Source organism: Lucilia sericata, unplaced genomic scaffold (genome assembly GCF_015586225.1).
Source record: "Lucilia sericata isolate MDLA Ls3-8-SP2 unplaced genomic scaffold, ASM1558622v1 Contig000412F_arrow, whole genome shotgun sequence".
Taxonomy (NCBI): domain Eukaryota; kingdom Metazoa; phylum Arthropoda; class Insecta; order Diptera; family Calliphoridae; genus Lucilia; species Lucilia sericata.
In genome coordinates this window covers 17523-305880 of record NW_023994430.1, presented here as the reverse complement: position 1 = coordinate 305880, position 288358 = coordinate 17523, and the positions used below count along the sequence as shown (strand labels likewise).

General features: G+C 30.6%; 15 protein-coding genes and 1 pseudogene across 39 annotated transcripts; 9 read left to right on the top strand and 7 right to left on the bottom strand.

Moving 5' to 3' along the window:
• Nucleotides 1–24896: 24896 nt before the first annotated feature.
• Nucleotides 24897–29338, top strand: LOC119604639 (enolase-phosphatase E1). Its single transcript, XM_037957399.1, has 2 exons — nucleotides 24897–25201; nucleotides 25275–29338. The coding sequence occupies exons 1-2, from the start codon at nucleotides 24899–24901 to the stop codon at nucleotides 28881–28883; spliced, it is 3912 nt and encodes a 1303-aa protein (XP_037813327.1). The 5' UTR covers nucleotides 24897–24898; the 3' UTR covers nucleotides 28884–29338.
• A 10795-nt stretch (nucleotides 29339–40133) lies between these two features.
• Nucleotides 40134–53637, bottom strand: LOC119604644. The gene is given in 4 exon segments (XM_037957403.1): nucleotides 40134–40539; nucleotides 40541–40966; nucleotides 41307–41535; nucleotides 53600–53637. Coding segments are annotated over 3 exon segments (567 nt in total). The 5' UTR covers nucleotides 41373–41535; nucleotides 53600–53637; the 3' UTR covers nucleotides 40134–40464.
• A 1914-nt stretch (nucleotides 53638–55551) lies between these two features.
• Nucleotides 55552–59533, bottom strand: LOC119604635 (venom serine protease Bi-VSP). 2 transcript variants are annotated; one of them, XM_037957396.1, is made up of 7 exons: nucleotides 59416–59533; nucleotides 57136–57305; nucleotides 56564–57071; nucleotides 56155–56448; nucleotides 55872–56083; nucleotides 55746–55817; nucleotides 55552–55686 (listed from the first exon to the last, which is right to left on the bottom strand). In XM_037957396.1, the coding sequence occupies exons 1-7, from the start codon at nucleotides 59486–59488 to the stop codon at nucleotides 55552–55554; spliced, it is 1464 nt and encodes a 487-aa protein (XP_037813324.1). In that variant the 5' UTR covers nucleotides 59489–59533. The 2 variants fall into 2 exon arrangements, with proteins under 2 accessions (XP_037813324.1, XP_037813323.1); XM_037957395.1 differs by lacking the exon at nucleotides 59416–59533 and adding an exon at nucleotides 57368–57648.
• A 586-nt stretch (nucleotides 59534–60119) lies between these two features.
• On the bottom strand, nucleotides 60120–60566 carry LOC119604636 (adipokinetic hormone). The gene is made up of 2 exons (XM_037957397.1): nucleotides 60353–60566; nucleotides 60120–60290 (listed from the first exon to the last, which is right to left on the bottom strand). The coding sequence occupies exons 1-2, from the start codon at nucleotides 60557–60559 to the stop codon at nucleotides 60249–60251; spliced, it is 249 nt and encodes an 82-aa protein (XP_037813325.1). The 5' UTR covers nucleotides 60560–60566; the 3' UTR covers nucleotides 60120–60248.
• Nucleotides 60567–73496: 12930 nt separating this feature from the next.
• On the bottom strand, nucleotides 73497–79461 carry LOC119604640 (ras-like protein 2). Its single transcript, XM_037957400.1, has 3 exons — nucleotides 79153–79461; nucleotides 75247–75334; nucleotides 73497–75176 (listed from the first exon to the last, which is right to left on the bottom strand). Exons 1-3 carry the CDS (start codon nucleotides 79267–79269, stop codon nucleotides 74767–74769), a joined length of 615 nt encoding a protein of 204 aa, XP_037813328.1. The 5' UTR covers nucleotides 79270–79461; the 3' UTR covers nucleotides 73497–74766.
• A 2067-nt stretch (nucleotides 79462–81528) lies between these two features.
• Nucleotides 81529–124071, top strand: LOC119604630 (ensconsin). Of its 21 annotated transcripts, none has more exons than XM_037957375.1 (15): nucleotides 81529–81761; nucleotides 85763–85813; nucleotides 100183–100439; nucleotides 100562–100698; nucleotides 102589–102710; nucleotides 103575–103838; nucleotides 107794–107934; nucleotides 113457–113711; nucleotides 118155–118328; nucleotides 118406–118584; nucleotides 118647–119360; nucleotides 119428–119670; nucleotides 119727–120439; nucleotides 122594–122748; nucleotides 122976–123387. In XM_037957375.1, the coding sequence occupies exons 1-15, from the start codon at nucleotides 81713–81715 to the stop codon at nucleotides 122990–122992; spliced, it is 3471 nt and encodes a 1156-aa protein (XP_037813303.1). In that variant the 5' UTR covers nucleotides 81529–81712; the 3' UTR covers nucleotides 122993–123387. The 21 variants fall into 21 exon arrangements, with proteins under 21 accessions (XP_037813303.1, XP_037813297.1, XP_037813305.1 ...); XM_037957369.1 differs by having other exon boundaries at nucleotides 113457–114008; XM_037957368.1 differs by having other exon boundaries at nucleotides 81586–81761; nucleotides 100180–100439; nucleotides 113457–114008; nucleotides 122976–124071.
• Nucleotides 124072–132133: 8062 nt separating this feature from the next.
• LOC119604633 (myophilin) lies at nucleotides 132134–162677 on the top strand. 2 transcript variants are annotated; one of them, XM_037957390.1, is made up of 4 exons: nucleotides 132134–132539; nucleotides 161647–161866; nucleotides 161930–162051; nucleotides 162126–162677. In XM_037957390.1, exons 1-4 carry the CDS (start codon nucleotides 132486–132488, stop codon nucleotides 162294–162296), a joined length of 567 nt encoding a protein of 188 aa, XP_037813318.1. In that variant the 5' UTR covers nucleotides 132134–132485; the 3' UTR covers nucleotides 162297–162677. The 2 variants fall into 2 exon arrangements, with proteins under 2 accessions (XP_037813318.1, XP_037813319.1); XM_037957391.1 differs by lacking the exon at nucleotides 132134–132539 and adding an exon at nucleotides 161384–161561.
• A 6124-nt stretch (nucleotides 162678–168801) lies between these two features.
• LOC119604629 (probable 28S ribosomal protein S6, mitochondrial) lies at nucleotides 168802–169440 on the top strand. Its single transcript, XM_037957367.1, has 2 exons — nucleotides 168802–168941; nucleotides 169005–169440. The coding sequence occupies exons 1-2, from the start codon at nucleotides 168897–168899 to the stop codon at nucleotides 169401–169403; spliced, it is 444 nt and encodes a 147-aa protein (XP_037813295.1). The 5' UTR covers nucleotides 168802–168896; the 3' UTR covers nucleotides 169404–169440.
• On the bottom strand, nucleotides 169428–172538 carry LOC119604628 (integrator complex subunit 7). The gene is made up of 2 exons (XM_037957366.1): nucleotides 171087–172538; nucleotides 169428–171024 (listed from the first exon to the last, which is right to left on the bottom strand). Exons 1-2 carry the CDS (start codon nucleotides 172530–172532, stop codon nucleotides 169489–169491), a joined length of 2982 nt encoding a protein of 993 aa, XP_037813294.1. The 5' UTR covers nucleotides 172533–172538; the 3' UTR covers nucleotides 169428–169488.
• A 285-nt stretch (nucleotides 172539–172823) lies between these two features.
• Nucleotides 172824–175954, top strand: LOC119604637 (phosphatidylserine lipase ABHD16A). Its single transcript, XM_037957398.1, has 10 exons — nucleotides 172824–173047; nucleotides 173147–173200; nucleotides 173269–173582; nucleotides 173648–173805; nucleotides 173870–174025; nucleotides 174101–174363; nucleotides 174425–174606; nucleotides 174681–174823; nucleotides 175417–175541; nucleotides 175606–175954. The coding sequence occupies exons 1-10, from the start codon at nucleotides 172982–172984 to the stop codon at nucleotides 175714–175716; spliced, it is 1572 nt and encodes a 523-aa protein (XP_037813326.1). The 5' UTR covers nucleotides 172824–172981; the 3' UTR covers nucleotides 175717–175954.
• A 265-nt stretch (nucleotides 175955–176219) lies between these two features.
• Nucleotides 176220–177299, top strand: LOC119604642. Its single transcript, XM_037957401.1, has 4 exons — nucleotides 176220–176341; nucleotides 176400–176685; nucleotides 176802–176907; nucleotides 176965–177299. Exons 1-4 carry the CDS (start codon nucleotides 176285–176287, stop codon nucleotides 177119–177121), a joined length of 606 nt encoding a protein of 201 aa, XP_037813329.1. The 5' UTR covers nucleotides 176220–176284; the 3' UTR covers nucleotides 177122–177299.
• A 171-nt stretch (nucleotides 177300–177470) lies between these two features.
• LOC119604643 (zinc finger matrin-type protein 2) lies at nucleotides 177471–178346 on the bottom strand. The gene is made up of 2 exons (XM_037957402.1): nucleotides 178086–178346; nucleotides 177471–178020 (listed from the first exon to the last, which is right to left on the bottom strand). Exons 1-2 carry the CDS (start codon nucleotides 178195–178197, stop codon nucleotides 177533–177535), a joined length of 600 nt encoding a protein of 199 aa, XP_037813330.1. The 5' UTR covers nucleotides 178198–178346; the 3' UTR covers nucleotides 177471–177532.
• A 414-nt stretch (nucleotides 178347–178760) lies between these two features.
• On the top strand, nucleotides 178761–184050 carry LOC119604645 (cohesin subunit SA-1). 2 transcript variants are annotated; one of them, XM_037957405.1, is made up of 11 exons: nucleotides 178761–179059; nucleotides 179123–179618; nucleotides 179674–179878; nucleotides 179943–180037; nucleotides 180098–180228; nucleotides 180299–180601; nucleotides 180658–181852; nucleotides 181916–182075; nucleotides 182136–182266; nucleotides 182326–182866; nucleotides 183881–184050. In XM_037957405.1, the coding sequence occupies exons 1-11, from the start codon at nucleotides 178992–178994 to the stop codon at nucleotides 183940–183942; spliced, it is 3387 nt and encodes a 1128-aa protein (XP_037813333.1). In that variant the 5' UTR covers nucleotides 178761–178991; the 3' UTR covers nucleotides 183943–184050. The 2 variants fall into 2 exon arrangements, with proteins under 2 accessions (XP_037813333.1, XP_037813334.1); XM_037957406.1 differs by having other exon boundaries at nucleotides 178767–179059; nucleotides 182145–182266.
• Nucleotides 184051–184080: 30 nt separating this feature from the next.
• LOC119604646 (alanine--tRNA ligase, mitochondrial) lies at nucleotides 184081–188479 on the bottom strand. The gene is made up of 11 exons (XM_037957407.1): nucleotides 188172–188479; nucleotides 187942–188115; nucleotides 187737–187882; nucleotides 187480–187683; nucleotides 187262–187406; nucleotides 187063–187202; nucleotides 186026–186999; nucleotides 185811–185967; nucleotides 185006–185291; nucleotides 184726–184946; nucleotides 184081–184663 (listed from the first exon to the last, which is right to left on the bottom strand). The coding sequence occupies exons 1-11, from the start codon at nucleotides 188337–188339 to the stop codon at nucleotides 184252–184254; spliced, it is 3027 nt and encodes a 1008-aa protein (XP_037813335.1). The 5' UTR covers nucleotides 188340–188479; the 3' UTR covers nucleotides 184081–184251.
• A 93-nt stretch (nucleotides 188480–188572) lies between these two features.
• LOC119604647 (methyltransferase-like protein) lies at nucleotides 188573–189863 on the top strand. 2 transcript variants are annotated; one of them, XM_037957409.1, is made up of 2 exons: nucleotides 188573–188726; nucleotides 188952–189863. In XM_037957409.1, the coding sequence occupies exons 1-2, from the start codon at nucleotides 188602–188604 to the stop codon at nucleotides 189766–189768; spliced, it is 942 nt and encodes a 313-aa protein (XP_037813337.1). In that variant the 5' UTR covers nucleotides 188573–188601; the 3' UTR covers nucleotides 189769–189863. The 2 variants fall into 2 exon arrangements, with proteins under 2 accessions (XP_037813337.1, XP_037813336.1); XM_037957408.1 differs by having other exon boundaries at nucleotides 188577–188898.
• Nucleotides 189864–263517: 73654 nt separating this feature from the next.
• LOC119604638 lies at nucleotides 263518–264415 on the top strand (annotated as a pseudogene).
• Nucleotides 264416–288358: the final 23943 nt, after the last annotated feature.

Below are 288358 nucleotides of genomic sequence, written 5' to 3'. Positions count from 1 at the left end.
TTTTCGCACAAAATATAAAATGTAGTCAACACGTTTCAGCATTTAAATGCAAACATGCATTTAAATGTTTGAAGAAATATTGAATTTTTAATTTTATTTTTATGAAATGCAATGCAATTTTTTTTGTGTGTACTGCACTTATCATGCATGACACTCACTGCTCGTTTGTAGTTTTGGTGATATGGAAGAATACCTGTGTCGTCTGCCGTCTACAATGTTGCTTTTTTCCAATACAATTGTAGAATTTTTAAAACTTAAACTGTTGCTAAGTGCAATTGCTTTCTTTATTGTGTTGAATTTTCTTTACTGTTAAACTGAATTCTTTTTATGGTTTTCATTGCTCTAATTCTAGGCAGGTATAGATTTGTTTTGATTATAGTATGTCTAGTGGAAAAAAATTTCACATTTGATGTGGTTTTGAAAGCAGGGAAACTTCATTGGTGGTTTGAAAATATACTTGAATAAAGTATTTTGAAGATTGAATTAGAATATCGTAAGTTGTTCATTAATTTAGTATTTTTCAGGGACTATGGATTAGAATATGATCGAAGGAGTTTTTAATTTTGTATATAGAACATTCTACAGTTTAAAGAGTCTTGACTATACATCAGCCTTTAGTCCAGTTTATAGATAATTTTACTGAGTTGACTAAATATCATTCCATCAGTCTGAAGTTAGATCAGTCCCCAGTCCTAACAAATTGAGGTCTTGACTAGTACTCTTAACTATAGTCTAAACTAAAGTCTAAAAGTACTCTTAACTATATATAATCTATAATCTATAGATCAGTCCAAAATCTAGACAATATATCAGTCCGTAACCTTCACAATAGATCAATCTTAAGTATAAAAGTAGTCTTAACTATAGTTCTAGTTCAGTTCTAGTTCAGTTCTAGTTCAGTTCTAGTTCAGTTCCAGTTCAGTTCTAGTTCAGTTCTAGTTCAGTTCTAGTTCAGTTCTAGTTCAGTTCTAGTTCAGTTCTAGTTCAGTTCTAGTTCAGTTCTAGTTCAGTTCTAACTCAGTTCTAGTTCATAATCTAGACAATATATCAGTCCATAACCTTCACAATAGATCAATCTTAAGTATAAAAATAGTCTTAACTATAGTTGAAACTATATTATTCCATAGTATTGGTTATAGATCATTCTTAAGACTAAAAGTAGTCTTAACTATATATAATCTTGACAACAGATCAGATCTTAGACTGATTTATAGTTGAAACTATATCATTCCATAATATTGGATGTAGATCAGTCTAAAGTTAGATCAGTCCGCAGTCCTAACAAAGTGAGGTCTTGACTAGTACTTTTAACTATAGATCAGTTCATAATCTAGACAATAGATCAATCTTATGTCTAAAAGTAGTCTTAACTATATATAATCTCGACAATAGATAAAATCTTAGACTAATCTATGGTTGAAACTATAAACTATAGATTTGTCTAAAGTTAGATCAGTAACAAAGTGAGGTCTTGGCTAGTACTCTTAACTATAGTCTAAACTAAAGTCAAAAAGCAGTCTTAACTATATATAATCTCGACAATAGATCAGATCTTAGACTAATCTATGGTTGAAACTATAAACTTTAGATCAGATCTTAGACTGATCTATAGTTGAAACTACATTATTCCATAGTATTGGCTATAGATCAGTCTAAAGTTAGATCAGTATGCAGTCCTAACAAAGTGAGGTCTTGACTAGTACTATTGACAATAGATCAGTCCATAATCTTGACAATAGATCAATCTAAAGTCTAAAAGTAGTCTTAACTATATATAATCTCGATCAAATCTTAGACTGCTCTATGGTTGAAACTATAAACTATAGATCAGATCTTAGACTGATAGATCAGATCTTAGACTGATCTATAGTTGAAACTATATCATTCCATAGTATTGGCTATAAATCAGTCTAAAGTTAGATCAGACCGCAGTCCTAACAAAGTGAGGTCTTTGCTAGTACTCTTAACTATAGATCAGTCCATAATCTAGACAATAGATCAGTCCATAATCTTGACAATAGATCAATCTTAAGTCTAAAAGTAGTCTTAACTATATATAATCTCGGCAATAGATCAGATCTTAGACTGATAGTTGAAACTATAGATCAGATTTTAGACTGATCTATAGTTAAAACTATAAACTATAGATCAGCCTAAAGTTGCAACTAAACATCAATCGAAAGACCTAACTATAGGTTGATTTATAGTATTGATTATTCTATAGTCTTGACTATTGACAAGTCCTTACTATTGATTAATCTGTAGTATTGACTATAAAAAAGTCAAAAGTCTTGATTATAGATCAGTCTATAATCTTGACAATATATCAGTAGGTAGTTTTAAATATTAGTCTTTATATAGTTCTGTCTATAGTCCTGACTCTTGACTGTAGATAAGTCTATAGTCTTGACTATGTATCAGTCTTTATTCCTGACTATTACTATTGACTATCTTGACTATAGTTGGGTCTATAGCCTTAACAACAAATCAGTCTTGATCAGAAGTCTTGATTATAGATCAGTCTATAGTCTTGACTATAGAATAGCTTATAGTCTTAGCTATAGATCACTCTATAGTCTTGGCTATAAATTACTCTATAGTCATGACTATAGATCATACACTATAGTGTTGACTAAATATCAGTTTATACTCTTGTTAGTAGATTAATCATTAGCCTTGGATGTAGATCAGTAAATATTTAATCTTGAGTACAGATCAATTTATAATCTTGACTATAGATCACTCTAGTTTCGACTATAGATCAATTGTCTTTCCTATAGATCAGTCTATAGTCTGGACTATAATTCACCCTATAGCCTTAGCTATAGATCGGTTTATAGACTTGTCTATCTGCAGTCTTGACAATATATTAGTTTATATGCTAGCCCTGATTATTACCAGTCTTAGCTATAGATAAGTCTATAATCTTGACTGTATATCAGCCTTTACTATTGATTAGTCCTTTATCTTGACTTTAGACCAATCTATACACTTGACTATGGAATGTTTTAAAGAAATTATTTCAAGCAATTTTTGTTAAAGGATAAAGAATACTACTTATGGAAATCATAAGCAGTAGTTTTAGTTGAAAAAACACAAGAAAATCGTCCTTGCAGTTTTTTCAAATCAAATTTTTTTGAACAAATAGTTTTGCCAAACAAAAGACTTAAGACACAAACCTGCTAACAAAATGTTGTTAATCGAATGCTTTTTTTTTATTCTACACAATTATTTCTTTGATTCATTCATTTATATTTAATTAATATTCCATAAATTCTTTCATATCAAACATAAATATGAAATTCTACCTTGTTCTTCATGTTCAGGTTCGTTTGTTAAACAGAAATAAGATTTGTTATAAGATACTTATGTCACCAGTAACATGTATCTGCATGTAATCGCACTTTACTTGCTCACTCGGTTGCTCGATTGTCGGTATTTGGTGTATTCCAATAAATTATGACTTAAAAGGAATCTTATGAATATTAAAAATACGTGTGCTGTTTGATTTGGAATTGGTGCTGGTGCTGGTGGCGGTGGTATGCAAAATTAGATAACATTTTTTTTGTTTTATTTATTTAATATTGTAGCGCACTCGTTATTCAACTGTTAATATTAATAACAAAAAAATTTTTGTTAATGAATCATTAAGAAAACAACAAATAATCAAATAAATATTAAAAGAAAAAATGTTAAAATTAATTTGTTTAGCGTTATATAGCGCCATATACTGCAACATAAACCGTTTAATTGAAAATAAATTATGGTTAAATTTTAATATAATAATATTTTTTTTTTATTTATTTAGTTGTTGTTTTATTACGAATATTTGTTTGTTTCTTTTTCTTTCTTTTGATAACAATTAATTAAAACATTTAATAGTAGAGTTATGTTTTTATTGTTGTAATTTTTGTGTAGCATTTCCGAAGGCAATGACACCTAAAGCTTTCGCTTTTTGTTGTTATTTTTTTTTGTGAGTGTGTATAGCTAGCTGTCCGTCCTTCTATTTGTTTTCTACTTAAGTGGTTGGTTGGACGGACAGACGGACGGACGGACTTATGATTGTAAATTATTACGAGAATATGTTTAAATGTTCAAATTAACGAGCTGTATGGGTTTTAAAAATAATAAAATATAAGAAAACAACAAAATTGTTATTACGAGCTTTGAAAACTACAATTCATCTTTATAGAATAGTCATGGCTAACAGATTCTTTACGAAACAGAAGTATGAAAACAGTTCAATTAATTTAAAGCAACCTATAGTTTTAGGCATTTTAATTTCATCTATTTAGATTGAGATTTAATACAAAATCGTATTGTTTAAATAAAAGAAAGGGCCTACTAAAGATTAAATCTTCCCAGATTGATACTCAAATTGGTCCAGTCAGATCGAGATGGCTTTTATAGAAAGTGTTTTTTTAAGATGTTTATATAAAACTGAAAAATCATACTGTTATTCATATTGCCTAGAACATAACTATAAAATAATCTGCATTTAGGACTATATAATGTTCAATAGTCAAGACTATAGACTGGTCCAAGATTATAGGCAATAGACTATAGACTGACAGATTGATATACTGATCTATATTCAAAGCTATAGACTGCCCTACTGACTGATCTATAGTCAAGTAAGTACTTCTTGCAAATGAGTCAGGACTCTAGATTGATCTATAGAAAGTATTATAGACTGATCTATAGTCAAGATTATAGACCCATCTATAGTGAAGGCTTATCTATATTAAAATCAATAGATTGATATATAGCCAAGACTGTTCACTAATCTATAATAAAGACTATAGACTAATATATAGTCAAGACTTTAGACTCATCTATAATGAAGGCTAAAGAATGGTCTATAGTGAAGATTATAGACTGGTCTTGACTATAGTGTCTAGTCAAGACTTTTGACTGATATATAGTCAAGGCTATACTGTTCTAACGTCAAATCTATGACAGACAGAGTTAAGTAGTCAAGTGTAATCCTTGACCGGAAATTAAAATAGAAACACCACTTAGAGGATAGGATCAACAAAGCACATCGGTGCTGGGCGCTATGTAGGAGAACCATAGGCATGAAATGAGGACTTAGTCCTACTATGACACATTGGCTTTATAAAACTGTATTTAGACCAATTCTAACGTATGCTTCTATAATCTGGTGCAAATCTTTGGATAAAAAGTGTAATATCAAACTACTACGGGTAGTAAAGCATACATGCTGTTTGAGTATAAGCGGTGCCATAAGTACTACATTAAGCAAAGCCCTGGAAACGTTGGTAGATATTCTACCTATTGAAACACACATAAAATATTATGCACCACTTACAACCGAGCGGCTCATAACTTTAGGCGAACTGGCCATAATCGGTTATAGGACAAGTTATCAATGTATATTGGACACATTGGAAGGCTATACACAATTATCGGATATGCTCAATCGCATACCAGATACAGAATTTTGTCGGAAACTTTGAAACACTGATCCCAGATAGAATGTCTTGGTGAAGCGGAACATTGGAGCAAACACCCGTAGGAATCCGTTGCAACATGGATGGCACTAAAATGGGGGACAAAGTGGATCTGGGGTTCTATATTGAAGACGCAGAAACTGAAATATACCACCGTTTACCTAATCATAACACAAGCTTCCAGGCAAAAGTCCAAGCAATAACGGAATGTGATAAATGGCGCCCACAGAGCTTAACAGCCGACAGCCAGAAGGTAATTAGGGCGATATGAGGTGATAGAATTAAATCTAAGACAGTACTGGATTGTAAAAAAGCCTTAACCGATTATTCTCCAAGAGGTAAGGTTTACATCATATGGGTACCAGGCCACTCGGGAGTAGTCGGCAACGAATGTAATAGAACGAATGTAATAGCTATAAAGGGAAGGGAGCTCGAGGTGGTTAACCCAACGAACGCAAAACCTTTCGACGCAACAAGAACTGAATTAAAAATATGGTTCAGAGAATCTCATAAGGCCTTTTGGAATAATTAAACGATGGGTAGAACCATAAAGATCCTTTGGGGTGACCGTGATGAGAACAAAATGAGCAAGTCTGAGGTTAGTATGATGATATGTATTCTGAGTGGACACACAGGATTACGAGCACATCTACACGAATGTAGAGCATGTGGAGATATTGTATACATCCTCCTATTAACCTAACCTAACCAGTCAAGACTATATATAGTCAAACTATAGACTGATCTATAGCCATGACTATAGACTGATATATAGTCAAGACCATAAACTGATCCATAGTCCATAGTGATCTCTATTCAAGGCTATAGACTTATCTATAGTTAAGACTATAGGCTAATCTATAAAGATTTCTATAGACTGATCTCTAGTCAAGTCTATAGACTTATCTATAGTCAAGAATATAGAAGGATCTATAGTCAAGACTATAGACTTTTCTATAGTAGAGACTGTAGACTGATCTATAGTCGAGACTGTATACTGATCTATAGTCGAGACTGTAGACTGATCTATAGTCGAGCTTATACACTGATCTATAGTCGGGACTATAGACTGCTCTAGTCTCGACACTATAAACTGATCTATAGTCAAACTATACACTGATCTATGATCAAGTCTATAGACTGATCTGTAGTCACGACTGTAGACTGATTTACACTAAAGATAAAAATGATAAATTAAGAAATTTATCAAAAAACGAGTTCAACTAAAAATAGTTTGAAAAATAATTCTATAAACTAGTTGTTTACATTTCGAAATCCATCTTAATAGTAGAACTAGCAGGAAAACAAACCTGTCAATTATGTTCAATCGCACCTTCTTACATATGTATTATTTGTAGAAAATAAATTAAAAATTTTGTTTAAACCCTTTCAACGTGAAAGTATTTAATTATTCCATAACAGTAATTTTTGCATATGCCAATAAAACTGACTTGAAGCACAAACAAAAAAAAAAATAAAATAAAAAACACAACTACAAACAAATGATCTAGATTTTAATCAATGAAATATTTTCATTGTCTTTGCCATTAATGAATTTATTTATTAAGTGCTTTATTTTATTAATCGTCTATAAACATTCATTAATTACGCACAAACCATGCTATTAAGGAAAAAAACCCAATAGTTTAAGCCAAAAACTTAACAAAAATATAAAAAATCAAGACGTTTAAAGTCCATGTCACATTGATGACATTCTGTTGATTGTAATTACAATTTGTTTCAATCTGTTTCATTTAAAGTGTCGAATGGAATTGTGGGTGTTGAAAGGCGAACACCAGCAGCAAACGTGATTTGTCTTTAAGTAGAGCAAATTCTATAGACAAATAGAAATTTCAAATGTTTTTAAGCAAAATAAGCTATAAAATATTAAAATAAAATATAGATCATTTCTTTATGTCTTTTAGTTGCAAATTTTTAAGTGTACCTCAGAATAAAAGAAAAGAAGAAAACTCCATAAAAATATGTGATCAACATTATAATTATGGCAAGAGGAACACGAACAGAGTGTGTTTTTTTTAAAAAGAATTTCAGATTTACCAAAAAAATATGTTTTATGTATTTTAATATCACTTGGTAACAGGCTAATGGAGCGTGCTATACATATTAGTTTGTCAATTTATTTGCATTAAAAAGCATTGTGTGCGTTGAAAACTATCTCTTCCATGTTCTTATTTGTGTCCATGTGCCAAATATTTTTGATTTCTTTAAAACTGGGATATAATTTTGATCCATCCAAAATAAATTCAAAATTAATCTGGTAGTTTGAACTATTTAATGTAACCTATAAGGATCTAATAGTTTCCCTGATATAGGTACGAATTTATGTATATAATTCATATGAGAGGTTCTAAGTCCCCCTAATGAAAGACCGCCCATTTCCCCTTAAAATATTCATATAGTTATTAAAGTTCTTTGTTCAAGCTGCAATTGTTGCCTAGATAAACGAATTTTTTTATTTAATTCATATGGGATGTACCACGCCCCTAAAATTAAGTCCGCCAATTTATCCCCAAATGTTCGCAGAGATGTCAAAGTTGTTTGTGCAAAATTTTAGAATTTTAGCCCTAATAGTTTCCTAGATAAACGAATTTTTGTATTTAATTCATATGGGAAGTACCACGCCCCTAAAATCAAGTCCGACAATTTATTTCCAAATGTTCACAGAGTTGTCAAAGTTGTTTGTGCAAAATTTTTGAATTTTAGCTCTAATAGTTTCTCAGATAAACGAAGTTTTGTATTTAATTCATATGGGAGATGCCACGCCCCCTGTTTATATTCCGCCCATTTTTCCCTAAATATTCATGTCGATGCTAAAGTGGCTCAAAGAAAATTTTAGGACTAGATATAATAATTTAAGATTTTCTTTATATGGGAGGTGCCACGCCCACTCTATCTAGACTTTACATTTTATCAACATATGTTCATATGAATGAATGCCGTTGTCTATCTCACAGTGGTCTTTTTCATCCTCTGGGTAGCCTTGGGAACGGTTTACCATCGCCCCTTCAATCTTCAATGAAGAAATCAGGTGGCAATTTTTGTTCACGGCTAAGCCGGTCCATGTACAAGCACTTTGCTGAAGTACTCGTGCTATCTTATCTCTTACCATAGTAGCCCCGTTGGGGAAGGACAATCTAACCCCGACAAAGGAAAAGGCAATCACTGGTTAGAGTCAATAGAATGGGCGTACCCAACATCAGGTGAAAACACCCTATTGATGTAATGAGAAATGCTCTGACCCTACAAACATTCTCATCATCTAAAGATTCACCCCAGTGCATATCTGGACCATTTAGAGTCGCCCAAGCACACTACTGAGATGGCTTTTGTTGATTTGGCAACAGCACCTAGAGACGTATTTGGTAGCCCGAAATATACAAGATAATAAATCGGCATCTCTCTTCATGAACCGATCTGTAACAAAGGATGTAGGAGTTTCCAAAGTCAAATGAACCCAATAATTGTCTCGACAAATAGTCTCGTAGCATGAATCAATATATCCTGTTGAGATGGCAACAGCACCAAGAAACTTCACCGAATCGTAAGGCATACTAAATCAGTACTAATCTCCAATATATGGAGACATTCCCAATCTTTCACCAATTTTTGCATCAGTTCCTTTCCCATGATCATAAAGATCTTTCTACGGAATGACAGGCAACTACTGAAAGCTACCCTGACAATTCTCCAGCATATACCGGCTTCCTACATGACCGGTAAGAAATACCGATCGGGTTCAGGAATCCAGCATATGCTGCTTTGTACACAGACCTGTGTCATTTGAAAAGAGATTTAGCCAACGCATTATATATAGGGTATATCAGCCCTTAAACCAACATTCTCTTCAACCAACTGACCAGCCAGGACAAGTCCTGTGAGCAACTGGCCACCCATAGTACCAGATTATGTGGTCCTCTGGTTAGACCTCATGTCAAATCATACCAAGGACTAGCCGAGGAGTGAAGTGACATCATAGTCCCGGCAGACTAGAGGACTAGAGGTAACACCTCTTTACACCAAGATGGGATCTATCATCAAGGAAACATGGCCCGGGGGGTGTGTTATCAACGAGACAAGATGTCGAAGTGCTTTACGTGAGTACCTGGCTATGTAGCCCTACCCCACGGTGGAACTTTTTCAACCACTGGGTGAGTATCAAGTAAACAACTCACCACTGCCCCTTTGTGTTTGTTACACGCAGGTCGCAATTTTTGTACATGGATATGCCGGTCCATGTACAAGCACTTTGCTCAAGTACTCGAGCTATCTAATCTCTTGCCAAAGTAGTCACGTTGAGGAAATACAGGTATCATGAGCAAGCTCAATCTACCCCGACATAATGTCGCCCAACCACACTACTAAGGCTCTGTTGATTCGGCAACAGCACCTAGGGGACGTAATTGGTAGTCCGAAAAACACAGATTATATTAATTGACAAGACTTTATTTCAGTGGTCACAGACACCCACTGTGATAAGTTGAGCATACACTCAACCATGTTGAAAAATCGCTTCAAAATTAAAGAAAGGGCAGTGACGACTTCGCACTCCATTGGCTAGATAGACCGTAGTCTAACTCTCATTCATCATTCATCGTTCATCTTACATCTGTACCCATTTATCACACATCCGTCAAATCCATCAATCATTCCATTCTCTTTATAGAATTCAAAGTAGACATCAGAAACATCGTTCATCTTCGTTTACCAATTCTTCGCATTATCAGCTCAATTCCAACATTTTATTAATCCACAGTCATGCTCTGCAATTTGTACCGCTCCTTGCATCTAGGAACGATAACAGAAATGTATCTTGAAAATTTATATTTCACCGTGTATCAGTCTTTTAACCAAGCACCCCCTTCCTGCGATTTAGGTTTAAACCACAGCCACTACGTGGATCCCGAAGGAACCTCAACCAACTGACCAGCCAGGACAAGTCCTGTGGGCAACTGGCCACCCGTAGTACCAGATTATGTGGTGCTCTGGTTAGACCTCTTTTCAATTTATGCAAGGACTAGGCCAGGCAGTAAATCGTCAACACCAATTTATAGTCCCGGAAGACTACAGGTATTGGTAGCACCTATCTACCCCCGGATTGCAATACACCAAGATGCGGTCTGAACATCAAGGAAACATGCCCGGGGGGGCTTATCAACGAGACAATGTAAGTCTAGTTGAACCTGCCAGAAGTCATATACCTAGAAGCAACGCGATCACTTTTTATCAAAAATGTATTTGCAGTCAGTCGCTGCAATTGTATTCCCACTGTCCATACTTGTCATTAATGCCAAACTGTTTTATTTGCTAAGCATGATTTTCTTCATTCATTCCATCCGTCCGTCCACCAGTTCGTCTTAGTGTGCTTTTAGAATTTATTATCCATTTAACAAAACATTGCCCCGAATCAACGCAATTTTAATTTTTATTTCGCTAATAATATAAGCATGTATGCATTTCCCAGCTCTTTAGCGATCAGACCCAAATGATAAACTAATACATACACTGCTGTAAGCGTGCCCAAAAAACGTAATGATTTGCCAACACAGTTAGAGTTAGTTGTTTTGTGGTGCTTGTTGTTGTTGTTGCTATTGAATTTGTTGTTATACTTAGCAAATGAAACTTTTTTTTTAACAATTTAATTTTCTTTTTTCTTCAGCTTTTTCAAATGGATTTTGTACTCGTTGCTGGGAATGATCAGTGGCTGGTATTTTGGGTTAATTTAGTTGTTTGTGACATTTATTGAACTATAAAACATAGATTTTCTAAAGCCTTAAGCAGAGAAACTGCTTAATCGTTCAGTGATCGTCAATCTGACATACATAGCTAGATCATCAAGATCAAATCAGTCTTAATATTCTATTTCTTTTCCGCATTTTGCAGATCTTTGAAATACAAGATTAGTTCAATTATAATTTGAAAATGAAATCAAAAATTTCCCTTACTATACCGATCTAGACCGATCATCTTGACCCACCCTTAATTTTTTATGTATTTTAATAAGCAAATTTAATTTCCATGCTCAATTTTACAAGTCTCATTTAAACAAGGTCAATATCAGTACACAAACGACGTGTTAGAATGCGTGGGAGATTGATGATCACCTGTCAACTACTGTTAATGCTTTGCTATTGTTGTTGCTGTCGAATTGATTTTTTTGCTATTTTAAACTGCCACCACCTGGGCGTTCATTGGTTTTGATCAAACAACAAAATTATTCATGATTTTGTTGTAAATAAAATTATATTTTTTCTTAGCCAAAGAAAGTCTTTTTTTTTCTAGTCTTTCGCTGTTTAGACTCTATGTGACACGATTGAATAATTATGTATTTCAAATTTAATTATTGCTTCAGATTACATACTTAAATTTGAATTAATGAGCAGTTTGGTGTTGTAAAAGGTGTGTGTGTGTGTGAGATCGGTCGTTAGAGTGTCTTGAACTTGCATTTCAATTGCACTCAATATTGACACGAGATACACGAGATCGATGTACAATTTATTTAGATTTTGTTGTTTAAAACAATTACTTCTGCTGCTGCGTATTTGGATCGTTTTTTGGGGTGATTTATTTTTATTTCTATTTGTTTTCGAAATCAGTTTGAAATTATTTACATTATTTTAATTTAAGACCTTTAATCTGCATAAATGAAAGTTTGTTTTTGAAATTTATCTATAATTAAATATAAATAATGTTTAATGCTAATTGTTGAAAAGTTATGTTTTAAATTCCAAATTAGTGCAATTTATTTAATGGTTTACAGTGGCAATAAAAACTTTTGGAAAGCTTGAAGCTTATATGACAGTATAGAAATTTTGTCCTAAAGGACGTTCCTACCCTCTAGAATTGTTCCTTGAGTTGAAAAACTAAGTCATTTAAAGATTTTTGGATAAAAATAATCTGAACATTAGTCAAGACTATAATCTGGACTATGTTAAGACAATAGTCTGGACTATAGCCAACACAAAAGTCTGGAATATGTCTAGACTATAGCTAAGTCAATAGTCCGAACACTATAGTCTGAACTCTAGCCAACACAATAGTCTGGAATGCAGCCAAGACAATATTCATTCTGAACTTTAGCCAAGGTAATGGTCAGGACTATAGCCAAGACTATAGTCTGAACTATATCCAAGACTACATAGCCAATACTATTGTCTGGACTATAGCTAAGTCAATAGTCCGAACTCTAGAGAACACAATAGTCTGAACTCTAGCCAACACAATAGTCTGGAATGCAGCCAAGACAATATTCATTCTGAACTATAGCCAAGGTAATGGTCAGGACTATAGCCAAGACTATAGTCTGGACTATATCCAAGATTATAGTCTGGACTATATCTAAGACTACAGTCTGGATTATAGCAAGGGCAATAGTCTGGATCATATCCAATACTATTATCTGAACTCTAGCCAACACAATAGTCTATACTACAGCCAATGGACTGTGGTCAGTGGACTGGACTATAACCTGGACTATAGCCAAAACTATAGTCTAAACTCTAGCCAACCTGATCTAAGATAAGATTGATTTTTTAAACAGACGTTTCTGAATTTGAATTTCAGTTTTCTTCAAACATTGTTAAAGAACTGCTAATATTTTTGGCAAATCTTAGGAGACAACAGATTAGGGAATAGAACAGTATTAACTTTAAGTCAATATCTCTTATAGTTTAGCTGTACCTTCGATTTGAATAATTAATGCTTTAATACTTATTTCATAAAGTTTTATTCAAATCGGAAAATCGACCACTCATATTTTCCAAAGTATTCGAGGTCTGTTGACCTTTACGAAAACAGAGATCTGCCCAATAGAAACTCTTGTTAACACGGTAGATACGGAATCTTAGGAAGACTCTTCGCAAACTTTTCAACCTAAGTAGCATAGTTCAGAACATTACAAATCGATCGTATAATGGGTGCCCTAGAGGAACCGACAAGGGGAAGAGAGGAGGTTAAAAGAGATAAAATTATTAATATAACGGTAATAAAGAGTTTTACACCATATAGAACTACAAGATTCGCAAAATACCATTAGGATTTTCTGAAACTCTTGCAAATAGAGGGGGAATTAGTTTCAAGTCTTTTGTCAGTAATGCTAACTAGTTACATGCTTGAAACACACAAATACATATACTCCACTCAGATAACAGGGCGTAGGGGTAAACCATATTTACTACCCATTTCAGGAAAGCCTAGTGACGTGACATCTTCATTCCTACTTAAAACCTAAGGACGAATCGATAAGAAAAGCAGACGACCAAACGAAGACCTCAAATATAGACATCGTAAAGGTTAGATCAGTGGAAACATCATTAAATTAATTCCTCCACTATATATGTAAGTGGATCCTTCGATATGCATTGAATGCAAAGACGCCTTCAATAACATTGATTGAATATATTTATACTACGATACGAACTATCCCTTTACTCTTCTAAAGGAAACAAAGGAACAAGATCCAATTTACACACCTTAAACTAATCTCAACCGAGAGGACAGAATGTTAACTCGGTGAAGACTGAAATTTGTCCTTTTGCTATAAAGTCCAATGTTCCAAAGTGTTTCCATTGTGTTTCCTGGACAAAAAGATGCCGGTAACTGATAGAGAACTGGTAACTGATATAGAAGACACCGTATAGAGGACAGGATCAACAAGGCATACGATACTAGGCACTATGTTACAGAAATGCGTGATTAGATCAATTCTAATTTATGCTTTAAGGAAGCTTGGTATACAAGTTGCTTGGGTATAATAGAGGCCTTGAGTAACATCAACAATGATTTTATATATCCCAAAGGTTGTTATATATTCCCTCAATTGTTGGGATATGAGGCGGTACTTACAGCCGAATGGCTCTAATCTTTAGGTTAATGGACCAAAGTCGGTTATAGGACATGCTATCAATATATACTGGACATATGGAAAGTCTATAGAAAAACAACGGTCAACTTCGTAAGCTTTGAGATGAGACACTGTTCGATCAATTGCCCATAGGTAATTGAGCGCCATCTTGTTGTTACACGGATGGCGCTAAACAAGGAATCATAAAGGGCTTGGTAAACATGTTGCTTGGGTATAATAGGGGCCTTGAGTAACAACAACCAAGGCTTTGGAAACGTTGCTATATATTCCCTTAATTATCGGGATATAAAGCGGTACTTACAGCCGAATGGCTCTAATCTTTAGGTGAATGGACCAAAGTCGGTTATAAGACATGCTATCAATATATACTGGACATATTAAAAAGCTATACAAAAACATCGGTCAACTTATATTGACTAACAGAGACAGAATTTGTCGTAAGCTTTGGTACACTGATCGATCAATTGCTCATAGGCAATTGAGCGCCATCCTGTTGTTACACGGATGTCGCTTTACTAGGAACCATAACGGGCATAGGGATCTTTCCAAAACCCGTAGTATCCTGGCAGAATTCCGTGCAGTAACAAAATGTGTAAACTGCATTTGAATAGTTATGTAGCAATTAGGACGATTTCAAGTGATAGGATTAAACCTAAGATCATATTGAACTTAAAAAGAATACTCTTCCAGAGATAGATTCTTATCTTTGATTCCTATCTGCATAATTGGCAATGATAGAGCGAATGTACTTGCTATAAAGTGAAGGTAATACGAGGTAGTTAACCTGACGAATGCAGAAAAGTTCGACACAACAAGGACTGAGTTAAAAACATAGGCAAGAGATTTCAATACAGACTTAGAATAATGAAACGGTGGGTAAATCCTAAAGATACTTTAACGCTAAAGGGAGGAACGGATTCAAACTTCATAAAACATTCCTTGGCATTGTCAGGCTTTCGACGAAACTAGATCCGATGTTGTTAAATTCAAAGGAAATCGATATTTTAAACATCAACCGATAACAATAACATTTTCCATGTACAAGAGCACACAACAATTCTGATAGCGGCCAAGGATTATTTCTTTGAATCTGATGTATAAAACCTCCTTTCAAACCAACATAATAGTTCATATATCCCCGAAAATAAGTCGATTTTAATACGAATAATCGAAACATCAATGTAGATCCTTATATAGCGCTCTTAGATAAGATCGAAAGGAGTAAATTTGATATCTAGCAAAATATTTTTGCTAGAAATTATTTGAAATACCAAAACAATTCTCTGCATTAAACGATGTCTAGTACACACTCTCTAGAGAGTGTGTACATTCAAACGAAAGCAGCGAGTTAATCCACAAAATTAACAATTGTCATCCACTCTTTGACAACAACAACAGCAAGCACAACTAACTAACAAATACTACGTATGCAAGCGCGCCAATGGTTAAAATTCAAATACTTTACTCCAACAAAAGAAATATGACGCCAAACAATTAAAAATCCCAATAGTTTAGTACTCGCATTTTCTCTTCCAAAAACAAATTGTCATTTGATTGTTGTAAGTTCTTTTTATTGTTGTTTCTATTCGTTACTTTAGCCTGTTGTTGTAGGTAAAGTATGTCTCTTAGCAAAAGACGGTGAGTTGTCAATGAACGTTACTACACACGCAGTCAAAATGTCAAGTTACGGTGCGTTTGTGTATTTTGTGGTCTCTTCTTCTTTTGAATTCTTAATAAATCAAAGTAAAGAATATAAATTGGGACTTACACGCCTTCAACAATCGCAGTTAGTATTTCTCAGCCAACGGAGCCTCACATACAGGTGTAGAGCGAGTGCAAGCTTTGGTCTGATCCCATAGAAATAAATTTCAAAAACCATTTACAAAAAAAAAAACTCAAAAACTCCCCAAAACCAAATAAGGATTATATGGATATTTAACACATAAAAGTGATTTTAAACAGATAAAAAACTATAACAATATTACAATTCAATATAAAATAAAGTGCAATAACCCAAAACCCAAAAATTTGTGGATTCTATTGAAATATTTAAAAGAAAATAGAACAAAATATTGCAAATTTTGAAAAAAAGCAATAAACTAGAACATAAAGATTTAAAAAGTGCTAAAGTGCCATAACTCTTTTTTATAAATTATTTATAATAATATAATAAAAAATACAAAACTAAACTACAACAATTTTTAAGACAAAATGTGGAAATTTGCTGTGTTATTACTATGCCTAAGTGGATATTGTTTAGGCGGTCCTGTGGGTCTGAAGGTAAGTCATTATCCTTGAAAAGGAACAAATTTTGAAAGTGCTGGAAAAATTTAAAGTTATTATAAAAGCGACATTTTGAATTAAAGCAAAGTGCTTAAATTAAATATTAGTTTTTTAACTTTCGATGATTTGAAATCAAACTTAATATCCACAAAATTTTCAAGTTTTTTATCTTTTCTTTACTTAATACTTATTTTCAATTCAGACATGACAATTTCTTATGTCCAAATAGCGGGAAAATATCCATTTATGGTTAGCCTTGAAAGAATATCATAGAATGAAAGAAAAATAAAGTTAGAGTAATATCAATGAATCACGTCTGCCACGTTTGAAATTTAGAGGGACTCATTTTTAACCCTATAAAGTAACTTAAATATTTTGCAAATATTCTCAAAAAAATTGCAAATTGCGTCATGAAACTTGTTAAGGACATATGTCAAGGAATACGTATAAGTAAAGGTCATGCTGAAACGTCCTCTAGCTTTCTTAATCTCATCCCTCTTCCCGAAGAAGCCAATTAGAAATGTTATACGATATACGCAGAGTTCTGGTTTAATTCTAGTTCAGTTCTGGTTCGGTTCTTGTTCAGCTCTGGACCAGTTCTAGTTCAGCTTTGGTTCAGCTCTAGTTCAATTCTAGTTCAGTTCTAGTTAAGTTCTAGTTCAGTTCTAGTTCAGTTCTAGTTCAGTTCTAGTTCAGTTCTAGTTCAGTTCTAGTTCAGTTCTAGTTCAGTTCTAGTTCAGTTCTAGTTCAGTTCTAGTTCAGTTCTAGTTCAGTTCTAGTTCAGTTCTAGTTCAGTTCTAGTTCAGTTCTAGTTCAGTTCTAGTTCAGTTCTAGTTCAGTTCTAGTTCAGTTCTAGTTCAGTTCTAGTTCAGTTCTAGTTCAGTTCTAGTTCAGTTCTAGTTCAGTTCTAGTTCAGTTCTAGTTCAGTTCTAGTTCAGTTCTAGTTCAGTTCTAGTTCAGTTCTAGTTCAGTTCTAGTTCAGTTCTAGTTCAGTTCTAGTTCAGTTCTAGTTCAGTTCTAGTTCAGTTCTAGTTCAGTTCTAGTTCAGTTCTAGTTCAGTTCTAGTTCAGTTCTAGTTCAGTTCTAGTTCAGTTCTAGTTCAGTTCTAGTTCCGTTCTAGTTCAGTTCTAGTTCAGTTCTAGTTCAGTTCTAGTTCAGTTCTAGTTCAGTTCTAGTTCAGTTCTAGTTCAGTTCTAGTTCAGTTCTAGTTCAGTTCTAGTTCAGTTCTAGTTCAGTTCTAGTTCAGTTCTAGTTCAGTTCTAGTTCAGTTCTAGTTCAGTTCTAGTTCAGTTCTAGTTCAGTTCTAGTTCAGTTCTAGTTCAGTTCTAGTTCAGTTCTAGTTCAGTTCTAGTTCAGTTCTAGTTCAGTTCTAGTTCAGTTCTAGTTCAGTTCTAGTTCAGTTCTAGTTCAGTTCTAGTTCAGTTCTAGTTCAGTTCTAGTTCAGTTCTAGTTCAGTTCTAGTTCAGTTCTAGTTCAGTTCTAGTTCAGTTCTAGTTCAGTTCTAGTTCAGTTCTAGTTCAGTTCTAGTTCAGTTCTAGTTCAGTTCTAGTTCAGTTCTAGTTCAGTTCTAGTTCAGTTCTAGTTCAGTTCTAGTTCAGTTCTAGTTCAGTTCTAGTTCAGTTCTAGTTCAGTTCTAGTTCAGTTCTAGTTCAGTTCTAGTTCAGTTCTAGTTCAGTTCTAGTTCAGTTCTAGTTCAGTTCTAGTTCAGTTCTAGTTCAGTTCTAGTTCAGTTCTAGTTCAGTTCTAGTTCAGTTCTAGTTCAGTTCTAGTTCAGTTCTAGTTCAGTTCTAGTTCAGTTCTAGTTCAGTTCTAGTTCAGTTCTAGTTCAGTTCTAGTTCAGTTCTAGTTCAGTTCTAGTTCAGTTCTAGTTCAGTTCTAGTTCAGTTCTAGTTCAGTTCTAGTTCAGTTCTAGTTCAGTTCTAGTTCAGTTCTAGTTCAGTTCTAGTTCAGTTCTAGTTCAGTTCTAGTTCAGTTCTAGTTCAGTTCTAGTTCAGTTCTAGTTCAGTTCTAGTTCAGTTCTAGTTCAGTTCTAGTTCAGTTCTAGTTCAGTTCTAGTTCAGTTCTAGTTCAGTTCTAGTTCAGTTCTAGTTCAGTTCTAGTTCAGTTCTAGTTCAGTTCTAGTTCAGTTCTAGTTCAGTTCTAGTTCAGTTCTAGTTCAGTTCTAGTTCAGTTCTAGTTCAGTTCTAGTTCAGTTCTAGTTCAGTTCTAGTTCAGTTCTAGTTCAGTTCTAGTTCAGTTCTAGTTCAGTTCTAGTTCAGTTCTAGTTCAGTTCTAGTTCAGTTCTAGTTCAGTTCTAGTTCAGTTCTAATTCAGTTCTAGTTCAGTTCTAGTTCATTTCTACTTACTTGTTCTCTTTTAAACTTAAAATTTCCTGGAACTGAATCTATCAAAAAACCTAACTTTACCGCAAACAGATTTTAAATTTCTCCCACATAATTTTTTGTTTATTTTTGGACTTATAATACCAAAATAAATCACAATTTTTATGACCTTTCCTTATTTTGTTTTGACCCTATATCCATATACCGAAAGGAAATACACATGCATATCCGTTTTACCTACAACTCACAGAACTCAATGAAAATCAAAAACCAAATACATTTGCACATTACGGAAGTAATTTTAATAAAATTTGTTTAAGTCCAGAACGAAAGTAACGAACAACAAAAACTCATCGGGTGTTCTTACATTTCATACGATTTCCATTGCTAACTGACTGTTGTCACTGACGTTCATTGGTCGTTCTTTGTGTCAAAGAATTCTTCCAGTCCACAAAAATTTCTCTCTCATTCAACATTTTGGTGTTCTCATATATCATTTCATGGTTTACATTTACATGCAAACCGATTCATTAAAAATTCTAGACATGATTTCTTAGACCCGCTATTAAAAAAGGCCATACATTTGGGTTCTTTCTTTTTTTATTTTATTTATTTATTTTATTCATTCTTTCTAGTTAAATGTGCAAGAAGACAAAAAGTCATATAATGTTCTTAAAAGAAAAAATTGATTTTTTTCTTTTTGGTTTCTTTTACATAAAAAATGTCTACTGGAAATCAAGTGCGAGACGTTGGTTTTGAAAAAAAAGAACTTCGATTTAAAATTTGCAAAAAGTTCTTGCAGGCCCAATAAATATATACTACGTGTTACGATAATTTTGCTAATCACTCAGACAGAGTGTTCTGAGTGTCTCTGCAAATAGTTATTAAAACGTACGCAGTAAATATGAATGACTGGACAAATAAATATTTAAATACATACAATGTATTTTATAGATCTATAAAATGTTGCTTTATCAGAAGGGCGGTGTATTTAAACAACAGTCGTACAGATGTACATCAGTGGAACTAACAAGTGTAGTTGTAGTAATGGAATAAAGGCGGAAGTTGCTATTATTAAAGGGAGATTTTTTTTAACACATTATGCTTAAGTATTTTTATATTTTCATAGAAATTTTTATATAAAAAAGTTATAAAATTCTTACACAATAATTTATCTGCAAATAATCTAAAGACATGATTAAAATTAAAAATTTTTAAGTTAGTAACAGTAGCCACGAATACTTAGTTGAGTAGCAGAGGGTTTGGTTATTATACATATAAATGAGAATGACAAATCACAATCCTTTAGAGAAAATGACAAATTTCGTTTGTTTTCAAAGTTCTAGTTCATTGTCATGTTAAAGTGATAGATATCTCCTTATACAAAGTGTTAGAACTACTAGGTCTATTTCAATGTCCTTACACTCTAGAGCATTATGAGCTCATATTTTTTTAAGAAGATAATTACTCTTTCTGCCGGAAGATCCGGCGTCATTTCTAGAGGATCCTAATTGATTGTTTCCTCTGGAATAGAGGTTGGTTATTGATTTATCCAGGACGGTCGAAGAAAATTCTTTAAATGTGCCAATTTCCACAACTATTCCTTAGAAACTGATTTATAAACTATATTCGTGATTAATCTAATGGGATTGAGGCCAGTTTTTATTTCAGTGCTTAAAAAGTCCCGATTTGTATGAAGCAAAAAGCAATTCTGTACGAATATTCGAAGGCCATTTATCCCATTTTACAGAATAATGGCCGAAGAGTGACCATTGCATCAATTCTGGAACATAATGAAGAATGTGCTCTGATGATGTTGAGGAACAAGAAGTTTAGATCACTTTGTATTCGTTTCGATCAGAGCAAGTTGGGATAGTTTAGGAGGATGTATCCTACATCAAGTTCGAAAAAAATGCATCTAGGAGACTATCGGGCCTGTTGTGTGCTCCTTTTCAATGTTTGTATGCAAAAACGCAAAGAAACCCTTAAATAGTGTTCTATGAAGGTATTAGTATCCGAAGTTCAATAAATTTCCCGCAATTCCTAAGAATTTTCCAATAATATCGCACCCAAGATATTTGCATCTAATTTTAACGAAAGCTTGGCAATGAAAAGGAAAGTGATCTATAGTTTCACTGTAGTCTCCCCATCTTACAAACTATCTAGGTCTTTTCTATGAATTGCAAACTATCTAGGGATCTTCTGAGAAATTTCATTGGCAAAAATGTCCAAATAGTTGAGAAAGTCAAGAACTCTCGGCTGCCGACGATGATCAACCAATTGATCTGAAACCACATGCCAAATTTTGTATAGTTGTATCCATCGTCGGTGGTTGTACCCACCGTTGCATTATTTCAAGTAAAAAGGCCACATCGTGGAATTATCTTAAGATAATTTTCAATTCACAACCTCAGATAAGTTAAGAACGCTCGATTGTCGAAGAATTACAAACTATCTAGGGATCTTCTGAGAAATTTCATTGGCTAAAGAAGTTCAAGGAAGTCAAACTTCTTGTTTTCTTATGAGATCAAAATAGTGTTGAAAATAACCCTCAATCAATTGAACATGTTGCTTTCAAAGAAGATCAACAAAGTATTAAAGAATCACAAATCAACTAAGAATGCTCCGAGAAATTTTACACAAGTTTAAAAAGTAGGGAATGCACAAAAAGATAATGAACCAAACTTAAGAATAAATTGAATTATATCAGCATAATGAGCTAATTTTCGCTTCAATAACGCAATAAAGTCAAGAACTCTCGGCTGGCGACAATTCTCAACCAAGTAAACTTGTTGCTTCTTAGAAGATCAACAAAATATGCGAGAAACTCCAGTTTCTGTAAAGTCCAAACGGTTAAAGAAGCACAAAGTGTTAGAGAATATCAAGATAATGAGACAATTGTCGAAGCATTTTAAAAAGCACTCGAAATGCTATAGAAGAAGTTGAAGAATGTCAGCGTAATCAGTTAAGTGTGTCACTTTACATAAAGGTCAACAAAGTGTTCAAGAATCACAAACTATCTACAGAAACTATTTACAGAAGTCCAAACAGTTGAGGATGCATTTAGTGTTAAAGAATCTCATATCTGTTTAAACTGGACTCAAAACACTAAAGAAGTTGAAGAATTGCCACATAATGTGTTAATTGTTGCTTCACAAAGGCTACTAAGTCCAGAACTCTCGGCTGCCGACGATCAGCAACCTATTAAACTTGTTACATTCTTAGAAGATCAATAAAGTGTTGAAAAATCGTCTAAAGATCTTACGAGAAACTTCAGTGGCTGAAAAAGTCCAAAGAGTTAAAGAAGCACAAAGTGTTGAAGAATCTTACGATAATGATACAATTCAGAATGCTAAAGAAGTTGCAGAAGAATCTCAACATAATGAAGAACCCCCGGCTTTTCGAACGATCCTCAACCAATTGAACTTGTTACTTTCATAAAAGATCAACAAACTATTGAAGTATCCCAAACCTTCCAAGGATCTTCCAAAAATAAATTTTAATATCAAATATGTCCACACAGTTGAGTAAAGAAGCACAAAGTGTTGAAGAATCTCAAGATAATGAGGCAGTTCAGAATTCTAAAGAAGTTGTCGAAGAATCTCAACATAATGAAGAACCCTCGGCTTTTATCGATCCTCAAACAATTGAATATGTTACTTTCATAGAAGATAAACAAGGTACAGAAGTATCCCAAACCTTCCAAGGTTCTTCCAAAGAGAAATTTCGATATCGAATATCTCCACATAGTTGAGAAAGTGCTTCGTGTTGAGTAATCTTATATTAATATGCCAATTGTCATAGTAATTTCAACAAGAATCAAAACTCTAAAGAATAAGTTGAAGAAACTCAACATAATGAGCTAATTGCTGACGATATTCAAGCAATTGAACTTGTTGCCATCTTAGAAGATCGAAAAAGTATTAAGCAATCCTTAGTCTTCTAAAGATCGTCCGAAAAACTACAGTTGCTGAAAAAGTTCAAACTGTTAAAGAAGTTGTGTTGAAGAATTTGAAGATAAGGGATCTATTGTTACAACAGTTTAAACAATCCTTAATCTTCTAAAGATCTTCGGGGAAACTCCAGTTGCTGAAAAAGTTCAAACCGTTAAAGAAGTAGTGTTGAAGAATCTGAAGATAATGGATCTATTATCACAACAGTTTAAACAATCCTTAATCTTCTAAAGATCTTTCGAGAAACTTCAGTTGCTGAAAAAGTTCAAACTGTTAAACAAGTAGTGTTGAAGAATCTCAAGATAAGGGATCTATTGTCAAAACAGTTTGAAAAAGACTCAAAAAGCTAAAGAAGAATTTGAAGTGTGTCAATAAAATGAGCTAATTGTTACTTCACCAACTCAAAAAAGGGAAAAACTTTCGACTCGAAAGTTTCGAGTTGTTGATAATCCCACAAGTGTTAAAGAATTCTAAATCTTCATTCATAAATGTTAGGTTTTTGATATGTTGGTTTTCAAAACTGTCGCCTTTAGGTCTTTCAAATTTAAAGTTTCTACTCTTACAGTATTCATAACAAGTCCATGGAAAAATGTAAATTTTAATAGCTATATCCCCAAAGTACACATACGTGGGTTTAGCACTTTTCAAAATCTAAAGAAATATAAAAGATATAACCAAAATACCAAACAATTCATCTATTTTTTTATGATTAATGTCTTCAAAACTAATAAAAAACGGGGTTTTTATATGAAATTTCTTTGAAGTTTAAAACTTTTCACTTTAATACCAAAAAACTAAAATCAAATATATTATGCAAGAAAATTTAAAATTACTATAAAAACTAAATGATTTTTTTTTTGTTTTATTAAAGAAAATATATGCTCAACTCGTTTTACTTATAAAAATAAAACAAAAAAAACTATTAATCATATAAACACCCAAAAAAAAATTAAAATACTTTCAAATTATTTAACAATTTCTTTAATTATTAAAACCAAAAAAAAAATCGTCCAAAAGAAAGAAAGGTCTCATTAAAATGCAACAAATAAACAGAAAATTATTATTTTTTTTTATTTATTTATTTATTATTTACAAAATAATATGTGATAATATGTTTTCTTAAACGTAAAAATTTTAAAATTTTTATTACCCCACTGAATAACCAAAAATGTATATGGTTAGTTAGTTTTTAAAGGAAAAAATGTACACGGCGCAGGTGCAACAAAGTGGCGCATAATTCGTGCACAAACAGTCAATCACAAACTGCTGTATGTTTAGCATGATGGCACATGTCTTGGGTTATTGGTATTAACAAAAAATTATTAAATAAATTATTTAAAACAAACAAAAACAATCAATAATCGTCTTATACAACCAAAAATTATTGAAAAAAATAACAGAAATTGTTTTTGTTAATTTGCTTAAGTTTTTAACAAATTGTACGAGTACAACAACAAAATGCCGCGTAATAATTAAAATTTTATTAAACAAACAAAACGATTTGAGGAAAAAAATTTCACTTTACACCTCTTCAAGGAAAACTAGAACAGAAGTGAAATTTTTAACAAAATATTCGTAAAGTTGTGTTTTGTGGTGGTGTTAGTGGTAGTAGTGGGCGCTGTGTTTGTACAGCTGTAGTTGTGTTCGTATAGAGTATTGGTCTCGCCTCTGTTGTGGGTTTTAGGCGAATGTCTGTATTAGTTTGCTAATCGTAAGACACCAAAGTCACGTGCACTTGCATTTACAAAAACTGTTAGTTAAAAGTACGAATAGTTCAAAACGTCGATTATTAGATGGATAGAAATTCTTTGGGGTTTAATTTGAAATTCAATTCATGTTATGTTTCAAATGAGACAAGCAATTACAATTCAATTTTAATATGATTGCAATGGCAATCAAATTCATCATCTTGACTAGAACTAGATTCCTTTTTCGAATTTCCCTACTAAATTTCCACCTTCTAACTTTATCAAATTTCAGCGCAATATGCCCATTGTGCAGCAAAGAGATGATGCTGCTGTGTCTGTGGCTGAAGCCGAACCAGCCGCCAATGTAGATCCCACTGAAATGATGATCATGTCTACATTAACTTTGCCAAGTAATGCCACATCCATTAGAGCTGATATAACTGATGGATTTTCATGTGAAAATAAGACTTATGGTTATTATGCTGATGTGGATAATGATTGTCAAATCTTCCATGTATGCTTGCCAGTTACTTATGCCGATGGTAAGGAGAATACCTTCCGTTGGAGTTTCATTTGTCCCGAAGAAACTATTTTCAGTCAGGTAAAATATTCCCTAATTAACTGTACCAAAAACAATTTATACTTTCTATTTTCACTACTTTCCACAACCATAGGATTCATTTACTTGCATGCGTCCCGATGATATGGCTATTACTTGTGAAGAATCCTATCAATATTACGAATTGAATCGTAACTTTGGTATGGTAGAATCTGAGAAGGAAACCACTAATGAAGCTGTCAATGAGAACGCTGAGAGCAATGAAACTATTGTGGAAGCTGAGGTAGAACCTGAAGCCTCTAAACCTATGGTACAAGAAGAACCCATTGGTCAATTTAAGCCCGTGAAAGTACAAAAACCTTTGCGTAGAAAACCCTCTGTATCGTATGCTACACAAAAGAAACCCGTCACTAGCTATCCTTTGCGTAAAATGCCTCAAGCTCAACCACAAATGCCTGAAACTCCTGCTGTCGAAGCCCCTGAGGAAGTCAATGAAGCTGTCCAACCTGTAGCCGAAGAAGAAATCAAGCCTTTAGTGCAAAAATTCTCTAGCAGACGTCCTGTTCCTGTAATGTCCAATACTTTCAAAGATAAAATCCAAAGCACTAAAACTGAAAGCGTAATTGGTACCAGAACTGAATTGTTTAATCAAAAGAGAAAACGTCCCACTATGTTCAACAAGAAACCCGTGGAAGAGGAACAACAACAACAAGAAGAAGAGGTAAAAATTGAAACTGAAGCCGAACAACAGAACTTTTCTAACATGGAATCTGAAGTGTCAAACGCCAATACTGAAACTCAAGTGGCCGATAGTGAAATCGAAGCCTCAGAAACCAATAATGTCTTTGTAAAACCAATAGAAGTCAATGAAATGGAAGCTGTTGCAGAACCAGAGAAGATCGCAGAACCTGTACAAGTTTTAGAGGCTTTCGAAGAAATTCCTGCTGTTATCTCTGAAGTTGTAGAGACACCCACTGCTGAAGAAGAAGAAGAGAGCAAGAATGAAGTTGTTATGCCAGCTGTAAGTGTGGAAGAAGCTGAATATCCCGAAAAATCAGAAGTTGTGGAAGAAGCACAAAATGCTGAAGAAACTCAAACCGCTGAAGAAGAAGTCCAAACTGCCGAAGAAATGCAAACACCTGAAGAAGAATCCCAAACTGCCGTAGAAACACAAGCTGCCGAGGAAACTCAAACTGTTGAGGAAACTCAAACCGCTGATGAAACTGCTCAAGAAACTCAAGTTGCCGAGGAAATACCTGAAGTTCAACAAACTCTAAGAACATCTGCTGAAGTAACTCAAAATAGCGAAGAATCTCAAGTTGCTGAAGAAACCCCAGTTGTAGAAGAAACCCAAGTTGCTGAAGAAGCTGCCGCTGTCGAAGAAACTCAAGCTTCCGAAGAAACACAAGCTGCTGAAGAACCTCAAGCTGTTGAAGAAACTCAAGCCGTTGAAGAAACTCAAGCTGCTGAAGAAGCCCAAGTTGCTGAAGAACCTCAAGCTGTTGAAGAACCCCAAGTCGTTGAAGAAGTTCAAGCTGTCGAAGAATCCCAACCTGCTGAAGAAACCCAGAACGTTGATGAAGTACAAACTGTCGCCGAAGCTCAACCAGCTGAGGAAACCCAATCTGCTGAAGAAACTCAAGCTAATGAGGAAACTCAAGTTGCTGAGGAAGCCCATAGTGCTGAAGAACCTCAAGCCGCTGAAGAAACCCAAACTGCTGAAGAAACTCAAGCCGCTGAAGAAACCCAAACTGCTGATGAAACTCAACCCGCTGAGGAAACTCAAGCTTCTGAAGAAGTCCAACCAGCTGAAGAAACTCAAGCTGCAGAAGAAGTCCAAACCGCCGAAGAAACTCAAGCTGCTGAAGAAACCCAAACCGCTGAAGAAACTCAAGCTGCTGAGGAAACCCAAACTGCCGAAGAGGAAACCCCAGAAGTAAACCAAAGTCTGAGAACCTCAGCTGAAGAAAACCAAAACTCTGAAGAAACTCAAGTTGCCGAAGAAGTTCCAGTAGTTGAAGAAGTTCAAGTTGCTGATGAAGTACCAGCACCTGAAGAAGTTCAAGCTGTTGAAGAATCTCAAGTAGCCGAAGAAGCTCAATCTGCTGAAGAAACCCAAAAAGTCGAAGAAATTCCAATAGCTGAAGAAGAAGTCCAAACTGTTGAAGAAACTCATAATGCTGAAGAAACCCAAAGCGTAGAACAATCTCAAGATAATGAACCAATTGTCGCTGAACAAACTCAAGAAGCTGAAGAACCCGCTGCTGTCGAAGAAACTTTAGCTGTTGAAGAACCTCAACCAGCCGAGGTTGTTGCCCCCATGGAAGATCAACAAAGTGTTGAAGAAACTGAAGCCGTAGAAGAAGCTAAGCCTGTTGAAGAAGAAATAAATGTAGTCCCTGAACTCCTTGCCTCAGAGGAAACTGTTGTGGTAAAATCTGAAAATGTAGCTGAACCCGCTATTTACGAAGAAAACTCTGAAGAAGGCGCCAATGTAGCACCCGTTCAAACAATTGAAGAAATGGAGTCAGAAAAACCCGCTGAAGCTCCCGAGTCTATGCCAGCTACTGAAGAAATGAATCATCCCGATGCTATGGTCCAACAAATGTACGAAGATATGGATGCCAACAAACAATCCATTGGTGGTTTCAAACCTGTCGATCCCGTTATGGCTCATGAAGCTGAACAATTGATTGTCGATTTCATCAACACTTTGAGAAAGAATGACTTCACCAATGAAACACCCGGCATGCATATGGAACATCAAGTTGATGAAGTAGCCGAACAAGAGCAATCTCAAGAAAACGCTGCTGAAGTACAAGAAGTTGAAAAGGTAGAAAGCAATGAAGTAAACCAAGAAGAAGCCGAAAAGGTTGTAGAGGAAGAGAAGACCCTTGAAGCCGAAGAGGAAACTCAACCTGAAATTATGGAACCTCTTGCTGATTCTGTAGAAAATAATGCCGAAGAAATGCAAGATACTAATGAAGTTGAGGAACTTAAACAGGAAAACGAAGTAGTGGCCGAAGAAAATAGTGAAACCAATGAATTCAATGGTTTAAAATCTTTGGAAACCCAAAGTGCTGAAAATATGGAAGAGTCACAAAAATCCGAAGAAGCTGCTGTTGAAACCATGAATATGCAACATATTCCCGTTGAAGTTATCAACACTCCTTTAGAAGAAGTTCCTATGCACAAACCTTTAACTTATGAAAGTGATGTTGAACCCATGGAATTGACTTCAAGTACTGAAGAGAAAGTAGCAGAAGAAGCTCCCGCTATGGTTATGGGTGGTTACAAACCTTTAAGCATTGACGATATTGTAGAATTGGTTAAGGAACGTTTAGATCATATGCCCAAAAATGAAATGGAAACTCCCATGCAATTGGAACAAGTCATCGGTGGTAACCAAGAAGATAAAGCCGCTGAAGAGAAAGTAGAAGAGGAACAAAAGCCTGCTCAAGAGGAAGAAGAACCACAACAACAAACTAGCCAATCTGAAGAGGAAATTGTTATGCCTATTTACCAACGTTTCATTCAACCCGCTAAAGTAGATGCTGGAGTCCAAACTGAAGATCTTGAACAGACTGTTAACAGTGAACAAACCGATGTAGCCGATGCTGATGTTCAAGAAAAATCAAGTCGTTACTATAGATCTCGCAGTATGTTAACTCCAAAATTAGACCCCCGTAAACGTCGTTTCCTTTTCAAAGCTGACTCCAGCTAAATCTTCTGTTACTTCAACAATCTCTCTAGTACATTGAGAGATTGTGTTTTCGTATCTGAGCCATTTAACCCGCCCAAAATCTTATTATTTTAGATTTTTTTTACATATTCTTCTTACTCTGCGTTTCGTGACTCTCTATCCTCTTTATCAAGTCTACTCTGTCTTACTCTCTCGCTCTATCTCTATTTAACATTTTCCGCTTTATTTAATTGCATGTGTTTTTATTTACCTTTATCTATAACTTTATAAATTATAATTATTTTCTTAAAAATTTAAAACAAAAAAAAATAAAAAGATAAACATCCTGCGTACAAGGATGTGGTTTCTTGTAATGTAGAATTTAATTTAGATTTTTATACGGCTGTTTTATACGAACTTTATAGAATGGCTTAATTATTTCGAATTTTTGTTTTGTTATTTGTTTTGCGAAATAAAAAATAAAAATGAAATTGTAATTTGTATGTCGATTTTATTTAAATAAAAATTTTAAATTAAAACAAAAAAAATCAAAGTGTATTTTGTGTTATATATAAATAAATTTATAAACATTAATCGTGCTTAAGTATGAATGTGTGTAATCGAATAATTAACATTCATATTAAGGACGATTAATGTAAATAAATTAAATCTTCAATGGGAGTAAGTTTAAAGTCAAATTTATTTGTTATTGCGTTTGAAACTTTAAGGATTTCAGAGCAAAGTTTCATACAAAAACTCCTTTCAACCATCTTTAATTAAATTGTTCGAAATTTAATTAAAGATTTTAATTTAAACCTTTCGATTTTTATGAAATTTTTATAAAATTCCTTAAATATGTTAATTTATTAATACTTTTATGCAAAAATATTTTACGGAACCGGAACTATTATAAGGGACTGAGTTGCTATTGATAATAGAAATAATTTGTAAGAAATCATACGTCATACAAAACGGTGTTGCCAGTTGTAAGTTAATTGGCTGTGTCATGTTAGCACAGACACTTTAGAGCAGACATAATAAAAATGAGTACTGCCAGATAATAACTATGAATGTTAACGGAAGTCTTTTTAAAAATGTAGAAGTAATTTTTAATAAATTTTTATGTTTAAGAGTCTTCTTACATCTCCCATTTATACTACACCGAAATCTAGTAGATTTGATTTGAAATCTGGATCGTTTACACTTAATATTAGGAAGATTTAATTTTTTCTAATATTGATATAAGAAAATGGAAGACCTGACAATAGTACAGTCCAGATTATAGTAGTGACTAAAGTTCAGACTATAGTAGTAACTAAAGTCCAGACTATAGTAGTGTCTCGTGACCAGACTATAGCAGTGACTATTGTGCAAACTATAGTCCAGCATATAGTGGAGACAATAGTCCAGCATGTAGTAGAGACTATACTACAGCATATAGTAGAGACTATAGTACTTATTGTAGTCCAGACTATGGTAGAGACTACAGTCCAGAATATAGTAGTGACTATAGTCCAGTCTATAGTAGTGACTATTGTTCAGACTATAGTATATACTATAGTACTGACTATCGTCCAGAAAGTAGTAGTGACTATAGTCCAAACTATAGTAGAGACTATCGTCCAGATTATAGTAGCGACTAAAATCCAGGTTATAGTAAAATTTATAGTCCAGACTATAGTAGAAACTATAGTTCAGACTATAGTAGAAACTATAGTCCAGACTATAGTGACTATAGTCCGGACTAGGGACTATTGTCCGGACTAGAGACTATTGTCCAGACTATAGTAGTGACTACCGCTCAGTCTATAGTAGTGACTATAGTCCGGACTAGTGACTATTGTCCAGACTATAGTAGAAACTATAGTCCAGACTATAGTAGTAACTATTGACTAGAATATAGTAGTGAATGTCCAGTCTGTAATAGCGACTATTGTTTAGACTATAGTAGTGACTATTGTCCAAACTATAGTAGTGACTACCGCTCAGTCTCTAGTAGTTACTATAGTCCGGACTAGTGACTATTGTCCAGACTATAGTAGAAACTATAGTCCAGAATATAGTAGTAACTATTGACTATAGTAGACTATAGACTATAGTAGAAAATATTGTTCAGACTATAGAGACTATAGTCCGGACTAGTGATTATTGTTCAGACTATAGTACTGACTATATTCCGGACTAGTGACTATTGTCCAGAATATGGTAGAGACTATCGTAGAAACTATAGTCCAGACTATAGTAAAGACTATAAAAATTCATCTATTTGAATATAAAAATATGACGCATCAACTATAGTAGGCGTGGCATATTTAGGGAACTATAACAGCTATAGAATCCAAAATATCGTGGAGATAAACCAAAAAGTTTACTCTTATGATTCTAGGTTCAATAATTCAGAAAATTTAAAAATTACCATTTGAATGATGAGAAAGTACTAGAAACTATCTCTCTCAATATATATTATAAAAAATTCGAAAAATACCAGTTGAACAACAAAAAGTACCAGTAAATACACTCTTATAGCTTTTCATTCCATCAGAATGTACATACATACATATGTAAGCCTGATCATATGTTACTAGGTTCAATATAGTAGAGAAACCAAAAAGTACCAGTTGAAGAACGAAAAATATGTTTCCAGTTTCAATATTATAGAAAATTCAAGAAGTACCCTTTGAAAAACTAAAATGTACCAAAAAGTCCCCTTTTATAGGTTCTCATTCACTCCAGGTTCTACATATGACTTAATTTTATGTTTCTATATTCAATATTATAGAAAATTCACAAAGTACCTTTTGAAGAACGAAAAAGTACCAAAAAGTCTCATTTTATATGTTCTCCTTTACTCCGGGATATATGTACTTCTGTAAACCTGATTATATGTTTCTAGGTTCAATATTGCAGAAAAATCAAAAAGTACCAATTGAACGTACCAGTTGAAGAACGAACAAGTAAGAGTGCTATATTCGGCTGAGCCCTTCACCATAGTGTATTTAAAAATTCATTATTATAGCAATAGCAAAACATAATGAACAACAAAAAATACACAAGGCAGTAAAACCAACAGACATCCAAACATACGAAAAGAAATACAGAAAAAAACAAAAAAAAAAAAAAATACACAACACAATGAAACCAACAGACATCCAAACATACGAAATTCAATACACCTAGAAAACAAAAACAATATACACAAGGCAATGAAACACACAGCCATCCAAACATACGAAATTGAATGTACCAAGCAAGAAACAAAAACAATATACACAAGGCAATGAAACACACAGCCATCCAAATATACGAAACGAAATACTCAAGAAAACAAAAACAAAATACAAAGGCAGTGTTGTTATTGTTTATTTTTTATGAAATTTTCAGAGGTTGTCTCGGATTTTTGCTTATATCTCTGTTGTTTATGAACGGATTTTGCTGATTTTAAATAGGAAACTTCTCGAAAGCATGTCTGATAGAAGTATTGAAGATTTGGATCCCGAAGATATCTGGGGTCTTCAGAAAACTGATTTCAACAGACAGACAGACGGACATGGCTTAATCGACTCCGCTATCTATAAGGATTCAGAATATATATACTTTATGGGGTCGGAAAATTATATTTTGGAAATTACAAACGGAATGACAAACTTATATATACCTTTCTCACGAAGGTGAAGGATATAAAAAGTACCATAAATACTTTCCTAAAGATTTTCATTCACTCTGGACTCTAAATGTTTAATTTTATGTTTCTAGTTTCAATGTTATAGAAAATTCAAAAAGTACCTTTTATGTAGTACCTCCGGGCTCTACATTCGTAATTTTATGTTTCTAGGTTTAATATTATTGAAAATATTTTTTTAATTTTTAATTTTTTCCTTATTTTTTCACAATTTTCCATCTCTGATATTAGCATTAACAATAACAACACACGAATTTATAAGTAACTTGTTGATATTGCTTCGTTTTGTTTTTATAAACAAGCAAACTAAGTACAAGAACAATGATTACTATATGAATGTGTATGTTCTTAGGCATGTCTAAGCATGCACAAACAATTTTGACTCCATTAACCTAAGCTTGGTTCTAGGGTATAATATGGAGTCAGTTATGCGACTATACACTCTTATTTGTTTTATATTTTTCCATGAAGGTATAGATTTGGCCCTTAAATTTTCTAAAATATTTAAGTAATACAATTTTTTACTCACCAAACCACAGTTGATTATTTACTGGACAATCACAATTATAGCTTTTCTTCCATTTGCCTTTTTTCAATTTCACTTAAAACAACTAAATTTTTTTTAATAAACAATTTAATATTAACTAATTTAAAAAACAGGCCATATTAGCAGATTTTAATTTTATTTTTTTCTTATTTTTATAATTTTAATAAACAAACCAATTAAAAGATTTTTATTTAATTTTTTCTTAAGCAAACTTAATTTTTATTATTTACATATCTGCTTCTCACAATATTTACCAACAAACACTAACAAAAAGCACTTATTTCTTTTTCAACACCATCAAAAACAATAACAAAAAACCCGAGCTCCATTTTTGCAACAACAACAATTACAATGAATGCAAATAAAAGCAACATGTGAAAATTATTTGGCAAGCCACCGGCTGCTGACCGAATGTTTTCGCGTATATTTTTACTATTTCTTTAACAATTTTCTTCAAACAAATTGCAAAAAATTATTAAAAACTTATTAAATAACACTTTTATCAACTTTTTATTGCACTTTAAACGCTATTTTTTAGAATTTTTATTAATTTATTACCACACCACTACTAAACGATCTGATTGCAAAAGCCGGCATTTAACAACTAAAAAGGAAATGTCAAACAAGTGCAAGCATCCAAGAGAATTAGTGATGCCATATTGTCATTTTACTTCTTAAAGTATATGCAGAAGGTTTTAGCTTAAGCTATAAACTACTACTAAATTATTGAATACAACCACCTATTGGCAATATTACACCATAAAAAAATGTGGTAGCACTTCTTCTATATTTACATTTCATTAAAATTACAATTGTTTGGCATTTATTTCAAGTGTTTAAAATAGAATTTAATAATCTGTTTATAATAATATTTTTTAATTAATTTCAAGAAAATTTATAAATAATTATTGGTCAACATTTTTGCAAATATTTAACTGACCAAGTAATATACCTATGTTGCTAACGGTTGTTGTATTTGCTTAATTATTATTAATAACCCCTTATATTCGCTTTACTAAATAATATTCAAATCTGGCATCACTAATCTCTTCACTTGCACTTGTTTGACATTTCCTGTTTAGTTATTAAAAGTCGGCTTTTGCAATCAGTTCGTTTAGTGTAGTGTCGTGTTAATTTACTAACAAATTATAAAAATTAGTGTTCAAAGTGTTATAAAAAGTTGATAAAAGTGTAATTTAATAAGTTTTTAATAATATTTTGCAATTTGTTTGAAGAAAATTGTTAAAGAAATAGTGAAAATATACGAGAAAACATTTGGTCAGCAGCCGAGTGACTGGCCAAACAATTTTCACATGTTGCTTCTATTTGCATTCGTTATTGTTGTTGTTGTTGTTGTTAAAAATAAAGCCTGGGCTTTTTGTTATTGTTAGGTGTGAGACAGGAATGGAAAATGGAAATTTTGGCGATAGTACTAACTTTTAACAAAAAGAGCACTTTTTGACGGGTTAAAATATTAAAACAAATTATTATTAACTAGACTAAAGATTATACTATAGACTAGACTATAGACTAGGCTATAGACTAGACTATAGACTAGACTATAGACTAGACTATAGACTAGACTATAGACTAGACTATAGACTAGACTATAGACTAGACTATAGACTAGACTATAGACTAGACTATAGACTAGACTATAGACTAGACTATAGACTAGACTATAGACTAGACTATAGACTAGACTATAGACTAGACTATAGACTAGACTAGACTAGACTAGACTAGACTATAGACTAGACTATAGACTAGACTATAGACTAGACTATAGACTAGACTATAGACTAGACTATAGACTAGACTATAGACTAGACTATAGACTAGACTATAGACTAGACTATAGACTAGACTATAGACTAGACTATAGACTAGACTAGACTAGACTATAGACTAGACTATAGACTAGACTATAGACTAGACTATAGACTAGACTATAGACTAGACTATAGACTAGACTATAGACTAGACTATAGACTAGACTATAGACTAGAACCCTAGACTAGAGACTATAGACTAGACTATAGACTAGAACTATAGACTAGACTATAGACTAGACATAGACTAGACTATAGACTAGACTATAGACTAGACTATAGACTAGACTATAGACTAGACTAGACTACTATAGACTAGACTATAGACTAGACTATAGAACTAGACTATAGGACTAGACTATAGACTAGACTATAGACTAGACTATAGACTAGACTATAGACTAGACTATAGACTAGACTATAGACTAGACTATATGACTAGACTATAGCGAGACTATAGACTAGACTATAGACTAGACTATAGACTAGACTATAGACTAGACTATAGACTAGACTATAGACTAGACTATAGACTAGACTATAGACTAGACTATAGACTAGACTATAGACTAGACTATAGACTAGACATAGACTAGACTAGACTATGACTAGACTATAGACTAGACTATAGACTAGACTATAGACTAGACTATAGACTAGACTATAGACTAGACTATAGACTAGACTATAGACTAGACTATAGACTAGACTATAGCCTAGACTATAGACTAGACTATAGACTAGACTATAGACTAGACTATAGCCTAGACTATAGACTAGACTATAGACTAGACTATAGACTAGACTATAGACTAGACTATAGACTAGACTATAGACTAGACTATAGACTATACTATAGACTAGACTATAGACTAGACTATAGACTAGACTATAGACTAGACTATAGACTAGACTATAGACTAGACTATAGACTAGACTATAGACTAGACTATAGACTAGACTATAGACTAGACTATAGACTAGACTATAGACTAGACTATAGACTAGACTATAGACTAGACTATAGACTAGACTATAGACTAGACTATAGACTAGACTATAGACTAGACTATAGACTAGACTATAGACTAGACTATAGACTAGACTATAGACTAGACTATAGACTAGACTATAGACTAGACTATAGACTAGACTATAGACTAGACTATAGACTAGACTATAGACTAGACTATAGACTAGACTATAGACTAGACTATAGACTAGACTATAGACTAGACTATAGACTAGACTATAGACTAGACTATAGACTAGACTATAGACTAGACTATAGACTAGACTATAGACTAGACTATAGACTAGACTATAGACTAGACTATAGACTAGACGATAGACTAGACTATAGACTAGACGATAGACTAGACTATAGACTAGACTATAGACTAGACTATAGACTAGACTATAGACTAGACTATAGACTAGACTATAGACTAGACTATAGACTAGACTATAGACTAGACTATAGACTAGACTATAGACTAGACTATAGACTAGACTATAGACTAGACTATAGACTAGACTATAGACTAGACTATAGACTAGACTATAGACTAGACTATAGACTAGACTATAGACTAGACTATAGACTAGACTATAGACTAGACTATAGACTAGACTATAAACTAGACTATAGACTAGACTATAGACTAGACTATAGACTAGACTATAGACTAGACTATAGACTAGACTATAGACTAGACTATAGACTAGACTATAGACTAGACTATAGACTAGACTATAGACTAGACTATAGACTAGACTATAGACTAGACTATAGACTAGACTATAGACTAGACTATAGACTAGACTATAGACTAGACTATAGACTAGACTATAGACTAGACTATAGACTAGACTATAGACTAGACTATAGACTAGACTATAGACTAGACTATAGACTAGACTATAGACTAGACTATGGACTGGACTATAGACTGGACTATAGACTAGACTATAGTCTAGAATAATAAAAAAAAAATTTAAAAAAAAAATTAAAAATAAAAGAAAATAAAAATAACTAAAAAATATATAATTGTGTTTGTCAATTATATAATTTACAGAAAAATTTGATATAAAATCAAACTCAAAGAGCAGATTAATATAAAAAAATTCGGTTCAACAAAAAATTGTATAAAAAATCTGCAAATATGGCCTGTTTTTAAAAATTTATAAATATTACAGTGTTATTTAAAAATTTAATTGTGTTCCCCAAGAAAAAATTTAAAAAATAAATGGCAGCAGCAGTTTTGGTAAGTCAATATTTATTTTACTACAAATATTTTAGAGTTTTGATTAAAGCCCTTATTCATGCTACATATTTTGGAAGTTTAAAAAATTTTAAAAATGTATGAATAATACTAGAAAATTTATCAACATTTTCCCTTTATAAATTGAGGCTTTAAGTTTTAAATGTTTTCTTACCCCACAAAAATTAAAAAAAAAAAAAACTTTTAAAAACCATTTGGCAGTGTCTCTGCTAAAATAAGATCACTTAAAATTGTTCACCTGGCAATACCCATTTTATCCAATTGTTTGTGTCTTTTATTTTTCTGAATGCTAGCTTACTTCTAGTTCAGTTCTAGTTCAGTTCTAGTTCAGTTCTAGTTCAGTTCTAGTTCAGTTCTAGTTCAGTTCTAGTTCAGTTCTAGTTCAGTTCTAGTTCAGTTCTAGTTCAGTTCTAGTTCAGTTCTAGTTCAGTTCTAGTTCAGTTCTAGTTCAGTTCTAGTTCAGTTCTAGTTCAGTTCTAGTTCAGTTCTAGTTCAGTTCTAGTTCAGTTCTAGTTCAGTTCTAGTTCAGTTCTAGTTCAGTTCTAGTTCAGTTCTAGTTCAGTTCTAGTTCAGTTCTTTCAGTTCAGTTCAGTTCTAGTTCAGTTCTAGTTCAGTTCTAGTTCAGTTCTAGTTCAGTTCTAGTTCAGTTCTAGTTCAGTTCTAGTTCAGTTCTAGTTCAGTTCTAGTTCAGTTCTAGTTCAGTTCTAGTTCAGTTCTAGTTCAGTTCTAGTTCAGTTCTAGTTCAGTTCTAGTTCAGTTCTAGTTCAGTTCTAGTTCAGTTCTAGTTCAGTTCTAGTTCAGTTCTAGTTCAGTTCTAGTTCAGTTCTAGTTCAGTTCTAGTTCAGTTCTAGTTCAGTTGTAGTTCAGTTCTAGTTCAGTTCTAGTTCAGTTCTAGTTCAGTTCTAGTTCAGTTCTAGTTCAGTTCTAGTTCAGTTAGTCAGTTCAGTTCTAGTTCAGTTCTAGTTCAGTTGTAGTTCAGTTCTAGTTCAGTTCTAGTTCAGTTCTAGTTCAGTTCTATTCAGTTCTAGTTCAGTTCTAGTTCAGTTCTAGTTCAGTTCAGTTCTAGTTCAGTTCTAGTTCAGTTGTAGTTCAGTTCTAGTTCAGTTCTAGTTCAGTTCTAGTTCAGTTCTAGTTCAGTTCTAGTTCAGTTCTAGTTCAGTTCTAGTTCAGTTCTAGTTCAGTTCTAGTTAGTTCTAGTTCAGTCTAGTTCAGTTCTAGTTCAGTTCTAGTTCAGTTCTAGTTCAGTTCTAGTTCAGTTCTAGTTCAGTTCTAGTTCAGTTCTAGTTCAGTTCTAGTTCAGTTCTAGTTCAGTTCAGTTCTAGTTCAGTTTCTAGTTCAGTTCTAGTTCAGTTCTAGTTCAGTTCTAGTTTCAGTTCTGTTCAGTTCTAGTTCATTCTAGTTCAGGTTGTCTAGTTCAGTTCTAGTTCAGTTCTAGTTCAGTTCTAGTTTCAGTTCTAGTTCAGTTTCTAGTTCAGTTCTAGTTCAGTTCTAGTTTCAGTTCTAGTTCAGTTCTAGTTCAGTTCTAGTTCAGTTCTAGTTCAGTTCTAGTTCAGTTCTAGTTCAGTTTCTAGTTCAGTTCTAGTTCAGTTCTAGTTCAGTTCTAGTTCAGTTCTAGTTCAGTTCTAGTTTCATTTCTAGTTCAGTTCTAGTTCAGTTCTAGTTCAGTTCTAGTTCGTTCTAGTTCAGTTCTAGTTCAGTTCTATTCAGTTTCTAGTTCAGTTCTAGTTCAGTTCAGTTCAGTTCTAGTTCATTCTAGTTCAGTTCTAGTTCAGTTCTAGTTCAGTTCTAGTTCAGTTCTAGTTCAGTTCTAGTTCAGTTCTAGTTCGTTCTAGGTTCAGTTCTAGTTCAGTTCTAGTTCAGTTCTAGTTCAGTTCTAGTTCAGTCTTCATTCTAGTTCAGTTCTAGTTCAGTTCTAGTTCAGTTCTAGTTCAGTTCTAGTTCAGTTCTAGTTCAGTTCTAGTTCAGTTCTAGTTCTTCAGTTCTAGTTCAGTTCTAGTTCAGTTCTAGTTCAGTTCTAGTTCAGTTCTAGTTCAGTTCTAGTTCAGTTCTAGGTTCAGTTCAGTTCAGTTCTAGTTCAGTTCTAGTTCAGTTCTAGTTCAGTTCTAGTTCAGTTTTAGTTCAGTTTTAGTTCAGTTCTAGTTCAGTTCTAGTTCAGTTCTAGTTCAGTTCTAGTTCAGTTCTAGTTCAGTTCTAGTTCAGTTCTAGTTCAGTTCTAGTTCAGTTCTAGTTCAGTTCTAGTTCAGTTCTAGTTCAGTTCTAGTTCAGTTCTAGTTCAGTTCTAGTTCAGTTCTAGTTCAGTTCTAGTTCAGTTCTAGTTCAGTTCTAGTTCAGTTCTAGTTCAGTTTCTAGTTCAGTTCTAGTTCAGTTCTAGTTCAGTTCTAGTTCAGTTCTAGTTCAGTTCTAGTTCAGTTCTAGTTCAGTTCTAGTTCAGTTCTAGTTCAGTTCTAGTTCAGTTCTAGTTCAGTTCTAGTTCAGTTCTAGTTCAGTTCTAGTTCAGTTCTAGTTCAGTTCTAGTTCAGTTCTAGTTCAGTTCTAGTTCAGTTCTAGTTCAGTTCTAGTTCGGTTCTAGTTCGGTTCAGTTCAGTTCTAGTTCAGTTCTAGTTCAGTTCTAGTTCAGTTCTAGTTCAGTTCTAGTTCAGTTCTAGTTCAGTTCTAGTTCAGTTCTAGTTCAGTTCTAGTTCAGTTCTAGTTCAGTTCTAGTTCAGTTTTAGTTCAGTTCTAGTTCAGTTCTAGTTCAGTTCTAGTTCAGTTCTAGTTCAGTTCTAGTTCAGTTCTAGTTCATTCTAGTTTAGTTCTAGTTCAGTTCTAGTTCAGTTCTAGTTCAGTTCTAGTTCAGTTCTAGTTCAGTTCTAGTTCAGTTCTAGTTCAGTTCTAGTTCAGTTTTAGTTCAATTCTAGTTCAGCTAGCTTTTGACGTTTAAGATTCCCTTTCATTACCAAAGCAAATTTCTTATTTACCATCAAAATATTTGTATTTATTCAAACTTTGGATTATTAGCTGTATGAGGATCACAAATTTACAGTTTTTAATGTATAATTAAAAAAATTCTACTGCAACAAATATAATACAAAACGATTTTAAGTAGCACTTGCAATAAACTTAATAGTAATTGTGTAAAACATCCTCTTCTTTAAGACAAAATATTAAATAATAATAAAAAAATAAAGTTTCAAAAACATAAATACAAATTTACAAAATAGTTAAATCATCACAAAACTTAAATACTTTTACAAATTTAATACAAAAACAAATAGTTATAAATAAACTAAATTAGATAAAATTAAGCTTCCGTTTCATCATCCTCAGCCAATTCTTCAGGTGATCTTAAGTCTATAGCAAACTTTTGACGGGTGGGGTGTTATCTTGTCACTACTCTCATCACTGCCATTCTCTTTCACCTTACGTGAATAGTCTTGGAAGGCAGCTGCCAAAGCATATGTGAGTTTTCTAGCCATGGCTCGACTATCACATACAAAGGCATGAACCTCAAAGGGATGTACACTCGTTTCATCTTTTACCACGATCATGGCAAAGACACGTGTATAGACTAGATCTTGTACACCATAGGATATCGTATCGATGGGATAACTCCAATTATTAATGCTGGCTTTGGGTTGTAAAATTTCTATACTCACACCCTCGGTGGAAACTTTCAGCTCACAGTGGGGTAGAGTTTTATTGGGTGGTAGATTTTTGGCAGCGCCCACCATTATATCGACAGGACGTCGGGTATATTTAATGCCCCATAGACCGCGAGCCACCTCGGAGCCTATGTATTTGACCTAAAAGTAATTAAGTGAAGTTATTAGAAAAATCATCATGTGTGAAATTTTAATAATGAAGTTTTGATAACAATTTTATCTCTAAACTATCAAAGTGGTTAAATATTAACATTTTTAACCATATTTTTTAACATACATCCGCTTTAGTTTTTTTTTTTTACCGGATATATTAAAAAAAACATCGTGTGTTTCAATTTTCTCTAACAAAACCAAATAAATAAGTTCAGTTAGCGTGACCACTGAACTTAATTATTTCTTTTAAATTAAAGCGAACACATATGACAATAATTTTTTTGTTGATATTTTAATAATTATTGTTAGAAATTTTTAGATTTTATACCTTAAATGTTATGGGTAAATCATCTATGTTGACTTGTGTATCTGAATCTGTGGTATTTGAAGCCATAATTCTCTTTTTTCAGTTGAATTTCCTCTAAGTGTATTAGTAGTTGATAGAAGTTGTAGGTCGTGTAATGAAGGTAATGTTATAAAATTAGTTTTATTAATTTTCAGCTTTGTTGTTGTTTGTACATTGGGATGATGTTTTGGTGATGATTACGTGTGGAAAACTGTAAAAGAAAGTTTTAAATAAAGAATATTATTATAAAATTATTTAAATATTAATCACTATGATTAAGGTTTCAAAACTTTCTATCGAATTAGTATCTTAGTTATATAACATATCTCTTTGCTATCGCAAGTAAGAAAATGTAATCTTCCCAAATCCAAAGCACTAGTTCATTTCTAGCTCAGTTTTAGTTCAGTTCTAGTTCAGTTCTAGTTCAGTTCTAGTTCAGTTCTAGTTCAGTTCTAGTTCAGTTCTAGTTCAGTTCTAGTTCAGTTCTAGTTCAGTTCTATTTCAGTTCTAGTTCAGTCTAGTTCAGTTCTAGTTCAGTTCTAGTTCAGTTCTAGTTCTAGTTCAGTTCAGTTCTAGTTCAGTTCTAGTTCAGTTCTAGTTCAGTTCTAGTTCAGTTCTAGTTCAGTTCTAGTTCAGTTCTAGTTCAGTTCTAGTTCAGTTCTAGTTCAGTTCTAGTTCAGTTCTAGTTCAGTTCTAGTTCAGTTCTAGTTCAGTTCTAGTTCAGATCTAGTTCAGTTCTAGTTCAGTTCTAGTTCAGTTCTAGTTCAGTTCTAGTTCAGTTCTAGTCCAGTTCTAGTTCAGTTCTAGTTCAGCTCTAGTTCAGTTCTAGTTCAGTTCTAGTTCAGTTCTAGTTCAGTTCTAGTTCAGTTCTAGTTCAGTTCTAGTTCAGTTCTAGTTCAGTTCTAGTTCAGTTCTAGTTCAGTTCTAGTTCAGTTCTAGTTCAGTTCTAGTTCAGTTCTAGTCAGTTCTAGTTCAGTTCTAGTTCAGTTCTAGTTCAGTTCTAGTTCAGTTCTAGTTCAGTTCTAGTTCAGTTCTAGTTCAGTTCTAGTTCAGTTCTAGTTCAGTTCTAGTTCAGTTCTAGTTCAGTTCTAGTTCAGTTCTAGTTTCAGTTCTAGTTCAGTTCTAGTTCAGTTCTAGTTCAGTTCTAGTTCAGTTCTAGTTCAGTTATAGTTCAGTTCTAGTTTAGTTCTAGTTCAGTTCTAGTTCAGTTCTAGTTCAGTTCTAGTTCAGTTCTAGTTCAGTTCTAGTTCAGTTCTAGTTCAGTTCTAGTTCAGTTCTAGTTCAGTTCTAGTTCAGTTCTAGTTCAGTTCTAGTTCAGTTCTAGTTCAGTTCTAGTTCAGTTCTAGTTCAGTTCTAGTTCAGTTCTAGTTCAGTTCTAGTTCAGTTCTAGTTCAGTTCTAGTTCAGTTCTAGTTCAGTTCTAGTTCAGTTCTAGTTCAGTTCTAGTTCAGTTCTAGTTCAGTTCTAGTTCAGTTCTAGTTCAGTTCTAGTTCAGTTCTAGTTCAGTTCTAGTTCAGTTCTAGTTCAGTTCTAGTTCAGTTCTAGTTCAGTTCTAGTTCAGTTCTAGTTCAGTTCTAGTTCAGTTCTAGTTCAGTTCTAGTTCAGTTCTAGTTCAGTTCTAGTTCAGTTCTAGTTCAGTTCTAGTTCAGTTCTAGTTCAGTTCTAGTTCAGTTCTAGTTCAGTTCTAGTTCAGTTCTAGTTCAGTTCTAGTTCAGTTCTAGTTCAGTTCTAGTTCAGTTCTAGTTCAGTTCTAGTTCAGTTCTAGTTCAGTTCTAGTTCATTCTAGTTCAGTTGTAATTCAGTTGTAGTTCAGTTGTAGTTCAGTTCTAGTTCTAATCCAGTTCTAGTTCAGTTAGTTCTAATCTCAGTTTTAGTTTAGGCCTATTTAGTTCTGTCAGTTTACTTGATTTATTTTGGTTCTACGTGGTTGCACGATAGAAGTACTTTTGAGCATTTTATTAACCTACTGGTTCTACAGGTATCTTGATCTTGAATGTCTCAAGAATGTGTTACAAGGGATCATAAGATCCAAAAATCATGAGTGGAGAAAATTTGCTATATTTAGGGGACCACAAATTCTACATATAGAATAGAACCTAGCGCTGTTTTGTAGATAATGGTTAAGATCTTTTTGCATCAGGATAAAAATATAAGAAAAGTTCTAGCATTTTCGAATCTAATGTAATTTATTAGAAGTACGATTTTTCTGTAGAGGATAACGAAATACAAAAGGGAAAAAAATAAAATCCGGTTTAAAATATTTTACTATTTTTCGCACATTTCTTTTTTAATACATATAGTTTAAAATTTTATATTAGTTTTATACACTCACAAAAATTCACTTTAAAATTGCATTTTCATATAATTTGTATTTGTTGTTGTGTTTTCTTAATAAAAATTCCCAAAATTGTTTCAAAAAAACTTATCATCAAACAACACAAAAGTACAAAAGAAATTCACACAAGGTAAAAAAAAAAAACAATAAACATTAAAACAACTCAATGTTATTGTTTTTAATGAACTTTACAATAATAAAGACAGACAGACTCGCTGACGATCACGACGAACAAGAAACCAACAAACAGCGAAATGAAGACTTGATGATTGCGCAGAGTAACTCACTTTACTCCAACATAAACAAACTATAGTAAACTAATACCATGTGTTTGTCAGTATGTTGGTTTGAATGATGGTTTGGTAAATTATTGTTACAACGTTGATTATTTTACAACACAAGACGTTTGTACAAAATACTACTTTAACAGTTACCGGCAAATTAAAGCAAACGTTGGAAACCAAAACGAAATTTTTTTATTTAATTTTTACAATTTTTCGTTTGTCTTACTTTTTGTTGTTATTATAGTGAATGTTTTATTTTATTTGTTATTTTTTATATATATTTTTTAAACATACGATTGCTTTGGATACTGCACTTTTAATACTAAACTACGCTCAACACAAAAAATCATTCATTCTATGGTGAATGATCAGGATGTTTGTTTTTATTTTTATTTTTTTGTATCTGTTGATTGTGATGTTAATGATTTAGTTCCAGTCGGAATAAATAAATTTGAAAAAAATACAAGAAAAAAAGTAAAGCATGGTGAAAAAGCAATGATAAAAAAAACATATGTACCTAAACAGGGTGTAAAAATGTTCTAAGTTTTTTTTTAACAAATTACTAATCGTAATTACTCAAAGTTGTCGAAATCGGATAAAATGTCGCCTCTTAATTCGAGCTAAGTTTTTAATAATGTAATTCCTCGGAAAAAACGGAATTTCTCCTATTTCAAAATGATTTTTGAATCCAATCCACAGAACTAGAACTGAATAGAACCGAAGAACTGAACTAGAACTGAACTAGAACTGAACTAGAACTGAACTAGAACTGAACCAGAACTGAACTAGAACTGAACTAGAACTGAACTAGAAACTGAACTGAACTAGAACTGAAACTGAACTGAACTAGAATTGAACTAGAACTGAACTAGAACTGAACTAGAACTGAACTAGAACTGAACTAGAACTAAACTAGAACTGAACTAGAACTGAACTAGAACTGAACTAGAACTGAACTAGAACTGAACTAAACTGAACTAGAACTGAACTAGAACTGAACTAGAACTGAACTAGAACTGAACTAGAACTGAACTAAACTGAACTAGAACTGAACTAGAACTGAACTAGAACTGAACTAGAAGAACTAAACTGAACTAGAACTGAACTAGAACTGAACTAGAACTGAACTAGAACTGAACTAGAACTGAACTAGAACGAAACTAGAACTGAACTAGAACTGAACTAGAACTGAACTAGAACTGAACTAGAACTGAACTAGAACTGAACTAGAACTGGACTAGAACTGAACTAGGACTGAACTAGAACTGAACTAGAACTGAACTAGAACTGAACTAGAACTGAACTAGAACTGAACTAGAACTGAATTAGAACTGAATTAGAACTGAACTAGAACTGAACTGGAACTGAACTAGAACTGAACTAGAACTGAACTAGAACTGAACTAGAACTGAACTAGAACTGAACTAGAACTGAACTAGAACTGAACTAGAACTGAACTAGAACTGAACTAGAACTGAACTAGAACTGAACTAGAACTGAACTAGAACTGAACTAGAACTGAACTAGAACTGAACTAGAACTGAACTAGAACTACTAGAACAGAACTGAACTAGAACTAGAACTAGAACTAGAACTGAACTGAACTAGAACTAGAACTGAACTAGAACTAGAACTGAATTAACTAGAAGTGAACTAGAACTGAACTAGAACTGAACTAGAACTGAACTAGAACTGAACTAAACTGAACTAGAACTGAACTAGAACTGAACTAGAACTGAACTAGAACTGAACTAGAACTGAACTAGAACTGAACTAGAACTGAACTAGAACTGAACTAGAACTGAACTAGAACTGAACTAGAACTGAACTAGAACTGAACTAGAACTGAACTAGAACTGAACTAGAACTGAACTAGAACTGAAACTAGAACTGAACTAGAACTGAACTAGAACTGAACTAGAACTGAACTAGAACTGAACTAGAACTGAACTAGAACTGAACTAGAACTGAACTAGAACTGAACTAGAACTGAACTAGAACTGAACTAGAACTGAACTAGAACTGAACTAGAACTGAACTAGAACTGAACTAGAACTGAACTAGAACTGAACTAGAACTGAACTAGAACTGAACTAGAACTGAACTAGAACTGAACTAGAACTGAACTAGAACTGAACTAGAACTGAACTAGAACTGAACTAGAACTGAACTAGAACTGAACTAGAACTGAACTAGAACTGAACTAGAATGAACTAGAACTGAACTAGAACTGAACTAGAACTGAACTAGAACTGAACTAGAACTGAACTAGAACTGAACTAGAACTGAACTAGAACTGAACTAGAACTGAACTAGAACTGAACTAGAACTGAACTAGAACTGAAAGAACTAGAACTGAACTAGAAACTGAACTAGAACTGAACTAGAAACGAACTGAACTAGAACTGAACTAGAACTGAACTAGAACTGAACTAGAACTGAACTAGAACTGAACTAGAACTGAACTAGAACTGAACTAGAACTGAACTAGAACTGAACTAGAAGAACTAGAACTGAACTAGAACTGAACTAGAACTGAACTAGAACTGAACTAGAACTGAACTAGAACTGAACTAGAACTGAACTAGAACTGAACTAGAACTGAACTAGAACTGAACTAGAACTGAACTAGAACTGAACTAGAACTGAACTAGAACTGAACTAGAACTGAACTAGAACTGAACTAGAACTGAACTAGAACTGAACTAGAACTGAACTAGAACTGAACTAGAACTGAACTAGAACTGAACTAGAACTGAACTAGAACTGAACTAGAACTGAACTAGAACTGAACTAGAACTGAACTAGAACTGAACTAGAACTGAACTAGAACTGAACTAGAACTGAACTAGAACTGAACTAGACTGAACTAGAACTGAACTAGAACTGAACTAGAACTGAACTAGAACTGAACTAGAACTGAACTAGAACTGAACTAGAACTGAACTAGAACTGAACTAGAACTGAACTAGAACTGAACTAGAACTGAACTAGAACTGAACTAGAACTGAACTAGAACTGAACTAGAACTGAACTAGAACTGAACTAGAACTGAACTAGAACTGAACTAGAACTGAACTAGAACTGAACTAGAACTGAACTAGAACTGAACTAGAACTGAACTAGAACTGAACTAGAACTGAACTAGAACTGAACTAGAAACTGAAAGAACTAGAACTAGAACTGAACTAGAACTGAACTAGAACTGAACTAGAACTGAACTAGAACTGAACTAGAACTGAACTAGAACTGAACTAGAACTGAACTAGAACTGAACTAGAACTGAACTATAACTGAACTAGAAACTGAACTAGAACTGAACTAGAACTGAACTAGAACTGAACTAGAAATGAACTAGAACTGAACTAGAAATGAACTAGAACTAAACTGAACTAGAACTAGAACTGAACGAACTGAACTAGAACTGAACTAGAACTGAACTAGAACTGAACTAGAACTGAACTAGAACTGAACTAGAAATAAACTAGAAATAAACTAGAACTGAACTAGAACTGAACTAGAACTGAATTATAACTGAACTAGAACTAAACTAGATCTGAACTAAAACTGATCTAGAACTAAACTAGATCTGAACTAAAACTGATCTAGAACTAAACTAGATCTGAACTAAAACTGATCTAGAACTAAACTAGATCTGAACTAAAACTGATCTAGAACTAAACTAGATCTGAACTAAACTGAAATCGATCTCTTATATAAAACATCTCCTTTTGTAATACCCTCTTTATTATAAAAATATATACGCTAATAATAACAACAACAAAAATAAATATACAAATAATAAAAAACACAAAACAATTTGTTAAACCAACAATAGGAGTGAATGAGTCAGTGAGTCAGTCATTTACCATACACAAAATATATCACGGCGAAATACGAATGAAGGTATCTATCTCCTCATGAAGTTGTGAATATATGGTTAAAATAATCAACCAAACAAGATTTTTAAGATACATATTAAATTTTTTTACTAATAATTTATAATAAAAATCTTAAAAAATTTGTTAAAAAAAAAGAATTAAATTTATAATTAAAATCAAACACACACAGTATTGTTTCTAATGAAATTGCTAAATTTTCAAAAGCAAATAAACATTCCTAATAAGACACACCCATAATGGATGGTTTAGGCAGATTTTTGGTGGATTTATTAGAACAAGAACTAAGAGAAACAGAAGTAAAGTAATCTGATTAGTATTAAGAAGAATTTTATTATAATTATGTAATTATGTATATAGTTATATAATCCCTACAAATACAAACGAATTCTACTTCTATTATTTTTAGAATTTCGTAATCAAACTATTCTGGGAATACCCCCTAATTTTATTACAAGCAAATCCAAAACAACGACAAAGTTAATGACCACAAACATAATATAGAAACATAAAATTCACGTTAATTTATTATTATATTTTTTGTAAATTTTCTTTTCTTTCGTTATTGTCGATGAACCGTGGTTGTTAAACAAAAAAAAAAAAAAAAAAAAAAAAATATCAAAATAATACGTCATAAAAGTAGGGTAAATAAAGTATCGTTGTTTTATTATTTCGAAATTAAAATTTTATATTTAAAGAAAAAAGAAAAAGCGAAAAGATAGTAATTATTGCACAATTTACTATATTAAGGCATATCACAGAGTTCTATAAAATTCTGGAAACAAAGCAATTCAAAAATAGATATTAAATTTAGATTTTACTATAACAACAACAATAAGTTTAACTGACATTATATTTCAAAATGTCAATAGTGAAAATATAGTATTATCTCAATATTGAATCCTTCTCCTAATAACAACTAAATTATTTTATTATATTTTTATTTGGTTAGTAATTAATTAAAGTATTTCTTAATAAGTACAAGTTGCAATAATTATTAACAAATTGTTTTGTAAAATTTTTAAAGGTGAATCTAACGTTATGGCCGAACACACACGCATAAATACACTGAAAAATATTTTGTTTAAATAGCAGTGTTAAATGTCTCAGGGACAAAAATTGCTACTGAAACTGATGTGTAATAGAATAATAATGAAATTGGAACTGAAGTGGAATTTAACTAGAGCAGTTCTAGAACTAAAAAAAACTGAAGAACTGAACTAGAAACTGAACTAGAACTGAACTAGAACTGAACTAGAACTGAACTAGAACTGAACTAGAACTGAACTAGAACTGAACTAGAACTGAACTAGAACTGAACTAGAACTGAACTAGAACTGAACTAGAACTGAACTAGAACTGAACTAGAACTGAACTAGAACTGAACTAGAACTGAACTAGAACTGAACTAGAACTGAACTAGAACTGAACTAGAACTGAACTAGAACTGAACTAGAACTGAACTAGAACTGAACTAGAACTGAACTAGAACTGAACTAGAACTGAAACTAGAACTGGAACTAGAACTGAACTAGAACTGAACTAGAAACTGAACTAGAACTGACTAGAACTGAACTAGAACTGAACTAGAACTGAACTAGAACTGAACTAGAACTGAACTAGAACTGAACTAGAACTAGAACTGAACTAGAACTGAACTAGAACTGAACTAGAACTGAACTAGAACTGAACTAGAACTGAACTAGAACTGAACTAGAACTGAACTAGAACTGAACTAGAACTGAACTAGAACTGAACTAGACTGACTAGAACTGAACTAGAACTGAACTAACTGAACTAGAACTGAACTAGAACTGAACTAGAACTGAACTAGAAATGAATTAGAACTGAACTACATACAACGCCCTTTCACATATCAATAATCGATATATTTTAACAGGTGTTTTGTATTTTCTGTTTATCTCGTTTTACTTTTAAAAAACAATTGAAAACTGAGTGAGTTTATCTATAAAGCCCCAATTGCACATATGCATGTAAGCCAATGTAAGTAAGTACATGTGAATTAACTTATCATTGTTTCGCATTAAATTTAGTAAATATTACAATTTACTTATAAATTTCAATAATGTGGTTCTTGACTTGTGGAAAAAAAAAATCATATAAAATCACCTTGTAAAGTTAAATTACAAAGAAAAACCACAAACATTGTATATTAACACATAAACAATTACTGAAGGGTTTTAAACAGCCGTTCATGATCTACATAGTTTTATCAACTTACTAACATAAAATATTTAAATTTATTTAAAAATGTTTCAAATCATGTTCCAAACATTCACCGTAACATGTGTCATTTAACCGTTTTCAATTTACTTAAATACTTGCCAACATATGTACATACATACATCCATACGAAGTATACAATACGTATTGTATGTACTTGTATGTAAATATTTTTATACTTTTACATACGTTATGTATTTGTTGTAAAAATTTTTTGATCGTGCTTTTTGAACTTTATTTTCATTATTAGTTGGCGTATTTTTGTTTTACGTACAACAAATAATTTTCAAATTTATTTATTTATTTTAATTGTAATTTAAGCCGCTCCAGTTAAATCACTTATTCATTCATTCGCTCACCCAATGAAACCAAAATAGCAAAAATCAAATCTATACATACCAACCGAAAAGGCAAAACAATAAAATTGAAAAAAAAAACTACCATGCAAATGGGTCGTCAATAGTACATTGTACGATTTGTTGGTGGCGTTTAATTTGGCTAATTTCAAATTAGTTTCACACAGTACCTTAAAGGTATTGAATGTTTTGGGTGATTCGAGTTTATTTCCAGTGCAGTTCTAGTTCTGTTCTAGTTCAGTTGTAGTTCTGTTCTAGTTCTGTTCTAGTTCTGTTCTAGTTCTGTTCTAGTTCTGTTCTAGTTCTGTTCTAGTTCGGTTCTAGTTCTGTTCTAGTTCTGTTCTAGTTCTGTTCTAGTTCTGTCTAGTTCTGTTCTAGTTCTGTTCTAGTTCTGTTCTAGTTCTGTTCTAGTTCAGTTCTAGTTCAGTTCTAGTTCTGTTCTAGTTCTGTTCTAGTTCTGTTCTAGTTCTGTTCTAGTTCTGTTCTAGTTCAGTTCTAGTTCTGTTCTAGTTCTGTTCTAGTTCTGTTCTAATTGTGTTCTAATTCTGTTCTAATTCTGTTGTCTAGTTCTTTTCTAGTTCTGTTCTAGTTCTGTTCTAGTTCTGTTCTAGTTCTGTTCTAGTTCTGTTCTAGTTCTGTTCTAGTTCTGTTCTAGTTCTGTTCTAGTTCTGTTCTAGTTCTGTTCTAGTTCTGTTCTAGTTCTGTTCTAGTTCTGTTCTAGTTCTGTTCTAGTTCTGTTCTAGTTCTGTTCTAGTTCTGTTCTAGTTCTGATCTAGTTCTGTTCTAGTTCTGTTCTAGTTCTGTTCTAGTTCTGTTCTAGTTCTGTTCTAGTTCTGTTCTAGTTCTGTTCTAGTTCTGTTCTAGTTCTGTTCTAGTTCTGTTCTAGTTCTGTTCTAGTTCTGTTCTAGTTCTGTTCTAGTTCTGTTCTAGTTCTGTTCTAGTTCTGTTCTAGTTCTGTTCTAGTTCTGTTCTAGTTCTGTTCTAGTTCTGTTCTAGTTCTGTTCTAGTTCTGTTCTAGTTCTGTTCTAGTTCTGTTCTAGTTCTGTTCTAGTTCTGTTCTAGTTCTGTTCTAGTTCTGTTCTAGTTCTGTTCTAGTTCTGTTCTAGTTCTGTTCTAGTTCTGTTCTAGTTCTGTTCTAGTTCTGTTCTAGTTCTGTTCTAGTTCTGTTCTAGTTCTGTTCTAGTTCTGTTCTAGTTCTGTTCTAGTTCTGTTCTAGTTCTGTTCTAGTTCTGTTCTAGTTCTGTTCTAGTTCTGTTCTAGTTCTGTTCTAGTTCTGTTCTAGTTCTGTTCTAGTTCTGTTCTAGTTCAGTTCTAGTTCAGTTCTAGTTCAGTTCTAGTTCAGTTCTAGTTCAGTTCTAGTTCAGTTCTAGTTCAGTTCTAGTTCAGTTCTAGTTCTGTTCTAGTTCTGTTCTAGTCCTGTTCTAGTTCTAGTTCTGTTCTAGTTCTGTTCTAGTTCTGTTCTAGTTCTGTTCTAGTTCTGTTCTAGTTCTGTTCTAGTTCTGTTCTAGTTCTGTTCTAGTTCTGTTCTAGTTCTGTTCTAGTTCTGTTCTAGTTCTGTTCTAGTTCTGTTCTAGTTCTGTTCTAGTTCTGTTCTAGTTCTGTTCTAGTTCTGTTCTAGTTCTGTTCTAGTTCTGTTCTAGTTCTGTTCTAGTTCTGTTCTAGTTCTGTTCTAGTTCTGTTCTAGTTCTGTTCTAGTTCTGTTCTAGTTCTGTTCTAGTTCTGTTCTAGTTCTGTTCTAGTTCTGTTCTAGTTCTGTTCTAGTTCTGTTCTAGTTCTGTTCTAGTTCTGTTCTAGTTCTGTTCTAGTTCTGTTCTAGTTCTGTTCTAGTTCTGTTCTAGTTCTGTTCTAGTTCTGTTCTAGTTCTGTTCTAGTTCTGTTCTAGTTCTGTTCTAGTTCTGTTCTAGTTCTGTTCTAGTTCTGTTCTAGTTCTGTTCTAGTTCTGTTCTAGTTCTGTTCTAGTTCTGTTCTAGTTCTGTTCTAGTTCTGTTCTAGTTTCTAGTTCTGTTCTAGTTCTAGTTCTAGTTCTGTTCTAGTTCTGTTCTAGTTCTGTTCTAGTTCTGTTCTAGTTCTGTTCTAGTTCTGTTCTAGTTCTGTTCTAGTTCTGTTCTAGTTCTGTTCTAGTTCTGTTCTAGTTCTGTTCTAGTTCTGTTCTAGTTCTAGTTCTGTTCTAGTTCTGTTCTAGTTCTGTTCTAGTTCTGTTCTAGTTTGTTCTAGTTCTGTTCTAGTTCTGTTCTAGTTCTGTTCTAGTTCTGTTCTAGTTCTGTTCTAGTTCTGTTCTAGTTCTGTTCTAGTTCTGTTCTAGTTCTGTTCTAGTTCTGTTCTAGTTCTGTTCTAGTTCTGTTCTAGTTCTGTTCTAGTTCTGTTCTAGTTCTGTTCTAGTTCTGTTCTAGTTCTGTTCTAGTTCTGTTCTAGTTCTAGTTCTGTTCTAGTTCTGTTCTAGTTCTGTTCTAGTTCTGTTCTAGTTTTGTTCTAGTTCTGTTCAAGTTCTGTTTTAGATCTGTCCAAATTCTGTTCTATATCTTTTATAGTTCTGTTCTAAATAGTTCATATCTATTTAGGTTTTCAGCGTTGTTACTCTTTTAAACACCTGTTTTCAAACTCTCCAAAATACGATAAAACTAAGTATTTGTTATACTTTTGGTTTTAATTTTTGCTCTTTTTTTCAAATATTATTTAAAACATAGTTGCGTATTGTTTGCACTTGACTAAATAAAAAATAAATAAAACTAATATTTAATTGTACAAGTACGTCAATTAAACTACTTTTTGTTTAATTTCATTTTTCAGTTCTGTTCTATACTTTTATTCTGTTTTTAACTATTGTTTTATTATTTTTATTATCATCTGATACATTTGTTTATGTATGTATGTGTGTAATTAATTTTATCTTATCAAAAATAATTTTGTTGTTGTCTTAGATTCTTTTATTATCATTTTTAGTCACAAAATATTTAAGTTTTAACGTGTGTAAGTATGTTCTATATAATTTTTATACAAGTGAACACTGTAATTATTTTTATGTTTTCTGTAACATTTTTTATAGATCAGTTATGATTCCATAATTGTTTCACTTTTTTCATTTAATTGTTTTTTAATGGTTTTTTAAACTTTATATTTTAATAATATCTATTTTTTTTAACTTTTTAAACTCCACACACCTGCTGTTCGCTACTCTATTAATTCAACTGCTTTAATTATTATTTTCAAAATTATTTTACCATAATTCATCCATTTTTTACTACCAAAGAAAGAGTGTGAGTAATGAATTTGAATTTTTCTGGTTTGATAAGAAATTTTCTCTTGTTTTAAAAAAGTCAAATAATTTAAAATGTTTTTAGTGCATACTTTTAGACATTAGTATTTGAAATTTAATTGCCAATTTTTAAAAATTTCTCAACATTTTAAATATCCCAATTTCAGAGTTTTCTTAAAATATCTGTTCTGCTCTTCTACGATATTCATAATTATTAGATATACCAATTTTGCATCAGTTCTAGTTGAGTTCTATTTGAGTTCAGTTCCAGTTCAGTTATAGATAAGTTTTAGTTCAGTTCTAGTTTCTGTTCTAGTTCAGTTCTAGTTCAGTTCTAGTTCAGTTCTAGTTCAGTTCTAGTTCAGTTCTAGTTCAGTTCTAGTTCAGTTCTAGTTCAGTTCTAGTTCAGTTCTAGTTCAGTTCTAGTTCAGTTCTAGTTCAGTTCTAGTTCAATTCTAGTTTCAAGTTCTAGTTCAGTTCTAGTTCAGTTCTAGTTCAGTTCTAGTTCAGTTCTAGTTCAGTTCTAGTTCAGTTTCTAGTTCAATTCTAGTTCAATTCTAGTTCAGTTCTAGTTCAGTTCTAGTTCAGTTCTAGTTCAGTTTTTCTAGTTCAGTTCTAGTTCAGTTCTAGTTTCAGTTCTAGTTCAGTTCTAGTTCAGTTCTAGTTCAGTTCTAGTTCAGTTCTAGTTCAGTTCTAGTTCAGTTCTAGTTCAGTTCTAGTTCAGTTCTAGTTCAGTTCTAGTTCAGTTCTAGTAAGTTCTAGTTCAGTTCTAGTTCAGTTCTAGTTCAGTTCTAGTTCAGTTCTAGTTCAGTTCTAGTTCAGTTCTAGTTCAGTTCTAGTTCAGTTCTAGTTCAGTTCTAGTTCAGTTCTAGTTCAGTTCTAGTTCAGTTCTAGTTCAGTTCTAGTTCAGTTCTAGTTCAGTTCTAGTTCAGTTCTAGTTCAGTTCTAGTTCAGTTTCTAGTTCAGTTCTAGTTCAGTTCTAGTTCAGTTCTAGTTCAGTTCTAGTTCAGTTCTAGTTCAGTCTAGTTCAGTTCTAGTTCAGTTCTAGTTCAGTTCTAGTTCAGTTCTAGTTCAGTTCTAGTTCAGTTCTAGTTCAGTTCTAGTTCAGTTCTAGTTCAGTTCTAGTTCAGTTCTAGTTCAGTTCTAGTTCAGTTCTAGTTCAGTTCTAGTTCAGTTCTAGTTCAGTTCTAGTTCAGTTCTAGTTCAGTTCTAGTTCAGTTCTAGTTCAGTTCTAGTTCAGTTCTAGTTCAGTTCTAGTTCAGTTCTAGTTCAGTTCTAGTTCAGTTCTAGTTCAGTTCTAGTTCAGTTCTAGTTCAGTTCTAGTTCAGTTCTAGTTCAGTTCTAGTTCAGTTCTAGTTCAGTAGTTCTAGTTCAGTTCTAGTTCAGTTCGTAGTTCAGTTCTAGTTCAGTTCTAGTTCAGTTCTAGTTCAGTTCTAGTTCAGTTCTAGTTCAGTTCTAGTTCAGTTCTAGTTCAGTTCTAGTTCAGTTCTAGTTCAGTTCTAGTTCAGTTCTAGTTCAGTTCTAGTTCAGTTCTAGTTCAGTTCTAGTTCAGTTCTAGTTCAGTTCTAGTTCAGTTCTAGTTCAGTTCTAGTTCAGTTCTAGTTCAGTTCTAGTTCAGTTCTAGTTCAGTTCTAGTTCAGTTCTAGTTCAGTTCTAGTTCAGTTCTAGTTCAGTTCTAGTTCAGTTCTAGTTCAGTTCTAGTTCAGTTCTAGTTCAATTCTAGTGCGTTCTAGTTCAGTTCTAGTTCAATTCTAGTTCAGTTTCTTCTAAACAAATCTTAGAGAATCAAAAAGTTTTACCATTTTAAATGTTTTTTTAAATAAAAATATATTTTTCCAAAAACAAAAACTTAAATTATCAAATCATATTACTCTTAATCCAAGGTATATAAGCAGCAACTCGTGTATAAACTCCGGGAAAACCGGTACGGGCACATTCGTAACCAAATGAAACAACACCAAGTAAATAATAATGATATGAAGAACCCGACATCTTAAATTAAATACTAATTTTATAAAAGAAAACAAATTAATAAAAATTAATGTACTAACCTGAGGCAAAATCAGAGGACCACCTGAGTCTCCTTGACAAGCGTCCACATTGGAATTACCGGCGCAAATTAGCTATAATATAAACATTAGTAATTATATTTCGTTAGGATTGTCAGTATAGTTTACCTGTTCACTAAATTTCACAAAACTAAAAACCGTGCGATAACTTTGTTCACACACTTGTCGGTCAATAATGGGAACTTGAACATCTCTTAAAACATTAGAGGTGGGAGATTGATGTTTCATAGCACCCCAACCGGCTACAAAAGGATTCATGCCTACAAATTCTTGGTTTAGAAATTGTGGACCTTCTGGCAGACAAATCGTGCCAATGTAGTCTAAAAAAAAAAGAAAAAGACATTTTGATTCAAATTTTGTTAGTATTGAAGAAACGATAACTGATACTAACCGGTCATTATAACTGTCTCACTCAATTCAATTAAGGCCAAATCATTAGTTATACTTTTCAAATCAAACTTTTCATGTATTACAGTACGTTTAAACCGATAATTTCTAGCTTCTAATTCTTCCGGATTTGAAAGATCATGGGCACCCAAACGTACTAACATTAAATTATTGTTAATGCAGTGAGCCGAAGTTATGACATATTTCGAGGAAATTAAACTGCCGCCACATAAAAATTTCAACGAACTAGGATCATATTCATCGCGATAGCCCAAAGCCGCCATCCAGGGATAATTTCCTAAAAAAAAATGTGAAATATAAATACCGGATTGTATAAAATATTGGATTAAATTTCGAAATGTTTAAAGACTATATGGCACAAGCAGTACACTGTACATCACATCAAAATCTACCTTTCTTGGCCTCATAACCGCCCACAACGCGGTTAATAGTGCCCCTATTCACTCCACAAGTAGGAGCTGGTGGGGGCATTACAGGTGGATACTGATTTGGCTCTGATATTAGAGTATTCTGTGTTGAATCTTGATTCGGCATAGGTTGTATAACTGGACCACCAGATGGTGATTGTGGAGTGGGTTGAAATACTACCACACCCATATCGATTGTGGTAGCTTTGCTGGTAGTACTCGCTGCAGTGGGATAAATAACGGGAGGCATTTTGTTTGGTGGCGGAGTATTATTGGAGTCAGAGGGTGGATAAATAACTGGAGGCATGTTGGAATTAGTGGCTGTGATTGGTGGAGCTGTTGTTCCCAAGGGGGCAAATAAAAACGGAGTTGTTTGATATAGTTGTTGAGAGGGTCTTCTTGTGGTTCCAAATATCGTAGGAGGACTTTGTATTTGAGCTGGTGGCGGTTTAGTCATATTTATGGGATAAAAAGGGCGTGTTCCACAGCAGATCTGTTGAAGAAAAGAAAATAAGGGTTTAGTGTTAAATTTACATTCAAATATTTTGAATACTCACCAAAAAATTCACACCATCAAAACCACATATTGAGTTACTAACAAAGGTTTGAAAATCTATGCCATACGAAGTCACACGAGCCTCATCGTAAAATTCCTCTATCATATCGGGACATTTAGCTAAAGTTATACACTTCCCAGCTCGCAAACGAGAATCCACACAATCTTGGGCTGTAAAAACAATTACTAATAAATAACAAGACCAACATAACTCCACATAATTCTGAACACACCCGTAACGCTTTTAACCTTGGGTAGAATTTCCCCATTCTTTGAAGTTAAATCCTGTTTAGGATCGGACATTAAAAGGGTCATTAGCGATATAAGTTGTAAATACATGCTGAAAACTTTTCTAAACTCAATTCAAACGATTCAATTTAGTTTTCTATGTTTACTTTTAAATAATTTCGAAAATATCATAACATCCACCGAGGACCCCTGATTACTAGAAGCCCAGTTATATAAATTTAACTGAGCTCCTGCTGTATTTTGACTAAATTGTTGCCGGGGATCTATACACGGACAATAGGCTATAGGCCTTTGACCGCCCGCTAAACACACTAATGGAATTGAGGGGCAAGGTGGCAAAGTGGGTATTACAATAGTCGGTAAAGGTACAATATTTGTAGTATTTATTATCAATGATGGTGGTACCGGTATTAGAGGAAAATATAAATAGGGATAATAGGGACAGAGACCCTTTAAACTTGCCAATTGTTGGAGCAAAGGCAAAAACAATACTTTTAAACACAAATCATTATATAACATAATTAAAATTCAAACTTTACGCGTTCTACATATTCAAACGTTTTGTTCAGAGATCAAAATTATACTAAATTCAATTTAGTGCATTTGGTCATTGTTTGTTGCTCTTTGTTGATCAATGGACTAAATTTGATATTGGTGTTTAGTTTATTTAGCTTTTTGTTACATATTCATATTTTACACTTTTATTTCATTTGTTTAAATACCGAAACCAATTAATTGAGCTTATTTAAACATGGGGAATTTTTGATGTTAAACGTCAACTAACAACAAATTGAAAACACGTTTGATTGTGCAGATTAGAGGAAGGCCTGAAATATAACACATTAAAGTTCAGTTCTAGTTCTGTTCTAGTTCAGTTCTATTTCAGTTCTAGTTCAGTTCTAGTTCAGTTCTAGTTCAGTTCTAGTTCAGTTCTAGTTCAGTTCTAGTTCAGTTCTAGTTCAGTTCTAGTTCAGTTCTAGTTCAGTTCTAGTTCAGTTCTAGTTCAGTTCTAGTTCAGTTCTAGTTCAGTTCTAGTTCAGTTCTAGTTCAGTTCTAGTTCAGTTCTAGTTCAGTTCTAGTTCAGTTCTAGTTCAGTTCTAGTTCAGTTCTAGTTATCTAGTTCAGTTCTGGTTCAGTTCTAGTTCAGTTCTAGTTCAGTAGTTCTAGTTCAGTTCTCAGTTCAGTTCAGTTCTAGTTCAGTTCTAGTTCAGTTCTAGTTCAGTTCTAGTTCAGTTCTAGTTCAGTTCTAGTTCAGTTCTAGTTCAGTTCTAGTTCAGTTCTAGTTCAGTTCTAGTTCAGTTCTAGTTCAGTTCTAGTTCAGTTCTAGTTCAGTTCTAGTTCAGTTCTAGTTCAGTTCTAGTTCAGTTCTAGTTCAGTTCTAGTTCAGTTCTAGTTCAGTTCTAGTTCAGTTCTAGTTCAGTTCTAGTTCAGTTCTAGTCAGTTCTAGTTCAGTCTAGTTCAGTTCTAGTTCAGTTCTAGTTCAGTTCTAGTTCAGTTCTAGTTCAGTTCTAGTTCAGTTCTAGTTCAGTTCTAGTTCAGTTCTAGTTCAGTTCTAGTTCAGTTCTAGTTCGGTTCTAGTTCTAGTTCAGTTCTAGTTCTAGTTCAGTTCTAGTTCTAGTTCAGTTCTAGTTCAGTTCTAGTTCAGTTTAGTTCTGTTCTAGTTCTGTTTTAGTTCTGTTCTAGTTCTGTTCTAGTTCTGTTCTAGTTCTGTTCTAGTTCTGTTCTAGTTCTGTTCTAGTTCTGTTCTAGTTCTGTTCTAGTTCTGTTCTAGTTTTGTTTTAGTTATTTTCTAGTTCTGTTTTAGTTCTTTTCAAGTTCTAATTCATTGACCAATTTGTACACCAATCTTGAATCCTTTTGGTAAAATATTCTTGCAGCGATCGTAAAGGGTTTTCCTTAAATTATTATTTCACAATTCCTAATACTTGAACTATTTTTACTCCATCCGTCGGATATTCAGTTAAGAAATGTTCGATCCCAATTGTTTGCAGGAACTTGTCCCTTTTTAACTCAATTTTAATTTCAAACTTACTTTTTATTAAATGAAATTGTACTGTTAATAATATTATTACTGTATAAATTTGTAAAAATAAAACTTTCAACATTTCTCGATTTAAACGGACAATTTTCAACTAACTCTGACGCTTAATTGAAAACCAAATCAATACTAAACTGCTAAACAAACATTCGCCACTAAATTAAAACATTGAAAAACTAAAATTGTTGTGAAAAACCTAACACAGCATTTAAATCGTTTAATTGTTACAATTTATATATATTTTAAAATTGAATTATGAAATGAGTAAGTGTTAATAAATAAAAAATATATATAATTAATTGTAAATTTGGAATAGAAAAAAAATCACATGGTAGTTTGAGATAAAACAAAATAATTTAGGCAGACTAAAAGGAAATGGAAATTTAGGTGAAAATTGGAATGTTTTTAAAATAATATTTTAGTTTAAACTCAAACTGTTGAGTTGTTAACTTCAAATTTTGTCACATTGACATTGAACCCTTGTCAAAAGTTTTGAAAAAAGTCAAAGCAATAAAACTACAATTATATTGGATTTTTTTTTTTTCAAACTGCAATTAACATTAATTTTATTTAAATATTTTATTATTCATACAATGTATTGTACATATACATATATAATACAATAAATTAATTACAATAATTTTCTAAAGAACCTCTAAAACATATGCCGACTACCCCTTTCGTTATATTTTTTCCGATTTTTTTTTTTCTCAAATAAATTTTCTAATATTTCACTAAACAATACAAATGTTATATAGTTTATATTATAATGAATGAAAACTTATATAATATTGAAGAGTATTTAGTTGCGATGAAATTCAAAAGAATTATTCCCGATGTTTACAATCCAAAAATAATTGGGCCTCATTCTGGAATAAATTAAAATTAATAATAAAGAAATTTTCCAAAATTATATTGAAAAACAACTCACCTGCACAAAACGAAAGATTTCCAATAGCATTTCATTGGAGGTTTTGCAGTTACCCGGTTGGCTATCAAAAAAGGCACCAGTATTCGACCCAGAGCCACCACCCACCGATCTCTTACCCCAATCGGGAGAAAATGTCAATTGACATTCGACACAGGCCAAGACCAAGAGCACGAAAATGGTTGGTACAATGATGCTGATTGAGTTCATGTTGATTTCTGATGCCAATTGATGATTTCCTGCCAGCTTTTATACTCATATCAAAAAGGATACAATAATAGATGTATATAATTAGTTATAGGGCTTCTTGAGATTTAATTATTTACATATTGTTTATACATAGTTGTTTTTGAGTATTTGAAGGGTTTCCTTTAATGGTTTGGAAATAAGACAAATTAAATATTTGAGGAAAATTATTTCAAATTCACTATTAGGATTCAGTTAAATTAAAATAAACGATCATAGTTTTACGACCAAATAACGATTTTTGAGGAAAAATATGAGTGATCACAAAATAAGCTTATTTTTCAATTTAAACGGGTTTTAACGAAGTTATAAGCGATTTAAGTTTATTCAGGATTTTTGTCCAAATTATCGATTTTGGAAGGCAAATATGAGTGATCAATTCAATTTCAATTTAAAAGTGTTTTAACGAAGTTATAAGGGTTTTAAGTTTCTCCAAGGTTTTCGGTCAAAATATCGATTTCTGAATGAAAGTATGAGTGATCACAAAATAAACTTAATTTTCAATTTAAACATGTTTTAACGAAGTTATAAGGGTCTTAAGTTTCCTCAAGGTTTGGGTCAAAATATCCAATTTTGAAGGGGAATATGAGTGATCACAAATTAAGCTTATTTTTCAATTTAAACGTGTTTTAACGAAGTTATAAGGGTTTTAAGTTTCTTCAAGGTTTTCGGTCAAAGTATCGATTTTTGAGGGAAAATATGAGTGATCACAAAATAAGCTTATTTTTCAATTTAAACGTGTTTTAACGAAGTTATAAGGGTTTTGAGTTTCTTCAAGGTTTTCGGTCAAAGTATCGACTTTTGAGGGAAAATATGAGTGATCACAAAATAAGCTTATTTTTCAATTTAAACGTGTTTTAACGAAGTTATAAGGGTTTTAAGTTTCTTCAAGGGTTTTGGTCAAAATATCGACTTTTGAAGGCGAATATGGTAATCACAAAATAAGCTTATTTTTCAATTTAAACGTGTTTTAACGAAGTTATAAGGGTTTTAAGTTTCTCCAAGGTTTTAGTCAAAATATCGACTTTTGAATTTAAACGTGTTTTAACGAAGTTATAAGGGTTTTAAGTTTCCTTAAGGTTTTCCATCAAAATATCGACTTTTGAAGGGGAATATGAGTGATCACAAAATAAGCTTATTTTTCAATTTAAACGTGTTTTAACGAAGTTATAAGGGTTTTAAGTTTCTTCAAGGTTTCGGTCAAAATATCGACTTTTGAAGGGGAATATGAGTGATCACAAAATAAGCTTATTTTTCAATTTAAACGTGTTTTAACGAAGTTATAAGGGTTTTAAGTTTCTTCAAGGGTTTTGGTCAAAATATCGACTTTTGAAGGGGAATATGAGTGATCACAAAATAAGCTTATTTTTCAATTTAAACGTGTTTTAACGAAGTTATAAGCGATTTTAACTTTCTTCAAGGGTTTTGGCCAAAATATCGAATTTTGAAGGGGAATATGAGTGATCACAAAATAAGCTTGTTTTTCAATTTAAACGTGTTTTAACGAAGTTATAAGCGATTTTAGTTTCTTCAAGGTTTTCGGTCAAAATATGGATTTTTGAAAAGAGAATATGAGCGATCACAAAATAAGCTTATTTTTCAATTTAAACGTGTTTTAACGAAGTTACAAAGGTTTTAAGTTTCTTCAAGGTTTTCCGTCAAAATATCGATTTTTGAGGGAAAATATGAGTGATCACGAAATAAGCTTATTTTTCAATTTAAACGTGTTTTAACGAAGTTATAAGGGTTTTAAGTTTCTTCAATGTTTTTGGCCAAAATATCGATTTTTGAGGGGGAATATGAGTGATCACAAAATAAGCTTATTTTTCAATTTAAAAGTGTTTTAACGAAGTTATAAGCGATTTAAGTTTCTTCAAGGTTTTCGGTCAAAATATCGAATTTTGAAGGGAAATATGAGTGATCACAAAATAAGCTTATTTTTCAATTTAAACGTGTTTTAACGAAGTTATGAGCGATTTAAGTTTCTTCAAGGTTATCGGTCAAAATATCGATTTTTTAGGGAAAATATGAGTGATCACAAAATAAGCTTATTTTTCAATTTAAACGTGTTTTAACGAATTTATAAGCGATTTTAGTTTCTTCAAGGTTTTTGGTCAAAATATCGATTTTTGAAGGGGAATATGAGTGATCACCAGATAAGCTTATTTTTCAATTTAAACGTGTTTTAACGAAGTTATAAGCGATTTTAGTTTCTTCAAGGTTTTTTGTCAAAATATCGATTTTTGAAGGGGAATATGAGTGATCACAAATTTAGCTTATTTTTCAATTTAAACGTGTTTTAACGAAGTTATAAGGGTTTTAAGTTTCTTCAATGTTTTCGGCCAAAATATCGATTTTTGAGGGGAACATGAGTGATCACAAATTTAGCTTATTTTTCAATTTAAACGTGTTTTAACGAAGTTATAAGGGTTTTAAGTTTCTTCAAGGGTTTTGGCCAAAATATCAAATTTTGAGAGGGAATATGAGTGATCACAAATTAAGCTTATGTTTCAATTTAAACGTGTTTTAACGAAGTTATAAGGGTTTTAAGTTTCTTCAAGGGTTTTGGACAAAATATCGACTTTTGAAGGGGAATATGAGTGATCACAAATTAAGCTTATTTTTCAATTTAAACGTGTTTTAACGAAGTTATAAGCGATTTTAGTTTCTTCAAGGGTTTTGGTCAAAATATTGATTTTTGAAGGGGAATATGAGTGATCACAAAATAACCTTATTTTTCCATTTAAACGTGTTTTAACGAAGTTATAAGAGTTTTAAGTTTCTTCAAGGTTTTCGGTCAAAATATCGATTTTTGAAGGGGAATATGAGTGATCACAAATTAAGCTTATTTTTCAATTTAAACGCGTTTTAACGAAGTTATAAGGGTTTTAAGTTTCTTCATGGTTTTCGATCAAAATATAGATTTTTGAAGGGGAATATGAGTGATCACAAAATAAGCTTATTTTTCAATTTAAACATGTTTTAACGAAGTTATAAGGATTTTAAGTTTCTTCAAGGGTTTCGGTCAAAATATCGATTTTTGAAGGGGAAATAAGCTTATTTTTCAATTCAATCGTATTTTAACGAAGTTATAAGGGTTTTAAGTTTCCTCAAGGTTTTCGGTCAAAATATCGATTTTTGAAGGCGAATATGAGTGATCACAAAATAAGCTTATTTTTCAATTTAAACGTGTTTTAACGAAGTTAAAAGGGTTTTAAGTTTCCTCAAGGTTTTCGGTTAAAATATCTATTTTTGAAGGGGAATACGAGTGATTACAAAATAAGCTTATTTTTCAATTTAAAGGTGTTTTAACGAAGTTATAAGCGATTTTAGTTTCTTCAAGGTTTTTGGTCAAAATATCGATTTCTGAAGGGGAATATGAGTGATCACAAAATAAGCTTATTTTAAAATATAAACGTGTTTTAACGAAGTTAAAAGGGTTTTAAGTTTCCTCAAGGTTTTCGGTCAAAATACCGATTTTTGAGGGGGAATATGTGTGATCACAAAATAAGCTTATTTTTCAATTTAAACGTGTTTTAACGAATTTATAAGCGATTTTAGTTTCTTCAAGGTTTTCAGTCAAAATATCAACTTTTGAAGGAGAATATGAGTGATCACAAAATAAACTTATTTTTCAATTTAAACGTGTTTTAACGAAGTTATAAGGATTTTAAGTTTCTTCAATGTTTTCGGCCAAAATATCGATATGAGTGATCACAAAATAAGCTTATTTTTCAATTTAAACGTGTTTTAACGAAGTTAAAAGGGTTTTAAGTTTCCTCAAGGTTTTCGGTGAAAATACCGATTTTTGAGGGGGAATATGAGTGATGACAAAATATTTCGGTCAAAATATCGATTTTTGAAGGCGAATATGAGTGATCACAAAATAAGCTTATTTTTCAATTTAAACGTGTTTTAACGAAGTTAAAAGGGTTTTAAGTTTCCTCAAGGTTTTCGGTTAAAATATCGATTTTTGAAGGGGAATATGAGTGATCACAAAATAAGCTTATTTTTCAATTTAAACGTGTTTTAACGAAGTTAAAAGGGTTTTAAGTTTCCTCAAGGTTTTCGGTGAAAATACCGATTTTTGAGGGGGAATATGAGTGATGACAAAATATTTCGGTCAAAATATCGATTTTTGAAGGCGAATATGAGTGATCACAAAATAAGCTTATTTTTCAATTTAAACGTGTTTTAACGAAGTTAAAAGGGTTTTAAGTTTCCTCAAGGTTTTCGGTTAAAATATCGATTTTTGAAGGGGAATATGAGTGATCACAAAATAAGCTTATTTTTCAATTTAAACGTGTTTTAACGAAGTTATAAGGATTTTAAGTTTCTTCAATGTTTTCGGCCATAATATTGATTTTTGTGGGGGAATATGAGTGATCACAAAATAAGCTTATTTTTCAATTTAAACGTGTTTTAACGAAGTTATAAGCGATTTTAGTTTCTTCAAGGTTTTCGGTCAAAATACCGATTTTTGAGGGGAATATGAGTGATCACAAAATAAGCTTATTTTTCAATTTAAAAGTGTTTTAACGAAGTTATAAGGGTTTTAGGTTTCCTCAGGGGTTTCGGTCAAAATATCGATTTTTGAAGGGGAATATGAGTGATCACAAAATAAGCTTATTTTTTAATTTAAACGTGTTTTAACGAAGTTATAAGGGTTTTAAGTTTCTTCAAGGTTTTTGGTCAAAATATCGATTTCTGAAGGGGAATATGAGTGATCACAAAATAAGCTTATTTTTCAATTTAAACGTGTTTTAACGAAGTTAAAAGGGTTTTAAGTTTCCTCAAGGTTTTCGGTGAAAATACCGATTTTTGAGGGGGAATATGAGTGATGACAAAATATTTCGGTCAAAATATCGATTTTTGAAGGCGAATATGAGTGATCACAAAATAAGCTTATTTTTCAATTTAAACGTGTTTTAACGAAGTTAAAAGGGTTTTAAGTTTCCTCAAGGTTTTCGGTTAAAATATCGATTTTTGAAGGGGAATATGAGTGATCACAAAATAAGCTTATTTTTCAATTTAAACGTGTTTTAACGAAGTTATAAGCGATTTTAGTTTCTTCAAGGTTTTCGGTCAAAATACCGATTTTTGAGGGGAATATGAGTGATCACAAAATAAGCTTATTTTTCAATTTAAAAGTGTTTTAACGAAGTTATAAGGGTTTTAGGTTTCCTCAGGGGTTTCGGTCAAAATATCGATTTTTGAAGGGGAATATGAGTGATCACAAAATAAGCTTATTTTTTAATTTAAACGTGTTTTAACGAAGTTATAAGGGTTTTAAGTTTCTTCAAGGTTTTTGGTCAAAATATCGATTTCTGAAGGGGAATATGAGTGATCACAAAATAAGCTTATTTTAAAATATAAACGTGTTTTAACGAAGTTAAAAGGGTTTTAAGTTTCCTCAAGGTTTTCGGTCAAAATACCGATTTTTGAGGGGGAATATGTGTGATCACAAAATAAGCTTATTTTTCAATTTAAACGTGTTTTAACGAATTTATAAGCGATTTTAGTTTCTTCAAGGTTTTCAGTCAAAATATCAACTTTTGAAGGAGAATATGAGTGATCACAAAATAAACTTATTTTTCAATTTAAACGTGTTTTAACGAAGTTATAAGGATTTTAAGTTTCTTCAATGTTTTCGGCCAAAATATCGATATGAGTGATCACAAAATAAGCTTATTTTTCAATTTAAACGTGTTTTAACGAAGTTATAAGGGTTTTAAGTTTCTTCAAGGTTTTCGGTCAAAATATCGATTTTTGAAGGGGAATATGAGTGATCACAAAATAAGCTTATTTTTCAATTTAAACGTGTTTTAACGAAGTTATAAGCGATTTTAGTTTCTTCAAGGGTTTTGGTTAAAATATCGATTTTTGAAGGGGAATATGAGTGATCACAAATTAAGCTTATTTTTCCATTTAAACGTGTTTTAGCGAAGTTATAAGGGTTTTAAGTTTCTTCAAGGTTTTCGGTCAAAATATCGATTTTTGAAGGGGAATATGAGTGATCACAAAATAAGCTTATTTTTCAATTTAAACGTGTCTTAACGAAGTTATAAGCGATTTTAGTTTCTTCAAGGGTTTTGGTCAAAATATCGATTTTTGAAGGGGAATATGAGTGATCACAAAATAAGCTTATTTTTCCATTTAAACGTGTTTTAACGAAGTTATAAGGGTTTTAAGTTTCTTCAAGGTTTTCGGTCAAAATATCGATTTTTGAAGGGGAATATGAGTGATCACAAAATAAGCTTATTTTTCAATTTAAACGTGCTTTAACGAAGTTATAAGGGTTTAAAGTTTCTTCATGGTTTTCGATCAAAATATAGATTTTTGAAGGGGAATATGAGTGATCACAAAATAAGCTTATTTTTCCATTTAAACGTGTTTTAACGAAGTTATAAGGGTTTTAAGTTTCTTCACGGGTTTGGGTCAAAATATCGATTTTTGAAGGGGAATATGAGTGATCACAAAATAAGCTTATTTTTCAATTTAAACGTGTTTTAACGAAGTTATAAGGGTTTTAAGTTTCTTCACGGGTTTTGGTCAAAATATAGATTTTTGAAGGGGAATATGAGTGATCACAAAATAAGCTTATTTTTCAACTTAAACATGTTTTAACGAAGTTATAAGGATTTTAAGTTTCTTCAAGGGTTTTGGTCAAAATATCGACTTTTTAAGGCGAATATGGTGATCACAAATTAAGCTTATTTTTCAATTTAAACGTGTTTCAACAATGTTATAAGGGTTTTAAGTTTCCTCAAGGTTTTCGGTCAAAATATCGATTTTTGAAGGCGAATATGAGTGATCACAAAATAAGCTTATTTTTCAATTTAAACGTGTTTTAACGAAGTTATAAGCGATTTTAGTTTCATCAAAGTTTTCAGTCAAAATATCGATTTTTGAAGGGGAATATGAGTGATCACAAAATAAGCTTATTTTTCAATTTAAACGTGTTTTAACGAAGTTATAAGGGTTTTAAGTTTCCTCAGGGGTTTCGGTCAAAATATCGATTTTTGAAGGCGAATATGGTGATCACAAAATAAGCTTATTTTTCAATTTAAACGTGTTTTAACGAAGTTATATGGGTTTTAAGTTTCCTCAAGGTTTTCGGTCAAAATATCGATTTTTGAAGGCGAATATGGTGATCACAAAATAAGCTTATTTTTCAATTTAAACGTGTTTTAACGAAGTTATAAGCGATTTTAGTTTTTTCAAGGGTTTTGGTTAAAATATCGAATTTTGAAGGGGAATATGAGTGATCACAAAATAAGCTTATTTTTCAATTTAAACGTGTTTTAACGAAGTTATAAGGGTTTTAAGTTTCTTCACGGGTTTTGGTCAAAATATCGATTTTTGAAGGCGAATATGACGATCACAAAATAAGCTATTTTTCAATTCAAACGTATTTTAACGAAGTTATAAGGGTTTTAAGTTTCTTCAAGGGTTTTGGTCAAAATATCGATTTTTGAAGGGGAATATGAGTGATCACAAAATAAGCTTATTTTTCAATTTAAACGTGTTTTAACGAAGTTATAAGGGTTTTAAGTTTCTTCACGGGTTTTGGTCAAAATATCGATTTTTGAAGGGGAATATGAGTGATCACAAAATAAGCTTATTTTTCAATTTAAACGTGTTTTAACGAAGTTATAAGGATTTTAAGTTTCTTCAATGTTTTCGGCCAAAATATTGATTTTTGAGGGGGAATATGAGTGATCACAAAATAAGCGTATTTTTCAATTTAAACGTGTTTTTACGAAGTTATAAGCGATTTTAGTTTCTTCAAGGTTTTCAGTCAAAATATCAACTTTTGAAGGGGGATATGAGTGATCACAAAATAAGCTTATTTTTAATTTTAAACGTGTTTTAACGAAGTTATAAGGGTTTTAAGTTTCTTCACGGGTTTTGGTCAAAATATCGATTTTTGAAGGCGAATATGGTGATCACAAAATAAGCTTATTTTTCAAATTAAACGTGTTTTAACGAAGTTACAAAGGTTTTAAGTTTCTTCAAGGTTTTTGGTCAAAATATCGATTTTTGAAGTGGAATATGAGTGATCACAAATTAAGCTTATTTTTCAATTTAAACGTGTTTTAACGAAGTTATAAGCGATTTTAGATTCTTCAAGGTTTTCAGTCAAAATATCAACTTTTGAATGGGAATATGAGTGATCACAAAATAAGCTTATTTTTCAATTTGAACGGTCAAAATATCGATTTTTCAAGGGGAATATGAGTGATCACAAAATAAGCTTATTTTTCAATTTAAACGTGTTTTAACGAAGTTATAAGGATTTTAAGTTTCTTCAATGTTTTCGGCCAAAATATTGATTTTTGAGGGGGAATATGAGTGATCACAAAATAAGCTTATTTTTCAATTTAAACGTGTTTTAACGAAGTTATAAGCGATTTTAGTTTCTTCAAGGTTTTCAATCAAAATATCGACTTTTGAAGGTGAATATGGTGATCACAAAATAAGCTTATTTTTCAAATTAAACGTGTTTTAACGAAGTTATAAGGGTTTTAAGTTTCTTCAAGGTTTTTGGTCAAAATATCGATTTTGACCGAAGTTATAAGCGATTTTAGATTCTTCAAGGTTTTCAGTCAAAATATCAACTTTTGAATGGGAATATGAGTGATCACAAAATAAGCTTATTTTTCAATTTGAACGGTCAAAATATCGATTTTTGAAGGGGAATATGAGTGATCACAAAATAAGCTTATTTTTCAATTTAAACGTGTTTTAACGAAGTTATAAGGGTTTTAAGTTTCCTCAAGGTTTTCGGTCAAAATATCGACTTTTGAAGGGGAATATGAGTGAACACAAAATAAGCTTATTTTTCAATTTAAACGGTCAAAATATCGATTTTTGAAGGGGAATATGAGTGATCACAAATTAAGCTTATTTTTCAATTTAAACGTGTTTTAACGAAGTTATATGGGTTTTAAGTTTCTTCAAGGTTTTCGGTCAAAATATCGATTTTTGAAGGGGAATATGAGTGATCACAAATTAAGCTTATTTTTCAATTTAAACGTGTTTTAACGATGTTATAAGGGTTTTAAGTTTCCTCAAGGTTTTCGGTCAAAATATCGATTTTTGAAGGAGAATATGAGTGATCACAAAATAAGCTTATTTTTCAATTTAAACGTGTTTTAACGAAGTTATAAGCGATTTTAGTTTCTTCAAGGTTTTCAATCAAAATATCGACTTTTGAAGGTGAATATGAGTGATCACAAAATAAGCTTATTTTTCAATTTAGTTTCTTCAAGGGTTTTGGTCAAAATATTGATTTTTGAAGGGGAATATGAGTGATCACAAAATAACCTTATTTTTCCATTTAAACGTGTTTTAACGAAGTTAAAACAGTTAAAAAAGTTTCTTCAAGGTTTTCGGTCAAAATATCGATTTTTGAAGGGGAATATGAGTGATCACAAATTAAGCTTATTTTTCAATTTAAACGTGTTTTAACGAAGTTATAAGGGTTTTAAGTTTCTTCAAGGTTTTCGGTCAAAATATCGATTTTTGAAGGGGAATATGAGTGATCACAAATTAAGCTTATTTTTCAATTTAAACGTGTTTTAACGATGTTATAAGGGTTTTAAGTTTCCTCAAGGTTTTCGGTCAAAATATCGATTTTTGAAGGGGAATATGAGTGATCACAAATTAAGCTTATTTTTCCATTTAAACATGTTTTAACGAAGTTATAAGGGTTTTAAGTTTCTTCAAGGTTTTCGCTCAAAATATCGATTTTTTAAGGGGAATATGAGTGATCACAAAATAAGCTTATTTTTCAATTTAAACGTGTTTTAACGAAGTTAGTTATAAGGGTTTTAAATTTCTTCATGGTTTTCGATCAAAATATAGATTTTTGAAGGGGAATATGAGTGATCACAAATTAAGCTTATTTTTCAATTTAAACGTGTTTTAGCGAAGTGATCACAAAATAAGCTTATTTTTCAATTTAAACGTGTTTTTACGAAGTGATCACAAAATAAGCTTATTTTTCAATTTAAACGTGTTTTAACGAAGTTATAAGCGATTTTAGTTTCTTCAAGGTTTTTGGTCAAAATATCGATTTCTGAAGGGGAATATGAGTGATCACAAAATAAGCTTATTTTTCAATTTAAACGTGTTTTAACGAAGTTAAAAGGGTTTTAAGTTTCCTGAAGGTTTTCGGTCAAAATACCGATTTTTGAGGGGGAATATGAGTGATCACAAAATAAGCTTATTTTTCAATTTAAACGTGTTTTAGCGAAGTTATAAGCGATTTAAGTTTCTTCAAGGTTATCAGTCAAAATATCGATTTTTGAGGGAAAATATGAGTGATCACAAAATAAGCTTATTTTTCAATTTAAACGTGTTTTAACGAAGTTATAAGGGTTTTAAGTTTCTTCAATGTTTTCGGTCAAAATATCGACTTTTGAAGGGGAATATGAGTGATCACAAAATAAGCTTATTTCTCAATTTAAACGTGTTTTAACGAAGTTATAAGCGATTTTAGTTTCTTCAAGGTTTTTGGTCAAAATATCGATTTTTGAGGGAAAATATGAGTGATCACAAAATAAGCTTATTTTTCAATTTAAAAGTGTTTTAACGAAGTTATAAGTGTTTTAAGTTTCTTCAATGTTTTCGGTCAAAATATCGAATTTTGAAGGGAAATATGAGTGATCACAAAATAAGCTTATTTTTCAATTTAAACGTGTTTTAACGAAGTTATAAGCGATTTTAGTTTCTTCAAGGTTTTTGGTCAAAATATCGATTTTTGAGGGAAAATATGAGTGATCACAAAATAAGCTTATTTTTCAATTTAAACGTGTTTTAACGAAGTTATAAGGGTTTTAAGTTTCCTTAAGGTTTTCCATCAAAATATCGATTTTTGAAGGGGAATATGAGTGATCACAAAATAAGCTTATTTTTCAATTTAAACGTGTTTTAACGAAGTTATAAGCGATTTTAGTTTCTTCAAGGGTTTTTGGTCAAAATATCGATTTTTGAAGGAGAATATGAGTGATCACAAAATAAACTTATTTTTCAATTTAAACGTGTTTTAACGAAGTTATAAGGGTTTTAAGTTTCTTCAAGGTTTTCGGTCAAAATATCGATTTTAGAAGGGGAATATGAGTGATCACAAATTAAGCTTATTTTTCAATTTAAACGTGTTTTAACGAAGTTATAAGGGTTTACGTTTCTTCAAGGATTTCGGTCAAAATATCGATTTTTGAAGGGGAATATGAGTGATCACAAATTAAGCTTATTTTTCAATTTAAACGTGTTTTAACGAAGTTATAAGGGTTTACGTTTCTTCAAGGATTTCGGTCAAAATATCGATTTTTGAAGGGGAATATGAGTGATCACAAAATAAGCTTATTTTTCAATTTAAACGTGTTTTAACGAAGTTATATGGGTTTTAAGTTTCCTTAAGGTTTTCCGTCAAAATATCGATTTTTGAAAGGGAAATGAGTGATCACAAAATAAGCTTATTTTTCAATTTAAACGTGTTTTAACGAAGTTATAAGGGTTTTAAGTTTCTTCAAGGTTTTCGGTCAAAGTATCGATTTTTGAGGGAAAATATGAGTGATCACAAAATAAGCTTATTTTTCAATTTAAACGTGTTTTAACGAAGTTATAATGGTTTTAAGTTTCTTCACGGGTTTTGGTCAAAATATCGATTTTTGAAGGGGAATATGAGAGATCCCAAAAAAAAGCTTATTTTTCAATTTAAACGTGTTTTAACGAAGTTATAAGGGTTTTAAGTTTCTTCAAGGTTTTTGGTCATAATATCGATATTTGAAGGGGAATATGAGTGATCACAAAATAAGCTTATTTTTCAATTTAAACGTGTTTTAACGAAGTTATAAGGGTTTTAAGTTTCTTCAAGGTTTTTGGTCATAATATCGATTTTTGAAGGGGAATATGAGTGATCACAAATTAAGCTTATTTTTCAACTTTAACGTGTGTTAACGAAGTTATAAGGGTTTTAAATTTCTTCAAGGTTTTTGGTCAAAATATCGATTTTTGAAAGGAAATATGAGTGATCACAAAATAAGCTTATTTTTCAATTTAAACGTGTTTTAACGAAGTTATAAGCGATTTTAGTTTCTTCAAGGGTTTTGGTCAAAATATCGACATATGAAGAGGAATATGAGTGATCACAAAATAAGCTTATTTTTCAATTTAAACGTGTTTTAACGAAGTTATAAGGGTTTTAAGTTCGATTTTTGAAGGGGAATATGAGTGATCACAAATTAAGCTTATTTTTCAATTTAAACGTGTTTTAACGAAGTTATAAGGGTTTTAAGTTTCTTCAAGGTTTTCGGTCAAAATATCGATTTTTGAGGGGGAATATGAGTGATCACAAATTAAGCTTATTTTTCAATTTAAACGTGTTTTAACGAAGTTATAAGGGTTTTAAGTTTCTTCAAGGGTTTTGGTCAAAATATCGACTTTTGAAGGGGAATATGGGTGATCACAAATTAAGCTTATTTTTCAATTAAAACGTGTTTTAACGAATTTATAAGCGATTTTAGTTTCTTCATGGATTTTCGTCCAAAATATCAATTTTTGAAGGGGAATATGAGTGATCACAAAATAAGCTTATTTTTCAATTTAAACGTGTTTTAGCGAAGTGATCACAAAATAAGCTTATTTTTCAATTTAAACGTGTTTTAACGAAGTGATCACAAAATAAGCTTATTTTTCAATTTAAACGTGTTTTAACGAAGTTATAAGGGTTTTAAGTTTCTTCAAGGTTTTGGTCAAAATATCCATTTTTGAAGGAGAATATGAGTGATCACAAAATAAGCTTATTTTTCAATTTAAATGTGTTTTAACGATGTTATAGGAGGTGTTAGTTGCTTCAGGGTGTTCGACCAATTAAAACTCTGTTTCCTTTCGCTTTGTTAATAATATGTTACACTTTATTTAATGCCATTTACAATACAACGTTCGTATTATTATAATTTTTTTTTTTTTTTTTTTTTAATTTTATATATAAATTCTTTTAAAACGTTTACATTTAAATACAAAATACAAATAAAAAACTATTAATTAGCAATATATAAAAAATATGGACAAACACACAAAAATGGTTGTTGTTTTATTTAAAAAAAAATATTGATTTTTTAATGATTTGGTTTTTTTTGTATATTATTAAGTTTACAATAACAATTAATACAAGTATTACACTTAAAAAAAACGAGTAAATTTGTAAATATATGAAAAAAGTATTTAACTAAAAAACACAAAGATTTTTTTAAGAAAAATTGTAGCAAATTTATAATAAAAATATATTATATTATTTATTTTTAATTAAATAACAAACATATTAATTAAAAATATATTTAAAATTTTACAAAAATTGATGCAGTTTTTTTAATAATTTAAAATGAGTTTTTTTTTAAATATTTTGTAAATATTTATTTGATACTTGTTTTGTTGTTTTTGTTACGTTTGTGCATAATTTAATTTCGTGCAATACAAATTTTATTTTGAGGCACTTTTTTTTATGTTAATACAAATTTTGAGTTTTGTTTTAAATTTATTTTAAGTTTTTTCTTGTGTTTAATAAACACGAAAATTACAAAAAAGTTATTTGGCATTTTGTGATTTGTTACAAAAAAAGGAAAATTTTTTTAAAAGAGATTTTTTTTAAGAAGCTTTAAGTAAATTAATTAAAATAATATTTTGGCATTTAACTGCACATTTATTATACATTTATATAATAAGAAAAATATAAATAATTTAACTTTTGTAAATTGTAAAATTATGAAATTCTTTTAAAGTTAAAAGTTAATTCGTTATTTGTTTATTTTCAAAAATTGTTTAATTTATTTGTGGTTTTAACTTCATCATGCTTCAAAAGGTGGTAAAAGTTTAGTTTAGTTTTGTTTTATTTTTGTCCTAAAGTTGAGAATTTGTTGTTGTTTTTTTTATTAAATAGATTTTAGAATATCTTTGTAGTAGTTTTGTAATGTTGTTTTAAAAGAAACTGTTTAGAAAATTTATTAATTATTTAATAAATCTGGCAGCTGTTGTTTTAATTTATATATTATTTATATAATAATAATAATAATAATTTTGGTGTTTTGTGGTAGTAGGTTTATATAAATCTTTTGTAAAGATATGTTTTCTTAATTTCAGTTTCTTTTACTTTCACTTCCTTCAATTTACAAAACACAACATCTTCGTTTCTTTCTATCCTTATGACGTTCCTCAATCAATGGCCTTTCGGCTATTTGAAATTTTCTCACCAACCTTACTAGCTCATGAAATGCCTGATCAATATTTATTCTCAATTTAGCACTACACTCTATATAGGGTATCATCATTTGACGACTGGCATTTTGTGCCTCTTCCAATGACACTTGACGCTGTTGTTCTATATCACATTTGTTGCCCACCAATAGCATGGGAAACTCATCGCGATCCTTGACGCGTAAAATTTGTTTTTGAAATTTGGCAATTTCATCGAAACTGGAATGATCGTTTAATGAAAAGACTAGTAAGAAGCCTTCACCCGAACGCATATACTGTTCACGCATAGCGCTGAATTCTTCTTGGCCGGCTGTGTCAAGAACTATAGGGGAAGAGAGGAGGGGAAGAAGAGGTTAAAAATTGTGTTTTTTTAAGTTCTATAATAAACTTACTATCTAATTTGGCTGGCACATCATCAATGACACATTGTTTGGTATAGGAGTCTTCGATTGTGGGATCATAGTCCATAACAAAATAACTCTGAAAAAGAAGAAATTAAATTTTAAAATATCGTATAATTTTAATCTAAAAATAAAAGAAAACAATAAATAAAATTTGTTCCAATAGTCTATAGTCTGGACTTTAGTCTTGTCTTTAGTCTGGACTATAGTCTTGTCTATAGTCAGACTATAGCCTTGTCTATAGTCAGACTATAGCCTTGTCTATAGTCAGACTATAGTCTTGCCTATAGTCTGGACTTCTCTATAAAATAAAGTCTAGTACATAGTCTTGTCTATAGTCTGGACTATAGTCTTGCCTATAGCCTGAACTATAGTCATGTCTTTAGCCTGGACTATAGTCTTGTCTATAGTCTGGACTATAGTCTTGTCTATAGTCTGGACTATAGTCTTGTCTATAGTCTGGACTATAGTCTTGTCTATAGTCTGGACTATAGTCTTGTCTATAGTCGGGACTATAGTCTTGTCTATAGTCTGGACTATAGACTTGTCTATAGTCGGGTCTATAGTCTGGACTATAGTCTTGTCTATAGTCTGGACTATAGTCTTGTCTATAGTCTGGACTATAGTCTTGTCTATAGTCTGGACTATAGTCTTGTCTATAGTCTGGACTATAGTCTTGTCTATAGTCTAGACTATAGTCTTGCCTATAGTCTGGGCTATAGTCTTGTCCATAGTCTGGACTATAATCTTATCTATAGTCTGGACTATAGTCTGCACTATAGTCTGGACTGTAGTCTGCACTATAGTATGGACTATAGTATTGTTTATAGTCTTGTGTATATTCTGGTCTATAGTCTTGTATATAGTCTGGGCTGTAGTCTTGTCTATAGTCTAGACTATAGTTTTGTCTATAGTCTAGACTATAGTCTCGTCTATAGTCTAGACTATAGTCTTGTCTATAGTCTATACTATAGTCTTGTCTATAGTCTAGACTATAGTCTTGTCTATAGTCCTGACTATAGTCTTGACTATAGTGTGGACTATAGTCTTGTACATAGTCTGGACTATAGTCTTGTCTATAGTCTGGACTATAGTCTTGTCTATAGTCAGACTATAGTCTTATCTATAGTCTTATATATAGTCTGGACTTCTCTATAAAAGAAAGTCTAGTCCATAGTTTTGTCTCTAGTTTAGACTATAGTCTGGACTATTATAATCTTGCCTATAGCCTGAACTATAGTCTTGCCTATAGCCTGAACTATAGTCTTGTCTATAGTCTGGACTATAGTCTGCGCTATAGTCTGAACTGTAGTCTGCACTATAGTATGGACTATAGTATGGACTATAGTATGGACTATAGTATTGTCTATAGTCTTGTGCATATTCTAGACTATAGTCTTGTCTATAGTCTGGACTATAGTCTTGTCTATAATCTTATCTATAGTCTAGATTATAGTGTTTTCAATAGTCTTGAGTCTAAAGTGACTCCTTTAAGTAAAAGCTTTTATTCTTATGACTAAGCATTATTCAAGCCTCTAAGGTAAATTTGTTAACATAAACCCAACAAGAATTTGCACCTTTATTTTGCAACACCTAGAAGGGCGTTTCGTAAATTCTATTCCATGAAAAATAAATATATTTCATATTTTACCACATATTACACATAAAAATTTATAAAGATAAACGATGTTGTTAAAACTATAATGACAAAACTAATTGCAATAAAACTTTAACATTCTGAGGTTTTGTTTTGCTGCATAAAAACCAACCACTAGAATAGAGAATACATATTTAAAAAAAATCTAATTTTAAAATATGAAATGAAAGAAATGATATCATTGTAAAAAATTCTAAAGAATGAAGAAAAATAAAAAGTACGACTTATAAATAAGTGAACAAAAGTAAATGAGTAATATTACATTTTAAAAAATATGCAGGTCTTATCGTCTTAAAAACAAAATTATAAAGTTCTAAAGAATTTACAACAAATGAAGTTAATGATGAAGAAAATCGAAACAAAAAACTGCAGCCAATAAACAAAATGGATAAATAAACATAAACACAACATAAGTATGATAAACTGTTGTATATTGTTATTGTTGATATTTTTATGTTATTTTTTTAACAAAGATGACGTAAATAACTAAAAATAAATAGAGCACAACAATTTTGTTTTATTTTGTTTTTAACAGAGACATAGAGATAAATTATAGAGAGTGTTAAGACTGAGAATAATAACGTACAAAAAAATGAACATTATGATAATTATGATGATGCGGGTAAACATGATGATCATGTTGTTTTAGTATAAACATCAAGGAAAATTCAAAAAATGTTTTGCAATTCTCTATGGCAAAAAGAAAACAAAATTATACATATAGACTTATGACTGATGTCTAATGATGATCGTCATCGCTATGGATATACATTTTTAGAAATTATTTAAATTTAAATTTATAACATTGTACAAACGTACAAAATGATCTTGACCATTTTTTTTTGGAAAAGAAAAATAATATTTTGAAAATATAGAAAAAAGTAAATAATCATTTGTTATTTATTGGCAAATGTTTATACAGGAAAACTTGCTTTTAATTAAAAATTGATCAGATTATGGTCAAATCAATCTATAGTCTGGAATATAGTTTTAACATAGTTGGTCTAGTCTAGACTGGTCTATAATCAAGACTCTAGTGAGGTTTATAGTCAAGATTATAGTCTAGTCTATAGTGAAGACTATACTCTGGTTTATAGTCAATACAAGTCTATATTCTGCTCTATAGTCAAGACTATATTCAGGTCTATAGACAAGATTATAGTCTGGCCTATACACAAGATTATTTTCTGATCTATAATCCAAACTATATTCTGGTCAATAGTCAAGACAATAGACAGCTTAAGATTCTAGTCTGTTACATAGTCAAGACTATAGTCTAGTCTATCGTCAAGACTATAGTATGGTCTATTGTGTAGACTATAGTCTAATCAATACAATAAGTCTACTGTATGTACTACAGTCTGGCCTATAGTCTGGTCTATAGTCAAGAATATAGATTATAGTCAGCCCAACAGTCTGGTCAAATATGTTAACTATAGTATGATCTATAATCTATAGTAGTCTACACTCAAATTCATTCAATCCCCAAACTTTTACACAAATTTCTGATGATTTAATCGAATGTATAACAAAATAAACTTTCATTCATAAACGTAACTTCCGGTTTAAACTACCAGCAATCAAATTTAAACCGTAAGACAAAAACTACAAATTAAAAAAAAAACACAATTTTGCAATGAATATATTAAATGCCTATTAAATCAAGCTTAAAAAGGTAAATTAATAATATATACCAAAATTTACACTAAACAACCAAAAAGCCCTAAATATTTAAAAGACAAAAAAGGAAACAAAAATGTTAAAAAACTTTAAAGTCTCAATACAAACAACAAAAAAATATTTGCATTAAAATTAGAAAAAAACAAGAAAAAAACAACACAAATAACGTTAATAAACAAAGATGTAGGTGTGGTTGTTTAAAAAAAAAAATAATACAACAAAAGATGATTTCTTGTTCCAACTACTAATACTCTAACAAATATTCTACAAGTTTTTTTATAAAATTTAAAAAAAAATAATTAAATTAATAAAAAATTTAAATAAATTTTCTTATTATTTAATTTTTAATAAACAGCAAATGGAAATCTGTTGCTCATAAATGCGCAACAGATGACAAATTTCATTTTACACAAGCAGACACTACCGACCGACATTAACCTCGTCAAAATGCCAGACAGCCAAACAAATCTAGTCATAAATTTTAATAATAACTTTATTTGTAGACTTTTCAGGGCCATCATCTAAAATATATTTGTTCAACTCTTTTTTCCACAATTTACCTGTATGAATTGTATGGTGATCGCAGATTTTCCAACGCCACCGCCTCCCACTACAACCAATTTATAGGTTTGGATTTGTGACGAGCCTCCGGGGCCTTGACCATTATGTTTCGACATTTTTTTTAAATAATTTTTATATTACTTGTTAATTAATTTATAATTTTCTTTATTTTAAATACGTTTAAATTATTATTTGCTTATAATAATGCACACAAATATATTAAAAAAAAATTTACTTATACACCAGCTAATATTAACTAAATTTAGTTCTCGTCTAATAAGAAGCAGAGATCTGCGCCGAACAAAAATTAACGTCGTCGGTGACTGACATTAAAAATTTCGACGGCGGTTACAAATTTTATGAAAGCCGGCTAAGTTTTGAATGGTATTTAAAATGCTATGTTCACACGGCAAGTTTATTCACGTAATTCTCTATCGGAATAACTATTGTGAATTAATTGGAATACTGTATTGAATTTTGAAACAAATACTTTTAAAATATTTCTCTCTCTTATAACGACCTCGAATCTTTTAATAAAAAGAACTAATTTTTTAGTCCTTCAAATACATTTTCCTTTTCTATAACAAAGCTCCAAAATGCTATATTTGAACAACAAAATCAACGAAATATGAAATAAATTTATATATAATTCATATTCATTAAATTGCCCAAAATTCCACTTTATTTTTTTGAAATTTGACGGGTCTCATGAAATTTATTATATTGACTGTATTCAAGAAATAAATAAGTTTAAAAATGAATTAAATGTGGATGCCGTTAAAAACATAAAACAATATGTTGAAAACTTAGCAGGCTCACTTAAGGACAATTTGAAGCTATCGCCTTAATTGTAAGTGCATATCAGCAACCGCCGGCCTAGTTACGGCTGACAACGTAATCGTAATTTAGAGACCGACGACACTGATATTTTCTTACATACGTTGCCATACTGTTCTTTTTAATATTTATAGTTAGTTAGTTAGTTAGTTAGTTAGTTAGTTAGTTAGTTAGTTAGTTAGTTAGTTAGTTAGTTAGTTAGTTAGTTAGTTAGTTAGTTAGTTAGTTAGTTAGTTAGTTAGTTAGTTAGTTAGTTAGTTAGTTAGTTAGTTAGTTAGTTAGTTAGTTAGTTAGTTAGTTAGTTAGTTAGTTAGTTAGTTAGTTAGTTAGTTAGTTAGTTAGTTAGTTAGTTAGTTAGTTAGTTAGTTAGTTAGTTAGTTAGTTAGTTAGTTAGTTAGTTAGTTAGTTAGTTAGTTAGTTAGTTAGTAGTTAGTTAGTTAGTTAGTTAGTTAGTTAGTTAGTTAGTTAGTTAGTTAGTTAGTAGTTAGTTAGTTAGTTAGTTAGTTAGTTAGTAGTTAGTTAGTTAGTTAGTTAGTTAGTTAGTTAGTTAGTTAGTTAGTTAGTTAGTTAGTTAGTTAGTTAGTTAGTTAGTTAGTTAGTTAGTTAGTTAGTTAGTTAGTTAGTTAGTTAGTTAGTTAGTAGTTAGTTAGTTAGTTAGTTAGTTAGTTAGTTAGTAGTTAGTTAGTTAGTTAGTTAGTTAGTTAGTTAGTTAGTTAGTTAGTTAGTTAGTTAGTTAGTAGTTAGTTAGTTAGTTAGTTAGTTAGTTAGTTAGTTAGTTAGTTAGTTAGTTAGTTAGTTAGTTAGTTAGTTAGTTAGTTAGTTAGTTAGTTAGTTAGTTAGTTAGTTAGTTAGTTAGTTAGTTAGTTAGTTAGTTAGTTAGTTAGTTAGTTAGTTAGTTAGTTAGTTAGTTAGTTAGTAGTTAGTTAGTTAGTTAGTTAGTTAGTTAGTTAGTTAGTTAGTTAGTTAGTTAGTTAGTTAGTTAGTTAGTTAGTTAGTTAGTTAGTTAGTTAGTTAGTTAGTTAGTTAGTTAGTTAGTTAGTTACTTAGTTAGTTAGTTAGTAAAAAACTTATGAGACTAATTAAACAACATTTTCATATTTTTGGAACCAGCATATTTTTCCATATTTTTGGATCTAGGATACCTTATTTTTTACTGCATCTGGCCACATTTTATTCTAAGTTGATTTTAACCTTTGACCATTTTAATAAGTGCAGCTAAAAAATCTCATGAGAGACTTATAACTATATATTAAGTTAATAGAAAACGGACAATTTTGTAATAATTAATAATAATTTTTTACACTTAATTATTAACAGAAGTGCATTTCTAATAAAACTGCACCTACTTTCAAAAAATTACTCAACTGTCAAAGTAAAATTCCTAGCAATCTGGTAACCTATAACTCCATCACTACCAATTTTAGCAACTACTTGATTATTTTCATTTTAGTACTAATATTGCAGCTTGCCATCTCCCTCACACTCACATATTACAGCACCCTGATGTGTTAACGGCAATTGGCGAAACGAAAAAAAAGAAAACAGTAAAAAAGTACCAACTACACAAGGCGACGACGACGATTACTCGTTATTTACAACACTAACTTTTTGTACGTCTTTTTGTCTTCGTCATTTTAGTTCTAAAAAAATTGTGAAAGAAAAATTTCAAGTGAATATTTTTCACGTTGAAATAAAAAAAATTATTACATATAGTGGATAAATATGGCGAGTCTTGGGGGCGAACAACAAATTTCAACAAATAATTCAGCAGGTAGGTGAAAATCAAGAAATAAAATCAATAAATCTAATAGGAATTAATGAAAATGATTCGAAAGAAATTTGTATGCGGTGATTAATCTAGCAGCGAAAAAAAAAAATATATGAAAAAAGAAAAAAAACTTGACAATGTATAGTGAAGAAAAGATGAAAAAAACTTGTGTGTGTCGGAAAAACAAATCGATTGAAAATCAGCCTTGACTAAAACGAACTAAATAAAAAAAAAACTAAAATAATAAAATAAAAACGCTATTAGCTTTGTGTGTGCAGTAGCGCTTCTCTGGAGCAGCAGCTGTTTCTTTACAATAAAAAAGTGTTGGTTAAACAAAAAATATAAAATTAAAAAAAAAAATAATAATTGTGTGGTACCAACATGTTACATTATTAGCAAAAAATTAAGAAAAAATGTATAACCAAGGCAAGTGTAATAAAGAAATTATAAGAAAAAGTTTAAAAATCCATGGAAAATTTGTTGTAAAGTAATGGAATAACAAAAGTTTAAAGTGTACATTTTTTTAAAGTTATTTTTTACAATTAGATCATTACGTTGCTGGTGATAATGATGATGTTGATGATTTATGTATTTCCTACATGTTTTTCTAATGTTATTTCAACTTTTAATTCGTATTCTCCATTAGCTTCGGGTTTGTGCTGTTTTTTTCATTTTTTAATTTGTGTTTTTTCTGTTTTTTTTCCTCTTAAGAAAACGCGAGACAATAATAATTTGGGAGTAACCTCGACGGAGTAAAAAAGTTAAAAATAATTCAAAGTAAATTCCAGAAAGCTAAAAGAAATGTAGAGTGCCAATGAAAAAAAGAAGAAATTTTATTTAGTGCGTTGCATTTTCAGTATATTGCACGGAAAGCGTAAAGAAAGAAAAACAGACGAAACACAGCCACAGCTGCCGCTTTTCTTGTGAGGATCGTAACATAAAAAAAAACTTGGTCTTGTTTTTTATTTTCTTTCATTTTTCTGCATTTTTATTACAATAATATGTCTGTTTCTTTTCTTTTTTGTTAATTTTCTCTTTATTCATTTCTAATTTTATACTTTCTATTTTAAATAATGTCTAACTTTTTTCTATGCAGATAAAAAAAAAAACTAAAGTTTTTAAAAAGGTCATTTCAATTTAATTATTTTTACGCCTTTTTTCTCCAGTGTGTTACAGTTTGCGATTTTTTACTCTCTTAATTCCTATTGGTATTTCTCTTTTGTTTGTAGTGTTTTTTTTTTTTTGCTTAATTTTCTTATAAGTGATTTTATTGTTGTAATCTTATAAGGTTTTTATAAGGATTTTCTTTATTACATATTCCTCTTTGTTTGACATTTTTAATGTGTTTTTTTGTCTTTTTATTTATGTGTGTGTTTGCTTTTATTGATTTCCTTTTCTTTTTCGTCAATTATTGCACTTGCTATCTGTCTGTCCGTCCGTCTGTCGGTCTCTGCCGCAGCCACCTTTTACATTTAACCCCTGCTGTGACGTGCGTGTGTGTGTTTGATTATTTGAGTGTCATTTTTAAGGTGAATAACCAATCAAATGCATTGTGTATGTGGTGTTTGTGTGTTTAGTTTTTCTTTTTATTTTAAGAAGTTTGTTAAAAAGAGGGGAGACATTGTTAGGAGGGTAGTTGAAAAAGTTTATTGAATGTAAAAGAAGATAAAATTGTAAATATATTTTAAAGGAGAACCTTTTTTTAGAATAATATCAAAATATTTTTTATAAAATTTCTTTAAAAAACATTTCTTAGAATAGTTCTACGACAGTTTTCTTTGGAACAAGAGTTTTCTTTAGAAAAACTTTTCGTTGAGAAGTTTTCCTTTCAAAACTTCTCGAACAACAGGTTTCTTTAGGAAACTTTTTGGACAACAGTTTCGAGAAACAGCTTTCTCTAAAAAACTTTTCGAGGAACAGTTTCCTCTTGATTACTCTTCGAGGAACAGTTATCTTTAGAAACATTTTCGCAGAACAGTTTTCTTTAGAGAACTTTTCGTAGAACAGTTTTCTTTAGAGAACATTTCGTAGATTAGTTTGCTTTAGAGAACTTTTCGTAGAATAGCTTTCTTTAGAAAACTTTTCGTAGAAGAGCTTTCTTTAGAAAACTTTTCGTAAACAGTTTTCTTTAGTGTACTTTTCGTAAAACAGTTTTTTTAGAAAACTTTTCGTAGAAGAGCTTTCTTTAGAAAACTTTTCGTAAAACAGTTTTCTTTAGCGTTCTTTTCGTAAAACAGTTTTCTTTAGAGAACTTTTCATAGAACGGTTTTCTTTAGAGAACTTCTAGTACAACACTTTTCTTTGAGGATTTTTCGTATATTAGTTTTCTTTGAAGAGAACTTCTTGAACAACAGTTTTATTTAGAGTACATTTCATAAAACACTTTTCTTTGGAGAACTTTTTATAGAACACTTTTCGTAGTGATTTCTTTAGAGAACTTTTTGTAGATCAATTTTCTTAAGAGAACTTCTTAAACAATAGTTTTCTTAAGAGAACTTATAAAGGTTAATTGTCCTAAGAAAACTTTTCGAACAACAGTATTCTATAGAAAACTTTTTGTTAAATAGGTTTTTGGGGAGTTAATCCTAGAACAAGAAACTGTTAGAACATAGAACACTTTTCTTTGGAGAACTTTTCATAGAACACTTTTCGTAAAGTTTTCTTTAGAGAACTTTTTGTAGATCAATTTTCTTAAGAGAACTTCTTAAACAATAGTTTTCTTAATAGAACTTTTAAAGATCAGTTGTCCTAAGAAAACTTTTCGAACAACAGTATTCTATAGAAAGCTTTTTGTAAAATAGGTTTTTGGGGAGTTTATCCTAGAACAAGAAACTGTTAGAGAACTTTTAAAAGGATAGGTTTCTTTAGAGAATATTTCAAATATTAGTTTTGTTCAGAAAACTTTTTGAAAATCAGTTTCCTTTAGAACTTTTCTAAACTGATCGTTTTCTTTAGAAAATCTTTCGAATAATAGATTTCTTTAGAGAACTTTTCAAAGCTCAGTTTCCTTTAGAAATCTTTTTGTAGATCAGTTTTCTTTAGAGACCTTTTTTTTTTGTTTTGTTAAGAAAAATATTTTGTCAAAAAATCTATGCTTTTCTATTTTTATAAGCATTAAATTTGTAAACAACATTGACAGATAACATATTAAATTTGACAATTTGTTGTCTTTTCCCACAACAATTATATTGACATTTGGCCAATGAATGTCATTATCATTATCATTTCAAAGACAGCTGTATACTACAAATGTTTTCACTCCAACAAAGAACTTTTCCCTTCCACTCACCCTCTTACAAGCAATAAAATTTCTTCATTAAAAAACTACTTGGCGCCTTCTCTAAATGACTTTTTAGTATCAACTCGTATATACATGTAAAATAAAATGTTATTCAATATGAATTTGTATGGCCTTACAAAATTATAAATACTTCACTTGCTTTTTACATTCAATTAACTCTCCCTGTCTGTTTATGTTCTTAGCTTTTTTTTTCGTATCTCTAATTTATCTACATGCAATATACTTTCTGAGTGTTTTCTTTCTTAATTGAATTCTAAAAAAGAATATCAAGTGAAATAATGCATATGTAGGAGTTTATGTTCCTTTTTTTTGATTTTTCAAGTATTGTAGACTACTTCAAATTTAGCCAGATTTTATCTATTAAAACTTCAATTGACATGTGGTTTTCTTTTGGGAAGTTTTAAATAAACAGGAAAACTAAATAGAAATTAAAAGATTTTAATGAAAAAATTAACTTTTTATTACTTATTTATACTATTTAACACTTTCAAAGAAGCCTTTTTATAGAAAAAACCATGATATAAGGAAATTTAATACGTTCTGAAGTTTCATTGTTGTATTTTTTCAAAAAGACGGTTGCAGAGATATTACAACTAAATTGTTAAAAGTTAAACGCAATCGTTTAATATATTGAATTCTAATCATATAAACGAAGTCATATAAAAATTGTTGATTAATTTTTTCTTATTTTCTCTATTTACAGCTGAAACAACTAATAGGGCAGAAAGCCGGGAAGGCAGCGTAGAAAGAAAAGGTAATTTCATATAAATAACAATAATATTTACACAATTCTAAATGAGATAAAACATTTTGAAACAAAAGTATATATAAAAGAAAAGCACAAACAAATTGTATGCAGTAATTATAAAATGGTGTAAATTTTGGAGGTGTTAATTAAAGCTGACTTTAAAACAATAGTAAAAGCAAATAAATTTGCAAATAAATTTGCAACTATTAACATAAATGTACTGAAAAATAATAACTTAACCTACGCTGATTATTCTATGGCATTCTTTTATTTTTTTGCATACTTCTCTTGTGTGTTCTTTACTTTTTCTAAACTATGATTAATTCTACACTGTTTTTGTCTGCTTAGTTTAAATAGATTTTTTTTCTATAGAACCACATACACAAATATCAGTTTAACATGTAAATTTTATCATTAACTAGTACCTACTTTATGTAGGTTTTTTTTTAATCTATATACGATATAAATATTTATAGTACTTCTTCTTCGTCGTCGTTGTCTACTCCTCTGAATATGTCAATATAAAATGATTCAGAGTAAGAGTAAAGAAGAGCACGAATGAGAAACAATGACAGTAGAAAATATGTATAAAATACAATATTGAAATAAAAAATAAAAAGAAAACATCAACCACCACACACACCCACACTTGAATGTTGGTTGCTGTTGTAAAAGTCGAATCTTAATTAAGAATCTGCTATATATGTTATAAAAGGAAATATTTATATGTATTTTTGTTGGCATATTCGAACAGTGAACCAACATTTTTGATCAAACCAATATAGACTCTTGATAATGATTGATCTGTAAAGTGCTATTAAAGAACTTTTTGAGCAACAGTTTTCTTTAGAAAACTTTTTGATCAAGGTTTTTTTTAGAAAACTTTACGAACAAGAGTTTTTTTTAGTGTTCGTAGAACAGTTTTCTTTAGAAAGCTTATCAAAGATCTGTTTTGATTAAAAAACGCATCGAAGATAAGTTTCTAAAGAAAATTGAAAACTGATTTTCCAAAGAAAACTGATGTTCGACAGGTTTCCTAAAGAAAACCGATCTTTGGTAAGTTTTCTAAAGAAACCTAAAGAAACAGAAGTTTTCTAAAAAACTGATCTTCGATAAGTCTTCTAAAGAAAACTGGTTTTTGAAAAGCTTTCTAAGTAAAACTGATCTTCGAAAAGCTTTCTATTTCGTCATGAAATTCTAAAGAAAACTGATTTTCGGAAAGCTTTCTGAAGAAAACTGACCTTCGAAAGGTTTTCTAAAGAAAACTGATCTTCGGAAAGTTTTCTAAAGAAAAATGACATTCGAAAGGCTTCCTAAAGAAAATTGATCTTCGAATAGCTTTCTAGAAAAACCTGATCTTCGGAAAGCTTTCTAAAAAAACCTGATCTTCGGAAAGCTTTCTAAAAAAACCTGATCTTCGGAAAGCTTTCTAAAGAAAACTGAACTTCGAAAAGTTTTCTAAAGAAAACTGAACTTTGAAAAGTTTTTTAATGAAGACTGAGCTTCGAAAAGTTTTTTGAAGAAAACGGATCTTCGAAAAGTTTTGTAAAGAAAACTGATCTTCGAAAATTTTTTTAAAGAAAACTGATCTTCGAGAAATTGTTTAAAGGAAACTGATCTTCGAAAAACTTTCTGTTTGGTCATGAAAAACTGACTTCCGAAAGGCTTTCTAAAGAAAACTGACTTACGAAAGGCTTTCTAAAGAAAGCTGATTTTCGAAAAGCTTTTTAAAGAAAACTGGTCTTCCGAAAGCTTTCCAAAGAGCTTTCTAAATATAATTGATCCTCGAAAAGTTTTTTTTGAAGAAAACTAATCTCTGAAAAGTTTTCTTATGAAAACTGAGCTTCGAGAAGTTTTGAAAAGAAAATTGATCTTCGCAAAGTTTACTAAAGAAAACTGACCTTCGAAAAGTTTTCTAAAGAAAAGTGGTCTTCAAAAAGTTTTCTAAAAAAAATAATTTGGAAAGATCAGATGCTTCATTTCGTGTTTCTTTACATTAATTTTCGTAAACTTTCAGAAGATCTATTTACTTATTGAGTTTAGCTTTATTTATGCTCCTAACTTGTTATAATAAATACTCGTCACCCTGTATAAATTATAAACAAAATAAATAAATAATTGTTCATTTACATGCGAGTGTGCGAATTCACTTACCACTACACATCAAGACTATGTATAAAAGTTGAAAGTATTTGTAATAAATTTTACTTTAATGTATGACATACCGCAAGTCAAGAGATGTAACTAAATAAAAAACTATGTTTTTTTTTTCATATACAATTTTTTTTAATGTGGTTTCGCAATTCTAAATATAACTCTCTAGTGGCCTTTGGAAAAGGCAGAAAAGACAATCGCTGTTGTAGCTTAAATGATGACATTCATAATTGCAATATATCTATAAAAATAAACTTAATTGAATTTGTTTAAATTAATTGAGTGGAAGATGTTGTTATAGGAATTAATTTGAACTGGTAGGAAGTGAAGAGAAAGAGCAAAAGAGAATTTTACAGATATTTTTTATAAATTGGTTTAAATGTTACTTTTCTTTAGTAACAAAGTCTTTTTATATTTTAAAACTTTGTCCTTTGCCAAAAGGTCAAAAGTCACGTATAAGTTCTTTGACATACTTACCATTCCATTTATTATGCGTCCTACGTGTTCAAGAGTTATTACAGACTGTGAGCTTAACGTAAATAAAATTCGTGTAAAAACGCATTTGTTATTTTACCATCTTTTATAATCCAGTTTAAAACATTTAACATATTTTGGTTGTAACTTTAAATATTTTATAAAAAAAGTTAAACAATTTAAAAGTATAACTTATTTATACTTTGTCTATACATTTCTTTTTATAACAAAAAAATAAGTAAACGTGTTAGCAACAAGTAAAATCGATAAACTACACAAAAATTCACACAATTTTGTATCAAGTTTTTTTTAATTTTATTTTTTTGCTTTTTATAAATTCCATTATTATGATTGTTATTTGCAAAAAGTCATTACAAATTCAAATGTGTTTAAAATATTCTAGATTTTTTTTTTTGCAAATATGCAGATATTTTAAACATATGACAACCATATACAAATATATACAATCTTTTTCCTCAATGTTTTCATTACTAAATGGTAGAGTAACAGCAGTATGTAGTAGAGTGAGTGTGTGAAGAGTGTTGTATGGCTTAAAGATGGACAAATACTTTATAATTACTATTTGACCTAAATCAATTTAGTTGGCAAAAAAACAAAGCACAACAACTACAACAAAATGTTCAATAAAACAAAACGTCGTTGAGTAAAACTCATTCAAATACAATGTCTACTACTACATTGGCTGATGATGACGCAATCGTCTTAGAATAGTAAATGGGAATTGGAAAGAAAATGAAAAACTAGAAAAAATAATAACAAAATATTCCAGCAAATGTTATTATCATCATAGTAGTAAACATTCTTCAACAAAAAATAAAAAAAAAAATAAAAACAATATCAATTCATATTATCAGACAAATAAAATATAGAATAGAATTTATAATAAAAAAAAACAATCTACAAATAACGATAAATTAAAATTAACAATCTAAGCAATACTCCAAAGGGGAAGACAATATCTATATAAAGCTTTGCTAAAGCATACATAAAATTATTCTATAACAATATAAGAGCATTAGCTCCAATACATACTTTATGGTTTCGAACCAGGTATGGAAATTGGAATTAAAAGTGTAGAGTTTTATAGTCAATACACAAAGTAGTCTATTTAACAGTCCAGGACTAGTTATTGGGACTAGTCTATAGACTATTCTATGGTCCAAGATTAGTCAATATACTATTCCATTATAGAACATTCTTTGGGCTAGTCTATTGACTAGTCTATGGACTATTATGTTGACTAGTGTGACAAGTTCATAAACTAGTCAATAGACTATGCAATAGACTAGTCAATAGAACAGTCTACAGACTCGTCAATAGACGAGTCCATAGTCTATGGACTAATCTTTTGACTATTCTAATCTATAGACCATTATTTGAAGTAGTCTATAATAGTCTATATATAGTCATTGACTAGTCTATTGACTAGATCTATGCCGAGTCTATTGACTAGTCTATGAACTTGCCTATAATGTAGTCTACTAAGTATTCTGGTGATTAGTCTATTAGTCTGTGGACTAGTCTAGTAGTCTGTGGACTAGTCTATGGTCAAGTCTATTGACTAGTCTATGGACAAGTCTATTGAGTAGTCAACGGACTAGACTAGTGACTAGTCTGTGGACTATTCTATTGACTAGTCTATTGACTATTCTATTGAATAGTCTATGGACTATTCTATTGAATAGTTTATGGTCCATAGATAAGTCAATAGACTAGTCCACTATAGAACATTCTTTGGACTAGTCTATAGACTAATCTATGGACCAGTCTATTGAATAGTTTATGGTCCATAGTCCATAGACTGCCATAGACAAGTTCATGAACTAGTCAATAGAATAGTCCATAGACTAGTCAATAGAATAGTCAAAAGACTAGTCCACAGACTAATCCATAGTAAATAAGTCTTTAAAGTAGTCATTGACAAGTCTATTGAGTTGTCCACTGACTAGTCTATTGAGTACTCTACTTATTAGTCTGTTGACTAGTCTGTAGACTAGTCTATGGACTAGTCTGTTGACTAGTCTATGGACTAGTCTTTTGACTAGTCTATGGACTAGTCTTTTGACTAGTCTATTGACAAGTCTTTTGACTAGTCTATGGACAAGTCTATTGACTATGGTCTAGTTCTATGTCGAGTCTATTGTCAAGTCTATAAACTTGCCTATAAACTAGCCTCTAGTCTTTCCTATAGTCTAGTCTACTAACTAGTCTGGTGATTAGTCTATTAGCTAGTTTGTGGGCTAGTCTATATAACATCATCACTATGGATTAGTCTATGGACTAGTCTTTTGACTATTCTATTGACTAATTCATAGACTAATCTATAGACCATTATTTGAACTAGTCATTGACAAATCTATTGACTATTTCTATGTCGAGTCTATTGACTAGTCTATGAACTTGCCTATAATCTAGTCTACTAGGTATTCTGGTGATTAGTCTAGTAGTCTGTGGACTATTGTCTAGTCTATTGACTATTCTACGGACTAGTTTATGGACTATACTATTGACCTATAGTACATAGACTAGTCCATAGATTAGTCAATAGACTAGTCCAAGAACAAGTACATAAACTAGTCAATAGAATAGTCCATAGTCTAGTCAATATAAAAGTCAAAAGACTAATCAATAGAATAGTCAAAAGACTAGTCAATATAATAGTCAAAAGACTCGTCCATAGACTGATCCATAGTCTATGGACAAGTCTTTAAAGTAGTCATTGACAAGTCTATGGGCTAGTCTATTCAGTTGTCCACTGTCTAGTCTATTGAGTAGTCTACCGACTAGTCTTTTGACTATTCTATTGACTAGTATATTGACAAGTCTTTTGACTTTTCTCTTGACTAGTTTATGGACAAGTCTATTGACTATGGACTAGTTCTATGTCTATTCTATTGACTAGTCTATGAACTTGCCTATAACCAAATCTCTAGTCTGTTCTATAGTCTAGTCTGGTGAGTAGTCCATTAGCAAGTTTGTGGGCTAGTCCATATAACATCAAGATACTGCGATATTTTTAAATGTCAAAAAAGTTCAATAGTATGTACTTTACCATGCCTGTACAAAACCAACCAACTTACTCACTTTCCTACTTTGGAAAAATCCATATAAGGAATTATTTAAAAATAAAGTTTTACGCCAAGATTTCTCATTAAGCTGTGAAAAAAATATCTGTTGTATTTTTATTTCATTTCATTAATTAAATTTTGTACGTGCGTTTTTTTTTTTTTTTTGTTGTTTTTTATTTTATTTAATTTTATTTTCAACTGAGAGTCAAAGTTTAATTTCATTTCAATTTTTATCAATTAATCAAACTGTATTAAAATAGATTATTTGCTTATGTATTGAAAATTGAAATTGGTTTGCTATAACAGCTTATGCATTGAAATTTTTTTTAAAACAACTTGAATTCATTACTAATTTTAATACACTTTTACATTTAAATTTAATTTACTTTTAAAATTAATTAATTTCCATTTTATTTTAAAAATTTTACTTTTCAAATTTTCTATGTTTATTACAAGTTGTTTTGATGATTCATTTTTGTTCATTTACTTGAAATTGCACTTTTATTTATGTTTTTTTTATAAAAGGAAACGTTTAAATATTTGTTTAAACAAATCATTAGTTATTGTTATGAAAGTTTATAAACAGTTTTTTCTTATGTTGATAATTTATAAACAAACAGCATCAGGTTTTTTTTCGTTATCCATCAATAATGTTAAACCTCTTTGTAAAGCGATATTTTCGGCGAGATAATGAATGATTATTAATTTACTCATTTAAAAATTGAAATAGAGCTTCATTAAACTAATTTAAAAAAAAATACTCATAATTTCTTTTTGCCTATTTTTGAAAGAGTCTTTTTTTAAGATTAATATTTATAAATTAATCATCTATTCGTATTAAGCTCAAATATAGATCAGTGAAGAGAAAGAGAGGCAAAGACTCTTATAGTAAAAGTTGTAGATTACTTAGCCTTTTGCAATGTTTCAAAAAGTTTGAAGTTTTCAAGAACGGTTTTCGTTAGAAAACTTTTCGAATATCAGTTTTCTTTAGAAAACTTTTCAAAGATCCGTTTTCTTTAGAAAACTTTTGAAAGATCCGTTTTCTTTAGAAAACATTTCAAAGATCAGTTTTCTTTAGAAAACTTTTCAAAGATCAGTTTTCTTTAGAAAACTTTTGAAAAATCAGTTTTCCTTAGAAAACTTTTCGAAGGTCAGTTTTTTTTAAATAACATTTCGAAGATCAGTTTTCTTTGGAAAACTTTTCAAAGATCAGTTTTCTTTAGAAAACTTTTCAAAGATCAGCTTTCTTTAGAAAACTTTTGGAAGATCAGTTTTATTTAGAAAACTTTTCGAAGTTCAGTTTTCTTTAGAAAACTTTTCAAACATCAGTTTTCTTTAGAAAACTTTTGAAAAATCAGTTTTCCTTAGAAAACTTTTCGAAGGTCAGTTTTTTTTAAATAACATTTCGAAGATCAGTTTTCTTTGGAAAACTTTTCAAAGATCAGTTTTCTTTAGAAAACTTTTCAAAGATCAGCTTTCTTTAGAAAACTTTTGGAAGATCAGTTTTATTTAGAAAACTTTTCGAAGTTCAGTTTTCTTTAGAAAACTTTTCAAAGATCAGTTTTCTTTAGAAAATTTTTCGAAAATCAGTTTTATTTAGAAAGCTTTTCGAAGATCAGTTTTCTTTTGAAAACTTTTCAAACATCAGTTTTCTTTAGAACATTTTTTTGAAGATTTGTTTTCTTCAGAAACATTTCGAAGATCAATTTTCTTTACAAAACTTTTAGAAGATCAAACCATTTTTCGAAGATCAGTTTTTCTTTAGAAATTTTTCGAAGTTCAGATTTATTTGGAAGACTTTTCGAAGATCAGTTTTTTTAGAAAATTTTTTGAAGATCAGTTTTCTTTAGAAAACTTTTCGAAGATCAGTTGCCTTCAGAACACTTTTCGAAGATAAGTTTTCTTTAGAACAATCTTCGAAGATCAGTTTTCTTTAGAACACTTTTCGAAGATATGTTTTCTTTAGAACACTTTTCGAAGATCAGTTTTCTTTAGTAAACTCTTCGAAGATCAGATCTCTTTGAAAGACTTTTCGAAGATCAGATTTCTTTAAAAAAGTTTTCGAAGATCAATTTTCTTTAGATAACTCTTCGAAGATCTGTTTCCTTTAGATAACTTTTGGAAGATCAGTTTCCTTTAGAATACTTATCGAAAACAGTTTTCTCTAGAAAACTTTTCGAAGATCATTTCAAATAGCCGATTTTGAAGAACTTAAAAGAGTACTAAAGATTTATAATTCAATAAAATCTAGCCATCTAAACGAATTTAAGCGAACAAATTCAAATCGAATTGCGAAGTTTTGCTTACTAAGGCAACACTGACAAGAATTTTGAATGCATAAATTAATGAGAAATTATTGATTGACATGTATAACGATACCAAACATATCTATCATATCAAATATTTTATAATCAAAGTTCAAAATGATATCAAAATCTAAATATTTACCTAGTTCAATATTACTATTTACTTAAAGTGAAAGGCTTTCAATATATTTTATCATTTAGTTTAGTATAAATACATTATAATTTTCCATTAAACCCCAACAGCAACAAAACACTTGCACTCATTTATTTGAACTATTTATACTCTTTTAGTTTTATTAATGTTTTTATTGCACTATCGGGGGAAGTAAATGTAGGAAAAGATAATAATAAGTTTGTAAAAGGTTTGTGTTTTTGTTCGAAAATTGACAAACTAAAAAAAAAAACCTAAAGAATAAAGATATCGAATGAAATAATGAAAATAAATTTTATTATCATTAAGCGGCTATTTTACTTTTATTTCATTTTTACTTTTATTTTGTTCCTCCAACCTTTATGTGAATGTGAAAGCAAACAATACTCAACTTAACTCCTCTTTTATTTGTTGAAATGTTGTCGTCGTCGTCTCTTGAGTATGTTTGTTTTTGGTTTTTAATGATGAGCAAATATATGAAGTATGTTACCCGGTAATATATACATTTATTTACAAATACTATACATTATATACTTTACAACAAAAAAAAAAATACTTCTTTAAATTTTTAATTCTCTCATTGTTGGTATTTTTTCATTTATTGTTTAGTGTGATTGACCTTGACTTTAGTTATATATTGTGTGTGTGTGTGTGTCGGTGGTGCGTTTGTGTGTTTGCTCTCCATTAGATTGTTGATATTCCTCTTTGTAGTGTGCGGTTTTGCAAAGCAAAGTTTTCCTAACAAGAGTGGTTGGTTGCTTTGTTTGTTGCCTGTAAATTAACAATAATATGATTTATTTAATCTTTATTTAATAATTAACTTAATTAACAAATATTATTAATTAAAAGAAATGAGAATTTAACTTGAAATTTATTATTATTGTTGGGATTTTGGGAAATGTAAAATTTATTTAAAAGAATTGTGATTAAAATAGGAATCTCCGTTATTAGTGATACTTTTGGTTTAGAATTGTAGATGATTTCACATAATGGAGCTCAACTCTATCAAACACTAATGAAGTTTACAGAAGTGTCAATCAAATTTTTAGTTCATTTTCAAAACTACCAATATTATAAAATATGATCAGTACTTTTTGGAAAACTTCTAGAAAAACAGTTTTATTTAGAAAATTTATCTTTATAAAACATTTCAAAAATCAGTTTTCTTAAGAAAACTTTTCGAAGAATCGTTTTCTTTAGAAAACTGAACGAATGACAGTTTTCTTTTGAAAAATTTTCGAAGATGAGCTTTCTTAGGAAAATGTATTTTTCCGGAGTGAAGAACGTATTGAAATGAGAACGATGTAAATTAAATTAGTTAATATCAATTATTACAGAACAATTGTAGAATGACAAACTTTTAAACATAATCTAAATTTCAACGACAAAGGCAATAACAAGATATCATACCTTTTCTGTTCATATCGATCGAAATTTGCATCGTTGATCGGTATCGAATACCGCGGAAATGTGTCTAAGTGTTAGTTGTTGCAATAGGTTAGCTTATACATATACCTTCAGATTGAGTGTTTGATACAGTTATGTAAATCTTGACATGTCTTGAATAGTTGTCAAGAATGAATCTTTGACTTATTTGGGGTTTTATTATTCTACCTCGGTCGAAATATACAATTTTAATCCGGGAGTTCTATGTTGAGTTCCAAGTGTAGCATTTGAACTAATTATATTGGATTAGTTCATAAATTCATTGGGCAAAGTGAAGTAAGGAGGGATGGGCAGTTAAATATGTGGTGGGTATTATCAGGACCCACACCACATGCTTAGAGCAATGTATTAGGAAGGTCATATTCTATATGGGTAGTAGTTGTTGAACCCGTTGCTCCATACCGATCTCAATTGTGACAGAACAAGTTTTGTTTTTCACGTCAGATTTGTTATCTAGTTCACCTATAGGCGCTGAATGCACGTCATTCATGCGGTAATCTGAAACTGCTGTATCGATGGATGTTATTCAAAGCTGCAGTATTCGAATTACAGTCCAAAGATTTTAGCATATCATTTCGTATGCTCTTTACGTATACAGGAATGTCCTCGGAGGAGGAATCGTCAATTGTGTGATGTTAAGATGACTATTCTCCTGACATCCCAGGAAGAACTGCTTAGTTAGCATGAAATTATGTTCCCTGATTGTTAGGACCTTTGTTTTTTCGTGTAGGTGGTGCTCTGAAGTTTAGCGAATAAGGCTACTCTGCATCATCATAATTGACCTCTGACTGGTACACGTGAGGTCCTTGTCGCTCCTTTATGATACTTGAAAATGGACGCAGAAAGTAAACAGTAAAGATTGAGTTATAGTATAAATTGAGATTTTGATCCCTGCTGTTCCTTAGAGAAAATATTCTGTTAAGCGTTTTAATTGAAGAACATTTTCTCTGGGTATCACGATGACAACTAGTCGATTCCCTAAAGAAAGAAATGTGAGAGAACCTGAGTCTGCCTATAAAATTCAGTCGAAGAAATAGCTGATAAAACCTAGTTCACTGCTAGGGTTAATACCCGCTGTCAACCAGAAATTCTGTTTTCTAGGATCGTCTCTAGTTGCTCTGAATCTTCGCAAAAACTACAATAGTCCGGTATATTACTTTCCCACTTACTGACTAAGACCCTAATTGATTATCTCAATCAGAATCTTTAGACAAAGTTTATTCAGTCCTATAAGTATTTTGGCAGCCCTTACATCAAGTGTTGGCCATAAGGACTTTTAAATTTTGGAATCCATTCTATTCTAGGACTGATTGATGATGTCAAGTATTCTTTCGAATATCGACCTATAACAGCGATAGATGGGTGGTTTCACGATCCTTTGCCTGACATCTATAAAAAGGTTCGAAGCTTATCTAGCTAGTTCTTCCCAACCTCATTCAATAGCAAACTTCTCGACAGCATGTCATAGAATTTTTGCAGATTTGGGATCTTTAGATAATAGTTTTCAACGAACAACGACAAACTGTTTTATAATGTCCCTAGTGGCATAATCTTAAATAAGAAATAAAGCTCCAAGAGCATTCATAAATTTTCATAACAGACCCTAGGTTAGGTTTGACAGGTAGCTGCGCATCGAACATGAAGAGAGAGAAAGGAAGGAGTGAAGAAAGCCCTAAAGTATAGAGACGTAATGTGAAAGCCTACGTCTAGTTTAGAATTTGTACAGCCGTTTCCAAAGCTGGACAATGACAGAGAAGATGGACCACCGTCTCCTCTTCGTCCTTACTTTGACAACTCCTACAGAAGTCATTATGCGGTAAACCAATGGACCTAGCGTGGTAGCCAAATTTGCAGTGGCCACTTATAATCGATACCATATTACCAAACTGAGGTCTTTGAAGACCACGGTTCTACGTGAATCCATTTTGAGCCACATCGTTCTAGACATCGAACAAGTATATTCAAGTATTTGAGCATTAGATTGACAGATTTCAATAACGTGCCTTTTTATGACAGGAAATGAAACCCCACAGAACTGGCCCACTTGCAGCTCACTCAACATGGTCTTAGCTCTTGCCAAGATATCAGCAATATTATTGCCATATATAGTCTCATGTCTCTTGACCCATATAAGGTTAATGTTTGAATGTTACGCCATCTCGTTCCGAAACAATCCGGTATTCATTGCGCAAGTTGTGTTGTATAGAAAAAACACCAATGATGGACCTTAATAGCAGCTTGACTATCAGTATAAATTCTGATATCCCTGTTGGATATACCTATAGCACCTCAATTTGACGACCTCTTGACCGCTGCTATTTTAGCTTGGAGGATACTAGAATTATCATTGAGTCTAAATGAGATTTTATTGCCAAATTCTTCAATGAAGATGTCTTGGATCCGTTTGAATACACACGGAAGCAATTCGTAGACAGAAGGAGAGATTCTTGAGTATCCGAAGATATGTAACTTGACTACCTCTTGATCACTGATATTTCAGCTTCCAGGATACTATAATCGTTATAGAGTCTAAATAAGATTTTAGTTCCAAATTCTTCAAGATGTCTCCACCAATTTAGTTGTCTTGGATTCATGTGTATACGTACGGAAGCAATTGGTAGACAGAAGGAGAGATTCTTGAGAATCCAAAGAGATGTAACTGCCTCGAAAAAGACGATTCCCACCCACCCTAAATCAGTCTGTCGTTTTTCAGATCGTCAGGATATTTGTTTGGAAGATACTATATACGTTCATTAGACTTAAAAGAAATACTTTAAGAGTGGCATTAGACAACCGATAGAATACTATGGCAATTAATGATGAATTAATCAATTAATCTCTTCTTAAATGAGAGCTAACTTTTAAGTTAAAGATGTTCGTCTTTCTGTCCGTATCTTCCTAATTTGCAATAATTTTATAAAACATACTTTCCAAAAGTTTGCTATTGAAAATCATCAAAATCTTTTAGTTGATAATGTAGATATGAATAAAATTCCGAACAAATCCATGTATTTGAATAAATCCATATTTAAACTACATTTAATTAAATTACTAATTACCCACATGTTTACAATAAACATTGATTTTTGCAATATTTATTTCCCGTACAATGACAAATCCAATTAAAAGCTTTTTAATAAAAGAAAGCCTTTTTTTATAGCAAATACTAAATGTAACTACATTTATGCACATGTAGAAAAATGTTAATAAAAATGACAGACCATTTATGAAATACACATGTTTTTTATACCCTACACCACTTTAGTGGGGAGGGTATATTGGATTTGTGCTGATGTTTGTAACATACAAAAATATTCGTCCTAGACCCACCTTAAAGTATACCAATCGGCTTAGAATCGTTTTCTGAGTCGATTAAGCTATGTCCGTCCGTCCGTCTGGCTGGCTGGCTGTCCATGTAAACCTTGTGCGCAAGCTACAGGTCGCAATTTTCAAGATAATTGGATGAAATTTGGCACGCACGTTTTATTTGACCCAAGGACGAAGCCTATTGAAAATGGTTAAAATCGGTCCATTATTTCACCTAGCCCCCACAGAACAGAACCCCCCGAAAAGGGCTTCTGAGCTCATAATTATGTTAAATATACAGATATATCGATAAAATACGGCACAACTAAGTTTTATAGAAGTCTTGATGACCCTGACAAATTTCATAAAGATCGGGCCCCATTTGACCCTAGCTCCCATACAAAGTCCCCTTCAGAAAATTACTTGAATGTCCCAAATTAGCTTATAAACACAAATATCGCGATGAAATTCAGCACAATAAAATATTATGTCAATATAAATATATTCACAAAATGTTATCGGGCTTGGTCCATATTTGCCCCTAGCCCCCATATAAAGCCTCTTTCAGAAAATTAGTTTTTCATCCATAAATTACTTAAATGTATCGGAACAAGGGAATATTGAAGATAAATGCTTTATTATGAAAAATAAATCACATTTAATATTCATAACTGGTGTAGGGTATCATATGGTCGGCCACGCCCGACTATACTTTCTTACTTGTTTTTTATATGCCAGAGGTTATAACCTGCATTCAAGTTTGTTTGTGCTTAAGTAAAATGTAATAATGACTCAAATACAATAAAGAATAATACTATAGTTTTAATAATAACAAAAAAAAATATATAATATAAAATAAATTTTAATATTTCTCTATATAATTTAACTTTTTCAATTTATTTTCATATTGTATCTATCACCTCTCTCTGCCATCATGTACACACATGCTGTGTTTTTGGATATTGATTGTCGTTTGGGGCAAAAATGTTAATTTTCATACTTTAACGTGAAATTTGTTACGTTTTGCTTTGTTGTTTGGTGTTTTTGTGTTATTTTCGGTAACTCTTACTACTCTTTTTTATTTTCCTTTTTGCCCACCTAATATGCATGATGATAATGATGGCTAACAAACAAATATATACGTTTTGGTTGGCTGTGTTTTTGCTGGCTTAACATGCGGTGGTTTTCGATTTCTTCGTGTATTTGATTGTTGGTACCACTAAAACTGAAAAAAAAACAAACTATAACTACACACTATCGTTATTATTATTTTTATTGTATTTGCTGTATTTTAACAAATACCATTTTTTGTTGTTGTTTTATTGATGACCAACAATCGCCATCAACACCACCAACAAACGAACCACCACCAACAACCAAAAACCCACAATAATTTCAATGTTTTAATAAAATAAAAAAATAATAATAATCAAACATAAAAAAAAGCAGCAGCCAAAGAGCGTGACGATAAATTGAAAGTTGCTAGGGACCGTCAAAATGAAGAAAGACAAAGAAAAATCGAGGAGCTAAAGGCTCAAGCTGAAGCTGCACAAAGATATCGCGAACAAAAAGAAGAGGAACGTCGACGTCGAATCGATGAGATCAGACAAAGAGATACGGATAAACGTACACAGGTTGAAGAACGTAAAAAGGCCATAATGGAAGCTGAAAAAGAAAGACGTGAATATATATTGAGGAAGAATCAAGTAAGTGTTGTTGTTAGTTTATATATATTAAAAAAACTAATTAAATATTTCACTAATTTGTTATTAATGATGTTTTCTTAATTAATGTTTTTTTATTTTTTGCAAATTTTGTTTTTTATTAGGAAAGAGAATCAAGGATAGAAGTTAAGAAACGTGAAAGAAATTCCATTGGTTATGCTTTCGGTTCCTCAACACCACGCTTATTGGAGCCCTCCGATTTTGGCATGGTATCACCAAGTACATTTTGGGGTCAAAGACGGTAAGTGTTTTATTATAATTAAATTTTGAAATTTTGTTTTCTATATAAAAATAATGGCATGGAATCGATGTACATTTTTATATAGAGAAAGACTTTGAATTGAAGTTTGTTTTTATATAGAAAAGGACTTCGAAACGATGTTAGTATATAGAAAATGACTTCGAATCGATGTTAGTTTTCATAAAGAAACCGACTTCGATTCGAAGTTAATTTTCATATAGAAGACAATTTTGAATGGAAGTTTTCATATAGAAAACAACAAGGAATAGAAAACAACTTCGAATCGAAGTTAGTTTACATTAGGAAACGTCTTCGAATCGAAGTTAGTTTTCATATAGAAAACAACTTCGAATCGAAGTCATTTCCTATAAGTTTCAAAGTTTGATTTTAGATAGAAAACGACTTCGAATCGAAGATAGTTTTAATATACAAAATGAATTCGAATCGAAGATGCTTTTCGTATAGAAAACGACTTCGAATCAAAGATGCCTTTCGTATAGAAAATGACTTCGAATCGAATATGCTTTTCGTCTAGAAAACGACTGCGAATCGAAAATGATTTTTGGTATAGAAAACGACTTCGAATCGAAATTAGTTTTTATAAAGAAAACGACTTCAAATCCATATTACTTTTCATATAGAAAATGATTTCGAATCGAAGTTGATTTTCGTATATAAAACGACTCCGAATCGAAGTTTGTTTTCAGATAGAAAACGACTTCGAATCGAATTTACTTTTCGTATATAAAACGACTTCGAATCGAATTTACTTTTCGTATATAAAACGACTTCGAATCGAAGATGATTTTCGTATAGAAAACAACTTCGAATCAAAGATGCTTTTCGTATAAAAAACGACTTTGAATCGAAGTTAGTTTTTATAATGAAAACGACTTCAAATCCATATTACTTTTCATATAGAAATTGATTTCGAATCGAAGTTGATTTTCGTATATAAAACGATCCCGAATCGAAGTTAGTTTTCATATAGAAAACAACTTCGAATCGAAGTTTACTTTCATATAGTATCGAATTAACTTTTCGTATAAAACGATATAAAACGACTTCGAATCGAGGTTAGTTTTCTTTTAGGAAATTACTTCGATTCGAAGTTAGTTTTCATATAGAAAACAATTTTGAATCGAACTGAGTTTTCATATGGAAAACAACTTCGAATCAAGGTTTGTTTTCAGATAGAAAACAACTTCGAATCATTTTCTATATGAAAACAAACTTCTATCCCTTCGTATAGAAAACGACATCGAATCGAATATGCTTTTCGTCTAGAAAACGACTTCGAATCGAAGATGATTTTCGTATGAAAACAACTTCGAATCAAAGATGCTTTTCGTATAAAAAACGACTTCGAATCGAAGTTAGTTTTTATTAAGAAAACGACTTCAAATCCATATTACTTTTCATATAGAAATTGATTTCGAATCGAAGTTGATTTTCGTATATAAAACGACTCCGAATCGAAGTTAGTTTTCATATAGAAAACAACTTCGAATCGAAGTTTGTTTTCAGATAGAATCGAATTTACTTTTCGTATAAAACGATATAAAACGAATTCGAATCGAGGTTAGTTTTCTTTTAGGAAATTACTTCGAATCGAAGTTAGTGTTCATATAGAAAACAATTTCGAATCGAAAACAACTTCGAATCAAAGTTTGTTTTCAGATAGAAAACGACTTCGAATCATTTTCTATATGAAAACAAACTTCTATTCGATGTCGTTTTTATATAAATTTGGAAACTTCCTCTTACATTTATTTATAAAAAAAAACGTCACAACAATAAAACTTTAATTACATTTATCTTTATAACTTCAAAGCAACACGTTTTTCAATTACAACATTTTCATTTTCTTTTTATTTGTTATTCTTTTAGTTCCACTTCAATATCAAATGTTGCCGGTGCTTCACTTTCACGTCGAAGTTCAGAACGTGAACTTAACGACAGTGGTTCTAAAAAGCGTGCAACATCAGCCAGTGGCACAGAGAGACATGATGGTAAGTTCATAAAGAAAAAAGCATGTTTTTCTTATTGTGTTTATATGTTTTAACTTCTATAAACCAAAAAAAGAAAAAAGTTACAGTTTTAAAACTTGTTTTATTTCTTTTATGATTAAGTGTTAATAATAATATTATATTATTTTTTTTATATTAGTTTACAAACAAAAAAATATGTTGGCAAATGTTATGCCCCCTTTTTCTTTATTAAAATATTTATTTGCTGTGTCAGTCATTAAAAAAAAAAAAACATTTTTTTTAGTAATGAAGTACACAAAATATTAAATTACTTATGTGTGTTAATTACTCTAGTTAATTAATGTCTTAATTTACAATAAATTTTTTTTACCATCCCAAAACAAAACAATGCAATAAAAAAAATTATAGTTAACATAGTGTTTGTTTGTTGTAGCAGTTTTAAAATTTGAAAGTTTATTTTATTTTTAATTCCCCAAAATAAAATAAGAGAAGACAAAACATATTCCTCCCAAAAAAAAAAAAAAGAGCAGCAAAGCACGTTTCCCATTTATAGTTTTAAGTTAGAAATCTTTTTTTTTTTTTTTAATTTAAGTTGCAAGTTATTTTTAGTTCTATTTTCTATTGATTTCCTTTAATACTAGTTTCTATTTAATCTTTCTTGTTTGCGCCCCTTTTATTTTTTTAACTTTAAAATCTTTTTCTTCACTTTTAACTTGAATTTGAATTTATGTATTTTAAACAAAAATGTCACCTTTTTACTTTGTGTTTATCCACTTTTCCACCACCACCACCAAAAAAAATACCACTGTCTCTACTTTTACTACTACTACTACTACTGCTACTTTTATACTCTTCAAATCAATCAATCAACTACAACTTCAACAGATCATCGTCGCAAATCATCTTCAATGTATGAAGTTTTCAATTGGGGCTACTCAAATGATGAGCCCCCCAAAAGATTTTCATTGTCTATTGTTGGTAGTGAAATAAATATAGATGGACCACCACCACCTCCTACAGCAACAGCTTCTACAAAAATCAACAACACCAAGAACACATTCAACAACACAGAGAATAATAATTATAATAATAATCATCATAATTATCATCATAAACAATATTCAAATCATAATTTCTATAATACTAAGGGTGAGGATGCAGTAATAACACTTTTTATTTATGTTTTTATTGCATCTCAAGTTTTATTTTCAGTTTGTTATTTTAATTTTCTTAAATGTTGATTTGTTTTTTTTTTTCCTTTTTTTATAATTTTGACTAACTTTGAATGCTGTTTCTTTAATAATTTTTGTTTACACAATTTTTCTCTTTTAATTTGCATTTGACCTTGTTTTTTTTTTTTCTTTCGATATAATTTTAACATGTTTTTTTTAACAAATTTGCATGTCAAATCATAGGATTTTTTTTTTTTGTTTAACTCCAATTTGAAAGCATTTATTTGCTATATAATTTATTTAACAATCGTAACAATAACATATTTTTTCTACTCATAACGATTTAAATGTTTTTTTCTCATTTTCTTGTTTTTAGTAAAAGTTATCAAAAGCTAAAATAGAGATTTTATTTACAATAGTTTTAGTGAAATGTTCGAGAAGTTCGAAAAATGGAAGACACACAAATCTAAGACAAGTTTCCTATAGAAAATGAGTTCGAATCGAAGTCTAATTTCTTTTAGAAATACATTTGAAACAAAATTTATATTCATAAAGAACTTCGAATCGAAGTAACTTCTCATATGAAAAAGAACTTCGAATCAAAGCTACTTTTTCTATAGAAAGAAACTTCGAATCAAAATAACTTTTCCTATAGAAAAGACCTTCGTTTCTATAGGAAATGCAACTTTGATCGAAGTTACTTTCTATATAGAAAAGAACTTCGAATCGAAGTTTATAGACTAGACCGATCTACTAGACTAGGCTATACCATAGACTAGACTATAGATCAGACTATAGATTAGAATATAGATTAGAATATAGATTAGACTATAGACTAGACTATAGACTAGACTATAGACTAGACTATAGACTAGACTATAGACTAGACTATAGACTAGACTATAGACTAGACTATAGACTAGACTATTGACTAGACTATAGACTAGACTATAGACTAGACTATAGACTAGACTAGAATATAGACTAGACTATAGACTAGAATATAGACTAGACTATACATTAGACTATAGACTAGACTATAGACTAGACTATAGACTAGACTATAGACTAGACTATAGACTAGACTATAGACTAGACTATAGACTAGACTATAGACAAGACTATAGACTAGACTATAGACTAGACTATAGTCTAGACTATAGACTAGACTATAGTCTCGACTATAGACTATACTATAGACTATACTATAGACTATACTATAGACTATACTATAGACTATACTATAGACTAGACTATAGACTAGACTATAGACTAGACTATAGACTAGACTATAGACTAGACTATAGACTAGACTAGACTAGACTATAGACTAGACTATAGACTAGACTATAGACTAGAATATAGACTAGTCTATAGACTAGACTATAGACTAGACTATAGACTAGACTATAGACTAGAATATAGACTAGACTATAGACTAGAATGTATACTAGACTATAGACTAGACTATAAACTAGACTATACTATAGACTAGGCTACAGACTAGACTATAGACTTGACTACTAGAGACTAGACTATAGACTAGACTATAGACTAGACTATAGACTAGACTATAGACTAGACTATAGACTAGACTATAGACTAGAATATAGACTAGACTATAGACTAGACTATAGACTAGACTATAGACTAGACTATAGACTAGAATATAGACTAGACTATAGACTAGACTATAGACTAGACTATAGACTAGAATATAGACTAGACTATAGACTAGACTATAGACTAGACTATAGACTAGACTATAGACTAGACTATAGACTAGACTATAGACTAGACTATAGACTAGAATATAGACTAGACTATAGACTAGAATGTATACTAGACTATAGACTAGATTAAAAACTAGACTATACTATAGACTAGGCTACAGACTAGACTATAGACTTGACTACTAGAGACTAGACTATAGACTAGACTATAGACTAGACTATAGACTAGACTATAGACTAGACTATAGACTTGACTACTAGAGACTAGACTATAGACTAGACTATAGACTAGACTATAGACTAGACTATAGACTAGACTATAGACTAGACTATAGACTAGACTATAGACTAGACTATAGACTAGACTATAGACTAGACTATAGACTAGACTAAAGACTAGACCATAGAATAGAGTATAGACTAGACTATAGACTAGACTATAGACTAGACTATAGACTAGACTATAGACTAGACTATAGACTAGACTATAGACTAGACTATAGACTAGACTATAGACTAGACTATAGACTAGACTATAGACTAGACTATAGACTAGACTATAGACTAGACTATAGACTAGACTATAGACTAGACTATAGACTAGACTATAGACTAGACTATAGACTAGACTATAGACTAGACTATAGACTAGACTATAGAAAAAAAACTTCGAATCGATGTTACTTTTTATATAGAAAAGAACTTCCAATCGGAGTTACTTTTTATGTAGAAAATAACTTCGATTCAAAGTTATATAGAAAATAATCGAGGTTCCGTTTCGTTTAGAAAAGAACTTCGAATCAAGGTTGCTTTTCGCATATGATTTCGATTCGAGGTTGCTCTTCGTATAGAAAAACTTTTCGTTTAGAAAAGACTTCAATTCAAAGTAATTTTCAAAATAGAAGACTACTACGATTCGGAGTAGCTTTTTATAGAGAAAATTGCTTTCTAATTAGATACATTTTCGACTGCAGTTATATTGAGTTTATATTAAATGCTCTCATACCGTTCAGATTCTAAACAGACACTAAATCACGTTCACGTTTCAACTCTTTTAAACAAATATATAACAATTTAAAAAAAACTTCCAAAAAATATAAAAAATCCCAAATTTGCAAATGTCAATGGATTCATAATCATAAAGCAACTAATTGTATGTTGTTTTTGTTTTTATTAAAAAATTTTTATATACATATTTGCTACCGGTATATTTTAGAATATAATTATAAAAATAACTATGAATAGAGAGAAAGAAAACAAAGAGAAATTAAATCAGGTTATTGTGTTAAAAAAAAAAAAACATTTTTTGTTAAACTTCCATATTAAAGCTTTAGTATGAGACAAACTTTTCAGCAAAGCGGTGCTTTTTAAATTAAAAACGTATTAGTTTTTTGTTTAAATCTGTGTTAAAATTTTAAATAAATTAAATATACAAAAGTGCTTTAAATAATTAGTTAACAAAATCAATTAATTAAATAATTTATAATGCATTAATAAACGAAAATAAAATGCTGCCGGGAATTAATAGAACGCCAAGTAAAGTGTTTCATTAATAAGAAAATTTTAGCTTTTTTGATTTGATACTTTTACTAAAAAAGAAAATGTTAAGATTACAACAAAAATATCGTTAAGACCAGCTCTCTTAATAATGCAATTTACTTACAATTACTACAATTTACTAAAAAAAAATAAAGTCAGTTTTTCGACCTATTTGCCACGGCTTAGTTTTAAACGCTCGTTTATTTTTGGTTTTTTTTTCTTTAACTAAGAATCCTTGTGTTATAAGGATTTAATACAGTTGTTAACAGCTACTTTTTTTTATAAAATAATCAACAGTTTTCTTTAATTTGTTTTCATATATATATATTTTTTGAGAAATGCCTGCGTAGTAAAATTGTTAACCTTTTTTCAAAAAAGCTTTTGCCCATAAAATCATATTTGTTGTACTTTTTTCCTTAAATTTCAAAATGATATTTACAAAAAAAGCTTTAGCGGCATGTCTGATTTTTTTTATACATAAATATAATGTCATTTATATGATGTTGTGTTAGTTATCATAAGATAGATTACTTAACAAAAAAAATGAAATTTTCTTTAAAGAACAAAAACCTTTACCAAAATTTTTCTTTTATACCCTTCCCTTCTCCACACAACAACAACAACATCAACAACAAAATGTTGTGTGTGTTAATCTTACAGAAGATAATGTTGATACATCACATATCGTGTTTCGAAGTGTGGCCAGAAGAAAAACTGATCTTATGCCAACAATACCAAGTCCCAGAGATGGTCACTACGGTTCCCGATCATCACTTAGTAATACACCTTCTCGTACACCAGGTAAGACACTATATAAAACAACTACCACCCCCCCACCAACAACTACAAAAACTACATACTTCATCAAACCTATCATTTGAAAACTCTTTTTCTCTACTTTTTTATGATTTATTTATATAAGTTTTTAAATATCTCTACTCCTGCTCTCATCATTATACTTCTCTATCAGGCATGGAAAATTGAAATTTTTGAAATAGTAATAATAACAAAAAAAGTACTTTTTAGGTTGTAAAATACTTAAGTACCGCTAGACTGTAGACTAGAATATAGGCTATATTATAGACAAGACTGTAGACTATAGCCTACACTATAGATTAGACTATAGACTAGACTATAGACTAGACTATAGACTAGACTATAGACTAGACTATAGACTAGACTATAGACTAGACTATAAACTATACTATAGACTAGACTATAGACTAGACTATAGACTAGACTATAGACTAGACTATAGACTAGACTATAGACTAGACTATAGACTAGACTATAGACTAGACTATAGACTAGACTATAGACTAGACTATAGACTAGACTATAGACTAGACTATAGACTAGACTATAGACTAGACTATAGACTAGACTATAGACTAGACTATAGACTAGACTATAGACTAGACTATAGACTAGACTATAGACTAGACTAGACTATAGACTAGACTAGACTATAGACTAGACTATAGACTAGACTAGACTATAGACTAGACTATAGACTAGACTAGACTATAGACTAGACTATAGACTAGACTATAGACTAGACTATAGGCTAGACTATAGACTAGACTACAGACTAGACTATAGACAAACTATAGACTAGACTATGGACTAGATTATAGACTAGACTTTAGACTAGACTATATACTAGACTATAGACTAGACTATAGACTAGACTATAGACTAGACTATAGACTAGACTATAGACTAGACTATAGACTAGACTAGACTATAGACTAGACTATAGACTAGACTAGACTATAGACTAGACTATAGACTAGACTAGAACTATAGACTAGACTATAGACTAGACTAGACTATAGACTAGACTATAGACTAGACTAGACTATAGACTAGACTATAGACTAGACTATAGGCTAGACTATAGACTAGACTACAGACTAGACTATAGACAAACTATAGACTAGACTATGGACTAGATTATAGACTAGACTTTAGACTAGACTATAGACTAGACTATAGACTAGACTATAGACTAGACTATAGACTAGACTATAGACTAGACTATAGACTAGACTATAGACTACTATAGACTAGACTATAGACTAGACTATAGACTAGACTCTAGACTAGACTATAGACTAGACTATAGACTAGACTATAGACTAGACTAGACTATAGACTAGACTATAGACTAGACTAGACTATAGACTAGACTAGACTATAGACTAGACTATAGACTAGACTAGACTAGACTATACTATAGACTAGACTATAGGCTAGACTATAGACTAGACTACAGACTAGACTATAGACAAACTATAGACTAGACTATGGACTAGATTATAGACTAGACTTTAGACTAGACTATAGACTAGACTATAGACTAGACTATAGACTAGACTATAGACTAGACTATAGACTAGACTATAGACTAGACTATAGACTAGACTCTATACTAGACTCTAGACTAGACTAGACTATACTAGACTATAGACTAGACTATAGACTAGACTATAGACTAGACTATAGACTAGACTATAGACTAGACTATAGACTAGACTATAGACTAGACTATAGACTAGACTAGACTATAGACTAGACTATAGACTAGACTATAGACTAGACTATAGACTAGACTATAGACTAGACTATAGACTAGACTATAGACTAGACTATAGACTAGACTATAGACTAGACTATAGACTAGACTATAGACTAGACTATAGACTAGACTATAGACTAGACTATAGACTAGACTATAGACTAGACTATAGACTAGACTATAGACTAGACTATAGGCTAGACTATAGACTAGACTTACTAGACTATACTAGAGACTAGACTATTAGACTAGACTATAGACTAGACTATAGACTAGACTATAGACTAGACTATAGACTAGACTATAGACTAGACTATAGACTAGACTATAGACTGATATAGACTAGACTATAGACTGACGATAGACTAGACTATAGACTAGACATAGACTAGACTATAGACTAGACTATAGACTAGACTATTAGACTAGACTATAGACTAGACTATAGACTAGACTATAGACTAGACTATAGACTAGACTATAGACTAGACTATAGACTAGACTATAGATAACTATAGACTAGATATAGACTAGACTATAGACTAGACTATAGACTAGACAGACTAGACTAGACTATAGACTAGACTATAGACTAGAGACTAACTATAGCCTAGACTATAGAACTAGACTATAGAACCTAGACTATAGACTAGACGATAGACTAGACTATAGACTAGACTATAGACTAGACTCATAGACTAGACTAATAGACTAGACTATAGACCTAGACTATAGACTAGCTATGACTAGACTAGAACTAGACTATAGACTAGAACTATAGACGAGACTATGGACTAGACTATAGACTAGACGATAGACTAGACTATAGACCTAGACCTATTAGACTAGACTATAGACTAGACTATAGACTAGACTAATAGACTAGACTATAGATAGACTAGAGCTTAGACTAGACTAGCTATAGACTAAGACTATAGACTAGACTATAGACTAGACTATAGACTAGATATAGACTAGACTATAGACTAGACTATAGACTAGACTATAGACTAGACTATAGACAAGACTATAGACTAGACTATAGGACTAGACTATAGACTAGACTATAGACTAGACTATAGACTAGACTATAGGACTAGATATAGACTAGACTATAGACTAGACTATAGACTAGACTATAGCTAGACTATAGACTAGACTATAGCTAGACTATAGACTAGACTATAGACTAGACTATAGACTAGACTATAGACTAGACTATAGACTAGACTATAGACTAGACTATAGACTAGACTATAGACTAGACTATAGACTAGACTATAGACTAGACTATAGACTAGACTATAGACTAGACTATAGACTAGACTATAGACTAGACTATAGACTAGACTATAGACTAGACTATAGACTAGACTAGACTATAGACTAGACAATAGACTATACGATAGACTATACTATAGGCTAGACTATAGACTAGACTACTAGACTAGACTATAGACAGACTATAGACTAGACTATAGGACTAGACTATAGACTAGACTATTAGACTAGACTTAGACTAGACTATAGACTAGACTATAGACTAGACTAGAGACTAGACTATAGACTGGACTATAGGCTATACTATAGACTAGACTATAGACTAGACTATAGACTAGACTATAGACTAGACTATAGACTAGACTATAGACTAGACTATAGACTAGACTATAGACTAGACTAGACTATAGACTAGACTATAGACTAGACTAGACTATAGACTAGACTATAGACTAGACTATAGACTAGACTGACTAGACTATAGACTAGACTATAGACTAGACTATAGACTAGACTATAGGCTAGACTATAGACTAGACTACAGACTAGACTATAGACAAACTATAGACTAGACTATGGACTAGATTATAGACTAGACTTTAGACTAGACTATAGACTAGACTATAGACTAGACTATAGACTAGACTATAGACTGGACTATAGACTAGACTATAGACTAGACTATAGACTAGACTATAGACTAGACTATAGACTAGACTATAGACTAGACTATAGACTATAGACTAGACTATAGACTGGACTATAGACTAGACTATAGACTAGACTATAGACTAGACTATAGACTAGACTATAGACTAGACTATAGACTAGACTATAGACTAGACTATAGACTAGACTATAGACTATAGACTAGACTATAGACTAGACTATAGACTAGACTATAGACTAGACTATAGACTAGACTAGACTATAGACTAGACTATAGACTAGACTATAGACTAGACTATAGACTAGACTATAGACTAGACTATAGACTAGACTATAGACTAGACTATAGACTAGACTATAGACTAGACTATAGACTAGACTATAGACTAGACTATAGACTAGACTATAGACTAGACTATAGACTAGACTATAGACTAGACTATAGACTAGACTATAGACTAGACTATAGACTAGACTATAGACTAGACTATAGACTAGACTCTAGACTAGACTATAGACTAGACTATAGACTAGACTATAGACTAGACTATAGACTAGACTATAGATTAGACTATAGACTAGACTATAGACTAGACTATAGACTAGACTATAGACTAGACTATAGACTAGACTATAGACTAGACTATAGACTAGACTATAGACTAGACTATAGACTAGACTATACACTAGACTATAGACTAGACTATAGACTAGACTATAGACTAGACTATAGACTAGACTATAGACTAGACTATACACTAGACTATACACTAGACTATAGACTAGACTATAGACTAGACTATAGACTAGACTTTAGACTAGACTATAGACTAGGCTAGACTATAGACTAGACTATTGACTAGACTATAGACTAGACTATAGACTAGACTATAGACTAGAGTAGACTAAACTATAGACTAAACTATAGATTTGGCTATTGAGTAGACTGTATACTAGTGGATGTACTTCGGTATTTTTCGATATGAAAAAGTACTAAAGTTCTAAATTTTCCATGCCTGTTCTCTATATACTCCCCTATTATTATTATTACAAAAACAAAAAACAATAAGTTTATGGAAATTTCTGCAACTGAAACTATAAAAAATGTGTTTGTTACTTTTTTATTTAATAAACTTGCAAAAAATCAATCTACTCCTCTTCATAATACTTTTAAATATTTAGTGTTTGAGTTGTCTTTTTCAAAACTTGATATTCTGTTAAGAAAACCAACAACAACTACAATATTTTTTTTGTTTTAAATGCTTTTTATGCTATTTAGTTTTAAAATTAGTTTATAAATTCTACATAATACATAAATACCTATTAATATATTTAACTTTTTAAACGTGTTTGTTTGGAAGTGTTAAAAAAACTTTTTTAAAATCGCAAAAAAGTTCTTGTGTTTAAGTTTAAATGGTTGTGTGTAAATTTATATTGAAACTCCCTGCTCCAATTCCCCCAGTTTCTTTATATAGAGTTTAAGGGTTAAAGAATTTGAAACAAAATCTTATTTTAGTTAAATAGTTTATATAAAATTTAGCAACAAATCAAATTTTACATACATTTTTTTCTATATATAATTTTTTTTATTAGTAAACAAATCATTGGTTATAAATCATTAATTTTATTTAATTTTTTAAATCACCCTTTTTACTTAAAATGCCGCTTTTAAACAAACTAAATAAAAATTGCTGCTGTTTGCTGATGTTTACAAAAAATCTTAAAAAAAAACAAAAAACCTAAAAAATATAATTAATAACACCTCCACCATCACCTACACCAACAACACCAGGACGTGCTTATTCCATGAATCGTTTGGATCAATTGGCTCAACCGATTCGCCGTAATGGCGAACATATAAGAGCCATAATGGAACGTCAGAGACGTGAACAAATGGAAATGATGGATGAAACGGAGTCACTAGGCGGTGGACGCCGTTCGGCCAAGAAATCAGCGGGTAGTGCGGGCGGCTCGAACAACAGCAAGATGTCACGCAGTATGATACATTTAGCCGGTGATGGGGCTCCTCGTCCCAAATATAATATAGGTGGGGGCATTTCCACCAGCTTTTTACCATTGGGTAGCGGCAGTCGAAATGCCTGTAAGAGTATGACACACTTGGGCAATTATAATACTTATAATTATAATAATGCCTGGTCAAATACGACACCACGCTCGAATCTAGGCTTACAAACTGCCGCCACCAAAAAATATCTACAATCATCACTAGCTTCATCTGCATCCAACACGTTTAAACGAGGCCAGATCTCTAATACTAACCTCTACCGTTTCGATACAGACTCATTGTTACTCATGAACTCTCCTAGTTTACTTTTAAACCCAGGTGTGTGTGCGTGTTTGCAAACTACTCTACTTACTACTACCACCAAACCAAAACAAACAACAATAAAACCTTTTATATTCCTCCTTATAACTTGCTACCACAAAAATTCCTATTTTTTTTTTAATTCAGAACTCAATTCAAAAACAATTTAAATTAATCCAATTTTGTTTTTTTTATTAATTTCTCTTTTCCTAAAGTTCCATTTTTTAACTCATTTTTAATTGCAGTCTAAAACAAAATACTCCTCCTGGCATTGTCTACTTCTACCACATTCAATGGCAAACAAAAATCATTAATTATAATCAATTACTGCTAACCATTAAAATTCGTTTTAAATTTGTTATAAGGAAATATGAATTTTTATTTTTACAATTATTTTTGATTCTCTAGTGAAAAATATGATCAAGTATTCTTTGCCCAAAAACAAATCTTCATTTCACTATTCGTACAGCTTGAAATCATTCAAGTTTTTCTCATGCAAATTTATATAATTACTGTTGTTTGTATGTTGTTGTTATTTTACTTTAAACATTTCAATACAATTTTCAGGCATTTTACCTTTTAGAGGATATAATCAAAAATCTTTTCCTCATGGTAAGCGTTTTGTAACAAACATTATTTTCTCATTATTGCATAATGTCCTTTTTTGTCTGTATTTTTATGACATCCACTCAACAAAAGAAAGCTTTCATTTATGGCGCCTTTTTTATTTTAAAAAGTGTTTTGTCTTTTTCACCTATTTTTTTTAAGTTTTTCTTTTAAACTATGGGTATATATATGCCTTTATTATAATCTTGCGCAATGGCTTTAACATTTTCATCAGCGCTTTTTCAATTTCAGTTAATTTTCATTAAACTTGTGTGACATTCATAAGTTTTGTATTACAAACGTGGATATCTTATTGAACAAGGCGTCGAATATAACTTTGAAATTCTTCTCAAATCAAAAATTAAATTTGTTAATGTTCAGGGGCAAAATTAGTTTCGGAAATTAATAATCTTTGAATCTTGAACTTGAACAGAACTAAATTTGAATTAAAGTAGATCTGAACTATAACACAAATAGAACAAAACAAGAACTAAACTAGAATTAAAGTATAACTGAAGTAGATCTAAATAAGTACTAAACTAGAACCGAACTAGAAGTGAACTAGATCTAAACAAGGACTGAAGTAGAACTGAACTAGAACTGAACTAGAACTGAACTAGAACTGAACTAGAACTGAACTAGAACTGAACTAGAACTGAACTAGAACTGAACTAGAACTGAATTAGAACTGAACTAGAACTGAACTAGAACTGAACTAGAACTGAACTAGAACTGAACTAGAACTCAACTAGAACTGAACTAGAACTGAACTAGAACTGAACTAGAACTGAACTAGAACTGAACTAGAACTGAACTAGAACTGAACTAGAACTGAACTAGAACTGAACTAGAACTGAACTAGAACTGAACTAGAACTGAACTAGAACTGAACTAGAACTGAACTAGAACTGAACTAGAACTGAACTAGAACTGAACTAGAACTGCACTAGAACTGAACTAGAACTGAACTAGAACTGAACTAGAACTGAACTAGAACTGAACTAGAACTGAACTAGAACAGAACTAGAACTGAACTAGAACTGAACTAGAACTGAACTAGAATTGAACTAGAATTGAACTAGAATTGAACTAGAACTGAATTAGAACTGAACTAGAACTGAACTAGAACTGAACTAGAACTCAAATAGAACTGAACTAGAACTGAACTTGAACTAAATTATAACTGAACTAGAACTGAATTAGAACTGAACTAGAACTGGAATAGAACTGAACTAGAACTGAACTAGAACTGAATTAGAATTGAACTAGAACTGAACTAGAGCTGAACTAGAACTGAACTAGAACTGAACTAGAACTAAATTAGAACTGAACTAGAACTGAATTAGAACTGAACTAGAACTGAACTAGTACTGAACTAGAACTGAACTAGAACTGAACTGGAACTAGTACTGAACTAGTACTGAACTAGAACTGAACTAGAACTGAACTAGAACTGAACTAGAACTGAACTAGAACTGAACTAGAACTGAACTAGAACTGAACTAGAACTGAACTAAAACTGAACTAGAACTGAACTAGAACTGAACTAGAACTGAACTAGAACTGAACTAGAACTGAACTAGAACTGAATTAGAACTGAACTAGAACTGAACTAGAACTGAACTAGTACTGAACTAGAACTGAACTAGAACTGAACTAGAACTAAACTAAAACTAAACTAGAACTGAACTAGAACTGAACTAGAACTGAATTAGAACTAAATTAGAACTAAATTAGAACTGAACTAGAACTGAACTAGAACTGAACTAGAACTGAACTAGAACTGAACTAGAACAGAACTAGAACTGAACTAGAACTGAACTACAACTAAACTAGAACTAAACAAGAACTGAACTAGAACTGAACTAGAACTAAACTAAAACTAAACTAGAACTGAATTAGAACTAAATTAGAACTAAATTAGAACTGAACTAGAAATGAACTAGAACTGAACTAGAACTGAACTAGAACTGAACTAGAACTGAACTAGAACTGAACTAGAACTGAACTAGAACTGAACTAGAACTGAACTAGAACTGAACTAGAACTGAACTAGAACTGAACTAGAACTGAACTAGAACTGAACTAGAACTGAACTAGAACTGAACTAGAACTAAACTAGAACTTAACTAGAACTAAACTAGAACTGAACTAGAACTGAACTAGAAATGAACTAGAACTGAACTGGAACTGAACTAGAACTGAACTAGAACTGAACTAGAACTAAACTAGAACTGAACTAGAACATAACTAGAACTGAACTAGAACTGAACTAGAACTGAACTAGAACTGAACTAGAACTGAGCTAGAACTAAACGAGAACTAAACTAGACCTGAACTAGAACTGAATTAGAACTGAACTAGAACTGAACCAGAACTGAACTAGAACTGAATTAGAACTGAACTAGAACTGAACTAGAACTGAATTAGAACTAAACTAGAACTGAACTAGAACTGAACTAGAACTGAACTAAACTAGAACTGAACTAGAACTAAACCAGAACTGAACTAGGAATGAAATAGAACTAAAGTAGAACTGAACTAAATCTGACCTAGTACTAAAATGGAATTAAACAATGTTTATGTTAACTTTCATATAATAGTCAAATTATAAATTTTTAATTGATTAATCCCAAAATACTTATTTTCTTTAGAGAATCAAAAATAATTGTACCAAAAAGAAAAATCCTTTATTTTCATATAACATTTTTATTTGTTTTTGTTTCTAGAGTTCTCTTATAATTCTGGCTGTAAAAGTATTGTTGTTTTCTCACCCATACTTAGTTGTTTACTTTTTCTCTCTTTTTTTTCCAGTACTGGTCTCATTTGTTAATACATTTTTTGCTTCAAGGTGTTTTCAGAATTCTCGAACGTATTTTTCACACAATTTTTTTTTAACTTTTTGTAACCCATTTTTTTATTTTTTAACGCACTTTACATTTTTTTTATTTATTTTATAAGAAGCTTTTATTTTTTAATGGCAAACTTTAGCGACTACATTTTTTTTCTAAAACTGGTGTATGGCATACAGAATATCAATTGAATATTTGAAAAGAAGTTTTAGCTCCTGTCTAAAATTGTAAAATTTGAAGTCTAGTGTTTTATATGTAAAATATATACTTAAATAAGTAATTGTTTAGTAACCTGTGATTGATAACAACGTCACACGTAAGTCTTGTCAACTTAAATAACACACACATACTTGTAATGTAATGTAATTAATAAATAATTATGCGTCGTCTTAGCTGCTGTATATTTGTAAATTATTCTTTAATAATTTTCTAGTTCTAACTACTCTTGTATAACTCATTTGAAGTCCTGGTGATTGGTTGTTGATTTTTTTTGTAAATATTGGTAAAGGGTTATTTTCAGAAAACAAAAAACATAAATTATAAATAAATCTTTAATTTCATTAAAATTCTCATTAATTCATTCATTTTATTCTGTTCATTATAATAAAAATATAAATATATAATTGGTTTTTTTATATCAAACTTGGTTATTGGTTTTTTGTGTTAAAAAATGAAAAACATTTATATTTATTCCGAAAACAAATAGGTTCGCGTTCTGGTACCGTTACACCAGGTGGCCATTTGAATAACTCAAGGCCTGGTAGTGCCATGTCCACATCCACTACAATGTCAACATCAGGTTTTATCAATAGAAGATCAGTGCCGGCTGCACGCAAACCACGTCCGGCTAGTATTGCCGGTACCGGTGTTTCCTTAGAAGGTAATCAGCCTTTTAAACACATTCTCGCTCTCTCTTCTTATATTAATAAAATCTATTTTTTTATGTTTAAATTAAAGAAATAAATAAACTTAAGAAGGAAAATAAACCGCCCGTAAAGACAGCATCTTCGCTGTCACCGTCTACATCAGCACAAACTACTCCAAAACGTTCAACGAACATGATGTCTACATCACTTATAGTCACATCATCGTCCTCGCGATTATTTAGCGCCGAAAAGAAAACTCCCATTAAAAGGGTAAGAAACACATTCGTTTGTTTAGCAAACAAAATTTCTTAATTTATGTACATTTTTTTTAGGAACCTCTCACTCCAAAGGCCACAACTCCTAAGCCTCTATCAAAAACTGCTAGTTCAGATCGTCTCAATAAGTTGAGCAAAGAAAAATCCAAGGATATAATGACTAAATCAGCCATTACTCCTCCCGTTGCTAATAGAACTACTACAGCCAAAGAACCTACCAAGAGCAAAGAAGAAAAGGAAGCTATCAATCAAGTTAAAACCGAAGTAGTTACCAAGCCAACAGCACAACAGAATGGTCAAAAAGAACTAGAGGAAACATTGACAGCCCAACAGCAGGCTGCAGCCGTCAACTCACAGCATGAAGAAAAAACTGATGAAGGCACAGAAAAGGTCGTTACCGAACCAGAACCAGTCGCTGCTCCACCAAAACCCAAATCTCGCAGTGGCAGCAAGGAAGGTTCTATTGTACGTGAGTTAGCTCCAGCCACAGCAGACAACAATGATGCCATGACCGCATCAATGATTGCCAAGAGTAAGATAACCACAGAGGAAGAAGCTAAGGCGGCTTTAGCTGAAAGACGTCGATTGGCTCGTGAGGAAGCCGAAAGGCAGGCAGAGTTGGAAAGACAGCGCATAGAAGCTGAACGTTTGGCCGAACTTAAGCGCCAGGAAGAAGAGGCTGAACGTCAGCGCCAATTTGAAGAGGAAGCTATGCGTATGGCTGAGGAGCAACGCAAGGCCGAAGAGGAACGTTTGCGTCAAGCCATTGAGGTAAAATTGGCAATAGTTTTCAATCCACAACTAAAAAAAACAATAATATTTCATTTCAACATTTCAGGAAGCAAAACAACGTGAAGAAGAGGAGAAACGCAAACGTGAGGAAGAAGAGAAGCAACGTTTGGAACGTGAAGAGGCTGAGAAGAAGGCTAAAGAAGATGCTGAAAAGCAAAGAATCGAAGTTGCCGAACGTCTTAAGCGCGAAGAAAAAGAACGTGAAGAAAGACGAAAACGTGTAGAAGCTATTATGTCACGTACCCGCAGAGGTGGTGCCAATACCACACCAAATTCCACTCCTACAAAGGTAAAGCCACAATTAATTATACACCTACAAAGAAATACTTAAAATTTTCTTTACAGGAAAACAATAACTCTCCTAAACCTGCTGAAGCAACTCCTGTTACACCTGCAGTAGCACCCGCAGCAACAGCAGCAGTAGCAGTAACTAATACCGCTGAAACACCAGCTCAAGGAGGAGGTGTTGCTGAAACAAATTCTAATAACGACATTAATGCTATCAACACCGCCGTCAACGTCACCAATAATACTACGAACGATACAACAACTACAACAACAAATTCTACAAATGAAATGGTAGTAGTTAACAGTAACAGCAACAACACTGAAAGTGTAAATACAACATCATCATCTGGCTCATCCAGTAGCACAGCTACTACACCACCAACACCAGCATCACAACAACAACAACAATCTGCTCCTGTTGACCAACCACAACAGCAACAACAAGCACAACCTAATAATACAACAACTATTATTCCTGAACCTCAAAACACTCAAGCAATGTATGAGCAGTCAGTTATTGATAAAGAAAATTCACTCATCAATAGTTTTTCCAATATGATTATCGATGAGAATGTTAAAAATATTCAACAAAATTTACAGCAACAACAACAATTACAAGCACAAATTGTTGTTGAAGAAACAAATGGCAAAAAATTTGCTGAATTACAACAGAATAATGACAGTAATATCACAACAACAACAACCACTACGACACCAACATCGGTAGCTAATGGCAATGGTCATCATATTGAAAGTATTAATAATAAAAAGTAAGTTGAGTTTTTAATGTCGATTTAATGGAGGTTTTAGCTAATAGACTTATAGTTTAATAGAAAAATAATTTCATTTTTAATGAAAATTCTAATTCTGGTGCAAATTGATTATTAGAGAATATAAAAATATTTTGTAAAAATTTGAATTTTTAGTGAAAGTTTGGATTTTTAAATTGAAATTGGAATTTTCAGTGAACATTTTTAATTTTAATGAAAACTTAGCATTTTTAATAAACTTTTAATTTTTTGTGAACATTTTTGATTTTTAGTAGAGATTTAGTCTAGTTTAAGTCTAGTCATTTGTCTAGTCTATATTCCAGTCTATAATCTATTCTATAGTCTGGACTATAATCTAGTCTATTTTATAGTCTGGACTACAATCTAATCTAATCTATAGTCTAGTCTATTGTCTGGACTATAGTGTAGTCTCGTCTATAGTCTGGACTATATATAATCTAGTCTATACTCTAGTCTATAGTCTGCAATATAGTCTAGTCTGTAGTATAGTCTACATTCTATTATATAGTGTAGTCTAGTCTATAGTCTGGATTATATTCCAGTGTACAGTCTGGACCAGATAGACTAGACCATAGACCATAGTCCAGATTATAGAATGGACTATAATCCGGATTACAGACCTTAATGTAGACTATAGATTAGAGTATAGACTTGACTACAGTCCAGACTGTAGATAGACCAGACTATAGTCTATAGTCTAAACTATAGACCATACTATAGTGTAGACTATGGATCAACTATAGACCAGAATATGGTCCAGACTATAAACTAGCAGACTATAGACTAGACTATAGTCCATACTATAGACTAGACTATACACCATACTATAGATTAGACTAAAGTCCAGACTATATACTGGCCTATTGTCTAGACTATAGACTATACTAGTCTATAGTCTATATTAGGTTATAGTCTGGTCTATAGTCTAATCTATAGTCAAGTCTATAGCCTGTACTAGGTTTGTAGTCTAATCTATAGTCTAGACTAGATTAAACTATAAACAACACTATAGACTAGACAATACTAGACTAGACTATAGACTAGACTATAGACTAGACTATAGACTAGACTATAGACTAGACTAGACTATAGACTAGACTATAGACTAGACTATAGACTAGACTATAGACTAGACTATAGACTAGACTATAGACTAGACTATAGACTAGACTATAGACTAGTCTATAGACTAGACTATAGACTAGACTATAGACTAGACTAGACTATAGACTAGACTAGACTAGACTAGACTATAGACTAGACTATAGACTAGACTATAGACTAGACTATAGACTAGACTAGACTATAGACTAGACTAGACTAGACTATAGACTAGACTAGACTATAGACTAGACTATAGACTAGACTATAGACTAGACTAGACTATAGACTAGACTATAGACTAGACTATAGACTAGACTATAGACTAGACTATAGACTAGACTATAGACTAGACTATAGACTAGACTATAGACTAGACTATAGACTAGACTATAGACTAGACTATAGACTAGACTATAGACTAGACTATAGACTAGACTATAGACTAGACTATAGACTAGACTATAGACTAGATTATAGACTAGACTAGACTATAGACTAGACTAGACTATAGACTAGACTATAGACTAGACTAGACTATAGACTAGACTAGACTATAGACTAGACTATAGACTAGACTATAGACTAGACTATAGACTAGACTATAGACTAGACTATAGACTAGACTATAGACTAGACTATAGACTAGACTATAGACTAGACTATAGACTAGACTATAGACTAGACTATAGACTAGACTATAGACTAGACTATAGACTAGACTATAGACTAGACTATAGACTAGACTATAGACTAGACTATAGACTAGACTATAGACCAGACTATAGACTAGTCTATAGACCAGACTATAGACTGTACTATAAACTAGACTATAGAGTAGACTATAGAGTAGACTATAGACTAGACTAGACTATATACACTGTACTTTTGATTGGACTACAGAATAGACTATAGCCTAGTCCAGTATAAAGTTAAGATTATAGACTACATTCAACACTATAAGTATATTTAAATATTTTTAATTGTTTAAAATAACTTTATTAATAACATTGTTTTCTCTATACTTTACAGTGATATCGATCTTTTACAAACTGTGGTACCATCAACAAATCAATTAATTGATTTAAGTCTTGATTCTCAAGACAATAATGTTAATTTCAATAACAATAATAGTTTATTAACAACAACTAATACACTAGTCACTGCTGATAGTCATGAAAATAAAGGTAAATTAAACGTTTAATTAAAATTTAAAATAAAAAATCCGTTAAACTTAAGATTTTAACATTATTCATCCATTGAGTGAAGTTTTTAGTATAAATTCAAGTAAAATAGAAAGTGCGCAAACTTTGGTAACGGATTTTTATTTTGAATATGGCTTTTAGTACATTGAACTTTAATTTAATTTTATAATAATATGTTTATTTATTTTTTTTTTTTTTTTATTCAACAGATATTTCATTGCTGTGAGTTTAATAAATGGGGGAAAAATATTACAAATATTAAACAGAGATTACTGATGTAGGTTTATGTTCTATTGAGAAGACAATTTATAAACACAATACGAAGAAGAAAAAGAATGATGATGAAAGATATGGATGAGGGGAAGAATGAATGAACGAATGTCATAACTGCTACTACTACCAAATGCTGTGTAGAAAGAAAACAAGAGTTTGCTAAAAGGAGTGTTAAAAACAAACTTTCCTGCTCTACTCCAAAACAAAATATATAAAATAAAAAAACTATTTACTTTCTAATAATTAAAAAAACAAAAAACAATACGCGACAAATTATGGTTACTAAGACAAAAAAAATATATATTTAAAAACAAAAGTTAAAACTTTTGCCTCAAAAAAAAAAAAAAATCATATAACAAAAAGGACTTGATTAAAAAGCAAAACAGAAGGTAACAACAACAAAAAGAAAGAAAAAGAAAACAATATTGAGTAAAAATGAAACACAACCAGAACCTTTAAGAAAAAGTTTATAGCTTAGTTTGTAGATAATATTTATAAAACAACAACAAATTCAAGCTTCTTATAAAGAATAATTTAATTTCTTTAAAAGGCCAGCATTGCTAAGAAAATTAACTTTAATTTTTACAAAGAAAAACAGAACGAAAGTTCCGAGTTTTGTGATTAAAGTTAAATTTTCCCTAACATACACTATTATACCTAAATATTTATTATTATAACTTTTTTTGTTTGTTTTCGACACTCTACTATATACATACATACTACATATAATGATATATTTTATTTTTATTTTTTTGTTTTAATTTAACAGTGTGCCTAGTAATTAGAGCAAATTTTTGAGAAAAAAAAAAAATAAGAGAAAAAAAAACAAAATAATTCTATTTACAAAACAATACATTACATAATAACATATAAAAAAATGCTTAGCAATATTTATTAAACAAACAAAAAAAATTACTATATAATTTAAATTATATAAAAAATAGTTAAACAAAAAAAAAACATAAGAAAACACTTAAATACAAGACCACATATAGAGAAATAAAGCAGGGAACACAGGCAGACACTTTCAGAATGAAAATAAGTTTAAAAAAAAGGCAGAATATTTAAAACAAAATTCATTACTAAGTTTAATACTTAAGTAAGCACAAATTATTATTATTATTAATTTAAAAAAAATTAATCAACATAAATTATTTAATTGTTCTCTTGTTGTTTATTTGTTTCTTAAAATTTTCATTATTTATATTTCTTTAAACTAAATTGTAAAAAAACTAAAAAAAAAAACAAATCCTGCAACATGTCTTAAATGCTAATTTTTCATGTATAGTGTTTGTTTTTGTTGGTCTCGCAAAACTAAATGTTTTATAATTAATTGTTTAAAATTTGTTGTCCTTTATGATTTTGAGTAGTTACGCGGTTTAACTTCTTGTTCAATATTCTGCCTTTCGTTACAAACAAACAAAACATAAAAAAAAGAAAAAATTGCTTTGTTTTCATCATGATTTCTTGTAATTTCATGTGTTTTTGTTGTAAATTTTTCGATAATCCTTTAAAAATTATATATTTTTTTTTTCAATAAAATTGTGCAACAATTTATTATTAATTTAATGATATATTTTGTATTTAAATATTATTATTATTATTACTTTTTAATTTAAACCTATTTCGAAAAAATAACTTTAAAAAAATGGTAGCATTATAGTTTTAAATAATTTATATTATAAACTCTAAAAAATAAAATAATAAAAAAATAACATAAAACAAAAACAAAAAAACCAGCCGTATATAAATATACATCCGCCTAATTATATATCTACCACATACATACATATATTTAATACATGAGCATGATAAAACAAAACTAAATGATGAAAAAACAAAACTTTAAATTAAATAAAAATAAAATAAATTTATTATAAAAAAAAGGTCTGATTGTAATTTAAAAATAACAAATATTAAGAAAGAGTCAAAGTAACATCTAAAGGAAGAAGAAATCATTCAATTTAAAAAAAAAATCAATTTTTGTTTTCCTTCTCTTCTTCTAACTTTCACTCACTCTCTCTTTCTCTATCTATCTCTCTCTCTCTGTGTAGTTAATGTTAATTATATGATATTTCTTTTCGTATGTATGATTATTTGATAAAAAAATATCTTATTTTTTGTATTTACTTATAATATTTAGAAAAAGAAGTAACAAAACAAGAAAAAATATGCTTTGATTAAAACTGAAAATAAATCTGTTTCAATTTTGTTAAAAGTCAAACTCAATAAAAGAAAAATCGATATTATTCAAAAAAACAAGAAAAACAAAAAATCAAGTGAATTATGTTGTTAAAATCTCAATGCGAAAACTTTGGATGAAGGATGTAAAAATTAAATTTTTTTGGGTCCCGATTATTTCTTTCGATATTCTTTAGTTATTCGCATCCATACTATAAACTTTACTATACTCAAGACATTAGTCCAGACAATAGACTATATTATAGACTTCAAAAAGGAATACAGTCCAGGCTATAAACTAGACTATAGGCTAGACTATAGACTATACTATAGACTAGACTATAAAGTAGACTAGACTATAGAGTAGACCATAGACTAGACTAGAATATAGAGTAGACTATAGAGTAAACTATAGACTAGACTATAGAGTAGACTATAGAGTAGACTATAGAGTAGACTACAGACTAGACTATAGACTAGACTATAGAGTAGACTATAGACTAGACCATAGACTAGACTTTAGACTAGAGTATAGACTAGACTATAGACTAGACTATAGACTAGACTATAGACTAGACTACTAGACTATAGACTAGACTATAGACTAGAATATAGACTAGACTATAGACTAGACTATAGACTAGACTATAGACTAGACTATAGACTAGACTACTAGACTATAGACTAGGCTATAGACTAGACTATAGACTAGACTATAGACTAGGCTATAGACTAGACTATAGACTAGACTAGACTACATATTAGACTATAGAATAGAATATAGAGTAGACTATAGACTAGACTATAGACTAGAATATAGAGTAGAATATAGATTTCAGTAAAGACTAGACTAGACTAGACTATAGACTAGACTATAGACTAGACTATAGACTAGACTATAGACTAGACTATAGACTAGACTATAGACTAGACTATAGACTAGACTATAGACTAGACTATAGACTAGACTATAGACTAGACTATAGACTAGACTATGGACTAGACTATAGACTAGACCAGCGGTTCCCACCGTTTTTTACTTCGCGGACCCCTTGAGGAATTTATTTAATTTCACGGACCCCCATACATATTTTGATATCTTATTGTTATAAATAACACTGTGATACAAAAGTGAAGAAAAATAAAATGCAGGCGTTCTCATATACCAATTCTATTTCGTTATAGTCCATAGAGTACGAATATATTTTTAGTTTTCCCCTATCACTTCGTTAACTTACTTTTTAAGAGCAAAAGATGCGAAAAAGAGCCATTTTTGAAGTTTTAAATTTGAAAAATCATAAGTTTAGTAGTAGTTTTCATCCGATTTTCAAATCCGATATTTTTTTTAATGATACAAGTGTTGCCGTTTAAGTAAAGAAACTCACACTTTTTTAAAAAAATTTCATTTTCATCATGCTCTACTTTGACCTTGAGGCAGTGAGTTCATCTTTTATTACTTTCCTGAAGAATCACATAAAGGAAGGTTTCTAAAACTTGTTATTTCATAAAAATCTATGAAAAACTGGATGATTTATGCCAATTTTTCTAATAGCATGTTCCTCGAATTTTTGGTTTTCTCCATACAAATTAATTTTTGTATAAAAATGTTTATAAACATTTTTTAAACTTGTTACAAAGAAAACCAGAAACATGAACGTTTTTGTATGGAAGAAATATGCTATATTTTTATAAAACTTAGCACAACTCATAACCTTTTTCATCGATTATCATAAATTGACCATCATTGGAAACCCAACTTAATGTGCCTTTTTTCAAATGTAATAAAAGCTAAAGTTACTGCTTCATGGCCAACGTAGAGCAGTATGAAAATTAAAAATTGTGAAAAAAATGTGAGTTTTTTTACTTAAAAGGCCGTAACCAAGACATTAATCATAAATTTTGGATTTATTTTTTTGGGTTGAAAGACAACACTTGTATCTTTAAAACAAAATATCCAATTTGAAAATCGGTTGCAAACTACCATAAATATATTTTTTTAAAGTTAAAACTTCAAAAATAGCTCTTTTTCACATCTTTTGCTCTTAAAAAGGAACTAAACGAAGTGATCGGGAAAAATTAAAAATATATTCCTACTCTATGGACTATAACGAAATGGAATTGGTATATGAGAACCCCTGCATTTTTTTGCTGTATCACTGTGTAATTGTTCGTCCGAAAATTGTCTTAGTCCTGGTCCATAAACCCTATAAAATATTCCCGTACATTGAGATCGGAGATGTTTTCAATTGCATGGTTTTAAATATAGAATGACTTCTAACATGATGTTTAATTTTATGATCGTGAGAGCTTTCATGTTCATTTCTCGTCAAGGTATAGAAAAGGTTTCTTTATCAAGTATTGTCGACATGTGCTTAAAGAGTCATGTTTCTAAATTTTTTTGCGATTGCATAGGAGTGAGCTGAGTATGTAAGCTAAGTTTTCGAGAAAATATGTGAAAGTTAGACTTCTTCGATGTTGTTGCGGAATGCGTTACCCACATAAAATATGACCTGAACTCTTTGCGAATGTACTGTGAATTTGGATCTTAATTTTGAATTTTAAAATACCTACGAATTATTTTACTGCGTGGTTTTGACTATTTACGCAAAACGCTATGAATTTTCTGATGTTGATTTAATAATATTGGACAACAAAATGAAGTTAAAATCTGTGTATCACGTCGGAATGGAATATTTATATTTAAAATTAACTAGATTAACACTTTTGCTTACAATTTAAAAAAATATTATGAAATGTGACCTAACCTGGGATACCAGTATCAGTATTTAATTCTAAGGCAAATCATTATCCGTCTGCTATAAAAACATTTATTTCGATACATATACATTTATAAAAATTACAAATCACGTAATACTTTACTTTATAAAAGTGAAACAATAAATTTGTAAGGCCTAGCTTCATCCTGATAAACGACCGAAACAATAAAATTCAAAGAGTCACCAACAAATCTGGGATTATTGAATAAAAATTGTGTATTTTAGTATTTATGACAAATTTGGAGATATTTTTAATATTTTCTAACATATAGATAATATTTTTTATTCATGATTTTTTTCGTTCGTCTTCGCGGACCCCCTAGGATTTTGCTACGGACCACTAGGGGTCCGCGGACCCCCTTTTGGGAACCGTTGGACTAGACTATAGACTAGACTATAGACTAGACTATAGACTAGACTATAGACTAGACTATAGACTAGACTATAGACTAGAATACTCTAGACTATAGACTAGAATATAGAGTAGACTCTAGACTATAGACTAGACTATTGACTAGACTATAGACTAGACTATAGACTAGACTATAGACTAGACTATAGACTAGACTATAGACTAGACTATATACTAGACTATATACTAGACTATATACTAGACTATAGAATAGACTATAGAGTAGACTATAGAATAGACTATAGAGTAGACTATAGACTAGATATAGTCCAGACTATAGACTAGATAATAGTAGGGACTAGACTGTAGTTCAGACTATAGTGTATACTAAGCAACAGACCAGACTATAGACTAGACTGTTGTTCAGACTATATCCAGACTACACACTAGACTGTAGTACAAACTATATACTAGTATATAGTTCAGACTATAGACTAGACTATAGTTCAGACTATAGACTAGACTATAATTCATAATATAGACTAGATTATAGTCCAGACTATAGTCGAGACTATAGACTAGATTATAGTTCAAACTATAGACTAGACTATAGTTCAATCTATAGACTAGACTATAGTACAGACTGTAGTTCAGAATATAGACTAGACTATAGTACAGACTAGACAATAGACCAGACTATAGACTAGACTATAGTTGAGACTACAAACTAGACAATAGTCCGGACTATAGACTAGACTTTAGTCCAGACTATAGACTAGCCTACATGTTAATAACCGAAAATCTTCGTATTGTGAACAATACTATCGAGGAACTATGGACTAGACTATAGTTCGGACTAAAAACTGTTATATTGTCTTGACAATATACTAGACTTTTAAAATACAGTCAAGAGTATAGACCAAACTTCAGTCCAGACAATAGGTAATATAGTTTTGACTGTAGTTTGGTCTATAGTGGACTATTTTTTAGTCCATAGTCTGGACTATTGCCTAGTCTATAGACTAGACTGGACCATTCAGGGATTCAGGGCTGTTCAATTCATTAAAAAAGTATATTTTGCTCTCTGATTTCAAAATGCATATTTTAGCTTCGAAAGATATAATTTTTAGAAAGAAATTTTTGGATAATTTGAATGTTATTGAAATATGGATAAGATGGATAAAATGAGCCAATAACACTTTAAATAAACACTTCAATTACTCATTAATGACTAGTATTGCATAGTTTTAGGGTTTTTTGTTAAAACATATAAATTCAAATGCCGTAACGTATTTTATGTTTAACAAAAATATTTTCGCATATTAATATATTGAAAAAACTATTTTTCAAAAAAAAAATATTTCACTAAAAATTCGATTTTTTACAAAAAATATATTTTTATTTAAAAACTAGATTCATTCACGAAAAATTAAAATTAAAAAATGTGATTTTAAACTATAGTGAATGAAAATGGTTTGGAAAAAAAAGTCATGTTCGATTCATACAATATATTACGAAATTCATTCAAGTTATGTATTATTTTTTTTCTGTGTAAGGGCTATACACAATCATCGGACGCAAAACCAGACACAAAATATGTGGGAAACTGTGAACTGATCCTAAATAGGAGGTCCTTAGGAATCCGTTGCTACACGGATGGCTCTAGGTTGGGACAGAAAATGGGCCTGCGGGTATATATTGAAGACCCATAATAAATATACCATACACCACATAAATATACCACCGTTTTGCTAATCAAAACACTCGCTTCCAGGCAGAAGTGCGAGCAATAACGGAATGAGTAAATTGGATTAGAATAGATATGATGTCAATAGGTGTTAACATATTTACCGACAGTGTGAAGGAAATTATGGCGTTATAAGATGATAATCGCCCCTATTCCGCATTTCAATTCGAATCGAAATTTTCTCCGTTTGGCAACTTTGGTATTCTGCATTTCGATTCGACTCTCCGCCACATAAACAACAACTTACAAAAACGTAGGTACGATCGTAACGCAGAATACACACATTCGTAAAGCATTGAAACGAAATGGAATTGCTTCTTCTTTTTCTTACGATTCAGTTTTTTGTTGGAATAGTTTTTTTCGATCATTGCGTAACTGAATGCGTAATCGAAATGCAGAATTGGGTGAATGTTAAATCGAAATTATTGGATTGTAAAGAAGCTCTAACCCAATACTCCCACAAAGATAAAGTTTACATCATATGGATACCAGTCTACTCGGGAATAGTCGGCAACGAAAGGGATGGGAGCTCGTTAACCTGACGAACGCAAAACCATTTGACGCAGCGAGGGCATCATTGGAATAGTAAAACGTTGGATAGAATCACAAACATCGGTCAAAATGACCAAGTCTGAGGTTAGTATGATGGTACATATTTATGCTGATTAGACACACAGGATTACGGGTACATCTATACAAAATTGGAAATTGTAGAGAGGACAGTGGAACTCTGTAGTACTTTCTTAGCCATTGTCAGGCTTTCGCCGAAATAAGATGCAAATATCTTGGGAGTGATTTATATATATTTTATTAAATTATTCGTATAAGAAGTTTTATTCGTCATTCATTCGAATAATCGAATAATTTTTAAAATTTATTCGAATGAAAAAGATATTGGAAATTTTTATTCGAATATTTTTAAACACCTAAACCCTAATACATGGAAAATTTTGTGTCAAGTGACCCAACTATCCAAGGTTATTACTATTGGATAGGAGACACAAATTTTCAGCTCTATCGGTTAAGAACGGCCGGACTTGCAGCGGGTCAAAGTTTGACACTTTGGTCATACAAGGTTTTATTCAAATTAGTGTAACTTTTCACCTATTGGTCCTAGCAAAAATTGTCCAAAGGAGTTCAGATAGCTATTTCTTCATTGTTTACAAATTTGTTTATTATGTACACAATATAACACCCTCCGCACTATAGTAGTGTAGGGTATACATATCATGAATATACCGAAAACCCTGAGTTTTCAAGTTTTAGGTGAATATATCTCGAAGAAGAAAGAAGATATGTCAGATGTTAAGTCTTTATTTGAAATTTGACAGAATGGATTTTCAGATGGCAGACACACAGTTTATAAATAAAGTTGTCTTGGCGTTGTTATAATATCTCAAAAAGTGTCAAAAATTTAGTTTTTTTCAAACTTCAAGACACGATATCTCAAATCCCAGATGTGTGAAAACTTGAGGCCAGATACGGATTTAGCACGGCTCAATCCTTTAGGAAAGTGTAGCTTGGTCTTATGGTTTCGACTTTGTTGAAATTTTATTAGCCTGAGCAATTATTTAACTGTTTGAAAACAAACTCCATAATATTTGCCAGATTTAAAAAATCTGATCTTGATCTGATTTTATACTATTAATAACATTAAAAACTTGGTAAATATTTTTAAAAATTTAAGAAAATTTTACTTAAATTAAACAAACTTAGAAAAAACAACACATTAAACCATCATAACAGTACGTTAATTCAAAAATATAAACAAAACTGTTAATAAATGTTAACATAAACACCCTTTGGTACTGTTAAATAACAAACAATAACAGCGTTGTATATAAAAGTACTTACGGATGAGATCATTAACTAAACTACAGAAAATAACAACCTTAACAATAACAATACAACTTAATATTACACTAGCAACCCTAGCTTTGATTAAAAAGTGAAATTACACTGTACAACAAAACGAATATGACTCAACAGCAACAACGAATGACTGAATGAGTGTAAATGAGTGTGTTTTTTGTTGGGCGCTGGACTGACAAGTTAAATGGTTAATATTCAAGCATTAAAACTGGTAACAATCATAACTAGTTGAAACGTTCAGCCGCTAAGACGTACGGAAGAAACGAAGAAAAAAATTTTTTAAGAAAAAATAATAAAAACAAACACGTACAACTGTGATACAAAATCTATAAATTAAACAACAAAAAAAAAATATAAGAAAAAAATTATACAATTTTTGCATAATACGCAACAATTGGATTTTTTTAAGGAAGCAACTACTTTGAGGCGTATTAAAAAAAACAGCTTTAAAGTATTACAACAAAAAATCTTTTAGTTTAACATATAAAAAACTTGTTTTTTTAAAAACCAAAAAAAAATGTCAGTCAATCGTGCACCAAAGTCTGGCTTTGCAGCTGAAGCTCAACGCAAGGTAAGTGATGACAAATAAAACCGAAAATTGTTGTTTTTTTTCTTCAAACCCACCATTGAGTAGAACTTGGGAGGTATTATGGATTCTATTCTAATGTTTGTAACATAAAGAAATATAGGCGGTAGATTTTAGAAATTATATATTCTGGATCCTTATAAAATTCTAAGGCGATTTAGTTAGGACCATACGTTTGGCTATAGGAGTTATTTAAAGACCCTTAGAGCAAGGGTCTTCAAAATATTTTCTTTTGATGTGAAATATTTAGTAATAAAATTGGGTCAATCTTCTAATTAGGAAAAGTGCGTTAAGGTTTAAACGGTCTTATCCGATAAAAATGTTTAAGCAAAATATAAGAAACTTTTTTTATGCAGTTCGAAAGCTTTAAGCTTTAAAGCTTCTTAGAAAGCTGAAAATAATGTTATAGCTTTGAACCGATCCAAAATTTTGAAACGAAATTTAATAAAAACCTTGTTCCTGTATAATTTGAAAAGGTCACTTGCTAAAGCTAAAAGCCTTAAAGAGAACTTAGAAAGCCGAAAATAAAGTTATAGTTTCAACCGATTTACAGTTTTGAATCGAAATAACTCTAAAGAAAACGTTTTTCTGTATAATTTATAAACGGCATTAGCCCTACTGGTGGGTATTTAAGATTCGTCTAGGCCGATTATAACACACTTACTTGTTTCTATATGCATTTTAAGACCAGCAGAGATCAAAACAACAAAAAATATATTAAGTGGAATAAAACCAGAAAAATAAATATGAATAACTCTACAAACACAAACACACACACACACAGAAAAAAAACACTTCTACATTCAACATGTGTGTGAGAGTGTACGGTGGTAATTGGCGGCAAAGAGTAAATAATTTGTAAGGAAATCAAATGAAATGAATGCACTGGCCCCACTAGTTTAGAAGAATGAATTATTAAATAATCGCTCTAAATTACGATTGTAAACGAACGAGTAAATGAGTGAAGGAATTTAAAGAAAGCAACAGTTAGATTTTTATTTTATTTTGAGGGTTTCTATTAAGGGTGACAGGAGGAGTAGAGGTGTATGTTTAGGTCAGATAAAATGCTTGAGACAGGGTGAGCAAGTCATTCAATAAATCATTCAATTTTAATTTCATTGATAACTAGAGAATAATAAATAATATTCTATATTATTATATGAGTTTTAATTAATAATATTTTAATGTTTACTAATTAAATACTCATATTTTGTCTCTTGTTTAATTAGTAATTAATGTTTAAATTCCCTCTTTAGCGTCATCACACAATGACGATAACTTTTGAAGGCCAATGTCTGGTTTAAAAGTAGGTAACTACAGATATGAGTAAACGTTTTAGGGAGAAATAGTTTTATGCCAAAAAAGTATACATTTTTTATAAATTTATAATCTAAAGACACTAACGAACTAATTCAACTAATCATATGTATACGCTCCCTTTTGAAACTATTTATTTTAATAAATTCTAATTTAGGTTTTCTTTTTTAAGGTGCCAATTTAGGACCCACCTTAGTAGTTTTCACAAAATATATGTTTTTGTTTAATCAAGGAGCATTTCTTCGAAATCATATCAATTTAACTTTTATTGAAGTTTAAAAAAACGTTTAAAATCGAATTTTTTTAGTTTATCAGTCTATATTGGTGACTAATTTCTATTTTAAAATAGGGCAAGTCAAAATTGTGTATGATATCATTGTTATTAAATTTTATACACTTTTTTTCAACAAAAATGTTTAAAGTTCAAAGTGTTTTCTAAAACAATTACAACTTTAAATAATAATTCAAGTGGAAATTTTTTCTAAAGTTTGAAGGTTATACGATTTTCGTTGCTTTTTAGCAGATTTTTCCTTGAGATATTTTAGTTTTTAAATGGTTTTTAAAAGGTATAATAGATAAACTAATGATTGCTTTGAACGGATTCCTAAGCCGAAATTGAAAGTATCTTGATCTGAAGTAGATTTGTTCTAGTTCAGTTCTAGTTCAGATCTAGTTCAGTTCTAGTTCAGTTCAGTTCTAGTTCAGTTCTAGTTCAGTTCTAGTTCAGTTCTAGTTCAGTTCTAGTTCAGTTCTAGTTCAGTTCTAGTTCATTTCTAGTTCAGTTCTAGTTCAGTTCTAGTTCAGTTCTAGTTCAGTTCTAGTTCAGTTCTAGTTCAGTTCTAGTTCAATTCTAGTTCAGTTCTAGTTCAGTTCAGTTCTAGTTCAGTTCTAGTTCAGTTCAGTTCTAGTTCAGTTCTAGTTCAGTTCTAGTTCAGTTCTAGTTCAGTTCTAGTTCAGTTCTAGTTCAGTTCTAGTTCATTTCTAGTTCAGTTCTAGTTCAGTTCTAGTTCAGTTCTAGTTCAGATCTAGTTCAGTTCTAGTTCAGTTCAGTTCTAGTTCAGTTCTAGTTCAGTTCTAGTTCAGTTCTAGTTCAGTTCTAGTTCAGTTCTAGTTCAGTTCTAGTTCAGTTCTAGTTCAGTTCTAGTTCAGTTCTAGTTCAGTTCTAGTTCAGTTCTAGTTCAATTCTAGTTCAGTTCTAGTTCAGTTCTAGTTCAGTTCTAGTTCAGTTCTAGTTCAGTTCTAGTTCAGTTCTAGTCAGTTCTAGTTCAGTTCTAGTTCAGTTCTAGTTCAGTTCTAGTTCAGTTCTAGTTCAGTTCAGTTCTAGTTCAGTTCTAGTTCAGATCTAGTTCAGTTCCGCTTCAGTTCTAGTTCAGTTCTAGTTCTAGTTCAGTCTAGTTCAGTTAGTTCTAGTTCAGTTCAGTTCAGTTCAGTTCTAGTTCAGTTCAGTTTAGTTCAGTTAGTTCAGTTTAGTTAGTAGTCTAGTTCAGTTCTAGTTCAGTTCTAGTTCAGTTCTAGTTCAGTTCTAGTTCAGTTCTAGTTCAGTTCTAGTTCAGTTCTAGTTCAGTTCTAGTTCAGTTCTAGTTCAGTTCTAGTTCAGTTCTAGTTCAGTTCTAGTTCAGTTCTAGTTCAGTTCTAGTTCAGTTCTAGTTCAGTTCTAGTTCAGTTCTAGTTCAGTTCTAGTTCAGTTCTAGTTCAGTTCTAGTTCAGTTCTAGTTCAGTTCTAGTTCAGTTCTAGTTCAGTTCTAGTTCAGTTCTAGTTCAGTTCTAGTTCAGTTCTAGTTCAGTTCTAGTTCAGTTCTAGTTCAGTTCTAGTTCAGTTCTAGTTCAGTTCTAGTTCAGTTCTAGTTCAGTTCTAGTTCAGTTCTAGTTCAGTTCTAGTTCAGTTCTAGTTCAGTTCTAGTTCAGTTGTAGTTCAGTTGTAGTTCAGTTCTAGTTCAGTTCTAGTTCAGTTCTAGTTCAGTTCTAGATCAGTTCTAGTTCAGTTCTAGTTCAGTTCTAGTTCTGTTCTGTTCTATTTCTAGTTCTGTTCTAGTTCTGTTCTAGTTCTGTTCTAGTTCTGTTCTAGTTCTGTTCTAGTTCTGTTCTAGTTCTGTTCTAGTTCTATTCTAGTTCAGTTCTAGTTCTGTTCTAGTACTGTTTTAGTACTGTTCTAGTACTGTTCTAATTCTGTTCTAGTTCTGTTCTAGTTCTGTTCTAGTTCTGTTCTAGTTCTGTTCTAGTACTGTTCTAGTACTGTTCTAATTCTGTTCTGTTCTAGTTCAGTTCTAGTTCAGTTCTAGTTCAGTTCTAGTTCAGTTCTAGTTCAGTTCTAGTTCAGTTCTAGTTCTGTTCTAGTTCAGTTCTAGTACAATGATGTTAAAAATTTTAATTTAAATTTTTTTTTATTCGTTAAAGTTTGAGAAACCGTTGAGACTTTTCTATGGCATCAAAAGAAAATAAAACATTTTCTCCAGTTTTTAGCTTAGGGGATTTTTAATAATAATTTAAATTTTATTTTCAAAAACAATATTTAACTTTTAATCTTAACTAGCGTGTTGGTTATGATTTCATTTTCGAGAAAGCTCAAATGTTTATCTTCATCTCTGTAATATTTTTTCCCCCAATTACGGTATTTTGTTTAAAGTAAATATTTACTTTTTTTCAACAGATAATGTCATACTTTTTAAGTAAATAAATCACAAAACAGAAAGGTTATAAAATAAAACATAGTGAAACGTCACCAAAAAAACTAAATTACTATGTTTTGATTTGGTGTATAACATGTTTTTTCACTTTATTTTGGCTTTTAATGTTTGTGTTTTTTTTATTTTTTAATTTGTCCGTTACACTTTTTATTATGACATTAAATTAAAGCATTAGAATTTCGTTTTCATTAGTGTGACAGATAAATTGTGGTAGAGAGATATGTAGATAGAGAGAGAGAGAGGGTTTATGTTTGATGTTAATGTTGTCGTTTTTGTTTTGTGTCAAAAGTATTGTTAAACGGCTTCGTTTTAAGGCCACATTTGTTAAGTCTAGTGTAATTTAATATTACAAGGATTAAAACAAACAAACATTAATTGACACTATTTTTTTTTACTCTCGTTTACACATGACAAACACCCTTTTTAGTTTTTTGCTTATTACTAATTACGTATTAACTGAAAGAAAACGCAAAAATTTAAAGGTTGGACTGAAAAAGTACTTTTTTAAATTTAGTACCACCTTAGTTTGACAGCTGCTTGAAAAAGGTTTGAAGACATTTTTAATAATTTTCCGGTTTAAACCTTGTATAAGGGGTAAATTTTAATTTTCTTAATGAAGAAAAATACAAATTCGTATCATTGTTACAAGAAACTAAAGAAGATATGTAAGAAGGGACTTTTTTTAGGGTGGCAAAAATACGAAAAAGAAAAAGTACAAAAATTATTGTATGTACTTGACAAAGATAAGCAAATTGTATTTAAGCAGTCATGTACATACGTATGTAATACATTAGCGTGGAACACAAAACAGACCATAGTATGGATTCATTCCTATGATGTCATCGTGTTATTTTAGTTTGTTTTTTTTTTCGTATTTTTTCTTCTTTCCTCTATTTGTTTCCCTTTTTTCCAAAACAAACACTAAAATATTTACACACCACACCATACACAGACAATTTAATATTTTTTTGTTAAATTTAAGGTTTAAGTGTGCGTTATTTTGAATGATTATTCTAATCCAGACATGGAAACTTTTATGTTTAACTTTTTTTCTAAAAGTTTAGGATTTAAAGTACTAATTTATTTATCTAGTCGACAGATTAGTCTATTACTAGTCTATACATTAATGTACTAACTAGACTATTAAGAGGTCAATTGACTAGTATCGGGATTAGTCTATTAAAACGGCCATTGAATAGTCTACTGACAAGTCTTTGACTATTTACTGATCAATTTACCGGTCTAGTCTATTGACTAGTCTTCTTACTAACCCATTAAGCGGCCTTCTCTATTGACTAAAAATTATATGTCTTTTTACTAATCTATTGACTAGTCTATATTGTATTATTTTCGGCATTTTTATTTACTGGCTAGTCCTCAGACTATTCTGCAGTTTAAACTATTGGCTATGAACTTGTGTATGGCTTTTAGTAGCCTCAGCCACCCTCGACCTGAGCTTGTCGAAGAATAAAGACCTAAGGTTGTTGTAGAGTGGCAAAGTCAGACCTGCTGTCGAACAGTTGAAGTACCATCTGATCTAAACAGACTCATAAAGATCTGACTATTTTCCAGAACCAGTTTAGGCCACTTCATTGAAATGTCCTGGCTCCCAGAACAGATTCAGTTTCGCATGTTCACACATCTCCAGTTTACCGACCGTTGTATGACAGATATTTTAGCCTAGGGGAAGCTGCAATGGTCAAGCAGCTGAAACCGAGTTCAACTGGTTATCAATTTATTCGAAGAAGGATCAAAAAGAAGAATTTGAATTTGGTTTTTATTGATCGGTATACTGATTAGTCTATTGACTAGTGTATGGACTAGTCTATTCATTAGTCTATGAACTAGTATATGAAGTACTTAGCTTAATAATTATATAAAGTGAGTTGTCAAAAAGTACAATAGTACTGAGTATTCCATCCCTGTTGTAATCGTTAATGTTTTGTTATTTTTTCTCTAACAATACAATATCAATTTGTTACTAGCCTGTTGCTTACCTCAACTCTATTACTCCCTCTCTTTTATTTCTTAATAATTTTTCCCAAAAAAAAAATATCATAAAAAAATTATTAAAAATTTCCGTTTCCAACAACTTTTATGTATTTATTATTATTCTTCTATCAAGTTCCATTTGTTCAAAACAAAAACAAATAACTAACAACTCCCAGTGTCAAAGATATCTATACATTTACTTACATACATACGTGCCCACAAACATGGAGTACATAGAATTCATATGGAAGTATATAGTATTTTTCAAGTTAAATTTGGTCTTAACATTTGTTAAATATACGATGTACATAAATATACAACAACAACTAATAAACAAAATGAAATATTTACTTTTTCAAATAATTTTGCCGTTACTGTGTAGTATTTCTTATTATTTTGGTTAGACTTACTATATAAGGTATAAAAATTTGAAAAACAAACATCAGACGCTTTCGTTAAAGCTCAGTTGTTCGCTCTCAGAACGACAATATCACATTAGACTCTCTTTTTTTTATAAGTGTTTTGCTGTTGTTTTTTTTTTTGTTGCTTTAAAAAGCGTATGGGGAACTAACGTCATTATTAGCAGAAATTGAAAGAGTGTTTTCAATTGAAATTGAAGAACGTGTTCGTAATTGAAAATCGTTCAAATTGCGTCAATCTAGTGGAACATTCAACCCTATTTTACATTTCGTTTATGTTGACGCATTCAGTTACGTGATGATCGAGAAGAAACATTCATTTCAAAGAAGAAGCATTTTCATTTCAATGCTTTACGCAGCGTCGAATCGATATGCAGAATATAAAAGTTATCAAATGGAGAAAATTTCGATTCAAAATGAAGTATAGAATTGGGGTGATTAAATTAAGAATGTTTTGATAAAGATCTGAACATAATTTAAAAAAAAAACAATGATTATTTGACTCAAATCCTTAAAAAAATAAGGAAAAGCTAGTTGTTATTGTTGTAACAGTTCGACTGTGACCGATAGCTCTTTTCTGGGGAAAAAACTTTCGGTTGATATAGCTGTTGATGGATTGACAATCTTTGGCCGAGTATGACTCGGGTCGTCAGTGAAAATGCAATTGTCGTGGGAACAAGGAAAAGCTGGTAATTAAATTTGATTTAAGCTAGGCTACAGAGGCAGTAAGCCGACTTACTTGGCTCCTTAATTGATGAGGTTTTGTTATCCTAAATTGATCGTTCCTCGACCCACCACTCAGACAACTATGCCTCTATGATAAGTGCTGAGGCAAACCAACCTAAGGCACGAACAAACGAATCTATATTGTGGATGTCGATACAAGAGAGATTAGCCAGCTTATGCAAGAAGCTATGGCCCATAGTGGAAAATCTTAAAAAGGAAGACATTGTTCGACCGTTAAGTTTTCTTCTCGTCATGCAAAAAGTTATGGCCAATAGTGATGGTCCACTACATCTTAAATCGCATAGAAATGGACACCGTCAAAGAAAGTGTTTGACCATTTTCTTTTCATCCTCTTCATTGTAACTTCTGCAGAAGTCGTTAAAAAGAAGATTTACTCTCCTAGCATGAGCACTTAATAACCAATGCGCCTTTAAGACGGTTGTCAATAGCATCAACCACCCATGACCTGAAGTTGCCGTAGAACCTCAATGCCAACGATCTCAGGTTGTCAGAAAGTGTCTAGGTCAAACTTACTGTCTAACAGGTGGACGTTGATATGACCATCTAATCTGAATATTATATCGATCAGAGCAAGCAACTTCTGCAGAAGTTGTTCAGAAAGTGTCTAGGTCAAACTTGCTGTCGAACAGGTGGACGTTGGTATGACCATCTGATCTGAATCTTATATCGGTCAAGAGCAAAGAACTTCTGCAGAAGTTGTTAAATGGAACATTTTATCTCCCTCTACTCAATGCCTACTTAAGGCAGTTGTTAGTGGTCACAACCCCCTACGACCAGAATCTATCTTGTGGATGTCGATACAAGAGAGATTTTCCAGCTCATGCATGAAGCTATGGCCCATAGTGGAAAATCTTAAAACGGAATACATTGTTCGACCGTTAACTCTTCTTCTAGTCATGCAAGAAGTTATGGCCAATAGTGATGGTCCACTACATTTTAAATCGGATAGAAAGGGACACAGTCAATGCGAACGATCTCAGGTTATCATAAAGTGTCTAGATCAAACTTGCTGTCGAACAGAATCTTATATCGGTAAGAGCAAACAACTTCTGCAGAAGTTGTTAAATGGAACATTTAATCTTCTCACATGAGCACCTTCTAAACACCTACTTAAGAGAGTTGTTAGTAGTCTCAACCATCCACGACCAGAAGTTGTAGTAGAAGATCAATGACAACGACCTGAGGGGTCAGACAGGTCAGACTTGCTGTCGAACAGATAGAAGTTTATGACCATCTGATGTGAGCAGATCTATAAAATTCCTGTGAACGTCAGTGTCGCTTTCATTAAGGCGTTAACCAGTTTTAGACAATTCATTGTAATGGACCGGCACTCAGACCAGCTCAAGTATAATCTAATTACAGGTTTGCTCTCAGCACAAATTCGAATATTCCTTGTATATCCTATAGTACCTCATCCAATTTACCGCCCGTTTTATGGCTGATACGACCATGCACTGGTTAAGCAGCTAGACTGGGTTAGAAGGAAAATTTATATTTGGTTTTCCATTGAGTTTCTCTTTTTCGAGAACTAAGTCTTTTTTAAAACTGATGATTATTGGGTGCCTTTGTTAGATTTTGGAATAACTATTCATACATACATATGTGATTTAAAAACCACTACATATGTATAATAAATTTTTAAAGTGTTGGGAATGATGTGTCAGTCTTCATTATGATCATATATATATTTTTTTTTCATATAACGACATCATCAACACCATATAGTCAAATTTAGTAAAATAATTTCTATGAATTATAGTTGAAAGAGTGGACAATAAACACACGTTCATTTAAATATACAAATATATACAATACATAAATAAATAAATGAATATATTTAAGTATTTTACATTTGGTTTGTTTAGTTTTTAGTTTCGTTATGATTATTACTAGTTTTTTTTTCATACTGAAATGTATAATTTATTCAAATTGATGTCAACATCAGAATTGTTTATATATTTAACAATTTTATTGTTTTTTATTGCTGGAGTGTCTGTTGTTTGGACTATAATAGAAGAATATAAATTTTAACGCTTTTCTAGTTTTTATGTTCTTTTTATTTAATTTTTGGTCTATGAAAACAATAGCTTTGGAATTCTATTTGTCATAAGATTAATTATAAAAAATTTTCTCCTTAGGGTATCCAACTCCATCTGCTTTTTTTTTATTAAAGCATATAATTTACATTAGAATGTTTAATTTGAATAATCCAATAAAAATAATACTTAAAGAAAGATAATAACTTTTGCAAAATTTATGCAAAGTTCATTAGTTCTAATAACAATTTTGAAAACGGTACAGTCTTAGTGTTAAAGAGGTTATCATGGAAATTTACCAAAAATTTTTTATGACAACTAATAATTTTAATTAATTGTTTAAATAACAAGTTTTTAAACAAATATTTTGTTCTTTTGTTTATTCTTGTAAACTTTTGTTACTAATTTTAAATATGTTTAATCGCCTGTCTAAACATTTATGTAAATTTTTTTTTTAGTTAACCATATTTATTATATTAGTTAGGGGCGTGTATCATTGATTATCTTATCTAGCTACTGGATTTCTGCTAAATCTTGTCTTGATTCTTTATAAATCATTCATAGTTACAACTTCCCCTTTTAAACTTTAAAATACAACTTTTGAATGATTAAACAAAATTATTTAAAAAAAAAATTATGTTCTATTAAATAAAGCAATTAAAAAAAATCAATAACATTTTAAAAATGTTCAATGTTAAAACATAAAATATTTTTTCTGTCATGCAAACGTTTCGTATAACAATCAATCATTTAAGATTTGAGATTTTTATGTTTTTAGATAGATCATAAAACAAATTAATTGATTTTGACTATAGTGATTTTAGTGTATAAAATGGATTACGTAAATTGGGGTGTTTTTTTTAAACAATTAGTAGAATTTGTTAAAATGGGATTTCAACATGGAGAAACATGTTTCTGTTAGGCGTTATACTGGTTGAAATTTTTGTTCAACAAGTTGTAGTTCCAGTTTAAAAGGTTACTACTTATATTTTGGGAAATCATTAGGGAAACACCTAGAGATTGTTCCCATGACAATCGTTTCTTCATAACGCACCGTTCAGCAAAATCGACAGATTTGATTCGAATTAACAATAATTTGTTAAATATTTGAAAATAAATGCAAAATTTTATCTTGAATTCGGTTAGTTTATGTTACTGACCTTAACATGGGTACATAATCTTGTACCGCTGTGGATCCTGACTCGATACAATCACGGGAAATAACATAATATGCCCAAGTTTAGCACGGAATCAAACCATCCCAAGGCACAAACGAACGATTTTATCTGACGTCAATACCAGGTAATAAAGGATCTATGTATCTAGTATTGACATCTATAATAGTTTGTGGTTCGGGATGGTTTAATTCCGTGCTGAACCTGAACATGGAGTGTCGGACTGCTCAAGATCTCAGTCTAAATAGCCGTCTTCGTTATGACAACTTTTACAGTTGACGTGATATGGAAGATTCTGAGTTTTCTAACTTGCGCACCTATTATACAGTGCCCTGTCATGATGGCTACCAGCAAGACACAACATGTTGTGACCTTCTCCGTTATAAAGAGGCTAGGTCAGCTTCGATGTCAGGGATGTCAATTTGACTAAGTAAACCTATAAATTTCCCTCTATATTAGGGAGGAACTCCAACTATTGCGTCAAGTTCTTTCCACTTCATTCGTTATAAAGAGGCCAGGTCAGTCTCGATGTCACGAATGACCCTTTGACTAAGTAGGCCTATAAATAACTTTAACTATTTCGTCAAGTTCTGTGCACTTCATTCATTATAAAAAGGCCAGGTCAGTCTCTATGTCAGGGATAACCATTTGACTAAGAGGGCCTATAAAATTCCCACTGTATTCCCGCATGTTGGCAGGAGGCAGAAGACTTTTGTCACGTCGTCCACTAGGTAGGAACATCAACTATTATGTCAAGTTCTGTGCACTTCATTAGTTAGCTAGGTCAGTCGCGATGTTAGGAATGACCCTTTGACTAAGTAAACCTATAAATTTCCCTCTATATTAGGGAGGGACTCCAACTATTACGTCAAGTTGTGTGCACTTCATTCATTATAAAGAGGCCAGGTTAGTCTCGATGTCAGGAAGGACCCTTTGACTAAGTAGGCCTATAAATTTCCCACTGTATTAGGGAGGAACTTCATCTGCATATATCGTCAATTTCCCCCGCATGTTGGCAGGCGGCAGAAGACTTTTTTTGACACCTCGTCCACTATATTACTCCCAAGAAGAAATTCTAGGTTCGAATCGTAAATTCTCAAAAACGCCCGACATAGCTTGAATTAGGAAGTTTTGAAATCAACCACCTTTTCAAATAAATATCAAACTTTCGATAGTGAAAAGATTTCTCAACAGTTGGGCGAATTTAATCGCATCAGGAATGAAAAAAATTACATAAAATGTTTAATTTTAAACGAGAATTGATCCCGATCAATATTAATATTTGCAATATTTTCCTCTAAAGAGTTGAAAATTCTATAATTTTTATTAGATTTAACCCCTTATTCACAAACAAAATTTTTATTTTATAAACGGTTTATAAATTAGATTTTGTATGGAAATTTTGTTTTATAAACCTTTTATAAAATACAAATTTTGTTTGTGAATAAGGGGGTTAATAATTAAAAATGATTTGAGATACAAAATTTACTGTCCGATTGAGAAAACTCCAAAGTTTCGCTAAAGTTTTGAACCTTAATTTTAGGATTGAAATAGATTTCAAAATATTTTAGAAATATCACTTCTAAAACATTTGTATTCAAATCCGAAAAACTTTAAGTACACTTGAGAATGGAGATCTGAATATGAGAAATAGAGAAAACTTTTCATTTGTTAATTTTCAAATTAATAACAAATTGAAAGAAAATATTAAATTAAAACCATCGATTAAGGTTTGTAAAGACCTGGATATTTCATAAAAATTATAACATTTCTCTAATGTTCAGTTCTTTATCTGCTGATTATTTACAGAAAATTATATTACATTTGAGATCTATGAATAAAACTTTAATTCCAACTTGTATTTAGACTAGATAATGAGACTCCGATTAAGGTTTGTGAAGCTCTGGATACTTCATAAAAATTATAACATTTCTCAAATGTTCAGTTCTTTATAATAGAGATTTATGAATAAAACTCTAATTTGAACTTGTCTTTAGACTGGATAATTATTCGATAATAAAATATAATATCAAATAGAGAAAACTAAATCACTTTACGAATTAATCCCAAAATTAAAGCCTGCGATTAAGGTTTGTAAAGCACTGGAGAAAAATCTTTGATATCTCATAAAAATAACGTTACTCTAACGTTCAACTTGAGCTAAACCTAAATATAAATTAGATTTTATTTCTCTGAATATTTTAAGTTTGAAATTTGATATCAGTAATTTTAGATTTTTCATATCATTTAGCTGCCACTGTTTTCTAAAACGATTGATTTTGGTTTTTATTTCAAAATGTCATAAAAAAACGATTTGATATGTTTCTGCAAGTCGCTCAAAACTAGAACATTAAAACAAGTTTGCGATTTACTAGAAAGTATAAACAGAAATTATGTCATATTTCTCTATTAATAATAAACATGTGATTCAAGATAAAAACTCAAATCCACTTTAAAATTCAAAACAACTGACATATCAGGAATTTGCAATTAATGTTATTGAAAATGAAAAAAAACTCTTACTTTCCTATAAAGATTATTTTTATAGCAATATTAAAAGTTAAACCACAAAGTCAAATAGTTATATATAGATTTATTAAGAAATTGTTTTTACAAATAATTATTTTCTTTATATAATTACAACACTTTCAGTTTTATATTCTTAACCATTTTTTCTCAAAAAATCTATTCATGAATTTCAAATCAATTAATAATTTTGCACTCGAGAAGTCAATGATAAGTTCTGTTTAGAATGCGCATATCAATATTTATTTTTCAATAGGAAGTTTTTGAAATAAATTTCAAAACTTCTAATTAAATATTCATGCCCTAAAAGTAATTAATCAAAATACCAGTAAAATATAAAATAAAATTTTATGTTCCTCTAGAATTAGAGATTTTTTTCATAAACGAATATTTAAAAAAATTCTTTGAATTAATTTTTTATTATACACATAAATAAATGATGTTTTCTTAATTAATCTTATACGATAAAAGTGTGTATTTCAAACACACTCCATATATGCATAATTGGAATTTATTAATAATTAATTAGAACTCTCAATGATATATGTATCTTCCACATACATAGATACATACATCTATAAAATATTTAAGATATTTTACTGAATTTAACAGACAGCCATTTGCGATGAGATAACTGCGTTAAAAACAAACTCGTGTATAAGGTGTAAATACGAATTAATTTACATTCCAATTATAACACTTCGTTTTTTTTTTTTTAAACAAAAAAAAAAAAAAAAACATTCCCTAGAGAACTAAATAGTATATTTTATACTAAGTATGACTTAGTTATTTTCTTAAAATTAAATAAAAACTCAGAAAACGTGACTGGAAATAAAAAGAAAGAAATAAATGTTAAACTAATTTTTCCACATTTTCAGTGTGAGTTTACATTTTAATGTTGCTAACGTCGGACACAAGTGTAAAAGCGTGTTTTAAAACCAAAAGTATAAAATAGAACCTCAATTACATTTGTGTCGTTAAAATTAAGCATAGTTTTTTATTGCAATTTCCGGAATATAAAAAAATCTATGTTTATGTACTTAAAAGAATTTTTATAAATTTTTAAAAAACTACTTCTTATGGCTAAACATTTTTATAGGGTTTGCTGACAAGTTCAGTTCAGTTTTAGTTCAGTTCTAGTTCAATTCTAGTTCAGTTCTAGTTCAATTCTAGTTCAGTTCTAGTTCAGTTCTAGTTCAATTCTAGTTTAGTTCTAGTTCAGTTCTAGTTCAGTTCTAGTTCAGTTCTAGTTCAGTTCTAGTTCAGTTCTAGTTCAGTTCTAGTTCAGTTCTAGTTCAGTTCTAGTTCAGTTCTAGTTCAGTTCTAGTTCAGTTCTAGTTCAGTTCTAGTTCAGTTCTAGTTCAGTTCTAGTTCAGTTCTAGTTCAGTTCTAGTTCAGTTCTAGTTCAGTTCTAGTTCAGTTCTAGTTCAGTTCTAGTTCAGTTCTAGTTCAGTTCTAGTTCAGTTCTAGTTCAGTTCTAGTTCAGTTCTAGTTCAGTTCTAATTCAGTTCTAGTTCAGTTCTAGTTTAGTTCAGTTCTAGTTCAGTTCTAGTTCAGTTCTAGTTCAGTTCTAGTCCAGTTCTAGTTCAGTTCTAGTCAGTTCTAGTTCAGTTCTAGTTCAGTTCTAGTTCAGTTCTAGTTCAGTTCTAGTTCAGTTCTAGTTCAGTTCTAGTTCAGTTCTAGTTCAGTTCTAGTTCAGTTCTAGTTCAGTTCTAGTTCAGTTCTAGTTCAGTTCTAGTTCAGTTCTAGTTCAGTTCTAGTTCAGTTCTAGTTCAGTTCTAGTTCAGTTCTAGTTCAGTTCTAGTTCAGTTCTAGTTCAGTTCTAGTTCAGTTCTAGTTCAGTTCTAGTTCAGTTCTAGTTCAGTTCTAGTTCAGTTCTAGTTCAGTTCTAGTTCAGTTCTAGTTCAGTTCTAGTTCAGTTCTAGTTCAGTTCTAGTTCAGTTCTAGTTCAGTTCTAGTTCAGTTCTAGTTCAGTTCTAGTTCAGTTCTAGTTCAGTTCTAGTTCAGTTCTAGTTCAGTTCTAGTTCAGTTCTAGTTCAGTTCTAGTTCAGTTCTAGTTCAGTTCTAGTTCAGTTCTAGTTCAGTTCTAGTTCAGTTCTAGTTCAGTTCTAGTTCAGTTCTAGTTCAGTTCTAGTTCAGTTCTAGTTCAGTTCTAGTTCAGTTCTAGTTCAGTTCTACTTCAGTTCTAGTTCAGTTCTATTTCAGTTCTAGTTCAGTTCTAGTTTAGTTCAGTTCTAGTTTAGTTCAGTTCTAGTTTAGTTCAGTTCTAGTATAGTTCAGTTCTAGTTCAGATCTAGTTCAGTTCTAGTTAAGTTCTAGTTCAGTTCTAGTTCAGTTCAGTTCTAGTTCAGTTCTAGTTCAGTTCTAGTTCAGTTCTAGTTCAGTTCTAGTTCAGTTCTAGTTCAGTTCTAGTTCAGTTCTAGTTCAGTTCTAGTTCAGTTCTAGTTCAGTTCTAGTTCAGTTCTAGTTCAGTTCTAGTTCAGTTCTAGTTCTAGTTCTAGTTCAGTTCTAGTTCAGTTCTAGTTCAGTTCTCAGTTCTAGTTCAGTTCTAGTTCAGTTCTAGTTCAGTTCTAGTTCAGTTCTAGTTCAGTTCTAGTTCAGTTCTAGTTCAGTTCTAGTTCAGTTCTAGTTCAGTTCTAGTTCAGTTCTAGTTCAGTTCTAGTTCAGTTCTAGTTCAGTTCTAGTTCAGTTCTAGTTCAGTTCTAGTTCAGTTCTAGTTCAGTTCTAGTTCAGTTCTAGTTCAGTTCTAGTTCAGTTCTAGTTCAGTTCTAGTTCAGTTCTAGTTCAGTTCTAGTTCAGTTCTAGTTCAGTTCTAGTTTAGTTCTAATTCAGTTCTAGTTCAGTTCTAGTTTAGTTCAGTTCTAGTTTAGTTCAGTTCTAGTTCAGTTCTAGTTCAGTTCTAGTTCAGTTCTAGTTCAGTTCTAGTTCAGTTATAGTTCAGTTCTAGTTCAGTTCTAGTTCAGTTCTAGTTCAGTTCTAGTTCAGTTCTAGTTCAGTTCTAGTTCAGTTCTAGTTCAGTTCTAGTTCAGTTCTAGTTCAGTTCTAGTTCAGTTCTAGTTCAGTTCTAGTTCAGTTCTAGTTCAGTTCTAGTTCAGTTCTAGTTCAGTTCTAGTTCTAGTTCAGTTCTAGTTCAGTTCTAGTTCAGTTCTAGTTCAGTTCTAGTTCAGTTCTAGTTCAGTTCTAGTTCAGTTCTAGTTCAGTTCTAGTTCAATTCTAGTTCAGTTCTAGTTCAGTTCTAGTTCAGTTCTAGTTCAGTTCTAGTACAGTTCTAGTTCAGTTCTAGTTCAGTTCTAGTTCAGTTCTAGTTCAGTTCTAGTTCAGTTCTAGTTCAGTTCAGTTCTAGATCTGTTCTAGTTCAGTTTTAGTTCAATTCTAGTTCTGTTCTAGTTCAGATAAAGCTCAGTTCTATTTCAATTCTTGTTAGTTCTTGTTCAGTTCTTAAGTTCTTCTTCAGTTTTTGTTCAGTTCTTGTTCAGTTCTTGTTCAGTTCTTGTTCAGTTCTAGTTCAGTTCTAGTTCAGTTCTAGTTCAGTTCTAGTTCAGTTCTAGTTCAGTTCTAGTTCAGTTCTAGTTCAGTTCTAGTTCAGTTCTAGTTCAGTTCTAGTTCAGTTCTAGTTCAGTTCTAGTTCAGTTCTAGTTCAGTTCTAGTTCAGTTCTAGTTCAGTTCTAGTTCAGTTCTAGTTCAGTTCTAGTTCAGTTCTCGTTCAGTTCTAGTTCAGTTCTAGTTCAGTTCTAGTTTAGTTCTACTTCAGTTCTAGTTTAGTTCTAGTTCAGTTCTAGTTCAGTTCTAGTTCAGCTCTAGTTCAGTTCTAGTTCAGTTTCAGATGATATTTAATTAAAAAATCCAAAAAATAGTGCTCAATAAAAGTCTGTCGAATGGCGCTGAGTAAATAAAAACAGCAATATTTCAAAGGTGCTGAGAATTTAAATGACTCAGAAGCACCTTTTTAATAACTTAAAAGAAAAAAATAGTATATTTTCTGTAATATCTTTTCAAAGACTTTCTATGAATGTGTATTTTGTTTGCACTCAATTACCTTTCTAACTATTACTAAATATAATTCAAATAATTTTACAAATTGTGAAACTATTTTACCTTGAGTGAAACTAAAAACACAAGAAAGTAGAAAAATTCTATTGAATATTACCCTGACAAAACCATAAAGGTTACATTATGGAAGAGACAAAGACAACAAAACCTTTTAAACAAAAATGCTATAAACTGGGTGAATACATATTAGGTATTTGAATTCAGTTAATAACCAGAACTTTCAGCAACACTAATATTTCTAGTTAACAAGACATTTAAACAAGCAAATTTTTCTGAAAGACTAGACATTTGAAAACATAATTTATAATAAATATGGTATAGAATACTTGACATTAACATTGTGTTAAACATTGTACGAACAATAATGACTATAACTGTAGACATTTAAATACATTTTAATGTGCATACATAGTTATTTACAAATAAGATTATCTTACAAACAAACACGTTATATAGAAATGTTCACAAGTAGTTTGACCTATAATTGATTAGTTTTATTTAATAAAATTAAAAAAAAAAAAACGAAAACAGCAACGAAAAAGAATTTCTTTTTTTAGTCAAAGAAAAAAACGAATAAGAGGAAGTTTAATTAAAAAAATGGTAGGTAGTTATTTGTACGAATGTACCTACATATATGGTTAGAGGTTACATATATACATAAATTAAAGTATTTTTTGAAAAAATTTAGGGTCACCGACATTTTTGTAAAACAATGCTGGAGTTATGGTAGTATTTTTTTAAATTTTTTGGTATTTTTTTGTTTAAAATACTTTTAAGTAGTCTAACCTTATAACCCAAATTTGTTTCATTATTGTATTATAATTGCATAACGGTACAATTAAAGTTTTAAATTATAATTCATACAAAAGAAGGAAAGAAACATCAACATCATCATAAATTGGAATTCACAAACAAATTTGTATTGTTACAAACAAATATTTTTTGAAAAATGTAGAGAAAGTTTAACGGATGAATAGACAATAATCCATATTTTGCAAAAACAACAACTAAAAATAAAAAGAAATAATAACTAATAAATAACCAAAAAATTATAAAGAAAAAGACGCATACATCATCAGTTTATGGTGAAAAAGAAAAAAATAAATCATATTTCTAGAATCACAAAACCAATAAATAAATTGTCTTTTATTTTCAAAGTCATACATCATTGATATTTGTTTAACACTAAAAATAGAATTTTACCCATTTATGTGTATGAAATTTTAAAAATTGACTTTATGTCGTTTTTCATTATTTAAACAAAAAACGTTTGTTTTTTTCAACTAGATTGATGAATCATCCCATATTATAAATTATAAAACTGCCAAATTATATATATTTTGTTTTTGTTTAAATTCATTCATAAACTATGATGTCATGAGATTTTATTTGTAAAGCCATATTAAAAACTAATTTAGCTGTTAGAAATGGTTTAAATTAACTTTGAAAATATTGTAAAAAAAACACTGAATCGTAATGAGCAAGCAGTATGTGTTAAAATTGCATGTGTTTAATTTTTTTTCGTTTTTGTCTACATTTTTTTATTCTATTTATGGCATAATCAAGATTTTCTAAACTATTTTTGGTTATTGTATTTTTTGTTTTTTAAATAACCGGTACAGTTAATATTATTATTATGCATATTTATTCACAACATTAATTACATTTTGTTGTTTGAATTTCTTGACCCCAAATAAGAAGAAAGTTTTGAGAGTAATAAAAAAAGTTTTATTGCTATATAAGAAAATTTCAATAACAAAAGGGTTATAATTCCCAATTAGTTTAGTTCTAGTTAAGTACTATAGTTCAGTTCCAGTTCAGTTCTAGTTCAGTTCCAGTTCAGTTCTAGTTCAGTTCTAGTTCAGTTCTAGTTCAGTTCTAGTTCAGTTCTAGTTCAGTTCTAGTTCAGTTCTAGTTCAGTTCTAGTTCAGTTCTAGTTCAGTTCTAGTTCAGTTCTAGTTCAGTTCTAGTTCAGTTCTAGTTCAGTTCTAGTTCAGTTCTAGTTCAGTTCTAGTTCAGTTCTAGTTCAGTTCTAGTTCAGTTCTAGTTCAGTTCTAGTTCAGTTCTAGTTCAGTTCTAGTTCAGTTCTAGTTCAGTTCTAGTTCAGTTCTAGTTCAGTTCTAGTTCAGTTCTAGTTCAGTTCTAGTTCAGTTTTAGTTCAGTTCTAGTTCAGTTCTAGTACAGTTCTAGTTCAGTTCTAGTTCAGTTCTAGTTTAGTTCTAGTTTAGTTCTAGTTTAGTTCTAGTTCAGTTCTAGTTCAGTTCTAGTTCAGTTCTAGTTCAGTTCTAGTTCAGTTCTAGTTCAGTTCTAGTTCAGTTCTAGTTCAGTTCTAGTTCAGTTCTAGTTCAGTTCTAGTTCAGTTCTAGTTCAGTTCTAGTTCAGTTCTAGTTCAGTTCTAGTTCAGTTGTAGTTCAGTTCTAGTTCAGTTCTAGTTCAGTTCTAGTTCAGTTCTAGTTCAGTTCTAGTTCAGTTCTAGTTCAGTTCTAGTTCAGTTGTAGTTCAGTTCTAGTTCAGTTCTAGTTCAGTTCTAGTTCAGTTCTAGTTCAGTTCTAGTTCAGTTCTAGTTCAGTTCTAGTTCAGTTCTAGTTCAGTTCTAGTTCAGTTCTAGTTCAGTTCTAGTTCTAGTTCAGTTCTAGTTCAGTTCTAGTTCAGTTCTAGTTCAGTTCTAGTTCAGTTCTAGTTCAGTTCTAGTTCAGTTCTAGTTCAGTTCTATTTCAGTTCTAGTTCAGTTCTAGTTCAGTTCTAGTTCAGTTTCTAGTTCAGTTCTAGTTCAGTTCTAGTTCAGTTCTAGTTCAGTTCTAGTTCAGTTCTAGTTCAGTTCTAGTTCAGTTCTATTTCAGTTCTAGTTCAGTTCTAGTTCAGTTCTAGTTCAGTTCTAGTTCAGTTCTAGTTCAGTTCTAGTTCAGTTCTAGTTCAGTTCTAGTTCAGTTCTAGTTCAGTTCTAGTTCAGTTCTAGTTCAGTTCTAGTTCAGTTCTAGTTCAGTTCTAGTTAGTTCTAGTTCAGTTCTGTTTTCAGTTCTATTTCAGTTCTATTTCAGTTCTAGTTCAGTTCTAGTTCAGTTCTAGTTCAGTTTTAGTTCTGTTCTAGTTTAGATCTAGTTCAGTTCTAGTTCAGTTCTAGTTCAGTTCTAGTTCAGTTCTGGTTCAGTTCTGGTTCAGTTCTAGTTCAGTTCTAGTTCAGTTCTAGTTCAGTTCTAGTTCAGTTCTAGTTCAGTTCTAGTTCAGTTCTAGTTCAGTTCTGGTTCAGTTCTAGTTCAGTTCTAGTTCAGTTTTAGTTCAGTTCTAGTTCAGTTCTAGTTCAGTTCTAGTTCAGTTCTAGTTCAGTTCTAGTTCAATTCCTTTTAAATTCGTGTTCAATTCTGAAAAAATGTGGAAATTTCAAACTTATCTAAAACCTTGTTACTGTGAAGAAGGGCATACAAATAGGCCAATCTTTTATTATATGTAAAAGAATGAAAAGTTCGAGCCAGACTACAATAAAAATATGAACTGTTTAAATTATAATAAATAAATTTTTGCTGACTATTAATTATTTCATTTATATATTTTCATTTATCAACAACAAAACTGATTTAATTCTATATAAAAATATAAAAGTTTTGAGCTCAATTCTTTATAATGAAATAAATACCTTAATTAAAATAAAATCACATTAATCATGAAGTAAAAAACAAAAACTTATAAATAATTCTAGAACATGTGTTCCATTTTGGTTGGTAAAAAAAATAACAATAATTATGTACCAGTAATTTTAATTAACCGATTAGCGGTCCAACACTCACTCCATTACTTTGGTTATCAAGTTTGCCTATTTTTTTTATGGGATTCTTTTTACTATGAAATTCACAAGATTGGTTAAATGAGATCATTTGTATATTTGTTATAAACAATGTAATAACCCTGCAGGAAATGGAACTAGTACCAAACTAGTATTTAACTAGTACCAAAATCACCAGTACTAGTTCCCAACTGTAAACTTTCCTATACCATCATAATGCTCAAATTAACATTGAGTGTGTTTGAAAAATTACTAGTACCATTAGTTCTAGACTTATACTAGTACACTTCGACCCAATTGGGTTCTTTAGAACCAGTTTGATACTAGTTCTAATATTCATAAAAAGTCGCCATAATTGGTGGTTTTGCTCTTTTGAAAGCCTCCTGCACAATTCCAAGTGAAAATTACTACACAACTTGTTTTTTATAAGGTTTTATTTCTAAAGATACAATAACAAATGTTGTAAATACATTTACCTAACAATTCAATATGAAAGTTTGAAGAAATTCTGGTTCTATCCGTATCACCATCATTGATTTCATTATGTCCAAAAATTCCCTTCAGGTATATATCTCCATTTCGTTATAAAAACATTTGCCGTACGATAAAACAAATATTAAACTTACTGCAGTTTTTAAATTTAATAGACGTACTTACATAGGGATTTGCCTGCAACCGGACCTAAATTTGCATGCACTATTTATCCTCACATTTGAAGGGATATGTATGAAAATATCGTTTTTTATGCAAAATGTTTCAAAATTATATTTTAATAATTTAAAAAAATTATTTTTTCCAACACATGTCAAACAAAAATCAATCTACAAGTGGCGCCATTCAACTACTTCTAGTACTAGTATTTTTCCATATAAACTCTAACCCAATTTGTACTAGTGTCTGTTGTTCTAGTATTAGTACTAGTGGCATTAAGACAATTATCGCTTCATTTCCTGCAGGGAATAAACAATATTAATATTAATTAATTATAAAAATTTCCTATAACATTTTAGTAAAAAAAGTAAATATTTTGGAATGTCATTTACACACACAAGTTTTGGCAATTTTGTAAAATGTTTGTTAATGAAATTTGTCAACATTGTAATAAGAAAACTGTACAGGGCCGTTAAAATAAATAAATTTAAACAAAATAAAATAAAAAAAAACACACAATAAAATGTGATGATATTCTACTCTCGTTTAAAATGTGTTATTGATTTGTTTTTGTATTTTATTTTGTAATTTTTTATTTCGTTTTTTTTTTTTTTGCATAAACAATTTTTGCAAACAAATTAACTGACAATGCTAAATAAGGTAAAAATACATTTTTTACAGGCCCCTAAGCTAAAAGTATATAAAATTTTATAAATATAGTAAAAATATTTGTAACAAAAAAAATAAATTTAAACTACTTGTTATAAAATTAGGATCAATTCAATGCAATTTTATTAAAAAATTGTTAAATATTAGGAACTCTTGACCTGGTTATTTAATTTTATTTATTTTGCAAATTCAATGATTCATCACCAAATTTTGTTAAACTCTCTCCCGTTATGCTTTAAATTGATGATGTGCCTCTATTCCAGTGAGTTAGAGTGTCATTAAAATACAACCAACAATCATTTAAGCAAATATTGACAAAGTTTTTTTGGTTTTGTTATTTATGGAACTACTCATTTCATTTTATCGAATAGTAATCGATTACTGTTTCACAATATTGCAAAAAAAAAAAAAAGATACGAAAAAATGGTTCACAAAAATTATTAACTACATGTATGGTTTTCTATTTTTGTTGTCTAATATTTATTTGCTTTGTTGCCATTTTTAGAAAACAACATAATTATTTAATGTTTTTTTATTTGAAATTTTGCTATTTTAACCATAATAAGACCTTAAGGTTACGACAGTGATGTTGTAAACAAAGAGCAGAGAAAAAACATCATATTTGTTTACATTAGATATATATTGTCAATGGTTAAACAAGTTAGAGGTTAGATAAATTACAGGCACACATACATATTTATACACATGTAGGTTACATTATACCCAACGGACAAAAATGCTGTAGTCCTGATTATAGACTAAATTATAGACAGAACTACAGTCTAGACTTTCGTAAGAATATAGATTCCTTATATACAACCTAACTAATGTATGGTCTATACTCTGGAATAGAGACTACAGTTCAGACTATAAACTAAAGTATTTCAGTATTTTCAAGTCCAGACTTTAGATTAAACTATTGTTCAGGTTATAGATTAAGGACTGACTATACCATAAACTTGACTATAGTTCACACTTACATATATGCTAATGTATACATTATATTTCAGACACTAAACTAGTTCGGTTCAGTTCTAGTTCAGTTCCACTTCAGTTCAAGTTCAGTTTTAGTTCAGTTCTAGTTCAATTCTAGTTCAGCTCTGGTTCAGTTCTAGTTCAGTTCTAGTTCAGTTCAAGTTCAGTTCTAGTTCAGTTCTAGTTCAGTTCTAGTTCAGTTCTAGTTCAGTTCTAGTTCAGTTCTAGTTCAGTTCTAGTTCAGTTCTAGTTCAGTTCTAGTTCAGTTCTAGTTCAGTTCTAGTTCAGTTCTAGTTCAGTTCTAGTTCAGTTCTAGTTCAGTTCTAGTTCAGTTCTAGTTCAGTTCTAGTTCAGTTCTAGTTCAGTTCTAGTTCAGTTCTAGTTCAGTTCTAGTTCAGTAGTTCAGTTCTAGTTCAGTTCTAGTTCAGTTCTAGTTCAGTTCTAGTTCAGTTCTAGTTCAGTTCTAGTTCAGTTCTAGTTCAGTTCTAGTTCAGTTCTAGTTCAGTTCTAGTTCAGTTCTAGTTCAGTTCTAGTTCAGTTCTAGTTCAGTTCTAGTCAGTAGTTCAGTTCTAGTTCAGTTCTAGTTCAGTTCTAGTTCAGTTCTAGTTCAGTTCTAGTTCAGTTCTAGTTCAGTTCTAGTTCAGTTCTAGTTCAGTTTAGTTCAGTTCTAGTTCAGTTCTAGTTCAGTTCTAGTTCAGTTCTAGTTCAGTTCTAGTCAGTTCTAGTCAGTCTAGTTCAGTTCTAGTTCAGTTCTAGTTCAGTTCTAGTTCAGTTCTAGTTCAGTTTCTAGTTCAGTTCTAGTTCAGTTCTAGTTCAGTTCTAGTTCAGTTCTAGTTCAGTTCTAGTTCAGTTCTAGTTCAGTTCTAGTTCAGTTCTAGTTCAGTTCTAGTTCAGTTCTAGTTCAGTTCTAGTTCAGTTCTAGTTCAAGTTCTAGTTCTCAGTCTAGTTCAGTTCTAGTTCAGTTCTAGTTCAGTTCTAGTTCAGTTCTAGTTCAGTTCTAGTTCAGTTCTAGTTCAGTTCTAGTTCAGTTCTAGTCAGTTCTAGTTCAGTTCTAGTTCAGTTCTAGTTCAGTTCTAGTTCAGTTCTAGTTCAGTTCTAGTTCAGTTCTAGTTCAGTTCTAGTTCAGTTCTAGTTCAGTTCTAGTTCAGTTCTAGTTCAGTTCTAGTCAGTTCTAGTTCAGTTCTAGTCAGTTCTAGTTCAGTTCTAGTTCAGTTCTAGTTCAAGTTCTAGTTCCGTTCTAGTTCAGTTCTAGTTCAGTTCTAGTTCAGTTCTAGTTCAGTTCTAGTTCAGTTCTAGTTCAGTTCTAGTTCAGTTCTAGTTCAGTTCTAGTTCAGTTCTAGTTCAGTTCTAGTTCAGTCTAGTTCAGTTCTAGTTCAGTTCTAGTTCAGTTCTAGTTCAGTTCTAGTTCAGTTCTAGTTCAGTTCTAGTTCAGTTCTAGTTCAGTTCTAGATTCAGTTCTAGTTCAGTTCTAGTTCAGTTCTAGTTCAGTTCTAGTTCAGTTCTAGTTCAGTTCTAGTTCAGTTTTTGTTCAGTTCTTGTTCAGTTCTTGTTCAGTTCTAGTTCACTTTTATTTCAGTTCTAGTTCACTTTTAGTTCAGTTCTACTTTAGTTCTACTTCAATTCGTGTTCAGTTCTACTTTAAAATGTGTTTGCTGGGTATGTTTACATCATTATAGTGGTGGCGCCAAAACAACAGCTAAAAACCATAAGTTCCCAAAAGTCTACACACTTTAAGTGTGATGAAACTGAAATGTGTGTTATATATTTTATTTGCAAAAATTTATAATATAAAATTCTTAAAGTTCAACAAAGTAAATAATTCTTAAATATTTTCTAATGCAAGGTTTAGGTCCATTATTATAACTTACCAATAACTAAAGATAGGACATTAAAATGTTAATAATTTAATTTTCGTTATTATAAGTATACTTTAGTTAAAGGTTACCAATAAAGGGTCCGCTAGCTTATTTTTCCGTATACATATGTATGTACATATGTACAACAACAAGAAACTAGTTACCTTGAGTCTAGACTATAAAATCCTAAATTTATTTACTGGCATGTTGTAAAAATAGGCCTTAGTGTGCTACACACACATGTTTTATTAAATTTATAAATTCATGTCCATTAACTTTATTTTTATCACCCACTACAAAAATATATAATACTTTTATATAATAATCTTATTATCGAATAAATAATAATTTATAACTTTAAATTAAGCATTAACTTTTTCACAAAATTGGTCTATTTACTGTTATTATTAATAATTTTTATTTTTATATATTAAATCAATTTTCAAAAATTTGATTTATCAAATTTAAGATGTGATTCATTTCTAAGACTTGTCGAGGTCATTTTTTGTTTTCTTCGTGCTCTATTGAAATGATGTGTACTTTGAAAATGTTTTATCAAAATCATTAATATAAATAAATGTTGTTTTATTTTGTTAGCAATCATATTGGTAAATTGCTCTTGAAATACAACAGAAAAAAACTTTCCTAGCGTAGGAAGTTGTGAAGCTTGCTTATCAGCTACGTTTTTTTATGAGAAAATATTTACAAAATTAAATAAACAAAATCAAATATTTATGTTTAAAAAAAAATATGACAACACCTGATAAAAATAGTACAAACAACTAATGTTTGGTTACTAAAAAACATATTGTAACCACAAAACTATTTCATTAATTGATAATTTGATTAAATTGATAAAATATTTAGTAAAGCTTTTGTTTTCTAGAAATTGTTTCCTAAATTGTGGTTGAGGTATTTTTTTTAAATATATAGGAATATTTAATGAATCAACTTAAGAAATGTTATTAAAAATTTTCGGAAATTGTGGTTTACATTTAAATATTTTAAACTGCTACTGTTTGTCTTAAAAATTAAGTGTGTTGCGGAAAAAACATAGATTAATACATTAACTTTGTATCAACCTCAAATTATGTCACAGAATTTTTGGGATTGATTCCAGCAAACAGATTTGATTAATCTGTTCTAGTTCAGTTCTAGTTCAGTTCTAGTTCAGTTCTAGTTCAGTTCTAGTTCAGTTCTAATTCAGTTCTAGTTCAGTTCTAGTTCAGTTCTAGTTCAGTTCTAGTTCAGTTCTAGTTCAGTTCTAGTTCAGTTCTAGTTCAGTTCTAGTTCAGTTCTAGTTCAGTTCTAGTTCAGTTCTAGTTCAGTTCTAGTTCAGTTCTAGTTCAGTTCTAGTTCAGTTCTAGTTCAGTTCTAGTTCAGTTCTAGTTCAGTTCTAGTTCAGTTCTAGTTCAGTTCTAGTTCAGTTCTAGTTCAGTTCTAGTTCAGTTCTAGTTCAGTTCTAGTTCAGTTCTAGTTCAGTTCTAGTTCAGTTCTAGTTCAGTTCTAGTTCAGTTCTAGTTCAGTTCTAGTTCAGTTCTAGTTCAGTTCTAGTTCAGTTCTAGTTCAGTTCTAGTTCAGTTCTAGTTCAGTTCTAGTTCAGTTCTAGTTCAGTTCTAGTTCAGTTCTAGTTCAGTTCTAGTTCAGTTCTAGTTCAGTTCTAGTTCAGTTCTAGTTCAGTTCTAGTTCAGTTCTAGTTCAGTTCAGTTCGTTCTAGTTCAGTTCTAGTTCAGTTCTAGTTCAGTTCTAGTTCAGTTCTAGTTCAGTTCTAGTTCAGTTCTAGTTCAGTTCTAGTTCAGTTCTAGTTCAGTTCTAGTTCAGTTCTAGTTCAGTTCTAGTTCAGTTCTAGTTCAGTTCTAGTTCAGTTCTAGTTCAGTTCTAGTTCAGTTCTAGTTCAGTTCTAGTTCAGTTCTAGTTCAGTTCTAGTTCAGTTCTAGTTCAGTTCTAGTTCAGTTCTAGTTCAGTTCTAGTTCAGTTCTAGTTCAGTTCTAGTTCAGTTCTAGCTTCAGTTCTAGTTCAGTTCAGTTCAGTTCTAGTTCAGTTCTAGTTCAGTTCTAGTTCAGTTCTAGTTCAGTTCTAGTTCAGTTCTAGTTCAGTCTCTAGTTCAGTTCTAGTTCAGTTCTAGTTCAGTTCTAGTTCAGTTCTAGTTCATTCAGTTCTAGTTCAGTTCAGTTCTAGTTCAGTTCTAGTTCAGTTCTAGTTCAGTTCTAGTTCAGTTCTAAGTTCAGTTTCTAGTTCAGTTCTAGTTCAGTTCTAGTTCAGTTCTAGTTCAGTTCTAGTTCAGTTCTAGTTCAGTTCTAGTTCAGTTCTAGTTCAGTTCTAGTTCAGTTCTAGTTCAGTTCTAGTTCAGTTCTAGTTCAGTTCTAGTTCAGTTCTAGTTCAGTTCTAGTTCAGTTCTAGTTCAGTTCTAGTTCAGTTCTAGTTCAGGTTCTAGTTCAGTTCTAGTTCAGTTCTAGTTCAGTTCGTTAGTTCAGTTCTAGTTCAGTTCTAGTTCAGTTCTAGTTCAGAAGTTGTTCTAGTTCAGTTCATTCAGTTCAGTTCGTTCTAGGTCAGTTCTAGTTCAGTTCTAGTTCAGTTCTAGTTCAGTTCTAGTTCAGTTCTAGTTCAGTTCTAGTTCAGTTCTAGTTCAGTTCTAGTTCAGTTCTAGTTCAGTTCTCGTTCAGTTCTAGTTCAGTTCTAGTTCAGTTCTAGTTCAGTTCTAGTTCAGTTCTAGTTCAGTTCTAGTTTCAGTTCTAGTTCAGTTCTAGTTCAGTTCTAGTTCAGTCTAGTTCAGTTCTAGTTCAGTTCTAGTTCAGTTCTAGTTCAGTTCTAGTTCAGTTCTAGTTCAGTTCTAGTAGTCAGTTCTAGTTCAGTTCTAGTTCAGTTCTAGTTCAGTTCTAGTTCAGTTCTAGTTCAGTTCTAGTTCAGTTCTAGTTCAGTTCTAGTCAGTCTAGTTCAGTTCTAGTTCAGTTCTAGTTCAGTTCTAGTTCAGTTCTAGTTCAGTTCTAGTTCAGTTCTAGTTCAGTTCTAGTTCAGTTCTAGTTCAGTCTAGGTTCTAGTTCAGTTCTAGTTCAGTTCTAGTTCAGTTCTAGTTCCGTTCTAGTTCAGTTCTAGTTCAGTTCTAGTTCAGTCTAGTTCAGTTCTAGTTCAGTTCTAGTTCAGTTCTAGTTCAGTTCTAGTTCAGTTCTAGTTCAGTTCTAGTTCAGTTCTGTTCAGTTTCTAGTTCAGTTCTAGTTCAGTTCTAGTTCAGTTCTAGTTCAGTTCTAGTTCAGTTCTAGTTCAGTTCTAGTTCAGTTCTAGTTCAGTTCTAGTTCAGTTCTAGTTCAGTTCTAGTTCTAGTCAGTTCTAGTTCAGTTCTAGTTCAGTTCTAGTTCAGTTCTAGTTCAGTTCTAGTTCAGTTCTAGTTCAGTTCTAGTTCAGTTCTAGTTCAGTTCTAGTTCAGTTCTAGTTCAGTTCTAGTTCAGTTCTAGTTCAGTTCTAGTTCAGTTCTAGTTCAGTTCTAGTTCAGTTCTAGTTCAATTCTAGTTCAGTTCTAGTTCAGTTCTGGTTTAGTTCTAGTTCAGCTCTAGTTCAGTTCTAGTTCAGTTCAGTTCTAGTTAAGCTCAGTTCTTTTTCAGAATTTTGAATTGAAATACGCTGAAAGAAATATTACTCCTAACAATATTAAACGCTCAATTGAGATAAGTAAATAAATACTTAAAATTTCTTTAAATTGTTTTTGCTATTTGCACAAATGTTCTACATATTATTAAGTAAATAGAATATTAAATTACTAAATAGCTAATATTAGCTCTCTAACAAGTTTTTATGAACACAATGTAGATTTTTGAAACACTTGCCTGCTTTCGCCTTTCTTTCTAGATAATTATAAATATGAAAACGAAAGCAATCTCTGTAAATACCAAAAAAAAGGGAAAAAGAAAGAGTACAATTCTTATACTTTTTTTGAAATTGTTAAAACAATTGTTGAAAATAGAATATGATGATATCTTATCATAAGAAATACAACACAATGAAACAAAGTGATAAGTAAAAGCAATTTGTTTCAGTTTTTGCAAAAGAAAAAAGAAAAAGTAAATTAAATTGATTTGCTCACAGTTAACAATTGCACTAGAAGACTATATGTTGCACTAGCAAAATGTATAAAGCAAAAGTAATGGAAAAGAATAGAAATAAATTATTTTTATTAATATTAAAGTAAATTATATATTAATAATAATTCTTTTTTTTACTTCTAGATCAACTCCAAATACAGCGAAGAATTGGCCCAAGAATGCTTGGAATGGATTAAGGTGATTACCGATGAACCCATCAACACCTCCGGTGATATGGATAATTTCTTTGAAGTCTTGAAGGATGGTGTTTTACTATGCAAATTGGCCAATTGCTTACAGCCTGGTTCTGTTAAGAGAATCAATGAAAGCAAAATGGCCTTCAAATGCATGGAAAATATTTCAGGTATTATTTGAAAATTTAAAAATATATTAAAGATTTAGCTTAATAACTTGCTTTCTTCAACAGCTTTCTTGGAATGTGCCAAAAACTTTGGTGTACCCACACAAGAAACCTTCCAAAGTGTTGATTTGTGGGAAAGACAAAACTTGAACTCTGTAGTCATTTGCATTCAATCTTTGGGCAGAAAGGTAAGAAACAAATCCCTTCTCCTACTCTATTTTGAATAAAATAACTAATTTATTTATTTATTATTCTGCAATAGGCCCACAACTTTGGCAAACCTTCCATTGGTCCCAAGGAAGCTGACAAAAATGTACGCAACTTCTCTGAGGAACAATTGCGTGCCGGTCAAAATGTCATTTCCCTACAGTATGGTTCCAACAAGGGTGCCACACAATCTGGCATTAACTTTGGCAACACCAGACACATGTAAAATGTCTACTTAACACACAACAACTATAACACATACTTCTTCATCTGTACAATCAAATTTTATATGTATTTTAATTTAAATCCCAAGAAGAGAAGAAAGAACAGCTTGGTTCTGTTTTTCTGTTAACTGTTTCAGACATTCCATATGTTCTACTGCAGTGCATTCCTTTTTATTATTTTTTTTTAATTAATATTTAATTTTCAAAGAATTAATTAAACCACAACAAATGTATAAGTTATAAAAGTGTATTTTTTTAAATTAATTAACTTTACTCAAATTCATAATAATAATAATTTTCTTTATTTTGTCTTTATAATTTATAAGTTCATACATATTTTACTATATTTTACTTATATAAATGTTGACACTTTTTATACATTACATAGCTTTTGTGTTCTTTTTTTCGTTTTCTTTAATTTTACTTTAAAACCCATATCAAATCAATTAGTTTTTGTTTTCTTCCACAATTTAATTGGCACCAAATTAGTCTCTCAAATTATATAAAACAAAGAATTGCTCTCGTATACATATAGTCTTCTTTATATGAATAGAAAAAAATATATTTATTACCTCTATATGTATATTGTTGTTGAGGTAAATAAATATGTATATTTTTTAATCGTATTTTATAATGTGCCATTAAAAATAATCTAAACTTTTACAACATATACACTTAATTAGTATTGGAAATATTTGCAAGTGTCCTTATCTCTCAACACTCAAACGCAAACTTTCAATTATTGTTTGTTTGTGTTAAGAATCATCCGCCAAATTTGTCTTCTATCCGTAATTTATTCTTCTATCTTTTTTTTGGTAATAAATATATAATAAAATAAATATTTTATAAAATAATTAAAAACATTGTTTTATTGGAAATCCCTTTAATCGTTTACTTCTCTTGGGTTTGCTAAACCAACTTAGTGTTAATCTCAAAGCAACCGGTTTTATTTCAATTTGCCATAAAAAGTAATTCTCATTGGTTTCTCACACTTTAATCGAGTTTTAAATTTCAAAATTGAATTCATTATGTAATTGTTCTTAAAACAAATGTTATTTCTTAGATTCAGATCATTCCCAAATTTTTAAGTCGTTTACATTATTCAGTATCTATATTAGATACTATCAATACTTGAAGTTTTTGACATTTTTTGTGAAAATATGAATTTAAATAAAAATCTAATTAAAAACAAATTTTTAGTGAAATATCGTACGTTTGTAAAAGTGACATATCGACTATTTAGTGAATATTGGATTTTCTAGATAAATTCGATTTTACAGTTCAGTTTCTGTTTAATTTGACTTCGAGTTTTGTTCTAGTTAAATTCTAGATTAGTTCTAGTTCAGTTTTAGTTCAGTTATATTTCTAGTGGTAGTGCAGTTCAGTTCAGTTCTAGTTCAGTTCAAGTTCAGTTCAAGTTCAGTTCTAGTTCAGTTCTAATTCAGTTCTAGTTCAGTTCTAGTTCAGTTCTAGTTCAGTTCTAGTTCAGTTCTAGTTCAGTTCTAGTTCAGTCTAGTTCAGTTCTAGTTCAGTTCTAGTTCAGTTCTAGTTCAGTTCTAGTTCAGTTCTAGTTCAGTTCTAGTTCAGTTCTAGTTCAGTTCTAGTTCAGTTCTAGTTCAGTTCTAGTTCTAGTTCAGTTCTAGTTCAGTTCTAGTTCAGTTCTAGTTCAGTTATAGTTCAGTTCTAGTTCAGTTCTAGTTCAGTTCTAGTTCAGTTTCTAGTTCAGTTCTAGTTCAGTTCTAGTTCAGTTCTAGTTCAGTTCTAGTTCAGTTCTAGTTCAGTTCTAATTCAGTTCTAGTTCAGTTCTAGTTCAGTTCTAGTTCAGTTCTAGTTCAGTTCTAGTTCAGTTCTAGTTCAGTTCTAGTTCAGTTCTAGTTCAGTTCTAGTTCAGTTCTAGTTCAGTCTAGTTCAGTTCTAGTTCAGTTCTAGTTCAGTTCTAGTTCAGTCTAGTTCAGTTCTAGTTCAGTTCTAGTCAGTTCTAGTTCAGTTCTAGTTCAGTTCTAGTTCAGTTCTAGTTCAGTTCTAGTTCAGTTCTAGTCAGTTCTAGTTCAGTTCTAGTTCAGTTCTAGTTCAGTTCTAGTTCAGTTCTAGTTCAGTTCTAGTTCAGTTCTAGTTCAGTTCTAGTTCAGTTCTAGTTCAGTTCTAGTTCAGTTCTAGTTCAGTCTAGTTCAGTTCTATAGTTCTAGTTCAGTAGTTCAGTCTAGTTCAGTTCTAGTTCAGTTCATTCAGTTCTAGTTCAGTTCTTCAGTCTAGTTCAGTTCAGTTCTAGTTCAGTTCTAGTTTAGTTCTAGTTCAGTTCTAGTTCAGTTCTAGTTCAGTTCTAGTTCAGTTCTAGTTCAGTTCTAGTTCAGTTCTAGTTCAGTTCTAGTCAGTAGTTCAGTTCTAGTTCAGTTCTAGTTCAGTTCTAGTTCAGTTCTAGTTCAGTTCTAGTTCAGTTCTAGTTCAGTTCTAGTTCAGTTCTAGTTCAGTTCTAGTTCAGTTCTAGTTCAGTTCTAGTTCAGTTCTAGTTCAGTTCTAGTTCAGTTCTAGTTCAGTTCTAGTTCAGTTCTAGTTCAGTTCTAGTTCAGTTCTAGTTCAGTTCTAGTTCAGTTCTAGTTCAGTTCTAGTTCAGTTCTAGTTCTAGTTCTAGTTCAGTTCTAGTTCAGTTCTAGTTCAGTTCTAGTTCAGTTCTAGTTCAGTTCTAGTTCAGTTCTAGTTCAGTTCTAGTTCAGTTCTATTTCAGTTCTAGTTCAGTTCTAGTTCAGTTCTAGTTCAGTTCTAGTTCAGTTCTAGTTCAGTTCTAGTTCAGTTCTAGTTCAGTTCTAGTTCAGTTCTAGTTCAGTTCTAGTTCAGTTCTAGTTCAGTTCTAGTTCAGTTCTAGTTCAGTTCTAGTTCAGTTCTAGTTCAGTTCTAGTTCAGTTCTAGTTCAGTTCTAGTTCAGTTCTAGTTCAGTTCTAGTTCAGTTCTAGTTCAGTTCTAGTTCAGTTCTAGTTCAGTTCTAGTTCAGTTCTAGTTCAGTTCTAGTTCAGTTCTAGTTCAGTTCTAGTTCAGTTCTAGTTCAGTTCTAGTTCAGTTCTAGTTCAGTTCTAGTTTAGTTCTAGTTCAGTTCTTGTTCAGTTCTAGTTCAGTTCTAGTTCAGTTCTAGTTCAGTTCTAGTTCAGTTCTAGTTCAGTTCTAGTTCAGTTCTAGTTCAGTTCTAGTTCAGTTCTAGTTCAGTTCTAGTTCAGTTCTAGTTCAGTTCTAGTTCAGTTCTAGTTCAGTTCTAGTTCAGTTCTAGTTCAGTTCTAGTTCAGTTCTAGTTCAGTTCTACTTCAAGTCCAGTTATAGCTCAGTTCTAGTTCAATTCGAAAGTTGATAAAATTGCTAAGTTATCTTATATTTCGATCACAAGCTTAATATGAACAGACAGAAGAACATACATTATTAAATTAACACAGATTGTGAGTTGACTGCAATACCCAGAAGTACAAAACAATGCAATTGATCTGACATGCAACATAAAAAAACAAATAATCGTTCTGACGAATATTAGATCTCAGCTCTGAAACTCCTTGATTTCCAAAAGTACTTACAGTACTTAAATCGTCAACTCAGCAACAGGTATATCAACCCCGGGAGAGCTTCCAATAGTAGCAATATTGGAAGCTCTCTACTTTCATACGACAATCGGATTTTGATTCCTGATCAATATTAGGCATTTTTGGTCAAAGATTGTGAACTTACAAAAGACAACAAAACAACTAAAGAAATTGTACAATCTAGAAGATTTTTTTATATAAATTTCAAGTTTTCACAAATCTTTCTTTTAACGTCATAAAGAATAATTTAATAACTGCTAAATTAAATAATAAATTCCGTTTCACAATTAATTATACCTTAGCTTTTGTATACATCGGAACATAACCTTTAAAATTTATTTTCTTTTACATACTTTTTTCTCATCCTTTTGCAACTAGCGTTGAGATTAAGATTTGCAAAACAATAATTAAGCAAAAAACAAAACACTTACCTTGTACATAACAATAAATCTAGTTGCAATATAACGAAATATTCACACTTTACACTATTATTTTAAAATAAATACTTAACACCATTAAAATTTAAATTTTCTAAATTATTTTCAGCAGCTAACAACTTTTTGCCAACATTTATTTAAAAGTAAAAACTATTGTGAATCATTAATTTTAATATAAACAGCTGATTGACAAAAATCGACTTGCCAACCAAAAGAAAAAAAAGGTTTTTACGCGCCTAATTCGAGTCGCTGCTTTTACTTCAAACCAGCTTCGTTGACGTCAACGGAGCTACACCTTTTTACATTGCTGGTATGTCATACCGTAAAGGGCTAGGGTATCAAACATGTGTATTTTAAATGGGAAGTGCAGTTGATGTCAATTCTGCCGACTGCGAAAAGAAATTCTGCTAGAATTTTTCGCGCCAAACTGTTTTCTGCATTTTTTATTTGCAAAAAAAATCTGTTGTTGTGTGTGTGTGCAAAAATCTAAAATGACAGAAATGATATTCTTTAAATAAAAAAATAATTTTTTACTAACAATTGAAATTAATAAGATTGCTATACTACTATACCGAGGGTCATTGTGCAAAGAAACAGCAAGTGTTTGGTTTCATTTAGATAAATTGTTAATAACTATGATGAAAATGTTTTTCCAGGCGGGGTTTGTTTTCGTTTAATACCCAAAAGTGTTTATTGAAATCTAGAAGATTTGTCGTATTTGTGAGATCTAGAAGATTAAAAAATGGAAGTAATGGTGTTAATTAATTATTAATTTGTCTATAAAGAACGTCTTTCTTTTCAAGAAAGAGGAGGCATCATGATGGTCTCCTGGAAGAATGCCCACAAGAGAGTGGCAATTGTATACCTCCCTAGTCACCTAGGCGGGTGGTGGTCGGTCGGCTAGTGGTGACATGGTATATTATCACCTAGAGGCAATGGACGGAAGCTGATTGCCTTATTCAGGGGGTATCCTTGGGATACATAGTTATTATTATACCATTGATCTCAGCAGAATCACTACCATACACCCATAATAGAGCGCGATGTCTGCCTGGTGTGCCTTTCAGTGAAGCTCTTGTTGTCTCCAAACACTATGGTGGCCGAATATTTACAAGAAACAATTGTTAAGCCGCCATTTACACAAATTTATCGCACTGTAGAGAATGTCACGGACTTAGAGGATATAACCTGGCTAGGTTGTCGTCTTATATAGCTGTTTTTTGGGCAAAATATTGTGGGCCTAAAGTGACTTTAGATCACATTATATGAATCATTTATAAAAGAAAAAACAAGTAAGAAAGTATAGTCGGCCGTGACCGACCATATGATACCCTACACCAGTTATGAATATTGAATGTGATTTATTTTTAATAATAAAGCATTTATCTTCAATATTCCCTTGTTCCGATACATTTAAGCAATTTATGGATAAAAAATTAATTTTCTGAAAGAGGCTTTATATGGGGGCTAGGGGCAAATATGGACCAAGCCCGATAAAATTTTGTGAATATATAGAATTTCATCGCGATATTTGTGTTTATAAGTTAATTTGGGACATTCAAGTAATTTTCTGAAGGGGACTTTGTATGGGAGCTAGGGTCAAATGGGGCCCGATCTTTATGGAATTTGGCAGGGTCATCAAGACTTCTATAAAACTTAGTTGTGCCGTATTTTATCGATATATCTGTATATTTAACATAATTATGAGCTCAGAAGCCCTTTTCGGGGGGTTCTGCTCTATGTGGGCTAGGTGAAATAATGGACCGATTTTAACCATTTTCAATAGGCTTCGTCCTTGGGTCAAATAAAACGTGGTGTAGGGTATAAAAACTGAAGTATTCCTTCCGATCACTTGATGAACTTGCGTCTGTATTATCAAGAATGGCAAAATGACTTTAGTAGAAATGAAGAAATGTGTTTGGATTTGAATGAATATCATTTCATTTCGAATGGTCATAAATATGCGTAATCAATACTTCGAATTTTCGAACTTAATTTCGAATATTCGAAGATAATATAGTATTGTCATCAATTGTACATAACACTGCCAAATTTCAGCCAATTTGGTCCACGGGAACTAGTTTTAACACCCTTTAAAATTTTCACCTTCTATTCAAGGAAAAGTTTGAATCGATTCATTCGATTTTTTTTACCTCGTGGACCCCATATCTTATTCTAAATAAATCCATAGATCAAAAAAATGTAGAAATGTCATATCTATAAAATATTCCCGTACGTTGAGAATATTTAATATTTCTGAGAGGTTTCAATTACATGGTTTTAAATATAGAATGACGTCTTTGTTGAAATGTTTACATGATGTTTAATTATATGATCGTGAGAACTTTCACGTTCATTTCTCGTCAAGGTAGCGAAAAGTTTTCTTTATCAAAATTTGTCAACATGTGCTGAAAGAGTCACGTTTTTATTTAATTTAATTGTATCATGATTTAAACGTATTTGAGAACTTAGCCGGCTTACAGTCGACTTTAAGCCGCCGCCGATATTTTTAGTGTCAACCGCCGCCGTTAATATTTGTCGTCGCGGGGTTCTGGCTAGTGGATGAATTTTTAGTTTTATAACAGAAAAATTGGTAAATTAATTAAAAATGCCTTCTTATGAATTATCCTTGGTATTAAGACAAATGTCCAGAGTAAGTAGCAACCGTTTGACTGCAATTAAAATCAATAATTTAATGCATTGCTTAAATTTTTAGCCGGAATTGGTTTCGGCCTTAAAACGCACCGCTGAATCAATTTTGGATAAAGGAGGCATTATAAGACAATTACAAAATTTAGGTTCCAGAGCCTTACCTTACAAAATCAGTGAACATGGTGCTGTGCATCGTGAGGGTACCTATTTTACCATTAACTTTGATGCTGCACCCGCCAAAATTGCCGATATGAGAGAAGAATTTGGCCGTGATATCGATATTGTACGCAGACACATTTTCAAAGTGGAACAACCCGAGAAATATGAATGTACTTTGCATGAAGAAATGTTACCACCCGCCTATCGTAAGGATGTACAGGAAATGATTGAAATAGCTAAGCGTAAACAGAAACCAAAATACAATTATAATTCTGGTTTAGATTACTATCCCTTCCAAAAGTAGTTTGTTAAAAATAAATTAGAAAAATTTAAAAGTAAAATTAAAGTTTTTATTGGTAATACTTAAGATTAGTGATCATGATTTAGTTTTAAAATCTTCTAGTTTGAGCAGAAGGAGCTGGTGCCTGTTGCTGTTTGGCTGGATCATCTAAAACTCTTACTAACATGGAATTTTTAGGTCCGGTGCACCAGGTAATACCCTTTTCGTCTATGACATAGGTCTCCAAGGTAACTTGCCATTGGCCGCCCGATGATATGGGTACTAGGAAATTACCAGATAAGAAATCTCTTTGAGGCTTAACTGTCTGAGTTAAGGTCACCGTATCACTTTGAGGCTTCATAGTTTCGCCGGGTGGTCTTGGTGTTAAAAGCTTAGAAACCAAACTTAACTGTACCGACTCTACACTGCGAAACAGGGAAGGTTTTTTGCCATAATGCTGAATGACGCCCTCTACTTTTATTACTAAATTACTGCCCGATTGTACATTGACAGGTTTGCCATCGCTGCGCGGTTGAGGACTGACAGACAACTTGATTTGAGTTGATTGTAAGACTTGAAAGAAATAGCGTGGCAAACATAAGGGAGTTTTAGTAATGATCTCAATTTCTGCCAATATGATATCTAAATGGAAATTATTAATGGTTTTATTATTGGCCGCTTCTTCTGGTATCGATTTGCTTAATTCTTCCATGCGGCGACAACAGTTAATTAAATATCTAGTTTCTGGGCATTTGCCTTCAGCCTGAAAATCTGGCGGATCTGAGGGAGTGGCAAAACAAATGGTCTCCACAATGTGGGCAAACAAAACACATTGATATTGTATTATCTCTAGGAATTCCAAAGTTGTGGGATCCGCATCAAATGCTGACTTATACAAACGTCCAAAGGCTTCTTCACAGGATTTCAATTCCTTTACCAACTTCCTTAGCTGATTGGTGACATGGCCAAATTTCTGCAAATAGTCTCGGGAATTTTGAGCCAAACTACCGGCTATGGCTGGTGGAGGCACTATAATCTGGGCATTTTTTATGGTTACAGCCGAGTGTAGGGTCTGTAGAAATTGGGCGCGTAATTTTAAGAATTCCAATTGGAATGTGAAGGGATGAGAGGGCGAAGAACTAGCTCTTAAGCTAGCCAAGGCTTGCCAGCACAAATTTATTGCCATTTCCAAACGTTGCATTAACGGCATCGACTCTTCCAATGCCATGCTGCGTACAATATGATTTTCACATATTTCGTAGTTCTTGTGCATAAAATCATAGGATACTCCATAGTTTAGAATACATTCCGCATGAGCCAACTGCGAAAGACCCGTTAGGAAAAAGTGCAGCTTATCCACCACAGTACTTCGCGATATTTTCACATAAATATGGGCGGCCAAATAATGTTGTCCATAACGACTTGCCGAACGGGCCATACGATATTGAGTCCAGGGATTTGATTTAAAAATGATTTTCTCGAATGTACGCATAACCGCTGTAGGCATAAAACAACCCATCATGGCCTGCAAAGCCACTGCGGAGAGGATTTCTATAGATCTAATACTTTCCTCGGGTGTGCTACGTTCAGTAGTGGTGGTTAGTTTACGCATAATTAACAAAAGATTCTTGAGTACAGGATTAGTCTAAAAAATTAAAATAAAAATTTTTTAAAAATTTATTTATCCAATAGATTTTCCAAACTTACCCTTTGTTGAGTACTTTGATCTGTTTCCATTTCATTGGTTAAAGGAGCAAATTTCCTTAATTGAAAATATGAACATAATGAACCCAACGCCTCACATATAGCTTCTTCATTAGCGGCTGGGTATTCCACCGAGTCATTCAAGAGATTTGCCAGCATTGTAACCAATTCCACACCAAATTCTGGCTTCACCGATGATACCCTTATGCCACAGACTAATATTTTACGCAAGTCTTCAGCATATTTCTGCTCGCGTATAGTGCACATTAGCAAGCTTTGTAAATGTAAATCAATCAGCTCCATTAGCACGTTAATACGTTCCGTTTTATTACTCTCATCAGCATATGCAATCAAAGAAGCCAATACGGTAATAGCTTGGCTAGCGGTACCATAATCATTTAGATACAAGCAATTCTTGCACAAATCCACCACCGAGGGTGGTTCCTCTTCTTGGGCCAGCAGAATATGGCAAGTTAACGGGCAATCACTAAGTTTAAGTATAATGCCCAAAAACAAATACTGTTCCGATGGCTCAGAACAGGCAAAGGCTTTAGCTATTAAATCCTTAATAGCACTTTTAGGCCAAGCATGAACACATTGTTTTTCGGCCAATTTATTAAGTGATTTTAAAGCTTGAGCCCTTACCGGTTTACGCAAATCATTATTAAACTCCAATAACAAAGTTACCTGATCTGGCACTCCGGTCAAGGTTCTAGCCGACAATTCAGTCAACGAAGCCAAAATGGCCACCACAAAACTTTCTCCCGGATATTTGGGCAGTAAGTTAAGACAAAGTTTTTTCACTAAAGCTGCTGTGTTCGCATCGTGATGCATGTGTCGGAGCACAGGAATCAATTGCAATTTCATGGGCACTGGTATTTGTAAAGATTCAATCATATCGGATATTTTGGCACACATGCTAATGGCAAAAGATCTAGATTGTGCGGCAAATTGGCCACTAGCATAAATGGCCGCTTCTACTTCCACAGTATCGTGACTGTCCAAAGCTCTTCTTAAAGCATGATGTACTTGCTGTTTTTCTGGTATAACCCGCGATACCGCACCCAAAGTTCTCAGTGTCAAGGCTCTGGCCACTGGATCATTAGAATGTATTACCATAAAGATGCGCTTAACAAAGGCATCTATATTTAAAATTTTATCCAAATGATTTTCACTTTGCTGGCAAACACGCAGAACCCAAAAACGTAATAGATTGGAACCATTTAGAAAAAATTCAGCCAATTTTAAAAATGAGGAATTTATCAATATAGGAAATGGATATTTCTCAAATAAGCGAGGAAAACGCACTATAGCTTCACATTGTACACCGAGCTTAGTGGAACGTAAGCCCTTATCCAATTCGGTAAGCACGGAATTGGCATCCTGTTCGGATTCATTGAGAAAATTCTCATTGAAAAGATTAACGCGTACACCGGTTAAGGACGACATTGTTTACTAAATCTTCTTCTTTTGAGGCAAAATCAAGTATTCACTAAGGAATGATACTTTTTCATCAGATAAGGTAAAATATTGCCATACAGTTTTACTGAATAATGGGGAATTTATTTCAGTTAATTTTTTATTAAAATTAACTTGTTTATGTTGAATATAAATTTTTGTCATACGAAATAAACAACAAACAAAAACTTTATCGCCATAAAATGTATCCTTGTTTTCATTAATAAATGATCCAGTATTTAATAAAATGAAATGGCCTCCTCAATTTGTAGTACACACTTTACTGTGAATGATTAAGCAGAAAGAAGAAGATTTTTTTTTTGGTGTCATTAATTAATTTGCATTTTTATTGTGTAAATTTAGAGATTTTAATTATCGAAATCAGGCCAAAAGACAAAAAAAGAAATTAACCAAATATTAATAAAATAGTATATTCCAATATGAGTTTACTCCGCTACATATTGGGGCCAAAGCTCTACATGGAATATGGCCTCGGAACAACTCAAGTACGTAACACCGTTTCAATAGGAATTGGAAAAATGATTTATTTTAAGACACAAATATACTAATCATAAATAAATTATGTATAACTTTTTTCTTTGTAGAAAATGTATGAGGCCGGTGGCCTGGAAAAATTTGGTGACCAAATACTTTCAACGGTATGACGCATTTTATACGTGATAGATAAAATTATAAATTATTGATTGATTTTTTTCCTTTATTTTAGATTAACTTAATGTGGAACATTGGTTTTTACACCTCACCTTTGCTGGCCACATTCTTATATCGTCGTGGCTATTTTGTTATGGACTCTGTAGCAACTCTAGCTAAGATAAGTACAAGTATTGGTATTATTGTCATAATTTCAATGGTTATGCGTGGTTTGGGTCGTACTCAATCTGCCTCATATACTAAATTGATTAAAGCCATGGAGCTGTTGAGATCACCCAAAACAGAAATGGAGGGCAAGAGAGCTTTGAGATTATTCGATTATGAATTTAAAGCTTGGGCTGTGGATTTCGATGTTAAAAGTTTACAAAGGTAAAAGTGTTTACATGTTGGTATTAGAGTTTTGAAACTTATTTCCTGTTGTTTGGGTTTTCTAGTGATGATAAGAAAAATAAAGCTGTTTTAGCTAAAAACTCTACACGCAGTTTTCGCTTGGCCACTATACCCTGTGAAATTGCTGCCTATATTGCCATACATTCATTTGGTATAAGGATGATGTATCCGGGCTCTATTAAATTGCTACAAAGCTATATGAGTAAGTTGGTTGCTTGTACGGATAACTTTCTCTCGGATTTCTTAATAATTTGCGATGTTTTTAGGACCCATGTTGGTATCAGGTCGTGCAAAATTAATCGAAGAAGAAAACGCCAGACGTTATAAAGTTCACACCACAGATGACAATGATATTGACACTGTATTTGTGGATAATCGCATTAGGAGCAGTAATGGCAAAACATTGGTAATTTGCTCAGAAGGTAAGTGAGACTTTTTTGGAAATATAAAAGATTGGTGGTTTAAACCAGGATATACATATACTTTCTCTCTTCCAGGCAATGCCGGCTTTTATGAAATTGGCATTATGGGCACACCTTTGGCCCTAAAATACTCCGTATTAGGTTGGAATCATCCTGGTTTTGAAGGTAGTACTGGTAAACCTTATCCCGATCAGGATAAGAATGCCATTGAGGCTGTGGTACAATTTGCCATTTATCATTTGGGCTTTGCCGTAGAAGATATTATATTTTATGGTTGGAGTATTGGTGGTTTTAGTTCTCTATGGGCTGCATCTTGCTATCCAGATGCCAAAGGAGTGGTAAGTTTTAATAACTCTATAACTTAATTAGATTATTACTAAAATCTACGATTTCTTGCAGATTTTGGATGCTACCTTTGATGATGTTTTATATTTGGCACAACCTCGCATGCCAGCCAGTTTGTCGGGTATTGTACGTATAGCTATACGTGAATATTGTAATTTAAATAACGCCGAATTGGCTCAAAATTATCATGGCCCCATTAGTTTGATAAGACGTACGGAGGATGAAGTTATAGCTGAGTAAGATTGTTTTATTTCCAATGTTATGATTGTATGTTGAAATTATTTTTGTTTGTTTTTTTTTTTTGTTATAGAGATAATCAACTCGAAACGAATCGTGGTAACTTTTTGGCTTTAGGTATTTTAAAATATCGTTATCCTCATATTTATAAAACGGCTCAGCTTAACCGCTGCAAACAGACTCTGTCCAAACCCATTGAAATAAGAAATTTAACAAGTAAGTTTATAAAAATTATTAAAATTTAGGTGAAATTTCGAATTTTTGGTGAAATTTCGAATTTTTAGTGAAATTTCGAATTTTTGGTGAAATTTCGAATTTTTAGTGAAATTTCGAATTTTTGGTGAAATTTAGAATTTTTGGTGAAATTTAGAATTTTTAATGAAATTTCGAATTTTTGGTGAAATATCGAATTTTTGGTGATATTTAGAATTTTTAGTGAAATTTTGAATTTTTAGTAAAATTTCGAACTTTAAGTGAAATTTTGAATTTTAAGCTAAAATTTGGATTTTAGCGAAAAATTTTTAATAAAAATTTTAATGTTGGAAATTTTAGTGAAATTTGAAAATACGAAAGTTTTACTTTTTAGTGAAAATTTAAGTATTTGGTGAAAATTATTATTTAAAAGAAGATGAAATTTTTAATTTCTTGTGAAGTTTTGGCGAAATTTTGAATTTTTAGTGAAATTTGATTTCTTGATAAAATCGTATTTTTTAGCGAAAACTTCCGAGAAAATTTGAATATTTAGTGAAATTAAATTTTTTTATCGAAAATCTTTTTTAGTAGAATTTAAATATTATTTTCAATTTCAGCCGCTGACGACGAGCTGTGCTTGTCACGTTTAATTACCTATGCCTCGGATCAGGGTAAAAAATATCCCATGGACATTGGTGAAGATTATAGCGAAGAAGTGCGCCATCAAATGGCTGACTTTTTGGTAAGATTTCTTCATTCACTTTTAAAGTTTATAAAGTTTTAACAATTCTCTAATTTATCTACAGCTGCGCAAACATTTCCGTGATTTCAAATCGACCCATTGTACCCAATTACCAGCAGAATATTTTAACATTCCATTTGACATACCAGTGGAACATGGCTTTGTGTTTACCTAAATAAATATTACTCAAGAAATACAGCAACAAAAACAAGACAAAAACCAAGAAAAGAGAAGCTATTGGAGTCAAGTTCGTCAATTTCGTTTGTAAGATAAATGTTTTAATAATATTAATCTTCCAAAGGAAATCAAGAAACAAGACTCTTTCTTATAAATTATTAAAAATTAAGCATTTTTTTCTATTAATTATAAAAATATTAATTAAAATAAAGGGGGTACAAAAATCTAAGAAATCATTTAAATCGTGTTAAACGTGTATTTTTTATAATAGTTTTTCGTTAAACTACAGTATTTTAGAAAACTTAACACAAAACTGTTGTTGTATTGCAGAATTTTAAACGAAAAACTTACGTATATTTGGAAAATGGTAAAATAATAAAGCAAATGTGTAATTTAATTTTAAAAAAAGTGAAAGTAAACAAAATAAATGTCTTAGTAAAAGCAAAAACCTAAAAAAGAAAATATATTTTTTAAGAATTCTTTTTTTTTTTGCCATAATGTTTAAAATAATTTTAATAATTTGTTTAAGTTTTGGGTTTCTAAAGACTTCACAGGCATTTTGGAATATGCAAGAATTCTTACAGGAATATTTACCTTTTACCCAGAAAGAAAGCATTATAAAGGTAATGAATTTTTAAGGAAATTTTTACAAATTTTTCAAAATGTTTATTGTAAATTTAGAAAACTGCCATTACTAAAGAACTTAAAGAGGTGTGTGATGAAAAGCAATTAGTTTTACAATTGGCACGCTTGTATGTCACCAGTCCTGAACGTATTATTTTATTATTATCAAGGAAATCTTTAAGCAAAGAGTGTTTAGAGGTGGCGGATGTATTGCAGCATATAAATGCCACTATATCGGTTAGCATACCTTTGCCAGCGGCTAATCTTTATATGAAACTTTATAATGGTTTGGATTATTATAATTCATATGTTTGTCTTTATAATCCGAATACTAGGGGAAATCGTAAGTTTTTAATTCATGAAAAAAAGTGTTTAACTTATTCGTAGCAGCAAGATTCTCTTAAATTACATTAGAATTTTTAAATTTCTAAATTATAGATTATGTATTACTTCTTCTAGATCTCACCACTTATCATGAATGCTTAACAGAACTGCATGAAGATTTACTAGATTGTGAGGGTCCGCCCGATTGGTTTGAAAAATCCAATGAAGCTATAGTTTGCCAGTATGTAGATAAAACTATTTAAAATTTCTAATTCTAATTCATCTAATTATTTCACAGATATTACAATGAAATTATAAACTGTTATTATATTAAAGCAGCCCTGCTATGTGGCTTAAAACCAGCTTTAATGCTGCGTTCCTTTTCAAATGAAATCATGAAAAGAATAGTAACGGTAACAAGTTTTATTAAAGGTTTTTTTATGTTTATTAATTAATGCAATTACAATTGGTTCGTTAGTTGTTGTTTTTAGAAAATAGTTTCTTCTGTTTTTTTTTTGTTGTCTTTAATATATAATTTATGTATAATTGTTTTATAATTTTTTTTTTATATAATTCTTTTTAATTCGTTTAGTTTAAATGTAAAATTTCAAGATCACTGCCTCAAATCGATGATCCAATGCCGGCAAGTGGTAGTTCCTGCCATTTGAAGTATTTTAAAAATGTCCTGCTTTACACATTACTCACTATACCGTTTGAAGGTGTTTAAATATATTCAAGCATTTTCCTTATTATTTATAAAAACGTAAATGTTTATAATAATATTGATCCTGTTGCATATTTTGTAATAAATATTTTCCATTTTTTTTTTGTCGTTCTTATTAACCTGAGTAACAACTAAAACAAAGTTATGCATTCTTTTTTGAACCACCAAAACCCGAGAAACCCATTATGGCCGCCATATCGGCCATATCATCTGTTAGAGCCATGCCATCTAAATCTTCTTCAGCTTTACGCTTGCGATCTTTTCGCTTTTCTTTGCGATGCTCTTTATAACGTTCTTCTTCCTCTTTGGCTTCTCTCAGACGTCTTTCCAATTCATAATCCTTTTGTTTTTCTTCCATTTTCTTTTTATTCGCCTGAAAACGTTCTTTCACCTGATCCACAGTGCTGCGTTCCACCTTCATGGACATACCCAGATTTCTTTGATGTTTTTTACCATTAATGTGATCCAAAAAGTTGATTGAATCTTTAACCACACAATCACAAACATTACAGTAGTAGCCGCCCGATTGGGAACTGGGGGTATTCTTATTAATGACCACACTTTTACCCAATTTACTGTCCAAGTCAACTTTGTAGTCACGCCGTTTGAGACTTTCTCTTTGGACGGGTTCTTTAATACATGAAATTAAATATTTTAATAAATTTTTAATTTTAATTCGAATTATCAAATGTTACCTTCATCACTTTTATCATTTCCCTTGGCTTGATTTAATAAACGTTCCTGGGCTTTTTTCTGATATTCGGATTTGTCCCATTTGCGACGATGATCATCCGGGCGCATCGACATTGTGTTAGTTTTTTATTTATAAATTATTTGTTTGGAAAATGCTCAAAAAATATGTGTAAATAATTCAACAATTTTCTCACAGATCTTGTTTTTTTATTTATTTTTTTTTTCCTTTTTCTATTTTGTTGACAATGTGCTAACAGTTGCTTAAAAAAGTACTTTTCACTTTAACACTAGTACAACCTTTGTTTATAGAATGTAGTAGTTTTTGTTTTGTAAAATCTATTTGTAAAACATAAATTGATTTTATTTCTCTTGTAAACATTTTAAAATAAATACAAACTTTAAAATATAAGATTTATTTATATTTTTGTAAAATTTCTTAATATATTTTTTTTAATTTTTTAACTATATTTATATTTGCTATCTGACAAATCTATATAAAGTCATTTTTATATAAAAAAAACGTGTATATAGAAAAATTTTTCTAAAAACAAATTCTCAGCTTATATTTAGCCGATATTTTAGCCGCCTTTCGTATATTTCATAGCAAATTCATTTTGAATCGCTTATTTCTATAGGCATTCCCAACCCTGCTTAAAGGTTAAATACTACCATGAAATACAACTGTGATAATGGCTGTCAGACAAAAAAAGTAAAAAAAAGAGACGCCTCGTAAATTTTGTGAAAATTTGTAAAATTGAAGAAAAAATCATAAAAAATTAACAAAATTTCAGTTAAAAATATACTAAATTTGGTGTAACAACTAAGTAACATGAATTTTCACTAAATGTTGTTAAAATTTATATATAAAAAAACAAAATATTTCAACATAAAGTATACAGCAACAAAGAATGATGGCTAGACGTGGAGGGAAACGCATAAGAATGGATGATCCGCCTCCTGATTATAAGGAGCAAGGGTAAAAAGCTTAAAATTCATGGTATACATACATTTTCTAAAATTAATTGTTTTAATACTATAGGGAAAATCTGAATGACTCCATATCCGATGGTGATAGTCCCACTAAGCGTATGACACGTTTGAGAGCTCGTGGTGGTGTACGCGATAAGCCACCCATTATTGATGAAGACGAAGATGACTTCTTTGCACCCGTGGTGCGTAAACGTAAAGCTCAGGCTCCACGCAAACCTCCCGGTGAGGGTACCGGTCGTCGTGAGAAAATTGATCGACCACGCAAGGAACATATCGATAAAGAACAAGAACGTATTGATATGGAACGTGATGTTACAACAGATGAAAATAGTTTGTATTTTATAGTAAGACATTCCAAATCACCCATTGCCAGTATAGTAGACGATTGGATAGAACAGTATAAAATAAATCGGGATACAGCCCTAATAGCTCTATTACAATTTTTCATAAATGCCAGTGGTTGTAAGGGTAAAATACCAGAAGATACCGAACATCCTATGGATCATACAGCAGTTATTCGTAAAATGACAGAAGAATTTGATGAGGTATGTCTTTTAGATATTGATGGTAAGGGATTATAGTAAATTTTTGTTACTTTAGGAAAGTGGTGAATATCCTTTGATTATTCCGGGTCAACAATGGAAAAAATTCAAAATGAATTTTTGTGATTTTGTACAAACTTTAGTAAAACAATGTCAATATTCTATAATTTACGATCAGTTTCTAATGGATAATGTTATTTCACTGTTGACCGGTTTGTCTGATTCTCAAGTAAGAGCTTTTAGGCACACCGCTACATTGGCAGGTATATATTATCTTTCAATTTGTCAAACAATCGATTTTAAAAAGTTTTCATTTTTCAATTTAAGCCATGAAACTTATGACCGCTTTGGTGGATGTGGCTTTATTGGTTTCAAATAATTTTGAAAATGCTGCCAAACAATATGAAGCAGAACGTCTCAAGGTTGTTTTTGCTTTAAACAATAATCTTTAAGTTTTATCTATCAAGTTTGTTCTTTAACAGTCCCGCGATCGTCGTGCCTCTGATCGTTTAGAGTCCTTAATGGCTAAACGTGCCGAACTGGAAGAGAATATGGATGAAATTAAGAACATGTTAACCTATATGTTTAAATCGGTGTTTGTGCATCGTTATCGGTATTTATATTAACTTTTTATTTGAATTTGAAATAAATTTTATATATCTTATTGTAATATTATATCCTAGTGATACATTACCCGACATTCGAGCTATTTGTATGGCTGAAATTGGTGTTTGGATGGAGAATTATCCTCAAAACTTTTTAGATGATTCTTATCTTAAATATATCGGTTGGACTTTACACGACAAAGTGGGTGAGGTACGTTTACGTTGTCTCCAAGCTTTGTTGCCTTTATATGACAAAGAGGAGCTAAAAGGCAAATTGGAATTGTTTACTTCGAAATTTAAAGATCGTATTGTGGCCATGACTTTGGATAAGGAATTTGAAGTGGCTGTACATGCGGTTAAATTGGTTATAAGTATTTTAAAGTGAGTATTTTTATACTGTTTTTTAATATTTGAAAATTTAAAAATTTCCTCCCCAGAATCCATCCCGATATTTTGGCCGATAAAGACTGTGAAATAGTTTATGAATTAGTATATTCCTCACATCGTGGTGTTGCTCAGGCTGCTGCCGATTTCCTTAACGTACGTCTATTCCATTTAACCGCCGATATGGAAGAGACTAAAACCAAAAGAGGCAAATTACGTTTACCCAATACACCGCTAATACGTGATTTAGTACAATTTATGATTGAATCTGAATTACATGAACACGGTGCCTATTTGGTAGACTCCTTTATGGACAATAATACCATGGTTAAAGATTGGGAATGTATGACAGATTTGCTGCTAGAAGAGCCGGGACCCAATGAAGAAGTTTTAGACAACAAGCAAGAATCTACCCTAATAGAAATTATGGTTAGTAGTGTTAAGCAGGCAGCAACCGGAGAAGCTCCAGTGGGACGAGCCAGTAATCGTAAAATATCCTTAAGTGCTAAAGAACTAAAAGCCATACAAGATGAAAAAGTACGTTTGACAGAACATTTTATAGTTACTCTGCCTTCCTTGTTGGAAAAGTATCAGGCGGATAGTGAAAAATTGACAAATTTACTTTCCATACCACAATATTTTGAATTGGATATTTACACCACAAATCGTCAAGAAGCTAATCTGCAAAGTTTGCTAGAGAAAATGAGCTATATAATGTCAGTGCATACAGATCGTGATGTTCTTGAGACTTGTGCCAAAACATTGGAATACTTATGTCGTGAAGGTAGTGCCACTTACACACGCTGCGATGTTGCCCGCTCAAATATCATTGACAATGCTGTAAATAAATACAAAGATTCCATAGAAGATTGGCGTAATTTAATTGCTGGCGAAGAATTACCCAATGAAGATGAAATCTATAATGTTATCAGTTCTCTAAAAGTGGTTTCTATACTCTATTCTTCTCATAATTTAAATCCTTGGAATCTATTTGATTCCTTGTTTCAAGATGTGGATGAGTGTCAGTCTAAAGAAAATCCAGGACGTAATTTACCCAATGAGGCTTTAACCTATTGCATAGAAGCTTGTTATTTCTCTATTAGCTGGGGTTTGTACTATATCGAGAATCAATGTGAAACCTCACAAATACCCGAGGCAGTCGCAGAGCTAAGAAAGAATCTAGATAAATACATGTTTGCCTGTTATGAACTGACACGAGATGGTCCCACAGATCAAATACAAGAAGCGGTAGGATGTTATAAACTTTTATGAAACGAAATTTGTTTTAACTTTTATTTTATTTCTCCAAAGGCCTATCAATCCATATGTGATTTATTAATAACCTTTTCCGATCAACTCTCTCGTAATGAAAATATCAATGTTCGTAGTTTGGAATACAAATCCACTTTGGATGAACAATTGGTTTTGAATAATTTCGTTCAGCATTATGTGTTTTCGTTAAAACATGAAGGTATTTATAAAACCCAATAAATCTTAAAATTTTTTATGGTGAATTTTTTTTAAAACAAAGATCTTCAAGATGAAATTCGTATTATGGAGCTGCATAAGAAACGTAACTTTTTGGCCTCCTACTGCAAGCTGGTAGTCTACAATATTATACCCACTAAAAGTGCAGCCGGCATGTTTAAATATTACGTAAAAGTAAGGTTTTTTTTCCATTTCATCATGAAAACAAAATAAATATTAATGATTTTTTGCAGTGCTACAATGAATATGGCGACATTATTAAGGCCACTTTGGGCAAGGCTCGTGAAATCAATAAAGTTAACTTTGCCTTAACTTTACTTTTGAGTTTGATAGCTGTTTTCAAGGATTTACAAAGTCAATCGGAAAATGAATTGGTCTCGAAGAATTCTCATGAATTTAGTGAATTGAAAGAATTAGCTAAACGTTTTGCTTTAACTTTTGGCTTTGATGCCATTAAAAATCGTGAACCTATTATAGCTTTACATCGTGCTGGTATTCTCTTTGCTGTGGGTGATGTTCCTGAAGATCCAGTGGCTGCTCCTAAACGTTTACTTTTCCTAGAAGTTCTTAATGAATTCAATCATAAGCTTTTGAAACAGGATAAAAAAGTACTCTTAAACTTTTTGGATCGCCGCATTTCACCGGGTATGCCTTCAAGTAAGCCGGAGGAATATCAACCGTTGACATTGTATCGTAATAGTTTGGTTCATGGAGAGACTGATCAGGCACCAGTGAGTTCGAAGAGGGCGTATGTACGCAAGAGGCGGGATCATGGTGAGTTTATATTTTTGATTTTAAATTGTTTTAAAAGCCCCTTAATTCCTAAAAGCTTTTAATTTCCTCTAAAAACCTTTTTGACAAATATTGGGCGCTTTTTCAATTTGTTTTTCGCGCAAAAGAGCTTGTTCACAGATTTTCTGAAAAGCTGATGCTGTATAAAGCTCTTAAAGAAACAAATTCTCATACAAGTTTTTATAAAAAGTTTCTGAAACGCTTTTTTTTTAAGTATTTTTTCTGAAAAACTTTTTTATTAAAAACTTTTGATTAGTTTAATTTGAAAAGCTTTATTTAAAAAAGTTTTTTTTTTTCTTAAAAGCTTTTTTGCAAAAATTTGTTTGATTTTTGAACCTTTTTTTATTAAAAAAAAACCCGCAGATAGCTTTTTTATCAAAATCTTCAGAATGTTTTATTCTTAAAAGCCCTTTTATAAAAAGTTTATTCTTAAAAGCTTTCTCATTGAAATTTTTTCTGAAAAGCATTTTTTTAAACTGAATAGTTAGTTAATAAAAATCCCGGAAAAAGCTTATTTTTGTTGTGACAAGATTTTTCCCAAAAAGCTTTATTTAAAATACTTTTTTTAAAAGCTTTATTGTAAAAAACTTTTTTGAAAAGCTTTATTGTAAAAAGATTTCTTGACAAGCTTTATTATAAAAAGCTTGTTATAAAACGTCTTTTTGAAAAGCTTTATTTTAAAAAGCTTTTTTGAAAAGCTGTATTATAAAAAGTTTGTTTGAAAAGCTTTATTATAAAAATCTTTTTTGTCAAGCTTTATTATGAAAAAAAGCTCTTTGAAAGCTTTATGTAAAAAGTCTTTTTGAGAAGCTTTATTATAAAAAGCCTTTTTGGAAAAGCTTAATTATAAAAAGTTTTTTTTTTGGAAAGTTTTATTATAAAAACCTATTTTGAAAAGCTCACTTACGAGCTTTTTTACTAATTTATTTTCACCAGAGATGTTTTAATTACAAAAGCTTCTTTATTAATTTTTTTCAAAATTATTTCTCTTTGCAGATGATGACGAAGAGGAGGAGGAATATGAAGAGGAACACAATGATCCTGATTATCGGGGTTAAGACATTTTTTCTAGTTGTAAGTAAGTTATTATTTTGTAATTACAAATAAGTTGAATATTATTGTAAAATATCAAGCTAAAAAAGAATAAATTGTGTTTAAAAGTTAAACAATTTTCCACAAAATATAAAACAAATTTATTTATTTTTTATAGTTTATTAAACTCAAAACTTTTAAGTTAACATATTACACCATTAAACCGTTCTCGCAGCTATTTCTTAATACAGATTTTTTTTACAAATTTCTTAAACCAATTAATAAAAAGTGAGAAAAAATGCTTAAAATACTAAATAACGCGTACTTTACAATATTTACTGATTTAAATGTTTGAGAGCATATTCGTGGGCTTTGTCCATGGCAATTTCTAATTGTTCATCAAATTGTGTTGATTGTGTCTTCTTACCCTTCATATTGCAAACTTCATGAGGATTTTGACCCTTAGGTGCGGCTACTTGAGATTTGAAAATTGTGGCAAATGCTTTCAGCCATTTTTCGGCATTAAAGTTTTCAGATTGAAATTGCTTGGGAACACAACATCTGGCTTTAACAATATTATCACTACGGCTTATAACTAATATAGGACGATCGGTACAAAGTTTTGTGGCCTTCTGTAGGGGTACCTCTTCCATTAAAGCTGAACTAGAGATATAGTGTAAAATAAATGGATGTGTGTCCAAAGGTTTCTCTTGCAAAACATTACGCATTTCAACTTCTACTAATTCTCTAAAATTAGAAAAAAATTACACTAATAAATTAAAGAAAATGTTAATAAATTTCCAACTTACTTTATACTCGTTCTGGCTGCCTCCTTTAATTTCTTTAAGATTTCATTTATACGCTCCAGCATGTCCATTTTAAAAACATACGGCAATTGTATATCCATGTGTAGGAGATTGTGTCGGATCTTTTGCAATTCTATTTCTGTGGCATTTGAAAGTTTATCAGTCTTAAATTCTTTTTCCAACATATCAATACGATGTTTTAATAAGGCAGCCACTTTAAATACCTAAAAAATAAAACTATTATTTATTAAATGTTGTTTCTTATAGTGTATTTTCGAATTACTTTATCTGCCGCTTCTCCGGCCACCGCTGTAAAGGCATATCTAGCACGATTTGTTTGCTTAAGATTTGTTATACAAAAATATTCTAATTCCTGAGTGTTGGTAACATGTGTTCCACAGCACAATTCTTTTGAGAGCATTTCTAAGTTATCACAATTTACGCTAACCAAACGTAAACCTGTTTCGGGATAAATTTCTCCCGGCACCATTGTTACATCGTTTTGTTGTAAAATATCAGCGGCATTACAGAGCTCGACATTAACGGGAGTTGATGAGGAGATTACTTGGCTATACATTAGAAAATACATTGTTAGATGAGCTTTTTTCATAACAAGATATTTTTGGGAAAGCTTTTTTTCTTTTAAAGAAGCTTTTTTCTGGAAAAATTTTTATTTAAAAAGTTTTTATAGAAAGCTTTCTTCTGTTAAGCTATTTTTGTCTGAAAAGTTTTTTTATAAAGTCTTTATGGAAAAAGTTTTTATGTAAAAAGCTTTCTTCTGAAGTGTTTTTTGTAATAAGCTTTCCTTTGAAGAGTTTTTTGTATGAAGCTTTCTTTCAAAAAGTTTTTATTAGATTTTTTTTTAAAAGCTTTTTATTATAAGTATTTTCAGTAAAGCTTTAATAAGCCTTTTCTGTAAAGCTTTAATAAGCTTTTTCTGTAGAGCTTGCATAAGCTTTTTCTGTAAACCTTTCATAAGTTTATTCTGTAAAGCTTTCGTAAGCTTTTTCTGTAAAGCTTTCATACGAGTTTCTTCTGAATAGCTTTTTCATAAGAAGCTTTTGTTTATAAAACATTCATATATATACCTAATAAGTTCCTCTATTTTCTGCACATCATCCTTGGTAATACGTTTACCAATTAGCCCCACCTCCAATTTACAACAATCACTTGTTACTCCACTAGACACCTGATAAGTGACCTTGTTAAACAATGATCTTATAGCGCCATTTAACAAATGAGTAGCTAAAATATATTGTTGTTTAAATATGTCCAAAAGTTATCATTCATTTCCTTAACATACCTGTATGATGACATATATTCCTCTTACGATGCTGAGCATCCACCTGCAACTCTACCTCATCACCAATGCCCAAAGTAAAGAAAGCCTTTTCAGGCGGTAGATCACAGGTATGTACCACACAATCATTGATAAAACGAACATTGTTAACTTTAAGTTCGTATTGTTCATTCGTTTTAGTTTTTATAACAATTACTCCCTTATCGGATTGCTGGCCACCCGATTCATAATAGAAATTACTGGCATCGGTAACAATTGAAACTATATCTTGGCTGTTTGTAATGCCATTACAAACCACCTCCTGGACACTAACATCATTGTAAAGTATACCCAAGACTTTAGTTTTTAGTGCGGGTATAAGGTACTGTTTTTCATTATTGTCATAACTGTAGTTATATTTATGTTGATTATCAGTGGCTTTTAGAGTTTTAGTTAAATCCACTAAAGAATCATTTATACTTTGCAAAAGTTTGTCTGAATATTGATTTGAATGCATAGAACCTTTTGCCTTTTGTTTGGCCTTCGCCACAGCCTCCTGATAATCTGCCACATTGTAGGACATTTCCTCTAATTGAGCCAATTTTTCAAAATGTTCCTCGGTTAAACCATAAGTATCGGTTAGTTTGTGTAGAAAGTCTCCTGGTATAATGTTGTTCTTAAAGGTATCTTTTAAGGTTTGAAATTCCCGATAGGCAGGCACAAAACCGGGACATTCCATTAAATCAATATCCTCCAAATTGGGAAATTCACTAAGTACCTCGGCAAAAGCTTTAGAAGAACTTTCACGCAAAGCCTTAAAGATCTCCTGTTCATGGGCTATTAGTTCCAAAATGGCCGATTGTTTATTGGATATTTCGGGATAGGCGCAACCCAATGATTCTACCACTACCGGTATTAATTGGGGAAGTAATTTTTCATTAGCGAAAACGCTTTCGGAAACTGTCAAAGCCTTACGCAGGACACGCCTAAGTTTTTGACTGAAATGAGAGTAAAAATATTTAAATAATATGTTTATTGCTAAAAGTTTTGTTTATACCTACTTTTGATCTGGTAACATACCATCTGCTAGGCACACTGTAATCATGCGCGCATGATCTGCCAAAATTCTATAGCCTGTATCTAAAGTAGCTGCATGTGAATTGGAGGGAAATGTGCCACCGTATTCAGGTGCTTTTGATATCTATTATGAAGTTTTTTAGGGGTTTATTTAATAATAAGTTTCTTTTTGTTTTCAATTACCTTTTGTATGGCATCAAATATGGGCATAAATAAATCTGTATCATAGTTGGAGGACTTATTTTGTAAAATTGCTGTCAGTCTCTCAAAACCCATGCCGGTGTCAACATGTTTGGCGGGCAATTGTGTTATAGAACCATCTTCATTACTAGAATGATTAAAAATATGGAAGAAAAACCATTTGGCAGACTCCTGGTGTCTACTACTGATTCACAACTTACCGATTATATTGTATAAACACTAGATTCCATAATTCTGTTAAATCTGAACGTCCCGCATTGACCAGCTTAGCACGTTCCTCCGGCGAAGCTAAATCCGGACGATGATCTATATGAATTTCTGTACAAGGACCACAGGGTCCTGTAGAACCCATTTCCCAAAAATTATCTTTACTACCAAAAGGTAAAATGCGCGAGGAGGGGAAACTAAAAAACATTTCAATAAATAAAAATAATTCAATCCTGCATCAACAACTTACCCCAAACTTTTCCATATTTCAAAACATTCCAAATCGGCGGGCAAACCCAAAACCTTATCGCCAGCAAAGTAAGTGACATATAAACGAGAGGTATCAATATTATAAGGACCCCTAAGTAAATCCAAAGCCATGGAACAAGCCTCTCTCTACAAAAATACAAAACTTTAATACAATTTTTCATTTATTATAGATTTTCATGTAATACCTTGAAATAATCACCAAAAGACCAATTGCCCAGCATTTCAAAGAAAGTATGATGATAACTGTCCTCTCCCACGACAGATAAATCATTATGTTTTCCTCCCACTCTAACGCATTTCTGGGAATTGGCCACTCTTTTGTATGGGGGTTGAGTGGTACCCAAAAATACCGATTTAAACTGTTGGAAAAATAAAATTACTAACTTAAATAATATGCATTTGCTTTAATATCTACCTGATTCATGCCCGCATTAACAAACGCCACAGTAGGATCACAAAACGGCACCACCGGACTGGAACGTACAAATTTGTGATCATGTTGTTTGGTGAAGTAGTCAATAAATGTTTTACGTATTTCTCGTGAGGATAAGATTCTTTGTAGCTTTTTAGCAGAGGAATACATGTTTAAGAAATTATTTAATCTATAAATATGGTTTAATTAATTATCCTCCAATAGCCGGTGTTTTTTATTGCATTAAAATTTCTTCTTCGTTCTGGGGAATTGCAAATTGTCAAGTTTTCTCTCTCATGAGATATTTTATATAACAGATGATTTTTATGTCAATCACAATAGCAAATGTTAGAATAAATGAGTTACCAACTATTTGTTTGTTTGTTTATATTTATTTTATTTTTTTTTCATTTGACAGCTGTTCAATGTAAACATGTGCGACGCCACGGACAAACCGATTTCGGAAGAAGCCACTTTAGAGGACACCGACGTTAAGCGACCAAAATTTGGTAATCGTTTTCTAACTAAAGAAGATGATGTCTTTACGCACAATGCTTGGTAAATATCGAAAACAAGTGGGTTTTATTATAAACATCTCTCAAAAAGCTGGTGTCTTACATAGAAATCGTTCTCAAATAAAAGACTGGGAATTTACGCGTCATCGTAAGAAACCAGCAGGAGGAGGTCGTGTCTTAACAAATACCCAAGACTTGTATAATTTTAATGCATGGTGCGTGATCGTAAGAAAATTTTAATTAAAATATTTTAACTATTTCGTTTTAGGGATAATGTTGAATGGGATGAGGAGCAGGAACAACAAGCCTTACAGGCGGTAGCTAAAAATTCCACTGTCAAAATGCCCGAAACAGATAAAGTGAAATTTAAAAGCGAAGCCGATAGATTTTGGGATTCATTTTATGGTGTGCACCAAAATAGATTCTTCAAAGATCGCCATTGGCTATTTACAGAATTCCCCGAGCTGGCTCCAAAACAGGATACGCCCGAACCTAGAAGTATATTTGAACTGGGCTGTGGTGTGGGCAATACTATATTGCCAATTTTGAAATACAGTCAAGAACCCGAACTAAAAGTATATGGCTGTGATTTTTCCGCCACAGCTATAGATATCTTTAAAGCTGATCCTCTCTACGATGCCAAACGTTGTGAGGTCTTTGTTATGGATGCTACTTTAGATGAATGGCAGGTTCCCTTTGAATTGGAATCCCAAAATATAATTGTTTTGATCTTTGTTTTATCGGCCATAGAGCCGCAAAAAATGCAACGTGTGGCAGAAAATTGTTATCGTTATTTAAAGCCCGGTGGTCTGTTGTTATTTCGTGATTATGGTCGTTATGATTTGGCTCAGTTACGCTTTAAAAGTGGCAAGTGTTTAGAGGATAATCTGTATGTACGTGGTGACGGCACTATGGTGTATTTCTTTACCCAGGAAGAAGTGCGGAATTTGTTTACAAAAGCCGGTTTTGTGGAGGAACAAAATGTAATTGACAGACGTTTGCAAGTGAATCGAGGACGTATGCTGAAAATGTATCGGGTGTGGATACAGACAAAATATAGGAAACCGTTCGAGGAAAATAAGTAAGATTTTGGAAAGTCATCAATGAAAAAATTATAAAATGTCCACAAATATATTGTATTTAGAAAATTTAATAAACTATGACAACTTTTACTTTTGCTACAAAATCTTGAGATTCGTGGTTGACTTTGAGCTACCTACAAATCTAATCGACGAACGTTAGTAGCTAAGATCTACCTCTGATCGAAAACGAGCTATCGAAGCGATAGAGCGAATCTAGCGACCGAGACGAATAGGACATCGACGATCTATCTATCATATCTTCGATCTAGCAGCGAGGGAGCGAGGGAGCGAGCGAGCGAGCGAGCGAGCGAGCGAAGCGAGCGAGCGAGCGAGCGAGCGAGCGAGCGAGCGAGCGAGCGAGCGAGCGAGCGAGCGAGCGAGCGAGCGAGCGAGCGAGAGAGCGAGCGAGCGAGCGAGCGAGCGAGCGAGCGAGCGAGCGAGCGAGCGAGAGAGCGAGCGAGCGGCGAGGAGCGAGCGAGCGAGCGAGCGAGCGAGCGAGCGAGCGAGCGAGCGAGCGAGCGAGCGAGCAAGCGAGCGAGAGAGCGAGCGAGCGAGCGAGCGAGCGAGAGAGCGAGCGAGGGAGCGAGCGAGAGAGGAGCGAGCGAGGAGCGAGCGAGCGAGCGAGCGAGAGAGCGAGGGAGCGAGCGAGCGAGCAGCGAGCTAGCGAGCGAGCGAGCGAGCGAGAGCGAGCGAGCGAGAGAGCGAGCGAGCGAGCGAGCGAGCGAGCGAGCGCGCGAGCGAGCTAGCGACTATCGAGTCTATCTATCTATCTATCTATCTATCTATCTATCTATCTATCTATCTATCTATCTATCTATCTATCTATCTATCTATCTATCTATCTATCTATCTATCTATCTATCTATCTATCTATCTATCTATCTATCTATCTATCTATCTATCTATCTATCTATCTATCTATCTATCTATCTATCTTCTATATAGTATTTATTCTACAGAAAATAAATATGAACATTAAATGTCCATTAAAATTGTTTGGTATAATAGTTTCTTTATAGAAAATGTTCTGTTCCAAATTTTCTTTATCTTAGGGCGGGTTTTTCAGATAAAGATAATATACATTCTTTTGTTTTAAACCTAGTTTAATATATGTTTTGTGTTTTTCAATAAACAGTAACGTTACTTATTATCTTAGTTTAACTGAGTGTTATTGGCCAATTAAACTTAAGTTATAATTGAGAAGACATAATTAACAAAAACAATAAAACAATGATTTCGGAAGAACAAAAACTTAATATTTTAAGTAAATTGAAATTTTCTGATTTGTTTTGTTTTATTTATTATTGTTTTAAATGTTTATTTAACATTTTTCCAAAATTTTTCATTTTACAAAAGTATTATTTGCAAAAAACAGCTGTTCATTGTTTATGTTTTTGAGTGAAAAGTTGGCAATACTAACAAAGTTAACTGAACTTAAATCCATAACTGAAAAACACAATCATCGGTTAAAGTCCGTCTAACTTTGTTCCGAGTTTAATATAACAGCAAGTTAAGCCTAGTTTAACTGAGTAGTAAGAAACCCGCCCTTAGAGGTTTCTCCTTATTGAGTACTCTGCCAACAAAAAAGTACCATTTACTTATTTAAATAACAAAACACAACATAATTTCCCAACCCTGTCACTTAACCTAAAATACGAGTTACCAACTTTCACATTTCCACACAGTTGTATTATCTAGTATTATGATAAATCAACCATTAGAGAAGATAAAATTTACAACAAAAATTAGTTTATTGAGCGAATTACAAGGAAAAACACCTTGTTACGGATATAACGCCCTATGCGAAACGAATTTTTGTGTGATTTATATGAAAGAAAAAAAAAATTCCACACACACATAAATTGAAGTGATGAATTGTGTATATTTTATTAAAAATATAAAATAAAGTATTGCGAAAATAAATTAAAAAAGTTAAACAGCATTTTATACGTATAACAAGCGCTACAAAAAGTGTGAGTGGAGTTTTTGAGAATGTAAGGAATCAAAAAATATATTTAGCAAAAAAGTGGTACTGGAAAATGGTGTTGTCTGCAAGATTTTTTCCATTTCTATAACACAAAGTAAACTTTTTTTCTCGGCTACAACTTTGTGCAAGTATTTAGAGCAGAGAAGTCAACTATTATTGAAAAGAAATAAGAAAAATTGGAAAAACCTACAAAATTTTAGCAAAAATATATATAATATAAAATAACAAAAAAGTGAAAAGCCATCTTAACATTAATGCTATGAATTAAAAACAACAACAAAAATTAATATACATAAATAAAAAAGCAAATATAAAAAGTGAAATACATAAATAGTAAACAAAGTTAATTTAAAGCAAATTATTAAACTAGTGGAAAATAAATATATAAAACATATTTAAAAATATATATTTATACATTTTTATATATTGCTGAAATGGAAATATAGTTTTTTTATGTGAATTGTGCAATTTTTTTAATGGTCGCAACTAGATTTTTTTTCATCATAAAACTAATACAAAAAAAATAATAAAAAAATTGGCAACGCCATTGTTATATTGACGTCAGCAGAGACAGAATTTTTTAGGAGAAACAGAGAGTAGTCAATAGTTTTTCTTTACTCTCTTATGATAATTTTATCTTAAAATAAAAATTCTTTTTAACCGGTTTCTTCTTTTATGCAATTTAAGTGCATTTTTGTGTTCAATTCTTTTTTGTATTGAATTTTCTAAAATAATTAATTTTAAGTAATTAAATTGGAAATAATATTACATTACCTTTACCTGTTTCTTTAATAACCGTTTATGCTCTCACCTACCTGTATATGTTTGTTTTTTTCTTCCTTTTGTTTTTCCTTTTTTTTTCTTTATTACTTTATTGTTTGTATTCGTTTTTTACTTTGAATTATTAATGATTCATTTTCTTAACATTTTTTATGTTATTTATAAAAAAATCTTCTGTCTCTGTTTGTCGTTTCGTTAAAAGAGTGTGTGTGTTTTACAAGTTTTAATTGTATTTTAATGTCTATTTGCATTTTTCTATTTATAAAATTTATTTGAAGTGTATTGTGTTTTTTGCTGTCTTTTTTCTCTCCTTTTTAATTGTTGTTATTTTGTTATTGTTCTAGTTTTTGTTATTAAAGTGTTGCCAACTATTTTAATATTATAATTAAATAAAACAACGACTAAACAAAGTTCATCTTGAAACTATACAATTGTGCAAAAATTTAACAAAATTTGACTGTGGATTACAAAATATTTGCTTTTCACAGCTTTTATAACATTTATTTGGATACTATTGACACGAAAAATTTTTAAAACTGGCGGAAGAAACAGCAGAAAATTCCAACATGAGTTGGGGTACTGAATTATGGGTAAGTTTTATTTAGCAATTACCTATTTCCATACCAAAATTTTGTTATTTAGTTAATTTTTATGTTACAATCTACTTAAAATGCAAATTATTATTTAGTTTTATTGACCAGCAGTTTTGTAGGGCTTCACCTTTTGCAGGGAATCATTTTCTGAGGAAAAAATATTCCGCATTCTATAATATTGACAATCCAAAGTTTTGGTAGGGCAAAGGGTTAGTTTCAATTTTGGTTCCATTGAACAAATAATACTTTTTGATTTGGATTAGTTCGGTTCTAGTTTTAGTTCAGTTCCAGTTCAGTTCTAGTTCAGTTCTAGTTCAGTTCTAGTTCAGTTCTAGTTCAGTTCTAGTTCAGTTCTAGTTCAGTTCTAGTTCAGTTCTAGTTCAGTTCTAGTTCAGTTCTAGTTCAGTTCTAGTTCAGTTCTAGTTCAGTTCTAGTTCAGTTCTAGTTCAGTTCTAGTTCAGTTCTAGTTCAGTCTAGTCAGTTCTAGTTCAGTTCTAGTTCAGTTCTAGTTCAGTTCTAGTTCAGTTCTAGTTCAGTTCTAGTTCAGTTCTAGTTCAGTTCTAGTTCAGTTCTAGTTCAGTTTCTAGTTCATTCTAGTTCCGTTCTAGTTCAGTCTAGTTCAGTCTAGTTCAGTTTATTCAGTTCTAGTTCAGTCTAATTCAGTTCTATGTTCATTAATCATCTGCTGATACATCCACTGAGGACTATAAATCATATGTAAAATGGTCAAAGGTAATGAAGATTTTCGAACTCTTGTATGAAATTTAAAAAATAATAATAGTGATTTTTTATATGTATTTATTAACAGTTTTTTCTTAACATTTTAATATCACCACGTTTTGTTTATTGCTATTTCTTTTTCTCTTTCCAATTCTTTTTAGTATGAAAATCTTACTTATTTATACATTAAAATATGTTAAAGCTTATTTAATTTGTATTTTGTTTTTTCCTTAAGATTTTTTCATTTCATTTCAAAACCAACTTTGTCGTCTCTGAACTGGTTTTACGAGTTTTATGTAAATTTATTTCTACTCCGACTGTATTTCTTAATGTTTGAATATTTTGTATGTTTTTGTTTGTTTGTACATACACGCTTGTTAAAGCTGGCTTAAACCTGGCTCTAACTCATATGCTGTGAATGATTTATAAACATGGAAAAAAATAATTCTTTTAGAGAGAGAAAAGTAAAAAAGCTAAGGAAATAAAAGGCTTTTTTAAAGACTTCTAAAAACGGCAGCTGTTTCATTTGTAAAATAAATTTTGAATTTCTACAACTAGCAACTACCTTAGATTGCATCATTTTATGACTATAGCTTATCATTCAACTGACACCACCCCTACTTAGTAAACAAAAGTTTATACTTATTTATGTTTAATGATAAACCCCTATTTCCTGGTCAAAAATTTTAAATTCCTTACATATAGAATGTTTTTAACAAGAATTACTTTGGTTAACTCTCTATCAAATTCAAAATCTCTTTTCTGTTTTGGCTTAAGGGTAGTTTCATTGTATTTCTCCTTCATAGTCGTCCTCTATGCTGTAGTATTCCCTTGATGTACATGTGTTTTGCTTAATTTTTGTTCTTTTTTTTTTCATTCATCATTTAATTTTTCTTTCCTTTTTTGATGTCTAGACTCTTTTGATTTGTTAATTTTTTTCTTAAAAAATTTTGCTTGTTGCATTTAAAAAATTGTTTGACTTTTGAGGTTAAATGTGTTTTTTATTTTCGCAATTTGTTGTTGTGTGTTGTTTTTGGCGGCTTGTTATTAATTTTAAAGTTATTTTTTCGTTTCGTTGGTAATGTATTGTTTATGTTGCATTTTGTGTGCTTTTATTTAAATTTCATGTAATTGCATCATTCTTAAGATTATATTTCTTCGAAGGGTTGAATGTTTTTTTCTTCTAATGTGGTTTTCTAAAACAATACACTCCAATAAATTTTGTGGCTCTTTTAAAAATTTACTTTTGTTGAAATTTGACAAGATTCTGCAATAAAAGTTAAATGAATGAACTAGAAATGAACTGGAACTGAACTAGAACTGAATTAGAACTGAACTAGAACTGAACTAGAACTGAACTAGAACTAGAACTGAACTAGAACTGAACTAGAACTGAACTAGAACTGAACTAGAACTGAACTAGAACTGAACTAGAACTGAACTAGAACTGAACTAGAACTGAACTAGAACTGAACTAGAACTGAACTAGAACTGAACTAGAACTGAACTAGAACTGAACTAGAAACTGAACTGAACTAGAACTGAACTAGAACTGAACTAGAACTGAACTAGAACTGAACTAGAACTGAACTAGAACTGAACTAGAACTGAACTAGAACTGAACTAGAACTGAACTAGAACTGAACTAGAACTGAACTAGAACTGAACTAGAACTGAACTAGAACTGAACTAGAACTGAACTAGAACTGAACTAGAACTGAACTAGAACTGAACTAGAACTGAACTAGAACTGAACTAGAACTGAACTAGAACTGAACTAGAACTGAACTAGAACTGAACTGAACTAGAACTGAACTAGAACTGAACTAGAACTGAACTAGAACTGAACTAGAACTGAACTAGAACTGAACTAGAACTGAACTAGAACTGAACTGAACTGAACTAGAACTGAACTAGAACTGAACTAGAACTGAACTAGAACTGAACTAGAACTGAACTAGAACTGAACTAGAACTGAACTAGAACTGAACTAGAACTGAACTAGAACTGAACTAGAACTGAACTAGAACTGAACTAGAACTGAACTAGAACTGAACTAGAACTGAACTAGAACTGAACTAGAACTGAACTAGAACTGAACTAGAACTGAACTAGAACTGAACTAGAACTGAACTAGAACTGAACTAGAACTGAACTAGAACTGAACTAGAACTGAACTAGAACTGAACTAGAACTGAACTAGAACTGAACTAGAACTGAACTAGAACTAGAACTGAACTAGAACTGAACTAGAACTGAACTAGAACTGAACTAGAACTGAACTAGAACTGAACTAGAACTGAACTAGAACTGAACTAGAACTGAACTAGAACTGAACTAGAACTGAACTAGAACTGAACTAGAACTGAACTAGAACTGAACTAGAACTGAACTAGAACTGAACTAGAACTGAACTAGAACTGAACTAGAACTGAACTAGAACTGAACTAGAACTGAACTAGAACTACTGAACTAGAACTGAACTAGAACTGAACTAGAACTGAACTAGAACTGAACTAGAACTGAACTAGAACTGAACTAGAACTGAACTAGAACTGAACTAGAACTGAACTAGAACTGAACTAGAACTGAACTAGAACTGAACTAGAACTGAACTAGAACTGAACTAGAACTGAACTAGAACTGAACTAGAACTGAACTAGAACTGAACTAGAACTGAACTAGAACTGAACTAGAACTGAACTAGAACTGAACTGAACTAGAACTGAATTAGAACTGAACTAGAACTGAACTAGAACTGAACTAGAACTGAACTAGAACTGAGCTAGAACTGAACTAGAACTGAACTAGAACTGAACTAGAACTGAGCTAGAACTGAGCTAGAACTGAACTAGAACTGAACTAGAACTGAACTAGAACTGAACTAGAACTGAACTAGAACTGTACTAGAACTGAACTAGAACTGAACTAGAACTGAACTAGAACTGAACTAGAACTGAATTAGAACTGAACTAGAACTGAACTAGAACTGAACTAGAACTGAACTAGAACTGAACTAGAACTGAATTAGAACTGAACTAGAACTGAACTAGAACTGAACTAGAACTGAACTAGAACTGAGCTAGAACTGAACTAGAACTGAACTAGAACTGAACTAGAACTGAACTAGAATTGAGCTAGAACTGAGCTAGAACTGACTAACTAGAACTAGAACTAGAACTGAACTAGAACTGAACTAGAACTGAACTAGAACTGAACTAGAACTGAACTAGAACTGAACTAGAAACTGAACTAGAACTGAACTAGAACTGAACTAGAACTGAACTAGAACTGAACTAGAACTGAACTAGAAACTGAACTAGAACTGAACTAGAACTGAACTAGAACTGAACTAGAACTGAACTAGAACTGAACTAGAACTGAACTAGAACTGAACTAGAACTGAACTAGAACTGAACTAGAACTGAACTAGAACTGAACTAGAACTGAACTAGAACTGAACTAGAACTGAACTAGAACTGAACTAGAACTGAACTAGAACTGAACTAGAACTGAACTAGAACTGAACTAGAACTGAACTAGAACTGAACTAGAACTGAACTAGAACTGAACTAGAACTGAACTAGAACTGAACTAGAACTGAACTAGAACTGAACTAGAACTGAACTGAACTAGAACTGAACTAGAAACTGAACTAGAACTGAACTAGAACTGAACTAGAACTGAACTAGAACTGAACTAGAACTGAACTAGAACTGAACTAGAACTGAACTAGAACTGAACTAGAACTGAACTAGAACTGAACTAGAACTGAACTAGAACTGAACTAGAACTGAACTAGAACTGAACTAGAACTGAACTAGAACTGAACTAGAACTGAACTAGAACTGAACTAGAACTGAACTAGAACTGAACTAGAACTGAACTAGAACTGAACTAGAACTGAACTAGAACTGAACTAGAACTAGAACTGAACTAGAACTGAACTAGAACTGAACTAGAACTAGAACTGAACTAGAACTGAACTAGAACTGAACTAGAACTGAACTAGAACTGAACTAGAACTGAACTAGAACTGAACTAGAACTGAACTAGAACTGAACTAGAACTGAACTAGAACTGAACTAGAACTGAACTAGAACTGAGCTAGAACTGAACTAGAACTGAACTAGAACTGAACTAGAACTGAGCTAGAACTGAGCTAGAACTGAACTAGAACTGAACTAGAACTGAACTAGAACTGAACTAGAACTGAACTAGAACTGAGCTAGAACTGAACTAGAACTGAACTAGAACTGAACTAGAACTGAACTAGAACTGAACTAGAACTGAACTAGAACTGAACTAGAACTGTACTAGAACTGAACTAGAACTGAACTAGAACTGAACTAGAACTGAATTAGAACTGAACTAGAACTGAACTAGAACTGAACTAGAACTGTACTAGAACTGAACTAGAACTGAACTAGAAACTGTACTAGAACTGAACTAGAACTGAACTAGAACTGAACTAGAACTGGAACTAGAACTGAATTAGAACTGAACTAGAACTGAACTAGAACTGAACTAGAACTGAACTAGAACTGAACTAGAACTGAGCTAGAACTGAACTAGAACTGAACTAGAACTGACTAGAACTGAGCTAGAACTGAGCTAGAACTGAAACTAGAACTGAACTAGAACTGAACTAGAACTGAACTAGAACTGAACTAGAACTGAACTAGAACTGAACTAGAACTGAACTAGAACTGAACTAGAACTGAACTAGAACTGAACTAGAACTGAACTAGAACTGAACTAGAACTGAACTAGAACTGAACTAGAACTGAACTAGAACTGAACTAGAACTGAACTAGAACTGAACTAGAACTGAACTAGAACTGAACTAGAACTGAACTAGAACTGAACTAGAACTGAACTAGAACTGAACTAGAACGAATTAATTCAACTTAATATTTATAGATTGAAATACAATAAATTTTTATTAGTATTGCTAGCAAACTAAAGCTCTATCTGTATTATAAACTATTTTAGCCAATTTATCCCTAAATAAGCAAATTATTTATATTTAGTAAATAAATAAAAAACTAGATAACAGGGTCAATAATTTTAACGTTGTTGGTGTGTTAATATTTAATAAAACAAAAAAAAGCAAACAAAAAATGAAAGGTGTAGTAGTAGTTTTCGTTTTAAATACCAACTAACACACAACCAGCGACTCATATTTAAAAACTTTCTTTAAACATATGAAAATATTAAATGAAAACAAAAAAAAAAAAAAAATTATAAAAAATTTCACTTTAATATGCGTTTTTTCTTTCAGCTTTTTTGTTTAAAGAATTATAAATTTTTAATATTTTTCACTTTTTTTTTGTTGCTCTATGGCGTTAAGTAGTCAAAGACGTTAATAACACGTTAATACCAAAAAAATAAACAAAAACGAACAAACAAACAAAAATAAAGAAAACTAACAAAATAAGCAGAAAATACTATAAGAAAAGCGAATTTACCGTAAATAATGGTAACAACAATAACAATAACAACTAGAGTTTTGCACTCTCTCAATAATCTTACTCAAAATGAAGTGGATAGAAGATAGACAGCTAGACTGACAGACTGATGACATTAGTAATGGTTGGGTAATGTTTTTTTGTTTTTATTTTGTTGTTTTTGTTAATGAAACTATTTTAATAAACATTAAAATTTTTGTTTTTTTTTTCTGTTATGTTTGAGATAGAAAACATGCGCAAATAGTTTTGTAACATGAAAAATACAAAACAAAATTAAATGAAATGACTTTTAATGTCAACTTTGTATAGAAAAGTTTTGAGTGTATGTCGTTGTGGTTATTGTTGTTGTTAAATGTAAATAAGGTCTTTTAGATCATTCACGTTTTTAACGAATTTGTTCTGTGTTTAAATTTGTTTACATTTAGGGTAAATGTTAAAAATGTACTAGGGTGTTTGATGTCCGTCGTGTATGTCGTTTTTAAGGTTCTTTTTGGATTATTTTGTCGTGTTGTGCTAGTTATTAAGAAATTATTTGGGAATCAAGCCGCGACGTCTTTAAGGACTTATTAGATTCGTAAAACATTTAGTCTTGTCCATCCGTCCGTCTGTTTGTCAGTATAGAGCCGAAACGGGAGGTGCTGTAGACACAAATATTCATTATTGAAGCAAAATGAACAAAATCGGTTTTCATTTGACCCTAGCCCACATAAAAGGTCTCTATCGGAAGATAAATTTTACGTTTATAACTTGTTTTAATGTAAAAGATACAAGAATAAGGATAAAATTTGTCATCACTATACTTTCACAAGGATCGGTCCATAATTCAGCCAATTCCCCATATAAGGTCTCTTTAGTATCCTTGTCAACAGCTCATAAAAGTGAAAAGATTTTTAATGCGTACAACAACACATATTCTGCTTAAAAGTAATTATCATATGTAAATTTATCTTGTTCGGGAAAATCGTTTACACCACCCACTCTTAAATTGTATGGGTAAACAGTGTGAGCATATTACAATGAAAATACATTTTGAAATACAATAAACAGCAGCAGCAGTAGCAGCACACGTTTGTCATGTCAATTACAAGATACTGTGCAACAACAAGTCTGTTGAATGACAAACAGACATGCAGACAGACAATACTCTTCAATAAACTAAACATTAGTATGAACTAAAGAAAAAAAAACCCAGATTGTATAGTCCATAAATTCTATATAGTGTTAATTGTTTGACGCTTAGTAAATATATTTATTTTTTTATTTTCAAATTTATTTAAGCTTTAAATCATGGCTACACCATTGTTGTACTTAACGTACATGCAGTCTAAGAATTAATCTATTATTGCCCAGCTAAATAAATACAATACGAATTGTATTATCATCGACTAGCGTCTTACTATTTTATTTATTTTCTCTAATTGCTGCAACTGTTTAATTTCTTTCACAGTGTCATTAATTTGTTTTCATTGGGTGTTTTCTTATTTTTTCAACCACACGAGCCTTTTTCCATTGAAATGTTTTTGTTGTTGTTAAGAAATCTGCAGTGTTTGTGGTTTGTGTCAATGATCTTGAGAGGATTTGTTGTTTTTTTTTTGTAATTTTTGTTTAAGGAAAATTTTGAAGTAAATTAACCTTCAACAAATTTAAATATAAAGTATTATTAGCTGTGTTTCCGCTTAACTTTTTTTCTAAGGCAAATCCATATAAAGTCAGTGGCGAATTCAGAGATGGAAAGACGAAAAGTATAAAATATGAATTTCATCGTGTTATTAGTGTTTATTAGGGATTTTTGACCTTCAAGTAATTTTCTAAAGGGGAATAAGACTAGTTAGTTAGTTAGTTAGTTAGTTAGTGAGTTAGTAGTTAGTTAGTTAGTTAGTTAGTTAGTTAGTTAGTTAGTTATTAGTTAGTTAGTTAGTTAGTTAGTTAGTTAGTTAGTTAGTTAGTTAGTTAGTTAGTTAGTTAGTTAGTTAGTTAGTTAGTTAGTTAGTTAGTTAGTTAGTTAGTTAGTTTAGTTAGTTAGTTAGTTAGTTAGTTAGTTAGTTAGTTAGTTAGTAGTTAGTTAGTTAGTTAGTTAGTTAGTTAGTTAGTTTAGTTAGTTAGTTAGTTAGTTAGTTAGTTAGTTAGTAGTTAGTTAGTTAGTAGTTAGTTAGTTAGTTAGTTAGTTAGTTAGGTTAGTTAGTTAGTTAGTTAGTTAGTTAGTTAGTTAGTTAGTTAGTTAGTTAGTTAGTTAGTTAGTTAGTTAGTAGTTAGTTAGTTAGTTAGTAGTTAGTTAGTTAGTTAGTTAGTTAGTTAGTTAGTTAGTTAGTTAGTAGTTAGTTAGTTAGTTAGTTAGTTAGTTAGTAGTTAGTAGTTAGTTAGTTAGTAGTTAGTTAGTTAGTTAGTTAGTTAGTAGTTAGTTAGTTAGTTAGTTAGTAGTTAGTTAGTTAGTTAGTAGTTAGTTAGTTAGTTAGTTAGTTAGTTAGTTAGTTAGTTAGTTAGTAGTTAGTTAGTTAGTTAGTTAGTTAGTTAGTTAGTTAGTTAGTTAGTAGTTAGTTAGTTAGTTAGTTAGTTAGTTAGTTAGTTAGTTAGTTAGTAGTTAGTTAGTTAGTTAGTTAGTTAGTTAGTTAGTTAGTTAGTTAGTTAGTTAGTTAGTTAGTTAGTTAGTTAGTAGTTAGTTAGTTAGTTAGTTAGTTAGTTAGTTAGTTAGTTAGTTAGTTAGTTAGTTAGTTAGTTAGTTAGTTAGTTAGTAGTTAGTTAGTTAGTTAGTAGTTAGTTAGTTAGTTAGTTAGTTAGTTAGTTAGTTAGTTAGTAGTTAGTTAGTTAGTTAGTTAGTTAGTTAGTTAGTTAGTTAGTTAGTAGTTAGTTAGTTAGTTAGTTAGTTAGTTAGTTAGTTAGTTAGTTAGTTAGTTAGTTAGTTAGTTAGTTAGTTAGTAGTTAGTTAGTTAGTTAGTTAGTTAGTTAGTTAGTTAGTTAGTTAGTAGTTAGTTAGTTAGTTAGTTAGTTAGTTAGTTAGTTAGTTAGTTAGTTAGTTAGTTAGTTAGTTAGTTAGTTAGTTAGTTAGTTAGTTAGTTAGTTAGTTAGTTAGTTAGTTAGTTAGTTAGTTAGAAATACATCTAGACGTCTATCGAGCCTGTTGTGCGCTCCATACCAATGGCTCAGTTGGGAATCGTACCCATCAAGTTCAGTCTACCAGACCAGAACACTAACCTACCGGAGACCGATTTTTGTTAAGATACTAAGGCATTTAACATAATTTGGGGGTTACGATTGTATTGGGGCTAGGCGAAATAGGCTTCGTCATTGGCTCAAAAGACTAAATCGACTCAGAAAGTGTTTCTGAGCCGATTGGTATACATTAAGGTGAATATAGGATCAATATTTTTGGGTGTTACAAATGTCAGCACAAACGCATATCACCCTCTCCAGTATAGTAGTGTAGGGTATAAAAAGTTTAACCCAGTGACCAGGATTGCACCAGTTTAAATTTGAACATAACCTTAGATTTGCTCCCTCACATCTGAGATTTGAGATATCGTGTATTGAAGTTTAAAAAGACTCCACATTGTTGGCCCTTTATGAACAGCACCAATACAACATTATTCAGAAAATGTTGAATACTATCTGAAAGTCCATTCTATCAACTTTAAAATAAAGTCCTCACACATCTGAAACATATTCTCTCTTCTTCAAGATAGCCTCACCTAAAGCTTGATATAAACAATATTTACAATAAAATTAAATTTATTAATAAAAAGCTAAATTCTATAAAAATTATATTTTTTAAAATTTGCAACTTAAATAACTTTAAATTTAGCATTTTTTTTTTTACAAAATACACACTTTTCTTAACCAACTCATAAATATTAAAAGTATGTCAGTTATAATTAAAATGAAATATTCACGTAGAAGTAAAATTTATAACATTTTTTCAACTTTAAAAGATTTCTCATACAACAACCTGATTTATCTAAAAACCTGAGCATCATTTAACCAAGTTTTTCTGTATAAATGTTTTTTCTTGCTTATTCCACACATTCTACTCTTAAATATAAATAATTATTTTGTTTACAGAATTTGTTAGTAAGCATGTGTGTGTATTTCTTTATACATATAAACAAAATAATAATAAACAGAAAAAAAATTTCACTAACAAGAAGATGATGGATATTTAACATACCAAAGAAAATTGTTATTAATTTACATACAAAGATCAAATTTTAGTAAAAAAAAAACTTTTTTTATAACGGTTTTTATGTCTCATCTTCTGCTTCTACGGCTTTTTAATAATAATGGCGGTTTTTTTATTTTTACAAACCGGCAATTGTATAGTTTTAAATTTATTTGTTATGGGTCATTTAAAAAATCAACAAAATTTTGTGAAAATTTGATGTAAAAAGAAACGGAAGTTTAAGTTTTGGGGGCTTAAAAATATAGTGGAACTAAGTGAATTTTAAACACTACGGCTAACTGGCTTAAAATTTCAAAACTGTAGAACTAAAACTGAACTGAACTAAAACGGAACTAGAACTAAACTGGAACTAAACTATAATTGAACTGGAACTGAATTAAAATTGAACTAGAACTGAACTACAACTATAACTGAACTAGAACTGAACTAGAACTGAACTAGAACTGAACAAGAACTGAACTAGGACTGAACTAGAACTGAACTAGAACTGAACTAGAACTGAACTAGAACTGAACTAGAACTGAACTAGAACTGAAATAGAACTGAACTAGAACTGAACTAGAACTGAACTGAAATACTAGAACTTGAACGAGAACTGAACTAGAACAGAACTAGAACTGACTAAACTGAACTAGAACTGAACTATAACTGAACTAGAACTGAACTAGAACTGAACTAGAACTGAACTAGAACTGAACTAGAAATGAACTAGAACTGAACTAGAACTGAACTAGAACTGAACTAGAACTGAACTAGAACTGACTACTAGAACTGAACTAGAACTGAACTAGAACTAACTAGAACTGAACTAGAACTGAACTAGAACTGAACTAGAACTGAACTAGAACTGAACTAGAACTGAACTAGAACTGAACTAGAACTGAACTAGAACTGAACTATAACTGAACTAGAACTGAACTAGAACTGACTAGAACTGAACTAGAAACTGAACTAGAACTAGAACTGACTAGAACTGAACTAGAACTGAACTAGAACTGAACTAGAACTGAACTAGAACTGAACTAGAACTGAACTAGAACTGAACTAGAACTGAACTAGAACTGAACTAGAACTGAACTAGAACTGAACTAGAACTGAACTAGAACTGAACTAGAACTGAACTAGAACTGAACTAGAACTGAACTAGAACTGAACTAGAACTGACTATACTGAACTAGAACTGAACTAGAACTGAACTAGAACTGAACTAGAACTGAACTAGAACTGAACTAGAACTGAACTAGAACTGAACTAGAACTGAACTAGAACTGAACTAGAACTGAACTAGAACTGACTAGAACTGAACTAGAACTGAACTAGAACTGAACTAGAACTGAACTAGAACTGAACTAGAACTGAACTAGAACTGAACTAGAACTGAACTAGAACTGAACTAGAACAGAACTAGAACTGAACTGGAACTGAACTAGAACTGAACTATTTTCTAACAAAATATTGATATTACCATCCATTTTTAACTGAAAGCAAAAAACTTCCATTCTTCAACTAACTTCCTTTGATTTCAGAAAAAAAAGTTCTTATTTTCCTTTGCCAACTTCTTTAGCACTTTTGTCATTTTATATTTGAAGTGTTAAAATTGTAATTTCAACACACTTGTCAAACACTTACTACCCGAGATAAGTGAACTTTAATGCAAACGTCAGTTTTTGTTTGCTTCTCTTCCAACCTCCCCCTCCCATTTCATTTACATTAACAGGCATTGAGAAAATAATGGAAGAAAAAACTTCATCCCTGAAAGCCTGTAAAACTTTACTTTTCTATATTTTTCATTATAATTAAGTAGAAAAATTAAATAAGAATTTTTTTTTTGTTATTTGAAATCTTATTGTTGCAAGCAGGCAAAAACTGCACTTTCCTCAAGGCCAAAGACAAGTAAAATAAAGTAAATGTTACTTCAACTTGAAACCAACCACTCAGACTCTGTCAGCAAACCACCCGCCGCCAACTACCACACCACCTTCCATACTTCTAAATAATTCTAAAGATTATTCCTTTTTTCATATAAGGCTAGGAAGAAGTTTTTTTCTTTCTTTTTTTTCAGGAAAAACCTATAATGTGTTTTGTTGTTAGTGTTTATATGTATTTTATAGCCAACATTGTCTGGACCACACCCTATCACAATCATCGATTTTCTTCTCAATTCTTTTTTTTTGCCCCAACGTTGCAATTTCACGTACTTACTCACGTGGCTTTAGAATTTGTATACATATTAAATGCTTAGTTAGATGTACATATGTGTGTGTCTGTGTAATATTTATGTCTGTGTGGCTAAAAGCCACCTCATGTTTTAAATAGTTTACTTCTAGATATTCAAGTTTTTATACCCTACACCACTTCAGTGGGGAGGGTATATTGGGTTTGTGCTGATGTTTGTAACGCACAATAATATTGGTCCTATACCATTTTGAAGATAATGCAATGAAATTTGGTACATGATCTTCTATTGTCCTAGGGACGAAGCCTATTGAAAATGGTTAAGATCGTTCCATTATTTCACCTAGCCCCCATACAACTGAACTCCCAATAGGGCTTGTAAACCTTGTAATCAAACTACAAGTCGCAATTTTGGAGATAATTTAATGGAATTTGGCACATGATCTTTTATGGTACCGTAGACGAAGCCTATTGAAAATTGTTAACATCGGTCCATTATTTCACCTAGCCCCCATACAACTGAACCCCCGAAAAGTCTATTGAAAATGGTTAACATCGGTCCATTATTTCACCTAGCCCCCATACGACTGAACCCCTCGAATAGGGCTTTTAAACTTTGTAATCAAACTACAGGTCGCAATTTTGCAGATAATTCAATGAAATTTGACACATGATCTTTTATGGTACCGTAAACGAAGCCTGTTGAAAATGGTTTACATTTGTCCATTATTTCACCTAGCCCCCATACAACTGAACCCGCCGAATAGGGCTTTTAAGTTCATAATTATGTTTAATATACTCATATCTCGACAAAAAGCTGCAAAAAACAAGTTCTATACAAGATTTGATGACCCACACGAATTCCATAATAATAGGTCCTCATATGGCCCTAACCCCTATGAAAAGCCCCCATCAAAATTTTACTTAAATGTCCACAATTTTATTCAACAATAAACTGCTTAAGTATGTATATCTGAGGCAAGGTACAATTCAATTTAAATGCTTTATTATGGCAAATAAATCACATTATATTTTTGTCAAAGGTGTAGGGTATTATATGGTCGGCCTCGCCCGACTATAATTTCTTAGTTGTTTTTTGTTGCTTTAGGGAGTCTTTAAGCAACGTAGGTCAATTGTTAAGCCTTTGCAATTAAACCGCAGTTTTTGAAAACCTAGCTTTCATCAAAAAAAGTGGACCTTAACACGATAACCACTTGATGTTGATATTCATTATTATTCCCTTTTGGGAATTTAAAAGTAATTTATCTATCTTCTATATATGTATATAAAAATTAATGTGTGTTTGTTTGTATGTTTGAACGTTATAGACTACTAAACGGCTGAACCGATTTTCTTCAAATTTTCACAGCGTATTCCTGTATGTGTGGAATAGGTAATTCCAAGTGGGCGAAGAGTCACGCCCATATTAAGAAAATATTAAATCCATTTATTTGAGAGCATATAACAGTTGGAGTCCTAAAATTTTGTCGGAGCAACTTTAGTGTCAATAAGATTATTTAGGATAAAAAGTAGATGGAATAGCATTAGGGGGCGTGGCACCTCCCATATAATTTAAATACAAAAATTCGTATATTTGAGAGCATATAACAGTTAGAGTCCTAAAATTTTGTCGGAGCAACTTTAGAGTCAATAAGATTATTTAGGGGGCGTGGCACCTCCCATATAATTTAAATACAAAAATTCGTTTATCTTGGAAACTATTACAGTTAGAATCTTCAAATTTTGCATGAATAACTTTAACATCCATTTAAACATTTTGAGTAATAAATTGGCGGACTACCCATGAGGGGAGCGGCACCTCCCATATTAATTAAATACAAAAATTCGTTTATCTGGGAAACTAATGAAACTAAATTCTTCAAATTTTGCACGAAGAACTTAAATATTCATCTGAACATTTTGGAGAAAAAAAAGCAGACTTTCATCTGTGGGGGCTTAAAGCCCCCATATGAATTAAATAGAAAAATTCGTATATCTGTGAAATTATTCGAGCTAGAATCTTCAAATTTCACTTCAAGAATCTTGACATTCATCTGAACATTTAGAGTATAACGGGCGGACTTTCAATGGGGAACTTGGCACCTCCCTTATGAATTAAATATAAAATTTCGTCTATCTGGGAAACTAATAGAACACGATTCTTAAAATTTTGCACAAATTACATTTTGAACATTTTGGAGGAAAAAGTGCGGACTTTCATCTGAAGCCCCCACATGAATCAAATAGAAAAATTCTTATATCGAATATCTTCAAATTTTACATGAAGAACTTTGATATAAATCTAGAAAACTATTGTAGATAGAATCGTTAAGTGGGTCTTTTATTTATATATATTGCTTTTAGGGTAGCAAAACACACTGGGTATAGCTAGTAAAATAATAAAAACAAAAAAATTTTATGTAAAAGGTGGTTGTTTAAAACTGCAGGGTTCATAAACAAATTCTTACCGAACTAACCACTTTGTAAGTTACACGTTTTGCAATATTTAAACAATCTTTGTAACGATATTGATTTTCAATATCATTTCCTCTGGGAGTTTTAAAGCAATTTATAAAGAACAAGAAATAAAAAGAAAAAAAACTAATGCAATATTGTAAAAATACACCCTTTTTATAAAGACTATTAAAACGATGGGTTGGTGTATTGATATTGTCAGTCCGTTTGTAACTCATTAAAATATTGATCGTGGATCCAGTATAGTCTATATATTCAGGGCCCTTGTCAATCCGTTCATTTATACGTCCGTCCGTCGTTGTGTTTTAGGTATGTTATGTAGGTCCATAGGTATTATTTTGTTCTAAATAGGTATAATTTTGTCAGTCCGTTTGTAACACAGCCAAAATTACTGATAGTAGACTCAATATAGTTTACGTATTCAGGGTCTTTATAAAATTCTTATGCGATCAGGTTTTGTCAGTAGGATCATCTATCCATTCCGTTGGATAAAATTTTTATAACGTTTATGGTAGATTCTTCACTGCCGAAAGTAAAACTTTTGTATTACTTCTCCACTTACTTTCAAACTTAACAGAGTTTATGGTTAATTTTTTGGACATGCAATAACTTGTTTGTGTAGAACAATGTGTGCTTAAGATTGAGGCAATGACTTGAAAAAGTACTTGATTTCCTTTTCATGATATTGTCAATAAAGAAAAAAAAAAAGCTAGAGCGGAAATTACCATAAAAAACGGAAGTTCAGAACTTTTTATTACATTTTACTTTAGAAAAATAAATCTCAATAAATTTAATTATATTTTAATTTAAAAAAAATATTTATAGACTAGTTTATTAGTAATTTCTAGTATTACTCACATCTTTTATATTATTATTCTTTCAATACTTTTGTTTTTCTTTAATATTTTACAAAAATGTTTATAGTATTTTAAACAAGGTATGTTATGCCTTTTTAAAATAATCCGTCAGTCTATCATGTTAATTATGATTCTTGTCACTCACTTATTGCATTTTTTATTATTATTATTGTTTGCAAATGTATTTTTGTACTGAAGCTTTTACCTTCAACCAATTTGTGCAACGTGAATATTAAATTATGATTAAAAAAAATGTTAATAAGAAAAAAAAACTTGTTGCAAAAACCAAATGTCATACAAGAGTTGTGCTTTGTTAATTTTGTTGACATTGAAAGAATGCATACCTTTAAGTATGGTTTTAACCTTAAAAGAGCTTTGTGTTAAAATTTTTGCAAATAATTACGAATACATGTTTAAACTTCCACAAAAAGCTATCAAACTTTATATATAGAAAATATTAAAAATTCTCCTGACTTAGCCTCTGACTTGACCTTGTATGAATGAGACTTGCATTAAGGCGGAATCATAAACCAAAAAATCTATAATCTAGTCTATAGTCTACTCTGTAATCTAGTCTAGTCTATAGTCTAGTCTATAGTCTAATCTATAGTCTAGTCTATAGTCTAGTCTATAGTCTAGTCTGTAGTCTAGTCTATAGTCTAGTCTATAGTCTAGTCTATAGTCTAGTCTATAGTCTAGTCTATAGTCTAGTCTATAGTCTAGTCTATAGTCTAGTCTATAGTCTAGTCTATAGTCTAGTCTATAGTCTAGTCTATAGTCTAGTCTATAGTCTAGTCTATAGTCTAGTCTATAGTCTAGTCTATAGTCTAGTCTATAGTCTAGTCTATAGTCTAGTCTATAGTCTAGTCTATAGTCTAGTCTATAGTCTAGTCTATAGTCTAGTCTATAGTCTAGTCTATAGTCTAGTCTATAGTCTAGTCTATAGTCTAGTCTATAGTCTAGTCTATAGTCTAGTCTATAGTCTAGTCTATAGTCTAGTCTAGTCTAGTCTATAGTCTAGTCTATAGTCTAGTCTATAGTCTAGTCTATAGTCTAGTCTATAGTCTAGTCTATAGTCTAGTCTATAGTCTAGTCTATAGTCTAGTCTATAGTCTAGTCTATAGTCTAGTCTATAGTCTAGTCTATAGTCTAGTCTATAGTCTAGTCTATAGTCTATCTATAGTCTAGTCTATAGTCCTAGTCTATAGTCTAGTCTATAGTCTAGTCTATAGTCTAGTCTATAGTCTAGTCTATAGTCTAGTCTATAGTCTAGTCTATAGTCTAGTCTATAGTCTAGTCTATAGTCTAGTCTATAGTCCTAGTCTATAGTCTAGTCTATAGTCTAGTCTATAGTCTAGTCTATAGTCTAGTCTATAGTCTAGTCTATAGTCTAGTCTATAGTCTAGTCTATAGTCTAGTCTATAGTCTAGTCTATAGTCTAGTCTATAGTCTAGTCTATAGTCTAGTCTATAGTCTAGTCTATATCTAGTCTATAGTGTAGTCTATAGTCTAGTCTAGTCTATCTATAGTCTAGTCTATAGTCCTAGTCTATAGTCTAGTCTATAGTCTAGTTCTATAGTCTAGTCTATAGTCTAGTCTATAGTCTAGTCTTAGTCTAGTCTAGTCTATAGTCTAGTCTATAGTCTAGTCTATAGTCTAGTCTATAGTCTAGTCTATAGTCTAGTCTATAGTCTTAGTCTAGTCTATAGTCTAGTCTAGTCTAGTCTAGTCTCTAGTCTAGTCTAGTCTATAGTCTAGTCTAGTCTAGTCTATAGTCTAGTCTATAGTCTAGTCTATAGTCTAGTCTCTAGTCTAGTCTATCTATAGTCCTAGTCTAGTCTATAGTCTAGTCTCTAGTGTAGTCTATAGTTCTAGTCTATAGTCTAGTCTATGTCTAGTCTATAGTCTAGTCTATAGTCTAGTCTATAGTCTAGTCTATAGTCTAGTCTATAGTCTAGTCTATAGTCTAGTCTATAGTCTAGTCTATAGTCTAGTCTAGTCTATAGTCTAGTCTAGTCTATAGTCTATCTAGTCTAGTCTATAGTCTAGTCTATAGTCTCTGGTCTATAGTCTAGTCTATAGTCTAGTCTATAGTCTAGTCTATAGTCTAGTCTATAGTCTAGTCTATAGTCTAGTCTATAGTCTAGTCTATAGTGTAGTCTATAGTCTAGTCTATAGTCTAGTCTATAGTCTAGTCTATAGTCTAGTCTATAGTCTAGTCTATAGTCTAGTCTATAGTCTAGTCTATAGTCTAGTCTATAGTCTAGTCTATAGTCTAGTCTATAGTCTAGTCTATAGTCTAGTCTATAGTCTAGTCTATAGTCTAGTCTATAGTCCAGTCTATAGTGTAGTCTATAGTCTAGTCTATAGTCTAGTCTATAGTCTAGTCTATAGTCTAGTCTATAGTCTAGTCTATAGTCTAGTCTATAGTCTAGTCTATAGTCTAGTCTATAGTCTAGTCTATAGTCTAGTCTATAGTCTAGTCTATAGTCTAGTCTATAGTCTAGTGTATAGTCTAGTCTATAGTCTAGTCTATAGTCTAGTCTATAGTCTAGTATAGTTTGGTTTGTATAGACTATCATGTTTTTAAATTGTGGAGGATTTCTGATATATAAATTTCTAACTTTTTATTTGCATTTTAATAAAAAAAAATAAATAAAGGAACCATTTTTTATTTGGAAAATTTCCAAACATTTTTTTGATCAATTTAACCTTGACAAGTTAAAGCATTAAGATTTTAAACATAAAATCAATTTTATGGGTTTATTATCCTTTATATTCTTTAATAAAATATTCAAAATATCTTTATTTAATTTTTTCTCTTTTTCTTTACAGGTAAGCAAAAACAACATCTTTTTATGCAATTTAAATCAAATATTAAGTAAGTTTTATATTATTAATAAACGAAGATTTGTATATATATTTTTTTTTAAATTTAAAACAAAACAAATATTATTTTTAAATGTTTTTAATAAAAGAAGAAAACTTTCACTTAAATTTTAAAACAATGATGTTAATTATCTTAAAAAACAAATATTTACTGCTAAAAGACCTCCTGTTGTTAGGTTAAAAATAATTTTTTTAAATTAAATTAATATTAAAAACATATGTTTGCTGTAAAAACAAAAAAGAAATTTTAAACTAATTATTTGTTTATTTTTTGCTATTTTTTTAATTATTAAATAATTAACAATAACCAAACTTATTTGGTTATGCCTTTTTTAGCTAATTTGTAAACGCTTTTGTTCGCTAAATATTGGAAAAAAATGTAATGAATCATATTATTTTACTATTCAAATTGAATATTGTTGCTGTTTTTTTTTTTTTTTTGTTTTAAATCTATGATGACACATTTCATTATTTCAAGGAAATCAAAATTAGTTATTTTCTTTTATTTGTTTATAGTTGTTGTCACCTGTAGATTAAAATTCATTAAATAGGGTTTGTTATCAGTTCAAAGATAAAAAACGTTAATGAATTCCAGTTTTATTTAAGCAAAAATTTCATAATTAATGAAATTAGTTTAAAGGAAGATATTGATTGCAAAAAACAAAATACTTTAAGTTGGCAACACCAGCAATTAACTCAACTATAAAGGTAAACAATGATGACTAATGCTGCCAGATTATTTTGTTGCAAAAGCTTTAAATAACGTTTGTTTGTTTTTTCTTTATTTTTTCGAAAATTAGATAAAAAATAAACTTTGTTAAAAGTTTTATTTCATTTTTACGAAATTTACACCATATTTTCTTTATTTCTTTACATTTTCTTCTGTTTTCTTTCATTTTTCTAATTCTAACCATTTTGGCTTTTAAGCCCTTTTATACCTGTCATCTGTGGCACTTCATTAAAAACACATTTTTTCCATAATTTATTTCCTTATTTACATTATGTTATGTGTATATTTTTTTATAGCTACTTTGCGGTTTATCAATAAAACCATCAATCAAAAATTTTTTTAAATAAAATGATCTTGAAAATTTCATTTAAATCATTTTATTAAAGTAGGTTTCTCAGATAATAAGTATGTGCTCATGTTTTGTAATAAAAATTATAAATAATAATGTTACAAATTATTTTAATACTTTAATAATACTTAAAATTTTTCTTAAAAATCCATTTTTTGCAAATTATTTATAATTTATTAAATATTTGTTAACAAACGTGACTAAATGTTATTTTTTTATTAAATTTATTAAATATGTCATTTTATTAAAAATATTAGTTGTATAAATATTTTAAAAATTTAAAGTTCTCTAAATCTAAAGTTCATTTGGTTAAGGCTCCTTCAGGATATATTAGCTGTTGTTTAATACCCAGTAGCTGTAGTTTAATACCCAAAATCGCGGGGAGATAATGTTAATTTAAGGACTGATATATACAAATGCCATATATGTATATCTCGATTCTCTCTCCAGTGCTGTTGTCACCCAGTGATATCTGTTGAGATGATGGATTCCTGAACCCGTTAAGTATCTCTTACTCTTCGCGTAGTAGGGCGCCATTATAGATAGGGGAATTTTCAGGTTGACATTCGATAGTTGCCTGTCATTCCGTAGATCGTTCTTTATGATCTGAAAATGTAACAGATGTAAATTTGTGAAATTTCCGCAAAGTCTCATTCGCCCGACGGGAGACTCGTACTGATTTAGTATACCTTTTACTTCATGCTATGGATTCACCAGGTGCTTTTGTTGGTTTTTTGTAGACCCCTCTTTTTTTCGTCAGGCCCTCCAGTACTCCAGCAAAGTGCTTGTACATGGACCGGCAGAACCATGTACAAAATTTGCCACCTGAGTGTTCTTTATTGAAGTCACTCGGGGGTGCGTGGTCAAAGGTTAAATCATATAAAGCCGGAAGAATTCACTGTGATTTATAAAGAGTTTAAAAGTATTGAAAACGATTTCACTTTGTGTGAATTTTCCTTGATGTTTTCACATTGAAACAGTCATTCTCTTTTAAAAATGTTACCAGATCTTCATAAAATTTGCTTACATTTTGTAAACAAAAGAATATTTTTATGAAAAATACAGAACTTGCTTTTTTGAAAACTTGAAGTTGCAATTCTATTGGAATTTATTATTTCAACACATAGTTGTATAATTTACTACTTAATTTTCATACCATTAATCAATCAAATAGGTTGCCATACTTATAAATTTATTTCATTATATACATACTCCTAAATGACCTTGCAAGGTTTCATTAATACAAAATTTATTTTATAATAATATTTTTTAAGGTTTGGTTTGTTATAGATTCCTTTCCTTTCTATTCAAATAAATTTTCAACTTTACATAATAATGAAATAAATTGTTTATGTTAATTTGTTTATTGTTTTTTAAACTATAACTACATATAACCGTACTAAACAAAATTTTAATGTTAATTAATAAAAGCGGATATTTGCTATAAGAATTTTTTATATGTATATATTTTATCTATATAAAATTTCTGTATATACATACATATGTATGTATATAGAAGTATTTTATTGTTGTAGATATAAAATATAAATAACAATGCTTTAAAAAATAACTATGTGCAGCTGTAATCATGTTTAATTTATTAAAATTACAACAATGACTCTTGTAAATTTTTGTGCTTTTGTGGCAAAGAAAAAATATTTTTAATAAATAAAAAATAGTTTAGTACACTTTGTTTAAAGCAAGGCAAATCTATACAAGGTAAAGTCATTGGCGATTTTCCGAAAATTAGAGATTAAGAGCATTGGAGTATTCACACCCAAATAAATTTTTTAAACTTTGCAATACTATTTATTTTTTCTTGATTTTATATTTAGCGAATATCTTTATTAACATTGGCAACACTCTCCTAAGGCGATTTGTGTAAACGAAACTCTTTGCTTAATTTATTACTAGTATGGCAACTCAAGAACAATATGGTAAAGAATGATGTCAAGTAAAAGTTTTGAAAACATATGGTTCCTCTGCTCTTTTACTATAAAACTTATAATGGAAATTTAACAACTTTTTTATTTCTGTAAATCTAGTTCTTTTAAAACAACCTTAGTTTGACTATAAAATGTTCTTCCCTAGTTACTAAGTAATCTATCTGTCTTTTGCTTTAATGTGAACATGTGTGTCTTTGCTTATAAATCCCTGTTTCTTTCTGCAATAAAATGTTTTTTATATTATATGTATTCCACCCAACACTTGTTGTATTATTGCCTGAGAAGAACTAGTTAAAATTTGCTGTTTCCTCGTTTCGTGTTTTTTTTTTGCATTCACCCCCTAGTTTTTGCCATTTTATGTAGTTTGCAGATGACAGGGGAGTGTGTTAGTGTTTTTTTTTTTTTTCAAATAAATCGTTAAATTGCTTGCATTACATTTCATGCATGCATTCATCCTTTTGTAATCTTATTAAATCCTCTTAAAATTATATGATGATTATGCAGTTATTTCTAGTTTATGCCGGTGAAACGACGCCTGGGTGGGAACATTGTAAGCAAATGGAGTTTTTATTTAGTGTGTGATATCAAAATAAGGGTTTTCGCTAGAGGAAGTGTATGTTAAAGGGAAATGTTTTAGAGGTTTTCAAATATTTTTTGGATTAAATGCTGAAACAGAACACATTTTATCCAGAATGTTATCCTCAGATTTTGTAAACAAAAGCAAAGGTTTGTACTACCTGAAATTAAGGGAAGTGACTAGACTACAGACTAGGCTATAGACTAGACTATAGACTAGACTATAGACTAGACTATAGACTAGGCTATAGACTAGACTATAGACTAGACTATAGACTAGACTATAGACTAGACTATAGACTAGACTATAGACTAGACATATACTAGACTATATACTAGACTATAGACTAGACTATAGACTAGACTATAGACTAGACTATAGACTAGACTATAGACTAGACTATAGACTAGACTATAGACTAGACTATAGACTAGACTATAGACTAGACTATAGACTAGACTATAGACTAGACTATAGACTAGACTATAGACTAGACTATAGACTAGAATAGACTAGACTATAGACTAGACTATAGACTAGACTATAGACTAGACTATAGACTAGACTATAGACTAGACTATAGACTAGACTATAGACTAGACTATAGACTAGACTATAGACTAGACTATAGACTAGACTATAGACTAGACTATAGACTAGACTATAGACTAGACTATAAGACTAGACTATAGACTAGACTATAGACTAGACTATAGACTAGACTATAGACTAGACTATAGACTAGACTATAGACTAGACTAAGACTAGACTATGACTAGACTAGACTAGACTATAGACTAGACTATAGACTAGACTATAGACTAGACTATAGACTAGACTATAGACTAGACTATAGACTAGACTATAGACTAGACTATAGACTAGACTATAGACTAGACTATAGACTAGACTATAGACTAGACTATAGACTAGACTACTAGACTAGACTATAGACTAGACTAATAGACTAACTATAGACTAGACTATAGACTAGACTATAGACTAGACTATAGACTAGACTATAGACTAGACTAGACTAGACTATAGACTAGAACTATAGACTAGACTATAGACTAGACTATAGACTAGACTATAGACTAGACTATAGACTAGACTATAGACTAGACTATAGACTAGACTATAGACTAGACTATAGACTAGACTATAGACTAGACTATAGACTAGACTATAGACTAGACTACTATATAGACTAGACTATAGACTAGACTATAGACTAGACTATAGACTAGACTATAGACTAGACTATAGACTAGACTATAGACTAGACTATAGACTAGACTATAGACTAGACTATAGACTAGAATAGACTAGACTATAGACTAGACTATAGACTAGACTATAGACTAGACTATAGACTAGACTATAGACTAGACTATAGACTAGACTATAGACTAGACTATAGACTAGACTATAGACTAGACTATAGACTAGACTATAGACTAGACTAGACTATAGACTAGACTAGACTATAGACTAGACTAGACTATAGACTAGACTATAGACTAGACTATAGACTAGACTATAGACTAGACTATAGACTAGACTATAGACTAGACTATAGACTAGACTATAGACTAGACTATAGACTAGACTATAGACTAGACTATAGACTAGACTATAGACTAGACTATAGACTAGACTATAGACTAGACTATAGACTAGACTATAGACTAGACTATAGACTATAGACTAGACTATAGACTAGACTATAGACTAGACTATAGACTAGACTATAGACTAGACTATAGACTAGACTATAGACTAGACTATAGACTAGACTATAGACTAGACTATAGACTAGACTATAGACTAGACTATAGACTAGACTATAGACTAGACTATAGACTAGACTATAGACTAGACTATAGACTAGACTATAGACTAGACTATAGACTAACTATAGACTAGACTATAGACTAGACTATAGACGAGACTATAGACTAGACTATAGACTAGACTATAGACTAGACTATAGACTAGACTATAGACTAGACTATAGACTAGACTATAGACTAGACTATAGACTAGACTATAGACTAGACTATAGACTAGACTATAGACTAGACTATAGACTAGACTATAGACTAGACTATAGACTAGACTATAGACTAGACTATAGACTAGACTATAGACTAGACTATAGACTAGACTATAGACTAGACATAGACTAGACCTATAGACTAGACTATAGACTAGGACTATAGACTAGACTATAGACTAGACTATAGACTAGACTATAGACTAGACTATAGACTAGACTAGACTATAGATTAATATCACCCAAGTTGTATCAAAATTATTAGCGAACTCTTATTATCATATTAATGCATTACTTTTTTCCCTTTCGCTTAACTTCAAAATCATTAGTTAGTCTTGACACTTGTAAGCACTTGATTAAAGGGTTGATTTTTGATTCTGCATTATTTTGCATACATTTTATTTAAATTCAAAAAAAGAATAAAATAACCCAAAGAATATTTGTCAAAATTACAAGGACATTTAATTCCTAAAGCAAATCAAACTTACATTACTTTTCAATGCTTTTTAAATTTATATTAAAATGTATATGTATGTATATTTCTTTACAACCATTTTTCTTTGTTCATATTATTTAGTTGCAATTGTTAAGGGATGTAAAAACACCCACAATTCCACACATATACATATACATTTTTTCATTTTATATATTCTCCATCCACATCATGTATTAGTCATACATAAATATTCCATAAAAATAATAATGATGAGTCATCCCTTCATCTTTATGTGTGGGGAGTTAAATGATGTTTGGGCTGTTGTGGGTTGTTTTTTTTTATGTTTATATAGAAAAATTCCTTTGTTGTTTACAAAAAAATGTGTGGGTGTTTTTGTCCTTTTTAGATCTTTAAAGATTGTTTCAGAGGATTTCTGTTGATAATTGACAGTAATATTTAAATTTATGAAAACAGCTCTTTGTAATTTGTCAAATTTGAAGTTTAAAATCTCAAGCCAAGTGACATTAAGTGGGAGTTGTAGGGGTGTGAAAAGTATTTTTTAAAGGGGGGTTAGTTTGAAAGAAAATGTCTCCTTCTAGCTCATTAATGTGACTTTTTTAAATTTTATTTATTACAGTGAATTTTCTTAACGCCCAATTTTCCTAAATTATCTACATTTCCATTGTTGACATGATTTTTCTTAACACATTTTCATAAAATTTATTTATTTAGCTTGGACATATAAATGTTCCTTATTTAAATTTAGTTCCTCTTATGCCTTTACCTAAGTTGCAACATATTCCTTCATTCATTCATGCAAACTTACTTACAATTTATAGTCGGCTATAAATTTTAAGTTGCACAATTTTATATTTCATTTTCTCATACAAAAAACACTCCCAAATAGTGACAAATTACCACAGTTTCCTGTGTGTCAGGCAGTTGTCCCTTATTTTAGTTTCTTTTCAATTTGTTTTATTTTCGATTCTTATATTTTTTGCTGATTTTTCGTTGTTAAACCAACATTTAACCTCAGTTTAAAAATATAAAATTTTTAGTTGTTTGCTGCTGCTATTGTCGGTGTAAGCGTGGGTATATTATTTGAGGGAAAAATATATATATTTTTTAGAGAAAAACATCATTAAGTTTTAACATTATTGTTTCAACATCATAATTTGCCAAAACAAAAAAACAAGAGGAACAGAGCATAAAAGAAAACATTAAAGTTTACATTTAAAATTTTCATAAATGTTGTTTCTTTGGTAAAGGGGTACGTTATTATATTTTCTTGAAAATAATGAGATAAATAGTCAAGACTATACAATGATCTATAGTCAGGACTATAGACAGATCTATAGTCAAGACTATAGACTGATCTATAGTCAAGACTATAGAATGATCTATAGTCAAGACTATAGCCTGAACTATAGTCAAGACAATAGAGTGATCTATAGTCAAGACTATAAACTGATATATACTCTAGACTATAGACTGATCTATAGTTAAGATTATAGACTGATCTATAGTCAAGACTATAGACTGATTTATAGTCAAGACTATAGACTGATCTATAGTCAAGACTATAGACTGATCTATAGTCAAGACTATAGACTGATCTATAGTCAAGACTATAGACTGATCTATAGTCAAGACTATAGGCTGAACTATAGTCAAGACTATAGACTGATCTATAGTCAAGACTATAGACTGATTTATAGTCAAGACTATAGACTGATCTATAGTCAAGACTAGACTATAGACTGATCTATAGTCAAGACTATAGACTGATCTATAGTCAAGACTATAGACTGATCTATAGTCAAGTCTATAGACTGATCTATAGTCAAGACTATAGACTGATCTATAGTCAAGACTATAGACTGATCTATAGTCAAGACTATAGACTGATCTATAGTCAAGACTATAGACTGATCTATAGTCAAGACTATAGACTGATCTAAAGTCAAGTCTATAGACTGATCTATAGTCAAGACTATAGACTGATCTATAGTCAAGACTATAGACTGATCTATAGTCAAGACTATAGACTGATCTATAGTCAAGACTATAGACTGATCTATAGTCGAGATTATAGACTGATCTATAGTCAAGACTATAGACTGATAGAATGATCTATAGTCAAGATTATAGAATGATCTATAGTCAAGACTATAGAATGATCTATAGTCTTGACTATAGACTGAGCTATAGTTAAGACTATAGAATGATCTATAGTCAAGACTATAGACTGAACTATAGTTAAGACTATAGAATGATCTATAGTCAAGACTATAGACTGAACTATAGTCATGATTATAGACTGATCTATAGTCAAGACTATAGACTGATCTATAGTCAAGACTATAGAATGATATATAGTCAAGACTATAGACTTATCTATAGTCAAGACTATAGACTGATCTATAGTCAAGACTATAGACTGATTTATAGTCAAGGCTATAGACTGATCTTTAGTCAAGACTATAGACTGATCTACAGTCATGACAAACTGATTTAAAGTCATGACTATAGACATATCTATAGTTAAGACTGTAGACTAATCTATAGTCAAGACCATAGTCAAGACTTCAGACTGATCTATAGTCAAGACTGCAGATGGATCTATAGTCAAGACTATAGACTGATCTATAGTCAGACTATAGACTGATCTATAGTCAAGACTATAGACTGACCTATATATTGTCAAGACTATAGACTGATCGATAGTCAAGACTATAGACTGATCTATAGTCAAGATTATAGACTGATCTATAGTAAAGACCATTGACTGATCTACAGTCGTGACTATAGACTGATATATAGTCAAAACTATAGATTGGACTAACTAATTAAACAAGTGAGTTGTTAATACAATAGCAATGCAGCTTTTCTTGTTGCTTATTTTGCAGATATAGCATATTTGCAATACACTTGTGCTCTCTATAGACCTTGTTTTCTTTCTTTAACAACATAAAGATTATGTTGTTCATAAAAAGCACAAATTCATTGTTTCAAATATTATGTATAACAAAGTTGTACGTTTAACATGACTGCCTGCCTTAGTTTGGAAATAAAATGGCAACGAACTCAACTAAGGGAAAAACGCAAACAATGAACGGGTGAAAAACATTAATGCTTTTTATGTGTTCCAAAAAAAAAAAAAAAATAAAACAACTTACAAATGTGTTAAACACGTCAAAAGTTGTGAACATTGTAAAGGGAAACATTTAAAACACAAAATGTTCAGCAATCAAGTATATGTTTTTTTAGCATAAAAAATCTGTTTTAGAAAAATATAACAAATTTTATTTTAAATTAAATTTCTATTATTTTAAAAATACCATTTTTATTAGAACATTAAATTTGCCTGAAATTTTGCAATGATTGCAAAACTTTGTAAACAATATTGAAATTGCATTTGGTAGAGATTTAGGTAATCTCCCTTTTTGATATTTTGTTTAAGAATTTTATATATTCTTTCCCTTTATTTAGCAAAACAAAGTCATTAAAATGTTCCCCCTTTTTTATTAATTTTAATTTTACATGTGTTGTTTTTATTATGCTGGAGGGATAATTAATATTGTGATATTAGGAAAAGGGTGTTAGCGGGGGAGAGAGAGAGAGAGGTGTTATTATAGCTGTACTAAGAAAACAAATATAAAACGTGATATTTTGTTTATGTTGTTTTCATTTTATTAGCAAATAAGTATGAGAAATTATAAAAAAAATTATTTGTTTATTTTTTGTTGTTTTTGATATAAGAAAACAAAATCTTGCTCATTATCATCTTTAACAATGTGTCAACTGTTTTGTTTTGTTTCTATTACAAAGCGGGGAGAAAATTAGTGATGCTAACTGTAAAGCAATCACAGATCTCAGTTTTTCTTGAATGTCTCTCTTTCTCTTGTTTCAAAAATGGCAATAGAAAGTAAAATTGCAATGAAAGTGAAACACTATAGACTGAGTCTTGACTATAAAATGATCTATAGTCTTGACTATAGAATGATCTTTAGTATTGACTATATAATGATCTAAAGTCTGGACTATAGAATGATCTACAGTCTTGACTATAGAATGGTCTAAAGTCTTGACTATGGAATGATCTACAGTCTTGACTATAGAATGATCTATAGTCTTGACTATAGAATGATCTATAATCTTGACTATAGAATGATCTACAGTCTTGGCTATAGAATGATCTATAGTCTTGACTATAGAATGATCTATAGTCTTGACTATAGAATGATCTTTAGTATTGACTATATAATGATCTATAGTCTTGACTATAGAATGATCTACAGTCTTGACTATAGAATGATCTATAGTATTGACTATTGAAGGACCTATAGTCTTGACTATTGAAGGACCTATAGTCTTGATTATAGAATGATCTTTAGTATTGACTATATAATGATCTATACTCTTGACTATAGAATAATCTACAGTCTTGACTATAGAATAATCTACAGTCTTGACTATAGAATAATCTACAGTCTTGACTATAGAATGATCTATAGTCTTGACTATAGAATGATCTATAGTCTTGACTATAGAGTGATCTAAAGTCTTGACTATAGAATGATCTACAGTCTTGACTATAGAATGATCTACAGTCTTGACTATAGAATGATCTATAGTCTTGACTATAGAAGGACCTATAGTCTTGATTATAGAATGATCTTTAGTATTGACTATATAATGATCTATACTCTTGACTATAGAATAATCTACAGTCTTGACTATAGAATGATCTTTAGTATTGACTATAGAATGATCTATAGTCTTGACTATAGAATGATCTATAGTCTTGACTATAGAATGATCTATAGTCTTGACTATAGAATGATCTATAGTCTTGACTATAGAATGATCTATAGTCTTGACTATAGAATGATATATAGTCTTAACTAAAGAATGATCTATAGTCTTGACTATAGAATGATCTATAGTCTTGACTATAGAATGATCCATAGTCTTGACTATAGAATGATCTATAGTCTTGATTATAGAAAGATCTATAGTCTTGACTATAGAATGATCTTTAGTATTGACTAGAGAATGAACTTTAGTCTTGACTATAGCATGATCTATAGTCTTGACTATAGAATGATATATAGTCTTGACTATATAATGATCTATAGTCTTGACTATAGAATCATCTATAGTCTTGACTATAGAATGATCTATAGTCTTGACTATAGAATGATCTGTAGTCTTGACTATAAAATGATCTATAGTCTTGACTATAGAATGATCTATAGTCTTGACTATAGAATGATCTATAGTCTTGACTATAGAATGATCTATTGTCTTGACTATAGAATGATATATAGTCTTAACTATAGAATGATCTATAGTTTTGACTATAGAATGAACTTTAGTCTTGACTATAGCATGATCTATAGTCTTGACTATAGAATGATCTATAGTCTTGACTATAGAATGATATATAGTCTTGACTATAGAATGATATATAGTCTTAACTATATAATGATCTATAGTTTTGACTATAGAATGAACTTTAGTCTTGACTATAGCATGATCTATAGTCTTGACTATAGAATGATATATAGTCTTGATTATTGACTATAGAATGATCTATAGTCTTGAATATAGAATGATCTATAGTCTTGACTATAAATTGAAAGTATAAACAAGTTATGTTGCTTTAATTTTTTTTTAGAAAATCACTACGTTGTCATCACTTTTTTAAAAAGTGCAATTTTAGTGTATTACGATTTGAGTTGAATTATATATTTTGACTCATTTTCTTGTTAAAGAAAGAGTTTAAATTTTTTCCTGAGTCATGGTTATATATTTGTTTGTTTGAATGAGTATAAAAGAAATTTAGATTTGTCATATAAATATCGAAAGGGGGGGAAGTAAATTTATTAGCACAAAATCATGTACGGGTTCATTGTTATTATAATATCTATATAGGGTTGAAATCCCTTTGTTTTTGTTTTAAATGTGATTATTTTAGTGCAACATGTAATTACTCACTTGTTCGTAATTAAAATTTTAAATCCCTGAAGAATATTTAAGTAGTAATTTGAAAAATGTAAAATTTAATAAAGGTTTTTAATGAATTTTTGATTTGGGAAAGCAATTTTTTGGGGAAAGTCCAATTCGTTATATTTATGGCTCCAGCTTTCTTTAATGATATTTACTACGCCTACAACACTTTAGTATGTCAACACCCTTTAAAGTTTCTTAGTTTTTTTTTCATTATTAAAGCAATTTAATATTTTATAAACAATTTCGAAGTAGTTATTCTATTGTTTTTACTCTTAACTTTTAAAATATTTAAACTTTTCTTTAAGCAATAAGTACTCCAGAAACTTGTAGTCTAAAGTAGTAGCTAGTTGTAGTATTAGTACTACAGACCTAATTGTTTTATATATAAAAAAAACTTTTTTAATTTGTAAAAAACCGACAGAATTTTTTTTTTTAACAATGCGATTGAAGTGCAATTTTTTTTGTTTGTTTTTAAGTCATAGTAGTCCTCCCAGTAATGGGTGTTTGTTGCTCATATTCCGAACGCTGTGCGGATATAGAATGTGCCAACAACAAATGTCGGTTTTTGTCTAAATGCAACCAAGCGTCAGTCAATGTTGCCACGATTATAAAGATTCTATGTAGAGAGACAGTGATAAATATGCACATGAGGCAATTGAAGTTGATGTAATATGTTGTGTTCACATTAGCAGTGATTTTCTACTAATATAGACTGGACTGATTTGGCTATAAACTGGTCCATAGCTAATATTATTGACTGGACTATGGACCATTCTGATATTTCTTCTGATATTGTCAAGACTATAGTTTTATCTAGAGCCCAGACTTTTGACTGATCTATAGTTAATACTATAGACTGATCTATAGTCAAGAATATAGACTGATTTATTGTCAAGGCTATGGACTGATCTATAGTCAAGACTATAGACTGATCTATAGTTAGGACTATAGACTGATCTATAGTCAGGACTAAAGACTGATTTATAGTCAAGACTATAGACTGATCTATAGTCAAGACTATAGACTGATCTATAGTCAGGACTATAGACTGATCTATAGTCAAGACTATAAATTGGTATATAGGCAAGACTATAGACTGATCTATAGGCAAGACTATAGACTGATCTATAGTAAGGATAGTCAAGACTGATCTATAGTTAATACTATAGACTGAACTATAGTCAAGAATATAGACTGATTTATTGTCAAGGCTATGGACTGATCTATAGTCAAGACTGTAGACTGATCTATAGTCAAAACTATAGACTGATTTATAGTCAAAACTATAGACTGATCTATAGTCAAAACTATAGACTGATCTATAGTCAAAACTATAGACTGATCTATAGTCAAAATTATAGACTGATCTATAGTCAAGACTATAGACTGATCTTTAGTCAAGACTAATCCGTAGTTAAGATTGATCTATAGACTGATCTGTAGTCAAGACCTGATTTATAGTCAAGACTATAGACTGATCTATAGTCAAGACTAGGCAGATCTATAGACCGATCTATAGTCAAGACTGTAGACTGATCTATATTCAAGACTATGGACTGATCTATAGTTAAGAATATTGAATGATCCATAGTCAAGACTATATATTGATCTATAGTCAAGACTATAGACTGATCTATAGTCAAGACTATAGACTGATCTATTGTCAAGACTATAGACTGATCTATAGTCAAGAATATAGACTGATATATTGTCAAGACTATAGACTGATCTATTGTCAAGACTATAGACTTATCTATAGTCAAGATTATAGACTGATCTATAGTCAAGACTATAGACTGATCTATAGTCTAGACTATAGACTGATGTATAGTCAAGACTATAGACTAATCTACATTCAAGACTATAGACTGATCTGTAGTTAACACTATGGACTGATCTATTGTCAAGACTATAGACTGATCTATAGTAAAGAATATAATATGATCTATAGTCAATACTATATATTAATCTATAGTCAAGACTATAGACTGATCAATAGTCCACACTATAGAATGATGAATAGTCAAGATTATAGGCTAATCTATAGTCAAGACTATAGACTGATCTATAGTCAAGACTATAGACTGATCTATAGTCACGACTATAGACTGATCTAAAGTCAAGACTATATACTCACCTATAGTCAAGACTATATACTGATCTATAGTGGAGACTATAGACTGATCTATAGTCAAGACTAAAGACTGATCAGTAGTCAAGTCTTTAGAATTATCTAAAGTCAGGACTATAGGCTAATCGATAGTCAAGACAATATATATTCTATAGTCTAAACTGTTCTAAACTAGTTTATGGTCTTAATTTTGTTCCCCCCAGTGTAAATGACCTCTAATGATGTTTTCCACATAGAGCAATGCACTTTTCAACATTAAACAATAATTTAAATAAAAATTTGCCTGCTTATACAGGGTGTAAAGAAAATTTATGGCAGCAATTATTTTTTTTTGTAAAATATGCAAATTATTAACTTTTTAATGACCTTGTTAACTAGAAGTAATTAATTGTTTAAAAAAATGTTTAGCAAAATGCACACAATATGTGAATGACTAAGGTTTTATTTTCTAGGCTTATTTTTTTCTATTATAAAGCCTAAAGGCCTATAAGTATTTGTATTTTAGCAGCATTATTTTGTTATTGTTGTTGCTGCTGCTCTTGTTGTTTACAACTAGAGCATTGACAATTGGGCCTAACATCCTACAATAAATGTTTTTTTATTTATTTATTTTTTTGCTAAAACGTTTGTTTGCCTATTTTATTCTATTTTTTGATGCGCTTTTATGCATGTTTGCCTTATTTTTCTTTTCTTTATATGGAAAAACTTGAGCAAAACTCTACTCTCTACTTTACATATGTATAAAACATGCCTTAGCCTCTAACTTCACTAGAGAGAAAGATGTGAGAAAAATTAAAGATGTTTTTGACATGAAAGAGGAAAAATCTTAAGTTTAAGTATAGGTTTTCATCATTATGCTTGCTTTTGTTGTTGTTTTGCAACAATGAATCTGTCAGTTCGTCCGTCCGTCTGTCTGTCTATTTGACGTTCAGTTTGTTTTAACAGTCTTTTTTTTTTGCCTATATGTACTCCAGTTGAACTTAATTACAATCTTAAGTTTCTGTCATTTTATTTTCTTTTTCTTACATTTTTCATTGTATGTTGCTGTCACTTCTGTCTCTGAAGTTTATATTTTCATATTGTTGCTTTGTGTGTTTATTTATTGTCATTTAAAGCTACAGCTATAATAACAACAATAAGAAATTATTTAAACTTCAATAATAAACTTCTGGCTGAATAGTGTCGCTTGTTGTTTGTTTAATTTATCGTTAAAGAAATTATTCTTGTACATATTTCTTTTTATTAAGTTGTCATTTATTATGTAAAAAAATAAGTTTTAAATAGTTTACATAGTTTTTAAGTATGCTTATGTAATTTACTAAGGCTTCGTTAAAATATTAACTTATGCTACACTTAACTTTAATAGATGACATTTGGGAATTGTCAAAATAACAGCTGTTGACAGCATGAACTTTTGACAGTTGAAGAAATTATGTAATTTTTAATAAAATGTTTAACATCGTTAGCTTATAGGAAGGAGTATCGACTGATATTACATTATCAGACTATAATCATATCAGACTGATCTCTACTCTTGACTAAGAATCAGTCTATAGTCTTGAGTATAGATTACTTGATATTCTTCTATAGTTTTGACTATCAGTTAGTCTATAGTTTTGGCTATAGATCAGTTTATAGTATTGACTATAGCTCAGTCTGTAGTCTTGACTATAGATCAGTCTATAGTCTGGATTATAGATCAGTCTATAGTTTTGACTATAAATTAGTCTATAGTTTTGACTATAGATTAGTCTATAGTTTTGACTATAGATCAGTCAATAGTCTGGACTATTTGTCAGTCTATAGTCTGGACTATACTATAGATCATTCTATAGTCTGGACTATAGATCAGTCTATAGTCTGGACTATAGATCTGTCTTGACTAAAGATCAGTCTATAGTCTTGACTATAGATCAGTCTATTGTTTAAACTATAGATCAATCTATAGTTTTGACTATAGATAAGTCTATAGTATTGACTATAGATCTGTCTATAGTCTTGACTATAGATCAGTCTATAGTCTTGACTATAGATCAGTCTATAGTCTTGACTATAGATCAGTCTATAGTTTTGACTATGGATCAGTCTATAGTCTATAGTCTTGACTATAGATCAGTCTTGACTATAGATCAGTCTTGACTATAGATCAGTCTTGACTATAGATCAGTCTATAGTCTTGACTATAGATCAGTCTATAGTCTTGTCTATAGTCTTTACTATAGATCAGTCTATAGTCTTGTCTATAGATCAGTCTATAGTCTTGACTATAGATCAGTCTATAGTCTTTACTATAGATCAGTCTATAGTCTTGACTATAGATGAGTCTATAGTCTTTACTATAGATCAGTCTATAGTCTTTACTATAGATCAGTCTATAGTCTTGTCTATAGATCAGTCTATAGTCTTGACTATAGATCAGTCTATAGTTTTGACTATAGATCAGTCTATCGTCTTGACTATGGATCAGTCTATAGTCTATAGTCTTGACTATAGATCAGTCTTGACTATAGATCAGTCTATAGTCTTGACTATGGATCAGTCTATAGTCTTGACTATGGATCAGTCTATAGTCTATAGTCTTGACTATAGATCAGTCTTGACTATAGATCAGTCTATAGTCTTGACTATAGATCAGTCTATAGTCTTTACTATAGATCAGTCTATAGTCTTGTCTATAGATCAGTCTATAGTCTTGACTATAGATCAGTCTATAGTTTTGACTATAGATCAGTCTATCGTCTTGACTATGGATCAGTCTATAGTCTTGACTATAGATCAGTCTATAGTCTTGACAATAGATCATTCTATAGTCTTGACTATAGATCAGTCTATAGTCTTGACTTTAGATCAGTCTATAGTCTTGAGTATAGATCGGTCTATAGTCTTGACTATAGATCAGTCTATAGTCTTGACTATCGATCAGTCTATAGTCTTGACTATAGATCAGTCTATAGTCTTGAATATAGATCAGTCTATAGTCTGGAATATTTGTAGATCAGTCTATAATCTGGACTATAGATCAGTCTATAGTCTTGACTATAGATCAGTCTATAGCCTTGACTATAGATCCATCTATAGATGAGTATATAGTCTAGATCAGCCTATAGTTTCGAATATATATCAGATTGTAGTGTTGACTATAGTTGGTCTACAGTATCCACTATAGCTAAGGTTGCAGTCTTGACTATGGATCTTTTTATAGTCTGACCAAGGATTAGGTGGTAGTCCTGTCATTCTATAGTTTCAACTATACGCCACTCTATATTGTGCGCTGTGTCTTAAAATATTGCATCAATGTTTGTATTTCTTTTGCAATAATAATTGCAATAAACAAATAAATACACCCTCATACTGAAATAACTCGTATTTAAGCACGTGCTACTTTTATTTCTATTTTAATATTCAGTAATTTATTACAAAATCGACAAAACGAAGAAACAACAAAAAACAACGTATTCACTCCTCAAACACAAACAGATTTGAATTTTCAATTCAATTGTAGTATTTATTTCCTCGTTTGCTAACTGGTTAAGGATAGGGTTGGATGAATAGACGGGTAAACAAAGCAAAACAAACGCCTAAAGAGGTCTATTACAATTGGGGGACTATAATTTTGATGTTTTTTTTTTTCTTTTTCTGTATAGAAACGATATTCTTTCTCTATTGTCTAGTCTTGGAAGAAAATCAAGCAAAAAAATATGCGCATTATTCTACTTGTAATATAATTAAGGCTAATTTAGCGTATTTTTTGCAAAGTTTTGGTGATTTTGAAAAAGTCACCTGAAAATATAATATATCGTTACAATTCTTAAATCGGTTTCAACTTTAGTTTAACTAAATAATCCTTAATTCCGCCCATTTTAAAGACTTTTTTAATAGTGCTGCCCTCTATGCCTTTAATTATAAACAGTTGGCATCACTGTTTGAAATACATACTCCATCATGTATTTACAATTGAAAAATAGTCCAAAAAAGCAAAACAACAACTAGGAAAATAAACAAACATCTCGTTGTTGTTATTTGTGTTCTCTTTTGTTTAGCATGATTGCTCTCATTCATTGTTATTGTGTTCAATGAAAATTTGACATTACACTGAAACAATTTTTAATGATTTAACCTTTAGCCAACAGCTGTTCAACAAATAAATAAAAATACTAAAATGGAATAAATTGCAAATATGTTTTTTTTTTTTCTTTCTTTTTTTTCAATAAAAACAATTGTTTGTGAGTTTTAAACATGTTTTTGTACTTGTTTGATGTTTGGCCCATACAACAATGTACGAATGAACAAATTTGAAATTAAATCGTGCAATTTTTCAATTTTATTTTGTGTTGTATTGGCAAGTAGGAGGAGAAGGAGGAAAAGAAAGATTTAAACCATTTAATATATTAAGTATGAGTATCTATTAAATTTTTTCTTGTTTTAGATTAAATGACTAAGCATTTGTATATTTTTTAATAGAAAGAGAGGTAGGTACCAGTAGAAATATCAAGGAGAAGAATTTTTATTATTAATTTGACACGTGCAGGCTTGCAATTTATTAAAAGAATAGGAGTTGAAGGCAAATGGTTAAGGCAATTTAACGGTAGACCACTTTTAAAGGCTAATTAAAATATTTATGGTTGAAAAAGCTAAGGATTGTAGAAAAATGGTTTTTATTGGCTAAAGTCGGGATTATAGTAATAGGTACAACATACATATTTAATACATATTATATTAATAACATTTTTTAAAGTTAAATTCCTTTAACATTATCTATATTTTTAGTCAAGATCTAGAGTTTCCAACAATTTCAGATGGACTAGTAGATTTTAAAAAAACTCAGATTACGAAATGAATTGATTTTTTATCCCACTTTAGAAATATGTATAAACAAAATGGCCAAACATTTTTAAAAATTGTATTAATTTTTAAATATTTCATATTAATTTTATTATTTTCTTTAAATAACATATTAATTATTAATATTTTTTTTTAATTTCTTTACAGGTAAGCCTTTGTTATTAATGTAATATTTGAATAGGACGTAAGTAATCAATTTAAATACATTTTTAAGAGAGAAGGGCTACCAAGACGATCTATAGAAAATGAAGATCATTCTATTGTCTAAACTACAGATCAGTATATATCGATCGTTTAACTATAGATTTGTCTATAGTCTTGACTATATATCTGTCTATTGTCTTAAATATTGATCATTCTTTAGTGTAAATTTTAGACTTTGTTACTTATCAATCTAAGACTTGTCTAAAAATCGTCTATAGTCTTGACTTAAGATCTTCTAAAGTCTTGATTATAGATCACTCTGTAATCTAAGTCTAAGTCTATAGTTTTGACTATAGATCAGTATTTAGTCTTCAATAAAGATCGATTTATAGTCTTGTCTGTAGACCAGTTTATGTTATTAAATATAGATCAATCTAAAATCTTGACTATCGATCTGTCTACAGTCTTGATTATTGATCAGTCTATTCTGTACTATAAACCAGTCTACTTTCTGGACTATAGAGCAGTATAATTTTCTTGACCAAAAGTTTGTACCATATACTACACTATTTCCAAAGTGTGGACTATATATCAATCTAACGTCTGGGCTATAGATATGTCTTTAGTGTATACTACAGGTCAGTCGTTAGTCTAGACTTTAAATCAGTCTATAGTCTAGACTATAGATTTATCTGTAGTAAATCAGTCTATATTTAAAACTATAGATGAGTCTGTAATCTTGACTGTAGATCCTTCTATAGTCGGAACAATAGATCTGTCTATTGTCTGAACTATAGATCAGTCAATAGTCTGGACTATAGATCAGACTATAGTCTCGACTATAGATCAGTCTATAGCCTGGACTATAGATCAGTCTATAGCCTGGACTATAGATCAGTCTATAGCCTGGACTATAGATCAGTCTATAGCCTGTACTATAGATCAGTCTATAGTCTGGACTATAGATCAGTCTTTAGTCTAGATTATAGATCAGTCTATAGTCTGGACTATAGATCAGTCTATAGCCTGTACTATAGATCAGTCTATAGTCTGGACTATAGATCAGTCTTTAGTCTAGATTATGGATCAGTCTATAGTCTGGACTATAGATCAGTCTAAAGCCTGGATTATAGATCAGTCTATAGCCTGGATAATAGATCAGTCTATAGTCTGGACTACAGATCAGTATTTAGTCTAAATTATAGATCAGTCTATAGTCTGGACTATAGATCAGTCTATAGTCTGGTCTATAGATCAGTCTATAGTCTGGACTATAGATCAGTCTTTAGTCTAGATTATAGATCAGTCTATAGTCTGGACTATAGATCAGTCTATAGCATGGACTAAAGATCAGTCTAGAGCATGGACTAAAGATGAGTCTATAGCCTGGACTATAGATCAGTCTATAGTCTGGACTATAGATCAGTCCATAGTCTGGACTATAGATCAGTCTATAGTCTGGTCTATAGATCAGTCTATAGTCTGGACTATAGATCAGTCTTTAGTCTAGATTATAGATCAGTCTATAATCTGGACTATAGATCAGTCTATAGCCTGGATTATAGATCAGTTTATAGTCTGGACTATAGATCAGACTATAGTCTCGACTATAGATCAGTCTATAGCCTGGACTATAGATCAGTCTATAGCCTGTACTATAGATCAGTCTATAGTCTGGACTATAGATCAGTCTTTAGTCTAGATTATAGATCAGTCTATAGTCTGGACTATAGATTAGTTTATAGTCTGGTCTATAGATCAGTCTATAGTCTGGTCTATAGATCAGTATATGGTCTGGACTATAGATCAGCCTATGGTCTGGACTATTGATCAGTCTATAGCCTGGACTATAGATCAGTCTATAGCCTGGACTATGGATTAGTCTATAGTCTGGAATATGGATCAGTTTATAGTCTGCTCTATAGATCAGTCTATAGTCTGGTCTATAGAACAGTATATGGTCTGGACTATAGATCAGCCTATGGTCTGGACTATAGATCAGTCTATAGCCTGGACTATAAATCAGTCTATAGCCTGGACTATAGATTAGTCTATAGTCTAGACTATAGATCAATCTATAGTATGGTCTAAAGATCAGTCTATGGTCTGGACTATAGATCAGTCTATAGTCTGGAATATAAATTTGTCTATAGTCTGACTATCGATCAGTGTATAGTCAGTCTATTGTCTGGACTATAGATCAGTGTATAGTCTGGACTGTAGATCATTAATCTACTGTCTTGACTATAGGAGTAATAATATTGGCCTATCGTCTAATTTTCTGATTACTGTAATCTCTACTGTAAAACATTGACTTTGTTTTCTTCCCAATTCAACTGTTACTAAAATGAAATCATTTTTCATAATAATGTCTTAAACTATTTTAAGAAAACTGTCACAATTTATTTAGAAATATTTAGTTTAAAAGTGATTTAATACATTTAGTTTTTTATACCGCCACCACTTTCCCATCCACTATTTACTTTACTATTAATTTAAACAGTAAAACCCCAACTACTTAACCCAAATAGCTTTATGACCAATTAAAAACACTTCATTAAGATTAAAATGAAAATTAAAAGAAATAAAATAAGATAAATTTTTTTTCAGTTACAGTCAAAAAGAGATTATTTACTTTGGATATAAAATATAATAAAAATGCTCTTTAAATATTAAGGAAATATTATGAATTTTAGACCAAATTCCAAAGAAATTTTAAATGAAAATGGAAGGAATAATAGTGATTTTGGATTTTATTTTTCTTTTTATTTTAATAAAATTTTTAATTTCATTTAGAAATAAAACATATATTTCTTTGTCTTTGTAGTTCCAGTTTCCGTCATCCATCTTTCTAATCAATCAATCACCCTTTTTTTAAACAAAAAATTTTCCACACATTTTGTTAATTTCTTTTTATTGCTACAGTATTTAATCTTGAAAATTCTATTTATAATTTCTTTAATTTTTTTAAAATGTTATCTTTTTTTTCTTAAATGTTTTTGTTTAAATTTGTTTATAAACAGAAAATAAATATTTATCTTTCTATATTGATTTATAAACCAAAAAAATAAAGAAATTTCTCGGAAATAATTAAAATAATACGCATAAATTGCAAATATTAAAGAAAATTCTTTGTTATTTTAATTAAAAAAAACTGAAACTGAATTTATGGGCTTATTGTTTCAATATTTAAAGAAATCAGAATGACCTTTAAAAATTTAATTATTATACTTTCATTTTAATAATTTAAACAAATCTAAACTTAAAGAGCGAAAGACTGTAAGAATTTTGACTACAGAACAGTCTTTAGTCTGGACTATAGATCAGTCTATAGTTTGGACTATAGATCAGTCTATAGTTTAGACTATAGATCAGTATAAAATCTTGATTAAAGATCAGTCTATGGTATGAACTATACATCAGTATTAGTGTGGACTATAGAGCAGTCTTTTGTCTGGCCCATAGATCAGCCTATAGTGTGGACTATAGATTAGTCTATAGTCTGGACTATAGATTAGTCTATATTCTGGACTATAGATTAGTCTCGAACATAGATCAGTCTATAGTCTCGAATATGGATAAGTCTATAGTCTCGACTGTAGATCAGTCTATAGTCTGGACTATAGATCAGTCTGTAGTCTGGACTATAGATCAGTTTATAGATCTGTCTATAGTCGGAATTATATATCAGTCTATAGTCGGGATTATAGATCAGTCTAGTTTAGTCTATAGTTTAGAATATAGATCAGTCTATAGTATGGACTATAGATCAGTCTATAGTATGGACTATAGATCAGTCTATAGTATGGACTATAGATCAGTCTATAGTATGGACTATAGATCAGTCTATAGTATGGACTATAGATCAGTCTATAGTATGGACTATAGATCAGTCTATAGTATGGACTATAGATCTATAGTCTGGACTATAGATCAGTCTATAGTATGGACTATAGATCAGTCTATAGTATGGACTGTAGATCAGTCTATAGTATGGACTATAGATCAGTCTATAGTATGGACTATAGATCAGTCTATAGTCTGGACTATTGATCAGTTTATAGATCTAACTATAGTCTGGACTATAGATCAGTCTATAGTCTGGACTATAGAGCAGTCTGTAGTTTAGAATATATGGACTATATATCAGTCTATAGTATGGACTATAGATCAATCTATCGTATGGACTATAGATCAGTCTATAGTATGGACTATAGATCAGTCTATAGTATGGACTATAGAGCAGTCTGTAGTTTAGAATATATGGACTATATATCAGTTTATAGTCTGGACTATAGATCAATCTATAGTATGGACTATAGATCAGTCTATAGTATGGACTATAGATCAGTCTATAGTATGGACTATAGATCAGTCTATAGTATGGATCGGTCTATAGTATGGACTATAGATCAGTCTATAGTCTGGACGATAGATCAGTCTATAGTCTGGACTATAGATCAGTCTATTGTCTGGACTATAGATCAGTCTATAGTCTGGACTGTAGATCAGTCTATAGTCTGGACTATAGATCAGTCTATAGTCTGGACTATAGATCAGTCTATAGTCTGGACTATGGATCAGTTTATAGTCTGGACTATAGATCAGTTTATAGTCTGGACTATAGATCAGTTAATAGACTGTAGTATAGATCAGTTTTTAGTCTGGACTATAGATCAGACTATAGGTTGGACTATAGACTGATCTAAATTACAAGTTATAGATCAGTTTATAAACATTTTATTGAACAATAAACCATAATAAATTTATTATTTTCTTAACCAGTTTTTTTTTATAAAAACTTTAATTTTTCACAAAAGAATTTCACTTTCTTTCAACTATTAACATATTTAAATAACAATTTCTTTTCAAATCACAGTTTAAACTATTTACTTTTTTCACTTTTTAACAAACTTTTATTTTCATAACAAATATTCTGTGTTTTACTCTTTTTAAACTTTTTTGTATTCGATTTTGTTTTTATAGAGCACTTAAAATAAAATTTATGAGAATCTTTTAACATAAAAACATAATAATGGAAGACAAAAGAAAACTAAACATTTCAAGCAAACATTTTGTTTCTTTTTAAGAAAAAAAAAAAAAAAAACCTCCACACAATCTCAAGAAAATATTCAACATTATTATTAAATCTATAAAAAATATAAAAAAAGAAAAGAAAAAATCTTTTTTTTATTATTATTATTTCAGCAGCTACAAAATGCTGCTGGTTTTCACTTCATTAATATTTGAAAAAAAAAAATAATAACAGCAACAATAACAAAAACCAACAATTGTAATGCAAATTTTTTTTCGGTTTGTTTACAACTTCCAGTTGTTTGTTTTTGTTGTAGTTTTTATAATGAAATATTTATATTTACTTTATACAATGTTGTTTGATAAATTCACATGTTTTTAATGTTGTTGTTGTAGTTTTTAAACTATTGTTTTGTTACTCTTCTTTTTTTTGTTAGAGAGGAGGGAACAGACAGGTGGAGCATATGGTTTTATTTGAGAAAATTGTAACGGTATTCCTTTATTTAATAGTTGATTATTTTGTTATTTGAAAAAAAAAGAGAAAATGTAAACAAAACATCTGAAAGAGGAAAAAGGAAAAAGCCAATGTAGACATTTTGTAAACAGTTTAGATTTGATAACTATTGTCAAATCATGTAATAGGTATTTGATAAAAAATGTGAATTTTAAAGAATTTTTAAAAAAGAAGAAGTTTAAAAATCTTACAATATTTGCTAAAATTTATCTTTCTCTTCATGAAAAAAACATTCCAATATTTTACTTGAAAATTTAAGGTTAATTTAAAAAAAAAATTTTTCTTAAACTTTTGCATTGTCTTAAATTCTGTTATTGTCAGTAAAATAAATAAAATTGTTGTAGAATAAAAACAAAGTAAAAACCACAGACATATTTTGCGGAAGTTGCTATAAAACTACTATTCGGTTTGTAGTTTTATTTTATTTTTATTTCTTTATATTTTTTTTTTGTTTTAAAGATAAATTTCTCATGAAATTGTATCTGGGCATATAAATTTAAAAGCACAGTGGGTGTTTTTAAAAAAAATCTTATATAATTTCTAAACCAATTGGAAACCTTTTTCTCATAACTAGAGCAAAAGTATAACATTTTTATAAATCAATTTGTAATCTGGATTATAGATCAGTATACAGTCTGGACTATAGATCAGTCTGTAGTTGGGACTGTAGATCAGACTATAGTCTGGACTGTATAACCGTCTGTAGTCGGGATTATAGATTAGTCTATAGTCTGCACTTTATATCAGTCTATAATCTAGACTATAGATCAATTTATAGTTTAGACTATAGATCAATATATAGTCTGGACTATAAATCAGTCTATAGTCTGGACTATAGATCAGTCTATAGTCTGGAACAATAGATCAGTCTGTATTCTGGACTATAGATCAGTCTATATTCTCGACTATAAATGGGCTATAGATCAGTATATAGTCTGGAATATAGATCAGTCTATAGTCTGGACTATAGATCAATCTGTTGTCTGGAATGTTGATCAATCTATAGTCTGGACTATATATTAATCTATAGTCTGGATTGTAGATCAATCTATAGTCTGGATTGTAGATCAATCTATAGTCTGGACTATAGATCAGTCTATTGCCTGGACTATAGGTCAATCTATAGTATGATATTATAGATCAGTATATAGGCTGGAATATAGATCAGTATATAGGCTGGAATATAGATCAGTCTATAGGCTGGAATATAGATCAGTCTATAGTCTGGACTATAGATCAGTCTATAGTCTGGACTATAGATCAGTCTATAGTCTGGACTATAGATCAGTCTATAGTCTGGACTATAGATCAGTCTATAGTCTGGACTATATATCAGTCTATAGTCTGGACTATAGATGAATCTATAGTCTGGACTAGAGATTAATCTATAGTCTGGATTGTAGATCAATCTATAGTCTGGATTGTAGATCAGTCTGGACTATAGATCAATCTGTTGTCTGGAATGTTGATCAATCTATAGTCTGGACTATAGATCAATCTATTGCCTGGACTATAGGTCAATCTATAGCGTGAACTATAGATCAATCTGTAGTCTGGACTATAGATCAATCTGTAGTCTGGACTATAGATCAATCTGTAGTCTGGACTATAGATCAATCTGTAGTCTGGACTATATATCAATCTGTAGTCTGGACTATAGATCAATCTGTAGTCTCGACTATAGATCAATCTGTAGTCTGGACTATACATCAATCTATAGTCTGGATTATAGATCTATCTATAGATTGGACTATAGATCAATCTATAGTCTGGACTATAGATCAATCAATAGTCTGGACTATAGATCAATCTATAATCTAGACTATAGATCAATCTATAGTCTGGACTATAGATCAATCTATAGTCTAGACTATAGATCAATTTATAGTGTGGAATATAGATCAATGTATAGTGTGGATTATAATTCAATCTATAGTGTAGACTATAGTTCAATCTATAGTCTGTAATATAGATCTATCTATAGTGTGGACTATACATCAAACTATAGTCTGGACTATAGATCAATCTATAGTCTGGACTATAGATTAGTCTATAATCTGGACTGTAGATCAGTCTATAGTCTGGACTATAAAACATTCTATAGTATGATCTGCAGAACATTCTTGGACTATATTCCGGACTATAGATCTATCTTTAATCTGGAATATAGATTAGTCTATAGTCTGGATTGTAGATCAGTCTATAATCTGGACTATAGATCAGTCTATAAACTGTACAATAGATCAGTGTATAGTCTGGACAATTGATCAGTCTATAGTCGTTAGTTTTTGGAAATTCCCACTGTGTAGCTTGCATTTTGTATGTTTTAAAAACTTAACTCTATTTTATCTTTTTCTTTTCCCCTTTAAGAATTTTTATTTTCTTTTTATTTAATCATAAAATACATATATTACAAATATAAAATTGTAAAAACAACTCTTTTTCCCTTTTTCTAAGATTTTTTATTTGTATTTAGTAGTAAATATATAATTGCTCGACCACCTAATGTGTTGTAAATAATAATAAATATTTCTATTTACTTGTACTTTTTTCAGTATTTCTTTATTATTTGTATTTATTTTGTGATAAATCGTAGAATGACACATTTTTTTTTGCTATATATTTTCTTTATTTCTTGCTTTCTGTTTCTTTTTTAGACTCATATCTAGAATAATTTCCTTTTCTATTAAAAAACGTTATAAAAATATGTTCTAATTTGTAAAGGCAATGAATTGATAAATTGTAAATTCAGTTTATAAAGTAAAAATAATAATACTATTGGAGTTATGGTAAAAAATATAATAAATTCTTGAGATTTGTATGAAAACCATTTAAGACCCCTGAAGAAATGTTATTGAAAGTAACTAGTTTCGTGACTAGTTCCTTAAGGGGTGTTAACCAGCAAACTTTAACATTTTACTTTATAATAGTAGATCATATTTAGTTCTCATACTTCATTTAAATTACAACTTACCAGCTGCTGGTTCCTTTTAATTACAATTCAAATACCTGTATTAATCTACTAAAACTAGCAATTTAAGTCTCTTTTTACTATTTCTTACTTAACATCAAGTGCTACTTAATTTATAAATAATTCTCTTGTATAAACACAAATATTTTTCTATTATTATTTAAACTTTTATAAAGCAAAATGTACCTGCTGCTGAGCAGCTCAGGTTAAATTAATTTCAATACGTTTTATTATGAAAAGTCAGTCTTTAATTAATTTTTATTTATCTTTTTGTTTTGTTTTTTGCTGGAAATTTCTATTTCTCTACATAAATTTTCTAAATTTTCAACTGCTTTTTGCAACTAGTTTACATGAATTTCAATTTTCTGTATGGCAAAAATTTCTTGTTGAAGAATTTCCTATAAATGGGGAATAAAGTTGAAACAAAATTACAAAAACTAATAATTAACACTCGTTTAAACAATTTCTAGTTTTGCAAAATTTTTTTAATAAAGACAGACAGTGTTGTCAGTTTTCATTAATAAATGAAAATTGTAAAAAAAAATTTGTTGGAAAATTAAAATTAAAGGAATTTTGTAGTTAATATGGGTTTTTATTAAGAAAATTTGAGTAAATGTGGTATTTTTTGTGAAAAACTGTTATTTTCTGAAAAATTTGAAGTTTTATGAAAAACCAGTATTTTTGTTAAAAATAGTATTTTTATGAAAAACCCATATTTTTATATTAAAAACCAGTATTTTTATAAATAAAAAGTATTTGTATGATAACCAGTGTTTTTCTATGGTATTTTTTGTGAAAAAGTGATATTTTTGGAAAAATTAACATTTTTATGAAAAACCAGTATTTTTGTAAAAAAAACGTATTTTTATGAAAAGCCAGTTTTTTTATAAATGAAAATTATTTTTATGAAAAGCATTGTTTTTTGTAGCATTTTTAGAGAAAAACTGATATATTCTGAAAACTTGTATTTTTTATGAAAGCCCAGTATTTTTTTTATGAAAAACCAGTATTTTTGCAAAAAACCAGTATTTTTTTGTAAAAAAAACGTATTTTTATAAATAAAAATTACTTTTATGAAAACTATTGTTTCTTGTGTAATTTTTGAAGAAAAACTCATATACTCTGAAAACTTGGACTTTTTATGAAAACCCAGTATTTTTATGAAAATCTGTCTTTTTTAATCAAAACTAGTGCTGTTTATGAAAAACCTACTTTGGTAGTAGAGTTTTTGTAAAATGTAATTTCAAAAAAATTAGTCATTGTGACAATTTTGTTACTAAATAAAAAACCAGTATTTTTTATGAAAAAACCGTTTTTTTATAAAAAAACTGTTTTTTTTAAATACTCCTAAAAAATCAATATATTTATGAAAAGATTTTTTTTTTTTTCAAATACCAGTATTTTTATGAATAACCAGTACCTATTTTTATAAAAAACATCAAAGTATCATTATCAAAAACTAGAATTTTTATGAAAAACTAGTATTTTGATCAAAATTTAGGTTTTATGAAAACCAGTATTTTTATTAAAACTATTATGAAAAATTTAATTTTTATGAAAAAACAGTATTTTTTTATTAAAAAAATTTTTTTATCAAACCAATATTTTTATAAAACTTGAGAAATTTGCGTTTGGATCTAAAACGAGTAGAATATTATTTTAATGAAAATCAGTATTTTAATTAAAACTAGTATTTTTTGGAAAAAACTATATTTTTATGAAAGAGTATTATGTTTAATGAATAAAAAGTAAATTTAAATCATTATTTTTATGAAGAACCAGTATTTAAGAAAACTGGGGTTTTATTAAAAAATGTAATTTTTTATGAAGAAATTGTATTTTTATGAAAACCCAGTAAGTTTTATAAAAAGTTCTTTTTATCAAACCAGTATTTTATTTTGAAAAACTAGTATTATTACGAAAAACTTGTATTTAAAACCCAGTATTTTTTGAAAAAGCAATATTTTTATGAAAAACCAGTATTTTTACAAAAAAATGTATTTGTATTAAAAAAAATTATTTTTATAGAAAAGTTTTATTTTAATGAAAAACCAGTATTTTTTATGCAAAATTTTTATTAAACCAGTATTTTAATGAAAACCAATATTTTTAATCAGAAACTTATATTATGTGAAAACCTTCCTCTTTAAAACCAGTATTTTTATGAAAAGTAGTAATTTTTGGAAAAGCAATATTTTTATGAAAAACCAGTATTTTTACAAAACAAAACTGTATTTGTATAAAAAATTTATTTCTATGAAAAAGTTTTGTTTAATGAAAAGTAGTCTTTTTTGGAAAAGCAATATTTTTATGAAAAACCAGTATTTTTACAAAACAAAACTGTATTTGTATAAAAAAATTTATTTCTATGAAAAAGTTTTGTTTAATGAAAAACCAGTATTTTTAAGAAATTTTTTATTAAACCAGTATTTTTTTATGAATAACCAGTATTTTAATGAAAAACTGTTTTTTTTTATCAGAAACTAGTATTATTAGGAAAAACTTGCATTTGAATTAAAAACGATTTTATGAAAACCAGTATTTATTTTATGAAAACCAGTATTTTTATAAAAACTATTATTTTTTTGAAACAAAAAATATTTAATAAAAAGTAGTATGTTTAATGAATAAAAAGTATATTTAAAACAATTTATGAAATATTACTATTTTTATGAAAAAACTGTATTTTTACAAAATAACTGTATTTTTTATAAAATAATTTTATTTTTATGAAGAAATTGTATTTTTATGAATAGTTATATGAAAACCAGTATTTTTATAAAAATTGGTATTTTTATGAAGAAAAAAAAACAGTATTTTTTATGTAAAACTAGTATTTTTATGAAAAAACAGTATTTTGATAAAAAATTTAATTTCCATAATAGAATTTTATTTTTATGAAGAAATTGTATTTTTATGAAAAACCAGTATTTCTTGAAAACAATATTTTTTGAAAAACCAGTATTTTTTAAAACCAATATTTTATGAAAAACGATTATTTTTGTGAAAAACCCATATTTTAATAAATAAGGAGATTTTTTGTGAAAAAAATTCATTTTTGTAAACAATATTTTAAAAAAACCAAAATTTTTGTAAAAACCCCGTATTTTTCTTAGAACTGTAAAACTGTTTTTTATAGAAAATCCTGCAACGAAAACTATTTTCTATAGAAATCGTACAAAGTTTTCTAAAGAAAATTTTGCAACGATCGCAGCTTTCTACAGAAAATTATGCAACAATCACTGATCTCAGTTTTCTATAGATATTATGCAGCGATCATAGGTTTCTATTGAAAACGATAGTTTTTTAAAAGCTGCTAAAAAACCGCTAAATTAGCTTTACCTTTTTAGAAATATGCATTTTACAACACGAATATTTATAACTAGAAATTTTATATGCAGGTATTTCCTTGGCCATATTTTCAATTTTATTTTTGTAGCAAAGCTGTGTTGTTGTTGTTATTGCTGCTGATTATTGTTTTTGTTGTTGTTTGGTATGGACATGTTTTAAGCCACATTCTGATGTCTTTGGTCGACCAAAAGAAGTCAAACTACTGGGAATTCACAGCCATGTTTTAGATTTTGTTATTGTTGCATGCAACAACAAACAACAACAACAATTGTATCATAGAAATATAAAAAAACAACGCCTTTGTAATGGGTCAACACAGCACTACTTTGCTAAACTACTAAACAGCAACAACAACTACAACAATATTAACAACATACCACAACCCCAAACCAGTCGTCCGTCAGTCAGTTTCAACACTGGCTGCTAAGACTAACAATAATAATAATACTCTCTACTAGGCAAGATTGGCGGACATGCAGACGAACAAATAGACAAAAAAAATATTTTCAACCAAAATCATTTTGTATCATTGACAAGACAAATACATGTAATGAATGGATTCGACCAGCTTCAAACTATTTTATTAGCAATTGGTCCAGGCTAAATGACTGAATACTGACTGCTTGACTAAAAACAGTCTTAGTAACATAGTAACTTTTTCATACATTTTTTGTTTTACTCCATCCAATCTATTTCAACAGCTTTTAAGCTTTTGTTAGAGTCTGTCAGTCAGTCAGTTTTTTCCCGGCTTTGAGTTTTGTAATTTTAGTGTAATTCCTTTGTGCCAAATGTGGAATAATTGTTATTGTTTTTTCTTTTTTAATTTATACTTTAGTGTAGTTTTTGTTTGTATTTATCACAATTTTTTTATTCGTTTCTGTTTTGCATTTCCGTTTCTTGTTTTTTCTTCTTGAGTAGTTGAGAGAAAAATGAAAGAAACAAATCAAAGAAACACTTAAAAGTTACAACAATTTGTATGGTTGGTTGTCAAAAACAAATCTTAATTTGACAGTTTGCTAAAGGAATTTAAAAATTGAGATGAAACTGTTATACACAAGCTTACCATAAAGAAGATCTGTTATACACAATATTTTTAATAGAGACATTTCTTTAAGCCAAATTATCTGTAAAGAAAACTTTTATACAACCAAGTTTTTGTAATGAAAAAACTGTTATACACAAAAAATACTCTTATACACATTTTCTAAAAAAACTATTATACAGAAAATTGTCTTGGTAAAAACTGTTATACAGAAATATTAAAAAAATTGTTATAAACAAAAATTTTATAGAAAATATTTTGAAAGGAAACTGTTATACTGATTTTTTTGAAACTGTTATACAAATTTTTTGTATAGAAAAAAGTTTTAATAACTAATATTTCCTTTGGAAAAAACTGTTATACAAAAATTTTTTGACGAAAAACACTGTTATACATGAAATCTTCTATAGAAAAACTGTTATACACATTTTTTGTAAAAAAAACAAATTGTTATACACTAAAGTTTCTTTAGAGAAAACAGTTCTATAGAAAATTTTCTTCAAAAAACTTCTATAAACTAATTTTTCTATAAAAAAAACTGTTATACAGAAATTGTTCCTTAAAGGAAATTGTTATACAGAAAATTTCTTGAAAATCGGATTTTTCTATAGAAGAAAAGGTAAAAACGATACATTACAGAAAACTGTTATAAAGAAAATTTTCTTTAAAAAACTGTTATACTGAAAATATTCTTGAAAAAACTGTTATACAGACATTTTTATGAAAAAAAAATCTGTCATACACAAACTTTTCTTTACAATAAAATAAAATTGTTTAAGAAAAAACTGTTATACTCAACAAATTTTTACAGAAAACTGTTATGTAAAAGTTTTACTTTACAGAAAACTGTTATACAGAAAATTTTCTTGAAAAAGACTTTTATATAGAAAATTTTCTTTTAAGAAAACTGTTATATACAATCCTTTTAATAGAAAAAACGGTTCTACAAGAAATTTCCTTTACAGAAAACTGTTATACAAAAACTTGAAAAAACTGTTATACACAAAATTTTCATTAGAAAAAATTAAAATTATTTTTACAGAAAACTGTTATACAAATATTTTACCTTAAAGAAAACTGTTATACAGAAAATTTTCTTGAAACAACTGTTATATAGAAAATTTTCTTTAAAGAAAACTGTTATACACAAATTTTTCTAAAGAAAAAACTATTATACACGAAATTTTCCTTACAGAAAACTGTTATACAGAAAATTTTCTTTAAAGAAAACTGTTATATACAATCTTTTTAATAGAAAAACTGTTGTAGAACATTTCCTTTACAGAAAACTGTTATACAAAAACTTGAACAAACTGTTATACATAAAATTTTCATTAGAAAAAATTAAAATTTTTTAAAAGGAAAACTGTTATACACAAAATTATTTTTACAGAAAACTGTTATACAAATATTTTACCTTAAAGAAAACTTTTATACAGAAAATTTTCTTGAAACAGTTGTTATATAGAAATTTTTCTTTAACGAAAACTGTTATACACAATTTTTTCTAAAGAAGAAACTATTATACACGAAATTTTCCTTACAGAAAACTGTTCTACAGAAACTTTTCTTTAAAAAAAGACTGTTATACAGTAAATTTACTTGGATAAAAACATTCATACACAAATATTTTTTTTACAGAAATCTGTTATACAAAAACTTTACTTTAAAGAAAACTCTTATACACAAATTTTTCTAAAGAAAAACTAGTATACACGAAATTTCCTTTACGGAAAACTGTTATACAAAAACTTTTTTTTACAAAAAGACTGTTATACTGTAAATTTACTTGCAAAAACCATTCAGAGAAAGTTTTCTTTAAAACAAGTCAATTTTACTTTTAAGAAAACTGTTATACAAATTTGTTTGTTATACCCAACTTGGGTATAACAGTTGTTTATCTGCAAAAAAAACTTGAATATAACAGTTTCTTTCTTTAGAAACCCTTGAGTATAATAGTTTATTATTTAGAATCTTGAGTATAACATATATAGAGATAAATGTCTTATACAAAACTGTTATATAAAAAGTTTTCCTTTATAGAAAACTGTTATACAAAAAATTAAATAAAAATAATTATAGACAAAATTTTCATTAGAAAAAAACAAAATTTTTTTAAAGGAAAACTTTTATACACAAATTTTTTTTAAAGATAACTGTTATACAAAAATTTTACTTTAAAAAAACTCTTATACACAAATTTTTCTAAAGAAAAAACTAATATACATGAAATTTCCTTTACGGAAAACTATTATACAAAAACTTTCCTTTACGGAAAACTGTTATACAAAAACTTTCCTTTACGAAAAACTGTTATACAAAAACTTTTCTTTAAAAAAGACTGTTATACAGAAAATTTACTTCGAAAAAATATTTAGAGAAAGTTTTCTTTAAATGAAGTCAATTTATCTTTAAAAAAAACTGTTATACATATTTGTTTATAGCATAAAACTGTTATAGCCAACTTGGTTATAACAGTTGTTTCTCTGGAAAAAAACTTGAATATAACAGTTTTTTCTTTAGAAACCCTTGAGTATAATAGTTTATTATTTAGAAAATCTCTATAGAGAAAAAATGTCTTATACAAAACTGTTATATAAAAAGTTTTCCTTTATAGAAAACTGTTATACAAAAACTTAAAAAAAACCTTTGTAGACAAAATTTTCATTAGAAAAAAACTAAAATTTTTGATAAGGAAAACTGTTATACACATTTGTTTACAGAAAACTGTTATACAAAAATTTTACTTTAAAGAAAACTCTTATACACAATTTTTTCTAAAGAAAAAACCAATATATACGAAATTTCTTTTACGGAAAACTATTATACAAAAACTTTCCTTTACGGAAAACTGTTATACAAAACTTTTCTTTAAAAAAGACTATTATACAGAAAATTTACATTGAAAAAACATTTACAAAAAGTTTTCTTTAAATGATGTCAATTTTACTTTAAAGAAAACTGTTATACAAATTTGTTTATAGAAATAAAACTGTTATACCCAACTTGGCTATAACAGTTGTTTCTCTAAAAAAAAAACTTGAGTATAACAGTTGTTTCTCTGGAAAAAAACTTGAGTATAACAGTTTTTTCTTTAGAAACCCTTTAGTATAATAGTTTATTATTTAGAAAATCTTTATAGAGAAAAATATCTTATACAAAACTGTTATATAAAAAGTTTTCAATAGAAATTTGTAAAGAAAGAACTATTATACAAAATTTTTTGTATTAAAAACTGTTATAAAAGAAATATTCCTTCAAGGAAACTATTAAACAGAAAATTTTCTTAAAAAAAAACTTTCTTTTCTGTAGAAAAAAAAACTGTTATACACTAAATTTTCCCATCAAATTTCCATAAAACTTAAATCTTTAACAAACTTTTTCTGTTTAAATTAAAATAAAAATAAAAATTCCTATTAGAATACATTCCTTTAAATCTCTTAATGCTTTGGCCTCTAGTTAGTTGCAATTATTTTTATCTTTACTTGGGTTTCTTTCTTGTGTATATAATTCTTTTTTTTTTGTTATTTATTTTTATTCTTTTGTAATAAAAATATATTTCCTTAACAAGTAGTCTTTGCTTTTTTTTTGTATTTATTTGTACACCATGTTTAATTTTAATTTCTATTTCTGTCGTACAATTTTACTTATTATGTACTATGTATGTATATCTGAAATGATTCTTATTTTTTCTGTTCTCAATCTTGTTTTCTACTTGAGACTACTTTTACAGACTGTGTTGTGTTACTCCCATGACACAAGATCACTTGTTGCAAAGTTGTGTTTTATTGCTGCTAGTTGTTGGTTTTTTTTGCTCTGGCCCACTAGTATTTTTAAAATCTTTTTCTGGTTTTATTTTTTTATGATTTTTATTTTCACAAAATTCTTTTCTCAATTACTTTAAACATCATATTATTTTTATTGTCATTAAATAGTTTCTATTTGGTAAAAATTTTTAATTTCATTTAGATGTTTTGGTTGGCTGAGTTAATTGTGGTCTGCCGTTTTGTCGCCCACATTCTGTGATAACTTTGTATTTATCCAAAAATTATATTAAGAAATGCATTTTTTTTTCCAAAGCAGACTCGCTGATAAATAATTTTACTTAATAAAATGGCAAAAAAAAATCATTTATCAAAACTAAAAGAAAACATTTAAAGTCTTAAAATCTGCTGATAAGCTTATTTCAACGACAATTTTTTTGTATTTTTTAATTTCTGCTGCTTATTTTGTAGTTTTTCATAAAAGATGCATTTTTGGTTTTTAATTAAATTTCAGTTTCCGTGCTTAATTCAAAACTAAAAGAACAAGACAATTTCATTTTTACCTACCGCGCTTACACGTTCTTTAATAATTTATTATAGTTGTACAATTATAGTTTGAAATTTAATTGTTTCTTTAAATTTACAATTTATATGGAATTTTTCTTTACAATTCTTTGGGGTTTTATAAAAAAAGTGTTAAAAAAGGAAACCCACAAGTAGTTGCTGACAGGTGTTTGTTTTTATTTTTAATAATTAATTTTATTACTTTATTTTTGTTACGTATTTGGAAATTTCGTATTTTTTTTTTTTTGGTAAATTGTTTAACGCGTTAAAAACGTACATGACGTCGGAAAGAAAGAAAGTGATCATGTTTCAAGATTTTTGGGTAAGAGTGTCTTGTGACAAATATGGAAATCCTAAATATAGTAAAATTTTAAATAAAAATAAAAGTTTTATATAAAATTTAAAAAATTTCTATTGAAAAAAACTTCAATATAACATATTTTTCTTTAGTAAAATTTAAGTATAACTATTTTTTCTATAAAAACTTCAGAATAACTGTTTTTTTCTATAGAAAGAAAAAAGGAAAGTTTTCTTCAAAGAAAACAGTTATAAAGAAAGTTTCCTTTAAAGAAAAAAGTTATACCCCAACTGTTATACGAGAAATTTCCTTTACATAAAACTGTTATACAAAAACTTTTCTTTAGACAAAACTGATATTTTTTTTTTTTGAAAAAGTTTTTTCTATATTTTCTTTACAGAAAATTGTTAAACAAAAACTTTTCTTTAAACAAAACTGTTATACAGAAAATTTTCTTGAAATAAAAAAACGTTTTATAATAGTTTTTTCTAAAAAAAAACTGAGTATAACAGTTTTTGTGTAAATAATAATTTGTGTATAACATTTTTTGTTATAGAAATCCTAAGAATAACAATTTTTTTCCATAAAAGTTTTGTAAATTAACGTTTTCTATAGGAAAAAGTTTTGTTCTTTTATTAAAACTTGAGAATTGTAGTTTTGTCAAAAGAAAAACTTGAGTATAAGAGTTTTTTATTTAGGCAGTCTTGAGTATAACACTTTTTCCTTTAGAAATACATGAGTATAAGAGTTTTTCCTTTAGAAACCATTGATTATAACAGTTTATTATTTAGAAAATTTTCAGTATAACAGTTTCTTTCTAAATAATTATCTTGGGTATAACAGATTTTTCTTTAGAATAACTTGAGTATAACAGTTTTTTCATAAATAAGTTTGACTATAACAGAATTTTGTTTACAGAGATTTGAACAGATTATTTCTTTAAAAAAATTTAGTATAACAGTATTTTCTTTAGAAAATTATGAGTATAACAGTTTTTTTTTTGGAAAATCTAAAGTATAACAGTTTTTTCTTTGGAAAAACTAAAGTATAACAGTTTTTCTATAAATTTTTTTGGGTATAACAGTTTTTTTATTTACACAATCTTGCGTATAACAGTTTTTTCTTTGGAAAAACTTAAGAATAAGAGTTTTTCTATAGAAATTTTCATGTATAACAGTTTTTATTTACACAATCTTGAGTATAACAGTTTTTTCTTTACACAATCTTGAGTATAACAGTTTTTTCTTTACACAATCTTGAGTATAACAGTTTTTTCTTTACAAATGTTTTAGTATAACAGTTTTTACTTTAGAAAAACTTAAGTATAACAGTTTTTCTATACAAAATTTTGGTTATAAAAGTTCTTATTTACACAATCTTGAGTATAACAGTTTTTTCTTTAGAATATTTTGAATATAAAAGTTTTTTTTTTTGAAAAACTTAAGTATAACAGTTTTTCTATGGAAATTTTTTTGTATAGCAGTTTTTATTTACACAATCTTGAGTATAATAGTTTTTTTCTTTAGAAAATTTAGTTTTTTTTACACAATCTTGCGTATAAGAGTTTTTTCTTTGGAAAAACTTAAGTATAACAGTTTTCTCTTTAAAAAAAAAACTTAAGTATAACAGTTTTTCTATAGAAAATTTTAGGTATAACAGTTTTTATGCACACAATATTGAGTATAACAGTTTTTTCTCTAGAAAATTTGGAGTACAACACTTTTTTCTTCAGAAAAACTTAAGTATAACAGTTTTTATATAGTAAAGCTTGAGTATAACTTTTAGGTAATCTTTAGTATAACAGTTTTTCCTTTGGGAAAACGTAAGTATTACAGCTTTTCTATAGAAAATTTTCTGTATAACAGTTTTTTCTTTAGAAAATTTTGAGTATAACAGTATTTTTTTTTTTGGAAAACTTAAGTATAACTGATTTTCTATAGAGTATAACAGTTTTTTCTTTGGAAAACTTAACAGTTTTTTTTTATTTACAGAAAATTGAGTATAACAGTTTTGTCTTTAAAAAAATTTTAGTATAAGAGTTTTTTCTTTAGAAAAATTTAAGTATAACTGTTTTTCTACAGCAAATTTTCGGTAAACCAGCTTTTTATTTACACAATCTTGCGTATAACAGTCTTTTGTTTAGAAACATTTGAGTATAATAGTTTTTTCTTTAGAAAAACATAAGTATAACAGTTTTTCTATAGAAAAGTTTGGGTATAACAGTTTTTATTAAGCCGCTCTTGAGTATAACAGTTTTTTCTGTGGAAAAACTTGTGTATAACAGTTTATCTATAGACATTCTAGAGTTTAATTGTTCCTTCTGCAAGAAAAACTACCGTATAACAGTTTTTTGTAGGAAATAAACTTAAGTATAACAGTTTTTAAATATTTTGTATTTAATTTTTCTTTGGAAAAACTTGAGTATAACAGTTTTTTATAGACAAACTAAAGTATAACCGTTTTTTTCTAAGGACGAACTTAAGTATAAAAGTTTTTTCTCTGGAAGAACTTAAGTATAATAGATTTTTTCTGTTAAAAACTTGTGTATAACAGTTTCTTCCATAGAAAAATTTGAGTATAACAGTTTTTTCTTTACATAAACTTGAATATAACAGTTTTTTCTATAGAAAACCTTAAGTATAAGACTTTTCTTAAAGAATCATTTATGTGTATAACAGTTTTATCTATAGAAAAATATTTCTAAATTAAGTTTAGCTCTGAAAATTTAATTTTTAAATTCTTAAACAAAAACAACAACAATATAAACTACCATTTTAATACTCCACAACATGAGAACCGTTATTGCTCCCTCTCTCTCTTTCTTTTTTGCATCCGTATCTTCTTAGATCTTTTCGCTTTTTATTTCATCTTATTTGCAGTTTATTTTATTACTCTATTCGCTTAATGTTTTTGTCTTTCTGCATTTTATTTACAAAACTATATTTTGTTATTGTAAGTAATTGTTAATATTTGTTTTTGTTGTTGTTATTGCTGCTGCAATTCCATACTCCATCTTGGTTAAGAAAACAAAACTTCTTATGATTTCTTTCATGCCAGACCCGTTGCCAGTTATTTGAAAAACTATTTTAGTAACGGGTTTTTGTCTGTTGTATTTTTATGATCTGCATACTTGAAGCTTTGAAATAAAAGTAAAAAAATTATTGCGTAATAAAGTTTATTTTTTTATAACCCCCCAACCGTTAATTGAGAAAAAAAAATGCAGTTTTTAAGTTAAGATTTTTCTCATAGACATAAATTAAACGCCCAGTAGTTAGTGTGGAGATTCTTCTCTAACTAGGGGTAGAAAAGTGATAATTAAAACTAAACTAATTGGACTAAAAGCTAAATGTCTTTCTATTGAATTTGAGGAATATATAAAAGTTAAAACTCACTACTTGCTGCATTACATAGGGACTGTTAAGTGGCACTTGATTATCAACTGCGATATGTAAAATAGGCAGTTGACTAGTTTTCGTTTCGAAAAAACCCCCTTCAGTATCTAGAAAATCAAAATATATTAATTGAAGTCCGTCAAGTAACTAGAACTTTTAATGGGACTTCCCCAAGAACTGCAAGGTTTATAGTTTATGTTTTAAAACTATTTATTGTATGTTTTTTTATTATTTACTTTAAAATAGTTTATTTTTCTTTAACAATACTTTCTTAATACTAATCTTATTATTACTGTCTTTTATTTTCTTTGCAGGTATGTTTTATTTCCAATATAAAAAAACCATAAAAATTTTATGTTTTATTTTCTTCAAAAGAAAGTGAAGTTAACGTTTGGCCTATTTCTAGATCCGTAAGTTGTAAATATTTAAGAATTTTCTTGTAGACAAAAATTTTTTAATAATTTTCGTTTTCTCGGGGACATTTTTACAACTTTATAGTTTTCTATAAAAAATCGTAAAATAATCATAATTTTTTATAGAAATGTGTGCAACGATCATAGATTTTTAAAGAAAATTGTTTACCGATCATGCAATAATCACGTAATTCGGCAACGATAACAGTTTTCTATAGAAAATTGTGCAAGGATTGCAGTTTCTATAGAAAATTGTGCCACGATCACTATTTTCTGTAGAAAATTGCGCCACGATCACTATTTTCTTTAGAAAATTGTTGATTTTTAACCAAAATTGTGCACTGATCACTGCTTTCTATATGTAATTGTACAAGGATCACTATTTTCTATACAAAATCGTGCAACGATCACAGTTTTGTATAGAAAATTGTGCAACTGTAACGATTTTCTATAGAAAATTACGCAACGATCACTATTTTCTGTAGAAAATTATGTAAAGATTGCAGTTTTCAATAGAAAATTGTGGAACGATAATAATTTTCTATAAAAAATTGTGAAAAGATCACAGTTTCTAAAAAAAAAAAATTGTGCAACGGTCACAGTTTTCTATAGAAAATTTTACAAGGATCACAGTTTTTAAAGAAAATTGTGTAGCGATCACTGTTATCTTTTGAAAATTGTGCAACGATCACTATTTTCCATAAAAAATTGCGCAACGATCATAGTGTTCTATAGAAAATTATGCAATGATCATAATTGTGTAACGATCACTGTTAACGTGCAACGATTACTATTTTCAATAGAAAATTGTGTAACGCTTATAGTTCTTATGGAAAATTGTGGAACGATCATAGTTTTCTATAAAAAATTGTGCAACGATCACAGTTTTCTATAGAAAATTGTGAAACGATCACTGATTTGTATAGAAAATTATGCAAAAATCTAAATCTCTAAAGAAAATTGGAGAAGAATAACAGTTTTCTATAGAAAATTGTGGAACAATCATTGTTTTCTATAAAAAAAAATTGTGCAACGATTACAGATTTTAAAGAAAATTGTGCAAGGCTAACAGTTTCTAGACAAAATTTTGCGGTTTTCTATAAAAATTATGCAAATTATCGCTGTTTTCTATAGAAAATTGTGCAACGATCACTATTTTCTATAGAAAATTATGCAACGATCGTTGTTTTCTATAGAAAATTGTGCAACAATCACTATTTTCTATAGATAATTGTGCAACGATCACTATTTTCTATAGAAAATTGTGCAACGATCACTATTTTCTATAGAAAATTGTGCAACGATCACTATTTTCTATAGAAAATTGTGCAACGATCACTATTTTCTATAGAAAATTGTGCAACGATCACTACTTTCTATAGAAAATTGTGCAATGATCACTATTTTCTAAAGAAAATTGTGCAATGATCATTATTTTTTAAAGAAAATTGTGCAAAGGTCCCTTTTTTCTATAGAAAATTGTGCAACGATCACAGTTTATAAAGAAAATTGTGTAAAGATTGCGGTTTTCTATAGAAAATTTGGTAGCGAACAAGTTTTCTGTTAAAAATTGTTCGACAATCAAATTTTTCTCTGGAAAATTATGTGAAAGTTATAGTTTTCTATAAAAAATAGTTGTAACGATCACTATTTTCTATAAGAAATTGTGCAATGATCACTGTTTTGTATAAAAATTATGCAACGATCACTATTTTCTATAGAAAATTGTGCAACGATCACTACTTTCTATAGAAAATTGTGCAGCGATCACTATTTTCTATAGAAAATTGTGCAACGATCACTACTTTCTATAGAAAATTGTGCAACGATCACTATTTTCTATAGAAAATCGTGCAACGATCACTACTTTCTATAGAAAATTGTGCAATGATCACTATTTTTTAAAGAAAATTGTGCAACGATCACTATTTTTTAAAGAAAATTGTGCAACGATCACTACTTTCTATAGAAAATTGAGCAACAATCACAGTTTATAAAGAAAATTGAAGAACAATCACAGTTTTTAAAGAAAATTGTGCAAAGATCGCTGTTTTCTATAGAAAATTTTGTAATGATAGCAGTTTTCTATAAATAACTCCTTCAAGATTTCAATTTTCTACAGAAAACTTTGAAACTTTCTTTAGGAAAGTCTCCCTTACACAGAGAATTCTGTAACGATCTTACTAAACGTTTTATACTAAACATTTTGTGATAATTTTAGTTTTCAAGAGAAAATTCTATGATGATCACAATTATCTACTTTGATACGATCATAGTTTCCTATAAAGAACTGCATTAAGAACTCAGTTTTGTATAAAAAATCTGCACCGATCAAAATTTTATATAGAAAAATCTAAACTGATCATAGCATTCTAAAGAAAACTCTATAACGATCGCTAGTTTTCTACAGAAATATCTCTAATGATCGCAGTTATCTATCTAGAAGACTGTGAGGATCATAGTTCCTTAACAGTTGTGTTATGAAGTTATATGTATGTATATCTAAAAGAAAACTTATTCTGTCCATTAATTTATCAGTCATACTGTAGGGATGTGTCATCTGTTGTCAAGTTGCAAAAATTAAAAAAAAAAAAACACTGACAAGTTTGTTTTTTTTGTATATATTTCCCTTTTGACAACAATATACAACAAAATATGTATGTATAAAATTGTTGTTTTTTGCTGTTGTTGCTGCTCTTTATCATTGACTAATGAAGCCGCTGCCACTGCCGCAACATTAACGCGAGACGATGCAACATTTAAAAAAGTATTTTGTAGCTGATCACACCCAACATTACTGCCATTTTTTTTGTTGTATTTTGTATCCCAGGGTTACATTGCTAGTGTCTGTGTGACAAAGAAGCAAAAAAAAAAAAGAAAACTTTTATGTATTTGCAGCATTGACATTGCTACAAACGAGGCACGCAGTCAGTTTTTTTTTGTTTTCAACATTGAAAAAATATGAAAAATTTTATATATTATTTTATTGAACGCTCCCCCTTTTATTGCTTTAAACGTTAATGAAATAATGTTGGGCAACAGGCGCCCTTAAGTTTAAAATGCAAAATTTTTAGTTTTTTACTAAATTAGCAAACGTTTTTTTTTTGTGTTTCAAAGAAAATTTACTCTTCATACTATTTGTCACATGCAATAAACAACAAGCAAAATGTCAATTTAAATTTGTTTGCGTTGTTGGTTGTTGTTGTTTTTTGTTTGTAATGATTGACCATGTCAATGGAAGTCAAAAATGCAAAAAAAGAAAAAAATATATATATTACTTCATCACATTATTTGAACTGCATTTGCTTATGTACATATAAAACTACTATTGCTGCACGTCACTGCCTGAACTGTGTTGCAGTTCAGTGCCTTTTAATTTGTTTACAAATACATGTCAATGAACTCAATGTATTTGTTTTAGTTTTTTTTTTTATTTTTACGTTTTCGTGTTGCTGCTTTTTTGTTTAATTTGCCGCCACTAGTTGTAACGTTTTTTTTTACTTTTTATTTTATTTATTTATTGATTAGTTTTGCTTTTTTTTCGTTGGTGTGGAAAATGAAGTCATTCTTTGAACATTTACCACCAGCGCCCTTTTAAAACAAATATTTCGTTGGGGGGTGGGTTGTAAGAAAATATTTTGAAATCTAGTTTAAATTTTAAAATAATTGAATTCATAAAGTTTCCACTAAAACTTATTTTAAAAATTTTTCCAAAGAAAATTTACTAAAGAAACAATTTTTAAAAGAAAACTGTTGTAAAATTTTTATAGAAAACTGAACATTGCTCAATTTTCTACAAAATATTGTGATAGTTGCATGCTTTTCTATAGAAATCAATGATTGTTCTTTAAAAAAAAAGAGATCGTTGTTAAACTTTCTATAGAAATCGGTGATAGTTGCACAATTCTCTGTGGAAAACTGTTAACGTTGCTCAATTTACTAAAGAACACAAGAGTCATTGTACAATTGTCTAAAGAAAAAAGCAAACGATGCAATATTTTCTATAGAAAAATGTAATCGTTGCACAATTGTTAATAGAAAACTCTGATCATTGCACAAAAAAATTATGGTTGCACTGTTTCTATAGAAACCAGGAGTGATTGCATACTTTTGTATAGAAAAATGTGATAGTTGCACTCTTTTTAATAGAAAAGTGTTATCGTTGCACAATGTTCTATAGAAAACTGTGATCATTGACAAAATTTCTGCATAAAACTGCGATCATTGCATAATTTCTATAACAAACTGTGGTCGTTGCTCAGTTTTCTATGGAGAGCAGTGATCGTTGCTTTATTTTTAATAGAAAACTCTGGTTGTTGCTCAATTTTCTATGGAAAACAGGAATCGTTGCTCTATTTTTAATAGAAAACTGTGATCTTTGCACAATTTTCTATAAAAATCTGGGATTATTGCTAAATTTTCTTTGACAATCTGCGATCATTGAACAATTTCTATAGAAAGCAAGGATCGTTGCGCTATTTTTAATAGAAAACTGTGGTCGTTGCTCAATTTTCTATGATAAGCAAGGATAGTTGCTCTATTTTTAATAGAAAACTGTGATCATTGCACAATTTCTATAGAAAACTGTGATCGTTGCACAATTATTTATATAAAACTGTGATCATTGCATAAAAACGTGATTGTTGCACTGTTCCTATATGTTTATATAAAACTGCGATCATTGCACAATATTTTATATAAAACTGTAATCGTTGCACAATTTCTATTGTAAACTGCAATCATTGCACTATTTTCTATCGAAAACTGTAATCATTGCACAATTTTCTATAGAAAACCGTGATCGTTGCTTAATTTACTATAGAAAGCTTTGATCATTGCACTATTTTCTATAGAAAACTGTGATCGCTGCACAATTTTCTATTGAAAATATCGATCATTGCACAATTTTCTATAAAAAACTGCGAGCATTGAACAAAATTTCTATAGAAAACTGTGATCGTTGCATTATTGTTTATAGAAAACTGCGATCGGTGCACTATCTTCCAGCGATCGTTGCAAAATGTTCAACAGAAAAAGTAATCGTAAAATTTTTTATAGAAAAATGTAATGGATGCACAATTATTTAAAGAAAACTGTGATCATTGCATAAAAAAAGTGATCGCTGCACTGTTTAATATAGAAAACTGTGATAATTGCACAATTTTTTATCGAAAACCGTGATCGTTGCACAATTTCTATATAAAACTGTGGTCGTTGCTCACTTTTCTATAGAAATTTGTGATGGTTGCGTAATTTGCTTTTGAAAACTTGGAAAGTTGAGCAGTTTTCTATATAAAACTTATCATTGCACAATTTTTGAAGGAAGATTGTAAAAATTGCGTAATTTTCAAGAGAAAACTTGAAGTGTTGCGCAATTTTTTATATAAAGCTGTGATTCTTGCGCAATTTGTGATAGTTGCGTAATTTGCTCTTGAAAACTTGTTGCGCAGTTTTCTATATAAAACATAACATTGCACTATTTATAGTAAACTTGAATAGTTGCGTAATTTTCCATATAAAGATGTGATTCTTGCGCATTTTTCTATTAAAAAATACGATTGTTGCATAATTTCCTATAGAAAACAGAAATTGATGCATAATTTTCTATCGCCGCTGTTATCGTGCACTATTTTTAATAAAAATTTGTGGTGGTTGCGTAAATTGCTTTTAAAAACTTGAAAAGTTGCGCAATTTTCTTTATAAATGTGTTATTCTTGCGCAATTTTTTATAGAAAACTTATCATTGTACAATTTTTCACGAAAATTGTGAACGTTACGTAATTTTCAATAGAAAACTTGAAGAGTTGCGCAATTTTCCATATATAGCTGTGATTCTTGCGCAATTTTCTATTCAAGACTACGATTGTTGCATAGTTTTCTATAGAAAACTAAAATTGATGCATAATTTTTTATCACTGCTGTGATCATGCACTATTTTTAATAAAAATTTGTGATGGTAGCTTAAATTGCTTTTAAAAACTTGGAAAGTTGCGCAATTTTCTTTATAAAAGTGTTATTCTTGCGCAATTTTTTTTAAAGAAAACTTATCATTGCACAATTTTTGAAGGAAAATTGTAAACATTGCTTAATTTGCAATAGAAAACTTTAAGCGTTGCGCAATTTTTTATATAAAGCTGTGATTCTTGTGCGAAATTTTCTATAGAAAACTTATCATTGCACAATTTTTAATGGAAAATTGTGAACGTTGCGTAACATTTAATAGAAAACTTGAAGAGTTGCGCAATTTTCCATATAATAATGTGATTCTTGCGCAATTTTCTGTCGAAAACTGAAATTGATGCATAATTTTCTATCACTGCAGTGATCATGCACTATTTTTAATAAAAATTTGTGATGGTTGCGCAATTTTCTATTGAAAACTACGATTGTTCATAGTTTTCTGAGAAAACTGAAATTGATGCATAATTTTCTATCACTGCTGTGATCGTGCACTTTTTTTAATAAAAATTTGTGATGGTTGCGTAATTTTTGTTTGAAAACTTGATAAGTTTTCTATATAAAAGTGTGATTCTTGCACAATTTTTTTTATAGAAAACTTATCATTGCACAATTTTTAACGGAAAATTGTGAACGTTGCGTAATTTTCAATAGAAAATTTGATGAGTTGCGCAATTTTCCATATAATAATGGGATTCTTGCGCAATTTTCTGTCGAAAACTGAAATTGATGCATAATTTTCTATAACTGCTGTGATCGTGCACTATTTTTAATAAAAATTTGTGATGGTTGCGTAATTTTTGTTTGAAAACTTGATAAGTTGCGCAATTTTCTATAAAAAAGTTATAGAAAACTTATCATTGCAAATTTCCGATAAAAAATTATGCATAGTTGCGCAATTTCCAATAGAAAATTTGAAGAGTTGCGCAATTTTCCATATAAAGCTGTGATTCTTGTGCAATTTTCTATTGAAAACTGCGATCGTTGCATAATTTCCTATAGAAAACTGAAATTGATGCATAATTTTCTATCACTGCTTTAATCGTTGCACCATTTTCTTTAAAAAGATATAAAAAAAATTTCAAAAATTATAGAGAAGTCTTATGAGATTAATAATTTTCTTTAAAAGTAAAAAATTTGTACATTTACTTACTAAACACACTTTATAGCAAACACAAGCGAGCAGCAAAAACTACAATATTTTTCTTATTATTTGTTTTGACTCTCGGGGTAACTTTGTCAAAAAGACTTTTTAAAGTTCCTCAGTCAGGCGGACTGAGTGAATGCAACGAAATACAAAAAAAAAAAAATTCCCCTCTTTGATTATGACAGTGATGGTACTTGTGCCAGAAGTATTTGATGTAGTAGTTGTATTTTTTTTGTTTTCTCTTCTTATTAACTGGCCCGCGTCGTTTTTTTTTTGTTATCAACATCGTTGTTGTCGTGTTGATTTGTTGTTTTGTTTTGCTTGTTCTTGTTCATATCGAACAACTCATAACTGTCAACTGATATTAAATTCCAACTGTTTGCATAAATACACATGAATATGAAATGCAAGAGTAGAAAAAAAAGAATGAAATGAAAAGTGCACTTCTTTGATTACAAACTATACAATTGACTTTTATTGTTGTTGTTCTTGTTATAGTTGTTGTTGTTGTTGGGTGGTGGTGTTGTTGAAGTAATATATTTTGTTGCAAGTATAAAAAAATATGTTCGTCATCGTCATCATCATCGGATGTATCATGCAGATTAAGAACTGGATTGATTTCCGTTTTATTTTTAATACTTTGTTTTTTTTTTCGAGAAGAAGGAAAGACATTTTTATTGAGGGATTAAGCTGGAAATAATTGTTGAAATAAATTTAAGAAATTAAAGGTTAGAGAGGACTAAGTAACAAGGTCTAATTAACAGATATCTGCTAAAAATTATTAGTAAATTTTATGTTTCCGATGAGATAGCTTTTGCTCCAAACAAGTTAACCAATGTTTTGCTGGGTAATTATTTATCTTTCAAATAATTTAATTATAATAAATTTTGCAATATTACTTATAGGAATGATAAATAATCCCTGATAAGATTTCTTGGCCGAGTACTCGTAAGTAGTCTAATCAAAGTACCCGTTAGGAAAATTTTACAAACAACAATATATGGAGGTGATCGTAACAGTTAACATTTAACATTTTTTTAAAAACAGTGATGGTTTAACTCTCAGTTTCAGTTTGCTCCAACTGCTAAAGCGATTAGTTCAACTTTGCTTTAGCAATAGTGTTGCAGGGATCCCACTTTTTGCCTAAATACGCCCCGTTTTTTTTGAAACTTTCTTTAAACAAAGATCGTTTAATACTTTTCTTTAAAAAATCATTGATCGTTTAACAATATTCAATAAAAAACTGTGATCGTTTAACAATTTTCTTTATAAAACTTTTCTTTAGAAAACTTTTCTGTAGAAAACCGTGATTGTTCTATTTTCTTTACAAAATCGATCAACCAATATTTTCCTTAAATAGTGATCGTTTAACATGTTTCTTTAGAAAATAGCTATAGTCCAATAATCTTCTATAGAAAACAGTAAACGTTCAATAATTTTCTGTAGAAAACAGCTACCGCTTCAGCGAGGCTTCAAAAATTTCCTATAAACAATGATTCTTTTAAAAATCAGTGATCGTGCAACAGTTTTCTTTAAAAAGCAGTGATCGTTTAACATGTTTCTTTAGAAAACAGCGATAGTTCAACAATCTTCTGTAGAAAACTGTAAACGTTTAACAATTTTCTTTATAAAACTAAGATCGATCAACGATCTTCTATACAAAATTGATCGTCGAACAATTTTCTGTAGAAAACAACGATCGTTCTACAATTTGCTTTAAAAATCAATAAGGATTCAATAATTTCCTATAAACAATGATTCTTTTAAAAAGCAGTGATCGTGCAACAGTTTTCTTTAAAAATCAGTGATCGCTTTACATATTTCTTTAGAAAAGAACGATAGTTCAACAATCTTCTATAGAAAACTATAATGTTTCTTTACAAAACTAAGATCGATCAACGATCTTCCATACAAAACTGATCGTCGAACAATTTTCTGTAGAAAACAACGATCATTCTACCATTTTCTTTAAAAATCAATAAGGATTCAAAAATTTCCTATAAACAATTATACTTTTAAAAACCAGTGATCTTGCAACAGTTTTCTTTAAAAAGCAGTGATCGTTTAACATGTTTCTTTAGAAAACAGTGATAGTTCAACTAATCTTCTATAGAAAACTGTAAACGTTGAAAAATTTTCTTCACAAAACTAAGATCGATCAACGATCTTCTATACAAATTTTCTTTTTTCATCTTCTTTAAAAATCAATGATGATTCAAAAATTTCCTATAAACAATGATTCTTTTAAAAACCAGTGATCGTGCAACAGTTTTCTCTAAAAAGCAGTGATCTTAAATGTTTCTTTAGAAAAGAACGATAGTTAAAAAATCTTCTATAGAAAACTGTAAACGTTTAACAATTTTCTTTATAAAACTAAATCGATCAACGATCTTCTAAACAAAATTGATCGTCGAGCAATTTTCTGTAGAAAATAACGATCGTTCTACAATTTTCTTTAAAAATCAAAGATGATTAAAAAATTTTCTAAAAACAATGATTATTTTAAAAACCAGTGATCGTGCAAAAGCTTTTTCTTTAAAAATCAGTGATGGTTTTGCATGTTTCTTTAGAAAACAGTTGTAGTTCAACAAACTTCTATAGAAATCTATAAATGTTCAACAATTTTCTTTACAAAACTAAGATCGATTAACGATCTTCTATACAAAATTTACAATAATTTACGATAGATGACAGTGATCTCCAACATTCGTTAGAAAACAATGATCATTGAATAATTTCCTTTAGAAAACAAAGATTATCTTAGATTCTTCTTCAAAAAGCAATGATCGTCTAAGAATTTATAATAAGAAACTTATCTTTTAACAATTTTCTCCAAAAACAATAATCTAACAACAATTTTCTTTAGAAAACCTTGATCGTCCAAAAAAATTTCTTTAGAAGACCATGATCATCCAACAATATCCTATAGAAAACTGTGATCGTAAAGCGAATTTTCTTTAAAAAACAGCATTCTTCTAATACTTTTTCATTAGAAAATTGCGATCGAACGTTTTTTTGACAACTGAGAACGTTCAATAATTGTATTTAGAAGAAAATAATGATCTTCCAACAATGATCCTCTAACAGTTTTCATTGAAAAACAGATAAATACAACGCAAATTAAAAAAAAAAAAACAATGATCGCCCAACAATTTTCCCTTGATCTTTCAATTTTTCGTTAGAAAATAGTGATCTTTCAACAATCCCTTTTAAAAACAGTAGGTAAACTAACAATCTTATTTAGAAAATTGCGATCGTCCAACAAATTTGCTTATAAAACAGTGATCGTTGAACATTTTCTTTACAAAGCAATGATCATTTATATAGAAAATGTAAATATTCTTTAGAAAACTGTGATCGCTCATCAATATTCTTTAACAATTATCATCCAAAAACCAGTGATCATCAAATATTTTTCTTCTAAAACCGGATCGTACAGCATTTTTTAAAGCTTTTTTTGAAAACTTTGTTCGTTTTCTGTTTCAAAACATAAGTAGTAACCTTTTGTTTGCCCATATTAAATAATGATAAAATCTTTAAGACCCCTAGACTATGACTGATAACACAATATTTGCATTTGGAACCAGTGCTTGCAATGCTAAATACTTATCAAAATATTTTTAAATATTAATAGCAGCACTTGCAATGTTTTTTAACTTATAAATTTAAACAAAACGTTTCACTTTCGAATTTGGCTAGCCAGTCCACACGCCTTAAATACTTCAATTTCCATATAGATAGGAACTTAAAGATTTATGACTACTTATTGGCTTCTAACAAAAATATTGTGTATTTTCCCCTTAATGCTTAAGGTATTAAATATTCATAATTTCTTTGTTAAAAATTATCAATTTCAAAAATCAAATCTTATCAATTTGGAAAAAATGCATAATATAGTTTGCAAAATTTTAACTATTTTCAACAAAAACTGCACTATAAAAGACCCTAGTAATTTAACCCAAGACATCAGTTGTTTTCCTTTAAACACAACGGTAGCAACATGAAATTCTTAATTGTCTTTGCTTTGGCTTTGGCCACCGCCTCTGCCTTTGATTTGCGCAGCTCGGAAATCGAATCACGCAGTGTTGTAGTTCCTGTAGTCGAGCAAGAAGGACGTATTACCAATGGTAATACTGCCTCGGTTGGTCAATTCCCCTATCAAGTTGGTTTGTCCTTGAAACTTAACGCTCTTTCCTCGGCCTGGTGTGGTGGTTCTTTGATTGGCAACCAATGGGTTTTGACTGCTGCCCATTGTACTGATGGCATTCAATCTGTTACCGTTTACTTGGGTGCCACCGTACGCACTTCGGCTGAAGTTACCGCTACTGTAACCAAGGACAACATCATTATTCACTCTGGCTGGAATACCAACACCTTGAAGAACGATATCTCCTTGATCAAGATCCCCTCTGTGGCTTACTCTAGCAAAATCCAAGCTGTTAAATTGCCTGCCATCTCCAGCTCTTACTCCACTTATGCTGGTGATACCGCTATTGCTTCTGGTTGGGGTAAAATCTCCGATGCTGCCACCTCTGTTACCAACAACTTGCAATGGGCTCGTTTACAAGTCATCACCAATGCTGTCTGTGCTCAAACTTATGGCAGCTCTATTGTTACCTCTACCAACATTTGCGTTGCCACCACCGGTGGTGTCTCTACCTGCAATGGTGATTCTGGCGGTCCTTTGGTTTTGGAATCTTCCAAGGTCCAAATCGGTTTGACTTCATTCGGTGCTGCTGCTGGTTGTGCTAAAGGCTACCCAGCTGCCTTCACCCGTGTGACCAGCTACTTGGATTGGATCAAGTCTCTAATACTGGTATTTCTGCCTAGAAAATTTATGTTTGAAATATAAATAACACTTATGGGCATGTATAGAAACAATTGTTTGATGTGTTTGAATTTGAAAGTTTTAAATCTGAAACTAGAAGTGAATTAGAACTCGAACAGAAAACTAGAAGAGAAACAGAACGGACACTAGAAGAACTAGAGGAGAACTAGAAGGAACTAGAAGAGAACTAAAACTGAACTAAGAACTGAACTAGAATGAACTAGAACGAACTAGAACTGAACTGAACTGAACTAGAAAACTGAACTAGAACTGAACTCGAAACTGAACCTAACTGAACTAGAACTGAACTAGAAGACTGAATGAACTCGAACTGAACTAGAACTGAACGAGAACTGAACTAGAACTGAACTAGAACTGAACTAAGAACTGAACTAGAACTGAACTAGAACTGAACTAGAACTGAACTAGAACTGAACTAGAACTGAACTAGAACTAGAACTGAACTAGAACTGAACTAGAACTGAACTAGAACTGAACTAGAACTGAACTAGAACTGAACTAGAACTGAACTAGAACTGAACTAGAACTGAACTAGAACTGAACTAGAACTGAACTAGAACTGAACTAGAACTGAACTAGAACTGAACTAGAACTGAACTAGAACTGACTAGAACTGAACTAGAACTGAACTAGAACTGAACTAGAACTGAACTAGAACTGAACTAGAACTGAACTAGAACTGAACTAGAACTGAACTAGAACTGAACTAGAACTGAACTAGAACTGAACTAGAACTGAACTAGAACTGAACTAGAACTGAACTAGAACTGAACTAGAACTGAACTAGAACTGAACTAGAACTGAACTAGAACTGAACTAGAACTGAACTAGAACTGAACTAGAACTGAACTAGAACTGAACTAGAACTGAACTAGAACTGAACTAGAACTGAACTAGATCTAGAACTGAACTAGAACTGATCTAGAACTGAACTAGAACTGAACTAGAACTGAACTAGAACTGAACTAGAACTGAACTAGAACTGAACTAGAACTGAACTAGAACTGAACTAGAACTGAACTAGAACTGAACTAGAACTGAACTAGAACTGAACTAGAACTGAACTAGAACTGAACTAGAACTGAACTAGAACTGAACTAGAACTGAAATAGAACAGAGCTCGATTTTTTTAAAGAACTTTAAATCTGAAAAATTACAGTTTATAATTTTGAAGAGAAAGTTTGGAAGAATTTAAGTTATTTTAATTATCTCTATAGTATATAGAAGTGCTTGCGGAAATCTTTTAATTTATTTAGCGTTTTTGTTAAATAATTTCAAGTTTTCGTACAAACTTTTTCCTTAATTCTTCTATTGATTTTTTGAATGAATGAATTTCGTGTGAGTTTTTTTCTTTATTTTTAACCAATTAAATTTAGCAGGTTAATGTTCTTGTTAATTACTTTTGGCATCATTTGTTGTATTTAAATTTTTACTCGGTGGAATTCATTATCTTATTTGATCATTATCATCGACAAAGTAAACAAATATCTATTTATAATGAAGATATACAACATTCCAAGCATTAAATTTAATTAGGTTACACCGTTTCCTAGAAAGTTTCTTTAAAGATTTTGGTAATTTCTTATAAGGAGACCAGACATAAGTGGTAACCTCATCACAAAATTGTATATAAAAAAACAATCCTTTTTTATTGCAAAAAATATTATTTAATATTTTTATTATGAAATTTCAGGGAAACAGTGTAATTATACCTTTCCTATTGACTTTATTAGTTAATCACAACAACCTACTTTTGAGTTACTTTTGCACTACATACATATTAACTTATTGCCAGCTAGACTAATTCACTTGAATAACTGACAGAATGACAGACTAACTGCCTTAGGTACCTCTAGCTATTAACTGTTTAAGCACCCTATTTAACATAATATCCATACCCTCCCCTTCTTGTAATATTCTGTTCATTCATCAGCAAATATCCATGAAATAATAGACAACTTTGATGAAATCTAAACACGGCTAAAATAGAAAAATTTTAAAAATATAAAAACTGTCAGTCAGTTCTTTGTTTTTTGTAATATTACTTAAAATAAGCTACTGACAAAACCAACAACCAACAAGGTAAGTTGGTTGGGTTCATTACAAATATTTACCGTAAGAATATTTATAATTTTCATTTTAATGATGATGATGACGATGTTGAAGTTGAAAAGAAAACTGAAGAGGTGAAATACATATGATGTCAGGGCAGCCGGTGGGTAAAGGGAGTGTTTGTTAACCAGGTCATAAACATGGTTGGTTACATGTTACAAACGTGTTACATGTGGGTGATAAAGAAAGCTTTATGTAATGTTGACATTTGAATATAAATAAATGGATTTGTTTAAAAAAATATTACAAAATTTAAGGAACGTTTAAATGAGAATTTAAAGTCTATTTCGTGTTCGGTTCTAGTTGAGTTCTAGCTCAGTTCTAGTTCTAGTTCAGTTCTAGTTCAGTTCTAGTTCAGTTCTAGTTCAGTTCTAGTTCAGTTCTAGTTCAGTTCTAGTTCAGTTCTAGTTCAGTTCTAGTTCAGTTCTAGTTCAGTTCTAGTTCAGTTCTAGTTCAGTTCTAGTTCAGTTCTAGTTCAGTTCTAGTTCAGTTCTAGTTCAGTTCTAGTTCAGTTCTAGTTCAGTTCTAGTTCAGTTCTAGTTCAGTTCTAGTTCAGTTCTAGTTCAGTTCTAGTTCAGTTCTAGTTCAGTTCTAGTTCAGTTCTAGTTCAGTTCTAGTTCAGTTCTAGTTCAGTTCTAGTTCAGTTCTAGTTCAGTTCTAGTTCAGTTCTAGTTCAGTTCTAGTTCAGTTCTAGTTCAGTTCTAGTTCAGTTCTAGTTCAGTTCTAGTTCAGTTCTAGTTCAGTTCTAGTTCAGTTCTAGTTCAGTTCTAGTTCAGTTCTAGTTCAGTTCTAGTTCAGTTCTAGTTCAGTTCTAGTTCAGTTCTAGTTCAGTTCTAGTTCAGTTCTAGTTCAGTTCTAGTTCAGTTCTAGTTCAGTTCTAGTTCAGTTCTAGTTCAGTTCTAGTTCAGTTCTAGTTCAGTTCTAGTTCAGTTCTAGTTCAGTTCTAGTTCAGTTCTAGTTCAGTTCTAGTTCAGTTCTAGTTCAGTTCTAGTTCAGTTCTAGTTCAGTTCTAGTTCAGTTCTAGTTCAGTTCTAGTTCAGTTCTAGTTCAGTTCTAGTTCAGTTCTAGTTCAGTTCTAGTTCAGTTCTAGTTCAGTTCTAGTTCAGTTCTAGTTCAGTTCTAGTTCAGTTCTAGTTCAGTTCTAGTTCAGTTCTAGTTCAGTTCTAGTTCAGTTCTAGTTCAGTTCTAGTTCAGTTCTAGTTCAGTTCTAGTTCAGTTCTAGTTCAGTTCTAGTTCAGTTCTAGTTCTAGTTCAGTTCTAGTTCAGTTCTAGTTCAGTTCTAGTTCAGTTCTAGTCTAGTTCAGTTCTAGTTCAGTTCTAGTTCAGTTCTAGTTCAGTTCTAGTCAGTTCAGTTCAGTTCTAGTCAGTTCTAGTTCAGTTCTAGTTCAGTTCTAGTCAGTTCTAGTTCAGTTCTAGTTCAGTTCTAGTTCAGTTCTAGTTCAGTTCTAGTTCAGTTCTAGTTCAGTTCTAGTTCAGTTCTAGTTCAGTTCTAGTTCAGTTCTAGTTCAGTTCTAGTTCAGTTCTAGTTCAGTTCTAGTTCAGTTCTAGTTCAGTTCTAGTTCAGTTCAGTTCTAGTTCAGTTCTAGTTCAGTTCTAGTTCAGTTATAGTTCAGTTCAGTTCAGTTCTAGTTCAGTTCTAGTTCAGTTCTAGTACAGTTCTAGTTCAGTTCTAGCTCAGTTCTAGATCAGTTCTAGTTCAGTTCTAGTTCAGTTCTAGTTCAGTTCTAGTTCAGTTCTAGTTCAGTTCTAGTTCAGTTCTAGTTCAGTTCTAGTTCATTCTAGTTCAGTTCTAGTTCAGTTCTAGTTCAGTTCTAGTTCAAGTTAGTTCAGTTCTAGTTCAGTTCTAGTTCAGTTCTAGTTCAGTTCTAGTTCAGTTCTAGTTCAGTTCTAGTTCAGTTCTAGTTCAGTCTAGTCAGTTCTAGTTCAGTTTATAGTTCAGTTCTAGTTCAGTTCTAGTTCAGTTCTAGTTCAGTTCTAGTTCAGTTCTAGTTCAGTTCTAGTTCAGTTCTAGTTCAGTTCTAGTTCAGTTCTAGTACAGTTCTAGTTCAGTTCTAGCTCAGTTCTAGATCAGTTCTAGTTCAGTTCTAGTTCAGTTCTAGTTCAGTTCTAGTTCAATTCTAGTAGTTCTAGTCAGTTCTAGTTCAGTTCTAGTTCAGTTCTAGTCAGTTCTAGTTCAGTTCTAGTTCAGTTATAGTTCAGTTCTAGTTCAGTTCTAGTTCAGTTCTAGTCAGTTCTAGTTCAGTTCTAGTTCAGTTCTAGTTCGTCTAGTTCAGTTCTAGTTCAGTCTAGTTCAAGTTCTAGTCAAGTTCTAGTTCAGTTCTAGTTCAGTTCTAGTTCAGTTCTAGTTCAGTTCTAGTGTTCAGTTCGCAGTTCTAGTCGTTCAGTTCTTAGTTCAGTTCAGTTCTAGTTCAGTTCTAGTTCTGTTCTAGTTTTATTTTTGTCCTGTTCTAGTTCTTGTCAAATTCAGTTCTGTTTATAATTTTTATCTTATTTAAAGGTCATTCTTATATTCAGATGAAAAAAGAATCTGAAACAACTATGTCAAGATTTGAAGTTAAAATAAATTTACAACACATCATTTCTTAGTTTTCTCGTTTATTATAAACCATAAATATTCTTCAACTCTCCTTTACTTTTAAACAAAAGTGAAACCACTTAGCGTCACCTCAACCCCACAAAAGCTCTGATGGCAGGTGGTTGGCCACTGCTAGAATGAAACCACCAACTTGAAAAAATCATGTATACGGCTTCCGTTTAAGTCGTCACTAAGAAATGTAGTGACAATTTTAGCATAAACACAACATGTGGTTTAGTTTTGGCTTTTTGTTGTCAATTGTTTAGAAAATATTGCAACTTTTTGTTTGCAAACAGAAAATAAAACAATAAATTTTCAGTGAATTAAAAGATTTCAGTAATGTAAACATCTAAAATCAACGGAACTTAAGAATGTTAAAATTTAACAATCTCCAATTATTCAAATATGTCTTTTGAAGGGAAGATTACTTTTTTCCCATAGTAAGAATTTATCATTTTAAAGCACTGCCTAGATTACATTGCTCTTGTAAAGCATATTGTAGAGCAAAAGTGCACCTGTTACCTTTCAACTACACCCAAGAAAATGTTGGTCAACATACATACGAGTCTTCTACATAAAATTCAGTGGTTGTTTTGTTAACATAGTTTCTATTGAAGCAGCATTGGTGGTTACAAACAAACTGTAACTAATACCTTAAAAACCCCCCTAGTCATGTTTTGTTTAGTGGTGGCAGGAAATCTATACCTGGGCCCTTTAAAACTGCAATTGGAAAAAAATGTGAAGACTCTTTGCGATTCCCTTGTATCGGTCAGTTGATCTACTGAACCATATGGTTTTTGATAAAAATTTCAAAATAATTTTTTCTGCTTCAATTAACAAAATTGCAATAAACTGATAATAAATAGTTTTCCTATAACAAGTCAAAAAATTTGTTCAAGTTGCAATAGTAAATTTATAGATTAAAAGATTTTTGTTTATTTTTGATATACATCAATTTATGTACAGGAAACTTGTACGTGTTATAATCTAGATAAAATTGTTTGTTACATAAAAATTGATTTGAGTAGAGAGATTTGAAAAAAATTTGTAAGACTGGATGTATGAGTGTTAATTAATTTGCAAACATGTTTAGCAAACAAATTACAAAACATTAGAGATCGATTGAAAGAGCTTCTCTTTCAAGCAGAAATCAAAATGTATTCTGTTCAAATTCGATAGATTGCAGTACGAAGTTCTAGTTCAGTTCTAGTTCAGTTCTAGTTCAGTTCTAGTTCAGTTCTAGTTCAGTTCTAGTTCAGTTCTAGTTCAGTTCTAGTTCAGTTCTAGTTCAGTTCTAGTTCAGTTCTAGTTCAGTTCTAGTTCAGTTCTAGTTCAGTTCTAGTTCAGTTCTAGTTCAGTTCTAGTTCAGTTCTAGTTCAGTTCTAGTTCAGTTCTAGTTCAGCTCTAGTTCAGCTCTAATTCAGTTCTAGTTTAGTTCTAGTTCAGTTCTAGTTCAGTTCTAGTTCAGTTCTAGTTCAGTTCTAGTTCAGTTCTAGTTCAGTTCTAGTTCAGTTCTAGTTCAGTTCTAGTTCAGTTCTAGTTCAGTTCTAGTTCAGTTCTAATTCAGTTCTAGTTCAGTTCTAGTTCAGTTCTAGTTCAGTTCTAGTTCAGTTCTAGTTCAGTTCTAGTTCTAGTTCAGTTCTAGTTCAGTTCTAGTTCAGTTCTAGTTCAGTTCTAGTTCAGTTCTAGTTCAGTTCTAGTTCAGTTCTAGTTCAGTTCTGTTCAGTTCTAGTTCAGTTCTAGTTCAGTTCTAGTTCAGTTCTAGATCAGTTCTAGTTCAGTTCTAGTTCAGTTCTAGTTCAGTTCTAGTTCAGTTCTAGTTCAGTTCTAGTTCAGTTCTAGTTCAGTTCTAGTTCAGTTCTAGTTCAGTTCTAGTTCAGTTCTAGTTCAGTTCTAGTTCAGTTCTAGTTCAGTTTTAGTTCAGTTCTAGTTCAGTTCTAGTTCAGTTCTAGTTCAGTTCTAGTTCAGTTCTAGTTCAGTTCTAGCTCAGTTCTAGTTCAGTTTTAGTTCAGTTCTAGTTCAGTTCTAGTTCAGTTCTAGTTCAGTTCTAGTTCAGTTCCAGTTCAGTTCTAGTTCAGTTCTAGTTCTGTTCTAGTTCAGTTCTAGTTCAGTTCTAGTTCAGTTCTAGTTCAGTTCTAGTTCAGTTCTAGTTCAGTTCTAGTTCAGTTCTAGTTCAGTTTTAGTTCAGTTCTAGTTCAGTTCTAGTTCAGTTCTAGTTCAGTTCTAGTTCAGTTCTAGTTCAGTTCTAGCTCAGTTCTAGTTCAGTTTTAGTTCAGTTCTAGTTCAGTTCTAGTTCAGTTCTAGTTCAGTTCTAGCTTAGTTCTAGTTCAGTTCTAGTATAGAATTTGCGCAGTTTTATTCGTAGAACTTCTTTATATATATATTGTTTTTTTTTTTTTTTTGTTTTTAGTCATTAACTAATTTTTTTCTTTATTTTCTATTTGCAGGTAAGCACACGACTTTAATTTACTATTTTGGCAATCAATTCGTAAGTTTTTTAAATAATTTCAATCAACTCCAAAAGGAAAACACCTTCAGCAAATATTTATTTTCGGCAAAAAGAAATAAATAATAAAGGAAATGCCTGTCCATCAAATTTTCCACTGAAGGGCCTGTTGCTATAGATAATTGATGAGTTAAATTATATTTTAAGGAAAAGTTTTTAAATAATTTTACTTGTATTCGTAACATTTCAAATAGAATACAGAACTTGTCTAGTTAGTAAAACTTTTCATTTCAAATCGTCAATTTTTCACACTTTCATTTATACACAACAGCAACAGTTTGTCAATAAATTTCATTATATTTTCTTTTACTAAATGACAAGACAAATAATGAATAACCGAAAGATGTGTCGTCGTCTTAACAGCTATAAAAACAAGGTTGGGCCTACATACACTTTAAGTAAAATTTTTTACGGTTCTTAAATTCTTAAATCACTATATATACCACAAAATATTTTTTTACGACTTTAACATTTTATTATAAATAATAGTGAAAGGTTGCTACCGAGTAACTAATATATGTTTTTAAATATGAAATAATGTTGTCAAATGATTTATGTATAATGCTGATAATGATTGTTAGTATTACATTATGTTGGTAAAATCATGTTAGTTAGCTGGTTTTATTCTTTCATCATTGCTATTATTCAATAAATTGTGTATGTAGAATATTTTCAAACCAATGTAATCTATACTTGTTTAAGCAAACAAACAATATTCCCATATCTACGGAGAAGATTTAATTATAAATTTATTATATTCTTTGTTTATTTTTTTTGTTATTGCTTTTATTAATTGTTATTAATTTATTAATAAAAGGTTTCGTTATTTTTCTATGTTTTTGGTTTGAACATTTCGTAATTTTATTAAAAAGAATAAACAAAAAAATCGTGTTTGGTTTTTAAGTTAGAAAAACTTGGAGATATTTTCAAAAGTTTATTGAACGTTGATTTTATAACGAGTGTGTGTGTTATTTTATTAATAAATTTGTTTGTATAAGTGTTATAAAATTAATTGAATATTCATATTGAAAGTGTTCAATATAATGTTTATTGTATTACTAGACAGAATTAAGACGACAAGCAGCAGCAAAGTTTAAAACAAAATATATATTTTTTGGATTTTAGTTCTAGTTCAGTTCTAGTTCAGTTCTAGTTCAGTTCTAGTTCAGTTTTAGTTCAGTTCTAGTTCAGTTCTGGTTCAGTTATAGTTCAGTTCTGGTTCAGTTCTAGTTCATAGTTCAGTTCTAGTTCAGTTCTAGTTCAGTTCTAGTTCAGTTCTAGTTCTAGTTTTCTAGTTCAGTTCTAGTTCAGTTCTAGTTCAGTTCTAGTTCAGTTCTAGTTCAGTTCTAGTTCAGTTCTAGTTCAGTTCTAGTTCAGTTCTAGTTCAGTTCTAGTTCAGTTCTAGTTCAGTTCTAGTTCAGTTCTAGTTCAGTTCTAGTTCAGTTCTAGTTCAGTTCTAGTTCAGTTCTAGTTCAGTTCTAGTTCAGTTCTAGTTCAGTTCTAGTTCAGTTCTAGTTCAGTTCTAGTTCAGTTCTAGTTCAGTTCTAGTTCAGTTCTAGTTCAGTTCTAGTTCAGTTCTAGTTCAGTTCTAGTTCAGTTCTAGTTCAGTTCTAGTTCAGTTCTAGTTCAGTTCTAGTTCAGTTCTAGTTCAGTTCTAGTTCAGTTCTAGTTCAGTTCTAGTTCAGTTCTAGTTCAGTTCTAGTTCAGTTCTAGTTCAGTTCTAGTTCAGTTCTAGTTCAGTTCTAGTTCAGTTCTAGTTCAGTTCTAGTTCAGTTCTAGTTCAGTTCTAGTTCAGTTCTAGTTCAGTTCTAGTTCAGTTCTAGTTCAGTTCTAGTTCAGTTCTAGTTCAGTTCTAGTTCAGTTCTAGTTCAGTTCTAGTTCAGTTCTAGTTCAGTTCTAGTTCAGTTCTAGTTCAGTTCTAGTTCAGTTCTAGTTCAGTTCTAGTTCAGTTCTAGTTCAGTTCTAGTTCAGTTCTAGTTCAGTTCTAGTTCAGTTCTAGTTCAGTTCTAGTTCAGTTCTAGTTCAGTTCTAGTTCAGTTCTAGTTCAGTTTCTAGTTCAGTTCTAGTTCAGTTCTAGTTCAGTTCTAGTTCAGTTCTAGTTCAGTTCTAGTTCAGTTCTAGTTCAGTTCTAGTTCAGTTCTAGTTCAGTTCTAGTTCAGTTCTAGTTCAGTTCTAGTTCAGTTCTAGTTCAGTTCTAGTTCAGTTCTAGTTCAGTTCTAGTTCAGTTCTAGTTCAGTTCTAGTTCAGTTCTAGTTCAGTTCTAGTTCAGTTCTAGTTCAGTTCTAGTTCAGTTCTAGTTCAGTTCTAGTTCAGTTCTAGTTCAGTTCTAGTTCAGTTCTAGTTCAGTTCTAGTTCAGTTCTAGTTCAGTTCTAGTTCAGTTCCGTTCAGTTAGTTCAGTTCTAGTTCATTAGTTCAGTTCTAGTTCAGTTCTAGTTCAGTTCTAGTTCAGTTCTAGTTCAGTTCTAGTTCAGTTCTAGTTCAGTTCTAGTTCAGTTCTAGTTCAGTTCTAGTTCAGTTCTAGTTCAGTTCTAGTTCAGTTCTAGTTCAGTTCTAGTTCAGTTCTAGTTCAGTTCTAGTTCAGTTCTAGTTCAGTTCTAGTTCAGTTCAGTTCTAGTTCAGTTCTAGTTCAGTTCTAGTTCAGTTCTAGTTCAGTTCTAGTTCCGTTCTAGTTCTAGTTCAGTTCTAGTTCTGTTCTTATTCAGTTCTAGTAATTTATTCTCTGTTAATGTTTCGTTTTAACAAAAAATTACTTAAAATATTCCAAACCTTTTGTTAATCCATGGAGTTCGATTTTATCAACGGCTCTGGGATTTTTATGTTTCTTTTAACATTTTCTTTTAATGTATTTTTTATGAATTTCAAATGCATCACTGCATCGTGACTGTGAATGGAAAATGAATCCAAAAAAACAATAGTTTAATATTCATTTGCAATACTGTTATGTCAGTCAGCCATTCTTCGGTGAACCTAAAAAACTGCTATTTGCTCATGGGTATTTTTTAATAAAACAGCAATTCAAAGACATGTAAACGAATAAAATCATTAAAATAAAAAACTATGCAAAAATTAGTTAAAGTTAAAAAAATAATAAAAAAATAACAAAACTAAAAATTTATTCCAATAAACTATTTTAAAAGAAAGCATTCCTTTATAATTCATTCCACCACTACCACCTCTGGCGTAGTAAGAGCTGCACGTATTTGTACAATTTTGGTGTTGCAGTCATGTCTGAAATTTTATTATTTCCAACTATTAATGTATGTAGTTTTCCCTTGTGACCTCTTTGTCTCTCTCCCTCCCCGTCCTTCACTCTCTCACCACCTTTTGTCATCCACGCTTTATAACTTTTTGTTATTTCTATTATAGTTTTTGTTGAAAAAATATCATAGAATTCACTCTCACTTCCATTGACGTTACAAAAAAAAAAAAAAGCTTCTAACAAATTTTGTTACCAACAATAAAAAATAGAAGTCATTGACCGGAATTCCAAATGAATTTTTTTCTAAATAATGCATTTCTAAAATACATACATATAGAAAGGGTAGTTATGTAAAAGTGGTAAAATAAACTAAATTAAAAGTTCTAAAGGAAGGAATTAATAAATTGAATCGTTTAACTTGCAAGTTTAGAAGTCTTAATAAAATTTAGGACAATTCCGAAATTCTCTATTAAGGGAACTATTTCGGTAGTTGTGGTTGTTACAAATCCTTTTTTATTAAAAGATCCTTCCTAAAGGGAATGAACTAGAAGTGAACTAGAACGGAAATGGAACGGATCTCGAACTAGAGCTGAACTAGAACTGAACTAGAACTGAACTAGAACTGAACTAGAACTGAACTAGAACTGAACTAGAACTGAACTAGAACTGAACTAGAACTGAACTAGAACTGAACTAGAACTGAACTAGAACTGAACTAGAACTGAACTAGAACTAAACTAGAACTGAACTAGAACTGAACTAGAACTGAACTAGAACTGAACTAGAACTGAACTAGAACTGAACTAGAACTGAACTAGAACTGAACTAGAACTGAACTAGAACTGAACTAGAACTGAACTAGAACTGAACTAGAACTGAACTAGAACTGAACTAGAACTGAACTAGAACTGAACTAGAACTGAACTAGAACTGAACTAGAACTGAACTAGAACTGAACTAGAACTGAACTAGAACTGAACTAGAACTGAACTAGAACTGAACTAGAACTGAACTAGAACTGAACTAGAACTGAACTAGAACTGAACTAGAACTGAACTAGAACTGAACTAGAACTGACTAGAACTGAACTAGAACTGAACTAGAACTGAACTAGAACTGAACTAGAACTGAACTAGAACTGAACTAGAACTGAACTAGAACTGAACTAGAACTGAACTAGAACTGAACTAGAACTGAACTAGAACTGAACTAGAACTGAACTAGAACTGAACTAGAACTGAACTAGAACTGAACTAGAACTGAACTAGAACTGAACTAGAACTGAACTAGAACTGAACTAGAACTGAACTAGAACTGAACTAGAACTGAACTAGAACTGAACTAGAAACTAGAACTGAACTAGAACTGAACTAGAACTGAACTAGAACTGAACTAGAACTGAACTAGAACTGAACTAGAACTGAACTAGAACTGAACTAGAACTGAACTAGAACTGAACTAGAACTGAACTAGAACTGAACTAGAACTGAACTAGAACTGAACTAGAACTGAACTAGAACTGAACTAGAACTGAACTAGAACTGAACTAGAACTGAACTAGAACTGAACTAGAACTGAACTAGAACTGAACTAGAACTGAACTAGAACTGAACTAGAACTGAACTAGAACTGAACTAGAACTGAACTAGAACTGAACTAGAACTGAACTAGAACTGAACTAGAACTGAACTAGAACTGAACTAGAACTGAACTAGAACTGAACTAGAACTGAACTAGAACTGAACTAGAACTGAACTAGAACTGAACTAGAACTGAACTAGAACTGAACTAGAACTGAACTAGAACTGAACTAGAACTGAACTAGAACTGAACTAGAACTGAACTAGAACTGAACTAGAACTGAACTAGAACTGAACTAGAACTGAACTAGAACTGAACTAGAACTGAACTAGAACTGAACTAGAACTGAACTAGAACTGAACTAGAACTGAACTAGAACTGAACTAGAACTGAACTAAAGAACTAGAACTGAACTAGAACTGAACTAGAACTGAACTAGAACTGAACTAGAACTGAACTAGAACTGAACTAGAACTGAACTAGAACTGAACTAGAACTGAACTAAACTGAACTAGAACTGAACTAGAACTGAACTAGAACTGAACTAGAACTGAACTAGAACTGAACTAGAACTGAACTAGAACTGAACTAGAACTGAACTAGAACTGAACTAGAACTGAACTAGAACTGAACTAGAACTGAACTAGAACTGAACTAGAACTGAACTAGAACTGAACTAGAACTGAACTAGAACTGAACTAGAACTGAACTAGAACTGAACTAGAACTGAACTAGAACTGAACTAGAACTGAACTAGAACTGAACTAGAACTGAACTAGAACTGAACTAGAACTGAACTAGAACTGAACTAGAACTGAACTAGAACTGAACTAGAACTGAACTAGAACTGAACTAGAACTGAACTAGAACTGAACTAGAACTGAACTAGAACTGAACTAGAACTGAACTAGAACTGAACTAGAACTGAACTAGAACTGAACTAGAACTGAACTAGAACTGAACTAGAACTGAACTAGAACTGAACTAGAACTGAACTAGAACTGAACTAGAATGAACTAGAACTGAACTAGAAGAACTGAACTAGAACTGAAGAACAGAACTGAACTAGAACTAACTAGAACTGACTAGAACTGAACTAGAACTGAACTAGAACTGACTAGAACTGAACTAGAACTGAACTAGAACTGAACTAGAACTGAACTAGAAACTGAACTAGAACTGAACTAGAACTGAACTAGAACTGAACTAGAACTGAACTAGAACTGAACTAGAACTGAACTAGAACTGAACTAGAACTGAACTAGAACTGAACTGAAGAAATAGAACTGAAACTAGAACTGAACTAGAACTGAACTAGAACTGAACTAGAACTGACTAGAACTGAACTAGAATTGAAACTAGAACTGAACTAGAACTGAACTAGAACTGAACTAGAACTGAACTAAACTGAACTAGAACTGAACTAGAACTGACTAGAACTGAACTAGAACTGAACTAGAACTGAACTAGAACTGAACTAGAACTGAACTAGAACTGAACTAGAACTGAACTAAACTGAACTAGAAAGGAACTAGACTGAACTAGAACTGAACTAGAACTGAACTAGAACTGAACTAGAACTGAACTAGAATGAACTGAACTGAACTAGAACTGAACTAGAACTGAACTAGAACTGAACTAGAACTGAACTAGAACTGAACTAGAACTGAACTAGAACTGAACTAGAAACTGATCTAGAACTGAACTAAACTGAACTAAACTGAACTAGAACTGAACTAGAAACTGAACTAGAACTGAACTAGAACTGAACTAGAACTGAACTAGAACTGAACTAGAACTGAACTAGAACTGAACTAGAACTGAACCAGAACTGAACTAGAACTGAACTAGAACTGAACTAGAACTGAACTAGAACTGAACTAGAACTGAACTAGAACTGAACTAGAACTGAACTAGAACTGAACTAGAACTGAACTAGAACTGAACTAGAACTGAACTAGAATACTAGAAAACTAGAACTGAAACTAGAACTGAAACTAGACTGAACTAGAACTAGAAACTGAACTAGAACTGAACTAGAACTGAACTAGAACTGAGCTAAAACTGAACTGGAACTGAACTAGATGGTAAAGGCCAACTACACACGTGTTTTTTGGATTTTGTTTTGTTCAAAACTTTTTCATTTAAGACTTAATCTGAAATAATTCATATTTCTTATAAGTAAATAATGTAGAAAACAATTATAAGTGATAATTTGGTCAAGAGCAACAAAGTAAATACAAATTTTCGAATTTGTTTATTTGATTAAGAAATGATTAAAATGGTTTAATAAAAATTATTCACACATCTTTACGAACGTGTTAGAAAGAAAATAAAGAGAATAATGAAAATTTTAAATATTTGCATCAAAAGTCATATGATTTTCATTTCTTGACTATCGTATGTACATAGATCCCTAAATCAGAACGAAAAATCGGCAATAACATCTAAGAAAATTTTCCTAATGGGTGGACCTACCTTAAAACTACCTTGAGACAGTCACATGAAGGAAATCGTGATAAATTACTAATGGTTATACTTCACTTCCCAACGAAGTAATCGAAACTATCAATTAATTTTTAATTAAAAAGTGTATCTACGATTTTTTTTCCATTTCAAAAAGATGAACAAATATTTAGCTTTTTTATAATTTATGTCGTCTGGACTCAGTCACACACAACTAGTTGACACTGAACATTTTTTTGATGCCATTAACAAATGCCATTTTAGCAAAAAACTAAAAAAAGAAGAGGACCCCTAAGCCTGCTGTAAATATGAGCTCATAAGCTGCGCAGGCGCACTTTAAAGAAAAGAGATGTGAATATTTTGTCATTGCGTACGCAGAAGACGAGTTCATACATCTCATAATTTAAAATTGTTGTTGTTGTTTGAATTTATGGTGATTTTTTTACAAAACATTTGCCAAATATGGTAAAACATGTTTTGTTGAAAAAAAAAAAAAAATCGAAAAATAAAAAAAGACTTGAACAAAATGAAATGAAAAATAAATGACTTGCAACATGTGCAAAGACCACGTACACTCTAAATGATCTTCGTGATGTGGATCGTGTTGGAGATGCTGATGATCATAATGATGGTAAATCTTTTCTTATACATAAGTGTGTTTGTTTGTAAGCACTTGCTTAAAGATCAATTAGGGTCTTGTAGCTTTGTCTCTGGCACATGTGAACTTAATTCGGTAAACAACTCGGGGATGTAAGAGATCTTCACAGTTGTTGTTTGTGTATCCCCTTACGAGTTCAGTGATCGAAACCCGAATCTTATTATGATTGACTTTACTTGTAAAACGGTGACGTAAATTAAACATAAATTATGTTTTTTTTTTTTTAATTTAATTTTCAATTGTTGTGTTGTTTTATTGGGAAAACTTGTTGCAAGTCAATTTTGTTGTCTCATCATCATCATCGTGTTTAACATGTTGTAAAGGTCAAGGTTGCGCTTTAAAATATTTTACTCAAATTTGTAATTGTTTGAAAAATTGGGTGGGGCTTAGGAGATTTATTTTGTTTTCTTTAATTGTTTGTTTTTTTTTTTCATTACATTAATTATGTTTTGAACTCATTAAAAATCCATTTATAGAAACAAATAAGATAAACTGAATAATTATAATTTTATTGTTTTAGGTTTTTAATAGTGATTAATTGTTTAAGAACCATTATTTGTTTAATAATATTTATAAATAAGTTTGTTTTGTAAGAACAGGTTTTCAGAGTTCAAATTCCAGAAGAACTTCGCAACGAAAGTAAACTGACTTACAGACTAACTGTCAACAGACAAAAACGGACGGAAAGAAAAACAGGCAGACGGACAAAATACAGAAAGGAAAACAGACAGACGGACAAGAAGACAGACGGACAAGCAGACAGACGGACAAGTAGATAGATAGATAGATAGATAGATAGATAGATAGATAGATAGATAGATAGATAGATAGATAGATAGATAGATAGATAGATAGATAGATAGATAGATAGATAGATAGATAGTAGATAGTAGGGTGATCGACTCGATTTTTCAACCGGTTTTTTCTGCTTTACCAGTGTCGGTTTTTTCTTAATGTTGATTTTTCGAATATCGAATAACCCGGTTTTTTCACTTTTTAAAAACCGGTTTCGAATACTTTTATTTGCTTTGTATTCAAAGATTATTTAAATGAAATTTTTAAGTAAATAATAATACAGCCCGCCTAAATTTTAAAAATATTCGAGTCGAGGAGCTAGCGTATATTTTTCTAAAGCTCCTTTGGTTAAACTTTTTTGATTTTCCTAATTAATTAAAAAAAATTTATTTGTAAAATTGATAACTATTTGATAATATTTTATCAATCTTAAGATTATATTCCAATTACAATAATTAATTTACGGCTGAAATTTTATGGAAGTGTTGGAATGCCTATGCAAATTTCCTAAACAGGGCTTTTAAAATAAGCTAGGATTACATAGTACCTTATGTTTAACAGAAGTGTCCCACTTTTTTTCCTCATTTTTTTATATTAATGAAATAATGTAAATCAGACGACTAGATCTAAAGTTATACTCTTTTAAACTGTTAAAAATCATTTCGGGTCATGTTTTATTAATCAAATTTAAACATAAACATTAAGTTTTTCAAATTAAAATATGTTTTTTTATTTATAATGAAAAACCGGTTAACCGGTTTTTTCTGAATTTGAAAAATATCAACCGGTTTTTTTTAAATGTCAACTATTCGAAAACCGGTTTTTGGAAAATGTCGAATAATCGATCACCCTAATAGATAGACAGACAGACTAGGATATAAGGATATAGACTAGGATATAGACTAGACTATAGACTAGACTATAGTCTAGACTATAGACTAGACTATAGACTAGAATATAGACTAGACTATAGACTAGACTATAGACTAGACTATAGACTAGACTATAGACTAGACTATAGACTAGACTATAGACTAGACTATAGACTAGACTATAGACTAGACTATAGACTAGACTATAGACTAGACTATAGACTAGACTATAGACTAGACTATAGACTAGACTATAGACTAGACTATAGACTAGACTATAGACTAGACTAGACTAGACTATAGACTAGACTATAGACTAGACTATAGACTAGACTATAGACTAGACTATAGACTAGACTATAGACTAGACTATAGACTAGACTATAGACTAGACTATAGACTAGACTATAGACTAGACTATAGACTAGACTATAGACTAGAATATAGACTAGACTATAGACTAGACTATAGACTAGACTATAGACTAGACTATAGACTAGACTATAGACTAGACTATAGAATAGACTATAGACTAGACTATAGACTAGACTATAGACTAGACTATAGACTAGACTATAGACTAGACTATAGACTAGACTATAGACTAGACTATAGACTAGACTATAGACTAGACTATAGACTAGACTATAGACTAGACTATAGACTAGACTATAGACTAGACTATAGACTAGACTATAGACTAGACTATAGACTAGACTATAGACTAGACTATAGACTAGACTATAGACTAGACTATAGACTAGACTATAGACTAGACTATAGACTAGACTATAGACTAGACTATAGACTAGACTATAGACTAGACTATAGACTAGACTATAGACTAGACTATAGACTAGACTATAGACTAGACTATAGAACTAGACTATAGACTAGACTATAGACTAGACTATAGACTAGACTATAGACTAGACTATAGACTAGACTATAGACTAGACTATAGACTAGACTATAGACTAGACTATAGACTAGACTATAGACTAGACTATAGACTAGACTATAGACTAGACTATAGACTAGACTATAGACTAGACTATAGACTAGACTATAGACTAGACTATAGACTAGACTATAGACTAGACTATAGACTAGACTATAGACTAGACTATAGACTAGACTATAGACTAGACTATAGACTAGACTATAGACTAGACTATAGACTAGACTATAGACTAGACTAGACTAGACTATAGACTAGACTATAGACTAGACTATAGACTAGACTGTAGACTAGACTAGACTAGACTATAGACTAGACTATAGACTAGACTATAGACTAGACTATAGACTAGACTATAGACTAGACTATAGACTAGACTATAGACTAGACTATAGACTAGACTATAGACTAGACTATAGACTAGACTATAGACTAGACTATAGACTAGACTATAGACTAGACTATAGACTAGACTATAGACTAGACTATAGACTAGACTATAGACTAGACTATAGACTAGACTATAGACTAGACTATAGACTAGACTATAGACTAGACTATAGACTAGACTATAGACTAGACTATAGACTAGACTATAGACTAGACTATAGACTAGACTATAGACTAGACTATAGACTAGACTATAGACTAGACTATAGACTAGACTATAGACTAGACTATAGACTAGACTATAGACTAGACTATAGACTAGACTATAGACTAGACTATAGACTAGACTATAGACTAGACTATAGACTAGACTATAGACTAGACTATAGACTAGACTATAGACTAGACTATAGACTAGACTATAGACTAGACTATAGACTAGACTATAGACTAGACTATAGACTAGACTATAGACTAGACTATAGACTAGACTATAGACTAGGCTATAGACTAGACTATAGACTAGACTATAGACTAGACTATAGACTAGACTATAGACTAGACTACAGACTAGACTACAGACTAGACTATAGACTAGACTATAGACTAGACTATAGTCTAGACTATAGACTAGACTACAGACTAGACTATAGACTAGACTATAGACTAGATTATAGACTAGACTATAAACTAGACTATAGACTAGACTAAAGACTATGCTATAGACTAGATTATAGACTAGATTATAGACTAGACTATAGACTAGAATATTGACTAGACCATTGACTAGACTATTGACTAGACTATTGACTAGACTATTGACTAGACTATAGACTAGACTATAGACTAGACTATAGGCTAGACTACTGACTAGACTACAGACTGGACTATAGACTAGACTATAGACTAGACTATAGACTAGACTACAGACTAGACTATAGACTAGACTATAGACTAGACTACAGACTAGACTACAGACTAGACTACAGACTAGAATACAGACTAGACTATAGACTAGACTATAGACTAGACTACAGACTATACTATAGACTAGACTATTGACTAGACTATTAACTAGACTATCGACTAGACTATTGACTAGACTATTGACTAGATTATAGACTAGATTGGAGATAAGACTATAGTTTAGATTGATACTGTATATAGGTTGATATGATCACTTTCTCACTATCGTCTGCTCAAATCAGATTTAATTAAGAACTGAAAAAACTGTAAATTTAAAAAAACACAAAATCAACATTTTCAGGAATAAGCCCTGTGAAAGCACATACATATATAGTCGAATATTTTCTGTATTTCATTGCAGATATTATAAAAATAATATCTGATCATAACACTTGGCTAACCCTCCCTTATTACAAAAGTTTTTTGCTAATAAAATAATAATTTCTTTTTAAGCCTTTTACTTAACACTTTTTTCTTATGCAAAACGTGTTTTTAAAACATGTGACAGCGGGGTAGAGTCAAACTGACAGACAGACAAACAAAACATTAAAAAAAGTACAAAGTTGATTTCAAAATACCACTTTACATGGAAAAGTCTTGACAAAATATAAAGACGTGATTATATTTGAAACCATCTACATACAAATACAATTATCATTAATAGATAATGAAGTAGAAATTATTACAAATAAATTATATAGATATTTAATTAAAAATGTAATCGACGTACAATTGCCTAGAAAGACAGTAGCAGATTACAAAGACATATTTGTTTATAGAAAATTTAATTGCATTTATTGAAAGTTATAAATATGCTTAAATGTTAAGGCATATTTTTGCATATTATTTTATATGTAATGTCAATCTATATACAGTTTAATAGGATATCTGGTAATAGGTTGGGTTTAATGTCTGGTTTAAAGTATAATCTTTTTGCTGTCAAACTTTTTTATAAATAACCAAATACTTTAATTCCATTTAACAGACAATTTATCACTTTTACATAATTCAGTCAAGGGCATTTCGTAAATTTATTATGGGTGTATTTAAAATTCATTAATACCTTCACTAAAACACTCTTACTTATTTGTTAATATGTATTGTAAATTTAACATTACTTTTGATTTTCTATTTGCATTTAAAGGTATTAAATAACAAACAATTACGAAAACAAACAGAAAAATTAACATTTCTTACCATATTTAAATATTCAGAGCATGTTGTTTTTGAAAAAAAAATAGAGGTTCAATTTTAAACTTATTTTTCATAAGAAATTCTGTTAGTGTTTCTAATGTGAATGGAGTAAAACTACTCCCCACCACCACCCACGTCTTCTAGTAATTGGAATTGAAATAAATGCATATTTTATTAATTTGAAATAAAATCAATTTGTAATTCCTAAAATCAACAAATATTGTAACATATAAATCGCACACAATAACCCAACCCTCTCTAAAAAGAAGAGTTTGAATACAAAATTTTGTATTCAAATAAAATTTAAATTTTTGACGCTTTACCCACAAAAATTCAAGTGTAAAATAACAATTATGGCACGAAGCAGTGGCACGCATGTTTGCAAAATTATTTACTTAAATTATTGGCAGCCACTTGAAGAAAACGCAACAACAACAACAATAATGATAATTGCAACGTGCAACGCACTCAAAATTTCGTATAGAAGAGGTTTGATATTTACTTAAAGCAGGAGATGAGACAGTGACAGATTTTTTTGGTCACTTTAAAGCAGCGATATATTTGTTAGTTAGTCAGTTAGTTAGTTAGTTAGTTAGTTAGTTAGTTAGTTAGCTAGTTAGTTAGTAGTAGTTAGTTAGTTAGTTAGTTAGTAGTTAGTTAGTTAGTTAGTTAGTTAGTTAGTTAGTTAGTTAGTAGTTATTGTAGTTAGTTAGTTAGTTAGTTAGTTAGTTAGTTAGTTAGTTAGTTAGTTAGTTAGTTAGTTAGTTAGTTAGTTAGTTAGTTAGTTAGTTAGTTAGTAGTAGTAGTTAGTTAGTTAGTTAGTTAGTTAGTTTAGTTACCGTTAGTTATTAGTTAGTTAGTTAGTTAGTTAGTTAGTTAGTTAGTTAGTTAGTTAGTTAGTTAGTTAGTTAGTAGTTAGTAGTTAGTTAGTTAGTTAGTTTAGTTAGTTAGTAGTTAGTTAGTTAGTTAGTTAGTTAGTTAGTTAAGTTAGTTAGTTAGTTAGTTAGTTAGTTAGTTAGTAGTTAGTTAGTAGTTAGTTAGTTAGTTAGTTAGTTAGTTAGTTAGTTAGTTAGTTAGTTAGTTAGTTAGTTAGTTAGTTAGTTAGTTAGTTAGTTAGTTAGTTAGTTAGTTAGTTAGTTAGTTAGTTAGTTAGTTAGTTAGTTAGTTAGTTAGTTAGTTAGTTAGTTAGTAGTTAGTTAGTTAGTTAGTTAGTTAGTTAGTTAGTTAGTTAGTAGTTAGTTAGTTAGTTAGTTAGTTAGTTAGTTAGTTAGTTAGTTAGTTAGTTAGTTAGTTAGTTAGTTAGTTAGTTAGTTAGTTAGTTAGTTAGTAGTTAGTTAGTTAGTTAGTTAGTTAGTTAGTTAGTTAGTTAGTTAGTTAGTAGTTAGTTAGTTAGTAGTTAGTTAGTTAGTTAGTTAGTTAGTTAGTTAGTTAGTAGTTAGTTAGTAGTTAGTTAGTTAGTTAGTTAGTTAGTTAGTTAGTTAGTTAGTTAGTAGTTAGTTAGTTAGTTAGTTAGTTAGTTAGTTAGTTAGTTAGTTAGTTAGTTAGTTAGTAGTTAGTTAGTTAGTAGTTAGTTAGTTAGTTAGTTAGTTAGTTAGTTAGTTAGTTAGTTAGTTAGTTAGTTAGTTAGTTAGTTAGTTAGTTAGTTAGTTAGTTAGTTAGTTAGTTAGTTAGTTAGTTAGTTAGTTAGTTAGTTAGTTAGTTAGTTAGTTAGTTAGTTAGTTAGTAGTTAGTTAGTTAGTTAGTTAGTTAGTTAGTTAGTTAGTTAGTTAGTTAGTTAGTTAGTTAGTTAGTTAGTTAGTTAGTTAGTTAGTTAGTTAGTTAGTTAGTAGTTAGTTAGTAGTTAGTTAGTTAGTTAGTTAGTTAGTTAGTTAGTTAGTTAGTTAGTTAGTAGTTAGTTAGTTAGTTAGTTAGTTAGTTAGTTAGTAGTTAGTTAGTTAGTTAGTTAGTTAGTTAGTTAGTTAGTTAGTTAGTTAGTTAGTTAGTTAGTTAGTTAGTTAGTTAGTTAGTTAGTTAGTTAGTTAGTTAGTTAGTTAGTTAGTTAGTTAGTTAGTTAGTAGTTAGTAGTTAGTTAGTTAGTTAATTAGTTAGTTAGTTCTACTTAATTGAAGTCAGTGAAAGTTAGTTAGTTTGTTTAAGTTACTTTGTTAAAGTCAGTTTAAGTGCGTTGAAGTTAATTAAAGTCAAGTGAAGTCAGTTCAACTTAATTGAAGTCAGTGAAAGTTAGTTGAAATTGGTTGAAGTCAGTTGAAGTCCGTCGAAATCAATTTAAGTTAGATGAAGTTACTTGAAGTTAGATGAAGTCATTTGAAGTAAGATGATGTCAGTTGAAGCCCGTTGAAGTTAGTTGAAGTCAATTGAAATCAGTTAAAGTCAGTTCAACTTAATTGAAGTCAGTGAAAGTTAGTTGAAATTGGTTGAAGTCAGTTGAAGTCCGTCGAAGTCACTTTAAGTAAGATGAAGTCAGTTGATGTCAGTTGAAGACCGTTGAAATTATTTAAAGTCAATTGAAACCAGTTGAAAGCTGTTGAAGTCAGTTGAAGCCCGTTGAAAGCAGTTGAAGTCAATTGAAGTCAGTTGAAATCAGTTGAAGTCAGTTTTGAGGTCAGTTGAAGTTAGTTGAATTTATTTGAAGTCAATTGCAGTCAGTTTAAGTCATTAAAATTTAGTTGAAGTTGGATTCAGTGGAAGTTAGTTGTAGTCAGTTGAAGTTAGTTGAAGTTAGTTGAAGTTAGTTGAAGTCAGTTGAAGTCAACTGAAATCAGTTGAAGTCAGTTGATATCAGTTGAAGTCAGTTGGGAGGTCAGTTGAAGTTAGTTACAGTCAGTTAGAGTCAGTTGAAGTTAGTTACAGTCAGTTAGAGTCAGTTGAAGTTAGTTGAAATCAGTTGAAGCCAGTGAAAGTTAGTGGATGTCAATAAATGTCAGTTGAAGTTAGTTAAAGTCAATTGAAATCAGTTCAAATCAGTTGAAGTCAGTTCTGAGGTCAGTTGAAGTTAGTTAAGTCAGTGGAAGTCAGTAAAAGTCAATTGAAATCAGTTGAGGTTAGTTGAAGTCAATTAAAATCAGTTAAGTTTGCTATAATTTCATAGTTTACAACTTGATCTACTAAAATAATAAGCTTTTTCGCAATTTCCTTAAAAATTTATTTTAAAAAATCGAGATTGATATAATCTATACATTTAATTAAAATTTCCATTTTAAATGTAAAATTTAAAATTCTTTTAAATAAACTCTCTACAAATAGATGCAATAGATTTTTCACAATCCCCACTATTGATTGATTTACAATTTAAACACGAGCAGTCGTGTAACAAATACTAATGCATTAACACGAAAATATTACATCACTCGCACAACTCTATTTGTAATGCATAAACATGCAGTCACAGTAATGCATTCAATTTAAAACGTAATTGGTGAATGCAACTCACTACTGACAGGTGTCATTTCTATAATTGTATTCAAAATTTTCACTACTTTCGTCATAATAAAAAAGCAAGCGGGTGTGCAGAGAGTCTTCTTTTTGAGACAAATTGTTGTTTTTAACAAATAAATCTTTATTGTTTAACAAATAATTTAGAAAAAAGTAAAAATCATTTATCTATTTATTTATTTATTTATTTATTTATTAACAAATTTAGAAAGAGTGAAAGTTGACGTAATATTTGACA

Excerpts from the sequence above, each read along its gene's own strand:
- LOC119604639 (XM_037957399.1), top strand. The coding sequence starts at position 24,899 with ATGCCCATTGTGCAGCAAAGAGATGATGCTGCTGTGTCTGTGGCTGAA. Across the intron at positions 25,202-25,274 it reads AAGAAACTATTTTCAGTCAG|GATTCATTTACTTGCATGCG; the intron begins GTAAAATATTCC and ends CCACAACCATAG.
- LOC119604635 (XM_037957395.1), bottom strand. The coding sequence starts at position 57,473 with ATGTATTTACAACTTATATCGCTAATGACCCTTTTAATGTCCGATCCT. Across the intron at positions 57,072-57,135 it reads TTGATGGTGTGAATTTTTTG|ATCTGCTGTGGAACACGCCC; the intron begins GTGAGTATTCAA and ends TTTCTTCAACAG. Across the intron at positions 55,687-55,745 it reads GTCCTCTGATTTTGCCTCAG|ATGTCGGGTTCTTCATATCA; the intron begins GTTAGTACATTA and ends ATTTAATTTAAG.
- LOC119604636 (XM_037957397.1), bottom strand. The coding sequence starts at position 60,559 with ATGAACTCAATCAGCATCATTGTACCAACCATTTTCGTGCTCTTGGTC. Across the intron at positions 60,291-60,352 it reads AAATCTTTCGTTTTGTGCAG|AATGAGGCCCAATTATTTTT; the intron begins GTGAGTTGTTTT and ends AATTTATTCCAG.
- LOC119604640 (XM_037957400.1), bottom strand. The coding sequence starts at position 79,269 with ATGTCGAAACATAATGGTCAAGGCCCCGGAGGCTCGTCACAAATCCAA. Across the intron at positions 75,335-79,152 it reads TCACCATACAATTCATACAG|AGTTATTTTGTTATGGACTA; the intron begins GTAAATTGTGGA and ends CTTCTTTTTCAG. Across the intron at positions 75,177-75,246 it reads TGTGCCAGCCAAATTAGATA|TTCTTGACACAGCCGGCCAA; the intron begins GTAAGTTTATTA and ends CTTCCCCTATAG.
- LOC119604630 (XM_037957368.1), top strand. The coding sequence starts at position 81,713 with ATGGCGAGTCTTGGGGGCGAACAACAAATTTCAACAAATAATTCAGCA. Across the intron at positions 114,009-118,154 it reads TAGTTTACTTTTAAACCCAG|GTTCGCGTTCTGGTACCGTT; the intron begins GTGTGTGTGCGT and ends GAAAACAAATAG. Across the intron at positions 120,440-122,593 it reads GAAAGTATTAATAATAAAAA|TGATATCGATCTTTTACAAA; the intron begins GTAAGTTGAGTT and ends TATACTTTACAG.
- LOC119604633 (XM_037957390.1), top strand. The coding sequence starts at position 132,486 with ATGTCAGTCAATCGTGCACCAAAGTCTGGCTTTGCAGCTGAAGCTCAA. Across the intron at positions 132,540-161,646 it reads CAGCTGAAGCTCAACGCAAG|ATCAACTCCAAATACAGCGA; the intron begins GTAAGTGATGAC and ends TTTTACTTCTAG. Across the intron at positions 161,867-161,929 it reads ATGCATGGAAAATATTTCAG|CTTTCTTGGAATGTGCCAAA; the intron begins GTATTATTTGAA and ends TTTCTTCAACAG.
- LOC119604629 (XM_037957367.1), top strand. The coding sequence starts at position 168,897 with ATGCCTTCTTATGAATTATCCTTGGTATTAAGACAAATGTCCAGA. Across the intron at positions 168,942-169,004 it reads TATTAAGACAAATGTCCAGA|CCGGAATTGGTTTCGGCCTT; the intron begins GTAAGTAGCAAC and ends TTAAATTTTTAG.
- LOC119604628 (XM_037957366.1), bottom strand. The coding sequence starts at position 172,532 with ATGTCGTCCTTAACCGGTGTACGCGTTAATCTTTTCAATGAGAATTTT. Across the intron at positions 171,025-171,086 it reads ATCAAAGTACTCAACAAAGG|ACTAATCCTGTACTCAAGAA; the intron begins GTAAGTTTGGAA and ends TTAATTTTTTAG.
- LOC119604637 (XM_037957398.1), top strand. The coding sequence starts at position 172,982 with ATGAGTTTACTCCGCTACATATTGGGGCCAAAGCTCTACATGGAATAT. Across the intron at positions 173,583-173,647 it reads GATGTTAAAAGTTTACAAAG|TGATGATAAGAAAAATAAAG; the intron begins GTAAAAGTGTTT and ends TGGGTTTTCTAG. Across the intron at positions 174,824-175,416 it reads TGAAATAAGAAATTTAACAA|CCGCTGACGACGAGCTGTGC; the intron begins GTAAGTTTATAA and ends TTTCAATTTCAG.
- LOC119604642 (XM_037957401.1), top strand. The coding sequence starts at position 176,285 with ATGCAAGAATTCTTACAGGAATATTTACCTTTTACCCAGAAAGAAAGC. Across the intron at positions 176,686-176,801 it reads TCCGAATACTAGGGGAAATC|ATCTCACCACTTATCATGAA; the intron begins GTAAGTTTTTAA and ends TACTTCTTCTAG. Across the intron at positions 176,908-176,964 it reads AATGAAGCTATAGTTTGCCA|ATATTACAATGAAATTATAA; the intron begins GTATGTAGATAA and ends ATTATTTCACAG.
- LOC119604643 (XM_037957402.1), bottom strand. The coding sequence starts at position 178,197 with ATGTCGATGCGCCCGGATGATCATCGTCGCAAATGGGACAAATCCGAA. Across the intron at positions 178,021-178,085 it reads AAATGATAAAAGTGATGAAG|AACCCGTCCAAAGAGAAAGT; the intron begins GTAACATTTGAT and ends CATGTATTAAAG.
- LOC119604645 (XM_037957405.1), top strand. The coding sequence starts at position 178,992 with ATGATGGCTAGACGTGGAGGGAAACGCATAAGAATGGATGATCCGCCT. Across the intron at positions 179,879-179,942 it reads GCACACCGCTACATTGGCAG|CCATGAAACTTATGACCGCT; the intron begins GTATATATTATC and ends TTTCAATTTAAG. Across the intron at positions 180,038-180,097 it reads ATGAAGCAGAACGTCTCAAG|TCCCGCGATCGTCGTGCCTC; the intron begins GTTGTTTTTGCT and ends GTTCTTTAACAG.
- LOC119604646 (XM_037957407.1), bottom strand. The coding sequence starts at position 188,339 with ATGTATTCCTCTGCTAAAAAGCTACAAAGAATCTTATCCTCACGAGAA. Across the intron at positions 187,684-187,736 it reads GAAATATGGAAAAGTTTGGG|TTTCCCCTCCTCGCGCATTT; the intron begins GTAAGTTGTTGA and ends AATGTTTTTTAG. Across the intron at positions 185,968-186,025 it reads GAATATATGTCATCATACAG|CTACTCATTTGTTAAATGGC; the intron begins GTATGTTAAGGA and ends AATATATTTTAG.
- LOC119604647 (XM_037957408.1), top strand. The coding sequence starts at position 188,702 with ATGATGTCTTTACGCACAATGCTTGGTAAATATCGAAAACAAGTGGGT. Across the intron at positions 188,899-188,951 it reads TTGTATAATTTTAATGCATG|GGATAATGTTGAATGGGATG; the intron begins GTGCGTGATCGT and ends ATTTCGTTTTAG.